Source organism: Dendrobates tinctorius, unplaced genomic scaffold (genome assembly GCF_039654945.1).
Source record: "Dendrobates tinctorius isolate UK_male_01 unplaced genomic scaffold, ASM3965494v1 ptg000038l, whole genome shotgun sequence".
Taxonomy (NCBI): domain Eukaryota; kingdom Metazoa; phylum Chordata; class Amphibia; order Anura; family Dendrobatidae; genus Dendrobates; species Dendrobates tinctorius.
In genome coordinates, this window is record NW_027361706.1 from 22,423,517 (window position 1) to 22,667,309 (window position 243,793).

At 44.6% G+C, this 243,793-nt stretch overlaps 1 protein-coding gene across 1 annotated transcript; it reads right to left on the reverse strand.

Annotated features, from left to right (window-relative positions):
- Positions 1–102,685: 102,685 nt before the first annotated feature.
- EFCC1 (EF-hand and coiled-coil domain containing 1) lies at positions 102,686–243,326 on the reverse strand. The gene is made up of 8 exons (XM_073574272.1): positions 242,512–243,326; positions 231,385–231,785; positions 150,222–150,346; positions 148,616–148,742; positions 147,024–147,189; positions 142,945–143,103; positions 116,168–116,237; positions 102,686–105,161 (listed from the first exon to the last, which is right to left on the reverse strand). The coding sequence occupies exons 1-8, from the start codon at positions 243,058–243,060 to the stop codon at positions 105,013–105,015; spliced, it is 1,746 nt and encodes a 581-aa protein (XP_073430373.1). The 5' UTR covers positions 243,061–243,326; the 3' UTR covers positions 102,686–105,012.
- Between the last annotated feature and the right edge of the window lie 467 nt (positions 243,327–243,793).

Genomic DNA, 243,793 nt, shown 5'->3' on the forward strand with positions numbered 1-243,793 from the left:
GGGTCGCTGGCGGGACCTGCGCAGCCGCGCCAGGTCCAGGCAGGAGCTTCTCTTTCTCCACTTCAGCTGCGTCACGCAGATCGCATATCATTGCTCTCAAAATTTTGCCATTTCAGGCCTCCATAGAATTTTTTTGTTGTGTCATAGCCTATGTATTGACACAATTTTGCTGGCCAAAAAAAAATAAAAATACAGGGCAGATATTTGAAAGTGGGCTATCTCCGTCAGATGCCTCATCTATCTGTGGGCTACAAAATGTGGCATTTCAGGCCTATATTCAGTTTTTTTGCTGCATTTTACCCTCGTTCTATAGACTATTTTGCGGTAAAAGCAAAAAAATACAGTCCATATAATTAACAGTGTGGTATCTCAGTCAGACGCCTCTTCTATCTGTGGACTAAAAATTGTGGCATTTGAGGGCGCTAATTCAACTGTTTTTGCTGTCTTACCCTATTTCTATACACTATTGTGCTGTAAAAAAAAACAACAATACAGGCCACGTATTGAACAGTGTGATATCTCCTTCAGATGCCTCTAGACTATTTTGCGGTAAAAGCAAAAAAAAATACAGGCCACATATTTAACAGTGTGGTAAAAATTGTGGCATTTGAGAGCTCCTTTCACCTTTTTTTGCTGTGTCTTACCCTAGTTCTATAGAAAAATACAGGCCACATATTTAACAGTGTGGTATCTCCGTCAGACGCCTCTTCTATTTGTGGGCTACAAATTGTGTCATTTCAGGCCTCCATTCCACTGTATTTGCCCTAGTTCTATACACTGTTTTGGGGTAAAAAATAAAAAAAATACAGTCCGCATATTGAACAGTGTGGTATCTCCGTCAGACGCCTCATCTATTCTGTGTGCTACAAATTGTGGCATTTCAGGCCTCCATTCCACTGTATTTGCTTTCTGCTACCCTAGTTCTATACAGTATTTTGGGGTACAAAAATAAAAAAATACAGTCCACATAATGAACAGAGTGGTATCTCCATCAGACGCCTCATCTATTTGTGGGCTACAAATTGTTGCATTCCAGGCCTCAAGTTCACTGTATTTGCTGTGTCTTCCCTTAGTTATTGACACCAATTTGATAACAAAAATTAAATTTTGACCTTTAGTCCAGATATTTTAAAGTGTGGTTTTCCCACACACAGATCATATAGAAGTTCGCTCCCAATTCAGCCATTTGTAGTGAACGTGGAAAATATTGTAGTCCATTTAAAAAGGGCAAGGCGTGTGGCAAGGGACGGAGAAGTAGACGTGATGGTGATGGGGCAGCACGGTGGCTCAGTGGTTAGTCCTGGGTTCGAATCCCACCAAGGACAACATCTGCAAGGAGTTTGTATGTTCTCCCCGTGTTTGCGTGGGTTTTCTCCGGGCACTCCGGATTCCTCCCACACTCCAAAGAGTGGATATCTTTAATGGATATCTAAATAAAATGTTTTGGATTTTATCCTTTTGAGCTGGACCGTCCTTTCCGTATTTTGTGATGTCCCCATGCATTGGAACTCAACACTGCACATGTTGGAAAGGATTTGTGAGCAGAAGAGGGCAGTTGTTGACTACCAGCATCAACAAGGCCGTCGGTATTCAGTTCAGACTCCACACATAAGACCTCAGGAGTGGACATGGATGTCAGACATATGTACCATCCTACAAAACTTTGAGGAGTTCACTAAGATGGTGAGCGGCGATGACGCCATAACTAGCATCACCATCCCGCTTCTCTGTATTCTGAAATACTCTCTGCTCACAATCAAAGAGGTGGCATTGCAGGCTGAGCACGATGAGATGGAGCAAGGAAGCCTACAGGGAGATTAAACACAGCCCAGCCTCATGTCATCCTAACATGGATTGGTTGACAATGAGGAAGAGGAGGAGGAACAGGAGCTATTTTCATGCGCTCTAGATGGTTCTACAAGCACAACTGTCATACCGTCTGTTCAGCATGGATGGCCTGAGGACAGGGAGGAGGAGGAGGAAGAGAGCATGGTCATTCGTCCTCTTGGTGAGGACACAGAATTCTTGCCTGTTAGCAGTCTGCCACATGACAAATGGGTATTTGTGATTCATGTGAGCTTCTGTACCTAGTTATTTAATACTCTTATTGGCCACCCAACCCCATTGATTCATACACCAACAAAATAAACACTCCAGAGGTATTTGGATAAATTGGCCACAGCAGCCTTTTATTAAATACATAACATAACATTTCAAACACAATGTCCCAGAAGGGGTGGTCCTCGAAGCCCCAAACCATAAAACTCAGATTTGATATTCCCAACTTGGTCCCCAGGTCGAGTCTTGCCTCTAGCTGCTAAGCACCAGCTCAGAGACACATATCAACCCACCTGGCCAGTTTCCATTACCATTAAGCACGGGTCCACTTTAATCCCTTCCGTTGGATAATTCAATTACCCGTCCACTTGAATCCACCCGGGGGGAGTCCAGGACCTCTTGAGATCCCCCCCCGAACCGCTATTTACCAGCACCACCAACTTTGGGGACCTCCCCCCACGCCACCAACATAAATGTTTTGATCCTTCAAACATTTATGTCCCTCCACACTTCCGAGCCTCTTTTTAATGTCCTCTGGTGCCACCAAACACCACGTATCCAAACCAACCCTGTTTAGGCGGATCTTGTTCCTCTTCCAAAATTCCCCGTTTACCAAATTCCAAATCCGTGTGGTGTACCACAACCTCCCCATTCCTTGCCATGAAAGACAGGACACTGCTTTATTCACCTTGATCCCAGATTTGTTCACTCACTGAACAGACCTCGCTCCATGCCACACCTTTCCAAAAACGATATCATACCCTACCACCAAAACCTAGGAGACAGCCATAGCTGCAACATATGAAACTTCATATCCTTAATCACATCCCTGCAGGGCCTTTTCCAAAATCCAACCTTTCCCAGATGTATTGACAGTACATCTGAAGCTTGGGCCCAAGCAAACAAATCTTTAAAATTTGAAGCGTAACTGTTTCCAAACCATCCCCCCCACCTTCTGATCCACCGTGAGACCGCTGGATTCCTTGGCACCCCAGCTGCCAACTATCTAGGCAGACTGCTGCCCTTAATGCTGCCCAGAAGACAAATGAACGTCCCATAATCCACCAGCGCAGTTATCCATACTTAAACAAAAACAACGCTGGACCAACGCACTATTAGAACCTCACAGATTCCCAACGGCCGATCATCTTCGTCACTTCCTAGCCTAAGCCTCTCCTGACTGTCTCTATGGCTGCTCCCATCTGAAGTTAATGCCCATTGCAATCCTCAGAAAGGATAACTTCCTAGTCCAAACACCTCTTTTTATTGCCTCAAATTGAAAATGTGACAGAAAATAACCATCCTTATGTATCAATAACAGGACACCCAATGCGCCCATTATCCACAGAAAGAACTCTTCATATAAATCCACTTAACATATAAGGAGAACTAACCACATCAAACAACCTTACCTTGCAACCTTTGCCTACGACATCGGTTTTTTGAAAATGTGACAGAAACAAACTGTTTTTTATGTACCAATAACAGAGCACCCAACATGCCTATTATACACAGAAAGAACTCTTCCTATAAATCCACTGGACATATAAGGAGAACCAACCACTTTAAACAACATTACTTTGCAACCTTTTGCCTTCGACATCCGTTTTGGAGGTACGGATAAATGTCGTCCCCCTGTTCTCAAACCCATTCTCATCCCATTTCCGCAGCACTCCTTCCCGAAATCTAGAAGGACTGACTAACTCCCTCAATTGAAAAGAAAAAACCCAAAATAAGGTTGCCGGGAAAGCACCCTGAAAAGGAGGTATCTCCCATGAAGAGGAACAGACATCCACTAGCTGATTGACAAAATCAGTAAATACATGATAAAACACTGGCCAACTTCCGTCCCATACCTTTAGACCAGAAGGATTTTTGCTAAATCCTAAATATCACTGATCTTAAAGTTCAAAAGCTATATCCGACATTAATTTATTCAATTTAGGAACAGACCAACTCTTCTCTCGACTATGCCCAACCAATAACACTGAATTGCTCTCCTCCTCCCAGCCCTTTGCCCAATGCCGACCTCCAATTCTCCCAATTACCACATGCCTAAACATATTATGTCCACATACATTAAAGACCTAGACAACAAATCCCTTACTGCCATTACTGCTTGATGGAAAGTTCCAGAACTCCACCGGACACATCCACCTTGTTAAACTCGCTCCTACTGTGGACCAGAAAAAGCTTCAAGAATAGAATAGAGTAACTCACGCCACGCCCAACCTCAGCTGATAACCACAAGTCAAATTAGGCCCAACCAAACCAAATGCTGTAACACCCTGTCTAACAGCCGCTCGGGAGGAGGTAAGGAATTTTAAGGGCCTATCCTCCCAAACCTTTGAAATCGAAACCAAACCGAATCTTCCACCCTGAAAAGAACACCATTAACCTACAATGATAGTTCCACAAGGATTGAGAATACCTGACAACAAACCCAATTATACGCCAGACCATTTTTACTCCCAACATTTGGCCCTGACTCTACCAACCACCATTACTAAACCAAACCTTTTGCCCTGACTCTACCAATCACCCAAACTGAAATGTACAAACCGATACCATGCTGACCCGTCAAGCCAACAAAAGGACCTAAATCCTCCAGAGCAATCCAGATGGACCTGCTATTATACAACTCTCTTTTGAGGCAAACAAATGCGTAGACACTGTCGCCATAGACAGCCGACGGCAGAACACTTTGTCCAACGGCATAATCTTGCAGGCAAAATTAGCTTGTCCAGTAGAGATCCTGCGCCAAACCAGTGACCAAAAATTCATCCAATTAATGAATAGAGGAATTGAAAACGAACATCTCTGTAAGCGACCATTCCAAAAACAAACCAAGCGTCACAAGAATATGAACATGAAAGGGGACACCCCATAAGTAGACAATGATCAACAAAGAGACCCAATCCCCAAAAACAACCCAACCAATGCATACTATCTGTTTTGGCCTAGTTCCCTTTCAACACAACCAGAACCCAATCCATAGCAGCAACAAAAGAAGTGTACAACACCAAACCCAACTGAGGGTCGATACTCTCAGTTACCGATGACCTTTACGTAAAAGAATTGTGATGAATTTCTTTAAATGTACTAGGCCCCTCCATTTACCACCACACAAATCGTTGAAACCCTGAAATTATTGAAGGAGAGCCTATTTAAACAGTCCGGCCCTTTTACCCAAAGCCACATCTTTATATAATTGTTTAGAAAGCAAAGCCCACTTCAGGTTTCGGTAGACAACCAAATTTTAACGTCAACAAGAGGAATCCTGAAAACCATCCCTAAAACCCTCTCTTACCCGTGGGCTGCCGTCTTATTAAGACACCTATTTAGGAAGCCTCTCTTCCTGACACAAAGACCTCGACCCTTTTTTCAATTCCATCATTACCTCCTTTGCTTTCTTCCCATGAAACACTTTATCACCCCATGACCTACTTAAATAATAAACACGACCCTTTCTCCATTGCCACCGAGTCTCCTGACCGCTACAAAGTCCCGGTGCATACAGGAAACGATTGTTTTCTATGCCCCAGCCTAAGCGGGGCACTTATCCTGCTTTTCACTGTCGAAACTGCTCAACATATTTAGCCTAAAAAACCACCAATCACATTCATGTAACCACAAATCCCAAGCAGTTCTCCGGGGACCTTTCGTAAATAACGATAGCTAGTATAGTGGATAACGGTACCCATTAGATAAGATTCTCCAAATTAAATGAACCCTCTTTTTATCCTCACCTCACCTTGTCTAAATTAAAACGTTCCACTTGAAGCAATAAAAATATCTCAACATATGGTCCTTTCCAAATCGTGCCCCCTACCCCATGTTTCAAGTGCACCCCCAAAATCCCCTCAAACACAAACCTCATCCTTAGCATACTCATCTAATAGCAATGAATCCACTCTTTCCTCCTCGCCTCCTGCCTTCACTAGTGGGCTGCACTTCATGCCAAACAGGATGTATGTATCTCACCCACTCATATCGCCTTAAAAAACATCAATCCTTAGCACTACCCAGCCTTGCTGCGGAAGGTGCTACCCTGCCTTGAAGAGTCCCAGATGCCCATAACCCGTAGTGATCCCAGATCCCCATAACCTGACTAAATACCGTATGGATCCCAGATCCCTATAACCGGACAAAATTCCGTAGCCCATGCAAAATAAACATTATGCCTCTGCTAGCCCCCCTTAATAAAACAAAATTTCTAACCCATACACTCATAAAAGGCTAGCAAAGGGTTAAGAGTAAGTAAAAAATGATCAGTCTCACCAGGCTGCCTGGGTGCTGTGTTCCCAGCAGCCGCAGATCCTGAATCCGGTTGAATTGATTCGTGCTGGTCCCCGAAATGTTGCAGTGTCCTAATGCTTCACGACATCCTGGTGATCGATCTGCTGCCTGCAAGTTCCATCAGGCTCCCCCTTGCTCTTTGCCCCCAGGCCAGCCTGTCACTGCCTGCCATCTTGTTGAAGCGCTGCTTCTGCCGCTGAATGGGCGGTGCTGGCCGGCTGCCACATGCGATGGTATCCTTGCTGAGGGTCCTGCGTACCAGGCCCCCATCCTCTCACCTTATCCTCCTGACCATGCCGAGTGGATGTGCCACCCGACAGGGCATCCGCCGCGCCCGGACCGTAAGCCTTCTGTGGCGATGCAGAGAGGGAGGCCGACTCATCCCCCCGTTGCAGGCCCCACTGCCTAATTGGATTCCTCCCGGTTCTCGTAACGTGAGCTGCCAGCTTACAGCTCACACCCCGAGCTGGAGGGTCCCAGTAGGGGCTCCTGATGTGGTGCCGAACCAGAAGGGGACCTCCGGACTAAGGTATGCTGGAGAGTTAGCTCTCTGCTGCTGACGTCCATCCTGCAGTGCCTGAGGTGACCCAGTCACAGCTCCCTGTAGCAAGCCTTGGAAGGCAACGTGCATCCAGCTAGCACCCAGCGACTCCTCAGCATACCTCAGTTGTTGGAGCATTGTTTCCACCTCCATAATTAAGGTTCTACAGAAGAGACCCCACAGCTTCTTGTCACTATGTGGGGGAACCAAAAATGGGTGCCCCACTAAGATGGCCACTGTCTTTATAATGATAACTCGTACTCCGGCTCTGACCCCGCCTCCCCCTCATCCCAGCACTAGCCCCCACCTTATCCAAATACATTAACCCTGTAGTACCATCCTAATCCCTAACTCCAGCTCACTATTTTCCCACTCAATCCTGTCATGTCGGCCTCCCTTTTAAGGCCTGCGGCCCAGTAGGGCCTCTCTCATGGCTGACTTTATGTTGTGCTGCCTTTCCCAAGACCCTCGTATTGTAAAAATTTTGGCTGACAGTCATTACTGGTTGGTGACACTTCTAGACCCATGCTACAAGGAGAGCTTTCAATCTGTTCTTCCAGAGGCAGAGAGGTGTACTAAAATGTTGCAGTATCAGAAGGCTCTTGTTGCAGAATTATTAAAAAATTCCCATCTGAAAACACTGGCGGCAGCGGTCACAGTTCGTTGGACAACCAAGGAGTACAGGCGAGAGACCAACTCCAATCCAGCAGAGGCAGGGAAACACTGGCAAAGTTTTGGGAGAGTTTTCTCAGACCCTCCCATTGCAGTGGCCCTGAGGCATGGGGTACTCGCACAAGAAGTGCAAAGTTTTAGAAGATGGTGAGGGAGCACCTTGCTGACCGTACCAACATCCTCCAAGATTCCTCTGTGCCTTTTAATTATTGGGTCTCAAAGCTGGATACATGGCATGAACTGGCTGTCTATGCCTTGGAGGTCCTGGACAGTCCTGCCGCTAGCATTTTGTCAGAGCGCGTCTTTAGTGGCGCTGGTGGAATTATAACTGATAAGCGCATCCCCCTGTCAGCTTAAAATGTTGACAGGCTAACTCTTATAAAGATGAACAAGGCTGGATTGGGCCAGACTTCTGTACACCACCGCATGATAACAGTGAAACCTAACCTCAAATCCAATGTCTTTTTTGGGAGGTATATTCCCATGCACCTCTTCACACCCACACATGGGTATACGCTTCCTGATTTTGGCTATTTGCTGTTATCCTCCTCCTCCTCAATGTGCACCAAATGAATAATGTAAAGTGGGTTTTCCTGTGGCCATCCAGTACGTGGGTTCAAAGGCTTATTAGTGTGCATGTAACTTTGGTACAGGGCAGGCCTTGCATTCAATGCATAGGCAAAGCGTATGCCAGGACCAAGTAAATAAGAATAGGAACTTTGGCTTAATGTGGTCATCCAGTACGTGGGTTCAAAGTTTTATTGGGGTGCATGTAACTTTGGGACAGGGCAGGCCTTGCATTCAATGCTTAAGCAAACAGTATGGGAGTACCAAATAAATACCAGAAACTTTGGTTGCATGTGGCCATCCAATACCTCGGTTCAAAGTATTATTGTTTTGCGCGTAACTTTGGCGCAGGGCAGGCCTTGCATTCAATGCATAAGCAAACAGTATGGAAGTACCAAATGAATAATGTGAACTTGGTTTTCTTGTGGCCATCCAGAACGTGTGTTTAGAGGCATACTGGGGTGCATGTAACTTTGGCGCAGGGCAGGCCTTGCATTCAATGCATAAGCAACAGTATGGGAGTACAAAAGTGTATAATGTGAACTTGATTTTCCTGTGGCCATCCAGTACATGGGTTCAAAGGCTTATTGGGGTGCATGTAATTTTGGTGCAGGGCATGCCTTGCATTCAATGCATAGGCAAACAGTATGCCAGGACAAAATAAATAAGAAATGGAACTTTGGCTTAATGTGGCCATCCAGTACGTTGCTTCACAGGCTTATTGGGGTGCATGTAACTTTGGTGCAGGGCAAGCCTTGTATTCAATGCATAAGCAAACAGTATTGGAGTACCAAATGAATACTTGGAACTTTGGTTGCATGTGGTCATCCATGACGTCTGTTCAATGGGTTGTTGGGGTGTGTCCAAATTTTGGGCAGCCCTGCCACTCACTGCATACGCAATAACAGTATAAAGGACCCAATGTTTAATAATGGGAACAACAAAGTATAGCCAGCTGATGGCTCTCTAAGAATAGTGAGAGCCGACTGCTGGCCCTATAAAAAAAGACTTTGTGACTTTCAGAGTCCCTCCTTCATAATTGAAACAGGATGTGACTGATAAGGTTGTAAACTGTTAAAATGACATTTCCAAGTGAATGTGTGGTACTAGCAGGTACGCAGGACGCAGTGACGAGGCGCGAGACGGTTTAGTGCTTTTAGTAATAACGTATAGAGGCCTAGAGGTAACTGTCCTCAGCCGTAGCCTGACCAACCAAAGGGGTAACAAGAGTTGCCCTAGCAGGGGCTCAATACAAGCAAACACAAACAGAGTAGAACATGACTACGTCCGGCGAAAGGCGTTCACTATAGGGCCACGGTATGGCCGACTACGGGTCCTCAACTATATAATCAACTTAGCCGTCCTGACGTCCCTCGGCGTTCTGGACGGTGGTTCTTCGGCGTAGCAGCCGCTGGGCCCAGCTGCTGAAGAGTTAACGTAGTCTTCGAGCATTTCGACGCTCCAGTGATACCGGGGCACCACAGGCCCTGGAGGAGTCCTTGGACAGATGGGCCGCAGCCCCCGGACTGGGGAAAGCGGCAGCGATGCAGGGTGGCGATTGGCAGGCCACCTGTGCAGCTAACAGATGTGACGGGGAATCCGCGGCGAGCAACGGCCCAGCCCTTGCCACGGACCGAAGCGGGACAGTGGTGGCCGCCGACGGCACTGGACTTGCCGCGGCCACAGGTGAGAGCAGGGCGGCTGCGGGTGGCGGGAGACAGGCCGCAGCCGCGGGCTGGAGCGAGGCGTCAACGGTCGCGAGCGACCGTGGTTAGGCCACAGCCGCGGGCTGGAGCGAGGCGGCAACGGACGCGAGCGACCGCGGACAGGCCGCAGCCACAGGCTGGGGTGAGGCGGCAGCAGCCACGGGTTGAAGCGGGGCAGCGGCTCTCGGACGATCGTCTGCGCGCCATCCCTCTGATGCCCTAGGTGAACGTCTCTCCTGGCTCTGGTAGGTCGCTTTGGCTCTCAGTCGCTCCCACGGTCTCCTGCTGCTTCTGTCCCGGTCTGCTGACTCACCGTGACTAGCGTTCCCCACCCCTTTTATACTGGCTCCTCCCCCAGCCTATCTGTCCATGTCAACAGTCCGTCCCTGAACTCTGTCCCCCGGGAATAGTTTCCCCCGGGACCTAGGTGACGGTCCCCTTGGTTCCGGCCCGGACACTCGGCGGGGGCCCTTCTTCCCACAAATGCATTTGTCTTGGTTGAAAGCAATGGTCAAGTTGAAAAACGCATCAAAAACGCTACGTGTGTACATAGCCCAAGTGGTAGAGGAACATTTTTGTATTGGATTATTTATTTTGTCTTATATAAAAGTCATTACCCTGGAAAGGATGTTCCTTAACATATTTCCCAGAAAAATCCATTTTGGATTCGTTTTTGTATGTTTTATTGTGCGCCTGTAAAAATGGCATAAGACTCTGACAACATTGTTCTCAGCTGTGACCTGGGAGTCAGAAATGCTTCGTGGGGTCTTCACCATGATGTTCTCATGTCATTTGAGCACTGTTTCCATCATTTTCATTTATTTTTAGACCCTAAAAAGACCCCTGGGGGGTTCACGGTAAAAAAACTCGGTTTTCCCATAGACTTACATTGGGCTCATTGCTTGGGTCGAGCACCCAAGCATTCCAATTTGCTCGACCCGAGCATTTTAGTGCACGCTCATCACTAGTGCTAAATTATCAATGTGTTGATAGACAGCTCAGCCATCCAATCGGATGATGGAGCATGCTGACCTGTTAGTGTCTGGAGTGATAATTTAGTCATCAAATCAGGACCAGGGTGTGTCAGGGCTTCATCCATGTGTGCCTATTATCCAGAGTAATTACCTGGCTATTTAACCAGCTCTCTGCCTTTTATTGCGTGTGTGTGTGTGTGTGTGTGTGTGTGTGTGTGTGTTTGCTCTGTGCTCGCTCTGTGCTCCCTGCTCCCTGTCTGGTATTCTGATCTTTGCTGCACAAATTAGGATTTGTCTTGACCATCCATTTGCCTAGCCCTTTGTCTTAATCCACTACCTTCTTAGAATATTGACATCGGACTGTATCCTGACAACGCCTTTGTCTCACCGCTCTGTCTATGACGTACTCTCTTGGCTTTTGACCTCGAACCTCTTAAACTACTCAGTCTCACGGATTGTTCGTGAGCAGTGACTAGTGTCTCAGAGGTTAGAAGTAAAATTCTTCATATAAAACACAAGTGCTGGAATATTAACTGTGTAGAAATCAGAACACACCACTTCCTAAGTATATGCTCACATCACTGTATTTCCATCTTACTGCTCTCCTCACATGGCCTCCACAGACCTTACATGGACAGCACTCGGATCAATGTTATTCTATACAGCTGCTCAGGTAACACCATTCTCTTCAGTATTTCAGATGAGACTCACCTACTCAAGCCTACGGATGTGCAAAATCAGTACATCATACGGATGTTTTGCATCCAATTTTTAAGGACACATTCATCTTGCAAATTTTATTTACTGCTGATTTATAATATGGAAGCCATACAAATGGAAAAACGTGCACACAGATAACCAGGGCTGCCATTAGGAATTTCAGGGCCCCATACTGTAAAAATGTTTGGGCCCCCTTGAGACTCCGTCCAGGCTCCACCTCAGCCGTGCCTCCACCCCTCAAATCTTCCAGAGTCCCACGACCCACTTTTGGAAAAACTCCACTTCTGCACCACGTCCTCACCAATCACACATTAACATTTCCCAGATCATACATATAGCCAGCAGCTTTTGTTCTGGCCAAAAGAATTTTAAGCCGCCACCACCACCACAAGGTAGACTCTTTTGGATGAGCTCTACTCTACTGTATCTTATTAATCATTTGTTAAAATACCCAATACTCTGTTTAGGTATATTTTTATTTTTCTTTAAGGAAATGAGTCACATACTTTTTTTTAAAAATAATTGAAACCAGATTGCGACTTTTTTATAATCTGTATTTCTGATTGTAGATTATTGTATTGTTTTCTGTACATGTATGAAGCTGTCGGTGGATATCGATCTGCGCTCGGACCACAGTGCATGGACGGGCCGCGGGTCTCCTGACTAGAATTCAGCAGCCTCACAGCATGTATGAGGATGCAGGCCAGGAGATCGGCACCCAGTCCATGCACCGCAGTGCGAGCGCAGAACAATTTCCCAAATAAAGATGTTTCCCAATCATATATACCCACTTTTTATTTTTCCATCAATATGGCCGTGTGAGGGCTTGTTTTTTGCAGGACGAGTTGTACTTTTGAATGACATGACTGGCTTTACCAAATAGCGTACTGGAAAATGGGAAAAAAATTCAAAGTGCGGTGAAATTGAAAAAAGTGGAATTCTAGAATTTTTTGGGTCGCTTCAACACCTCAGCAGCCTCCCATCTCCTCACGTCAGCAGCCTCCCATCTCCTCACGTCAGCAGCCTCCCATCTCCACACGTCAGCAGCCTCCCATCTCCACACCTCAGCAGCCTCCCATCTCCACACCTCAGCAGCCTCGCATCTCCACACCTCAGCAGCCTCCCATCTCCTCAGCAGCCTCCATCTCCTCACCTCAGCAGCCTCCCATCTCCACACCTCAGCAGCCTCCCATCTCCTCAGCAGCCTCCCATCTCCTCAGCAGCCTCCCATCTCCTCAGCAGCCTCCCATCTCACCTCAGCAGCCTCCCATCTCCTCTCCTCAGCAGCCTCCCATCTCCTCTCCTCAGCAACCTCCATCTCCACACCTCAGCAGCCTCCCATCTCCTCTCCTCAGCAGCCTCCCATCTCCTCTCCTCAGCAGCCTCCATCTCCACACCTCAGCAGCCTCCCATCTCCTCTCCTCAGCAGCCTCCCATCTCCTCTCCTCAGCAGCCTCCATCTCCACACCTCAGCAGCCTCCCATCTCCTCTCCTCAGCAGCCTCCCATCTCCTCTCCTCAGCAGCCTCCCATCTCCTCTCCTCAGCAGCCTCCATCTCCACACCTCAGCAGCCTCCCATCTCCTCAGCAGCCTCCCATCTCCTCAGCAGCCTCCCATCTCCACACCTCAGCAGATTGCCATCTCCTCACCTCACTCCCCTCTGCAACTTCCTGTAAGTCCTCACACACTGCCCGCCTCCTCTGTTGCTGCTCTGCTCGAGAATGAAGAAGAGCACGGAGTGTGTCACATGACCTGCGTCAGGACCATGATGCACTTGGTCCTGCTTCTGCTTTAAAGGTACAGCACTGATTTCTGGCCACTGCATTCACTAACAACACTGTAGATGTATCTTTAAATCACCACGGTGTTGTTATGTATCTGGCTTGCAGCGGCCATGAACTATTGCACCTGTAGCCCAAACAGCAGTATCAAGAGAGGAGGGCCCGGTCTGCCAGCATATCCGGGCCCCTCTTTTTGCTACTGTTCATGGGGCCCCATACAGTAGTAAGGGCAGTAATGCCCTGATGGCGGCCCTGCAGATAACATAAGGATAACATACAAGGATATGACAAAAAGGATCAAATTAATTATTTTAAATGGATGAAAATTGGATGATTTTTTTATACACTTGTGTGAATTTAGCCTATGCTAAGCTTAGCTTATCCAGTGATCCAGAACAACATTGAGAAGAAATTAGTTATTTTCCTGGGACTTTGGGTGTTATCAAAATAACTTTTACACAATCTTAAAATTCTCCTTTGTCACCCGCTGCCAGAATCCTATGACACTTAATAATGACTTGGTGCAGTGACATACCGTCATATCGTCATATATAAGGAACACGAACCATTTCCTGAGCACTTTCAAAGACTTTACATGGCAACCTGATTCCCTTTTGGCTTCCACTGATGTTAAAAGTCTCTACACCAGGATTCTCGATGACGGGGATATTCATGCGGTCCCAGATATCCTGTTTATCACAAATGCAAATGAACAATTAACGGAATTTATCAGTGAATCATTATATTTCGTACCTACGGATAAAGATTTTAAATTCAATGATAAAAGGCATCATCAGGAGATCGGCACCGCGATAGGTTCCCCGTCACATGTATTACACAAATCTTTAATGGCACTTTTTGAAAATAATTGTATTTCAATCAAATGTAATCCGTTCATCAAACGTATTATTTTGTTATGTTCTTTGTGTTCTGGTACTGACTAACATTCAACCAGTTTGTTAATGATTTAAATAACTTAAAACAATTAATATGAAATTTACTAGAAGTGCTAATGGTATCATCATAGAACTTTTAGACATTTCAGTCTCTATAATTAACAATGAAATGATCATTAAAAACTACAGAAAACTACTTTTTCTTTGCAGTAAGAAAGTGCCCATCCTCCACAAGTAAAAATCCAATCCATACAGTCAATTCTTGTGTATACGATGTACAAATAATATTATGGAGAACTTCACAGGAGATGGAATTAAAAGAAAAATTAACAAAAGGAGGGAACTAAATAAATGAGTCACAGAAGCTCTAAAGACACGAAACTCCATATTCTAAAGATAAAGAAAGAAGAATAGAAAATCGCTTTTACTTTTTTTTTTAAACACAGTCCTTTGTATGCAGGTATAAAATCAGCCATTTATAAAAAAAAAATTGGCATAAAGTTGAAAATTATCCAGATTTTAAAGTAGTGGCCCAAATCGCAATCGCAATTAAAAAAGGTATTTCAGTGAGGAGCCGCTTAAGTGATAGCAAAAACACCTGGTTAGAATATTCTCATAGATTGTAAGCTTGCGAGCAGGGCCCTCATTCCTCTTGGTATCTGCTATGATCTATGTGATTATTGTTATGCTGCAATGTCTATTGTCTGTACAAATCCCCTCTGAAATGTAAAGTGCTGCAGAATATGTCGGCGCTATAGAAATAACATTTATTATTATTATTATTATTATTATTATTATTAATATTCCACACCAAAAAGAAATTACAGATGGGGCAATTGCACAATTTGTACTGACGACATAATAGAGTCGGGCCAGATAAAGCGCCTGTCACAGTACGAAACGGCCGTTGCCTTTTAATGTTGCCTGCATGCACGTCCCATCTACCGCTGCACAGCAATACGTGCATTTTACTTTCCGGGTGACTGGCACTCCATTCTCTTTTCTCTGAGGATCCTGTATGTGGACTACACCTTATAGAGTGTGCAGCACCGCCCTTATGGCCGTATATCCTGGGAGATCCAGTATATACATGACAGAGCTGCTCTCCTAATGCAGCCAAGTAATTCCTAGCGCCGAACAGTTTCTTTTCACTTTTTTCCTCGCAGTAATAATATAGTAACATTATATCCATAGAGAGATAAAGTCATGCAACTACGTCATCCTATGGCTCCTTCAGGGTCTAATATCACTGTGGACAAAATGCCACTGAGTATAAATTCCACTGGAGAATGTGGAGATTTTATATACTGTTGTGTGTAGATGAAATGTCACTGTGGCCTCTACACAACACAGGGCTGTGGGATGGAGGCGGTGGGGGCACAATGTGAAATATAAGGATTTGTTCCTATTTTCATTCAGGTGCATCACTGCAGATTTGCACCCATCAGCCTTAACATAAAAATCACCTAATATTCTTGGAACTCTGGAGACCTGAGTCTCCGATAGTTATTTTAATGTTTTTCTACATATATTAATGAGATCATGTCCAGCAATTTTGTATATTGGATAAAGAAACATTTATTTCTTTGGTTATTGAGCTTTGTATTTGATGCTGCAGTTCTTGCTTTTTTTCTAGTGTTTACAGTTTTTTAAATAGATGCAAAATATTTAGGGTCCTTGACAAGGATCTTAAAAAATGCTAAGTATGTTACTATGAAAAACTAAACTTTTCTTGTACTAGGTTATCTGATTAAGTTAAACTTAGTCCTGCAGCAGCCAATGACATCATCGCTTACACTCTGGCTGATGATGTCACAATGGTGATGATGTCACAATGGCGATGATGTCACAATACTAGGTGATAGGTTAAGGATTCCGTTGTCACTGTTCTTACTTTACCTTCAACTGTTGGAGAGTGAAGACTACTTTTGCGCACTTAGCAAATTTGTTACTATTGATATTAACTTATCATGGAACAAAAAAGGAAGTGTAGTGAAAATAACAGGAGTGCTAAAAGGAGATGCATGGAAGAGAATTTTTCCCAGAGAGGAGAAACTTCTCAGGACATTGTACAGGATGTACCTGTTGAGAAGACAGATGATCCCTGTACAACATCTTCTGCACATCCTCCAGAGAAAAAGACCCTTAAAAAGGGGAAAAAAAGAGGGAACACATCTCCTGAGAAAGGAGATGAAACCCCAAATAAGAGAGGAAGAATGGTGGAATCTGAGAGAGAAAATGATGTTACCTCTGAAATAAGGTTTAGCAGATCAGCTAAAACCAGGAGCTCTCACTTACATCATGAGAGAGATGAAAATCAAAGTTGTAGAGAACAACTTAAGAGAAAGAGGGCATCTGACATTGAGACCACCACAAAGAGAAGACGTGAGAGTGACAAATCCATCAATCAAGCTCCAGAAGGTAAAGTCTATAGACATTTAGTCACAGGCCACATCCATGTTTTATATACAGTGTTCATTTATTTTATAAAATGTAACCTAATGACATAATCTTATCCCATACATCTTACCGCGTACATCAGAGATCTCCACCTTCTATACTTGAGGCTCTCCAGCCAGAACATGGTGGTAACCAGGTTCATCATTGTTCAAAGTTCATGATAGATTTAAAAAAAAATGCCAAATTATTGTATCATTATATATGAGCATGACTGTAAGATTAATTGTTAGTTTTTATATCTGCCCTTCAGAGCAAGTGACTGCCTGTCTTTCCCTGGAGAGTTTCATCTTTACCAGGAAGCTTGGAGAAGGCAGTTTTGGCAAGGTGATGCTGGTGACACATCAACCCAGCGGACTTCAGCTGGCAGTCAAGATGGTCAAGAAGAGGGAATTGTTGAACGAAAAATACACCCTCCGCTTAGAAAGAGATGTCCTGAAAATCACTGAAGACAGCAGATTCTTCACACATGCCTATGGCACCTTCCAGACAGCGGTAAGGGACTCCTCACATTCTATAAATTTTTTCCTTTTTCCACATCATATCCGTTTGCTTCCATCAGATTGCAAGTTCAATCTTTGCTTGTGCAAATGAAGGGACCTGCTGCATGCTCTGTGTGCCTGTATGTCCTGGGCGCCATTACTGATGGCTATCATTAGAGGATTTTGACTTAGTTTCACCCTGGACAACTCTCCAGTGTGTGCAGACAGAGACATGTCTTCTGTGCATACAGTATAGGTCCCAGAACCACAGTAAATGTTATCAGGATGGATAAAATCTGCATTATTTACCATCATCTTCCCTTCTCTCGCACAGGACTATGCTTTTTATGCCATGGAATATCTGAGTGGTGGCGATTTGACTGCATTTATCAATTCTAGAGGCCCCCTGGATGTCTGCACGACCAGGTAAGAGAGCAGCCGCTCTGTGACTTCTGTGGCCGCTGTCTCCCCTCATAGTTATTAGTGGTTCAGTAGAACAATTAATGCTGATAGGATTTTTTCTTCCTTATTAGGTTCCTTGCAGCAGAAATCTTGAGTGGAATAGAGTTTCTCCACAGTCGGGGGATTATTCACCGGTAATAATAAGTCATTTCTTGTTTTATAAGTAGGGAAAGATTTACTATGGGAAATAGTTAAATGTGCCAGAATGGTGGTGTTATTTGTGCCAAAAATCTGGTGAACATGACATGTACCACATTTATGAAGTGTTTTAGACACTTGTGGGGCTCACTTGAAGAGGGGACAAGGCTTTTATGGAAATGGTAATAGTTTGATGGGAATTCATGTGGCTTACAATGTCACAATGTCCAACTAAACTGTAACCCGATTTTTGTGAAAATTATTGTCTCTAAGCAATGAAAACAATAGTGGTGTAACATCAGACAAAAGTCTCTGAAGATGCTCCTAATTTGTCACACAGCCACTGTGATGAATTTGGCGCGTTTTCAGACACCCTGGTAAATGTCTACACAAGATAGGATTAGTGAATCTGCCCCCAGTGTATAGTGAGTGGTCCTGTGAAGCCCCTCAGCAACCCAAACACTACAGCTGATCTATGATCTGACTCACAGAACTATTTTTCATTCTTTATTTTTTAAGGGATTTAAAACCAGACAACATTCTTCTGGACGGTGATGGACACGCTAAGATTGCTGATTTCGGCCTTGCTGCAATGAATGTATTTTGCTCTCAGAAGATCCGTGAAGTTCAGGGCACTACTGGCTATATGGCTCCTGAGGTGACTATGTGACTACTAATATCTCTTATTATCTACCTGCAATTCTCCATTAATGTGGAGCTTGTGGAAGCACAGATCTATCACCACAGCATTCACATTTACTAACGCTATCTAATAGATGGACTGTGTAAGGGCCCCCATATGTTTTAGACTAAAGTCAGCCGAACCGACCAATATCAGAATTATCAGCCAACAGTCTAATGTGTACTGGAGCCTCTCAACTCTACATCTGGAAGGAGAAGGATCTAGCACATTGGATTTCCAAAGTTCAATCCTTTATTCTTTCGAGTCTGGCAGAGTTTCTCTAATAGAGAACATAGGAGTCTTGGCCGAACCATGAGTTCCTGTTCATGGGAGAGGTAGCTATCAACCAAATGATCTTTTGGCCGACATGTAATATGTATGAGGGCTTAGGTGTGGAAAAACACTACCAGTAAACATGGACCACGGTTGTTTTCTCTCTCCCAGGATGGACAATGTACTAACTTACTCTTCTAATCTTATATTGCCACAGATGATTCGTCGACAGCCCTTTAATTACACGGTCGACCTGTTCGCTTTTGGGATCATAGTCTTCCAAATGGCCACAGGATTTTACCCGTTTTATTCTGGTCAGTCTTCTGAAAGGATTGACCGTTCAGTGAAATGTGATAAACCGTGCTATCCGCACACCATGGATTCTCAGCTCAAGGACGTCATAGAGAGAGTGAGTAAATAGACCCTTCTACCTGGAGATATAGGAAGGACAGACCAGTCAGGAGATTTGATAATACACTGTGCATTTTATCACCACTGTGTTGGGTATTTCAGCTTTATCCAATAGAAGGAATGGGGACAATGCTGGAGCCCAAGGACAGCCTCTCCTATATGTACACTGTTCTTATCTACAGGCCAATTTATACAATAAAGAGGCTGCGGTGCTCACCAAAACCTCTTCACGCAGCTAATCATCAGGATTATTGGGTATCGGCCCCTAACTGATCGACTACTAATGGCCTATCCTGTACTATCCTATCCTGTACTATCCTATCCCAACCTGTATTATCCTATCCTATCCTGTACCATCCTATCCGATTTGTTTCTAGAAATTGTTGTTTTAATAAATTCATCTTTCTATAAGAAAATGAGAAAATAACTCTGTTACTGCAGTTTTTTCCTGAGATTATTTATATTATTACTTGTGATATAATAATGTTTCTTATATATTTGCAGCTCTTGCGTAAATCACCAAAGAAGAGGAAGGTTGCTTGCAGAAATCTAAAAGGACATCCATTCTTCTCGCCCATAAACTGGGAGGAATTAGAGGCGGGAAGGTCCCGTCCACCATTTACAATGACACCTGTAAGTGCACAGCGTTATTTTATTATAATGTCACCTCCTCGTCTGTGTAATGTGATAATATGTGTAAGAAATACTCAAATAATGAGTAACAATCCTACATAGTGTAGGCCAGAATGTGTTTATCCTCCCCTGCTGGTAAATGGGTGGAATTACAGAATGTGGCCAGATGGACAGGCTTTTACATATTTCTCAAAAGTGTAATTATTGTCACCAATTCTTCAGAAGGCCACTTAGTGACTAACTTGGATCCATTAGGCTGCATTCAGGCTGTGTTTTTTTTGTGAAAGAGCAACAATGCTCTCGCCATTTTTGGGGGAAAAACACAACAAAAGTATGCATTATTGTTGATACTGCGGCAAAATGAGCCAATGTGGTTGCAACCATGTGAACACAGCTTTATAGTGCAGTTGTAGCAGATGTGGATACCGCAGATTGCCAGGCAGCACCAGTAGTTGACTTGTTCTCGAGGTGCAGATAACGATGCATCGTGGCGATCAGCAGTAATCAGCACACGGTTACCACGGCTCATCCACAATCTGCACAGGTGCCCTCGGGAGGGGACGGATATAATTAAATACCTAATGAATTAACCAGACTGATTTGTCTTTCTTCTGTAGATCCCAGTTATGGAAACCAGCGAACAAACTGAATTGCACCAAGTGATGTCTGACACTGAAGCTCAGAAACCACCTATAACCCCGGATGACCAGCGGCTGTTCTGTGGCTTCTCCTACATGAGCAAACGGTGGAAGAGCATTAACAGCCGCAGCATTAATAGCAATGGGTGTGGTCTGAATAAAGAGGCGGGGTCTGTTGGAACTCCACCCCCAAGTTCTTCCATCTACTCTGGGAAGAGCATTAACAGCCGCAGCAATAACAGCAATGGGTGTGGTCTGAATAAAGAGGCGGGGTCTGTTGGAACTCCACCCCCAAGTTCTTCCATCTACTCTGGGAAGAGCATTAACAGCCGCAGCAATAACAGCAATGGGTGTGGTCTGAATAAAGAGGCGGGGTCTGTTGGAACCCCACCCCCGAGTTCTTCCATCTACTTTGTTACATATCAGAGACCATTATCTCCTGCATTCTCCAGCAATAGCTGCCCCATAACTCATCTGGCTGGCAGTCTGCTTGGAGATGAACAACCATCATACTACAGGACAGCACGGTGGCGCAGTGATTAGCACTGTTGGCGAGCAGCACGGTGGTCCTGAGTGTAAATCTGGGACTCCATCTGCACAGAGTTTGTATGTTCTCCCCGTGTCTGTGTGGGTTTTCTCCGGGTACTCCGGTTTCCTCCCACAACTCAAAACATACTGATAGGAGAAAAAAAATAAAATTATTAATTATTGAACATCATCATCCTGTATCTCGTGTATTTCTGTATGTGATATGTAGAAAGGTGGTAACACTGCACATTGTCATGAGTTTCATATACTATTACTTGTCCTCTACATTACATACCTGTAAGAATTAATTGATGTCCACAGTGCCAAAACACATACATCAATACAAAAATAATAAATAAATAAAAATTTGGCATCATCATAATCATACTAACCTACAGAGTTAATTATGCAACACAGTGAACAGTGTAAAATTCAAAACATAAAAATCAACTGCAGAATTGCTATTTGGTTTACATTCCTTCCCATAAAGAGTTAATAAAGTTTGTTAATAAGTTACAGTGGATATAAAAAGTCTGCACCTGCCTGATATTAATGACAGGGTGGTTTCCATTTTGTTTTAGGGGGCATGACTGGTCCCTGTAGGAATTTCATACTGCTGTGTCCTGCAGAGATAAGGTTCCCAGGCCAATTCTGTGTCAACAGGTTCTATATCTGGCATCTCCTACCACCACTCTTGTCCTGAATATTGGTTCCTAGCCTTTTTGTCCTGCTAGTGATCTGTTTGTGGTTGTGTGTTTTTGTTTCTTCAATTACCCAGTTTGCCTACCCATCCTGTCTGACCTCTCTGCCCCGGACCTCAGTTACGTATCCTGAACCTGTGCTGCCAGCCCCAACCTCGGACCATCTGACCATGCTTTTGTGGGTCGCCCTCCCAGGGTTGTGGGGTACTCGGTACCGGGCCGGTGTCAGGGGGATGTGTCACAGCAGCGGTGACCCGGTCCGTGGCCCTGGGCGCCCAAGCAATGGGGAGATGTAGTTAATGGTAGAATAGTTCGTGATGCCACCCGTGGTGTTTGGCAAATATGGTGTTAGGCCAATGCTGCATACAGATCCGCTGGGACTGATGGTATGTGCAGCTTAGATGGTAAAGCTCCCCACAGGTGGAGCTGTAGTCCCAGGGCAGTGTAGATGTAGCTGGCACGGGGATGTAGCAGTGCCGAAAGCGTAGGGAACAGACAAGACACAGCGGTTGTAGTTTCTGTACCTTTACTGAGTATATGCAGTCCAGAGTCCTGATTACAGATGGTATTGGAGCAGGTTAGCCTGGAAGCAGATCAGGATTCTCTCTCAGCAGAAGGGCTGTGCAGTCTCCTTCCTAGCGCTTTGTAGTGTGAAGCACTCCAGTACTTAGTTACTCTGAAATGCCTCTCTTCAGATGCTCCTAGAACTTTACTTGTATGACAGACAGCTGTAGCCTCTCTCGGGGACTCCTCTTCTGAGTCCTGGCTCTCTATTCAATTGCTGTTGTGTCCCAAGTCTTTGGTGAGAGCAGGGCATTTACAGCCTCCTACTCCTCTGGTATCTGTGGCAGGACCGTTAGTATCCGTACCACCGTGGAGACCAGGCTCCAGTCTTTGCGCTCTAGCGGTGAGGGAGCTCTCCTCCCAGAGCTCAATCTCCACCCTGCTCCACATGTCTGCCACGTGGACCTCCTCACACTATCTGCCTACTCCTTCCTCCTGACCCTCAGAGAGCACTCTGCTCCTCAATCCTGGTTCAGAGCTCCCCCTGCTGGCCCGGAGTGGAACTGTGTGGCATGCATTAAGTTAACTGCTGGAGAGACCCATCACTGCTTCCAAGCCTGGCATTACCCTCCCCTGGAGGAAGGCAAAGCCAGTGTGGCGACCATACTCCTGGGGGCGCCACATTCCCTCCTAGTGCAAGTCAGCACTCCTGGGCTGAACAAGAAACATGAAAAACAACATATAAACATTTAAACAACAATAATTGCACAAGATTTGAAAAAAAGAAAAATGTACAAAAACCAATTGCTGCAAAAATGGTCCTATGATGACAAGTCCAACATCAATGTCCATGGTCCATTCCTGGCAAATGGTGAACTATTTATAAATAAAGTTTTTGACCACACACAAGTCCTGTGGTTCAGTGTCCATAAAACAAACCAAAGATAACTCATACAGGTCACCTGTAGTTAAAAAACTTAGACAGCAGTTACATATTTACATTCAATTTCAGTATTCACATTTTACTTTATATGCGGAACCTAACTGGTAGTACACCCTGTGTGGTGTGCAATGTTCTAGATATGCTCCTACTAGTAGTAGTAGTAGTAGTAGTAGTAGTGTGTGTGTGTGTGTGTGTATGTGTGTGTTCTTGCTCTGTGCTCCCTGTCTGGTATTCTGATCTTTGCTGCACAAATTAGGATTTATCTTGACCATCCATTTGCCTAGCCCTTTGTCTTAATCCACTACCTTCTTAGAATATTGACCTCGGACTGTATCCTGACAACGCCTTTGTCTCACCGCTCTGTCTATGATGTACTCTCTTGGCTTTTGACCTTGAACCTCTTGACTACTCAGTCTCACGGATTGTTCGTGAGCAGTGACTAGTGTCTCAGAGGTTAGAAGTAAAATTCTTCATATAAAACACAAGTGCTGGAATATTAACTGTGTAGAAATCAGAACACACCACTTCCTAAGTATATGCTCACATCACTGTATTTCCATCTTACTGCTCTCCTCACATGGCCTCCACAGACCTTACATGGACAGCACTCGGATCAATGTTATTCTATACAGCTGCTCAGGTAACACCATTCTCTTCAGTATTTCAGATGAGACTCACCTACTCAAGCCTACGGGTGTGCAAAATCAGTACATCATACGGATGTTTTGCATCCAATTTTTAAGGACACATTTGTCTTGCAAATTTTATTTACTGCTGATTTATAATATGGAAGGCATACAAATGGAAAAACGTGCACACAGATAACCAGGGCTGCCATTAGGAATTTCAGCGCCCCATACTGTAAAAATGTTTGGGCCCCCTTGAGACTCCGTCCAGGCTCCACCTCAGCCGTGCCTCCACCCCTCAAATCTTCCAGAGTCCCACTACCCACTTTTGGAAAAACTCCACTTCTCCACCACGTCCTCACCAATCACACATTAACATTTCCCAGATCATACATATAGCCAGCAGCTTTTGTTCTGGCCAAAAGAATTTTAAGCCGCCACCACCACCACAAGGTAGACTCTTTTGGATGAGCTCTACTCTACTGTATCTTATTAATCATTTGTTAAAATACCCAATACTCTGTTTAGGTATATTTTTATTTTTCTTTAAGGAAATGAGTCACATACTTTTTTTAAAAAATAATTGAAACCAGATTGTGACTTTTTTATAATCTGTATTTCTGATTGCAGATTATTGTATTGTTTTCTGTACATGTATGAAGCTGTCGGTGGATATCGATCTGCGCTCGGACCACAGTGCATGGACGGGCCGCGGGTCTCCTGACTAGAATTCAGCAGCCTCACAGCATGTATGAGGATGCAGGCCAGGAGATTGGCGCCCAGTCCATGCACTGCAGTGCGAGCGCAGAACAATTTCCCAAATAAAGATGTTTCCCAATCATATATACCCACTTTTTATTTTTCCATCAATATGGCCGTGTGAGGGCTTGTTTTTTGCAGGACGAGTTGTACTTTTGAATGACATGACTGGCTTTACCAAATAGCGTACTGGAAAATGGGAAAAAAATTCAAAGTGCGGTGAAATTGAAAAAAGTGGAATTCTAGAATTTTTTTGGTCGTTTCAGCATCTCAGCAGCCTCCCATCTCCTCACGTCAGCAGCCTCCCATCTCCTCACGTCAGCAGCCTCCCATCTCCACACGTCAGCAGCCTCCCATCTCCACACGTCAGCAGCCTCCCATCTCCACACCTCAGCAGCCTCCCATCTCCACACCTCAGCAGCCTCCCATCTCCTCAGCAGCCTCCATCTCCTCACCTCAGCAGCCTCCCATCTCCACACCTCAGCAGCTTCCCATCTCCTCAGCAGACTCCCATCTCCTCAGCAGCCTCCCATCTCCTCAGCAGCCTCCCATCTCCTCACCTCAGCAGCCTCCCATCTCCACACCTCAGCAGCCTCCATCTCCACACCTCAGCAGCCTCCCATCTCCTCAGCAGCCTCCCATCTCCTCAGCAGCCTCCCATCTCCTCTCCTCAGCAGCCTTCTATCTCCTCTCCTCAGCAGCCTCCCATCTCCTCTCCTCAGCAGCCTCCCATCTCCTCTCCTCAGCAGCCTCCCATCTCCTCTCCTCAGCAGCCTCCATCTCCACACCTCAGCAGCCTCCCATCTCCTCTCCTCAGCAGCCTCCCATCTCCTCTCCTCAGCAGCCTTCATCTCCACACCTCAGCAGCCTCCCATCTCCTCAGCAGCCTCCCATCTCCTCAGCAGCCTCCCATCTCCACACCTCAGCAGATTGCCATCTCCTCACCTCACTCCCTTCTGCAACTTCCTGTAAGTCCTCACACACTGCCCGCCTCCTCTGTTGCTGCTCTGCTCGAGAATGAAGAAGAGCGCGCAGTGTGTCACATGACCTGCGTCAGGACCATGATGCACTTGGTCCTGCTTCTGCTTTAAAGGTACAGCACTGATTTCTGGCCACTGCATTCACTAACAACACTGTAGATGTATCTTTAAATCACCGCGGTGTTGTTATGTATCTGGCTTGCAGCGGCCATGAACTATTGCACCTGTAGCCCAAACAGCAGTATCAAGAGAGGAGGGCCCGGTCTGCCAGCATATCCGGGCCCCTCTTTTTGCTACTGTTCATGGGGCCGCATACAGTAGTAAGGGCAGTAATGCCCTGATGGCGGCCCTGCAGATAACATAAGGATAAAATACAAGGATATGACAAAAAGGATCAAATTAATTATTTTAAATGGATGAAAATTGGATGATTTTTTTATACACTTGTGTGAATTTAGCCTATGCTAAGCTTAGCTTATCCAGTGATCCAGAACAACATTGAGAAGAAATTAGTTATTTTCCTGGGACTTTGGGTGTTATCAAAATAACTTTTACACAATCTTAAAATTCTCCTTTGTCACCCGCTGCCAGAATCCTATGACACTTAATAATGACTTGGTGCAGTGACATACCGTCATATCGTCATATATAAAGAACACGAACCATTTCCTGAGCACTTTCAAAGACTTTACATGGCAACCTGATTCCCTTTTGGCTTCCACTGATGTTAAAAGTCTCTACACCTGGATTCTCGATGACGGGGATATTCATGCGGTCCCAGATATCCTGTTTATCACAAATGCAAATGAACAATTAACGGAATTTATCAGTGAATCATTATATTTCGTACCTACGGATAAAGCTTTTAAATTCAATGATAAAAGGCATCATCAGGAGATCGGCACCGTGATAGGTTCCCCGTCACATGTATTACACAAATCTTTAATGGCACTTTTTGAAAATAATTGTATTTCAATCAAATGTAATCCGTTCATCAAATGTATTATTTTGTTATGTTCTTTGTGTTCTGGTACTGACTAACATTCAACCAGTTTGTTAATGATTTAAATAACTTAAAACAATTAATATGAAATTTACTAGAAGTGCTAATGGTATCATCATAGAACTTTTAGACATTTCAGTCTCTATAATTAACAATGAAATGATCATTAAAAACTACAGAAAGCTACTCTTTCTTTGCAGTAAGAAAGTGCCCATCCTCCACAAGTAAAAATCCAATCCATACAGTCAATTCTTGTGTATACGATGTACAAATAATATTATGGAGAACTTCACAGGAGATGGAATTAAAAAAAAAATTAACAAAAGGAGGGAACTAAATAAATGAGTCACAGAAGCTCTGAAGACACGAAGCTCCATATTCTAAAGATAAAGAAAGAAGAATAGAAAATCGCTTTTACTTTTTTTTAAACACAGTCCTTTGTATGCAGTTATAAAATCAGCCATTTATAAAAAAAAAATTGGCATAAAGTTGAAAATTATCCAGATTTTAAAGTAGTGGCCCAAATCGCAATCGCAATTAAAAAAGGTATTTCAGTGAGGAGCCGCTTAAGTGATAGCAAAAACACCTGGTTAGAATATTCTCATAGATTGTAAGCTTGCGAGCAGGGCCCTCATTCCTCTTGGTATCTGCTATGATCTATGTGATTATTGTTATGCTGCAATGTCTATTGTCTGTACAAATCCCCTCTGAAATGTAAAGTGCTGCGGAATATGTCGGCGCTATAGAAATAAAATTTATTATTATTATTATTATTATTATTAATATTCCACACCAAAAAGAAATTACAGATGGGGCAATTGCACAATTTGTACTGACGACATAATAGAGTCGGGCCAGATGAAGCGCCTGTCACAGTACGAAACGGCCGTTGCCTTTTAATGTTGCCTGCATGCACGTCCCATCTACCGCTGCACAGCAATACGTGCATTTTACTTTCCGGGTGACTGACACTCCATTCTCTTTTCTCTGAGGATCCTGTATGTGGACTACACCTTATAGAGTGTGCAGCACCGCCCTTATGGCCGTATATCCTGGGAGATCCAGTATATACATGACAGAGCTGCTCTCCTAATGCAGCCAAGTGATTCCTAGCGCCGAACAGTTTCTTTTCACTTTTTTCCTCGCAGTAATAATACAGTAACATTATATCCATAGAGAGATAAAGTCATGCAACTACGTCATCCTATGGCTCCTTCAGGGTCTAATATCACTGTGGACAAAATGCCACTGAGTATAAATTCCACTGGAGAATGTGGAGATTTTATATACTGTTGTGTGTAGATGAAATGTCACTGTGGCCTCTACACAACACAGGGCTGTGGGATGGAGGCGGTGGGGGCACAATGTGAAATATAAGGATTTGTTCCTATTTTCATTCAGGTGCATCACTGCAGATTTGCACCCATCAGCCTTAACATAAAAATCACCTAATATTCTTGGAACTCTGGAGACCTGAGTCTCCGATAGTTATTTTAATATGTTTTTCTACATATATTAATGAGATCATGTCCACCAATTTTGTATATTGGATAAAGAAACATTTATTTCTTTGGTTATTGAGCTTTGTATTTGATGCTGCAGTTCTTGCTTTTTTTCTAGTGTTTACAGTTTTTTTAAATAGATGCAAAATATTTAGGGTCCTTGACAAGGATCTTAAAAAATGCTAAGTATGTTACTATGAAAAACTAAACTTTTCTTGTACTAGGTTATCTGATTAAGTTAAACTTAGTCCTGCAGCAGCCAATGACATCATCGCTTACACTCTGGCTGATGATGTCACAATGGTGATGATGTCACAATGGCGATGATGTCACAATACTAGGTGATAGGTTAAGGATTCCGTTGTCACTGTTCTTACTTTACCTTCAACTGTTGGAGAGTGAAGACTACATTTGCGCAATTAGCAAATTTGTTACTATTGATATTAACTTATCATGGAACAAAAAAGGAAGTGTAGTGAAAATAACAGGAGTGCTAAAAGGAGATGCATGGAAGAGAATTTTTCCCAGAGAGGAGAAACTTCTCAGGACATTGTACAGGATGTACCTGTTGAGAAGACAGATGACCCCTGTACAACATCTTCTGCACATCCTCCAGAGAAAAAGACCCTTAAAAAGGGGAAAAAAAGAGGGAACACATCTCCTGAGAAAGGAGATGAAACCCCAAATAAGAGAGGAAGAATGGTGGAATCTGAGAGAGAAAAAGATGTTACCTCTGAAATAAGGTTTAGCAGATCAGCTAAAACCAGGAGCTCTCACTTACATCATGAGAGAGATGAAAATCAAAGTTGTAGAGAACAACTTAAGAGAAAGAGGGCATCTGACATTGAGACCACCACAAAGAGAAGACGTGAGAGTGACAAATCCATCAATCAAGCTCCAGAAGGTAAAGTCTATAGACATTTAGTCACAGGCCACATCCATGTTTTATATACAGTGTTCATTTATTTTATAAAATGTAACCTAATGACATAATCTTATCCCGTACATCTTACCGCGTACATCAGAGATCTCCACCTTCTATACTTGAGGCTCTCCAGCCAGAACATGGTGGTAACCAGGTTCATCATTGTTCAAAGTTCATGATAGATTTAAAAAAAATGCCAAATTATTGTATCATTATATATGAGCATGACTGTAAGATTAATTGTTAGTTTTTATATCTGCCCTTCAGAGCAAGTGACTGCCTGTCTTTCCCTGGAGAGTTTCATCTTTACCAGGAAGCTTGGAGAAGGCAGTTTTGGCAAGGTGATGCTGGTGACACATCAACCCAGCGGACTTCAGCTGGCAGTCAAGATGGTCAAGAAGAGGGAATTGTTGAACGAAAAATACACCCTCCGCTTAGAAAGAGATGTCCTGAAAATCACTGAAGACAGCAGATTCTTCACACATGCCTATGGCACCTTCCAGACAGCGGTAAGGGACTCCTCACGTTCTATAAATTTTTTCCTTTTTCCACATCATATCCGTTTGCTTCCATCAGATTGCAAGTTCAATCTTTGCTTGTGCAAATGAAGGGACCTGCTGCATGCTCTGTGTGCCTGTATGTCCTGGGCGCCATTACTGATGGCTATCATTAGAGGATTTTGACTTAGTTTCACCCTGGACAACTCTCCAGTGTGTGCAGACAGAGACATGTCTTCTGTGCATACAGTATAGGTCCCAGAACCACAGTAAATGTTATCAGGATGGATAAAATCTGCATTATTTACCATCATCTTCCCTTCTCTCGCACAGAACTATGCTTTTTATGCCATGGAATATCTGAGTGGTGGCGATTTGACTGCATTTATCAATTCTAGAGGCCCCCTGGATGTCTGCACGACCAGGTAAGAGAGCAGCCGCTCTGTGACTTCTGTGGCCGCTGTCTCCCCTCATAGTTATTAGTGGTTCAGTAGAACAATTAATGCTGATAGGATTTTTTCTTCCTTATTAGGTTCCTTGCAGCAGAAATCTTGAGTGGAATAGAGTTTCTCCACAGTCGGGGGATTATTCACCGGTAATAATAAGTCATTTCTTGTTTTATAAGTAGGGAAAGATTTACTATGGGAAATAGTTAAATGTGCCAGAATGGGGGTGTTATTTGTGCCAAAAATCTGGTGAACATGACATGTACCACATTTATGAAGTGTTTTAGACACTTGTGGGGCTCACTTGAAGAGGGGACAAGGCTTTTATGGAAATGGTAATAGTTTGATGGGAATTCATGTGGCTTACAATGTCACAATGTCCAACTAAACTGTAACCCGATTTTTGTGAAAATTATTGGCTCTAAGCAATGAAAACAATAGTGGTGTAACATCAGACAAAAGTCTCTGAAGATGCTCCTAATTTGTCACACAGCCACTGTGATGAATTTGGCGCGTTTTCAGACACTCTGGTAAATGTCTACACAAGATAGGATTAGTGAATCTGCCCCCAGTGTATAGTGAGTGGTCCTGTGAAGCCCCTCAGCAACCCAAACACTACAGCTGATCTATGATCTGACTCACAGAACTGTTTTTCATTCTTTATTTTTTAAGGGATTTAAAACCAGACAACATTCTTCTGGACGGTGATGGACACGCTAAGATTGCTGATTTCGGCCTTGCTGCAATGAATGTATTTGGCTCTCAGAAGATCCGTGAAGTTCAGGGCACTACTGGCTATATGGCTCCTGAGGTGACTATGTGACTACTAATATCTCTTATTATCCACCTGCAATTCTCCATTAATGTGGAGCTTGTGGAAGCACAGATCTATCACCACAGCATTCACATTTACTAACGCTATCTAATAGATGGACTGTGTAAGGGCCCCCATATGTTTTAGACTAAAGTCAGCCGAACCGACCAATATCAGAATTATCAGCCAACAGTCTAATGTGTACTGGAGCCTCTCAACTCTACATCTGGAAGGAGAAGGATCTAGCACATTGGATTTCCAAAGTTCAATCCTTTATTCTTTTGAGTCTGGCAGAGTTTCTCTAATAGAGAACATAGGAGTCTTGGCCGAACCATGAGTTCCTGTTCATGGGAGAGGTAGCTATCAACCAAATGATCTTTTGGCCGACATGTAATATGTATGAGGGCTTAGGTGTGGAAAAACACTACCAGTAAACATGGACCACGGTTGTTTTCTCTCTCCCAGGATGGACAATGTACTAACTTACTCTTCTAATCTTATATTGCCACAGATGATTCGTCGACAGCCCTTTAATTACACGGTCGACCTGTTCGCTTTTGGGATCATAGTCTTCCAAATGGCCACAGGATTTTACCCGTTTTATTCTGGTCAGTCTTCTGAAAGGATTGACCGTTCAGTGAAATGTGATAAACCGTGCTATCCGCACACAATGGATTCTCAGCTCAAGGACGTCATAGAGAGAGTGAGTAAATAGACCCTTCTACCTGGAGATATAGGAAGGACAGACCAGTCAGGAGATTTGATAATACACTGTGCATTTTATCACCACTGTGTTGGGTATTTCAGCTTTATCCAATAGAAGGAATGGGGACAATGCTGGAGCCCCAGGACAGCCTCTCCTATATGTACACTGTTCTTATCTACAGGCCAATTTATACAATAAAGAGGCTGCGGTGCTCACCAAAACCTCTTCACGCAGCTAATCATCAGGATTATTGGGTATCGGCCCCTAACTGATCGACTACTAATGGCCTATCCTGTACTATCCTATCCTGTACTATCCTATCCCAACCTGTATTATCCTATCCTATCCTGTACCATCCTATCCGATTTGTTTCTAGAAATTGTTGTTTTAATAAATTCATCTTTCTATAAGAAAATGAGAAAATAACTCTGTTACTGCAGTTTTTTCCTGAGATTATTTATATTATTACTTGTGATATAATAATGTTTCTTATATATTTGCAGCTCTTGCGTAAATCACCAAAGAAGAGGAAGGTTGCTTGCAGAAATCTAAAAGGACATCCATTCTTCTCGCCCATAAACTGGGAGGAATTAGAGGCGGGAAGGTCCCGTCCACCATTTACAATGACACCTGTAAGTGCACAGCGTTATTTTATTATAATGTCACCTCCTCGTCTGTGTAATGTGATAATATGTGTAAGAAATACTCAAATAATGAGTAACAATCCTACATAGTGTAGGCCAGAATGTGTTTATCCTCCCCTGCTGGTAAATGGGTGGAATTACAGAATGTGGCCAGATGGACAGGCTTTTACATATTTCTCAAAAGTGTAATTATTGTCCCCAGTTCTTCAGAAGGCCACTTAGTGACTAACTTGGATCCATTAGGCTGCATTCAGGCTGTGTTTTTTTTGTGAAAGAGCAACAATGCTCTCGCCATTTTTGGGGGAAAAACACAACAAAAGTATGCATTATTGTTGATACTGCGGCAAAATGAGCCAATGTGGTTGCAACCATGTGAACACAGCTTTATGGTGCAGTTGTAGCAGATGTGGATACCGCAGATTGCCAGGCAGCACCAGTAGTTGACTTGTTCTCGAGGGGCAGATAACGATGCATCGTGGCGATCAGCAGTAATCAGCACACGGTTACCACGGCTCATCCACAATCTGCACAGGTGCCCTCGGGAGGGGACGGATATAATTAAATACCTAATGAATTAACCAGACTGATTTGTCTTTCTTCTGTAGATCCCAGTTATGGAAACCAGCGAACAAACTGAATTGCACCAAGTGATGTCTGACACTGAAGCTCAGAAACCACCTATAACCCCGGAGGACCAGCGGCTGTTCTGTGGCTTCTCCTACATGAGCAAACGGTGGAAGAGCATTAACAGCCGCAGCATTAACAGCAATGGGTGTGGTCTGAATAAAGAGGCGGGGTCTGTTGGAACTCCACCCCCAAGTTCTTCCATCTACTCTGGGAAGAGCATTAACAGCCGCAGCAATAACAGCAATGGGTGTGGTCTGAATAAAGAGGCGGGGTCTGTTGGAACTCCACCCCCAAGTTCTTCCATCTACTCTGGGAAGAGCATTAACAGCCGCAGCAATAACAGCAATGGGTGTGGTCTGAATAAAGAGGCGGGGTCTGTTGGAACCCCACCCCCGAGTTCTTCCATCTACTCTGTTACATATCAGAGACCATTATCTCCTGCATTCTCCAGCAATAGCTGCCCCATAACTCATCTGGCTGGCAGGCTGCTTGGAGATGAACAACCATCATACTACAGGACAGCACGGTGGCGCAGTGATTAGCACTGTTGGCGAGCAGCACGGTGGTCCTGAGTGTAAATCTGGGACTCCATCTGCACAGAGTTTGTATGTTCTCCCCGTGTCTGTGTGGGTTTTCTCCGGGTACTCCGGTTTCCTCCCACAACTCAAAACATACTGATAGGAGAAAAAAAATAAAATTATTAATTATTGAACATCATCATCCTGTATCTCGTGTATTTCTGTATGTGATATGTAGAAAGGTGGTAACACTGCACATTGTCATGAGTTTCATATACTATTACTTGTCCTCTACATTACATACCTGTAAGAATTAATTGATGTCCACAGTGCCAAAACACATACATCAATGCAAAAATAATAAATAAATAAAAATTTGGCATCATCATAATCATACTAACCTACAGAGTTAATTATGCATCACAGTGAACAGTGTAAAATTCAAAACATAAAAATCAACTGCAGAATTGCTATTTGGTTTACATTCCTTCCCATAAAGAGTTAATAAAGTTTGTTAATAAGTTACAGTGGATATAAAAAGTCTGCACCTGCCTGATATTAATGACAGGGTGGTTTCCATTTTGTTTTAGGGGGCATGACTGGTCCCTGTAGGAATTTCATACTGCTGTGTCCTGCAGAGATTAGGTTCCCAGGCCAATTCTGTGTCAACAGGTTCTATATCTGGCATCTCCTACCACCACTCTTGTCCTGAATATTGGTTCCTAGCCTTTTTGTCCTGCTAGTGATCTGTTTGTGGTTGTGTGTTTTTGTTTCTTCAATTACCCAGTTTGCCTACCCATCCTGTCTGACCTCTCTGCCCCGGACCTCAGTTACGTATCCTGAACCTGTGCTGCCAGCCCCAACCTCGGACCATCTGACCATGCTTTTGTGGGTCGTCCTCCCAGGGTTGTGGGGTACTCGGTACCGGGCCGGTGTCAGGGGGATGTGTCACAGCAGCGGTGACCCGGTCCGTGGCCCTGGGCGCCCAAGCAATGGGGAGATGTAGTTAATGGTAGAATAGTTCGTGATGCCACCCGTGGTGTTTGGCAAATATGGTGTTAGGCCAATGCTGCATACAGATCCGCTGGGACTGATGGTATGTGCAGCTTAGATGGTAAAGCTCCCCACAGGTGGAGCTGTAGTCCCAGGGCAGTGTAGATGTAGCTGGCACGGGGATGTAGCAGTGCCGAAAGCGTAGGGAACAGACAAGACACAGCGGTTGTAGTTTCTGTACCTTTACTGAGTATATGCTGTCCATAATCCTGATTACAGATGGTATTGGAGCAGGTTAGCCTGGAAGCAGATCAGGATTCTCTCTCAGCAGAAGGGCTGTGCAGTCTCCTTCCTAGCGCTTTGTAGTGTGAAGCACTCCAGTACTTAGTTACTCTGAAATGCCTCTCTTCAGATGCTCCTAGAACTTTACTTGTATGACAGACAGCTGTAGCCTCTCTCGGGGACTCCTCTTCTGAGTCCTGGCTCTCTATTCAATTGCTGTTGTGTCCCAAGTCTTTGGTGAGAGCAGGGCATTTACAGCCTCCTACTCCTCTGGTATCTGTGGCAGGACCGTTAGTATCCGCACCACCGTGGAGACCAGGCTCCAGTCTTTGCGCTCTAGCGGTGAGAGAGCTCTCCTCCCAGAGCTCAATCTCCACCCCGCTCCACATGTCTGCCACGTGGACCTCCTCACACTATCTGCCTACTCCTTCCTCCTGACCCTCAGAGAGCACTCTGCTCCTCAATCCTGGTTCAGAGCTCCCCCTGCTGGCCCGGAGTGGAACTGTGTGGCATGCATTAAGTTAACTGCTGGAGAGACCCATCACTGCTTCCAAGCCTGGCATTACCCTCCCCTGGAGGAAGGCAAAGCCAGTGTGGCGACCATACTCCTGGGGGCGCCACATTCCCTCCTAGTGCAAGTCAGCACTCCTGGGCTGAACAAGAAACATGAAAAACAACATATAAACATTTAAACAACAATAATTGCACAAGATTTGAAAAAGAGAAAAATGTACAAAAACCAATTGCTGCAAAAATGGTCCTATGATGACAAGTCCAACATCAATGTCCATGGTCCATTCCTGGCAAATGGTGAACTATTTATAAATAAAGTTTTTGACCACACACAAGTCCTGTGGTTCAGTGTCCATAAAACAAACCAAAGATAACTCATACAGGTCACCTGTAGTTAAAAAACTTAGAAAGCAGTTACATATTTACATTCAATTTCAGTATTCACATTTTACTTTATATGCGGAACCTAACTGGTAGTACACCCTGTGTGGTGTGTAATGTTCTAGATATGCTCCTACTAGTAGTAGTAGTAGTAGTAGTGTGTGTGTGTGTGTGTGTGTGTTCTTGCTCTGTGCTCCCTGTCTGGTATTCTGATCTTTGCTGCACAAATTAGGATTTATCTTGACCATCCATTTGCCTAGCCCTTTGTCTTAATCCACTACCTTCTTAGAATATTGACCTCGGACTGTATCCTGACAACGCCTTTGTCTCACCGCTCTGTCTATGACATACTCTCTTGGCTTTTGACCTTGAACCTCTTGACTACTCAGTCTCACGGATTGTTCGTGAGCAGTGACTAGTGTCTCAGAGGTTAGAAGTAAAATTCTTCATATAAAACACAAGTGCTGGAATATTAACTGTGTAGAAATCAGAACACACCACTTCCTAAGTATATGCTCACATCACTGTATTTCCATCTTACTGCTCTCCTCACATGGCCTCCACAGACCTTACATGGACAGCACTCGGATCAATGTTATTCTATACAGCTGCTCAGGTAACACCATTCTCTTCAGTATTTCAGATGAGACTCACCTACTCAAGCCTACGGGTGTGTAAAATCAGTACATCATACGGATGTTTTGCATCCAATTTTTAAGGACACATTTGTCTTGCAAATTTTATTTACTGCTGATTTATAATATGGAAGGCATACAAATGGAAAAACGTGCACACAGATAACCAGGGCTGCCATTAGGAATTTCAGGGCCCCATACTGTAAAAATGTTTGGGCCCCCATGAGACTCCGTCCAGGCTCCACCTCAGCCGTGCCTCCACCCCTCAAATCTTCCAGAGTCCCACTACCCACTTTTGGAAAAACTCCACTTCTGCACCACATCCTCACCAATCACACATTAACATTTCCCAGATCATACATATAGCCAGCAGCTTTTGTTCTGGCCAAAAGAATTTTAAGCCGCCACCACCACCACAAGGTAGACTCTTTTGGATGAGCTCTACTCTACTGTATCTTATTAATCATTTGTTAAAATACCCAATACTCTGTTTAGGTATATTTTTATTTTTCTTTAAGGAAATGAGTCACGTACTTTTTTTAAAAAATAATTGAAACCAGATTGTGACTTTTTTATAATCTGTATTTCTGATTGTAGATTATTGTATTGTTTTCTGTACATGTATGAAGCTGTCGGTGGATATCGATCTGCGCTCGGACCACAGTGCATGGACGGGCCGCGGGTCTCCTGACTAGAATTCAGCAGCCTCACAGCATGTATGAGGATGCAGGCCAGGAGATTGGCGCCCAGTCCATGCACTGCAGTGCGAGCGCAGAACAATTTCCCAAATAAAGATGTTTCCCAATCATATATACCCACTTTTTATTTTTCCATCAATATGGCCGTGTGAGGGCTTGTTTTTTGCAGGACGAGTTGTACTTTTGAATGACATGACTGGCTTTACCAAATAGCGTACTGGAAAATAGGAAAAAAATTCAAAGTGCGGTGAAATTGAAAAAAGTGGAATTCTAGAATTTTTTTGGTCGTTTCAGCACCTCAGCAGCCTCCCATCTCCTCACGTCAGCAGCCTCCCATCTCCTCACGTCAGCAGCCTCCCATCTCCACACGTCAGCAGCCTCCCATCTCCACACGTCAGCAGCCTCCCATCTCCACACCTCAGCAGCCTCCCATCTCCACACCTCAGCAGCCTCCCATCTCTTCAGCAGCCTCCATCTCCTCACCTCAGCAGCCTCCCATCTCCTCAGCAGACTCCCATCTCCTCAGCAGACTCCCATCTCCTCAGCAACCTCCCATCTCCTCAGCAGCCTCCCATCTCCTCACCTCAGCAGCCTCCCATCTCCACACCTCAGCAGCCTCCATCTCCACACCTCAGCAGCCTCCCATCTCCTCAGCAGCCTCCCATCTCCTCAGCAGCCTCCCATCTCCTCTCCTCAGCAGCCTCCCATCTCCTCTCCTCAGCAGCCTCCCATCTCCTCTCCTCAGCAGCCTCCCATCTCCTCTCCTCAGCAGCCTCCCATCTCCTCTCCTCAGCAGCCTCCATCTCCACACCTCAGCAGCCTCCCATCTCCTCTCCTCAGCAGCCTCCCATCTCCTCTCCTCAGCAGCCTCCATCTCCACACCTCAGCAGCCTCCCATCTCCTCAGCAGCCTCCCATCTCCTCCGCAGCCTCCCATCTCCACACCTCAGCAGATTGCCATCTCCTCACCTCACTCCCTTCTGCAACTTCCTGTAAGTCCTCACACACTGCCCGCCTCCTCTGTTGCTGCTCTGCTCGAGAATGAAGAAGAGCGCGCAGTGTGTCACATGACCTGCGTCAGGACCATGATGCACTTGGTCCTGCTTCTGCTTTAAAGGTACAGCACTGATTTCTGGCCACTGCATTCACTAACAACACTGTAGATGTATCTTTAAATCACCACGGTGTTGTTATGTATCTGGCTTGCAGCGGCCATGAACTATTGCACCTGTAGCCCAAACAGCAGTATCAAGAGAGGAGGGCCCGGTCTGCCAGCATATCCGGGCCCCTCTTTTTGCTACTGTTCATGGGGCCCCATACAGTAGTAAGGGCAGTAATGCCCTGATGGCGGCCCTGCAGATAACATAAGGATAACATACAAGGATATGACAAAAAGGATCAAATTAATTATTTTAAATGGATGAAAATTGGATGATTTTTTTATACACTTGTGTGAATTTAGCCTATGCTAAGCTTAGCTTATCCAGTGATCCAGAACAACATTGAGAAGAAATTAGTTATTTTCCTGGGACTTTGGGTGTTATCAAAATAACTTTTACACAATCTTAAAATTCTCCTTTGTCACCCGCTGCCAGAATCCTATGACACTTAATAATGACTTGGTGCAGTGACATACCGTCATATCGTCATATATAAAGAACACGAACCATTTCCTGAGCACTTTCAAAGACTTTACATGGCAACCTGATTCCCTTTTGGCTTCCACTGATGTTAAAAGTCTCTACACCAGGATTCTCGATGACGGGGATATTCATGCGGTCCCAGATATCCTGTTTATCACAAATGCAAATGAACAATTAACGGAATTTATCAGTGAATCATAATATTTCGTACCTACGGATAAAGCTTTTAAATTCAATGATAAAAGGCATCATCAGGAGATCGGCACCGCGATAGGTTCCCCGTCACATGTATTACACAAATCTTTAATGGCACTTTTTGAAAATAATTGTATTTCAATCAAATGTAATCCGTTCATCAAATGTATTATTTTGTTATGTTCTTTGTGTTCTGGTACTGACTAACATTCAACCAGTTTGTTAATGATTTAAATAACTTAAAACAATTAATATGAAATTTACTAGAAGTGCTAATGGTATCATCATAGAACTTTTAGACATTTCAGTCTCTATAATTAACAATGAAATGATCATTAAAAACTACAGAAAACTACTCTTTCTTTGCAGTAAGAAAGTGCCCATCCTCCACAAGTAAAAATCCAATCCATACAGTCAATTCTTGTGTATACGATGTACAAATAATATTATGGAGAACTTCACAGGAGATGGAATTAAAAGAAAAATTAACAAAAGGAGGGAACTAAATAAATGAGTCACAGAAGCTCTGAAGACACGAAGCTCCATATTCTAAAGATAAAGAAAGAAGAATAGAAAATCGCTTTTACTTTTTTTTAAACACAGTCCTTTGTATGCAGCTATAAAATCAGCCATTTATAAAAAAAAAATTGGCATAAAGTTGAAAATTATCCAGATTTTAAAGTAGTGGCCCAAATCGCAATCGCAATTAAAAAAGGTATTTCAGTGAGGAGCCGCTTAAGTGATAGCAAAAACACCTGGTTAGAATATTCTCATAGATTGTATGTATTGTAATAGAGTCGGGCCAGATGAAGCGCCTGTCACAGTACGAAACGGCCGTTGCCTTTTAATGTTGCCTGCATGCACGTCCCATCTACCGCTGCACAGCAATACGTGCATTTTACTTTCCGGGTGACTGGCACTCCATTCTCTTTTCTCTGAGGATCCTGTATGTTGGCTACACCTTATAGAGTGTGCAGCACCGCCCTTATGGCCGTATATCCTGGGAGATCCAGTATATACATGACAGAGCTGCTCTCCTAATGCAGCCAAGTGATTCCTAGCGCCGAACAGTTTCTTTTCACTTTTTTCCTCGCAGTAATAATACAGTAACATTATATCCATAGAGAGATAAAGTCATGCAACTACGTCATCCTATGGCTCCTTCAGGGTCTAATATCACTGTGGACAAAATGCCACTGAGTATAAATTCCACTGGAGAATGTGGAGATTTTATATACTGTTGTGTGTAGATGAAATGTCACTGTGGCCTCTACACAACACAGGGCTGTGGGATGGAGGCGGTGGGGGCACAATGTGAAATATAAGGATTTGTTCCTATTTTCATTCAGGTGCATCACTGCAGATTTGCACCCATCAGCCTTAACATAAAAATCACCTAATATTCTTGGAACTCTGGAGACCTGAGTCTCCGATAGTTATTTTAATATGTTTTTCTACATATATTAATGAGATCATGTCCAGCAATTTTGTATATTGGATAAAGAAACATTTATTTCTTTGGTTATTGAGCTTTGTATTTGATGCTGCAGTTCTTGCTTTTTTTCTAGTGTTTACAGTTTTTTAAATAGATGCAAAATATTTAGGGTCCTTGACAAGGATCTTAAAAAATGCTAAGTATGTTACTATGAAAAACTAAACTTTTCTTGTACTAGGTTATCTGATTAAGTTAAACTTAGTCCTGCAGCAGCCAATGACATCATCGCTTACACTCTGGTTGATGATGTCACAATGGTGATGATGTCACAATGGCGATGATGTCACAATACTAGGTGATAGGTTAAGGATTCCGTTGTCACTGTTCTTACTTTACCTTCAACTGTTGGAGAGTGAAGACTACTTTTGCGCACTTAGCAAATTTGTTACTATTGATATTAACTTATCATGGAACAAAAAAGGAAGTGTAGTGAAAATAACAGGAGTGCTAAAAGGAGATGCATGGAAGAGAATTTTTCCCAGAGAGGAGAAACTTCTCAGGACATTGTACAGGATGTACCTGTTGAGAAGACAGATGACCCCTGTACAACATCTTCTGCACATCCTCCAGAGAAAAAGACCCTTAAAAAGGGGAAAAAAAGAGGGAACACATCTCCTGAGAAAGGAGATGAAACCCCAAATAAGAGAGGAAGAATGGTGGAATCTGAGAGAGAAAAAGATGTTACCTCTGAAATAAGGTTTAGCAGATCAGCTAAAACCAGGAGCTCTCACTTACATCATGAGAGAGATGAAAATCAAAGTTGTAGAGAACAACTTAAGAGAAAGAGGGCATCTGACATTGAGACCACCACAAAGAGAAGACGTGAGAGTGACAAATCCATCAATCAAGCTCCAGAAGGTAAAGTCTATAGACATTTAGTCACAGGCCACATCCATATTTTATATACAGTGTTCATTTATTTTATAAAATGTAACCTAATGACATAATCTTATCCCGTACATCTTACCGCGTACATCAGAGATCTCCACCTTCTATACTTGAGGCTCTCCAGCCAGAACATGGTGGTAACCAGGTTCATCATTGTTCAAAGTTCATGATAGATTTAAAAAAAATGCCAAATTATTGTATCATTATATATGAGCATGACTGTAAGATTAATTGTTAGTTTTTATATCTGCCCTTCAGAGCAAGTGACTGCCTGTCTTTCCCTGGAGAGTTTCATCTTTACCAGGAAGCTTGGAGAAGGCAGTTTTGGCAAGGTGATGCTGGTGACACATCAACCCAGCGGACTTCAGCTGGCAGTCAAGATGGTCAAGAAGAGGGAATTGTTGAATGAAAAATACACCCTCCGCTTAGAAAGAGATGTCCTAAAAATCACTGAAGACAGCAGATTCTTCACACATGCCTATGGCACCTTCCAGACAGCGGTAAGGGACTCCTCACGTTCTATAAATTTTTTCCTTTTTCCACATCATATCCGTTTGCTTCCATCAGATTGCAAGTTCAATCTTTGCTTGTGCAAATGAAGGGACCTGCTGCATGCTCTGTGTGCCTGTATGTCCTGGGCGCCATTACTGATGGCTATCATTAGAGGATTTTGACTTAGTTTCACCCTGGACAACTCTCCAGTGTGTGCAGACAGAGACATGTCTTCTGTGCATACAGTATAGGTCCCAGAACCACAGTAAATGTTATCAGGATGGATAAAATCTGCATTATTTACCATCATCTTCCTTTCTCTCGCACAGGACTATGCTTTTTATGCCATGGAATATCTGAGTGGTGGCGATTTGACTGCATTTATCAATTCTAGAGGCCCCCTGGATGTCTGCACGACCAGGTAAGAGAGCAGCCGCTCTGTGACTTCTGTGGCCGCTGTCTCCCCTCATAGTTATTAGTGGTTCAGTAGAACAATTAATGCTGATAGGATTTTTTCTTCCTTATTAGGTTCCTTGCAGCAGAAATCTTGAGTGGAATAGAGTTTCTCCACAGTCGGGGGATTATTCACCGGTAATAATAAGTCATTTCTTGTTTTATAAGTAGGGAAAGATTTACTATGGGAAATAGTTAAATGTGCCAGAATGGGGGTGTTATTTGTGCCAAAAATCTGGTGAACATGACATGTACCACATTTATGAAGTGTTTTAGACACTTGTGGGGCTCACTTGAAGAGGGGACAAGGCTTTTATGGAAATGGTAATAGTTTGATGGGAATTCATGTGGCTTACAATGTCACAATGTCCAACTAAACTGTAACCCGATTTTTGTGAAAATTATTGGCTCTAAGCAATGAAAACAATAGTGGTGTAACATCAGACAAAAGTCTCTGAAGATGCTCCTAATTTGTCACACAGCCACTGTGATGAATTTGGCGCGTTTTCAGACACCCTGGTAAATGTCTACACAAGATAGGATTAGTGAATCTGCCCCCAGTGTATAGTGAGTGGTCCTGTGAAGCCCCTCAGCAACCCAAACACTACAGCTGATCTATGATCTGACTCACAGAACTGTTTTTCATTCTTTATTTTTTAAGGGATTTAAAACCAGACAACATTCTTCTGGACGGTGATGGACACGCTAAGATTGCTGATTTCGGCCTTGCTGCAATGAATGTATTTTGCTCTCAGAAGATCCGTGAAGTTCAGGGCACTACTGGCTATATGGCTCCTGAGGTGACTATGTGACTACTAATATCTCTTATTATCCACCTGCAATTCTCCATTAATGTGGAGCTTGTGGAAGCACAGATCTATCACCACAGCATTCACATTTACTAACGCTATCTAATAGATGGACTGTGTAAGGGCCCCCATATGTTTTAGACTAAAGTCAGCCGAACCGACCAATATCAGAATTATCAGCCAACAGTCTAATGTGTACTGGAGCCTCTCAACTCTACATCTGGAAGGAGAAGGATCTAGCACATTGGATTTCCAAAGTTCAATCCTTTATTCTTTCGAGTCTGGCAGAGTTTCTCTAATAGAGAACATAGGAGTCTTGGCCGAACCATGAGTTCCTGTTCATGGGAGAGGTAGCTATCAACCAAATGATCTTTTGGCCGACATGTAATATGTATGAGGGCTTAGGTGTGGAAAAACACTACCAGTAAACATGGACCACGGTTGTTTTCTCTCTCCCAGGATGGACAATGTACTAACTTACTCTTCTAATCTTATATTGCCACAGATGATTCGTCGACAGCCCTTTAATTACACGGTCGACCTGTTCGCTTTTGGGATCATAGTCTTCCAAATGGCCACAGGATTTTACCCGTTTTATTCTGGTCAGTCTTCTGAAAGGATTGACCGTTCAGTGAAATGTGATAAACCGTGCTATCCGCACACCATGGATTCTCAGCTCAAGGACGTCATAGAGAGAGTGAGTAAATAGACCCTTCTACCTGGAGATATAGGAAGGACAGACCAGTCAGGAGATTTGATAATACACTGTGCATTTTATCACCACTGTGTTGGGTATTTCAGCTTTATCCAATAGAAGGAATGGGGACAATGCTGGAGCCCCAGGACAGCCTCTCCTATATGTACACTGTTCTTATCTACAGGCCAATTTATACAATAAAGAGGCTGCGGTGCTCACCAAAACCTCTTCACGCAGCTAATCATCAGGATTATTGGGTATCGGCCCCTAACTGATCGACTACTAATGGCCTATCCTGTACTATCCTATCCTGTACTATCCTATCCCAACCTGTATTATCCTATCCTATCCTGTACCATCCTATCCTATTTGTTTCTAGAAATTGTTGTTTTAATAAATTCATCTTTCTATAAGAAAATTAGAAAATAACTCTGTTACTGCAGTTTTTTCCTGAGATTATTTATATTATTACTTGTGATATAATAATGTTTCTTATATATTTGCAGCTCTTGCGTAAATCACCAAAGAAGAGGAAGGTTGCTTGCAGAAATCTAAAAGGACATCCATTCTTCTCGCCCATAAACTGGGAGGAATTAGAGGCGGGAAGGTCCCGTCCACCATTTACAATGACACCTGTAAGTGCACAGCGTTATTTTATTATAATGTCACCTCCTCGTCTGTGTAATGTGATAATATGTGTAAGAAATACTCAAATAATGAGTAACAATCCTACATAGTGTAGGCCAGAATGTGTTTATCCTCCCCTGCTGGTAAATGGGTGGAATTACAGAATGTGGCCAGATGGACAGGCTTTTACATATTTCTCAAAAGTGTAATTATTGTCCCCAGTTCTTCAGAAGGCCACTTAGTGACTAACTTGGATCCATTAGGCTGCATTCAGGCTGTGTTTTTTTTGTGAAAGAGCAACAATGCTCTCGCCATTTTTGGGGGAAAAACACAACAAAAGTATGCATTATTGTTGATACTGCGGCAAAATGAGCCAATGTGGTTGCAACCATGTGAACACAGCTTTATGGTGCAGTTGTAGCAGATGTGGATACCGCAGATTGCCAGGCAGCACCAGTAGTTGACTTGTTCTCGAGGGGAGATAACGATGCATCGTGGCGATCAGCAGTAATCAGCACACGGTTACCACGGCTCATCCACAATCTGCACAGGTGCCCTCGGGAGGGGACGGATATAATTAAATACCTAATGAATTAACCAGACTGATTTGTCTTTCTTCTGTAGATCCCAGTTATGGAAACCAGCGAACAAACTGAATTGCACCAAGTGATGTCTGACACTGAAGCTCAGAAACCACCTATAACCCCGGAGGACCAGCGGCTGTTCTGTGGCTTCTCCTACATGAGCAAACGGTGGAAGAGCATTAACAGCCGCAGCATTAACAGCAATGGGTGTGGTCTGAATAAAGAGGCGGGGTCTGTTGGAACTCCACCCCCAAGTTCTTCCATCTACTCTGGGAAGAGCATTAACAGCCGCAGCAATAACAGCAATGGGTGTGGTCTGAATAAAGAGGCGGGGTCTGTTGGAACCCCACCCCCGAGTTCTTCCATCTACTCTGTTACATATCAGAGACCATTATCTCCTGCATTCTCCAGCAATAGCTGCCCCATAACTCATCTGGCTGGCAGGCTGCTTGGAGATGAACAACCATCATACTACAGGACAGCACGGTGGCGCAGTGATTAGCACTGTTGGCGAGCAGCACGGTGGTCCTGAGTGTAAATCTGGGACTCCATCTGCACAGAGTTTGTATGTTCTCCCCGTGTCTGTGTGGGTTTTCTCCGGGTACTCCGGTTTCCTCCCACAACTCAAAACATACTGATAGGAGAAAAAAATAAAATTATTAATTATTGAACATCATCATCCTGTATCTCGTGTATTTCTGTATGTGATATGTAGAAAGGTGGTAACACTGCACATTGTCATGAGTTTCATATACAGTGGGGAAAAAAAGTATTTAGTCAGTCAGCAATAGTGCAAGTTCCACCACTTAAAAAGATGAGAGGCGTCTGTAATTTACATCATAGGTAGACCTCAACTATGGGAGACAAACTGAGAAAAAAAAATCCAGAAAATCACATTGTCTGTTTTTTTTTCATTTTATTTGCATATTATGGTGGAAAATAAGTATTTGGTCAGAAACAAGCAATCAAGATTTCTGGCTCTCACAGACCTGTAACTTCTTCTTTAAGAGTCTCCTCTTTCCTCCACTCATTACCTGTAGTAATGGCACCTGTTTAAACTTGTTATCAGTATAAAAAGACACCTGTGCACACCCTCAAACAGTCTGACTCCAAACTCCACTATGGTGAAGACCAAAGTGCTGTCAAAGGACACCAGAAACAAAATTGTAGCCCTGCACCAGGTTGGGAAGACTGAATCTGCAATAGCCAACCAGCTTGGAGTGAAGAAATCAACTGTGGGAGCAATAATTAGAAAATGGAAGACATACAAGACCACTGATAATCTCCCTCGATCTGGTGCTCCACGCAAAATCCCACCCCGTGGGGTCAGAATGATCACAAGAACGGTGAGCAAAAATCCCAGAACCACGTGGGGGGACCTAGTGAATGAACTGCAGAGAGCTGGGACCAATGTAACAAGACCTACCATAAGTAACACACTACGCCACCATGGACTCAGATCCTGCAGTGCCAGACGTGTCCCACTGCTTAAGCCTGTACATGTCCGGGCCCGTCTGAAGTTTGCTAGAGAGCATTTGCATGATCCAGAGGAGTTTTGGGAGAACGTCCTATGGTCTGATGAAACCAAACTGGAACTGTTTGGTAGAAACACAACTTGTCGTGTTTGGAGGAAAAAGAATACTGAGTTGCATCCATCAAACACCATACCTACTGTAAAGCATGGTGGTGGAAACATCATGCTTTGGGGCTCTTTCTCTGCAAAGGGGCCAGGACGACTGATCCGGGTACATGAAAGAATGAATGGGGCCATGTATCGTGAGATTTTGAGTGCAAACCTCCTTCCATCAGCAAGGGCATTGAAGATGAAACGTGGCTGGGTCTTTCAACATGACAATGATCCAAAGCACACCGCCAGGGCAACGAAGGAGTGGCTTCGTAAGAAGCATTTCAAGGTCCTGGAGTGGCCTAGCCAGTCTCCAGATACCCTATAGAAAACCTTTGGAGGGAGTTGAAAGTCCGTGTTGCCAAGCGAAAAGCCAAAAACATCACTGCTCTAGAGGAGATCTGTATGGAGGAATGGGCCAACATACCAACAACAGTGTGTGGCAACCTTGTGAAGACTTACAGAAAACGTTTGACCTCTGTCATTGCCAACAAAGGATATATCACAAAGTATTGAGATGAAATTTTGTTTCTGACCAAATACTTATTTTCCACCATAATATGCAAATAAAATGAAAAAAAAAACAGACAATGTGATTTTCTGGATTTTTTTTTCTCAGTTTGTCTCCCATAGTTGAGGTCTACCTATGATGTAAATTACAGACGCCTTTCATCTTTTTAAGTGGTGGAACTTGCACTATTGCTGACTGACTAAATACTTTTTTTCCCCACTGTACTATTACTTGTCCTCTACATTACATACCTGTAAGAATTAATTGATGTCCACAGTGCCAAAACACATACATCAATACAAAAATAATAAATAAATAAAAATTTGGCATCATCATAATCATACTAACCTACAGAGTTAATTATGCATCACAGTGAACAGTGTAAAATTCAAAACATAAAAATCAACTGCAGAATTGCTATTTGGTTTACATTCCTTCCCATAAAGAGTTAATAAAGTTTGTTAATAAGTTACAGTGGATATAAAAAGTCTGCACCTGCCTGATATTAATGACAGGGTGGTTTCCATTTTGTTTTAGGGGGCATGACTGGTCCCTGTAGGAATTTCATACTGCTGTGTCCTGCAGAGATTAGGTTCCCAGGCCAATTCTGTGTCAACAGGTTCTATATCTGGCATCTCCTACCACCACTCTTGTCCTGAATATTGGTTCCTAGCCTTTTTGTCCTGCTAGTGATCTGTTTGTGGTTGTGTGTTTTTGTTTCTTCAATTACCCAGTTTGCCTACCCATCCTGTCTGACCTCTCTGCCCCGGACCTCAGTTACGTATCCTGAACCTGTGCTGCCAGCCCCAACCTCGGACCATCTGACCATGCTTTTGTGGGTCGCCCTCCCAGGGTTGTGGGGTACTCGGTACCGGGCCGGTGTCAGGGGGATGTGTCACAGCAGCGGTGACCCGGTCCGTGGCCCTGGGCGCCCAAGCAATGGGGAGATGTAGTTAATGGTAGAATAGTTCGTGATGCCACCCGTGGTGTTTGGCAAATATGGTGTTAGGCCAATGCTGCATACAGATCTGCTGGGACTGATGGTATGTGCAGCTTAGATGGTAAAGCTCCCCACAGGTGGAGCTGTAGTCCCAGGGCAGTGTAGATGTAGCTGGCACGGGGATGTAGCAGTGCCGAAAGCATAGGGAACAGACAAGACACAGCGGTTGTAGTTTCTGTACCTTTACTGAGTATATGCAGTCCAGAGTCCTGATTACAGATGGTATTGGAGCAGGTTAGCCTGGAAGCAGATCAGGATTCTCTCTCAGCAGAAGGGCTGTGCAGTCTCCTTCCTAGCGCTTTGTAGTGTGAAGCACTCCAGTACTTAGTTACTCTGAAATGCCTCTCTTCAGATGCTCCTAGAACTTTACTTGTATGACAGACAGCTGTAGCCTCTCTCGGGGACTCCTCTTCTGAGTCCTGGCTCTCTATTCAATTGCTGTTGTGTCCCAAGTCTTTGGTGAGAGCAGGGCATTTACAGCCTCCTACTCCTCTGGTATCTGTGGCAGGACCGTTAGTATCCGTACCACCGTGGAGACCAGGCTCCAGTCTTTGCGCTCTAGCGGTGAGGGAGCTCTCCTCCCAGAGCTCAATCTCCACCCCGCTCCACATGTCTGCCACATGGACCTCCTCACACTATCTGCCTACTCCTTCCTCCTGACCCTCAGAGAGCACTCTGCTCCTCAATCCTGGTTCAGAGCTCCCCCTGCTGGCCCGGAGTGGAACTGTGTGGCATGCATTAAGTTAACTGCTGGAGAGACCCATCACTGCTTCCAAGCCTGGCATTACCCTCCCCTAGAGGAAGGCAAAGCCAGTGTGGCGACCATACTCCTGGGGGCGCCACATTCCCTCCTAGTGCAAGTCAGCACTCCTGGGCTGAACAAGAAACATGAAAAACAACATATAAACATTTAAACAACAATAATTGCACAAGATTTGAAAAAGAGAAAAATGTACAAAAACCAATTGCTGCAAAAATGGTCCTATGATGACAAGTCCAACATCAATGTCCATGGTCCATTCCTGGCAAATGGTGAACTATTTATAAATAAAGTTTTTGACCACACACAAGTCCTGTGGTTCAGTGTCCATAAAACAAACCAAAGATAACTCATACAGGTCACCTGTAGTTAAAAAACTTAGAAAGCAGTTACATATTTACATTCAATTTCAGTATTCACATTTTACTTTATATGCGGAACCTAACTGGTAGTACACCCTGTGTGGTGTGTAATGTTCTAGATATGCTCCTACTAGTAGTAGTAGTAGTAGTAGTAGTAGTAGTGTGTGTGTGTGTGTGTGTGTGTTCTTGCTCTGTGCTCCCTGTCTGGTATTCTGATCTTTGCTGCACAAATTAGGATTTATCTTGACCATCCATTTGCCTAGCCCTTTGTCTTAATCCACTACCTTCTTAGAATATTGACCTCAGACTGTATCCTGACAACGCCTTTGTCTCACCGCTCTGTCTATGACGTACTCTCTTGGTTTTTGACCTTGAACCTCTTGACTACTCAGTCTCACGGATTGTTCGTGAGCAGTGACTAGTGTCTCAGAGGTTAGAAGTAAAATTCTTCATATAAAACACAAGTGCTGGAATATTAACTGTGTAGAAATCAGAACACACCACTTCCTAAGTATATGCTCACATCACTGTATTTCCATCTTACTGCTCTCCTCACATGGCCTCCACAGACCTTACATGGACAGCACTCGGATCAATGTTATTCTATACAGCTGCTCAGGTAACACCATTCTCTTCAGTATTTCAGATGAGACTCACCTACTCAAGCCTACGGGTGTGCAAAATCAGTACATCATACGGATGTTTTGCATCCAATTTTTAAGGACACATTCGTCTTGCAAATTTTATTTACTGCTGATTTATAATATGGAAGGCATACAAATGGAAAAACGTGCACACAGATAACCAGGGCTGCCATTAGGAATTTCAGGGCCCCATACTGTAAAAATGTTTGGGCCCCCTTGAGACTCCGTCCAGGCTCCACCTCAGCCGTGCCTCCACCCCTCAAATCTTCCAGAGTCCCACTACCCACTTTTGGAAAAACTCTTCTGCACCACGTCCTCACCAATCACACATTAACATTTCCCAGATCATACATATAGCCAGCAGCTTTTGTTCTGGCCAAAAGAATTTTAAGCCGCCACCACCACCACAAGGTAGACTCTTTTGGATGAGCTCTACTCTACTGTATCTTATTAATCATTTGTTAAAATACCCAATACTCTGTTTAGGTATATTTTTATTTTTCTTTAAGGAAATGAGTCACATACTTTTTTTAAAAAATAATTGAAAAAAGATTGTGACTTTTTTATAATCTGTATTTCTGATTGTAGATTATTGCATTGTTTTCTGTACATGTATGAAGCTGTCGGTGGATATCGATCTGCGCTCGGACCACAGTGCATGGACGGGCCGCGGGTCTCCTGACTAGAATTCAGCAGCCTCACAGCATGTATGAGGATGCAGGCCAGGAGATCGGCGCCCAGTCCATGCACTGCAGTGCGAGCGCAGAACAATTTCCCAAATAAAGATGTTTCCCAATCATATATACCCACTTTTTATTTTTCCATCAATATGGCCGTGTGAGGGCTTGTTTTTTGCAGGACGAGTTGTACTTTTGAATGACATGACTGGCTTTACCAAATAGCGTACTGGAAAATAGGAAAAAAATTCAAAGTGCGGTGAAATTGAAAAAAGTGGAATTCTAGAATTTTTTTGGTCGTTTCAGCACCTCAGCAGCCTCCCATCTCCTCACGTCAGCAGCCTCCCATCTCCTCACGTCAGCAGCCTCCCATCTCCACACGTCAGCAGCCTCCCATCTCCACACGTCAGCAGCCTCCCATCTCCACGCCTCAGCAGCCTCCCATCTCCACACCTCAGCAGCCTCCCATCTCCTCAGCAGCCTCCATCTCCTCACCTCAGCAGCCTCCCATCTCCACACCTCAGCAGCCTCCCATCTCCTCAGCAGACTCCCATCTCCTCAGCAGCCTCCCATCTCCTCAGCAGCCTCCCATCTCCTCACCTCAGCAGCCTCCCATCTCCACACCTCAGCAGCCTCCATCTCCACACCTCAGCAGCCTCCCATCTCCTCAGCAGCCTCCCATCTCCTCAGCAGCCTCCCATCTCCTCTCCTCAGCAGCCTCCCATCTCCTCTCCTCAGCAGCCTCCCATCTCCTCTCCTCAGCAGCCTCCCATCTCCTCTCCTCAGCAGCCTCCCATCTCCTCTCCTCAGCAGCCTCCATCTCCACACCTCAGCAGCCTCCCATCTCCTCTCCTCAGCAGCCTCCCATCTCCTCTCCTCAGCAGCCTCCATCTCCACACCTCAGCAGCCTCCCATCTCCTCAGCAGCCTCCCATCTCCTCAGCAGCCTCCCATCTCAACACCTCAGCAGATTGCCATCTCCTCACCTCACTCCCTTCTGCAACTTCCTGTAAGTCCTCACACACTGCCCGCCTCCTCTGTTGCTGCTCTGCTCGAGAATGAAGAAGAGCGCGCAGTGTGTCACATGACCTGCGTCAGGACCATGATGCACTTGGTCCTGCTTCTGCTTTAAAGGTACAGCACTGATTTCTGGCCACTGCATTCACTAACAACACTGTAGATGTATCTTTAAATCACCGCGGTGTTGTTATGTATCTGGCTTGCAGCGGCCATGAACTATTGCACCTGTAGCCCAAACAGCAGTATCAAGAGAGGAGGGCCCGGTCTGCCAGCAAATCCGGGCCCCTCTTTTTGCTACTGTTCATGGGGCCCCATACAGTAGTAAGGGCAGTAATGCCCTGATGGCGGCCCTGCAGATAACATAAGGATAACATACAAGGATATGACAAAAAGGATCAAATTAATTATTTTAAATGGATGAAAATTGGATGATTTTTTTATACACTTGTGTGAATTTAGCCTATGCTAAGCTTAGCTTATCCAGTGATCCAGAACAACATTGAGAAGAAATTAGTTATTTTCCTGGGACTTTGGGTGTTATCAAAATAACTTTTACACTATCTTAAAATTCTCCTTTGTCACCCGCTGCCAGAATCCTATGACACTTAATAATGACTTGGTGCAGTGACATACCGTCATATCGTCATACAGTCATGGCCAAAAGTATTGACACCCCTGCAATTCTGTCAGATAATATTCAGTTTCTTCCTGAAAATGATTGCAAACACAAATTCTTTGGTATTATTATCTTCATTTAATTTGTCTTAAATGAAAAAACACAAAAGAGAATGAAGCAAAAAGCAAAACATTGATCATTTCACACAAAACTCCAAAAATGGGCCGGACAAAAGTATTGGCACCCTCAGCCTAATACTTGATTGCACAACCTTTAGCCAAAATAACTGCGACCAACCGCTTCCGGTAACCATCAATGAGTTTCTTACAATGCTCTGCTGGAATTTTAGACCATTCTTCTTTGGCAAACTGCTCCAGGTCCCTGATATTTGAAGGGTGCCTTCTCCAAACTGCCATTTTTAGATCTCTCCACAGGTGTTCTATGGTATTCAGGTCTTGACTCATTGCTGGCCACCTTAGAAGTCTCCAGTGCTTTCTCTCAAACCATTTTCTAGTGCTTTTTGAAGTGTGTTTTGGGTTATTGTCCTGCTGGAAGACCCATGACCTCTGAGGTAGACCCAGCTTTCTCACACTGGGCTCTAAATTATGCTGCAAAATTTGTTGGTAGTCTTCTGACTTCATAATGCCATGCACACGGTCACGCAGTCCAGTGCCAGAGGCAGCAAAGCAACCCCAAAACATCAGGGAACCTCCGCCATATTTGACTGTAGGGACCGTGTACTTTTCTTTGAATGCCTCTTTTTTCTCCTGTAAACTCTATGTTGATGCTTTTGCCCTAAAAGCTCTACTTTTGTCTCATCTGACCAGAGAACATTCTTCCAAAATGTTTTAGGCTTTTTCAGGTAAGTTTTGGCAAACTCCAGCCTGGCTTTTTTATGTCTCGGGGTAAGAAGTGGAGTCTTCCTGGGTCTCCTACCATACAGTCCCTTTTCATTCAGATGCCGACGGATAGTACGGGTTGACACCGTTGTACCCTCGGACTGCAGGGCAGCTTGAACTTGTTTGGATGTTAGTGGAAGTTCTTTATCCAACATCCGCACAATCTTGCGTTGAAATCTCTTGTCAATTTTTCTTTTCCGGCCACATCTAGGGAGGTTAGCCACAGTGCCATGGGCTTTAAACTTCTTGATGACACTGCGCACGGTAGACACAGGAACATTCAGGTCTTTGGAGATGGACTTGTAGCCTTTAGATTGCTCATGCTTCCTCACAATTTGGTTTCTCAAGTCCTCAGACAGTTCTTTGGTCTTCTTTCTTTTCTCCATGCTCAATGTGGTACACACAAGGACACAGGACAGAGGTTGAGTCAACTTTAATCCATGTTAACTGGCTGCAAGTGTGATTTAGTTATTGCCAACACCTGTTAGGTGCCACAGGTAAGTTATAGGTTCTGTTAATTACACAAATTAGAGAAGCATCACATGATTTTTCGAACAGTGCCAATACTTTTGTCCACCCTCTTTGTTATGTTTGGTGTGGAATTATATCCAATTTGGCTTTAGGACAATTCTTTTTGTGTTTTTTCATTTAAGACAAATTAAATGAAGATAATAATACCAAAGAATTTGTGTTTGCAATCATTTTCAGGAAGAAACTGAGTATTATCTGACAGAATTGCAGGGGTGTCAATACTTTTGGCCATGACTGTATATAAGGAACACGAACCATTTCCTGAGCACTTTCAAAGACTTTACATGGCAACCTGATTACCTTTTGGCTTCCACTGATGTTAAAAGTCTCTACACCAGGATTCTCGATGACGGGGATATTCATGCGGTCCCAGATATCCTGTTTATCACAAATGCAAATGAACAATTAACGGAATTTATCAGTGAATCATTATATTTCGTACCTACGGATAAAGCTTTTAAATTCAATGATAAAAGGCATCATCAGGAGATCGGCACCGCGATAGGTTCCCCGTCACATGTATTACACAAATCTTTAATGGCACTTTTTGAAAATAATTGTATTTCAATCAAATGTAATCCGTTCATCAAATGTATTATTTTGTTATGTTCTTTGTGTTCTGGTACTGACTAACATTCAACCAGTTTGTTAATGATTTAAATAACTTAAAACAATTAATATGAAATTTACTAGAAGTGCTAATGGTATCATCATAGAACTTTTAGACATTTCAGTCTCTATAATTAACAATGAAATGATCATTAAAAACTACAGAAAACTACTCTTTCTTTGCAGTAAGAAAGTGCCCATCCTCCACAAGTAAAAATCCAATCCATACAGTCAATTCTTGTGTATACGATGTACAAATAATATTATGGAGAACTTCACAGGAGATGGAATTAAAAGAAAAATTAACAAAAGGAGGGAACTAAATAAATGAGTCACAGAAGCTCTGAAGACACGAAGCTCCATATTCTAAAGATAAAGAAAGAAGAATAGAAAATCGCTTTTACTTTTTTTTAAACACAGTCCTTTGTATGCAGCTATAAAATCAGCCATTTATAAAAAAAAAATTGGCATAAAGTTGAAAATTATCCAGATTTTAAAGTAGTGGCCCAAATCGCAATCGCAATTAAAAAAGGTATTTCAGTGAGGAGCCGCTTAAGTGATAGCAAAAACACCTGGTTAGAATATTCTCATAGATTGTAAGCTTGCGAGCAGGGCCCTCATTCCTCTTGGTATCTGCTATGATCTATGTGATTATTGTTATGCTGCAATGTCTATTGTCTGTACAAATCCCCTCTGAAATGTAAAGTGCTGCGGAATATGTCGGCGCTATAGAAATAAAATTTATTATTATTATTATTATTATTATTATTAATATTCCACACCAAAAAGAAATTACAGATGGGGCAATTGCACAATTTGTACTGACGACATAATAGAGTCGGGCCAGATGAAGCGCCTGTCACAGTACGAAACGGCCGTTGCCTTTTAATGTTGCCTGCATGCACGTCCCATCTACCGCTTCACAGCAATACATGCATTTTACTTTCCGGGTGACTGGCACTCCATTCTCTTTTCTCTGAGGATCCTGTATGTGGACTACACCTTATAGAGTGTGCAGCACCGCCCTTATGGCCGTATATCCTGGGAGATCCAGTATATACATGACAGAGCTGCTCTCCTAATGCAGCCAAGTGATTCCTAGCGCAGAACAGTTTCTTTTCACTTTTTTCCTCGCAGTAATAATACAGTAACATTATATCCATAGAGAGATAAAGTCATGCAACTACGTCATCCTATGGCTCCTTCAGGGTCTAATATCACTGTGGACAAAATGCCAATGAGTATAAATTCCACTGGAGAATGTGGAGATTTTATATACTGTTGTGTGTAGATGAAATGTCACTGTGGCCTCTACACAACACAGGGCTGTGGGATGGAGGCGGTGGGGGCACAATGTGAAGTATAAGGATTTGTTCCTATTTTCATTCAGGTGCATCACTGCAGATTTGCACCCATCAGCCTTAACATAAAAATCACCTAATATTCTTGGAACTCTGGAGACCTGAGTCTCCGATAGTTATTTTAATATGTTTTTCTACATATATTAATGAGATCATGTCCACCAATTTTGTATATTGGATAAAGAAACATTTATTTCTTTGGTTATTGAGCTTTGTATTTGATGCTGCAGTTCTTGCTTTTTTTCTAGTGTTTACAGTTTTTTAAATAGATGCAAAATATTTAGGGTCCTTGACAAGGATCTTAAAAAATGCTAAGTATGTTACTATGAAAAACTAAACTTTTCTTGTACTAGGTTATCTGATTAAGTTAAACTTAGTCCTGCAGCAGCCAATGACATCATCGCTTACACTCTGGTTGATGATGTCACAATGGTGATGATGTCACAATGGCGATGATGTCACAATACTAGGTGATAGGTTAAGGATTCCGTTGTCACTGTTCTTACTTTACCTTCAACTGTTGGAGAGTGAAGACTACTTTTGCGCACTTAGCAAATTTGTTACTATTGATATTAACTTATCATGGAACAAAAAAGGAAGTGTAGTGAAAATAACAGGAGTGCTAAAAGGAGATGCATGGAAGAGAATTTTTCCCAGAGAGGAGAAACTTCTCAGGACATTGTACAGGATGTACCTGTTGAGAAGACAGATGACCCCTGTACAACATCTTCTGCACATCCTCCAGAGAAAAAGACCCTTAAAAAGGGGAAAAAAAGAGGGAACACATCTCCTGAGAAAGGAGATGAAACCCCAAATAAGAGAGGAAGAATGGTGGAATCTGAGAGAGAAAAAGATGTTACCTCTGAAATAAGGTTTAGCAGATCAGCTAAAACCAGGAGCTCTCACTTACATCATGAGAGAGATGAAAATCAAAGTTGTAGAGAACAACTTAAGAGAAAGAGGGCATCTGACATTGAGACCACCACAAAGAGAAGACGTGAGAGTGACAAATCCATCAATCAAGCTCCAGAAGGTAAAGTCTATAGACATTTAGTCACAGGCCACATCCATGTTTTATATACAGTGTTCATTTATTTTATAAAATGTAACCTAATGACATAATCTTATCCCGTACATCTTACCGCGTACATCAGAGATCTCCACCTTCTATACTTGAGGCTCTCCAGCCAGAACATGGTGGTAACCAGGTTCATCATTGTTCAAAGTTCATGATAGATTTTAAAAAAATGCCAAATTATTGTATCATTATATATGAGCATGACTGTAAGATTAATTGTTAGTTTTTATATCTGCCCTTCAGAGCAAGTGACTGCCTGTCTTTCCCTGGAGAGTTTCATCTTTACCAGGAAGCTTGGAGAAGGCAGTTTTGGCAAGGTGATGCTGGTGACACATCAACCCAGCGGACTTCAGCTGGCAGTCAAGATGGTCAAGAAGAGGGAATTGTTGAACGAAAAATACACCCTCCGCTTAGAAAGAGATGTCCTGAAAATCACTGAAGACAGCAGATTCTTCACACATGCCTATGGCACCTTCCAGACAGCGGTAAGGGACTCCTCACGTTCTATAAATTTTTTCCTTTTTCCACATCATATCTGTTTGCTTCCATCAGATTGCAAGTTCAATCTTTGCTTGTGCAAATGAAGGGACCTGCTGCATGCTCTGTGTGCCTGTATGTCCTGGGCGCCATTACTGATGGCTATCATTAGAGGATTTTGAATTAGTTTCACCCTGGACAACTCTCCAGTGTGTGCAGACAGAGACATGTCTTCTGTGCATACAGTATAGGTCCCAGAACCACAGTAAATGTTATCAGGATGGATAAAATCTGCATTATTTACCATCATCTTCCCTTCTCTCGCACAGGACTATGCTTTTTATGCCATGGAATATCTGAGTGGTGGCGATTTGACTGCATTTATCAATTCTAGAGGCCCCCTGGATGTCTGCACGACCAGGTAAGAGAGCAGCCGCTCTGTGACTTCTGTGGCCGCTGTCTCCCCTCATAGTTATTAGTGGTTCAGTAGAACAATTAATGCTGATAGGATTTTTTCTTCCTTATTAGGTTCCTTGCAGCAGAAATCTTGAGTGGAATAGAGTTTCTCCACAGTCGGGGGATTATTCACCGGTAATAATAAGTCATTTCTTGTTTTATAAGTAGGGAAAGATTTACTATGGGAAATAGTTAAATGTGCCAGAATGGGGGTGTTATTTGTGCCAAAAATCTGGTGAACATGACATGTACCACATTTATGAAGTGTTTTAGACACTTGTGGGGCTCACTTGAAGAGGGGACAAGGCTTTTATGGAAATGGTAATAGTTTGATGGGAATTCATGTGGCTTACAATGTCACAATGTCCAACTAAACTGTAACCCGATTTTTGTGAAAATTATTGGCTCTAAGCAATGAAAACAATAGTGGTGTAACATCAGACAAAAGTCTCTGAAGATGCTCCTAATTTGTCACACAGCCACTGTGATGAATTTGGCGCGTTTTCAGACACCCTGGTAAATGTCTACACAAGATAGGATTAGTGAATCTGCCCCCAGTGTATAGTGAGTGGTCCTGTGAAGCCCCTCAGCAACCCAAACACTACAGCTGATCTATGATCTGACTCACAGAACTGTTTTTCATTCTTTATTTTTTAAGGGATTTAAAACCAGACAACATTCTTCTGGATGGTGATGGACACGCTAAGATTGCTGATTTCGGCCTTGCTGCAATGAATGTATTGTGCTCTCAGAAGATCCGTGAAGTTCAGGGCACTACTGGCTATATGGCTCCTGAGGTGACTATGTGACTACTAATATCTCTTATTATCCACCTGCAATTCTCCATTAATGTGGAGCTTGTGGAAGCACAGATCTATCACCACAGCATTCACATTTACTAGCGCTATCTAATAGATGGACTGTGTAAGGGCCCCCATATGTTTTAGACTAAAGTCAGCCGAACCGACCAATATCAGAATTATCAGCCAACAGTCTAATGTGTACTGGAGCCTCTCAACTCTACATCTGGAAGGAGAAGGATCTAGCACATTGGATTTCCAAAGTTCAATCCTTTATTCTTTCGAGTCTGGCAGAGTTTCTCTAATAGAGAACATAGGAGTCTTGGCCGAACCATGAGTTCCTGTTCATGGGAGAGGTAGCTATCAACCAAATGAACTTTTGGCCGACATGTAATATGTATGAGGGCTTAGGTGTGGAAAAACACTACCAGTAAACATGGACCACGGTTGTTTTCTCTCTCCCAGGATGGACAATGTACTAACTTACTCTTCTAATCTTATATTGCCACAGATGATTCGTCGACAGCCCTTTAATTACACAGTCGACCTGTTCGCTTTTGGGATCATAGTCTTCCAAATGGCCACAGGATTTTACCCGTTTTATTCTGGTCAGTCTTCTGAAAGGATTGACCGTTCAGTGAAATGTGATAAACCGTGCTATCCGCACACCATGGATTCTCAGCTCAAGGACGTCATAGAGAGAGTGAGTAAATAGACCCTTCTACCTGGAGATATAGGAAGGACAGACCAGTCAGGAGATTTGATAATACACTGTGCATTTTATCACCACTGTGTTGGGTATTTCAGCTTTATCCAATAGAAGGAATGGGGACAATGCTGGAGCCCCGGACAGCCTCTCCTATATGTACACTGTTCTTATCTACAGGCCAATTTATACAATAAAGAGGCTGCGGTGCTCACCAAAACCTCTTCACGCAGCTAATCATCAGGATTATTGGGTATCGGCCCCTAACTGATCGACTACTAATGGCCTATCCTGTACTATCCTATCCTGTACTATCCTATCCCAACCTGTATTATCCTATCCTATCCTGTACCATCCTATCCTATTTGTTTCTAGAAATTGTTGTTTTAATAAATTCATCTTTCTATAAGAAAATGAGAAAATAACTCTGTTACTGCAGTTTTTTCCTGAGATTATTTATATTATTACTTGTGATATAATAATGTTTCTTATATATTTGCAGCTCTTGCGTAAATCACCAAAGAAGAGGAAGGTTGCTTGCAGAAATCTAAAAGGACATCCATTCTTCTCGCCCATAAACTGGGAGGAATTAGAGGCGGGAAGGTCCCGTCCACCATTTACAATGACACCTGTAAGTGCACAGCGTTATTTTATCATAATGTCACCTCCTCGTCTGTGTAATGTGATAATATGTGTAAGAAATACTCAAATAATGAGTAACAATCCTACATAGTGTAGGCCAGAATGTGTTTATCCTCCCCTGCTGGTAAATGGGTGGAATTACAGAATGTGGCCAGATGGACAGGCTTTTACATATTTCTCAAAAGTGTAATTATTGTCCCCAGTTCTTCAGAAGGCCACTTAGTGACTAACTTGGATCCATTAGGCTGCATTCAGGCTGTGTTTTTTTTGTGAAAGAGCAACAATGCTATCGCCATTTTTTGGGGAAAAACACAACAAAAGTATGCATTATTGTTGATACTGCGGCAAAATGAGCCAATGTGGTTGCAACCATGTGAACACAGCTTTATGGTGCAGTTGTAGCAGATGTGGATACCGCAGATTGCCAGGCAGCACCAGTAGTTGACTTGTTCTCGAAGGGCAGATAACGATGCATTGTGGCGATCAGCAGTAATCAGCACACGGTTACCACGGCTCATCCACAATCTGCACAGGTGCCCTCGGGAGGGGACGGATAAAATTAAATACCTAATGAATTAACCAGACTGATTTGTCTTTCTTCTGTAGATCCCAGTTATGGAAACCAGCGAACAAACTGAATTGCACCAAGTGATATCTGACACTGAAGCTCAGAAACCACCTATAACCCCGGAGGACCAGCGGCTGTTCTGTGGCTTCTCCTACATGAGCAAACGGTGGAAGAGCATTAACAGCCGCAGCATTAACAGCAATGGGTGTGGTCTGAATAAAGAGGCGGGGTCTGTTGGAACTCCACCCCCAAGTTCTTCCATCTACTCTGGGAAGAGCATTAACAGCCGCAGCAATAACAGCAATGGGTGTGGTCTGAATAAAGAGGCGGGGTCTATTGGAACTCCACCCCCAAGTTCTTCCATCTACTCTGGGAAGAGCATTAACAGCCGCAGCAATAACAGCAATGGGTGTGGTCTGAATAAAGAGGCGGGGTCTGTTGGAACCCCACCCCCGAGTTCTTCCATCTACTCTGTTACATATCAGAGACCATTATCTCCTGCATTCTCCAGCAATAGCTGCCCCATAACTCATCTGGCTGGCAGGCTGCTTGGAGATGAACAACCATCATACTACAGGACAGCACGGTGGCGCAGTGATTAGCACCGTTGGCGAGCAGCACGGTGGTCCTGAGTGTAAATCTGGGACTCCATCTGCACCGAGTTTGTATGTTCTCCCCGTGTCTGTGTGGGTTTTCTCCGGGTACTCCGGTTTCCTCCCACAACTCAAAACATACTGATAGGAGAAAAAAAATAAAATTATTAATTATTGAACATCATCATCCTGTATCTCGTGTATTTCTGTATGTGATATGTAGAAAGGTGGTAGTTTCATATACTATTACTTGTCCTCTACATTACATACCTGTAAGAATTAATTGATGTCCACAGTGCCAAAACACATACATCAATACAAAAATAATAAATAAATAAAAATTTGGCATCATCATAATCATACTAACCTACAGAGTTAATTATGCATCACAGTGAACAGTGTAAAATTCAAAACATAAAAATCAACTGCAGAATTGCTATTTGGTTTACATTCCTTCCCATAAAGAGTTAATAAAGTTTGTTAATAAGTTACAGTGGATATAAAAAGTCTGCACCTGCCTGATATTAATGACAGGGTGGTTTCCATTTTGTTTTAGGGGGCATGACTGGTCCCTGTAGGAATTTCATACTGCTGTGTCCTGCAGAGATTAGGTTCCCAGGCCAATTCTGTGTCAACAGGTTCTATATCTGGCATCTCCTACCACCACTCTTGTCCTGAATATTGGTTCCTAGCCTTTTTGTCCTGCTAGTGATCTGTTTGTGGCTGTGTGTTTTTGTTTCTTCAATTACCCAGTTTGCCTACCCATCCTGTCTGACCTCTCTGCCCCGGACCTCAGTTACGTATCCTGAACCTGTGCTGCCAGCCCCAACCTCGGACCATCTGACCATGCGTTTGTGGGTCGCCCTCCCAGGGTTGTGGGGTACTCGGTACCGGGCCGGTGTCAGGGGGATGTGTCACAGCAGCGGTGACCCGGTCCGTGGCCCTGGGCGCCCAAGCAATGGGGAAATGTAGTTAATGGTAGAATAGTTCGTGATGCCACCCGTGGTGTTTGGCAAATATGGTGTTAGGCCAATGCTGCATACAGATCCGCTGGGACTGATGGTATGTGCAGCTTAGATGGTAAAGCTCCCCACAGGTGGAGCTGTAGTCCCAGGGCAGTGTAGATGTAGCTGGCACGGGGATGTAGCAGTGCCGAAAGCGTAGGGAACAGACAAGACACAGCGGTTGTAGTTTCTGTACCTTTACTGAGTATATGCAGTCCAGAGTCCTGATTACAGATGGTATTGGAGCAGGTTAGCCTGGAAGCAGATCAGGATTCTCTCTCAGCAGAAGGGCTGTGCAGTCTCCTTCCTAGCGCTTTGTAGTGTGAAGCACTCCAGTACTTAGTTACTCTGAAATGCCTCTCTTCAGATGCTCCTAGAACTTTACTTGTATGACAGACAGCTGTAGCCTCTCTCGGGGACTCCTCTTCTGAGTCCTGGCTCTCTATTCAATTGCTGTTGTGTCCCAAGTCTTTGGTGAGAGCAGGGCATTTACAGCCTCCTACTCCTCTGGTATCTGTGGCAGGACCGTTAGTATCCGTACCACCGTGGAGACCAGGCTCCAGTCTTTGCGCTCTAGCGGTGAGGGAGCTCTCCTCCCAGAGCTCAATCTCCACCCCGCTCCACATGTCTGCCACGTGGACCTCCTCACACTATCTGCCTACTCCTTCCTCCTGACCCTCAGAGAGCACTCTGCTCCTCAATCCTGGTTCAGAGCTCCCCCTGCTGGCCCGGAGTGGAACTGTGTGGCATGCATTAAGTTAACTGCTGGAGAGACCCATCACTGCTTCCAAGCCTGGCATTACCCTCCCCTGGAGGAAGGCAAAGCCAGTGTGGCGACCATACTCCTGGGGGCGCCACATTCCCTCCTAGTGCAAGTCAGCACTCCTGGGCTGAACAAGAAACATGAAAAACAACATATAAACATTTAAACAACAATAATTGCACAAGATTTGAAAAAGAGAAAAATGTACAAAAACCAATTGCTGCAAAAATGGTCCTATGATGACAAGTCCAACATCAATGTCCATGGTCCATTCCTGGCAAATGGTGAACTATTTATAAATAAAGTTTTTGACCACACACAAGTCCTGTGGTTCAGTGTCCATAAAACAAACCAAAGATAACTCATACAGGTCACCTGTAGTTAAAAAACTTAGAAAGCAGTTACATATTTACATTCAATTTCAGTATTCACATTTTACTTTATATGCGGAACCTAACTGGTAGTACACCCTGTGTGGTGTGTAATGTTCTAGATATGCTCCTACTAGTAGTAGTAGTAGTAGTAGTGTGTGTGTGTGTGTGTGTGTGTGTGTGTGTGTTCTTGCTCTGTGCTCCCTGTCTGGTATTCTGATCTTTGCTGCACAAATTAGGATTTATCTTGACCATCCATTTGCCTAGCCCTTTGTCTTAATCCACTACCTTCTTAGAATATTGACCTCGGACTGTATCCTGACAACGCCTTTGTCTCACCGCTCTGTCTATGACGTACTCTCTTGGCTTTTGACCTTGAACCTCTTGACTACTCAGTCTCACGGATTGTTCGTGAGCAGTGACTAGTGTCTCAGAGGTTAGAAGTAAAATTCTTCATATAAAACACAAGTGCTGGAATATTAACTGTGTAGAAATCAGAACACACCACTTCCTAAGTATATGCTCACATCACTGTATTTCCATCTTACTGCTCTCCTCACATGGCCTCCACAGACCTTACATGGACAGCACTCGGATCAATGTTATTCTATACAGCTGCTCAGGTAACACCATTCTCTTCAGTATTTCAGATGAGACTCACCTACTCAAGCCTACGGGTGTGCAAAATCAGTACATCATACGGATGTTTTGCATCCAATTTTTAAGGACACATTTGTCTTGCAAATTTTATTTACTGCTGATTTATAATATGGAAGGCATACAAATGGAAAAACGTGCACACAGATAACCAGGGCTGCCATTAGGAATTTCAGGGCCCCATACTGTAAAAATGTTTGGGCCCCCATGAGACTCCGTCCAGGCTCCACCACAGCCGTGCCGCCACCCCTCAAATCTTCCAGAGTCCCACTACCCACTTTTGGAAAAACTCCACTTCTGCACCACGTCCTCACCAATCACACATTAACATTTCCCAGATCATACATATAGCCAGCAGCTTTTGTTCTGGCCAAAAGAATTTTAAGCCGCCACCACCACCACAAGGTAGACTCTTTTGGATGAGCTCTACTCTACTGTATCTTATTAGTCATTTGTTAAAATACCCAATACTCTGTTTAGGTATATTTTTATTTTTCTTTAAGGAAATGAGTCACATACTTTTTTTAAAAAATAATTGAAACCAGATTGTGACTTTTTTATAATCTGTATTTCTGATTGTAGATTATTGTATTGTTTTCTGTACATGTATGAAGCTGTCGGTGGATATCGATCTGCGCTCGGACCACAGTGCATGGACGGGCCGCGGGTCTCCTGACTAGAATTCAGCAGCCTCACAGCATGTATGAGGATGCAGGCCAGGAGATCGGCGCCCAGTCCATGCACTGCAGTGCGAGCGCAGAACAATTTCCCAAATAAAGATGTTTCCCAATCATATATACCCACTTTTTATTTTTCCATCAATATGGCCGTGTGAGGGCTTGTTTTTTGCAGGACGAGTTGTACTTTTGAATGACATGACTGGCTTTACCAAATAGCGTACTGGAAAATGGGAAAAAAATTCAAAGTGCGGTGAAATTGAAAAAAGTGGAATTCTAGAATTTTTTTGGTCGTTTCAGCACCTCAGCAGCCTCCCATCTCCTCACGTCAGCAGCCTCCCATCTCCTCACTTCAGCAGCCTCCCATCTCCACACGTCAGCAGCCTCCCATCTCCACACGTCAGCAGCCTCCCATCTCCACACCTCAGCAGCCTCCCATCTCCACACCTCAGCAGCCTCCCATCTCCTCAGCAGCCTCCATCTCCTCACCTCAGCAGCCTCCCATCTCCACACCTCAGCAGCCTCCCATCTCCTCAGCAGACTCCCATCTCCTCAGCAGCCTCCCATCTCCTCAGCAGCCTCCCATCTCCTCACCTCAGCAGCCTCCCATCTCCACACCTCAGCAGCCTCCATCTCCACACCTCAGCAGCCTCCCATCTCCTCAGCAGCCTCCCATCTCCTCAGCAGCCTCCCATCTCCTCTCCTCAGCAGCCTCCCATCTCCTCTCCTCAGCAGCCTCCCATCTCCTCTCCTCAGCAGCCTCCCATCTCCTCTCCTCAGCAGCCTCCATCTCCACACCTCAGCAGCCTCCCATCTCCTCTCCTCAGCAGCCTCCCATCTCCTCTCCTCAGCAGCCTCCATCTCCACACCTCAGCAGCCTCCCATCTCCTCAGCAGCCTCCCATCTCCTCAGCAGCCTCCTATCTCCACACCTCAGCAGATTGCCATCTCCTCACCTCACTCCCTTCTGCAACTTCCTGTAAGTCCTCACACACTGCCCGCCTCCTCTGTTGCTGCTCTGCTCGAGAATGAAGAAGAGCGCGCAGTGTGTCACATGACCTGCGTCAGGACCATGATGCACTTGGTCCTGCTTCTGCTTTAAAGGTACAGCACTGATTTCTGGCCACTGCATTCACTAACAACACTGTAGATGTATCTTTAAATCACCGCGGTGTTGTTATGTATCTGGCTTGCAGCGGCCATGAACTATTGCACCTGTAGCCCAAACAGCAGTATCAAGAGAGGAGGGCCCGGTCTGCCAGCATATCCGGGCCCCTCTTTTTGCTACTGTTCATGGGGCCCCATACAGTAGTGAGGGCAGTAATGCCCTGATGGCGGCCCTGCAGATAACATAAGGATAACATACAAGGATATGACAAAAAGGATCAAATTAATTATTTTAAATGGATGAAAATTGGATGATTTTTTTATACACTTGTGTGAATTTAGCCTATGCTAAGCTTAGCTTATCCAGTGATCCAGAACAACATTGAGAAGAAATTAGTTATTTTCCTGGGACTTTGGGTGTTATCAAAATAACTTTTACACAATCTTAAAATTCTCCTTTGTCACCCGCTGCCAGAATCCTATGACACTTAATAATGACTTGGTGCAGTGACATACCGTCATATCGTCATATATAAAGAACACGAACCATTTCCTGAGCACTTTCAAAGACTTTACATGGCAACCTGATTCCCTTTTGGCTTCCACTGATGTTAAAAGTCTCTACACCAGGATTCTCGATGACGGGGATATTCATGCGGTCCCAGATATCCTGTTTATCACAAATGCAAATGAACAATTAACGGAATTTATCAGTGAATCATTATATTTCGTACCTACGGATAAAGCTTTTAAATTCAATGATAAAAGGCATCATCAGGAGATTGGCACCGCGATAGGTTCCCCGTCACATGTATTACACAAATCTTTAATGGCACTTTTTGAAAATAATTGTATTTCAATCAAATGTAATCCGTTCATCAAATGTATTATTTTGTTATGTTCTTTGTGTTCTGGTACTGACTAACATTCAACCAGTTTGTTAATGATTTAAATAACTTAAAACAATTAATATGAAATTTACTAGAAGTGCTAATGGTATCATCATAGGACTTTTAGACATTTCAGTCTCTATAATTAACAATGAAATGATCATTAAAAACTACAGAAAACTACTCTTTCTTTGCAGTAAGAAAGTGCCCATCCTCCACAAGTAAAAATCCAATCCATACAGTCAATTCTTGTGTATACGATGTACAAATAATATTATGGAGAACTTCACAGGAGATGGAATTAAAAGAAAAATTAACAAAAGGAGGGAACTAAATAAATGAGTCACAGAAGCTCTGAAGACACGAAGCTCCATATTCTAAAGATAAAGAAAGAAGAATAGAAAATCGCTTTTACTTTTTTTTAAACACAGTCCTTTGTATGCAGCTATAAAATCAGCCATTTATAAAAAAAAAATTGGCATAAAGTTGAAAATTATCCAGATTTTAAAGTAGTGGCCCAAATCGCAATCGCAATTAAAAAAGGTATTTCAGTGAGGAGCCGCTTAAGTGATAGCAAAAACACCTGGTTAGAATATTCTCATAGATTGTATGTATTGTAATAGAGTCGGGCCAGATGAAGCGCCTGTCACAGTACGAAAAGGCCGTTGCCTTTTAATGTTGCCTGCATGCACGTCCCATCTACCGCTGCACAGCAATACGTGCATTTTACTTTCCGGGTGACTGGCACTCCATTCTCTTTTCTCTGAGGATCCTGTATGTGGACTACACCTTACAGAGTGTGCAGCACCGCCCTTATGGCCGTATATCCTGGGAGATCCAGTATATACATGACAGAGCTGCTCTCCTAATGCAGCCAAGTGATTCCTAGCGCCGAACAGTTTCTTTTCACTTTTTTCCTCGCAGTAATAATACAGTAACATTATATCCATAGAGAGATAAAGTCATGCAACTACATCATCCTATGGCTCCTTCAGGGTCTAATATCACTGTGGACAAAATGCCACTGAGTATAAATTCCACTGGAGAATGTGGAGATTTTATATACTGTTGTGTGTAGATGAAATGTCACTGTGGCCTCTACACAACACAGGGCTGTGGGATGGAGGCGGTGGGGGCACAATGTGAAATATAAGGATTTGTTCCTATTTTCATTCAGGTGCATCACTGCAGATTTGCACCCATCAGCCTTAACATAAAAATCACCTAATATTCTTGGAACTCTGGAGATCTGAGTCTCCGATAGTTATTTTAATATGTTTTTCTACATATATTAATGAGATCATGTCCAGCAATTTTGTATATTGGATAAAGAAACATTTATTTCTTTGATTATTGAGCTTTGTATTTGATGCTGCAGTTCTTGCTTTTTTTCTAGTGTTTACAGTTTTTTAAATAGATGCAAAATATTTAGGGTCCTTGACAAGGATCTTAAAAAATGCTAAGTATGTTACTATGAAAAACTAAACTTTTCTTGTACTAGGTTATCTGATTAAGTTAAACTTAGTCCTGCAGCAGCCAATGACATCATCGCTTACACTCTGGCTGATGATGTCACAATGGTGATGATGTCACAATGGCGATGATGTCACAATACTAGGTGATAGGTTAAGGATTCCGTTGTCACTGTTCTTACTTTACCTTCAACTGTTGGAGAGTGAAGACTACTTTTGCGCACTTAGCAAATTTGTTACTATTGATAGTAACTTATCATGGAACAAAAAAGGAAGTGTAGTGAAAATAACAGGAGTGCTAAAAGGAGATGCATGGAAGAGAATTTTTCCCAGAGAGGAGAAACTTCTCAGGACATTGTACAGGATGTACCTGTTGAGAAGACAGATGATCCCTGTACAACATCTTCTGCACATCCTCCAGAGAAAAAGACCCTTAAAAAGGGGAAAAAAAGAGGGAACACATCTCCTGAGAAAGGAGATGAAACCCCAAATAAGAGAGGAAGAATGGTGGAATCTGAGAGAGAAAAAGATGTTACCTCTGAAATAAGGATTAGCAGATCAGCTAAAACCAGGAGCTCTCACTTACATCATGAGAGAGATGAAAATCAAAGTTGTAGAGAACAACTTAAGAGAAAGAGGGCATCTGACATTGAGACCACCACAAAGAGAAGACGTGAGAGTGACAAATCCATCAATCAAGCTCCAGAAGGTAAAGTCTATAGACATTTAGTCACAGGCCACATCCATGTTTTATATACAGTGTTCATTTATTTTATAAAATGTAACCTAATGACATAATCTTATCCCGTACATCTTACCGCGTACATCAGAGATCTCCACCTTCTATACTTGAGGCTCTCCAGCCAGAACATGGTGGTAACCAGGTTCATCATTGTTCAAAGTTCATGATAGATTTAAAAAAAAATGCCAAATTATTGTATCATTATATATGAGCATGACTGTAAGATTAATTGTTAGTTTTTATATCTGCCCTTCAGAGCAAGTGACTGCCTGTCTTTCCCTGGAGAGTTTCATCTTTACCAGGAAGCTTGGAGAAGGTAGTTTTGGCAAGGTGATGCTGGTGACACATCAACCCAGCGGACTTCAGCTGGCAGTCAAGATGGTCAAGAAGAGGGAATTGTTGAACGAAAAATACACCCTCCGCTTAGAAAGAGATGTCCTGAAAATCACTGAAGACAGCAGATTCTTCACACATGCCTATGGCACCTTCCAGACAGCGGTAAGGGACTCCTCACGTTCTATAAATTTTTTCCTTTTTCCACATCATATCCATTTGCTTCCATCAGATTGCAAGTTCAATCTTTGCTTGTGCAAATGAAGGGACCTGCTGCATGCTCTGTGTGCCTGTATGTCCTGGGCGCCATTACTGATGGCTATCATTAGAGGATTTTGACTTAGTTTCACCCTGGACAACTCTCCAGTGTGTGCAGACAGAGACATGTCTTCTGTGCATACAGTATAGGTCCCAGAACCACAGTAAATGTTATCAGGATGGATAAAATCTGCATTATTTACCATCATCTTCCCTTCTCTCGCACAGGACTATGCTTTTTATGCCATGGAATATCTGAGTGGTGGCGATTTGACTGCATTTATCAATTCTAGAGGCCCCCTGGATGTCTGCACGACCAGGTAAGAGAGCAGCCGCTCTGTGACTTCTGTGGCCGCTGTCTCCCCTCATAGTTATTAGTGGTTCAGTAGAACAATTAATGCTGATAGGATTTTTTCTTCCTTATTAGGTTCCTTGCAGCAGAAATCTTGAGTGGAATAGAGTTTCTCCACAGTCGGGGGATTATTCACCGGTAATAATAAGTCATTTCTTGTTTTATAAGTAGGGAAAGATTTACTATGGGAAATAGTTAAATGTGCCAGAATGGGGGTGTTATTTGTGCCAAAAATCTGGTGAACATGACATGTACCACATTTATGAAGTGTTTTAGACACTTGTGGGGCTCACTTGAAGAGGGGACAAGGCTTTTATGGAAATGGTAATAGTTTGATGGGAATTCATGTGGCTTACAATGTCACAATGTCCAACTAAACTGTAACCCGATTTTTGTGAAAATTATTGGCTCTAAGCAATGAAAACAATAGTGGTGTAACATCAGACAAAAGTCTCTGAAGATGCTCCTAATTTGTCACACAGCCACTGTGATGAATTTGGCGCGTTTTCAGACACCCTGGTAAATGTCTACACAAGATAGGATTAGTGAATCTGCCCCCAGTGTATAGTGAGTGGTCCTGTGAAGCCCCTCAGCAACCCAAACACTACAGCTGATCTATGATCTGACTCACAGAACTGTTTTTCATTCTTTATTTTTTAAGGGATTTAAAACCAGACAACATTCTTCTGGACGGTGATGGACACGCTAAGATTGCTGATTTCGGCCTTGCTGCAATGAATGTATTTGGCTCTCAGAAGATCCGTGAAGTTCAGGGCACTACTGGCTATATGGCTCCTGAGGTGACTATGTGACTACTAATATCTCTTATTATCCACCTGCAATTCTCCATTAATGTGGAGCTTGTGGAAGCACAGATCTATCACCACAGCATTCACATTTACTAACGCTATCTAATAGATGGACTGTGTAAGGGCCCCCATATGTTTTAGACTAAAGTCAGCCGAACCGACCAATATCAGAATTATCAGCCAACAGTCTAATGTGTACTGGAGCCTCTCAACTCTACATCTGGAAGGAGAAGGATCTAGCACATTGGATTTCCAAAGTTCAATCCTTTATTCTTTCGAGTCTGGCAGAGTTTCTCTAATAGAGAACATAGGAGTCTTGGCCGAACCATGAGTTCCTGTTCATGGGAGAGGTAGCTATCAACCAAATGAACTTTTGGCCGACATGTAATATGTATGAGGGCTTAGGTGTGGAAAAACACTACCAGTAAACATGGACCACGGTTGTTTTCTCTCTCCCAGGATGGACAATGTACTAACTTACTCTTCTAATCTTATATTGCCACAGATGATTCGTCGACAGCCCTTTAATTACACGGTCGACCTGTTCGCTTTTGGGATCATAGTCTTCCAAATGGCCACAGGATTTTACCCGTTTTATTCTGGTCAGTCTTCTGAAAGGATTGACCGTTCAGTGAAATGTGATAAACCGTGCTATCCGCACACCATGGATTCTCAGCTCAAGGACGTCATAGAGAGAGTGAGTAAATAGACCCTTCTACCTGGAGATATAGGAAGGACAGACCAGTCAGGAGATTTGATAATACACTGTGCATTTTATCACCACTGTGTTGGGTATTTCAGCTTTATTCAATAGAAGGAATGGGGACAATGCTGGAGCCCCGGACAGCCTCTCCTATATGTACACTGTTCTTATCTACAGGCCAATTTATACAATAAAGAGGCTGCGGTGCTCACCAAAACCTCTTCACGCAGCTAATCATCAGGATTATTGGGTATCGGCCCCTAACTGATCGACTACTAATGGCCTATCCTGTACTATCCTATCCTGTACTATCCTATCCCAACCTGTATTATCCTATCCTATCCTGTACCATCCTATCCTATTTGTTTCTAGAAATTGTTGTTTTAATAAATTCATCTTTCTATAAGAAAATGAGAAAATAACTCTGTTACTGCAGTTTTTTCCTGAGATTATTTATATTATTACTTGTGATATAATAATGTTTCTTATATATTTGCAGCTCTTGCGTAAATCACCAAAGAAGAGGAAGGTTGCTTGCAGAAATCTAAAAGGACATCCATTCTTCTCGCCCATAAACTGGGAGGAATTAGAGGCGGAAAGGTCCCGTCCACCATTTACAATGACACCTGTAAGTGCACAGCGTTATTTTATTATAATGTCACCTCCTCGTCTGTGTAATGTGATAATATGTGTAAGAAATACTCAAATAATGAGTAACAATCCTACATAGTGTAGGGCAGAATGTGTTTATCCTCCCCTGCTGGTAAATGGGTGGAATTACAGAATGTGGCCAGATGGACAGGCTTTTACATATTTCTCAAAAGTGTAATTATTGTCCCCAGTTCTTCAGAAGGCCACTTAGTGACTAACTTGGATCCATTAGGCTGCATTCAGGCTGTGTTTTTTTTGTGAAAGAGCAACAATGCTCTCGCCATTTTTGGGGGAAAAACACAACAAAAGTATGCATTATTGTTGATACTGCGGCAAAATAAGCCAATGTGGTTGCAACCATGTGAACACAGCTTTATGGTGCAGTTGTAGCAGATGTGGATACCGCAGATTGCCAGGCAGCACCAGTAGTTGACTTGTTCTCGAGGGGCAGATAACGATGCATCGTGGCGATCAGCAGTAATCAGCACACGGTTACCACGGCTCATCCACAATCTGCACAGGTCGCCTCGGGAGGGGACGGATATAATTAAATACCTAATGAACTAACCAGACTGATTTGTCTTTCTTCTGTAGATCCCAGTTATGGAAACCAGCGAACAAACTGAATTGCACCAAGTGATGTCTGACACTGAAGCTCAGAAACCACCTATAACCCCGGAGGACCAGCGGCTGTTCTGTGGCTTCTCCTACATGAGCAAACGGTGGAAGAGCATTAACAGCCGCAGCATTAACAGCAATGGGTGTGGTCTGAATAAAGAGGCGGGGTCTGTTGGAACTCCACCCCCAAGTTCTTCCATCTACTCTGGGAAGAGCATTAACAGCCGCAGCAATAACAGCAATGGGTGTGGTCTGAATAAAGAGGCGGGGTCTGTTGGAACTCCACCCCCAAGTTCTTCCATCTACTCTGGGAAGAGCATTAACAGCCGCAGCAATAACAGCAATGGGTGTGGTCTGAATAAAGAGGCAGGGTCTGTTGGAACTCCACCCCCAAGTTCTTCCATCTACTCTGGGAAGAGCATTAACAGCCGCAGCAATAACAGCAATGGGTGTGGTCTGAATAAAGAGGCGGGGTCTGTTGGAACCCCACCCCCGAGTTCTTCCATCTACTCTGTTACATATCAGAGACCATTATCTCCTGCATTCTCCAGCAATAGCTGCCCCATAACTCATCTGGCTGGCAGGCTGCTTGGAGATGAACAACCATCATACTACAGGACAGCACGGTGGCGCAGTGATTAGCACTGTTGGCGAGCAGCACGGTGGTCCTGAGTGTAAATCTGGGACTCCATCTGCACAGAGTTTGTATGTTCTCCCCGTGTCTGTGTGGGTTTTCTCCGGGTACTCCGGTTTCCTCCCACAACTCAAAACATACTGATAGGAGAAAAAAATAAAATTATTAATTATTGAACATCATCATCCTGTATCTCGTGTATTTCTGTATGTGATATGTAGAAAGGTGGTAACACTGCACATTGTCATGAGTTTCATATACAGTGGGGAAAAAAAGTATTTAGTCAGTCAGCAATAGTGCAAGTTCCACCACTTAAAAAGATGAGAGGCGTCTGTCATTTACATCATAGGTAGACCTCAACTATGGGAGACAAACTGAGAAAAAAAAATCCAGAAAATCACATTGTCTGTTTTTTTTTCATTTTATTTGCATATTATGGTGAAAAATAAGTATTTGGTCAGAAACAAGCAATCAAGATTTCTGGCTCTCACAGACCTGTAACTTCTTCTTTAAGAGTCTCCTCTTTCCTCCACTCATTACCTGTAGTAATGGCACCTGTTTAAACTTGTTATCAGTATAAAAAGACACCTGTGCACACCCTCAAACAGTCTGACTCCAAACTCCACTATGGTGAAGACCAAAGTGCTGTCAAAGGACACCAGAAACAAAATTGTAGCCCTGCACCAGGTTGGGAAGACTGAATCTGCAATAGCCAACCAGCTTGGAGTGAAGAAATCAACTGTGGGAGCAATAATTAGAAAATGGAAGACATACAAGACCACTGATAATCTCCCTCGATCTGGTGCTCCACGCAAAATCCCACCCCGTGGGGTCAGAATGATCACAAGAACGGTGAGCAAAAATCCCAGAACCACGTGGGGGGACCTAGTGAATGAACTGCAGAGAGCTGGGACCAATGTAACAAGGCCTACCATAAGTAACACACTACGCCACCATGGACTCAGATCCTGCAGTGCCAGACGTGTCCCACTGCTTAAGCCTGTACATGTCCGAGCCCGTCTGAAGTTTGCTAGAGAGCATTTGGATGATCCAGAGGAGTTTTGGGAGAATGTCCTATGGTCTGATAAAACCAAACTGGAACTGTTTGGTAGAAACACAACTTGTCGTGTTTGGAGGAAAAAGAATACTGAGTTGCATCTATCAAACACCATACCTACTGTAAAGCATGGTGGTGGAAACATCATGCTTTGGGGCTCTTTCTCTGCAAAGGGGCCAGGACGACTGATCCGGGTACATGAAAGAATGAATGGGGCCATGTATCGTGAGATTTTGAGTGCAAACCTCCTTCCATCAGCAAGGGCATTGAAGATGAAACGTGGCTGGGTCTTTCAACATGACAATGATCCAAAGCACACCGCCAGGGCAACGAAGGAGTGGCTTCGTAAGAAGCATTTCAAGGTCCTGGAGTGGCCTAGCCAGTCTCCAGATACCCTATAGAAAACCTTTGGAGGGAGTTGAAAGTCCGTGTTGCCAAGCGAAAAGCCAAAAACATCACTGCTCTAGAGGAGATCTGCATGGAGGAATGGGCCAACATACCAACAACAGTGTGTGGCAACCTTGTGAAGACTTACAGAAAACGTTTGACCTCTGTCATTGCCAACAAAGGATATATCACAAAGTATTGAGATGAAATTTTGTTTCTGACCAAATACTTATTTTCCACCATAATATGCAAATAAAATGAAAAAAAAAACAGACAATGTGATTTTCTGGATTTTTTTTTCTCAGTTTGTCTCCCATAGTTGAGGTCTACCTATGATGTAAATTACAGATGCCTTTCATCTTTTTAAGTGGTGGAACTTGCACTATTGCTGACTGACTAAATACTTTTTTTCCCCACTGTACTATTACTTGTCCTCTACATTACATACCTGTAAGAATTAATTGATGTCCACAGTGCCAAAACACATACATCAATACAAAAATAATAAATAAATAAAAATTTGGCATCATCATAATCATACTAACCTACAGAGTTAATTATGCATCACAGTGAACAGTGTAAAATTCAAAACATAAAAATCAACTGCAGAATTGCTATTTGGTTTACATTCCTTCCCATAAAGAGTTAATAAAGTTTGTTAATAAGTTACAGTGGATATAAAAAGTCTGCACCTGCCTGATATTAATGACAGGGTGGTTTCCATTTTGTTTTAGGGGGCATGACTGGTCCCTGTAGGAATTTCATACTGCTGTGTCCTGCAGAGATTAGGTTCCCAGGCCAATTCTGTGTCAACAGGTTCTATATCTGGCATCTCCTACCACCACTCTTGTCCTGAATATTGGTTCCTAGCCTTTTTGTCCTGCTAGTGATCTGTTTGTGGTTGTGTGTTTTTGTTTCTTCAATTACCCAGTTTGCCTACCCATCCTGTCTGACCTCTCTGCCCCGGACCTCAGTTACGTATCCTGAACCTGTGCTGCCAGCCCCAACCTCGGACCATCTGACCATGCTTTTGTGGGTCGCCCTCCCAGGGTTGTGGGGTACTCGGTACCGGGCCGGTGTCAGGGGGATGTGTCACAGCAGCGGTGACCCGGTCCGTGGCCCTGGGCGCCCAAGCAATGGGGAGATGTAGTTAATGGTAGAATAGTTTGTGATGCCACCCGTGGTGTTTGGCAAATATGGTGTTAGGCCAATGCTGCATACAGATCTGCTGGGACTGATGGTATGTGCAGCTTAGATGGTAAAGCTCCCCACAGGTGGAGCTGTAGTCCCAGGGCAGTGTAGATGTAGCTGGCACGGGGATGTAGCAGTGCCGAAAGCGTAGGGAACAGACAAGACACAGCGGTTGTAGTTTCTGTACCTTTACTGAGTATATGCAGTCCAGAGTCCTGATTACAGATGGTATTGGAGCAGGTTAGCCTGGAAGCAGATCAGGATTCTCTCTCAGCAGAAGGGCTGTGCAGTCTCCTTCCTAGCGCTTTGTAGTGTGAAGCACTCCAGTACTTAGTTACTCTGAAATGCCTCTCTTCAGATGCTCCTAGAACTTTACTTGTATGCCAGACAGCTGTAGCCTCTCTCGGGGACTCCTCTTCTGAGTCCTGGCTCTCTATTCAATTGCTGTTGTGTCCCAAGTCTTTGGTGAGAGCAGGGCATTTACAGCCTCCTACTCCTCTGGTATCTGTGGCAGGACCATTAGTATCCATACCACCGTGGAGACCAGGCTCCAGTCTTTGCGCTCTAGCGGTGAGGGAGCTCTCCTCCCAGAGCTCAATCTCCACCCCGCTCCACATGTCTGCCACATGGACCTCCTCACACTATCTGCCTACTCCTTCCTCCTGACCCTCAGAGAGCACTCTGCTCCTCAATCCTGGTTCAGAGCTCCCCCTGCTGGCCCGGAGTGGAACTGTGTGGCATGCATTAAGTTAACTGCTGGAGAGACCCATCACTGCTTCCAAGCCTGGCATTACCCTCCCCTGGAGGAAGGCAAAGCCAGTGTGGCGACCATACTCCTGGGGGCGCCACATTCCCTCCTAGTGCAAGTCAGCACTCCTGGGCTGAACAAGAAACATGAAAAACAACATATAAACATTTAAACAACAATAATTGCACAAGATTTGAAAAAGAGAAAAATGTACAAAAACCAATTGCTGCAAAAATGGTCCTATGATGACAAGTCCAACATCAATGTCCATGGTCCATTCCTGGCAAATGGTGAACTATTTATAAATAAAGTTTTTGACCACACACAAGTCCTGTGGTTCAGTGTCCATAAAACAAACCAAAGATAACTCATACAGGTCACCTGTAGTTAAAAAACTTAGAAAGCAGTTACATATTTACATTCAATTTCAGTATTCACATTTTACTTTATATGCGGAACCTAACTGGTAGTACACCCTGTGTGGTGTGTAATGTTCTAGATATGCTCCTACTAGTAGTAGTAGTAGTAGTAGTAGTGTGTGTGTGTGTGTGTGTGTGTGTGTGTGTGTTCTTGCTCTGTGCTCCCTGTCTGGTATTCTGATCTTTGCTGCACAAATTAGGATTTATCTTGACCATCCATTTGCCTAGCCCTTTGTCTTAATCCACTACCTTCTTAGAATATTGACCTCAGACTGTATCCTGACAACGCCTTTGTCTCACCGCTCTGTCTATGACGTACTCTCTTGGTTTTTGACCTTGAACCTCTTGACTACTCAGTCTCACGGATTGTTCGTGAGCAGTGACTAGTGTCTCAGAGGTTAGAAGTAAAATTCTTCATATAAAACACAAGTGCTGGAATATTAACTGTGTAGAAATCAGAACACACCACTTCCTAAGTATATGCTCACATCACTGTATTTCCATCTTACTGCTCTCCTCACATGGCCTCCACAGACCTTACATGGACAGCACTCGGATCAATGTTATTCTATACAGCTGCTCAGGTAACACCATTCTCTTCAGTATTTCAGATGAGACTCACCTACTCAAGCCTACGGGTGTGCAAAATCAGTACATCATACGGATGTTTTGCATCCAATTTTTAAGGACACATTCGTCTTGCAAATTTTATTTACTGCTGATTTATAATATGGAAGGCATACAAATGGAAAAACGTGCACACAGATAACCAGGGCTGCCATTAGGAATTTCAGGGCCCCATACTGTAAAAATGTTTGGGCCCCCTTGAGACTCCGTCCAGGCTCCACCTCAGCCGTGCCTCCACCCCTCAAATCTTCCAGAGTCCCACTACCCACTTTTGGAAAAACTCTTCTGCACCACGTCCTCACCAATCACACATTAACATTTCCCAGATCATACATATAGCCAGCAGCTTTTGTTCTGGCCAAAAGAATTTTAAGCCGCCACCACCACCACAAGGTAGACTCTTTTGGATGAGCTCTACTCTACTGTATCTTATTAATCATTTGTTAAAATACCCAATACTCTGTTTAGGTATATTTTTATTTTTCTTTAAGGAAATGAGTCACATACTTTTTTTAAAAAATAATTGAAAAAAGATTGTGACTTTTTTATAATCTGTATTTCTGATTGTAGATTATTGTATTGTTTTCTGTACATGAAGCTGTCGGTGGATATCGATCTGCGCTCGGACCACAGTGCATGGACGGGCCGCGGGTCTCCTGACTAGAATTCAGCAGCCTCACAGCATGTATGAGGATGCAGGCCAGGAGATCGGCGCCCAGTCCATGCACTGCAGTGCGAGCGCAGAACAATTTCCCAAATAAAGATGTTTCCCAATCATAAATACCCACTTTTTATTTTTCCATCAATATGGCCGTGTGAGGGCTTGTTTTTTGCAGGACGAGTTGTACTTTTGAATGACATGACTGGCTTTACCAAATAGCGTACTGGAAAATGTGAAAAAAATTCAAAGTGCGGTGAAATTGAAAAAAGTGGAATTCTAGAATTTTTTTGGTCGTTTCAGCACCTCAGCAGCCTCCCATCTCCTCACGTCAGCAGCCTCCCATCTCCTCACGTCAGCAGCCTCCCATCTCCTCACGTCAGCAGCCTCCCATCTCCACACGTCAGCAGCCTCCCATCTCCACACGTCAGCAGCCTCCCATCTCCACACGTCAGCAGCCTCCCATCTCCACGCCTCAGCAGCCTCCCATCTCCACACCTCAGCAGCCTCCCATCTCCTCAGCAGCCTCCATCTCCTCACCTCAGCAGCCTCCCATCTCCACACCTCAGCAGCCTCCCATCTCCTCAGCAGACTCCCATCTCCTCAGCAGCCTCCCATCTCCTCAGCAGCCTCCCATCTCCTCACCTCAGCAGCCTCCCATCTCCACACCTCAGCAGCCTCCATCTCCACACCTCAGCAGCCTCCCATCTCCTCAGCAGCCTCCCATCTCCTCAGCAGCCTCCCATCTCCTCTCCTCAGCAGCCTCCCATCTCCTCTCCTCAGCAGCCTCCCATCTCCTCTCCTCAGCAGCCTCCCATCTCCTCTCCTCAGCAGCCTCCCATCTCCTCTCCTCAGCAGCCTCCATCTCCACACCTCAGCAGCCTCCCATCTCCTCTCCTCAGCAGCCTCCCATCTCCTCTCCTCAGCAGCCTCCATCTCCACACCTCAGCAGCCTCCCATCTCCTCAGCAGCCTCCCATCTCAACACCTCAGCAGATTGCCATCTACTCACCTCACTCCCTTCTGCAACTTCCTGTAAGTCCTCACACACTGCCCGCCTCCTCTGTTGCTGCTCTGCTCGAGAATGAAGAAGAGCGCGCAGTGTGTCACATGACCTGCGTCAGGACCATGATGCACTTGGTCCTGCTTCTGCTTTAAAGGTACAGCACTGATTTCTGGCCACTGCATTCACTAACAACACTGTAGATGTATCTTTAAATCACCGCGGTGTTGTTATGTATCTGGCTTGCAGCGGCCATGAACTATTGCACCTGTAGCCCAAACAGCAGTATCAAGAGAGGAGGGCCCGGTCTGCCAGCAAATCCGGGCCCCTCTTTTTGCTACTGTTCATGGGGCCCCATACAGTAGTAAGGGCAGTAATGCCCTGATGGCGGCCCTGCAGATAACATAAGGATAACATACAAGGATATGACAAAAAGGATCAAATTAATTATTTTAAATGGATGAAAATTGGATGATTTTTTTATACACTTGTGTGAATTTAGCCTATGCTAAGCTTAGCTTATCCAGTGATCCAGAACAACATTGAGAAGAAATTAGTTATTTTCCTGGGACTTTGGGTGTTATCAAAATAACTTTTACACTATCTTAAAATTCTCCTTTGTCACCCGCTGCCAGAATCCTATGACACTTAATAATGACTTGGTGCAGTGACATACCGTCATATCGTCATACAGTCATGGTCAAAAGTATTGACACCCCTGCAATTCTGTCAGATAATATTCAGTTTCTTTCTGAAAATGATTGCAAACACAAATTCTTTGGTATTATTATCTTCATTTAATTTGTCTTAAATGAAAAAACACAAAAGAGAATGAAGCAAAAAGCAAAACATTGATCATTTCACACAAAACTCCAAAAATGGGCCGGACAAAAGTATTGGCACCCTCAGCCTAATACTTGATTGCACAACCTTTAGCCAAAATAACTGCGACCAACCGCTTCCGGTAACCATCAATGAGTTTCTTACAATGCTCTGCTGGAATTTTAGACCATTCTTCTTTGGCAAACTGCTCCAGGTCCCTGATATTTGAAGGGTGCCTTCTCCAAACTGCCATTTTTAGATCTCTCCACAGGTGTTCTATGGGATTCAGGTCTGGACTCATTGCTGGCCACCTTAGAAGTCTCCAGTGCTTTCTCTCAAACCATTTTCTAGTGCTTTTTGAAGTGTGTTTTGGGTTATTGTCCTGCTGGAAGACCCATGACCTCTGAGGTAGACCCAGCTTTCTCACACTGGGCTCTAAATTATGCTGCAAAATTTGTTGGTAGTCTTCTGACTTCATAATGCCATGCACACGGTCACGCAGTCCAGTGCCAGAGGCAGCAAAGCAACCCCAAAACATCAAGGAACCTCCGCCATATTTGACTGTAGGGACCGTGTACTTTTCTTTGAATGCCTCTTTTTTCTCCTGTAAACTCTATGTTGATGCTTTTGCCCTAAAAGCTCTACTTTTGTCTCATCTGACCAGAGAACATTCTTCCAAAATGTTTTAGGCTTTTTCAGGTAAGTTTTGGCAAACTCCAGCCTGGCTTTTTTATGTCTCGGGGTAAGAAGTGGAGTCTTCCTGGGTCTCCTACCATACAGTCCCTTTTCATTCAGATGCCGACGGATAGTACGGGTTGACACCGTTGTACCCTCGGACTGCAGGGCAGCTTGAACTTGTTTGGATGTTAGTGGAGGTTCTTTATCCAACATCCGCACAATCTTGCGTTGAAATCTCTTGTCAATTTTTCTTTTCCGGCCACATCTAGGGAGGTTAGCCACAGTGCCATGGGCTTTAAACTTCTTGATGACACTGCGCACAGTAGACACAGGAACATTCAGGTCTTTGGAGATGGACTTGTAGCCTTTAGATTGCTCATGCTTCCTCACAATTTGGTTTCTCAAGTCCTCAGACAGTTCTTTGGTCTTCTTTCTTTTCTCCATGCTCAATGTGGTACACACAAGGACACAGGACAGAGGTTGAGTCAACTTTAATCCATGTTAACTGGCTGCAAGTGTGATTTAGTTATTGCCAACACCTGTTAGGTGCCACAGGTAAGTTATAGGTTCTGTTAATTACACAAATTAGAGAAGCATCACATGATTTTTCGAACAGTGCCAATACTTTTGTCCACCCTCTTTGTTATGTTTGGTGTGGAATTATATCCAATTTGGCTTTAGGACAATTCTTTTTGTGTTTTTTCATTTAAGACAAATTAAATGAAGATAATAATACCAAAGAATTTGTGTTTGCAATCATTTTCAGGAAGAAACTAAGTATTATCTGACAGAATTGCAGAGGTGTCAATACTTTTGGCCATGACTGTATATAAGGAACACGAACCATTTCCTGAGCACTTTCAAAGACTTTACATGGCAACCTGATTACCTTTTGGCTTCCACTGATGTTAAAAGTCTCTACACCAGGATTCTCGATGACGGGGATATTCATGCGGTCCCAGATATCCTGTTTATCACAAATGCAAATGAACAATTAACGGAATTTATCAGTGAATCATTATATTTCGTACCTACGGATAAAGCTTTTAAATTCAATGATAAAAGGCATCATCAGGAGATCGGCACCGCGATAGGTTCCCCGTCACATGTATTACACAAATCTTTAATGGCACTTTTTGAAAATAATTGTATTTCAATCAAATGTAATCCGTTCATCAAATGTATTATTTTGTTATGTTCTTTGTGTTCTGGTACTGACTAACATTCAACCAGTTTGTTAATGATTTAAATAACTTAAAACAATTAATATGAAATTTACTAGAAGTGCTAATGGTATCATCATAGAACTTTTAGACATTTCAGTCTCTATAATTAACAAATGCAAATGTACAAAAACGAAAGGCCAGCAGTCAAAATGTCTTAAAATTATAATATTTTATTAGTAATTAAGTAATATAGTAAGACATAGGTACATGGAAAAGGGGGAGGGGGACAAAAACCCGCAAATGGCTGAAAAAAGGCCTAGCATGGCATCCCCATCTCCCAGGAATACAATCCCATGTGGTCGTACCACAAGACAACAATTATAGTAGTCATATAATTCAGTAATTGTAATATATATCTGCGTATCAAGCCGAGATTCAGAGAGCTTACTATAAATAGAGGTATCTAGAAACGATATTCATAATATCTAGACCTACAAGGGATCTGTAGTATTACCTGGACAGAGTGGGGTTAAACCATGCAGCGGCCGGACCCCGACGCGCGTTTTGGAGCGTGCTGCTCCTTCCTCAGTTAGGCGGCGCATCCAATAGTCTTTGTTCTGGCATGATATAAACGTCATACGCTGACGCTGCCGGTCACGCCCCCTGAGGAAGGAGCAGCACGCTCCGAAACGCGCGTCGGGGTCCGGCCGCTGCATGGTTTAACCCCACTCTGTCCAGGTAATACTACAGATCCCTTGTAGGTCTAGATATTATGAATATCGTTTCTAGATACCTCTATTTATAGTAAGCTCTCTGAATCTCGGCTTGATACGCAGATATATATTACAATTACTGAATTATATGACTACTATAATTGTTGTCTTGTGGTACGACCACATGGGATTGTATTCCTGGGAGATGGGGATGCCATGCTAGGCCTTTTTTCAGCCATTTGCGGGTTTTTGTCCCCCTCCCCCTTTTCCATGTACCTATGTCTTACTATATTACTTAATTACTAATAAAATATTATAATTTTAAGACATTTTGACTGCTGGCCTTTCGTTTTTGTACATTTGCATTTGTGATTGCAGTTGTCTTTATCAATTGTCCTTTATGTATATGTGTATTGGCGTATTCTATCCGCCATGTGATCCATTGTGGCTTTTTTTGGCCCTATACACATCATGTATACCACAATTTTCATTTTCTATAATTAACAATGAAATGATCATTAAAAACTACAGAAAACTACTCTTTCTTTGCAGTAAGAAAGTGCCCATCCTCCACAAGTAAAAATCCAATCCATACAGTCAATTCTTGTGTATACGATGTACAAATAATATTATGGAGAACTTCACAGGAGATGGAATTAAAAGAAAAATTAACAAAAGGAGGGAACTAAATAAATGAGTCACAGAAGCTCTGAAGACACGAAGCTCCATATTCTAAAGATAAAGAAAGAAGAATAGAAAATCGCTTTTACTTTTTTTTAAACACAGTCCTTTGTATGCAGCTATAAAATCAGCCATTTATAAAAAAAAAATTGGCATAAAGTTGAAAATTATCCAGATTTTAAAGTAGTGGCCCAAATCGCAATCGCAATTAAAAAAGGTATTTCAGTGAGGAGCCGCTTAAGTGATAGCAAAAACACCTGGTTAGAATATTCTCATAGATTGTAAGCTTGCGAGCAGGGCCCTCATTCCTCTTGGTATCTGCTATGATCTATGTGATTATTGTTATGCTGCAATGTCTATTGTCTGTACAAATCCCCTCTGAAATGTAAAGTGCTGCGGAATGTGTCGGCGCTATAGAAATAAAATTTATTATTATTATTATTATTATTATTATTATTATTATTAATATTCCACACCAAAAAGAAATTACAGATGGGGCAATTGCACAATTTGTACTGACGACATAATAGAGTCGGGCCAGATGAAGCGCCTGTCACAGTACGAAACGGCCGTTGCCTTTTAATGTTGCCTGCATGCACGTCCCATCTACCGCTGCACAGCAATACATGCATTTTACTTTCCGGGTGACTGGCACTCCATTCTCTTTTCTCTGAGGATCCTGTATGTGGACTACACCTTACAGAGTGTGCAGCACCGCCCTTATGGCCGTATATCCTGGGAGATCCAGTATATACATGACAGAGCTGCTCTCCTAATGCAGCCAAGTGATTCCTAGCGCCGAACAGTTTCTTTTCACTTTTTTCCTCGCAGTAATAATACAGTAACATTATATCCATAGAGAGATAAAGTCATGCAACTACGTCATCCTATGGCTCCTTCAGGGTCTAATATCACTGTGGACAAAATGCCACTGAGTATAAATTCCACTGGAGAATGTGGAGATTTTATATACTGTTGTGTGTAGATGAAATGTCACTGTGGCCTCTACACAACACAGGGCTGTGGGATGGAGGCGGTGGGGGCACAATGTGAAATATAAGGATTTGTTCCTGTTTTCATTCAGGTGCATCACTGCAGATTTGCACCCATCAGCCTTAACATAAAAATCACCTAATATTCTTGGAACTCTGGAGACCTGAGTCTCCGATAGTTATTTTAATATGTTTTTCTACATATATTAATGAGATCATGTCCAGCAATTTTGTATATTGGATAAAGAAACATTTATTTCTTTGGTTATTGAGCTTTGTATTTGATGCTGCAGTTCTTGCTTTTTTTCTAGTGTTTACAGTTTTTTAAATAGATGCAAAATATTTAGGGTCCTTGACAAGGATCTTAAAAAATGCTAAGTATGTTACTATGAAAAACTAAACTTTTCTTGTACTAGGTTATCTGATTAAGTTAAACTTAGTCCTGCAGCAGCCAATGACATCATCGCTTACACTCTGGCTGATGATGTCACAATGGTGATGATGTCACAATGGCGATGATGTCACAATACTAGGTGATAGGTTAAGGATTCCGTTGTCACTGTTCTTACTTTACCTTCAACTGTTGGAGAGTGAAGACTACTTTTGCGCACTTAGCAAATTTGTTACTATTGATATTAACTTATCATGGAACAAAAAAGGAAGTGTAGTGAAAATAACAGGAGTGCTAAAAGGAGATGCATGGAAGAGAATTTTTCCCAGAGAGGAGAAACTTCTCAGGACATTGTACAGGATGTACCTGTTGAGAAGACAGATGATCCCTGTACAACATCTTCTGCACATCCTCCAGAGAAAAAGACCCTTAAAAAGGGGAAAAAAAGAGGGAACACATCTCCTGAAAAAGGAGATGAAACCCCAAATAAGAGAGGAAGAATGGTGGAATCTGAGAGAGAAAAAGATGTTACCTCTGAAATAAGGTTTAGCAGATCAGCTAAAACCAGGAGCTCTCACTTACATCATGAGAGAGTTAAAAATCAAAGTTGTAGAGAACAACTTAAGAGAAAGAGGGCATCTGACATTGAGACCACCACAAAGAGAAGACGTGAGAGTGACAAATCCATCAATCAAGCTCCAGAAGGTAAAGTCTATAGACATTTAGTCACAGGCCACATCCATGTTTTATATACAGTGTTCATTTATTTTATAAAATGTAACCTAATGACATAATCTTATCCCGTACATTTTACCGCGTACATCAGAGATCTCCACCTTCTATACTTGAGGCTCTCCAGCCAGAACATGGTGGTAACCAGGTTCATCATTGTTCAAAGTTCATGATAGATTTAAAAAAAAATGCCAAATTATTGTATCATTATATATGAGCATGACTGTAAGATTAATTGTTAGTTTTTATATCTGCCCTTCAGAGCAAGTGACTGCCTGTCTTTCCCTGGAGAGTTTCATCTTTACCAGGAAGCTTGGAGAAGGCAGTTTTGGCAAGGTGATGCTGGTGACACATCAACCCAGCGGACTTCAGCTGGCAGTCAAGATGGTCAAGAAGAGGGAATTGTTGAACGAAAAATACACCCTCCGCTTAGAAAGAGATGTCCTGAAAATCACTGAAGACAGCAGATTCTTCACACATGCCTATGGCACCTTCCAGACAGCGGTAAGGGACTCCTCACGTTCTATAAATTTTTTCCTTTTTCCACATCATATCCGTTTGCTTCCATCAGATTGCAAGTTCAATCTTTGCTTGTGCAAATGAAGGGACCTGCTGCATGCTCTGTGTGCCTGTATGTCCTGGGCGCCATTACTGATGGCTATCATTAGAGGATTTTGAATTAGTTTCACCCTGGACAACTCTCCAGTGTGTGCAGACAGAGACATGTCTTCTGTGCATACAGTATAGGTCCCAGAACCACAGTAAATGTTATCAGGATGGATAAAATCTGCATTATTTACCATCATCTTCCCTTCTCTCGCACAGGACTATGCTTTTTATGCCATGGAATATCTGAGTGGTGGCGATTTGACTGCATTTATCAATTCTAGAGGCCCCCTGGATGTCTGCACGACCAGGTAAGAGAGCAGCCGCTCTGTGACTTCTGTGGCCGCTGTCTCCCCTCATAGTTATTAGTGGTTCAGTAGAACAATTAATGCTGATAGGATTTTTTCTTCCTTATTAGGTTCCTTGCAGCAGAAATCTTGAGTGGAATAGAGTTTCTCCACAGTCGGGGGATTATTCACCGGTAATAATAAGTCATTTCTTGTTTTATAAGTAGGGAAAGATTTACTATGGGAAATAGTTAAATGTGCCAGAATGGTGGTGTTATTTGTGCCAAAAATCTGGTGAACATGACATGTACCACATTTATGAAGTGTTTTAGACACTTGTGGGGCTCACTTGAAGAGGGGACAAGGCTTTTATGGAAATGGTAATAGTTTGATGGGAATTCATGTGGCTTACAATGTCACAATGTCCAACTAAACTGTAACCCGATTTTTGTGAAAATTATTGTCTCTAAGCAATGAAAACAATAGTGGTGTAACATCAGACAAAAGTCTCTGAAGATGCTCCTAATTTGTCACACAGCCACTGTGATGAATTTGGCGCGTTTTCAGACACCCTGGTAAATGTCTACACAAGATAGGATTAGTGAATCTGCCCCCAGTGTATAGTGAGTGGTCCTGTGAAGCCCCTCAGCAACCCAAACACTACAGCTGATCTATGATCTGACTCACAGAACTGTTTTTCATTCTTTATTTTTTAAGGGATTTAAAACCAGACAACATTCTTCTGGACGGTGATGGACACGCTAAGATTGCTGATTTCGGCCTTGCTGCAATGAATGTATTTTGCTCTCAGAAGATCCGTGAAGTTCAGGGCACTACTGGCTATATGGCTCCTGAGGTGACTATGTGACTACTAATATCTCTTATTATCCACCTGCAATTCTCCATTAATGTGGAGCTTGTGGAAGCACAGATCTATCACCACAGCATTCACATTTACTAGCGCTATCTAATAGATGGACTGTGTAAGGGCCCCCATATGTTTTAGACTAAAGTCAGCCGAACCGACCAATATCAGAATTATCAGCCAACAGTCTAATGTGTACTGGAGCCTCTCAAATCTACATCTGGAAGGAGAAGGATCTAGCACATTGGATTTCCAAAGTTCAATCCTTTATTCTTTCGAGTCTGGCAGAGTTTCTCTAATAGAGAACATAGGAGTCTTGGCCGAACCATGAGTTCCTGTTCATGGGAGAGGTAGCTATCAACCAAATGAACTTTTGGCCGACATGTAATATGTATGAGGGCTTAGGTGTGGAAAAACACTACCAGTAAACATGGACCACGGTTGTTTTCTCTCTCCCAGGATGGACAATGTACTAACTTACTCTTCTAATCTTATATTGCCACAGATGATTCGTCGACAGCCCTTTAATTACACGGTCGACCTGTTCGCTTTTGGGATCATAGTCTTCCAAATGGCCACAGGATTTTACCCGTTTTATTCTGGTCAGTCTTCTGAAAGGATTGACCGTTCAGTGAAATGTGATAAACCGTGCTATCCGCACACCATGGATTCTCAGCTCAAGGACGTCATAGAGAGAGTGAGTAAATAGACCCTTCTACCTGGAGATATAGGAAGGACAGACCAGTCAGGAGATTTGATAATACACTGTGCATTTTATCACCACTGTGTTGGGTATTTCAGCTTTATCCAATAGAAGGAATGGGGACAATGCTGGAGCCCCAGGACAGCCTCTCCTATATGTACACTGTTCTTATCTACAGGCCAATTTATACAATAAAGAGGCTGCGGTGCTCACCAAAACCTCTTCACGCAGCTAATCATCAGGATTATTGGGTATCGGCCCCTAACTGATCGACTACTAATGGCCTATCCTGTACTATCCTATCCTGTACTATCCTATCCCAACCTGTATTATCCTATCCTATCCTGTACCATCCTATCCTATTTGTTTCTAGAAATTGTTGTTTTAATAAATTCATCTTTCTATAAGAAAATGAGAAAATAACTCTGTTACTGCAGTTTTTTCTGAGATTATTTATATTATTACTTGTGATATAATAATGTTTCTTATATATTTGCAGCTCTTGCGTAAATCACCAAAGAAGAGGAAGGTTGCTTGCAGAAATCTAAAAGGACATCCATTCTTCTCGCCCATAAACTGGGAGGAATTAGAGGCGGGAAGGTCCCGTCCACCATTTACAATGACACCTGTAAGTGCACAGCGTTATTTTATTATAATGTCACCTCCTCGTCTGTGTAATGTGATAATATGTGTAAGAAATACTCAAATAATGAGTAACAATCCTACATAGTGTAGGCCAGAATGTGTTTATCCTCCCCTGCTGGTAAATGGGTGGAATTACAGAATGTGGCCAGATGGACAGGCTTTTACATATTTCTCAAAAGTGTAATTATTGTCCCCAGTTCTTCAGAAGGCCACTTAGTGACTAACTTGGATCCATTAGGCTGCATTCAGGCTGTGTTTTTTTTGTGAAAGAGCAACAATGCTCTCGCCATTTTTGGGGGAAAAACACAACAAAAGTATGCATTATTGTTGATACTGCGGCAAAATGAGCCAATGTGGTTGCAACCATGTGAACACAGCTTTATGGTGCAGTTGTAGCAGATGTGGATACCGCAGATTGCCAGGCAGCACCAGTAGTTGACTTGTTCTCGAGGGGCAGATAACGATGCATCGTGGCGATCAGCAGTAATCAGCACACGGTTACCACGGCTCATCCACAATCTGCACAGGTGCCCTCGGGAGGGGACGGATATAATTAAATACCTAATGAATTAACCAGACTGATTTGTCTTTCTTCTGTAGATCCCAGTTATGGAAACCAGCGAACAAACTGAATTGCACCAAGTGATATCTGACACTGAAGCTCAGAAACCACCTATAACCCCGGAGGACCAGCGGCTGTTCTGTGGCTTCTCCTACATGAGCAAACGGTGGAAGAGCATTAACAGCCGCAGCATTAGCAGCAATGGGTGTGGTCTGAATAAAGAGGCGGGGTCTGTTGGAACTCCACCCCCAAGTTCTTCCATCTACTCTGGGAAGAGCATTAACAGCCGCAGCAATAACAGCAATGGGTGTGGTCTGAATAAAGAGGCGGGGTCTGTTGGAACCCCACCCCCGAGTTCTTCCATCTACTCTGTTACATATCAGAGACCATTATCTCCTGCATTCTCCAGCAATAGCTGCCCCATAACTCATCTGCCTGGCAGGCTGCTTGGTTATGAACAACCATCATACTACAGGACAGCACGGTGGCGCAGTGATTAGCCCTGTTGGCGAGCAGCACGGTGGTCCTGAGTGTAAATCTGGGACTCCATCTGCACAGAGTTTGTATGTTCTCCCCGTGTCTGTGTGGGTTTTCTCCGGGTACTCCGGTTTCCTCCCACAACTCAAAACATACTGATAGGAGAAAAAAATAAAATTATTAATTATTGAACATCATCATCCTGTATCTCGTGTATTTCTGTATGTGATATGTAGAAAGGTGGTAACACTGCACATTGTCATGAGTTTCATATACTATTACTTGTCCTCTACATTACATACCTATAAGAATTAATTGATGTCCACAGTGCCAAAACACATACATCAATACAAAAATAATAAATAAATAAAAATTTGGCATCATCATAATCATACTAACCTACAGAGTTAATTATGCATCACAGTGAACAGTGTAAAATTCAAAACATAAAAATCAACTGCAGAATTGCTATTTGGTTTACATTCCTTCCCATAAAGAGTTAATAAAGTTTGTTAATAAGTTACAGTGGATATAAAAAGTCTGCACCTGCCTGATATTAATGACAGGGTGGTTTCCATTTTGTTTTAGGGGGCATGACTGGTCCCTGTAGGAATTTCATACTGCTGTGTCCTGCAGAGATTAGGTTCCCAGGCCAATTCTGTGTCAACAGGTTCTATATCTGGCATCTCCTACCACCACTCTTGTCCTGAATATTGGTTCCTAGCCTTTTTGTCCTGCTAGTGATCTGTTTGTGGTTGTGTGTTTTTGTTTCTTCAATTACCCAGTTTGCCTACCCATCCTGTCTGACCTCTCTGCCCCGGACCTCAGTTACGTATCCTGAACCTGTGCTGCCAGCCCCAACCTCGGACCATCTGACCATGCTTTTGTGGGTCGCCCTCCCAGGGTTGTGGGGTACTCGGTACCGGGCCGGTGTCAGGGGGACGTGTCACAGCAGCGGTGACCCGGTCCGTGGCCCTGGGCGCCCAAGCAATGGGGAGATGTAGTTAATGGTAGAATAGTTTGTGATGCCACCCGTGGTGTTTGGCAAATATGGTGTTAGGCCAATGCTGCATACAGATCCGCTGGGACTGATGGTATGTGCAGCTTAGATGGTAAAGCTCCCCACAGGTGGAGCTGTAGTCCCAGGGCAGTGTAGATGTAGCTGGCACGGGGATGTAGCAGTGCCGAAAGCATAGGGAACAGACAAGACACAGCGGTTGTAGTTTCTGTACCTTTACTGAGTATATGCAGTCCAGAGTCCTGATTACAGATGGTATTGGAGCAGGTTAGCCTGGAAGCAGATCAGGATTCTCTCTCAGCAGAAGGGCTGTGCAGTCTCCTTCCTAGCGCTTTGTAGTGTGAAGCACTCCAGTACTTAGTTACTCTGAAATGCCTCTCTTCAGATGCTCCTAGAACTTTACTTGTATGACAGACAGCTGTAGCCTCTCTCGGGGACTCCTCTTCTGAGTCCTGGCTCTCTATTCAATTGCTGTTGTGTCCCAAGTCTTTGGTGAGAGCAGGGCATTTACAGCCTCCTACTCCTCTGGTATCTGTGGCAGGACCGTTAGTATTCGTACCACCGTGGAGACCAGGCTCCAGTCTATGCGCTCTAGCGGTGAGGGAGCTCTCCTCCCAGAGCTCAATCTCCACCCCGCTCCACATGTCTGCCACGTGGACCTCCTCACACTATCTGCCTACTCCTTCCTCCTGACCCTCAGAGAGCACTCTGCTCCTCAATCCTGGTTCAGAGCTCCCCTGCTGGCCCGGAGTGGAACTGTGTGGCATGCATTAGGTTAACTGCTGGAGAGACCCATCACTGCTTCCAAGCCTGGCATTACCCTCCCCTGGAGGAAGGCAAAGCCAGTGTGGCGACCATACTCCTGGGGGCGCCACATTCCCTCCTAGTGCAAGTCAGCACTCCTGGGCTGAACAAGAAACATGAAAAACAACATATAAACATTTAAACAACAATAATTGCACAAGATTTGAAAAAGAGAAAAATGTACAAAAACCAATTGCTGCAAAAATGGTCCTATGATGACAAGTCCAACATCAATGTCCATGGTCCATTCCTGGCAAATGGTGAACTATTTATAAATAAAGTTTTTGACCACACACAAGTCCTGTGGTTCAGTGTCCATAAAACAAACCAAAGATAACTCATACAGGTCACCTGTAGTTAAAAAACTTAGAAAGCAGTTACATATTTACATTCAATTTCAGTATTCACATTTTACTTTATATGCGGAACCTAACTGGTAGTACACCCTGTGTGGTGTGTAATGTTCTAGATATGCTCCTAGTAGTTCTACATGACACGAGGACACTAACTGGTCTGTGAACTCTTGGACTCACCATGGGCACTACAGGTTCACCACTGGCAGGACGAGGGTTCTCTGACTCCACTGCTGGTGTGGCCTCTGTTGCCTGATTTTCTCGATCTTCAAGGTCTTCTTGAGTCCTATTCTCCTGTGCTTCTACTTGGGGAAATAACAACACCGGCACCACGATTGCATCATTAACTCTAGTCCAATCCGCAAGGAACTCTCCCAGCACGGTACTGACTGTCTGTTCTTCCTCTGTAGGTGGGATGTTATCTGATCATCCCGCTTTTTCTTTCAACTGGTCAGGGCATAACTTCAAGTGATCCCTGGATACCACTGCTGAGGTCTCTTCTCCATCTTTGCTAACAAGGCATACTTTGGCATTAACAAAGTTCGAGGGCAGAATTGTATAGGGCTCCTCTTCCCATTGATCATCCAGCTTATGCAGTCTTCTTTTTCTCTTGAGAACTTGTTCTCCCGGTGAAAAAGGAACAGCAGGTGCATTTTGGTTATAAAGTCTCTCCTGCTACTGCCTTGCCTGAGCCAGTCTCTTCTCCACACACTCCTGTATCCTTCTGTACTGCTGCTGCCTCTCCGTGTCCCAGTCAGCATCTGGTGATGTTACTTCAGGCGTCAGGACTTCCATGCCAAGTCAATAGGCAGCTTACCAGGCCTTGCTCTCATCAGGTACGCTGGAGTTCAGTTGGTAGAGTTCACTGGGATATGGTTGTAGAGGTCCACCAGATCAGGCAACTTTTCTGGCCACAGATTTCTCTCCTCCAAGGGCAATGTCTTCAGTAAATCAATCACAACCTGGTTCATCTTCTCGCACATGCCATTGGTCTGTGGGTGATAAGGTGTTGTCTGGATCTTCTTACACCCATATAAGTTGCAAAATTCATGGAACACTTCTGCCTCGAAAGCTGGACCTTGGTCTGTTAGCACCCTCTCAGGATAACCATGTGGTCCACAGAAGTGCTGTTGGAATGCTCTGGCCGCTATCCTGGCCGTTAGATCTTTGACGGGCACAACCACCAGGAATCTTGAATAGTGGCCCACAATGGTAAGGGCATAGAGGTAGCCTGACCGGCTTGGAACCAGCTTCACATGGTCCAGGGCTACCAACTCCAGGGGCTGTTTGGTGATGATTGGCTGTAAGGGAGCTCTCTGGCTGTCTCGATACTTTCTGCGCAGGTTACACTGTCCACACTCCCAGCGCCACCTCTCAATGGCCTTCCCCATGCCAGTCCAGTAGAACCTCTCTCGGAGCAATGTTTCCAACTTCTTCCATCCAAAGTGTCCAGCTCCATTGTGGTATGCTCCTAGGACCATTGATGCATCTCTCTTTGGGACCACCACCTGCCAAACCAGCTCATGTGTGCGGGCATTGATACTCCTCCGACACAGCTTCCCTTCATAAATGAACAGCCGACCTCTTTCCTTCCACAACTGATGAGTTTCTTCAGGAGCATTCAACTCTGGGCGTGAGTCACCTTGTGTCAGCAGCTCTTTAACCAGGCGGACTGCAGGGTCATTATCTTGCGCTTCTGCCCAATCATGATGGGGCAACGGATTCAGAGTGACTTCCTTCAAGCCAGGCCGCCTGTTTCTCACTCCTTGAGCACGTTGGGCCGCCAGTGGCCGGTGGAAGGGAGGCAATTCTACCTCTTCCAGAGCCTCAGGGTCTTCTCCTGCATCTGGCAGATTAGGCATCCTGGATAGCGCATCAGCATTGGCATTCTTGTGCCCTGCCCAGTACTTGATGGTAAACTCATAACTGGATAACCGAGCCATCCATCGCTGCTCCAGTGCTCCTAGCTTGGCAGTGTCCAAATGGGTCAACGGGTTGTTGTCCGTGAAGATTGTAAATTTGGCCGAAGCTAGGTAATGCTTGAACCTTTCGGTGACAGCCCAGACTATGGCAAGGAACTCCAGCTTGAAAGAACTGTAATTATCAGGGTTCCTCTCAGTGGGACGCAGCTTCCTGCTGGCGTAGGACATCACTCTCTCTTTTCCATTCTGTACCTGCGACAGTACTGCTCCTAATCCCACGTTGCTGGCATCCGTGTACAGCACAAAGGGTTTGTCATAATCTGGGTAGGCCAGAACTTCGTCACCTGTGAGAGTCATCTTCAAACTGGTGAAAGACCTCTCCAACTCTTCAGTCCATTCAAATGTGGAATTCTTCTGCTTGCCTTTCTTGGACTGCCCCACCAGAAGGTTTTGCATCGGGGTGGCTATTTCAGAAAAGCCTTTGATGAATCTCCGGTAGTAGCCTACCAGTCCAAGGAATTGGCGTACCTCATAGAGGTTGTTGGGCTTCGTCCAGTCCCGGATGACCGTGACCTTGTCAGGATCTGGTGCCACACCTTTTGCACTGACCACATGACCGAGGTACTGTACCTTAGGCTTCAGGAGGTGGCATTTTGAAGGCTTCACTTTCAGGCCAAAATTGGACAAAGCTTCAAACACTTCGGCCAGGTGTTCCAGATGCTCTTCATAGGTCTTGGAGAAAACGATGACATCATCCAAGTACAACAGGACTGTTTCAAAGTTCATGTGTCCCAGGTAACACTCCATCAGCCGCTGAAATGTTCCTGGAGCAGTGCAGAGTCCAAATGGCATATAATTGAACTCACAGAGACCCATTGGAGTGGTAAATGCGGTTTTCTCCTTGTCTGCCTCTGCCACGGGAACCTGCCAATACCCACTGGTGAGATCCAAGGTGGAAAAGTAGTTAGCAGTTTTAAGTGCAGCTAATGACTCTTCAATTCTAGGCAATGGGTAGGCATCTTTATGTGTGATACTGTTAATTTTCCTGTAATCAACACACATTCTCATAGTACCATCCTTTTTCTTTACAAACACTATTAGAGCTGCCCATGGGCTACCACTGTCCCTAATGACCCCAGCTTCCTTCATCTCTTTCAACATACTCTTAGCACATTGGTACTGTGTTGGGGGTATAGGTCTGTACCTCTCCTTTATGGGTGGATGGTCTCCAGGGGGATATGATGTTGCACCCCTTTTGCCTGCCCTAAATCTAGTGGGTGTTTGCTGAATACCCGCTCATACTCTTGTGTCACCCTGTAAACCCCATTTCTCTGGTATGAAGGTGTAGAGTCAGTTCCCACCTGCAGTTGCTGGCACCACTCTTCTAGCTGCTTCACAGGGCCATTGTCCTCCACCAGATCGGATGAGACCAAAGGCTCTGCTGCTTGCAATGAGTTGTTATTAACAGTGAGCAGTTTAGCAACTGTGGCATACCGAGGTATTGTGGCTTCCTCCTCCCCACAATTCAGAAGGCGTACAGGTACTCTCCCCTTTCGTACATCAACCACCCCTCTGGCTGTCAGGACAGTGGGCCTGCTATCTGAATATACTGGCTCTACCAATGCCTGGTAATCCTGCCCTCTGAGCCCTATGGCTGCCCGACACCAAACCAACATTTCACATCTGGGGGGTATTACAATGGGAAAAGCATCACTCACTCTGACGCTGCCAATCTCTCCACCAGAGAGTTCTACCTGTTGTCTTTGCATCAGGGCCTTGATCTCCTTCTGCAGGACTCGTTGTTCACTGGAACCAGCAGTCTCAGCCACCTGTTGTAACAAGACAATAACCTCGGACAGTTTTCAATTACATTTGTACCAAGAGTCATCATGGGATTACATTCATGTCGGTCAATATCAACAACTATCAGACCTTGTGATTTTAGCTCCACCCGCCCCACTTTAACAGAAATTTCCTTGCATCCAATCTGCGGCAAGGTATGACCATTACTAGCAACTACAGTTAGTTCATCAGTGGGGCCACGGGTGAGTTCAGAATCAGCCCAGTACCTCTTGTACAAAATATACAGCATAGTGGTCACCTGGGAGCCAGTGTCCAGCAAAGCGTTCATGGGGATGCCGTCAATCACCACAGGAAGGATCGTTCTCCCTCCCACATACCTGGCTCTCCAGTTCCTTGGGCCTGGTGATCCAACTACTGGGGTTTGGCCCTCTGCCCCAGGGGTTGCTCGTTTAAAGGACAGTACCTTGCAAGATGACCTGCCTTGTAACAGCGGCGACAGATGGGACATCCGTCCTGGTCGTAGCGATCGTTGCTCCTTCCTCGAAGTGGCGGGGTTCTCCTCCTCCGGAGCCACGGGACATCTTCTGGACTGGAAGCAAGCTGGACCTTTTCTTTGGAGGAATCCTGCAGGGACTGCACGGTTCTGGTGAGTGCAGCCATTCCTTTGATCAGCTCCTGGACCTGAAGACGCAGCTCCTCTGTTGGATCTTTATCCAGGGTCTGTGCACCAGCCTCCACAGGGATGGAAGGAAAGGATGTAGCTTCCTGATGGTAGGTGATCGCTGGGTGCCTAGGGGGCGCTGGACGGCTGTCAGAGGATTCCTGCAGTACCCGGATCGCCCTGTCCTTAAACTCAGCAAAGTTCAAATCAGGGTTTTGCAGGGTAATGATGCATAACTACCCTCTGTGGGTACTGGACAGGAGTCCTTCGATGAACTGCTCCTTTAACAATTTGTCTTCTTCTTTCACACTATCAGAGTCAACTTGCTTAACTGCTCGCAGCGCCTCCTGCAGATTGAGGGCATAGTCCCTGATACTGTCCTGCGCCCTCTGTTTACAGCCAAAGAACCGCATCTTAATTTCAGCTGCAGTGCTGGTGTCAAAAGTGCTTCTCAGCTTGGCCAGGATCTTTGCAACAGTGTCTTTATAAGGGTACGTGCACACGCTGTGGAATCCGCTGCGGATTAATCCGCACGGATTTTGCAAAAACCGCAGATAAACCGCAGGTCAAAAGACCTGCGGATTATCTGCGGTTTGGTCCTGCGGATTCACCATCTCCACAATGGTGGAGATAGGAACCCGCAGCGGTTTCCGCAGAAAGAATTGACATGTCAATTCTTTCTGCGGTTTCAAAACCGCAGCAAATCCGCGCGGATTTTTCCGCTACGTCTACACAGCGTTTTTTTTATACCATTCATTTGAATGGTACTGTACACCGCAGCTAAAACTGCTGCGGGTCCGCAGCGGCCGAAACCGCTGCGGAAACACAGCGGAATCCGCAGCGTGTGCACGTACCCTAAGTGTCCTGCCAGACTTTCACTTCTCTCTGTGCTGCACCCATTAGCTGTCCAATCAGGATATTCACTTTTTGGTCTTCAGACAGAGGGTAAACTTTAAACAAGCTGCACAGTCTTTCCTTAAATTCACTCAGGGTACGTGACTCACCCGAGTACTGCGGTAGCCAGGCCGCTCCTGGTATGTAGGGCATGGATAGCGGCATTATGGGGACCGCTGCAGCGGGTGCTCCGCCTTGCGGTGCTGCGGGGTTAGCAACGGCGTCCACCGCTGCATTGGCTTGCGGCGCGGACATTCTCTGACCCCCAGTTAACATTAGCCAGGGCCGGGGGTTGCGGGAGCTCACCGGCGGCTGCTTCGCAAGCCTGACGCTCCGGGCTGTAGGCCTCAGCTCCTCCCCCTCTCGCTCGCTGTCCTCTCTTCCCGCACGGCACTTCACTTCTTCGCGCTCTGCGGCAGGCTTCGCCCACGAAGGCCCGCCTTTCTTCCCACGCGCGCCTAGCGGCGCGGCAATGGCGGCAAATGGCGCCAAATTCACAGTTTACAAACACAGTCTATGGCACACAGGACCCGGGGATACCGGGCTCCGTAATCCTGTTCGTTACGCCAAAATTGGGTCGCCCTCCCAGGGCTGTGGGGTACTCGGTAGCGGGCCGGTGTCAGGGGGATGTGTCACAGCAGCGGCGACCCGGTCCATGGCCCTGGGCGCCCAAGCAATGGGGAGATGTAGTTAATGGTAGAATAGTTTGTGACGCCACTCGTGGTGTTTGGCATATATGGTGTTAGGCCAATGCTGCATACAGATCCGCTGGGACTGATGGTATGTGCAGCTTAGATGGTAAAGCTCCCCACAGGTGGAGCTGTAGTCCCAGGGCAGTGTAGATGTAGCTGGCACGTTAGTGTAGCAGTGCCGAAAGCGTAGGGAGCAGACAAGACACAGCGGTTGTAGTTTCTGTACCTTTACTGAGTATATGCAGTCCAGAGTCCTGATTACAGATGGTATTGGAGCAGGTTAGCCTGGAAGCAGATCAGGATTCTCTCTCAGCAGAAGTGCTGTGCAGTCTCCTTCCTAGCGCTTTGTAGTGTGAAGCACTCCAATACTTAGTTACTCTGAAATGCCTCTCTTCAGATGTTCCTAGAACTTTACTTGTATGACAGACAGCTGTAGCCTCTCTCGGGGACTCCTCTCCTGAGTCCTGGCTCTTTATTCAATTGCTGTTGTGTCCCAAGTCTTTGGTGAGAGCAGGGCATTTACAGCCTCCTACTCCTCTGGTATCTGTGGCAGGACCGTTATTATCTGTACCACTGTGGAGACCAGGCTCCAGTCTTTGCACTCTAGCGGTGAGGTAGCTCTCCTCACGGAGCACAACTTCCACCCCGCTCCACATGTGGACCTCCTCACACTATCTGCCTACTCCTTCCTCCTGACCCTCAGAGAGCACTCTGCTCCTCAATCCTGGTTCAGAGCTCCCCCTGCTGGCCCGGAGTGGAACTGTGTGGCATGCATTAGGTTAACTGCTGGAGAGACCCATCACTGCTTCCAAGCCTGGCATTACCCTCCCCTGGAGGAAGGCAAAGCCAGTGTGGCGACCATACTCCTGGCTCCTGGGGGCGCCACATTTGTCTTTGCCTTCCTGTACTGTGTGCCTGTGTCTCTGACCCTCCGATCAGATGCTGCAGTCCTGGGAACTGCCCTGGAGTGGTACCTGGTGATGACCTGCAGCCAATTTTATGTTATTCAGGTTGCATATTTTCTCATGGATCACAATTTTTTGTTTTTTTTATCACAAATATCTGCAAGATAGGGGGGTTTCGATGGGGCCAAATTTTCACCATCGCTAGACAATTTGGTCATAGCCTTTTGGGAGGTTTCTATATAACTCACATAATCTATTATTTGATTGTATTCATTGATATGGGAGATTTATAGATGACCTCCTACTTATTTGTTATGGAGAAACTTCTGTTATTCCAACATGTTTCCACTATATTAATACCAATTAATACAATGTCAGATTTATGTATTTTTCAGATCCCACAAATAACACCTATTTAGACTTACAATTTACGTGTGTTTCCAATCATACCATTTGATCGTTCATGTATAGAATACCATTTTGCACGCTACCTGTTGTCATCCGAAGCACACTAAAAAACCCATTCCGGTGGGTGAATTTACATGGGTTCTCCATAATTGTAACGACAATGCAAATTGCAAACGTGAAATGTATAACACTGAGGAAATATTGACTAACAGAGGTTATCTTAAATGGACCTTGAATTGTGCTAAAATATTATAGCAGCCAAAAATAGGAGTGAATTAATTTACTACAAAACAAAAAATCAATTTTTAATTAATAATTCTAGTATAATACCCAAAACTATTTTATCTATCCTATATAGTTTCCAGATTAACAGTGTCAAGGGGATAATTAATACATTTTCACCTGTGTTAAATGAGGACAAATTTCTGGCTGAAATATTAAAACCAGAATGTAACATAGTAGTCAAAAAGGAACATTCCATAGGAAATGTCCTCCCACAGGTCCCCTCACTTTATGCCACTAATGGGATTTATACTAGAACCATCTCCTCTGTTCATCATGGACAATTTTCTTCTTTCCGGGTTTTTGGTCTGTACGGTGGTGATATTAAAACATTACTACTGACACCGCGAGGTTTTTGGGATATACAGCCTGGCAACTAGGTTTCCCAATACTCTGAATTTACACCAAGATGTTATGAGTCACATTAAGTTGTTTCTTCATTGTCATTATGCTTTATTTATATTTTTGGTTTAAACCAGATTTTGTTCATTTTCCCATTTCTTATATATCCTAGGTATGTCAATGTTTTGCATCTATTTTGATCATGTGACTGTCATCCTATTGGAGTTGTTCATACATGTTTATAGGGATCATAGGAAATTTTCTCATCAGGCTTTTAGGAAGAACGCCACTTAGCGATCGAAACTCGTCGCCATGTGCAGTCCTGCTCCCTTATCCATTTCTATGGAATTTTAAAATATTTTGGATCAAAGAGGACTTTTAATGATTCAACCAGAAGCTGGACTTCCTTCTTTGTTTCTATTGCCTACACACTGGTCAGAGCATTGTCCCTGCATACTGGACTCCATTAATCGGTGAGCTGGCTTTTTTCAATTTTTCCTGGGGCCAAGCCTACCTTCACCACCAGAGGCTCTAGCGAAAACCAGGTAGTCGCTTAGTCACGCTCCTCCAGGGTAAGACTGGCCCGTGGCGCAGTGGGTCCACATCCACCACTGTTACAGTTATGCCACTGGGAGGCACAGATCTTGGCAGTTATACCACTGGGAGGAGCAGATCTTGGCAGTTATATCACTGGGAGGGAAAGATCTTGGCAGTTATACCACTGGGAGGAGCAGATCTTGGCAGTTATACCACTGGGAGGAGCAGATCTTGGCAGTTATACCACTGGGAGGGACAGATCATGGCAGTTATACCTCTGGGAGGGACAGATCATGGCAGTTATATCTCTGGGAGGGACAGATCTTGGCAGTTATACCACTGGGAGGAGCAGATCTTGGCAGTTATACCACTGGGAGGAGCAGATCATGGCAGTTATACCACTGGGAGGGACAGATCATGGCAGCTATACCACTGGGAGGGACAGATCTTGGCAGTTATACCACTGGGAGGCACGCATCTTGGCAGTTATACCACTGGGAGGCACACTCCGACAGTGATGTACAATTACGCCATGGTGCTCGAAGGGATAAAATGGGGCATAACATCCTACATTTCAATTTACAAAATGTCTGTTTTTGACCACCGTCCCCTCCTATTCTTACTTCTTTTTTTTTTTACACACTATAGAACATGCTTGCATAATATCGGAGTTATTCACACTACAAACATAATTTCTATAAAATGTTAAAGGAAGATGACTAATTATATATATATATATATATATATATATACATACAGTATAGTATAGATAGCAGAAAAAATGGAACAGCACCGTAAAGAAGAAGTTTTGGATACAAGGCCCCCCAAACAAATATCCATTTGTAGAAGTAATATAAAGTAAAAAGCAGACAGCACTCCAGCAATAGTGGAAAAAATTGGATTTTATTAGCCCATATGGTGTGGCAACTAGAGTTGAGCGACTTTGGTCGGATCGGGTTTCATGAAACAAAACATATTTCAGATGAAACTCATCCGACTAGGGCAAAAAAAGTCGGAGTTTCGTCTGAAACCCGACCCCAATGCAAGTCAATGGGAAATAAAAGTCGGCATTGAGCGGATGACATTCATGCACTCAATGCTGACTTTTAATCCCCATTGATTTGCATTGGGGTCGGGTTTCGGACGAAACTCCGACTTTTTTTGCCCTAGTCGGACGAGTTTCATCTGAAACAAATTTTGTTTCATGAAACCCGATCCGACCAAAGGCGCTCAACTCTAGTGGCAACATTTTGTCAGTGACCAGCCTTTCTCAAGCCTATTGCTGGAGTGTTGCCTGCTTTTTACTATATATATTTTTTTTTCTCCCACACTATACTCTTAATTGAATGAGGATTACATTTTATGTCATATTTGTGCATCCTGTTGAGACGTCTTGCGCAGGTGAAACAGATCCTCATATAATTACAGTCATTGAAGATCAAAGTAATTATGATTTAACGCCATATAGCAAATGTGAGCTGGAGGGGCGTCATATGCAGAGCAATGAGTGGCACGGATAGCTTAAGTGAAAAAGATGTGATGACCCATATAAATGTATATTCATTTGGAATTGGGATGCTTAGATAAGCCTTTTCAGGAGAGGAAAGGGCCACTGCCGTTGAGCAACAGGAAGAAAATCTACTGGGTGGCATTATCAGCTCAAAAGTAAAAAACACAACAAAAAATAAGGAAATGGTGAGTGGGAGAGGGGAATAGAGTACTTGAGAGAATCACATAAAATTTCGCCCCAGAAACAGATTTTTTAGGGCAAATTAGGTAAAGTAGGTGTACATGGGGTGTGGCTGCTATATTCTGCCCATGTAGTCTGGACCTGTTCAAACCTCTCCATCCCAGGAATGCTCTGAGTTTTTCATTAATCATATAGTTGTCTCTTCTTGTCTAGCCCTGGTTGTTTCCATGCTTTAGCTTTAGTTTGCTTAGAAATACAAATTAAATAGAAGTTTGAGCGCATTTAAGGATCCTACGGATTCTCTTGTTCAGTAGGGATTTCCAAGGATTTTTGACCCTTACAATAATTAAACAAATCCAGAGCCTACCCACCTTAGGGAATATCCACCAAATATGGGGCATAGCTCCCAGCGCTGAGCAACATCGAAAGAGTGAAAGGAGTAGTGAGGGAGGCCTTGGGTATTCTAGCTGGGATCAGATAATCCTCATCAAAGCTTTGTAGTTGGTTTCTAGCATTAGGGTGTTTAGGAGGCTTCTAAAAGTTGAGGACCATAACTGCAACCATTCTTTGTCTGATGAAGCAGCGCTTAGGTCGGCCTCCTAGTGGGTGGAGTAGGTAAGGTGTCTTCTAAGAAGGAAAGAAGAGATGGAAAAATGAAGCAGATAGAGACATTAACAGGTCACCTAACATACGAAATTCAATGTACTATCAGAGAAAGACCATTTATGAGCACATGTACGAATTATTAGGGTCAAAATTTGAGTCGGACTTGTGCCATTTTTGCTGTCATGTGAATATAGACAGATATTTCATGTTCAGTATATAGCTTCCCATAGGCAGGTATCTGAACAGTCAGACCTGGGTCCTGCTCTGCCCCATCCATGTTGAGGTCGGCTGACCCAAGGGCAGGTTCAATACTAGAGATAGGAACATTCCGATTGGTTATACCTTGTCGCAGTAGAATGGATGTTATGCTTTTTTTTTATCAAGATAGTGTTAACTAAGTACCCTATGATATGTACTATTACTACTTACTTACTACAGAGCAAATGCTCATTTTGCTTTTACCTTAGGTTTTCACTGTTTAATGGCCACAGTGTGAATGTGCACCTATACTCTGCACTTATACCAACATATGTTACAGCTCATTTCTTTGTTGTTGATAAAGTTGAGAACGTTTTATACCCCCCCACCCAACCCCCACCAAAAAGTGCTTTATCATCAAATGATATATGCCGTATATAATTATGACAAGTTGTCCAGAAAAAAAAAATGATTGAATGCAGCAGATATTATTAATTCTGCTGAATTATATGCATATTTTATTTACTGACACAGTTGGGAGGCTTTGTAAAAATAGACCTGCATAGAATGAAAATATGATTATATGCACCAAGCTTCAAGATGATCAAATACTTTTAAGACATATTTCATAAAAATAAAGCACATTTCTATTGAAATACCCTCAGGCGTAAAAAAAATATGAAAAAAAAAATTCTTTATTAACCTTTTTTATTAAAATATCAAGTTCTATGGAATGTAATCTACACATAAACTCTAATGTAATGATCTGTCAGATATAAATACATTTCTACATGTCACCAATTTGCACAGATTATCTGCTATACCCTGGGAATGTTGTTGGATTGTTTTGCTGAAGTTTTACCTAATGGAAAAACAGAGTAATGTCTACATAATGTTCATATCCATGATGCCTTATTGAGGAATTTTTGTTCCTTTCTTTAACTTAAATGCATTATTTGGCTTTAAAGGGAAACTATCAGTAGGTTTTGCTATATAATCTGAAAACAGCAGGTGATAGAGGCTGAAACACAGAATTCAGGGATGTGTCACTTGTCAAAATGCGTGCTGTTGTTTACTAACTGTGAAGGATTTATCACTAAGAGATTAACATTGACTACAGTAGTCAGGCAACGCCCCTCCTGTGATAAGCACCTCACTGTCTATGGACTTTGTGCATGGAGAGACTGGTGTGGGCGGGGTTAGCTGTGGTGTGGGTGGGATTAGCTTTCTAAGCTCTGCTTCATTCTAAATCTAAAAGCTCTACTTGCATCAGAACGACTGCACCCAGCAATCAAAGTGATACATCGTTGGATTCAGCTTCTCTTTGCCTATATTACAATGCTCTCAGATGAGGTAGCAAAAACCTGCTAACAGATTCCCATTCTGATGGAGAGTTTCTAACTCTGTTATCTTACTTCCTGAGGTCTTTTCAGCTGATTTATACCCACAGCAATCAAAACTATGTCCCTATAACATGTCAGAAGTTTTTTTAAAATTATAAGTATCTCTTACAGGTTATGGACACCTTTAGAAGAGAATTTTATTTTTACTTTAATGTTCGAACTTGAGCTATAATATTTTTAGGAAGTTAGTTTTATTTAAAATGTTGCACTGTTTGACATTTACAAGCTATTTATTTCCCTGCACATTGATGGCTGCAGATTGATTTATGTGAAAATCTATCAGTGAGCTCATTCTGATGGAGAGTTTCTAAGGGTATGTTTCCACGGTCAGTAAACACTGCGGGTTGGACACTGCGTACATCCGCAGCGGCCAGATGTTACAGCATAATGGAGGGGATTTCATGAAATCCCATCTCCACTAGGCGTGCAGGGATGCCTACGGCTTCCCTGCGTAACCGGACATGCGGCGTACCTTTCCAGACCGCAGCATGTCTATTTATCTTGCGGAGATGCTCCGTCTCCGCAACATAGAGTCACCCATACAATGTATAGGACGCGGTGATTCCGTATGGTCCAATGAACACATGTGGAATCACCGCGCGTGCAAAAGCCGGCAGCGCTTTGGACGGAGCGGTCATGTGCTGCGTCCAAAGCGCTGCCAATACTGACCATGGAAACATACCCTAATTCTTTTATCTTTTTTTCTGAGCTCTTCTCAGCTGATTTATGACCACATCAATGTTCAGCTCAACTTTGATGTGATCTGTGGTCATAAATCAGCACCAACGAGCTTCCAAAAATCAGAGTTTTAAATTCCCCCTCAGAATGAGCTTACTGATAGATTCTCAGATAAATCATCCTGCAGACATAATGTGGAAAATGGTCTCAATACAGATGAAACATTGTTTGTTTTTCTTGATGAAATACGGACAATTTTATATTTGCTTGTCTGATCCCGGCTTAACGCAGACAAGTACCCTTTTATACAGTATATACACAATAGAATATGAAAATGAGAAGTGATCACAGAGGATAAATAAATGAAGTTTGGTAGCTTATAGTGATATGTAATAGCATCACTTCATTGCTCCGTCAGCTTTGCCCCATACAGAGCCATTTGTGAGATTTATCGATCTTTTCATCATACATCATTGCTAGTCCCAGTCCTGGGATGTGTAAACTGTTGAACCATAAGTTTATTAGCTCTGCCGTCCATTACAGTGGGGCGCTCCTCGTCTGGGGATATCTGTCATTTTTATTGCTGTATTTTCATTTTAATTTTGGAATATAGTCCAATTTTCTGTCATTCTGTCACCGGCAGCGCTGAGTGATGAACTCTTCTCAGACACATAGAGCATCTGCAGGTATAGCAGAATAAATAATTTTTCATCTCTGTCAACCAATGAAAATGGTTCACGCGCTCATTTGCTTCCCCGAAATGCTTCGCCCGGACACTGTGTAATTCAGCTAGTGGAACTTGAAGGAGATGGATTAGTGTTGGTTTCTCCTTGTCAACCAATCCTATTGACCTGATGAAACTCACAGTTTTTCACGGTGTAGTTCCGCCTTCACCCAAGATGCACTGTCATGAACGACCCATAGATGGTGCTGTTGCTTAACAAGATATGACTATGGAGCCAGTCAGCGACTGCCCGCTCTCCTCTTCTTCTTCCACTTCTTCTTCACTGTGTTGGTGATGAAGTAATTCCCAGACAGATAATTCATGGTATAAAGTGTCCAAAACATCAAAGATGTGTTCTTTTCCTAAAAAAAAAATGAAAATAAAATAAAAGGCATTAAAGGGTTATAATAGTGACTGTATAATTGAGTCCATTCTGACAAAATCATTATGTGGTGAAAATAATTCAAGAAAATGCACCAATGCTGTTTTGGTTGTCCAAAATATACGAGTATATACAGTGAGTGCGGAAAGTATTCAGACCTCTTTACATTTTTGTATAAACAATTCAATATTTGCGCTTAGAGTTGTGTCTGTATAAAGGCTATACTCCACTCAGAGAAGATATTAAAAGTTCAAAACAAAACAAATGAACGTTAAGAGTCAGGAACCACCCCCTGGTTAAATATTTGCACTCAGAATTAGGTCAGTATAAAAACTATACTCCACTCAGAGGAGACATAAAAGGTCCAAGGCAAGGCTGGTGAACACCAAGAGTCCGGATCCGCCCCCTGATTAAATATTTGCACTCAAAATTAAATCTGTATAAAAACTATATTCCACTCAGAGAAAAAGGTTCAGGGCAATGCAGGTGAACATTAAGAGTCAGAAACCGCCCCCTTGACTCTTTCACAGAGAGATATAATGTAGAGGGGTGAATTCCAACCTGCATTGACATGCAGCATATAGAGGATTCACTCATGTGTTAGATAGAAGAATCTTGCCATGAGATAGTAAGGAATGGCATTACAAATCAGCAGCTTAACACTGGAGTGCTTACCAGCACAGGTCTTGTGGAGGAGAAATTCTTATGAGGAAGTAGCGATGTCCCTTGTATAGTCCAGGAATGTTGTCACTGATTAACAGAATAAAAAATAGATGCTTTGGGTAATGGACGCTGTCCCGGCCGGAGACAGACGGCCGGGATATTTTATTTTAGATTGTATACAATTTATTTTAACTCATAATTATTTTCGTTTTGGGGTGGACTACTAGTCCCAGCAGTGGGGGACTGCCATGGGCACCAAGTTCGCCCCTAGTTATGCAAACCTATATGTGGGTAGGTGGGAACTGGAGACCATATACCCGGGAGGTTCTCTACGGGCGAACCTGGTGCTATGGCAGAGGTTCATTGACGATATTGTCTTCCTTTGGTCTGGTGGACCTATTTTATTGGAAGAATTTTTAACTGAACTGAATAAAAATCTATATTTTTTTTTAAATTTACAGCCACCACCAGTCCTAGGGAGATCAATTTTCTAGATTTAAATTTTTTTATAGAAAATGATCATATAGAGACCCAGGTTTTTCATAAACCAACAGACTCTAATAATTTTATTTCCTTGGATAGCTGTCACCTTCCAAGTTGGCTTTTGAATGTCCCTAACAGCCAACTTATAAGGGTCCATAGGAATTGTTCCAAAATACAAGATTTTGACAAAGAGGCAGAGCTTTTGACTAATAAGTTTATTCGAAAAGGGTATGATGTTGACTCTTTGCGTGAAATTAAGGAGACTGTAAGAAGTATGCCAAGGGAGGATTTATTGGTACCAAAGAATAATATTGAGTGTCCCATGTTAGAAAATATTCCCATTATTATACAGTATAATGCCAATAATAAAATCCTTAGAAAGATTGTGAATAGACATTGGAACATTCTGAAGAATGATAAAGTGATTGGTGAATTGTTACCATCTTATCCTCGATTTATTTTTAAAAAGGCAAATAATCTTGGTAATGCAATAGCCCCCTCTATTCCTAAACCTATGTTGGTGAATCAGGCATATTTACAGACATTACCAAAGGGGTTTTTTCCATGTAGAAGATGTGGACCTTGTAAGAAATTAGGGTCCAAAAAACAATTTTTTATTGTAAATAAATCTCTGGAGGTTAAAATTAAGGACTTTATAACCTGTGAGACCAAGGGGGTTATCTATGGCATTACCTGCCCCTGTGGAAAATTATATATTGGTCGTACCATACGCCCATTACATATAAGAATAGCGGAACATCAGGAATAAATTTAGTGGTCACCCCCTCTCAAATCATTTTTTAATCCATCATGGTGGTTCTATGAAAGGCATAACAATCACTGGCATTAAAGTGGTTAAAAAGAGTTGGAGGAAAGGGAACTTTATTCATCAGATGTCAAAAGAGGAGAGTAAATGGATTTTTGCGATGGACACACTGATTCCCAATGGCTTGAACAGCAAAATTGAGCTTTTTGCTTTTAATGTTTAAATTGCAATTCTAGATGCCTGAGGGTATATAAAAAAATGGCCTATCTGCTATGGAATATCCCTGAGGAAGGAATCCGTGGATTCAGAAACGCGTCGGATGTTTTTTGGGCTTCTCTGCTCTCCATAGCCAGTCACGTGAGCAATCACATGACCGTGACGTCACGCAAGGTCCTGTGCACCTTGTCGGCTACAGTCTGTGTGCGCCGTCATTGCCCACCAGCTAGGGCGGGCACCTTGCAGACAGGACGTCTGTCTCCGGCCGGGACAGCGTCCATTGCCCAAAGCATCTATTTTTTATTCTGTTAATCAGTGACTACATTCCTGGACTATACAAGGGACATCGCTACTTCCTCATAAGAATTTCTCCTCCACAAGACCTGTGCTGGTAAGCACTCCAGTGTTAAGCTGCTGATTTGTAATGCCACTCCTTACTATCTCATGGCAAGATTCTTCTATCTAACACATGAGTGAATCCTCTATATGCTGCATGTGAATGCAGGTTGGAATTCACCCCTCTATATTATATCTCTCTGTGAAAGAGTCAAGGGGGCGGTTTCTGACTCTTAATGTTCACCTGCATTGCCCTGAACCTTTTTCTCTGAGTGGAATATAGTTTTTATACAGACTTAATTTTGAGTGCAAATATTTAATCAGGGGGCGGATCCGGACTCTTGGTGTTCACCAGCCTTGCCTTGGACCTTTTATGTCTCCTCTGAGTGGAGTATAGATTTTATACTGACCTAGTTGTGAGTGCAAATATTTAACCAGGGGGTGGTTCCTGACTCTTAACGTTCATTTGTTTTGTTTTGAACTTTTAATATCTTCTCTGAGTGGAGTATAGCCTTTATACAGACACAACTCTGAGCGCAAATATTGAATTGTTTATACATTATTTATTTATTTGAATTAATTTGGTGGTAATTGTCCTAATATTTTGCTGCTCAGTAGTCTGTGGAGCTAGCGCTGTCGGTCTGTTAATTTATTTTGTGTTTCTCTTTACATTTTTCACTGTTTGTTTCATTGTAGCCATTTATAAATTCAAAAACATTCATTTTTTTCTCATTAATGTGCACTCTGCACCTCATCTTGACTGGAAAAAAACAGAAATGTACGAATTTTTGCAAATTTAAGAAAAACTGAAATATCACATGGTCATAAGTATTCAGACCCTTTGCTCAGCATTGAGTAGACGCACCTTTTGAGCTAGTACAGTCATGAGTCTTCTTGGGAATGATGGCAAAAGTTCTTCACACCTGGATTTGGGGATCCTCTGCCATTCTTCCTTGCAGATCCTCTTCAGTTCCGTCAGGTTGGATGGTGAACGTTGGTGGACAGCCATTTTCAGGTCTCTCCAGAGATGCTCAATTGGGTTCAGGTCAGGGCTCTGGCTGGGCCAGTCAAGAATGGTCACAGAGTTGCTCTGAAGCCACTCCTTTGTTATTTTAGCTGTGTGCTTAAGGTCATTGTCTTGTTGGAAGGTGAACCGTTGGCCAAGTCTGAGGTCCAGAGCACTCTGGAAGAGGTTTTCATCCAGGATATCTCTGTACTTGACCGCATTAATGTTTCCTTCAATTGCAACCAGTCGTCCTGTCCCTGCAGCTGAAAAACACCCCATAGCATGATGCTGCTGCCACCACCATGTTTCACTGTTGGGATTGTATTGGGCAGGTGATGAGCAGTGCCTAGTTTTCTCCACACATACCACTTAAAATTATCACCAAAAAGTTCTATCTTCATCTCATCAGACCAAAGAATCTTATTTCTCATAGTCAGGGAGTCCTTCATGTGCTTTTTAGCAAACTCTATGCAGGCTTTCATATGTCTTGGATTGAGGGGAGGCTTCCGTCGGGCCACTCTGCCATAACGGTCTGACTGGTGGAAGGCTGCAGTGATAGGAGAAAGTTCCACAAAGTCAACTATCTCCCTACTGCCTCTGTGGAGCTCAGCCACAGTGATATTAAGGTTCTTCTTTACCTCTCTCACTAAGTCTCTTCTCCCATGATTGCTTAGTTTGGCTGGATGGCCAGGTCTAGGAAGACTTCTCGTGGCCCCAAACTTCTTCCATTTAAGGATTATGGAGGCCACTGTGCTCTTAGGAACCTAGAGTACTGCAGAAATTCTTTTGCTACCTTGGCCAGATCTGTCCCTTTCCACAATTCTGTCTCTGAGCTCCTTGGCCAGTTCCTTTGACCTCATGATTCTCATTTGGTCTGACATGCACTGTGAGCTGTGAGATCTTATATAGACAGGTGTGCGCCTTTACAAATCAAGTCCTTTCAGTTTAATTAAACACAGCTGGACTCCAATGAAGGAGTAGAACCATCTCAAGGAGGATCACAAGGAAATGGACAGCATGTGACTTAAATCTGAGTGTCTGAGCAAAGGGTCTGAATACTTATGACCATGTGATATTTCAGTTTTTCTTTTTTAATAAATTTGCAAAAATGTCTACATTTCTGTTTTTTTAATCAGTCAAGATGGGGTGCAGAGTGTACATTAATGAGAAAAAAGTGAACTTTTTTGAATTTACCAAATGGCTGCAGTGAAACAAAGAATGAAAAATTTAAAGGGGTCTGAATACTTTCCATACCCACTGTATATCAGAGAGGAAGAGGACTAAAACTCTAGCGTCACTTACTGGTAGCAGCGACTCTAAAAGTTGCTGCTTCCAGTTGGTGGCGCTAGAGATCCAGTCCTCTTTCTGTCTGAAGAGACAATTTACATACTTAATTTCCTAGAGGAGCATGTATGGCTTATAAATCTCCTCACTCTGACATGCCAAGTTTGGCTTGTCACTCCCCACAAGGTAAAACGTCAGAACATCCTAGCGAACTTGACAGATTTCCAGTCTCAGCCATCATCTGCTGTTAATAGCAACAAGCGAAAGAGGAGCTTGACCTGCGGCTGTTAACCTCTTAAATGCCACTGTCAATCTATGACAGCGAAATTTAAAGTGTGCAGTATGGCGGATGTGCTGTTCTAACTGCCCATCAGAACCCCTATGGTATTGCTGTGTATAGTACAAGTGATCTGATTATTACAGGTTCAAGTCCCTTAGAGGAGATTACAAAATACAGTAGAAAATAATTTAAAAAAAACTATAGAAAAGTTCAAATATAAAATTAAATAAAAAAATAACATAAAAAATACACATATACGGAATCACTACATCCAGGGTCGGATTGAGGCACCGGTAGGCTCTGCCCCCAACCCCTGCCTCCTTCAATTGTCCCTGCTGGCGAATAGTGTGGAAGGAGCGGTGCACTCTTTCTTCTATAGCCGGCAGCGGCGAGCAGGCTGCACAAGTGATGTGAAGTGCAGCGCACCGCAGCTCCTTCCCATCAACTGTTGCCGCCGCCGGCTTTGAGCTAAGAGCCGTGTGCAGCCTGCGTGTGTGTTTGTGCCTAGTGCCCTAGTGTCAGGAACAGCTGACTGTGTGAGGCGGAGTCTGAGGAGACACAACAAGCACACGATGCAGTCACCTGTTTCCTCCTTTGCTGCCTCTTCATCCTCAACCACCTTAGACAGAGGTGGCCTAATGCTGATTGGCTGGAATTCAGCATTAGTTTTCTTTGTGTGACCTCACAGCACAGCTCAGGCAAAGAGCTGTACTGTGATTGGTTGGCCGTCCTGACCAAGCAGCACACAGTATGTATGGAGAAACAGAGGAACATTTATGAATTCATTCTGCAGCAGTGTGACTTATGAGTCTGTATGTAAAATATATGATGCCTGCAGCATGACTAGTTTTCCAGCCATGAAGGCAGTTAGGAGAAGGGTGACAAGGAGTGTGGGCATCACACAGTAAATTTCTAATTTCTTGTGGGCCCCCTCCCCCACTGTATCACCTAACTTAATGGGGGCCCCCCTCCCCTACTGTGTCACATAACTTAATGGGTGCCCCCTCCCCTACTGTGTCACTTAACTTAATGGGTGCCCCCTCCCCTACTGTGTCACCTAATTTAATGGTGGCCCCCTCCCCCACTGTGTCACATAACTTCCTTTGGGCCCAACCCCCACTGTGTCACCTAACTTAATGGGGGCCCCCCTCCCCCACTGTGTCACATAGCTTAATGGGGGCCCACCCCCTCTGTGTCACCTAACTTCCTGTGGGTCCCCACCCCCCACTGTGTCACCTAACTTCCTGTGGGCCTCCACCCCCACTGTGTCACCTAACTTAATGGTGGCCCCCTCCCCCACTGTGTCACATAACTTCCTGTGGGCCCCCACTGTGTCACCTAACTTCCTGTGGGTCCCCACCCCCAGCCAGTCACCAAATTTCCTGTGGGCCCCCTCTCCCTCCATTTCACCTCTGAGTAAGGGGGCCTTCAGGAAATTTGGTGACACACTGGGGAAGGGGGCCCTCAGGTATTTGACCCCTTCACGACATCCGCTTTACATGTATGGTGCATGTTAAATGCCACTGTCAATCTCTGACAGCGGCATTTCACCTGCGATGCCGACATGCGTGCACATCATCCTCTTGCCCTTCGGCGCACCTGTTGTGTGATCGCGGGTCACCGATGGGTTGCCATGACAGCCAGGGGTCAGCTATTGACCCCTGTACCTGTCATTACGGAGCTCCTTTGAAACCCCACTGAAGACTGTGATTTCTGCAGTATACAGCAGTATACAGCGATTTGGCATTGTTGCATAAAGCACGAGCGATCAGACAATCACATCTTTAAGTCCCCTAAGGGCAATAACAATAATAGCGAAAAGATAAAAAAAGTTTTAAAAAATACCTTAAAGTTCAAATCATCCCCCTTGTATCCCATTGAAAATAAAGATATGTAAAAAATTTAAAAAGTCATCTCTTATCAAAATATAAAAACAATTAACCCGATCCGTAAACACCGTAAGGCTATGTATTATGCGTTGCGTTTTTGCACTACCCATTGCTTTCAATAGGTGAAAAATGCCGAAAAAATGCTGCAAGAAGTGACAAGCTGTATTTTTCAAAATCCAAGGTTTTGTACAAAATACTGAGGACAAAAAAAACAATGTGTGTGCATGACATTTCTGAAATCTCAGACTGTGCTGTTACTGTAAAACAGCTGAAAATTTGCTCTAACAAAAGCATTAAAAAATAACGCAGCAAAAACGCAACATGTGAACATAGCCTAAACAGAAAAAATTCAAGAATGCCAAATTTCCTTTTTTCTGGTTGCCACAATTCCACAAAAAAGCTGTAACAAGCGATCAAAATGTCACATCTATCCTAAAATTGTACTAATAAAAACGTCATCTATCCCTGCAAAAAATAATTTATCACACAGCTCCATCGACCGAAAAATAAAAATGTTACTTGTCTCAGGAGATGGTGACATGACCTCAAAAACAATTTTTTCCCAAATTTCTATTTTTTTCACTACTAAAATAATTTAAAAAAACTGTACGTTTGGTATCGCCGTAATTATAGTAATGAGCAGAATCCTATTGCACAGTCATTTTTACCACAAAATGCTCACCGTAAAAACAATTTAAAAAAAGTCAGAATTTAGTTTTTTTCCCAGTTTCACTGCATTTGGAATTTGTTTCACATTTTCAAGTACACTATGTGAGAGCCGTTAGTGCAGTAACTCTATAGGAAGCCTAATGTCATTATCAGGGTCGGTGTCAGCCATTCGGTGCAACCAGGCAAGTGTCGGGGCCCCCCTGCCTGCTAAGGGCCCCGGCACTTGCGATACTTACCTCTCCCCGCTCCACCGATGCTGCGTCTTCCAGCTTTCTGTACTCTGATGATCAGGTCAGAGGGCGCAATTAAGCCATTACTGTGCGCCCTCTGCCTGAACAGCCAAAGGACAGAGAGCCGGAAAACAGAAGACGCCGAGCAGTCCGGGGCAGAGCAGCGTCCAGCAAGAGAGGGGAGTATTTCATTTTTATTTTTTTTATGTTTTGAGCAATATATGGGGCCCATTATACACTGGAGCCCCATTATATATGGAGAATTATACACAACAGTCGCTGACTTCTGCCACTGTGTCATAGCCTTGGTCCTCTTCGTTGCTGGATGCAGTGGAATATGGCCAGAAGCATATAGAGGACCTCCTGTGCAAGGTAGTATATAGAGGTTGTGTCCTGTGCGGTGCAGTATTTAGAGGTTGTGTCCTGTGCGGTGCAGTATATAGAGGATGTATCCCGTGTTGTGTAGTATATAGAGGATGTGTCCCGTGCAGTGCAGTACATAGAGGATGTGTCCTGTGTGGTGTAGTATATAGAGGTTGTGTCCCGTGCGGTGAAGTATATAGAGGATGTGTCCTGTGCGGTGCAGTATATAGAGGATGTATCCCGTGTTGTGTAGTATATAGAGGATGTGTCCCGTGCAGTGCAGTACATAGAGGATGTGTCCTGTGTGGTGTAGTATATAGAGGTTGTGTCCCGTGCGGTGCAGTATATAGAGGTTGTGTCCTGTGCGGTGCAGTATATAGAGGATGTATCCCGTGTTGTGTAGTATATAGAGGATGTGTCCCGTGCAGTGCAGTACATAGAGGATGTGTCCTGTGTGGTGTAGTATATAGAGGTTGTGTCCCGTGTGGTGTAGTATATAGAGGATGTGTGGTGTAGTATACAGAGGATGTGTCCCATGTGATGTAGTATATAGAGGATGTGTGGTGTAGTATACAGAGGATGATAGAAGATAGAGGATGTGTCCCGTGCAGTGCAGTACACAGAGGATGTGTCCCGTGTGATGTAGTATATAGAGGATGTGTCCCGTGTTGTGTAGTATATAGAGGATGTGTCCCGTGTGGTGTAGTATATAGAGGATGTGTCCCGTGTGGTGTAGTATATAGAGGATGTGTGGTGTAGTATACAGAGGATGTGTCCCGTGTGATGTAGTACATAGAGGATGTATCCCATGTTGTGTAGTATATAGAGTTTGTGTCCCGTGTGGTGTAGTATATAGAGGATGTGTCCCGTGTGGTGTAGTATATAAAGGATGTGTCCTGTGTGGTGTAGTATATAGAGGATGTGTCCCGTGTGGTGTAGTATATAGAGAATGTATCCAGTGTGGTGTAGTATATAGAGGATGTATCCCGTGTTGTGTAGTATATAGAGGATGTGTCCCGTGTGGTGTAGTATATAGAGGATGTGTCCCCTGTGGTGTAGTATATAGAGGAAGTGTCTTGTGTGGTGCAGTATATAGAGGATGTGTCCCGTGTGGTGTAGTATATAGAGGTTGTGTCCCGTGTGGTGTAGTATATAGAGGTTGTGTCCTGTGTGGTGTAGTTTATAGAGGCTGTATCCCGTGTTGCGTAGTATATAGAGGATGTGTCCCGTGTGGTGTAGTATATAGAGGATGTGTCCCGTGTGGTGTAGTATATAGAGGATGTGTCCCGTTTGGTGTAGTATATAGAGGATGTGTCCTGTGTGGTGTAGTATATAGAGGATATGTTGTGTAGTATATAGAGGATGTGTCCCGTGTGGTGTAGTATATAGAGGATGTATCCCGTGTTGTGTAGTATATAGAGGATATGTCCCGTGTGGTGTAGTATATAGAGGTTGTGTCCTGTGTTGTGTAGTATATAGAGGTTGTGTCCCGTGTGGTGTAGTATATAGAGGATGTGTCCCGTGTGGTGTAGTATATAGAGGATGTGTCCCGTGTGGTGTAGTATAGAGAGGATGTGTCCCGTGTGGTGTAGTATAGAGAGGATGTGTCCCGTGTGGTGTAGTATATAGAGTTTGTGTCCCGTGTGGTGTAGTATATAGAGGATGTGTCCCGTGTGGTGTAGTATATAGATGATGTGTCCCATGTGGTGTAGTATATAGAGGATGTGTCCCGTGTGGTGTAGTATATAGAGGATGTGTCCCGTGTGGTGCAGTATATAGAGGGTGTGTCCTGTGTGGTGTAGTATATAGAGGATGTGTCCTGTGTGGTGTAGTATATAGAGGATGTGTCCCGTGTGGTGCAGTATATAGAGGGTGTGTCCCGTGTGGTGTAGTATATAGAGGATGTGTTCCGTGTGTTGCAGTGTATATTGTATTATTTCTATATAACTGCATGGTGGGCCCCAAGTATGACTTTTCTCTGGTGGGCCCAAGGTACTCCAGTCCGATGCTGACTACATCCATAAAAGTCTGATCAAAATACAAAATTAATTATACCAATCAGTAAATCAGTAAATGGCATAATGAGAAATATGATCATAAAAATCAAAAATTGCAGTTTTTCAACGTCTGTAATACAGTGAAAAAAATACAATAAGTGTCGATGAACACATCCTATCTAATCCCAAATGGTATCAATAAAAGCATCAGCTCAGGACACAAAAGACAAGCCCATACACAGCTCCAGCGACCAAAAATTGAAAATGTTACGATTTTCAGAAAGTAGTGAGACAAGCAAATTTTTTTTTTTTTTTTTTTTTTTTTTTTTTACAAATTCCCTAATTTTTTTTAATCATATTGCCAGGTCATTATTACCTTAGAAGGCAGGAAAAACAAAACCCAAAAACCAATTGCGGAATTGCACTTGTTTTTTTTTTTTTTAGCAATTTTGCTGCACTTAACATTTTTTTCTTGCTTTCAAGTACTTCACTTGATAAAACAGTTAGTTATTCAAAAGTACAAGTCGTTCCGTGAAATAAAAATAAAAAAACCCTCAAATATATTGATGGAAAAAAAAAAGGTATGGCTCTTGGAAGAATGAGAAGAAAAAAATAAAGAGTAAATACAGAAAATCGCCATGGAAGGGGAGAAGACCACCACAGTCATTGCGACAAGCTAAACAAAGACCATTATTGAGACGGCATTGCCCTGCTAATGACATGGCATTATCACGTAAAAGTCCGGCTGGTCAGTATTATCCTCAGTATGGACAGTGACCATCGTCTGATCATCGATTCACTTACCGTGCCTCGGCTCTCTGCATCTCTCCAAGGTATTCAATAACACTCTTCCCAATTCCTGATGAGGGATTTCCTAAAATAAAACCATAAAAATAAAATGAGTGACTTCTGATGATCCATCACTGAGAAGCTCAGAATACAAAGCCAGGGACAAAATGCAAATAACAGCGTGCTGATTTATGGCGGTATTACACAATGGCATCGGCACGATATAATGAGCGCTGCATACATTACTCTATACTGTTGGTGCTGCTCCTATTGGAAACGCAATTTCATCTGGAACTAAATGAGATGTCGCTGCTTCAAGCGTAATAGAATATTACAGAAGGTTTTTTTGATGATTTCTTAATATTTTGATTGATGGCAGCAAAGAAATCATGTACGAATTCAATACAATGTGGGACAACTAGAAAGAAGGCTCTGGTCACACTCTGTTCTGTCTTCCATCTGGTATCCATTGCTGTCTGGCACAGGCTGGTTCTACGAAAAACTTAATAAGTAACATTTCCCACATGTTTACTTTACATCAGCACAATTTGGGAACCAAAATTTTTTTTTGTTAGGAAGTTATAAGGGTTAAAAGTTGACCAGCGATTTCTCATTTTTACAACACCATTCTATTTTTAAAGACCACATCACATTTGAAGCCACTTTGAGGGGTCTATATGATAGAAAATACCCAAAACTGACACCATTCTAAAAACTACACCCCTCAAGGGGCTCAAAACCAGATTCAAGAAGTTTATTAACCCTTCAGGAGCTTCACAGGAATTTTTAGAATGTTTAAAAAAAAAATGAACATTTAACTTTTTTTTACAAAAAAAATTACTTCAGGTTCAATTGTTTTATTTTACCAAGGGTAACAGGAGAAAAAATTGGACTGGAAAAGTTATTGTGCAATTTGTCCTGAGTATGCCGATACCTGATATGTGGTGGGGAACCACTGTTTGTGCGCATGGCAGAGCTCGGAAGGGAAGGAGCGCTGTTTGACTTTTTCACTGCAAAATTGGCTGGAATTCAGATCGGATGCCATGTCAAGTTTGGAGAGCTCCTGATGTGCCTAAACAGTGGAAACGCCCCCACAAGTGACACCATTTTGGAAACTAGACCCCCCAAGGAGCTTATCTAGATATGTGGTGAGCACTTTGAACCCCCAAGGGCTTCACAGAAGTTTATAACGTACAGCCGTACAATTAAAAAATCATATTTTTTCCAAAAAATGATCTTTTCACCCCCAATTGTTATTTTCCCAAGAGTAACAGGACCCCAAAAGTTATTGGGCAATTTGTCCTGAGTACGCTGATACCCCATATGTGGGGGTAAACCACTATTTGGGTGCATGGCAGAGCTCGGAAGGGATGCAGCGCCATTTGACTTTTTCGGCTGGAATTGAGATCGGACGCCATGTCAATTTTTTGCAAAGCCCCTGATGTGCCAAAACAGTGGAAACCCCCCAATTCTAACTCCAACCCTATCCCCAACACACCCCTAACCCTAGCCCTAATGGGAAAATGGAAATAAATACATTTTTTTTAATTTATTATTTTCCCCTAACTAAGGGGGTGATAAAGGGGGGTATGATTTACTGTTTATAGCGGGTTTTTAATTTTGGCAGCTGTCGCACGCTAAAAAACGCTTTTCACTGTAACAATAGTTTTTGCATCACCACATTTTGAGAGCTATAATTTTTCCATATTTTGACCCACCGAGTCATGTGAGGTCTTATTTTTTGCAGGACGAGTTGACGTTCCTATTGGTACCATTTTCGGGCACGTGACATTTTTTGATCGCTTTTTATTCCGATTTTTGGGACACAGAATTTACAAAGACCAGCGTTTCATGAATTTCTTTTGGGGGAGTGCGTTTACACCGTTCCGGGTGCGGTAAAATTGATAAAGCGGTTTTATTCTTCGGGTCAGTATGATTACAGCGATACCTCATTTATGTATTTTTTTATGTTTTGGCGCTTCTATGCAATGAAAACAATTTTATATAAAAAATAATTATTTTTGCATCGCATTATTCTGCGACCTATAACTTTTTTATTTTTTTGCTGATGACGCAGTGTTGCGGCTCATTTTTTGCGGGACAAGATGACGTTTTCAGCGGTACCATGGTTATTTATATCCATCTTTTTGATCACGCGTTATTGCACTTTTTGTTCGGCGGTATGATAAAGCTTTATTTTTTGCTTCGTTTTTTATTTTTTAAGGGGTTCAATAAAGAGGTTAACTAGTGGGACAGTTTTATAGGGCGGGTCGTTATGGACACGGCGATACCAAATGTGTACTTTTAGTGGGGTGTTTTTTTTTCCAAAAATGAATTTATTAGGGAATATTTTTTTTTAAATTTAGCTATTTTTTTTATAAATTATTTTTAAACTTTTCATTTTTTCTTTTTTAACTTCATTACAATGTCCCACGGGGGAAATCACTATCATGTGACAGATCGCTGATCTGTCAAATCACAGATCGCCGTGACAGATCAGCGATCTGTCACAGGCAGTGCTGCAGGCTTCCTCATGCCGGCGCTTTGCAGGCATGAGGAAGCCGCCTCCCTGCAGGCCCCCGAAGGTCCCCGCCGCCATTTTGGATTCGGGGACCTGCAGGGAAGGAGACCCCCGCAGCAGCGCTGCACATTGCGCTGCTGCGGGGGTCTCAGGGAAGCACGGAGGGAGCCCCCTCCCTCCCGATGCTTCCCTAAACCCCCAGAACACTGCGATCATGTTTGATCGCAGTGTGCCAGGGGTTAACGTGTCGGGGGCGGTCCGTGACCGCCCCTGACACATAGTGCCGGGTGTCAGCTGTGATAATCAGCTGACACCCGGCCGCGATCAGCTGCGCTCCTGTGGGAGGAACGGCCCCGTCGAGTGTCCGGGCCGGAACCAAGGGAGCCCTCATCTGGGTTCCGGGGGAAACTGTTCCCGGGGGACAGAATTCAAGGACGGACCATTCTGACAGACAGATGGGCTGGGGGAGGGACCAGTATAAAGAGGGAGGGGAATTCCCCAGACGATGAGTCAGCAGACCGGGATGCAGACTGCAGGAGAGCGTGGGAGTGACGGGCAGCCATAGCGACTAACCTGTGTGAGAGAGGATGCTTACTGAGGACTCCAGAGAGACGGTACCAAGGGGATCGTCCAAGTCTAGTTGCCATGCTCCACAGTGGCCCCAGTCCAATCCGCGGCCGCTGCCGCCTCCTCTCAGCCTGCGGCTGTGGCCTACCCGCGGTCACCTGCGGCTGCTGCCGCCTCTCCTCCACCTGTGGCTGCGTTCTGTTCCCCGCCACCTGCAGCCGCCCCGTGCTCGCCCGTGGCCGTCACAAGGACCGTGCCGTCGGCAGCCATTAGCAGATTCCCCGTCGCAGCCATTAGCTGTGCAGGTGGCCTGTCATCCGCCAACACACATCGCTGCCGCTTGCCCCAGTCGGGGGACTGCGGCCCTCCCGTCCAAGGACTCCGCCGAGGCCTGCGGGGCTCCAGTGTCGCCAGCGCGCCAAAGTGCGCAAAAACTCCGCCAACGCTTCAGCAACTGGGCCCAGCAACTATTACACCGAAAGACCACCGACCCGAACGGCGAAGGACATCTGGACAGCTAAGTAGACTCTATAATTAAGGACCCGTAGTCGGCCATACCGCGGCCCTATAGTGACCGGCCGTTGCCGGAAGTAGTCGTGTGCTTTACATCTGTGTTTGCCTGTTTAGAGCCCCTGCGCGGGCCACCTGTGTTACCCCCTTTTTGTTGGTGATCAGGCCGTGACTGAGGAAAGTACCCTCGAGTCCCATAAACGTTATTATATCAAACACTGAATCGTCTCGCGACTCCTCACTGCATCCTGCGTACCTGCAAGCACCACATTTGGCGTAGTCGGCAGGATGCAGTCTCCGAGCGCAGATGGCGGTGCGCCTGATCAGAGTAGGGCTGCGGGCACCGCGGATGATGGGGGCCCCCGCTCCAGCATCTCCCTGGGAGCTATGCTAAGTAGCTTGCCCCGGTTTTCTGGCTCCGATACCCTATTGTGGAGCTGGACCGAACGTATGCGGGGCCTCTTCCGTATGCACCCCATGACCCCTGATCTAGAGGCTGAGGTGGCCCTTATGGCGCTGGATGGGGAGGCCCGGAAGCCGGTTATGTTGAGACCCCCGGGGCATCGCAACACCTTCGCCAGGGTCTTACAGATCATGAAAGAGACCCAAGGGGATCCGACAGACGTGGGGGAGTTGAGAACCCGGTTGTTCAGTCGGATGCAGGGGGAGGGGGAGACCATCACCCAGTATATGAACGCCCTCCAGGAGCTACACACCACCATAGAAAGGAAGGACGGAATGGGGGTAGGGCCCATCGACATTACATTGCGTGACCTGCTAGTGACTGGACTCCGGGACCCACTAATCAAGCAGGCAATGCGGGAACAGGTCCGAGTGAACCCACGTTTAGCCTTCTCCGAAGTGGGAAGTTAGGCCCGGGTGCGAGAGCAAGAGCAGGGGATGACGGCTCCTGTGGGGAAGGCCCAGAGCATGGAGTCCTCTGTAAGCGTGGTTGAAGAACCTCAATGGATTGAGGAAATGAGACAGGAACTGAAGAGTATCTGGGGTGAGCTGGCCGAAGTGAAGAAGAGAACAGAGCCCGCGCCCGGCCGACCTGGCTACAATTCCGGGCCTTGGGGGCCTCACAATAGCCGGGGTGGCCGAGCCTCACCGCCCCGGTGTTATGAGTGTGGAGAACAGGGCCACTATGCACGGGAGTGTCCGTGGCGTGGGAGATACCCACCCCGCCGGACATTAAACTAGAGGGCTCCGGGCATGGGGGACGTCGCTCGGAGCTGGAAGCCACAACGAGGGGTGGTGGATGTCCCGAAGAACTGGTCGCAAAGTGCCCATTAGTATGGGCCGAAGTTGAGGGTCGTGCTGTGTGGTGCCTAATGGATACGGGGTCGCAGGTGACGACCATGCCAGCAACGTACTTCCGGCGGCATTTCCGGGAAGCGGCAAGGCCCCAGTGGGGGCCTATGATACGACTAGTGGCCGCAAACCAACTGCCGGTACCTGTCACCGGGGTGGTGTGGCTTCAGATGACATTGTGTGGAAAATCCCTCGGTCGCCGGGGAGTGGTCCTAACCCAAGGAGAGACTAACGACCATCATCCGATCATCTTAGGCATGAACATACTGCGGGAGTTCGGCAATCTACTCCTCAACGATACCACGCAGGAGACCCTAAGTCAGTGGGGTTCTCGCACGGCCCAGGGGCAGGTCTTCCAGCGGTTGGTGCGGGAAGCGTGAGTGCTCCAGGAGTGTCAGAAGGGAGAGACGCTGGACAAGGTCATCGCACCGGCGCCCCCCCCGCTTGTGCTTCCTCTGGGGCAGACGGTGGTGGCTCTGCCGATCCGCGCCCTGATACCACTGGAGGGCATGGAGGTGCAGGTGGAACCATGTTACTCGGAGCGCCTGCACCCTGGCATCCTGGTGGCCCGCTCCCTGGCCACAGTGCGGGAAGGGACTGTCTTGGTACACTGTGTCAACCTGGAAGATCAGGATATTGCCCTGAAGCCCCGGGCCGAGATGGCCAAACTAGTAAGGCCATTGAAGGAGATGCTGCCGGACCCCGCGGTCCAGTTGAGGGTGCAACCCGAAGATCCCTGGGCAGTGACGGTACAAACCCAACAGGCTGCCGCATCCTCGACCAAAGAAAAGGGTTGAGTCATCCTGGAGAGAATGCGGGCCGAATTGTCCGGCCTAGCGCCAGCCCAGCTTATCCAAGTAGAGACACTTCTTGGACAATTTTACAGTGTCTTCGCCAGTCATGAGGACGACTTCGGATGTACCATACCACGGCCATCACGCATGGGATCCCCATGGCAGGAGCGGCCCCCATCCGGGAGCGATATCGGCAAATACCACCGCAGCTATACCAGAAAGTGAAAACTCTGTTAGCCCAAATGCTTCGGAAGGGGGTCATACGAGAAAGCCAGAGCCCTTGGGCGGCCCCTATTGTCCTGGTTCGGAAAAAAGATGGTACTTTGCATCGGAAGTTGAACGCCTGCACCATCAAGGATTCGTATCCACTGCCCCGCATAGAAGAGTCTCTGTCCGCTCTCGGGAACGCAACGTACTTTTCAACCCTTGACCTGGCCAGTGGGTACTGGCAGGTGCCGATGTCGGAGGAAGACAGGGCCAAGACGGCATTCATCCTTCCCATGGGACTGTTCGAGTTCAATCGGATGCCGTTTGGACTGGCCAACGCCCCAGGAACTTTCCAGCGGTTGATGGAGCGGTGTTTAGGAGACCTCAACTTTGAAGCCACGTTGATATACCTGGACGATATTATCATCTACTCCGCCACGTTCGAGGACCACCTGAAACGGTTGGGGCTGGTGCTCGGCCGGCTGCAGAAGTACGGGTTAAAGGTAAAGCCCCAGAAATGCCACCTGTTCCGGTCCCAAATCGAGTACCTGGGGCATACCGTCTCGGCAGAGGGCGTCCGACCATCCCTGGAAAATGTCACTGCCGTCCGGGGGTGGCCTACCCCCGAGACGGTAAAGGACGTGCGGGCCTTCTTGGGGCTGGCCGGCTATTACCGTCGGTTCGTGAAAAATTTTGCACGCCGAGTTCGAGCCCTGCAGGACCTGCTGAAGGGGGCTCCCGCCGGGGCGAATGGTCGGAAAGTCCAATGGCAGCAACCGCAAGAGGATGCGTTTCAAGATCTCAAGGCCGCGCCCTCGGACGCCCCGGTATTGGCATATGCTGATTTCTCGCAGCCGTTCATCCTACATACCGACGGGAGCCTTCAGGGACTAGGAGCTGTGTTGTCACAGGTGCAGGGCGGCCGGGAGAGAGTGATCGCCTATGGTAGCCGATCGCTGCACGACTCAGAACGCAACCCGGACAACTACAGCTCCTTTAAGCTCGAGCTCCTCGCGGTGGTGTGGGCAATGACGGAGCGGTTCGCAGAGTACCTGGCGAGCTCCAAGGTGGTAGTGCGGACCAATAACAACCCGTTAGCCCATTTGGAGAACGCCAAACTGGGGGCCCTCGAGCAGCGGAGGGTGGCTCGGATGGCCAAATTCAATTAGAAGATCATCTACAAACGGGGAGCTGAAAACGTGCACTCCGATGCGCTCTCCAGAATCCGACACACAACCCAGGGGAGAAGTCAAGACGACGAATTAGAGGCAGACGAGACGCCGTTCGCCCTCACCACCGCCGCGCCTACAATCAACGCGCAGGAAGCGCCTCATCCGGGACTCCTAGGAGGGATGCTGGAACAGCCCCGCGATAACTGGATCCAGCAGCAACAAGAAGACACAGAAATTGGACTCCTGCACCGATGGGTGGCCACCGGTAAATTACCCACGGGCTCAGAAAGACAGACTCTGACCAAAGATATGTTGCTGATGTTGCGCCAGTGGGAAAGACTAGCCGTCAAAAAAGGACTTTTATATCGAAAAGCCACGTCACGAACCAGTCAGCTACGATATGGCAGGTGATCGTGCCCGGAGCCCATCTCAACCAACAAGCCCGGGAAGCCCATGAAAAGGGGGCTCATTTTGGTGCTGAAAAAACTTTACAATGGCTACAGCAGAGAGTGTACCACCCACGCTTGCACTCTGCAGTAGAAGTTTGTCGAACCTGCCGTTCGTGTGAGCTCGCTAAACCCCCTGCGCAACGAGCCCCGGTGCAAACTATTGTAGCATCAGCCCCTCTGGAGCTTCTTACGGTGGACTATCTAACCATAGCTCCTGCCCATCAGGGGTATGCACATTGCCTCGCTATGGTGGACCATTTCACCAAGTTTGCCGTGGTCACCCCCACCCGAGACCAAACAGCGGGGTCGGCCGCCTATGCGATTTGTAAGAACTTTATTCAAGTGTACGGCTGTCCACAACTAATACATTCGGACCAAGGGGCGTGCTTCCTAGGGAAAGTCATGGAAGAGCTACACCATCTTTACGGTATTGATAAATCGCGGACTACGCCATATCACCCACAGGGAAATGGAGCGTGTGAACAATTCAATCGTACGCTAATCCAAATGCTGCGCACCCTGGAGAGCGACCCCGAGCAAGTGTGGGTGTATAACAATCGGGTGCATCGAGTGACTGGTTACACACCCTACTCATTGTTGTTCGGACGAGAAAGCAAAGGCATTACGGAGGTGGAATTGAACCCGGAGGAGCCACAACCCTGGACCGGGGTATCCTCGTGGGTACGAAATCACCGGCAACGGCTGCAAACCCTCCACCGTATCGTCCATACGAAGCTCCAGGACCTAGAACACCAAGGGGGAGCACTACCCCCACCCATTGACTTTCAAGCTGGGGATCGGGTACTTGTACTTGATCAACGCCCCCAAAACAAGTTAGAACCCCGGTGGGAGGTGAACCCGTACCGAGCGTTGCGCCGAATAAGCCCCGACGGGCCTGTGTACGAAATACAATCGGAAGGGAACAACACGCCTCTCACTCGGGTTGTGCACCATAATATGTTACGACCGTGTACGTCTACCGATCCCCTGCGACCCGAACTGACCCCCTAGGTCCCTGACCCCCTGCCTATCGTCTGGGACCTGGACGACGAAGAGGACTTCCCCGTAACATCTGCGGGGCGCCCCAGCAATGGCACTATCATAGACCCGGAAATCCCACCCGAACCAGCGAGTCGACGACCCTCCACAACCCCAGAAGACTCCACTGCACCCGAGTTTCGATGCTCCGAGCGATCAACAGCTGGCAAACCCCCTGAACATTACGAACAGGACCAGTTCGTATGGAGACAAGGACTGTCGTCTTAAAAGACCAGCCCAAGGCTACAAAAACCCTCGCCCGAGGACTGGCGAGCATACAGGGCGGGGAGTGTGGGAGGAACGGCCCCCGTCGAGTGTCCAGACCGGAACCAAGGGAGCTGTCATCCAGGTTCCGGGGGAAACTGTTCCCGGGGGAAAGAATTCAAGGACGGACCGTTCTGACAGACAGATGGGCTGGGGGAGGGTGGGGAATTCCCCAGACGATGAGTCAGCAGATCGGGACGCAGACTGCAGGAGAGCGTGGGAGCGACGGGCAGCCAGAGCGACTAACCTGTGCGAGAGAGGACGCTTACTGAGGACTCCAGAGAGACGGTGCCAAGGGGATCATCCAAGTCTAGTTGCCCTGCTCCAGCCCGCGGCCACAGCAGCCCCAGTCTAACCCGCGGCCGCTGCCGCCTTCTCTCAGCCTGCGGCTGTGGCCTACCCGCGGTCACCTGCGGCTGCTGCCGTCTCTCCTCTGCCTGTGGCTGCTGCCTGTTCCCTGCCACCTGCAGCCGCCCCGTTCTCGCCCGTGGCCGCCGCAAGTACCGTGCCGTTGGTGGTCACCGCCGTCCCGCTCAGGGCCGCAGCAGGGACCGGGCCTCTGCTGACCACGTATTCCCCGTCACAGCCATTAGCTGCGCAGGTGGCCTGTCATCCACCACCACACATCGCTGCCGCTTGCCCCAGTCCGGGGACTGCGGCCCTCCCATCCAAGGACTCCGGTGGGGCCTGCGGGGCTCCAGTGTCGCCAGCGCGCCGAAGGGCGCGAAGACTCCGCCAACGCTTCAGCAACTGGGCCCAGCAACTATTACGCCGAAAGACCACCGACCCGAACGGCGAGGGACATCTGGACGGCTAAGTAGACTCTATAATTAAGGACCCGTAGCCATACCGCGGCCCTATAGTGACCGGCCATTGCCGGAAGTAGTTGTGTGCTTTACATCCGTGTTTGCCTGTTTACATCCCCTGCATGGGCCACCTGTGTTACCCCCTTTTTGTTGATGATCAGGCCGTGACTGAGGAAAGTACCCTCGAGTCCCATAAACATTATTATATCACACACCGAATCGTCTCGCGACTCGTCACTACATGCTGCGTACCTGCAAACACCACACTCCCCCCGTGAGCGCAGCTGATCGCGCTAGACGTACTATTCCATCCTTGGGACCTAGGTCCCAGGTCACATGGACGGAATAGTACGTCTAATGTAGGAAAGGGGTTAAAGGGAACCTGTCAGCAGTTTTGGCCGATATAAGATGCGGCCATCACCTTTCAGGGCTTATATACACCATTCGCCGCCCTCCTGCTTTCTTCTTTTAGATGATGTGACCCTGCATCATTCACACAGGCTCCCCGGCATTGAGCTCCTGCGCAGGTGTACTTCTCTGTTCTATTGAGGGCAGAGCAAAGTACTGCAATGCGTAGCTACCAGAAAAGGTCAAAGAGCCCAGGCACTTGCGCACTGCAGGACTTTGCTCTGCCCTCAACAGGGCAGATAAGTACGCCTGCGCAGAAGCGTGATGCCGGGGAGCCAGTGTGGATGATGCAGGGTCGTGTCATCCACAAGAAGCAAGCAGGAGGATGGTGATCATAAGAAGATGGAAGGCGCCGGACCAAGACCAGCGACACCGATCGAACCGGGGCGTCCCCACAGGAGAGTATAATAAAACTTATTTTTCAGTTCTTCCCGGTCGGGTTGGGGGCTCATATACAGCTTTATAGAATGCTGTATATAAGTCCTGAAAGGAGATGGCCACATTTTAGATTGGCCAAAACTACTGACAGGTTCCCTTTAAGGGAAATATGGAGAGATATGGAGTAAATTATGGTGGCAGTACAATGCTGGGAGTGTACGACAGTACCGCTGATAGCATGGGGCACTCCGTCTGCTAATATCAGTCTCATGGGATTATAGCCGGAAATGTCAAACAGTATGCTGGGATTATAGCTGGTATCAAACAGTATGACGGGATTATAGCTGGGATTAAAAAGTATAATGGGATTATAGCTGGTAATATCAAACAGTATGCTGGGATTATAGCTGGTATTAAACAGTATGATGGGATTATAGCCGGGATTAAACAGTATGGCTGATTATAGCTGGTAATGTTAAACAGTATGATGAGATTATAGATGGTATTAAACAGTATGACAGGATTATAGCTGGTAATATCAAACAGTATGATGGGATTATGACTGATATTATTAACAATATGACAGGATTATGGCTGGTATTATTAAATAGTATGACAGGATTATGGATTATAATATTAAACAGTATGATACGATTATAGCTGGTATTATTAAATAATAAGATGGGATTATAACTGGTAATGTTAAACAGTATGATGGGATTATAATTGAGAAAATTAAATGGTATGACAGGATTATGGATGAGATTATTCTGTATGTTTATTATTACGTGAGCCCAATAGTTGGTATCAAGGGCTCCAGTAGTATGGGACACAAACTACATTATAATGTTAGAGCTAGGAGGGACATTATCATAATCTATACATTCCTCGGACCCTGATGTCTAAGTGATCCCTAAGGCACCTCTGCAACAAAAGCGAGGTCAGCAGTACCATGCAAGACATTTAAAGGTGCTGTTTCAACATCATAAATCATTAAAATCTCAGTGCTCATAGAAACAAGCAACTTTGCAATTTATCTATAATAATAAATGCCCTAAGCAGCTTCCGGTTGTAACAACTTCCGTCCAGTTGTAACCGGTGACGTCACCGCACACCTCTTTCCATGTTAACCTTCAACACACCACTCCTCCTCAACACACACACTCCTCTCACCTTTCACCATCTCCACTCACTCTTTCACTCCACATACGACCCTTTCTCTCACTCCGTCTCTCATACTCACGCCGTCATCGCCGCTGATCCACGATCCCCGACATCTTCTTCCGCCGGCGCCATCCTGGATCCAGACGTCCTCCACACCGGCGACATGTTCTTGCGGCGACGCCATTTTGGATCAGCGAAATCCCGCGGTAGTCAAGATGGCGTTGCCGCAAGAACATGTCGCCGGTGTGGAGGACGTCGGGATCCAAAATGGCGTCGGCGAAATCTCGCGAGATTTCGCCGACGCCATTTTGGATCCCTGACGGCATCCACGCCGGCGACATGTTCCTGCGGCGACGCTATTTTGGATCAGCGAAATCCCGCGATAGTCAAGATGGCGTCGCCGCAAGAACATGTCGCCGGTGTGGAGGACGTCGGGATCCAAAATGGCGTCGGCAAAATCTCGCGAGATTTCGCCGACGCCATTTTGGATCCCTGACGGCATCCACGCCGGCGACATGTTCCTGCGGCGACGCTATTTTGGATCGGCGAAATCCCGCGATACTCAAGATGGCGTCGCCGCAAGAACATGTCGCCGGCGAGGAGGACGACGGGATCCAAAATGGCGTCGGCGAAAACTCACGAGATTTCGCAGATGCCATTTTGGATCCCGACGTCGTCCACGCCGGCGACATGTTCTTCCGGCGACGCCATCTTGAGTATCGCGGGATTTCACGATACTCAAGATGGCGTCGCCGCAAGAACATGTCGCCGGCGTGGACAACGTCTGGATCCAGGATGGCGCCGGCGGAAGAAGATGTCGGGGATCGTGGAGCAGCGGCGATGACAGCGTTAGTATGAGAGACGGAGTGAGAGAAGGGGTCGTATGTGGAGTGAAAGAGTGAGTGGAGATGGTGAAAGGTGAGAGGAGTGTGTGTGTTGAGGGTTAACATGGTAAGAGGTGTGATGCTATCGCATCCTCCCGATGCGATAGCATCGGGCCATAATCTAGTCTCTTATAAAAGTCCTTTCCATTTTAAAGAATGGAGAGATTTAAAATTTTACAGTTTTCTGCTTATTGTCTACGTTCATACCAAAAAGAAAAAATGGAACCAAGAGCAAATGAATAAAATATCTAATTTTATTGTTATCCAGAAATTGATAAAAATACAAGTTTATAATAAATCAATCACATAATAAAAAATATAAGGGAATCAGCAACACCCAGTTACTTTACTATGCACTATTGCACTTTATATGAATATTGAGAACAAATTATGTATTTTTAATTAAAAATATATATATTTAATTTTCTTTGTATCCTTTAATATCCTTCTGTGCACTCCACAAGGTTATAATCGTTATATGCAATTGTTTTTACATTGCCACCTCTACCTCCTATCTGTATGTGGTAACTGGGTGTTGCTGATTCCCTTATATTTTTTATTATGTGATTGATTTATTATAAATTTGTATTTTTATCAATTTTTGGGTAACAATAAAATTAGATATTTTATTCATTTGCTCTTGGTTCCATTATTTCTTTTTGGTATGCATATATTGGTTTAATGGATGAGCTTTCACATTAGTAGCCTTTTTTGGTATTATTATTGTCTACGTCATTGGACACCTCTGTGGCGCCCCTGAGGCTCAGTCAGCACAGAGGTACTGCACCTTCTCCTAAGGTGTAGTGCCCCACCATCCAGGTAAGGTGGGAACTCCTTTACACACTCCAGCACTCGCACCCCACACAACAGCGTAGTTCTGCACAACCACACTGCGGCTCATTGCTCAGAGGGTAGCAGAGCACCTTTGGTGGTTCCCTGCTTGGAACACTGGACGTGCTGGGAGGTGGGTGGAGTTAAGATACATAAAAGAGTGGGAAAGTGTAGGATGAGAGGTTCAGTCTGACAGAAGGTCAGTCGGGTAGGAAGTCACTCAGACAGGAGTGAGGATCCCAGGAAGAAGGGATGGAGGAAGGAGTGCTGCAGCTGCCTCAGTGATCTGAGCCAGCTGGCACAGGAAAGGAAAAGAAGGAGAAAGACGTAGAACTGAAACCTAAGCTTCCATAAGAAAAAAAGACAAGTACGGAACGAAGGAGTAGAGAGAACAGAGAGGACGTGGGTTAGAAGAGGAACCCTGCCTATAGGTTCTCAGCGCAAGGCCGGGGCCCGGTCCCCGTGGTTGTATGGACACTTATGGTTCTGCAGCAGACACCGGTGGAGTAGTTGGCTGTAAATGCATTACTCCCATCTAAGACTTGGGGCACAACAGCAACTGGATAGAGATCCGGGACTCAGGAGAAGGGAGTCCCCGAAGCAGGCTACAGCTGTCTGCCATACAAGTAGAGTTCTTGGGAACATCTGTCAGGAGGAACTCCAGTGTACCACGGTACTGGAGATCTTCACATTTAAAGGTGCTATAGAGGAGACGTTCAGGAAAGGCACATAAGTTGGCGGAGTGTTGGAGGGGAGCTTTCCGTCTTGCCTGGAGGTTGACTGAGTCCCTGACCCGGAGGACACGGCACAGAAGCAGGCACTACTGACTGTGAGTAAAGCTTTGGAACTACATGCCCTGGTGTCCTCCATTCCTTCCTGCGTCCGTCTACCTGACACTGCTACGTCCCCTGCGCCGGACACTACACCACCTAAGTGTCCCCACATCTACACTGCACTGGGACAACAGCCCTGCCTGTGGAGGGCTATACCATCATTGCTGCACCACACCATCTGTCCCAGAGGATCTGTTTGCAGCGTCGGCTTAACACCTCCCTTGCCGAACACCACAGGTGGCGTCACAAAATATTCCATTCATTTAATAACATTTACATCTTCCTATTACTTGGGTGCCCAGGGCCACGGTCCGGGTCACTGCCACTGTGACACATCCCACTGATACCGTCCAGGTACCGAGTACTCCACAGCCCTGGGAGGGCAACCCAACTTGGCGTCACGAACAGGATGACGAGACCCGATGCCATCGGGTTCTGTGCGCCTAGGATTTGTTGGACTTAAAACTTTGGAGAATGTGCAGAAGACCCAATTTAATAGACTGTGAAAAGAACATTAAAAATGGCCATTGGCGTGGAGAAGAAGGGCGTGAAGAGATGGGAGGTCCTAGGAAAAGACCGCAAAGAGTCTTGGGCCTCCCCTGCCTGAATTACTATGTAACAGCAACATGGCCCACCCCCCGAGGGGTTCGTATACTGGCTTGGTATGGAGGCGCTGGAAGAAGACGCCGCCCCCGGAAGGAGGGGCAGAAGCCAGTGGCGGGAAAGGGGCCGAGAGAGGAGGGAGAAGAACGCCAGAATGCCATCTTGGAGAGAGAGGGAAGGAGGCCTGCGGAGCGTGGGCAAGTGGATCTCCCCGGCGCCATGGCAGAAGGCTCCAACCCCGTAGCGGAGATGAACCGTCAGCAGCTGGAGGACGAAATTGCCCAGCTGATGCGCCGCCTGCAACTGAGGCAGGAAACGCTATGGACCTTGAATCTGCAGCGCGCCCAGGAGGGGCCTACAACTGCGGTACCCGCGACACCGGTACCCGCCGCTGCTGCACCGGACCTTGTCCAGGCAGACCCTGTGAAGCCTAGAACTGCTGCCATGCCATCGGCAGCGTACTTTGTTCCCTCCCTGCCGCTACTACCGGAGTAGTTGTACACCGCACTGGGAGCTGACGCAGCGGAAGAGAAGCCCCCCGTCTGGACCTGACGCGGCTGCGCAGGTCCCTACAGAGACCCCTGCGGACCCGGAGCCGCCGGTAGCTCCACCGCCGTCCCCGGTGTTCCACCAAGCAGCGTCCACTGCCACTATGCCTGCACCGGAGCAGGGACTGCACCGCCAGGAGGCATCAAGAATATACCCCGGCTCTCCTAATGGGTTGCCCTCCGACTTCACGCTGTCAGAGGCAGGCTTGCGGGAACTCGAAATGGGGCAGTTGGAAGAGTCCGCTGGGGCACTGGACTGTCGGAGATGGGGAGATGGAGGAGGTCCCTACTGAGAAGCGTAAGGCTGGAACAGGCGCGCACGATTCGGCATCTTCGGGGATTGGATGAGTCTCAGTCACTTTAGGATAGTGACCTTGGTATCCCTTGGCTGCCGAATCCACGTATAGTCACCTATCAGCGCCAACAAGCTGCGGCATCCCTCGGTGCTAGGCCATGCACCAGAGCACCAGGATTAGCCAGCAACCAGCAGCAAGATGAAGACACCCAAAGTGTTACATCTGGTAGCAGTTCCCAAGCTTCCAGAACCCCAGGAGGGGATCGGCATTAGTTACCTGTACTAATAACTCTCGTTACCAGGAGGGTTTATTTGCACCGTTGTGCCTTTTGTTCTATTTTTGACCATCATGGTTCAGTTTTGTTTTCCCAATGTTGCCCTGTTTTGGTTGGCAGCCTTCCTATTCAACTAAGCGTTCATGAACTTGGAGTGATCCAAAAACTTTTGTTTGTAAATAGTTGCACCTCTTTAGGTGCCCTCTCTTGGTTTTACATATAGACACTTTGCGAAGATTAAGTCTACCTCATTTAGAGCATGACTCCAATAAAAGGACACTGCAAGAGATCTCGGCTGGGAGCGGTGTCCAGCACTTACAAGAATTATTGAAAAGTTTTAATGTGAAGTATTTGATGATGATGTGTTTTATAAGAGTGTTGGTAACAAAGAAATGGCTTTTATATAGAATTAGGAATGTTTTGATACAGAGATGAGAGATTTGAATAAAGAGCTGAAAATGTAAATGGTGAACCAGGTATCACGGATGTCACTTGAAGGAAAGTAGAAAATGTGCACTAGAAAGAGAAGAAGAAATGTGTACTAGAGAAAGAAAGATGAAGAATATTGAAGTGATAGTGAGTCACAGATAATAGCACTTAGAATTACGTAAAGTATGAAAAATTGCATTTTTTGACTTAGAATTGTAGGTAGTTAATTGATAACTGTTTGCAACGTTCAAGAATGAGTGCCTCTCATATTGGGAAGTTTTGTATAAGAAATGTTTATGCAGCATTACAAAAATTTGTATGTTCCTGTGTTTGTCAACTTTGTTCACCTTGCAGTCCGCGGACGTGCTTTGTTTAATGGGGGGTATGTGGCGCCCCTGAGGCTCAGTCGCCACAGAGGTACTGCACCTTCTCCTAAGGTGTAGTGCCCCACCATCCAGGTAAGGTGGGAACTCCTTTACACACTCCAGCACTCGCACCCCACACAACAGGGTAGTTCTGCACAACCACATTGCGGCTCATTGCTCAGAGGGTAGCAGAGCACCTTTGGTGGTTCCCTGCTTGGAACACTGAACGTGCTGGGAGGTGGGTGGAGTTAAGATACATAAAAGAGTGGGAAAGTGTAGGATGAGAGGTTCAGTCTGACAGAAGGTCAGTCGGGTAGGAAGTCACTCAGACAGGAGTGAGGATCCCTGGAAGAAGGGATGGAGGAAGGAGTGCTGCAGCTGCCTCAGTGATCTGAGCCAGCTGGCACAGGAAAGGAAAAGAAGGAGAAAGACGTAGAACTGAAACCTAAGCTTCCATAAGAAAGAAAGACAAGTACGGAACGAAGGAGTAGAGCGAGCAGAGAGGGCGTGGGTTAGAAGAGGAACCCTGCCTTTAGGTTCTCAGCGCAAGGCCGGGGCCCGGTCCCCGAGGTTGTATGGACACTTATGGTTCTGCAGCAGACACCGGTGGAGTAGTTGGCTGTAAATGCACTACTCCCATCTAAGACTTGGGGCACAACAGCAATTGGATAGAGATCCGGGACTCAGGAGAAGGGAGTCCCCGAAGCAGACTACAGCTGTCTGCCGTACAAGTAGAGTTCTTGGGAACATCTGTCAGGAGGAACTCCAGTGTACCACGGCACTGGAGATCTTCACACTTAAAGGCGCTATACAGGAGACGTTCAGGAAAGGCACATAAGTTGGCGGAGTGTTGGAGGGGAGCATTCCGTCTTGCCTGGAGGTTGACTGAGTCCCTTACCCGGAGGACACGGCACAGAAGCAGGCACTACTGACTGTGAGTAAAGCTTTGGAACTACATGCCCTGGTGTCCTCCATTCCTTCCTGCGTCCGTCTACCTGACACTGCTACATCCCCTGCGCTGGACACTACACCACCTAAGTGTCCCCACATCTACACAGCCCTGGGACAACAGCCCTGCCTGTGGAGGGCTATACCATCATTGCTGCACCACACCATCTGTCCCGGAGGATCTGTTTGCAGCGTCGCCTTAACACCTCCCTTGCCGAACACCACAGGTGGCGTCACGAACTATTCCATTCCATTAACTACATTCCCCCATTACTTGGGTACCCAGGGCCACGGACCGGGTCACCACTGCTGTGACACATTCCCCTGACACCGTCACGGTACTGAGTACAACACAGCCCTGGGAGGGCGACCCACCTCTGCAGTCTTATCAGAGGTGGCCTGAAGCTGTTGCATTGCTGTACCCGTGCGCTCTGCTTGCAGAATGGTAAAGTGCACAGTTCTGTCTAATGGCTCAACCATGCTTGCCGATGTGAACTGTCAATCATCGCTCTACATTGCGACCACCCTCTTAATCGTTGAAGTCCCCATCATGAATTTTTCAGCAGGGACCGGTGGTTTTCTTTTTCTCCCGGTGTTAATATACTATATATTCAAATTGACTTACACTTTTATAAGCACTATTATTTGTGCACTATGGCTGTAAAGTTACACTATGGGTGACTGGCTATATCATAAACTTTATGCACTGGAGCTGTTATGAACATTATAAGTATAATACTTTGGTTTTGCATACAAGCTGCTGAGGGAGTCATTGAGGAACTTGGGCTGCCAGATACAGGTGCATCTCACAAAATTAGAATATCATCAAAAAGTTAATTTATTTCAGTTCTTCAATACAAAAAGTGAAACTCATATATTATATAGAGTCATTACAAACAGAGTGATCTACTTCTGTTAATGTTGATGATTATGGCTTACAGCCAATGAAAACCCAAAAGTTATTATCTCAGTATATTAGAATACTTTATAACACTAACTTGAAAAATTATTTTCAAATCCTAGATGTTGGCCTACTGAAATGTATGATCAGTAAATGCACTCAATACTTAGTCGGGCTCCTTTGTCATCAATTACTGCATCAATGTGGCGTGGCATGGAGGCGATCAGCCTGTGGCACTGCTGAGCTGTTATGGAAGCCCAGGTTGCTTTGATACTATCCTTCAGCTCACATGCATTGTTGGGTCTGGTGTCTCTCATCTTCCTCTTGACAATACCCCATAGATTCTCTATGGGGTTAAGGTCAGGCAAGTCTGCTGGCCAATCAAGCACAGTGATACTGTTGTTTGTAAACCAGGCATTGGTACTTTTGGCAGTGTGGACAGGTGCCAAGTCCTGCTGGAGAATGACATTTCCATCTCCAATAAGCTTGTCGTCAGAGGGAAGCATGAAGTGCTCTAAAATTTCCTGGTAAATGGCTGCACTGACTTTGATAAAAAAACAGTGGACCTACACCAGCAGATGACATGGCTCCCCAAACCATCACTGATTGTGGAAACTTCACACAGTAATCTCAGTATATATTATGAGTGGGCAACAAAAGCATCACTCCTTGAGAAAGCTCAGGCGAAACGTACCCCTCAATCCTGCAGAAAGCTCAGATGAAACATACATAGGAGCGGGAGCTCCTGATTGGTTAGATTCAGCTATGTTTATGATAATTTTCATTTAACATTACTATTTACCTCCTCCGCCCACCACTGCTCCCTCCAACTTCCCTAATCTCTGCCGAGGACTTCGCCATGCACTTCAAAAACAAGATAGACAAAACACGGCAAGTCTTTATTATTCAACCACCACAACCCCTTTGTATACCAGACCAATGCCCAAACCCCATAACCTCCTTATCCAACATCACTGAAGGGGAGCTTGCTCATCTTCTCTCCAAATCACACCTCACCACTTGTGCACTAGACCCCATCCCATCCCACCTCCTCCCCAACCTCGCCACCACTCTTATCCCATCTCTAAACCACCTCTTCAACCTAACTTCCGGTACCTTCCCTTCTGCTTTCAAACATGCTACAATCATGCCTATCCTCAAAAAGCCAACCCTCGACCCAACCGCTATGTCCAGCTATTGCCTAATATCGCTGCTCCCATTCGCTTCCAAACTCCTGGAACAGCACGTCCACGCAGAACTTTCCTCCCATGTCTCATCTAACCTGCTCTTTAACAATCTACAATCTGGTTTCCGCCCCCATCACGCCACTGAAACAGCCCTGACCAAAATTAATAACGACCTACTTACAGCCAAAGTAAACGGACAATACAATATACTCCTCCTTTTAGACCTGTCCTTTGCCTTCGACACAGTTGACCACTGTCTCCTACTACAGATCCTCTCTTCCTTTGGCATCAAAGACCTTGCCCTATCCTGGATCTTCTCATACCTCTCCAACCGCACATTCAGCGTCTCCCACTCCCACACTACCTCCTCATCCCACCCTCTCTCTGTTGGAGTCCCCCAAGGCTCTGTTCTAGGACCCCTACTCTTCTCAATCTATACACTTGGCCTGGGGCAACTCATAAAGTCCCACGGATTCCAGTACCACCTTTATGCCGATGATACTCAGATCTACCTCTCTGGCCCAGACATCACCTCTCTGCTGTCCAAAATCCCGGAGTGTCTATCAGCCATATCATCCGCTTCCTCAAACTGAATGTGGACAAATCTGAACTGATCATCTTTCCCCCATTTCACAGATCTTCCTTACCTGACCTATCTATAACAATTGACGACATCACGCTTTCCCCCGTACCGGAGGTCCGCTGCCTCGGAGTAACCCTTGACTCTGCCCTGTCCTTCAAACCACACATCCAAGCTCTCTTCACTTCCTGCCGCCTCCAGCTCAAAAATATTTCCAGAATCCGTCCCTTCATCAACCCTCACTCTACTAAAATGCTTGTGCATGCCCTCATCATCTCCCGTCTCGACTACTGCAACATCCTTTTCTGTGGCCTCCCTGCTAACACCCTCACACCTCTCCAGTCCATCCTTAACTCTGCTGCCTGACTAATTCATCTCTCTCCTCGCTACTCCTCCAATTCTCCCCTCTGCAAATCTCTTCACTGGCTCCCACTCCCTTATCGTATCCAATTCAAATTACTAATACTGACCTACAAGGCCATCTACAACTTGTCTCCTCCATATATCTCTGAATTAATCTCCCGATATCTTCCCTCACGTAATCTCCGATCCTCCCAAGACCTCCTTCTCTCCTCCACATTATTCGCTCCTCACCCAACCGACTCCAAGACTTCTCCCGAATAGCCCCCATCCTCTGGAATTCTTTGCCCCAACACGTCCGGCTATCAACCACACTCGGATCCTTCAGACGGAACCAGAAAACCCATCTCTTCAGGAAAGCCTACAGCCTGCAATGATCCCCGCTGCCCCCTCACCACTACTGGAGCCACCGCCTCACCATCACTGGAGCTGCTGCAACCCCCCAACCTACTGTCTCCTTCCCCACCATCCTGTAGAATGTAAGCCCAAAAGGGCAGGGTCCTCTCTCCCCTCTATATCAGTCTGTGATTGTTAGTTTGTTTAGTGTAAGTGATATCTGTAATTTGTATGTAACCCCTTCTCATGCACAGCACCATGGAATCAATGACGCTATATAAATAAATATTAATAATAATAATAATAATAATAATAATATTTCCTATAGATGTATTTACTATTGGTCCTCCATTTGTTATGTCTGAGATGTATTGTTATACACTGCTTATACAAAATATACATGGTACCTTGGTCATACTTGTCACAATTTCACCATGCTCTGAGTGACAGCTCAGCCGCCCTACAGAATCAAGGGGGTGCTGAGCTGTCAGTATTGTGAGTGACAACCCAATCACCCAATCTGAGCTGTCGGTATTGTGATTGACAGCCCAGCTGCCCAATCTGGCTGGTCCTGCAGGGTTCTCCAGGTGTCACCCATTCTGGATGATTACCTGGCTACTGTATATAGCTGTCTGGCTACTATCAGACATTGCCAGTTGTAGCTTTAAGCTAAGTGTTGTGTTTGTGCTGTACTCTGTATTCTGATCTTTGTTGCCGGACCTTGGATTTACCTTTTCTACTACCAGTCTGAATTACTCCTTTTTGATTTGACGCACTCTGAACTTGGTTTCCTGACCCCAGACTTTGCCTTTGACAATCCATTTGTCTTTTCCCTTTGACGCACCCTAATTGACCTCAGACTCCTTGACTTCTCAATGAGAAGTGATTCAGCACCCCAATGTTCCTTTCTTATACATATAGTAATTTGTATGTTACGTCTATCACAATATCAAATGCTTTTTACATACTTCTAGATGTGGCCCCATATCTAATGTAACGTTCATATTTTCTTGTGTAACTCCCCATTGGTTTTATTACTTTTTCTATGTTTCATAATATATACTGTATTTTCACTCAACAAAAATGTATTTATACCCATTAGTAGTGGTTATACGTTATTAGTTTTCTAGGTTTTGTTATCTAATTCTAGTTAAAGGAACAAAGACTATTAGAGACAAGTGAGCCCATTTGTAACAATTTTAATTCATTATTAATTTTCCCAAAAATTTATTTTCGTCAGACTAAATTTGGCCAAAACAAATTTCGGCAGATGCACTCCTCTCTAATGGCTACTTGTCACATAAAACCCTCAAGACTCGTAGTGAACTTTTCCTCCTGTTTTCTGCAAACAGCTACAAATCTGAAATGCTCTACATTTATTACCTTAATGTGTTTCTCGGTGAAGAGAATGGATCACTGAATGGTTGTGAATGTTAACAAGTCTGTTGCATATAAATAGAGGTATTAAAATACTGTAATTTGCGGCGCCCATTAAGTAAAGTCTCATTTCCATGAAACGTCCTGAAGAAAGGATACGCCATAGAAAACACTATATTTACAGCGTGTCCCAGAGGTAAATGGTCCGTCATTGTCTTAGGATCCTCCAGCTTCTCTCCATGCCGTTAGTTATATTTAAAAGAACAATATTTATTTCCAACTCAGCGGTTCCAGAGAATCACACACATACATATTCATAGAGAACGACTGAGAAAGTCACAGCGGAGGGATGCAGAGGGATCGACAGAATATTTGAAATATTCTTGATGACGGACTATAAAAATCTATAAAATGCTAATGAATGACAGACTAGGGTCAACAGAATCTGGAAGCTGAAAATTGAATTAAGTCCAAATTCTGATAGGTAAGTGCTACATATTCTGATATTTCTTGCTCTTCTGAATGTCCACAGCATCCATTTTTTATTATGGTATGCATTAATATTATAAGTCTACAAGTCTGAGACAGTTTCTGACTGTCCTGGAGAAGAGCAGTTCTCTGCTGGTTGTGGCTGTAAATATCATCTTGTTTGTGGGATATACATGAGAATCCAAAATTGAGACCAACTTCATGCTAGGGTTTTGAGTAGAGAAGAAAAATACTTCCAGAAAACAGTGTAAGGCTGGGGTCACACTTGCGAGAAACGCACACGAGTCTTGTGTCTCAATGTCCAGAACTGCCACCAGCACTCGGGACCGGAGTGTGCGGCTGTATGTATTTCTATGCAGCTGAGTGCTCCTGTCCGAGTGCCGGCGGCAGTGCCGGGTACTGAGATGCAAGACTCGTGCAAGTTTCTTGCAAGTGTGACCCCGGCCTAATGAAGAGAAAAACAAAATGAGGAGAATCAAGGAAGGGTATAGCCAAAGCTATCGTAGGTGCTGGAAAAAAATAAGTCCAAGATTATCGCCTTAAAGATTGTCATGCAGTTTCAAATAAAAATGTATGAAAACTGGGAAAAAAACCTCATTCATCTGAGGAGTCATACTACATTGACCTAAAGGGAATATGTCAGTAGGATAAACCCTCCAAAGTTGTCTATATGGGTATGTAGGTGATATGAAGCTGAATAACATGATACCCTGATATATAGAGAAATTATGTTTGTTTGTTTTCAATTACTCTGTTTGTGATCCTTTTTGAAAATGGAATAACGGAAAATAAATCTGAGAGTTTGTAAACTAAGTGTATATAATTTGATTGCATAATTATAGATGTTAAAATCAATAAAACGTATTGTTAAAAAAAGATACCCTGATATCTGCAATCTAATATCTTATTCCATGTCATGTCCGCCATGTCTGTCATGTCTGCCATGTCTGTTTTGTCTCAAGAACTCCTGGAGCGATGTGCATGCGCATATCTTGTCTGCTATCCTGCTTGTTCCCTAGAGCAGTGTGCACACTCACCTCATGTCTGCTGAGCTGCAAGATGCCTGCGTTTCTGCTTTGCCTTCTGTGATCTTCTCGTCATGTCTGAAACCTTGATCATGTGACGTTTCCTAAGATCCTGCACTGTCTGGTTCGGCAATCATCTCGTCATGTCTGAAACTCTGATCATGTGACCTTTCCTAGGATCCTGCACTGTCTGGTTCTGCAATCATCTCGTCATGTCTGAAACTCTGATCATGTGTCCTTCCTAGGATCCTGCACTGTCTGGTTCGGTGATCATCTCGTCATGTCTGAAACCCTGATCATGTGACTGCGCTTTGTGATCCAGGAGCATCTGAACTAGGAAGTTCTACCCTGGTCCTGACTCAGAAGAGGAGGTGCTGTGCCCTATATCAGACCGCCCCTTCCTATGCTCAGGGCCTGAGTATTGTGTTGTGTCCCTGCATGGCTGCTTGGTCTGTGGGGCGCTCCCTCTATTCTGTGCCCTTGCACCTAGCTCTTTAGTGCGTCTCTGCACACGCTCTGTGCTTGTATTCCGTCTCTTGTCTAGTGTTTGTCCTTCGTGCCATGTTTTGTTTTTGCCTTGCTTTACCTTGTAGTCCTTGTTTGCTCTGATACTGTTCCATGTTTCTTTCCATGTTTCCTGTCTCGCTTTGCTTTGTGGCTTCAGGTATTCCTCTCTGTACCCTGTCTAGTCCCAAGGTGCTCCCTTGGCCCGACTCTGGGCTTCGGCCTACGCTCCGCTGCTAGACTCTGTCCCTGTTGCTGACGTGCCTCTCTACACGTGCAGGTCTCCGCTCTGTACCCTATCTAGTCCCAAGGCCCTGCCTTGGCCCGGCTCTGGGCTTCGGCCTACGCTCCACTGCTAGACTGTCCCTGTGCCTGGCATACTCTCTGCATGCGCAGGTCTCTGCCTCGTTCTTTGTCTTTTCCCTGATGTTTCGTGCATCTTGCACTTTTCATACTAGGCTTTGCCATGTGGTATCGCACGCGTCTCTGTCCTGTACCTTTGCCTAGCCCTGCCTTGTGGCTCCGTGCCTCCGTGCACGTGCCTGGTCGCCTGTGCCTGCCTGGTGTGCCTCAGCCGTGCCATCTCTAGCCGTACTCGCCTGTGTGCCTCAGCCGTTCCCCCATCCAGTGCTAAAGTGGTTCCCGGCTGTGTGGCCCTGCAGCGGTGTCGCCTCTAGTCGTGCCTGCCTGCAACTGCCATCGTCGGTACCACCTGCCAGTGCCCCCGCCGTGGTCTCTGTGCTCTCTTGCATGCACGCTGGTTCTCGCACTGTGCCTTTTCGTGCTACTCTTGCACAAAGCTTTTTGCCTCTTTTGCTCTGCTCTTAACCCTAGTTTGCCTGCCGGATTCCATAACCTGCCGACCGCTGCCAGAGGTCCGGTCCTAGATGACTGCGGCCTGATGTCCGGAGCTGATGTCCGTAGCCAGATACCTGGACCCTGTCGGTCGATGCCAGTACCTCGGTTTCCGATGCCATTGTACCTCTCCCTGGCGTGCCCTCGCACGCGCAGACCACCGTCCTTGTGTCTCTCCCTGGTGTGCCATCGCACGCGCAGGCCACCGTCCTTGTGTCTCTCCCTGGCATGCCCCTTAGCATGCGCAGGTCTCGTCCTGTGAACCCGAACCTGGCGTGTCCGTTGACACGCATCATGTCGTTAACCCTGTCTTGTTTCCTTGCATGGAACCCTGGCTGACTTTCGGATGTCCGGATCCTGATGATTGCCTACAGTGCTTCAGAACCTGATGTCCCGGTTGATCTTCGCTTGCTGTCCGGAGTCTGATGTCATCGTGCCTCTGTCTACCATCTGCACGTACCATGCTTGGACCTTGGCATGCTCTTGCATGCATCTTGCTATGTTGCCCCTGTTCTGGTTATGTTTGTACCTGATGTTATCCCTGAAGCCTTCCTTAAATGAAGTTTCTTTGAACTAACATCTCGTCTCGCCTTGTCTTGTTTCCCTGAGCCGGCCGTCTGGTCCAGCTGCCGTGGTGGATCACCCCCTTGGTTTTGCCCCTGACACTCCCTGTATAGGGGGTGGTTCTCACTAGGTTAGCTCGCCCTAGCTCGATGGGTGCCACGGCCCAGAGGGTGCACTCATTCAAAGAAGAAACGACTCAGCGTAAGCTGACGCTCGTCACATTCCAGATCTATCAGAATAAATCCACGTTTTTCTTATATGTAAAAGAGTTGTTAAGATCTATGGGCCTGACATAGATCTCCCTGAGAATCTGCCCCAGAGCTTATTGTACAGGAAAGGAGGAGTTACCAGTGTGAAACATGTAGATCAGGAAAGCAGACTGACAATCATTACATGTCTCACACTGGCAATGCTCCTTTCATTAATAATTATCTTTGGAGGCAGATTCTCAGGAACATCCATGTTTGGCACGCAAATCTTAAAAGCTCATTTACATATGAAAAAAAAACGTAAAATTCTCAAGAATAGGACATCAGATTGCAGATATCAAGGTATCATTTTATTTAACTTTCTATGTACTTGTCCATATAGACAACTTAAGAAGGTTGGTTGATCCTACTGACCGATTCCTTGTAAAGGGTTCCTGCCACCTCCTTTGATCTTACTACTGTAGAAGAGCAGAGTCAAGCACATTCCAAGGCAATTTCTATTTTTTTTCATTTGACATTTTATATTTTACAAATATGTAATTAGCCAAATACAAATATACTCTTGACGTCATCATTTATTTATATAGAGCTCTTGTATAGCTACATCAGCCTGTCAATAATGATATTGTATAGTCAATAAAGTACAATCTATGGCCAGCTGTGGCTTTCTCCGCTTAAACAGCTGATCATTGGGTGTTTTTGTGACCGAACTGACAGAAATCCAGAAATCAATCACTGTACCGGCTTTCACCGAAGGGGTTGTTGTGTTACCGTTGTTTAGCTAGGATGACAAATTTTTTACCAGATTCCGTAGCTGTTGAAGAAGCTGTAAAACATCAAGAAGTTTTTCTTCAACTAACGAAAGACGGACTCTCTCTGTCTCCAGCATCTGAAGGTCTGTCCTTAGTAGTTCAATATCCTCGACCTTCCTTTCCAACTCGTCAATGAATGGCTCCTTGATCTAGCAAAATGGAAAGGATAATATCAATATCTATGCGAAAGGTTATTGTATAGGCGTGTCCACCCTTATCCTTTACAGCATTTCATCAAGGACTTTAACTTCTCAAGATACAAATTCAATACAATATCACACCTGAAAAGCTGCAACCAACATCACAACCACAGGATGGACACATACAGACACAGACAACATAAACTCCCGACAGAATATCACAAATTTTTTTTTTTTTAAGCTTGTTAGCCCACATTACTCTTCTTGCGATGTTTCAATCCAAAAGGAAAGGTAAGGAAAGACACATCTGAGGTTAGCAAAAAGCACACTCAAATTGTGTGAAGAATAAAGGAATATTAATACAAATATATGTATTTGATAGCCATCCGCATCACATAAATATGGCTGGATTGGACAGGAATTGATGCAGCTGCCAGACAACTTTAACTTTAGCAGTTTCTATCCTCCAAAGAAACTCAGGATCAGGCATAATGATAACCAACTGTCATGTCGGACGCTATTCACACCACAGCGTCCGGCAGGCAGAGGTAGTTCCACCTCCGTCCACTATAGCCTCAGTGGCGCCGGCTTGAGTTTCTCAGGTTATCGGGGGTTAATCTAGCTGGAGATCAGGTTGGATGTTTGGTCACGCCCACGGTCTTTAAATAGTCGTGCTGGCCTATGGGCATCGCCGATTATAGCTTGTGTGTCATACCAAGTGGTTCAGGTCTGGAGTGGAGGTGTTGGAGAGCGAGAGATTCATATCTGGTGTCGTATGATCCATTGTTACCTTCTCGCCTTCCCATATTTGTGTTTTGTTGTGCCCTGTTCACATTACTGTATAGTCCTGTGTGTATGCAGCGCGGTGCAGTTTAAGTTCTCCCTGTCTGTCTTTATTGTGTGGGGCTTTGGTGGTTTGTCTCCTCACTGGGTGGAGGGTGGAGGGTTAAGCTTAGGGCTGAGCAGGAGATAAGGAAAGGGTGGAGGCTCAGGCATTTGCACCATCAGCAAAAACCCTGAGTTGAGGGTCAGACAGGGCTTTCCCTAGTGAAAGGGACACCACAGGGGCCCCGGGTATTTCTGCCTTAGTTGACCTAAGCCCCGCGTGACACCAACATCTGGTCCATACTTGTTCCCTCAAAATCCACATTGGCTAGACAGGCGCCTTCTCATCAGATCACCCGTAATTTGTCAGAGTCCAGTAACATACAAATGACAGAAAAAACTGACGGCACATCAAGAACTAGTCTGAATAGGTGCATACCAAAAAACAGCTTACATATCGAAATGAGGAAATGGTTGCACTCAATTGCATTAAGTCATGTGAATATGAAATATACGAAGTGTGAATAGCATAATGGCTTTTGAAATTTAGAAAAAACATATGAGATACTTAGCACAAAATTTGGCCAAAAAATGTGAGCCAACTCACCAACGTCAAGGTAATCTCATAATCGAATGGGTCCCTATTCTAACTGCCTAGTGTGAACACTTACCTCTGGCTAATAACATGGTAAAGCCTGTATTTATAGGAAGATAGGAACCAAATGTGATTGGATGGGCTCACATTTTTTGGCCAAATTTTTGCTAAGTATCTCATATGTTTTTTCTAAATTTCAAAAGCCATTATGCTATTCACACTTCATATATTTCATATTCACATGCCTTAATGCAATTGAGTGCAACCATTTCCTTATTTTGATATGTAAGCTGTTTTTTGGTATGCACCTATTAAGACTAGTTCTAGATGTGCCGTCAGTTTTTTCTGTCATTTGTATGTTAGCTTTCTGACTGAGCACTCCGCCCTTCATCAAGGTGTGATTTTAATTACATCCAATCACATTTTGGTTCCTATCTTCCTACAAATACAGGCTTTACCATGTTATTAGCCAGAGGTAAGTGTTCACACTAGGCAGTTAGAATAGGGACCCATTTGATTATGAGATTACCTTGACGTTGGTGAATGGGCTCACATTTTTTGGCCAAATTTTGTGCTAAGTATCTCATATGTTTTTTCTAAATTTCAAAAGCCATTATGCTATTCACACTTCATATATTTCATATTGACATGCCTTAATGCAATTGAGTGCAACCAATTCCTCATATAGAGTCCAGTAACATTCATTTAATGTCTATAGACATAAATAAGCAGGATTAGTAGACCAATAGATCTATATCTACTGAAGGCATATTTACTAAAGATATAGGCCGCTGTAGCCATTAGTAAAGATGGCCAAACTCACTTAAGGCTACTTTCACATTTCAGTTTTTTAGCATCAGGCACAATTTGGCGAAATTTGTAAAAACCGGATCCGGCGCCGCTTGCCACCGGATCTGGCTTTTCTCCCATAGACTTTCATTATCGCCGCATTGCGCCGGATGGCCATGCGTCGCGTCCGACTTCTGCTGGATACGGCAAAAAGTGTCTGTCTGGCGCCTGGAAAAAAATGTTTCATGTAACGTTTTTTCCTTGTGCCGGACCGCTTTTTTACACAGCGCATGCCCGGAATATGTTCGCTGGCATGAAATTTAACCCTGTCAGTGCTGAAAAATCTGTCTCTCGTCCCCGCTATTGCTTATCATGCGATGTTCCTTTAAATTACGCTGCTGCAGCGTATCCGGCCAAAAGAAGGATCCGGTGTCAGCGTTTTCTGCCGGATCCGGTATTGCGACATTTCACCGCACACCGCTGGATTACAAAACCGGAAATGTGAAAGTAGCCTAACCTTGGCAGAACCATTTAAATTGAATGGGTTCTTCACAATGCTCTCCTAACAGATGATGTCAAAAAAGACAAGAATCGGACATTTGGAATTTAAAGGCCTGATTAAGATGAGAGTGCGTATTTATGGGTGAATAGGGAGAAATAACTTTCTCTCCCAACTATCTGATGGGTAAGGCCACCTAAGACCTTCATAATCAACTGATACAGCAAGGTGATCCAGATAGTAACCAAAACCTTATGTAGCCACCACAAAAATGGGTATCCACTGTTTGAATTAAAACTAGCACAACACATTAGATGTTGCCCGAACCATACGCGAAAGCACTCTGCTGGGGAGTGAATTTCTTTGTTCTCGTAGAGAGAGGTACTGCGAGAATCATCTGGGAGTGGCAAATCTCCAACAAAAGGATCTGGCAATTGAATTTCAAATGCCCGATCCTCATATCTACAGACATAAATTGTTAGGGAACAGTTAGGAGTCCCCTATACACATTAGATGGTGGGCCGATTCTGCCCAAATAGACCTGTTTGATCAACTTTTATCTAATGTGTAAAGATGACATAGCACAAGTAGAGTTCTGGCATGAAGAAGAGTTCGTGACTTGGCTCTACGATGAGAAAGTTTAGCTCTTGCTATCAATAAGTATTACCTGAACATGCTAACTTCTGTACTAAAAGGTTAATATGTCCATATTAATGCTTCAAGTAGGTAATAATTCTAGAAAAAAAAGAAATGTTGTATGATGCAGACATATGTGAATCCCGCTAACTGGACCTGCATAAAACAGAAAGAACAGCACCCTCATGCGTGAGACTGCCGGTGGAGAGTTGGTTGGAATTTCCATTTGTTTGTAGGAGAAATTGGTCCACCTCTCCACTAACAAAATCTTGCAACAGGGTTCCGTTGAGGTGTGCACATTTATGGCTTATTCCGTTGCTGGAAATGCCCCTAATATAATTGCATGTATAGAGGACTGAAATGGCGCATATGAAAGCTATAGAACGGTTGGGTATTTGTTTCTCCCTAGAAAAGAATGATTTTCTTTCTTTATAGAAACAAACAGCTCATTTCTAATGACTGTCCATATATCTTTTTAACACATCGTAAGCATTGTCCCAGCTGGCTCTAGTTAGAGGTAGCCCGCGGTGACGCCCGCTGTCATCACCTATGGATGATCACCAGTTACCGCTGCCTTTTAATTACCTCCTCCATCAGCATTTCTAGATCCCTCAGTTCCTGCTCTTTAACTGTCAGCTCTTCAGTCAGTTTGGAGATTCTTTCCACCAATAACGCAGGCACATCCCGGGGATCAATAACATCGCTTCCAATAATATCAGTCAAGAGCTTCCATATCCTCCTGTCCTCGCACCTGAGATGATAAAATCCCGCATGAATATAAGAAGCGTCACATTATTTTTTATTACTGCATTTAAAGTGATATCGGATAGAGGTATATAACCTCCGCATAATACAGGCATTGTGGTAGGACATTAAGAGAAGCTCTGGGGAATATACGGTACATCATCGGGTTACAGAGAAAAGAAGTGATTTATATACAGCAGCAGCTTCTGGTAATTAATGGAAATGTAAACTTACAGATAAAATGTTTGCAAATGATCTAGCATTGATATACTCAATTTTTATGTAAAATAAAAAAGTCCTCAAACTTTTATATATTTTGTTGAAAAAAGCTCAAAGAAACATTTCTTAGCAGTGGAAGCCGATTGTGAACGAGTTTCGTTTGGATAATTTTATCACTACGGATTTTCATAAACAAGGTTCACACCATGTTTTATGGCCACCATTTAAAGAATTTGGCAGTAGAAGCCCCCGACCTACATGTTGAATGGAGGCTGGATTGGACGCCACACAGTGCCACCCATACATTTATATAGGATCTGTGTTTTCATGACTTATCCTTCAAAGGGGTTTTCTCAAGACGGAAGTTTTTCCCTGAAGTCAAAAAAACAAGACATGTCCATAGCCCTATGGTCACTAGGAGAGAATCCTCGGGCGGTGGCTATCTCACCTAGCACAAAAGGATCGGCCTTCTGAAATTGGACATGTCGGATCCTTATCTCCACCCAACATCATCTCTCATGTAGAGATTGGGGAGGCCTCCGTATACTTCAGACCGTCATTAGTCTAATATGTGTGTGCTTTTAGTGTAAAATGTGTGTACATTAATAAATATGTATATATTTGCATATATTTTTTTAAAGGGAATCTTTCTCCAGGTTTTTTGATGTGTAATTTGAGAGCAGCATAATGTAGAGTCTGAGATCCTGATTCCATTGATGTGTCACTTGTCATGCTGTAACTTTTAATCCAATCATTGTTTTTTCTTCTGCAAAACTTGCAGTTCTCTGAATGCTGAGCTGTATGTAACCTCGCCTACACCATTGATTGGCAGGTGGTTTTTATGTACATTGTCAGCCAGCTGCCAATCATGCGTGGGGGCGGGGTTAGACAGAGCAGTTGACTAGGAGGCACGAGACTCCTAGTCCTGTAGTGAAAATCTCCTGCTGATAAAACATTGATTTTATTGAAACAGCAGAATACAGTCTAGTAAGTGCTACATCACTGGAATCAGGATCTCATCCCCAACATCATATTGCACTTGGATTACATAACAAAAGCTTGATAACAAATTCCCTTCAATTAACTCTTATTACGTTATTATATCTTTCTAACTATTTCTTTTATAACTAAAACTAACAATACCTTTATCCGTATTATACAAGTATAACCATATGTGTCATCTTACTGTATATCTAGTGTTGTAGATGACATACCCACTTGCACAGCATGAAATGCTGGATAAAATCCCTTGCATTGCATCTGCTGGATACCCTGCCCACTTGTCCTCCTCTTCATCAGATGCTGCTTGTCCTTCCACAGAGCGAAATATCTGATCTTCTGCTACAATAACACAGTTTATAATTCAGGTCAATGATTCATTATTAAGGAAAATAAATTCTTTTCACTTTCCCAAATCTTCCTTATGATAACCTCAAATATAAAAATTAAATATATGAGAGATAGAAGTTCTTCATTGCATTTATTAGTCAACAGTACCCAAAGGTGACAATGTAGGTAACGGCAAGAAAGCCATGTAAACCCTGAGCTATCTCTCTACGTGAATTTAATAGGGGCTTGAGAAAGTTTTGACATTAGGTGTAGGTTTAAATTTATAGCTAAGTCGACAAGGTATTTTATGGTTGAAGCTCGATTTAAATTTTTTTAACTGATGGTTTCATAAACCATCTTTGTAGAAAAAAAGAATCCGTAGCCAATCTTAGGCTGTGTGCCCACGTTGCGGTTTTTAAGCGGTTTTGCCACGATTTTCGGCGCGAAAACGCTTAAAAAACTCATACTGAACGCACCCCATGCATTCCTATGGCATTCTGCACATGCTGTGCTAATGATGCGTTTTTTCCGCGGCGGAATCGCATCACGGAAAAAAACGCAGCATGCTCATTCTTTTTGCGATTCCGCACACATAGGAATCCATGAGATCCGCTTACTTCCCGCATGTGGCTATGCCCACCATGCGCAAAGTGAGCGGCTCATGTGCGGATGGTACCCACAGCCTGGAGGAGAGGAAACTGTCCTCCAGGCTCTGGGTACCATATCCCTGTAAAAAAAAGAATTAAAAATAAAAAATCGGGTTATATTCACCTTCCGGCGTCCCACGCAGCCTTCCCGGGCCTCAGCGATGCTCGCGTTCCCAGTAATGCCTTGCGAGTCCTTTAATGATGTCACGGTCCCGCGATACTGTAGCGGTCCCTATTCCTCGCGAGACCGCTACAGTAACGCGAGACATCATCTCATCAATGGTCTCGCAAGGCATTACTGGGAACGGGAGCATCGCTGAGGCCCGGGAACGCTGCACGGGACGTCGGAAGGTGAGAATATCACGATTTTTTATTTTTTCATTTTTTTCAGTATTTTTAACATTCTATCTTTTACCAGTGATGCTGCATAGGCGGCCTCAATAGTAAAAAGTTGGTCACACTTGTCAAACACTATGTTTGACGAGTGTGACCAACCTGTCAATCACATTCCAAGCTATGCTTCAAATCACTTGGAAAGTGATTGAATTCCGCCCGCGAAAATCGCGGGAAAACCGCTATAATAACCGCGAAAAATCGCGCAGAAAACGCGTAGGAAAAAACGCGCGTTTTCTGGGAAGGAGTCCGGTTTCAGGTGTCAGGTTTTAAATGCTACGTGGGCCTTAATCTGCCAAGTTAGCCTGCGTTAGCCTGATTTTTTAGAATAATTATTTAGGTTGACTATGATTTGCAATCCCATGCGACATCAATAGGACATCACATTTCATATATTTATCTCCCAATCAAGAATAAATAGTAATGTGCCGGAATGGAAAGTGTCACATACCATTGTGATCAGCATGTATATCCTCAGTTGGTGACCTGTGTTCTGCCTTGAAAAGTGATTGATATGGCTTCATGGTCATCACCTTTTTCTCTGGGCTTGTCAGCTTTACCTTGCTATCTTCTAACCTGGAATAATGTGAATATGTAAGGAACCATTATAAAAAGATGTCTACATCAGATACCTGTATAAATCTGGTTTCATTAAACATTGGGCTCAGTCCATGGGTATACAGTTGTGCTCAATAAGTGGAGAAAAATTTTTGGAGTTATCATTCATAGTCTCTGAAAAAAGGTCAAGAAAGCAAAACTTCTGCCGGGGTATGTAAACTTTTCAGCACAGCTGTACATAGTATTGAGGCACTCTAAGTGGCTGCTATAAGGCTTTAGGAAAGAGGGGGCCTAACCATGGATGTTCCCATCACTTTTTTTTGCATAGCACACAGATTTTTAGGAACTCTATTCAGCAAACGACAAGCAAGAAATTTTCCTAAGGGTATGGAGAAGGTAAGAAGTCAATAGGGGTAAGTTTGATCTTAACTAGATGGTGCCATTGGCACAGCCTTGAAGGGACTACTTGTGATTTTGTCTTTGGGCTCAATCTACTGTGTTATTCCTTATTTGTTTCTGCTTCAGTAATATATTTCAGACTCTAGTACACAAGGGAGGGATGCTCTAAGTACAGGAGAATGATTCACTATGGACAGATCTGTCCTCTTCTGAAGACCATGGCCTACTAGTCATAATGGTCTAGTAGCAATGCCAACTTCTACAGCTTCCCAAAATTCCAGTACTTACGAGCCATCCAAAGGTCATGTTTTCAGGATTTTCAGGTGAGAGAACCTGTGACTATTTCTGATTACTTGATGATATTTCCATCATCTGGGCAACACTAAGGAAATCCTGAAAACAAGCTCTGTTGATGACTCTTGAGGACTGGAGTTGAGTTAGCGAATGCTGTTCTACGACTTCTACAATACCTTAATTGGAAATAGCCAAAAACAATTTGGAATTGAAGTAAAAATCGATAGATCAAAATAATGAACTTGGTAAAGATTAGAAAAGAGGATTATTGGATTATTTTTCTCATCAGCGGTATGTATTAACATTGGTTCCTCTGAAAAAAATGCCATAAGGAAACAAAGCAACACAACCCTTTCCAGACACTTGTGCCATTTCCATTTTGTGATCCCTGAGGACACAATGATTTCACCATTTAAAAAATATGGGTTGCTTACTATATTTACAGCAACCACAAAAATGAGAACTATTCATTATTTATTTAAAAAAAATACCACCATGGCTGAAGCCAGCAGACACAACTGCAACAACAAAAATTCACAATTCACTATTTGGCCAATTTACAGTGCTATTGACAGGACAATAATGATTTATACAAAGCTCTAACACTCAGATAAAATGGAGAAAAATAGTTTTAATCTAACAGCTGCTACCAGTTTGCAAAAGATCAGCCAAAATCTAACATAAATCTCTGCATCTGGTGAGACCTCGAGGGATCGAGGAGAGAAATTTCTCTTTACTTTGGCAGAGAGAATATGAAAGTTGTACGGAGAGCAAAATGATTCCTTTTGCTTATTACATTCATTAAATTGACACCTGTTCAACAATTTTATTGGAAGTAACCAGGTGTGAGAGCTGCCAAGTGTCATCATCACAACACAACACATCTTCTCTGAAAAGTGACAGGACCATCTGTAATTACAGGAGACCTATCACCTATACACAGTGGGGGCCGTCATGTACCCTTAAGCAATATACAGGAGAATGATGACTATGAGCGACATGAATAAACAATGTCAATCTCACAGGAAGCTAAGTGCGGGCTAGACAGAATTCATTCCATGCCTCTTCACGGTGAGCCATCATCTATGCCTTAAAGGGAACCTATCGAAAACCAAAGCTATGATGCCCTAGTGCTTGGTGCCACCTTTCTTAACATGCCTTTGCGATGGATAATGTGCAAATTGCCTCTTCAGAGAGGAAGAGGACTTGAACTCTATAGCGCCACCTGTTGGTAGTAGTGATCCTACAAGTAACAATCAACCCTTTAACGAGTCTTGTAATATGACTTAGGATAAAAGCCAAATCAGAATCTCAATTTGCAGACACGGTGTTTCGGGCTATTGGCCCTCGTCAGTGCAAAGTATGAGAACTGATTTGGCTACGTGAGAGGCTCTGGACTGAGGTCTAAGGGGTAAGGTTTCTCCTTGTGGAGAGTGACATACCAGGCTTGTCAAGGTATGAGAAGTTATAAAAAGAGTGTACTTTATGTAAACCACTCACTGCGAGTCATCCGAGCGGTGCTAGAAGGAAAGGTTATGATGTCTTGTGTGGTGGCACATCCATTCTGCCTTTGATTGATAATATAACCCTGGGCATTTTATCAGCACTAGCTCTGCTAAGCTAGATGCAAATAAAAGCAGAATGGGCATGCTAACAGCCAGGACACCATGACTCTCTATCCCACCAGCACCGCCTAGATGACTCTTGGTAAACGATTTGCATCTGTTTTCTAACTTTTTTTCTAGCACTATGAGACGGCTGATTTTACATGTTTAGTACAGTATTACTTTAATCTCCTAAAATCTATTGACAGGTTGCCTTTAAATTAAAGTTATCATCAGGGACTGATTTATTGTTTAAATTTATTTGTTTGACCATTTTTGGTAATGTTTTTTTTTCCATATCACGACCGGTATTAAAAATATAAAATAGAGATTTTGCAATTTTTACACTGAGCATAGTAGCTTTTTTAGACTCTAACTTCCAGTTCTTTCAGGAAATTCACATGTGTATTACTAAGATCCTATTTTATGAAATGAAGCATCAAACGAGCATGTGCAATAGTCATTGTAAAGGGAACAGGGTAATCTGTGACGTCACTAATTGTCAATGGTGGAGCCTGTGTTATCAGCTGGGAATAGAGATGTTACCTGTCATTGTAATCCTGCCTTTGATGATAATGAGCCTACTGAAAACTCTTCCTTAAAGCAGAGGAAGTATAAAGGCCCCGTCTCACTAAGCAATCTCGGTAGCGAGATCGCTGCTGAGTCACAACTTTTGTGACGTAACAGCGATCTCACCAGCGAGATCGCTGTGTGTGACAGCGATCAGCGAGCGGCCCCCCTGCCGGTATCGCTGATCGCTGCAAGAAATCTCTGGACATTTCTTTGGTCGCTGGTCTCCCGCTGGCCAGCACGCATCGCTGTGTGTGACAGGTGAGAGACCAGCGATCAGGTGTAAAAAATAATAAAAAAAATAAAAAATATAGTTATTCTCACCTTCCGACGTCGCGTTCAGCCATCCTGCCTCTCTCCACGCTCCGGTCCCAGTGATCCTTTGCACGAATGACCGCGAGACGTCGCTGCCGCGAGACCATGACATTCTCGCGGTCATTCTCGCAAAGGATCACTGGGACCGGAGCGTGGAGAGAGGCCGGAAGACTGCGCGGGACATCGGAAGGTGAGAATAACAATATTTTTTATTTTAATTCTATTTTTTACAGGGGTGGCATCGCTGTGCTGATCGCTGGTGAAGCTGTCTGTGTGACAGCTCACCAGCGATCACATAGCGACTTACTAGCGATCCTGACACCTTGAGATCGGTGTCGGGATCGCTAGTAAGTCGCTTAGTGTGACGGGGCCTTAAGTCTAAAAAAAGACCAAGGGGTCAGTGTGAAAATGACAACTTTTTTTCATCACAACTGTGATGTACGTTAAAAAAAAATGCCAATTTTAAAAAAATATACATGTAGCAAAAACCTGAATTAAAGAACAGGTCATTTACTGATGATAGCTTCTCTTTAAAGGGAATCTGTCACCCCATTTTAGTGCTATAAGCTGCGGCCACCGCCATCAGGGGCTTCTACAGCATTCTGTAATGATGTAGATAAGCCTGAAAGATAAGAAAAACATGTTAGATTATACTCACCGGGGGGGTGGGAGCGGGTGCGGTGGGTGTCGTGGTCCGGTCCGGCGCCTCCCATCTTCATACGATGACATCCTCCTCCTTGCTTCTCCCTCGGCTCCTGTACACACGTACTTTATCTGCCCTATTGAGGCGCCGGGAAAGGTCAGAGAGGTCCGGCAGTACTCTGCTCTGCCCTCAACAGGGCAGATATAGTACGCATGCGCAGGAGCCGAGGGAGACGCAAGGAGGAGGACGTCATCGTATGAAGATGGGAGGCGCCGGACGGGACGGCGACACCCATCGGACCGGACCGAACGCCGGGGTGAGTATAATCTAACTCTTTTTTCTTATCTTTCAGGTTATATCAGGGGTTTATCTACAGCATTACAGAATGCTGTAGATAAGCCTCTGATGGCGGTGCCGGCAGCTGATAGGGCTAAAAATGGGGTGACAGATTCCCTTTAAGGCAAAGATCATGGCTCACAATGAAGGATCTTCCTAAGAACCAAAGAATGCATGTTATCTGGCAGAGATGGGGGATTTTTGAATAGGGATACGTTTCTATGGCAGTTTTAAAACAGGACTCATTCATCCGGCTTCCTTTGTGCTTGGAAAATGATGGTTGAATTTGTAGTAGAAATCAATGTGTGCGAAAATTCAGAGAGATAATAGAGCTGTAATTGGATTTTATGCAGAAATAATAATAGCTTTAGTTATTCCAGTTTAGAAAACACAATAATAGAATTCTCTCATAAGCCTTTATTCCGTATTTTCCTCTAAAAGGAGAAGAAATCTAAAGTTAATTTGATAAATTGTTACGTGTTTGGTATAATGAATGTAACTGTGTGTATTGCCCAACATTAGGCTCCTTTACCACTGCACCAACATTTTATGGTCTACGTTTTGGGTATTAATGGAGACCCTTAACACATGTCAAATGAGTGTGCATAGCCATGAGTTAGCCATTACATACAAGGGGCAGCTCACCCTTGGTGCCAAAGGACATAAATTACAGACATAGTTGACGTATATATGATGTATTTATGGATTCATTTTTGATCTCCTGGATGGGCTGCAGCTCAGCTGCACATTTTCATGGATGCCTATGTAGGCAGTATGTGTGTGGGCTCATTGTAACAAAGCCATGCGAAAGCCTATAGAATGCATCATGACGTTGACAAGTCTGACCTCACAATCCTATTTGTATTATCCCTGAAAAGGATTTTACGCAACACTTCAATAGATAAAGTTTTCCATCCTCCATGTTCTCCTCCTGAATAGATTTGAAAGAACTTTTTTTTTTCAACCCTGCACTGATGTTAGTATACAGCACTGTGTGAACAGGCAGCTTCTTTAGCAATGACCTTTTGTGGCTTCCCCTCCTTGTGGAGTGTGTCAGTGACTGCCTTCTGGACATCTGTCAAGTCAGCAGTCTTCCCCATGATTGTGGAGCCTATTGAAACAGACTAAGGGACCTTTTTAAACGCTTAGGAAGCTTTTGCAGGTGGTTTTTTTTTTTTTGTTAATTATTCTAATTTATTGAGATAATGATTTTTGGGTTTTCATTGGCTGTAAGCCATAATCATCAACATTAACAGAAATAAACACTTGAAGTACATCACTCTGTTTGCAATGACTCTATGTAATATTTGAGTTTAACTTTTTGCATTGAAGAACTAACTAAATTAACTTTTTGATGATATACTAATTTAGTGAGAAGCACCTGTATATGGGTGCCATTCTGTATAGAGCATTACATGGGGCCCATTCTGAATGGAACACTATATGGGGCCCATTCTGTACTGTGAGCTGCGAGGATTCCCTGGTTTCTGAGCTATTGTAGAATTTACAATAGATATCACTCATGTTATGGTATGTAAGAAGTGAAATCTTTGGCTTTGTACTATACCTATTTGTTGTGAGTTCATTTTCCCCTTCATTACTGAGGCCCGAGGAACTCCCTCTTCTGGTAAAGAAAGGTAGTGAGCCTGATTGTCAAACACCTGAGGCTGATGATTGTGACTGGCTGAGTGGAGTTACGGACTGGATATAATGCTGCCAACGCCCTTCTGCCCTGCGGGTGATTTCTCTGTGGGATCCTTGGAGACCAGTCTGAATTCCTGCTCCTCCAAAGCTAAGTTTGCTGCTCGGCCTTTTGCTTTTGTGCTTTGACTTTGTTTTTGCTTTGTTCTTCCGGATTTCTGCCATTCCCTGCTGGGGTGTGCTGAATTCATTTAGCTCTGTCTTCTGAAAATACCTGAGTGCTGATTCAGTTTTTAAAGCCTAGCTGCTTCAGGGCCTTTTTCATATCAGCTGGTTGGCTTATGTCTTTGATAGGGTTTTGGCAGATTGCAGACAGCAGCCTTCCTGTCCTTTCCTATCTAGGTAGTTTTGGGGCCCCGTCTTTGCTCAGTCTATCTTTCTGTCTGTGTTAGTATTTTCATCTTGCTTCACGTCATTATATGTTGGGGGCTGCCTATTGCTTTGGGGTCTGCTCTGGGGCAGTTTAGATTTCCCCTTTCTTTCTTTAGGCCTATGTATTTCTCCGGCTGTGATCGAGGGGTCTAGGGCATCGTAGGAACCCCCCACGGCTACTGCTAGTTGTGTTGATAGGTTCAGAGGTCTGCAATCTGATAGTTGACAACTTCTCTGGTTTTCTGGACTTAGCTTGTAGTTCTGCTTTTGCCTCCTACGGTGACTCATTCATAACAGAATCACCCGCAGGGCAGAAGGGCGTCGGCAGCATTATATCCAGTCCGTAACTCCACTCAGCCAGTCACAATCATCAGCCTCAGGTGTTTGACAATCAGGCTCACTACCTTTCTTTACCAGAAGAGGGAGTTCCTCGGGCCTCAGTAATGAAGGGGAAAATGAACTCACAACACCTATATTTCTCTGCCGTATCTGTGCATCATGAATGGTGGTATCTGTTAAAGGGACCCACTGACACTCGTTTGCCCGAGGCCCCCTGGAGCCACTCCTTTCACCTTACTACACTGTATGCCCATTGCGATTTTCATGCCTGTGGTCACATGCCGTTTAGTCTCATCCGGCTTCTCTCAATTCTCTTTTATTGAGAAAATTCGGATAAGACAAGTCAGAACTTGACCACAAGTAAGCAAATTGCATAATTGAGATCACATGATGACTGCTGGAACCAGTAAGCAGAGGTGAGTCCTCATGGTGTGTACATTACCCATTGTAAGGATTTGGTAAGCCGATGAGCCTGCTGAAGATTCCACTGAGGGTGAACATCCCTTGTAAAAAGGATGTCCAAGGCTGATATATTGATAACTTAATCTCATCATTATGAGATCAGTAGGAATCCAACTCCCTCACTCCTATGTAAGCCATTTTTAGTAGTTATTGCTGAGTACTGTAGTTTTATCTCCAATGCATGTCAATGGGAAATAAACTGCAGTACACGACAGTGGGGCTCTGCTCCATACATTGCTTACAACCTGAGCAAATAAAAACTGATTGGTGGGGGTGCAAAGTGTTGGACCCCAACAATCTCATATGTTAGTCCCAGACAATCCCCAGCGATGTCAATTTGTTAGTCCTAGAAAAGGGGAGTTTCATCCATCCAGCCAAACTTTGCTCTATACTAAATAGGCATAGTACCCTGGAACATCTGTCACTCTGTAGATGAGTTTTTGACATGGCCCACATTCTTGGTCATTTTGCAAGACTTGTTAAAGTGTTGAACATTGACACATTGACCAGCTACCTCCATCAAAGTTAAGATAGTTTTCTTTTGTTCTAAGGGCAGGTGCCCGATGAGTGTATTTTTGGTCTGAGTGCGATTTAATAATAATCTTTATTTTTATATAGCGCTAACATATGCTGCAGCGCTTTACAGTTTGCACACATTATCATCACTGTCCCCGAAGGGGCTCACAATCTAAATCCCCTGTCAGTATAGGGGGTTTTACACTAAGCAATATCGCTAGCAATATCGCTAAAACGTCACCGGTTTTGTGACGTTATAGCGATATTGCTAGCGATATCGCTATGTGTGATACTTACCTCCGACCGGCTCCCCATCGCTGATCGCGCGAGAATGTCCGGCTCCATTTCTCGTCGGGCGCTTCCTGCTGAGACTTCCTGCTGTGACGTCCAGCGACGCGTGGAGGCGGGCCGGAGGACGCAGGATTGCTGTGTGTGAATGGTAAGTATCGTGCGCTGCGTCGCTGCTGCATCGCTGTGAGATCTTTCTGTATGAAAGCTCGCTAGCGATCCACCAGCGATCCTGACCGGGTCGGATCGCTGGTTGGATCGCTGGTGCATCGCTAAATGTAAAAGGGCCTTTAGTCTCTGGAGTGTGGGAGGAAACCCACACAAACACGGGGAGAGCATACAAACTCCTTGCAGATGTTGTCCTTGGTGGGATTAGAACCCAGGACCCCAGCGCTGTAAGGCTGCAGTGCTAACCACTGAGCCACCGTGCTGCAATTTGACCAAACATCAGATCACACCTAGCCCAATGTTATGCTATGACACAGTGTACATGTCCAATTTTTTCCTTGGACAGAGTCTATCTGAGAAAAAAATTGCAGCATGCCCAAGATTGATTCGATATTGGGATCACACTAAGCCATGCAAATCAAAGAGGATATGGAAAACATTGGACTGCACTCGGATGACACCTGAGTGCAGACTGATTTCCGTGCACCCACATCTTCTCATCCAAGAGAATCAGAGCAAGCTATGCTGGCACTCTGATCAGAGTGTAATTTCCATAAGTGGCCCGATTCTCTTGGATGAGAGAATCTATGGCTGTCTACACTAAGAGAGAGTTCACAAAGATCCCCAACAAGGAAAAGAAATAGTGTTGGAGCACTGGTGGTTAAGAAAGATAAAAATGTATCACATCACTTAGAAATTGGAGGCATGTGGGAGAACTGAGCAACAATGCAGGTTAACAAATGCAGACATGAAAAGATAAAGAGAAGAAAGTTGGCACTGGCAGGAGGTGCAGTGGGTAAAACTGTATTGGTTAGATCATTCTTTTGGCATCTTACCTGAGAAGTCAGCAGGACACTGAAAACCATATCAGGATGTTAAAACCAAGTGAGACCACAGTATGTGAAAATTATGCTTTCTTTATTCCATAATCACATTTTCAATATCAAATAAAACCTCTGACTGCTCAGAATAATGATATGTCTCCTGAAGCCATTGTTACGCTTTGTGAATGGAAGGCAAGTCATTTCACTGACCACATTAGCAAGTCCATTACTGCCAGCAGTAGGTTGCTGTGATAACTCCAGATGAAATTATATTTGACTTTGATGGTGTATAAGATCTGAAATGACTAAGAGATCTACTGCAGAGAACAAGAAAAGATCTCATTCTGGATATCCTGCTACTGTATGTACACAGTCGTGCTGATGTCATTGATGCAAAGTGTTCTTTTGTACGCGCTTGTATTACCGCTCACAGCATGCTACTTAATAACTTACCATCCACAAATCAACCTGAATTACACATTTCAATGCAAGGCAGACAAAAATCATTATAAGTCAGGTGCCATTCTCTAGTTTCCTTTATGGAAATAACATGCATGAAAAGCTAATGTTTACCAGTCCCTACACAAAACCTGTAAAAAAAAGCAAAGTGCTTTTCTCCAACAACAAATTAAAACTATTAGGCCTTAATCACATGATGTGTATTTTGATGCTAGTTCTTTCCATTGAAATTTCCTGAAAATTGCAGCAATTTTACAGTATTTTTGGAAAATTACAACAAAAGCATTTGGAACGCATAGTGTGAACACGGACTAATATGTCCAGGAACTATCCTGATTCTCATATTCTACTGTATAGCTTGGATTCCACTCCTGGTTCCTCTTCATCTGTATACTGGTACAGCACCTACAACTGGAATGTAAGCACCAGAAATAGATTATAGAACAATGGAGGAAGGTGGTCTAATCTGATGAATGTGGATGGCTGGGTGTGTGTGCCCTACCTGAACAAGACATGGAACCAGGAAGGAAAGAAAGCAATCAGAGGCAGTGTAATGGGCAATGTTCTGTTGAGAAACCTTAGGTCCTGGCTAAAGATGAGAAAACAAATTTGCAGAACTCTGGTCTAGCTGACAGGTCAGTATTCCATTGTTCTGAATAGGAGACCTGCGAACTGCCTCCTACCTGCTGGCATCTGCAGCCTCTCTTTTGAGTAGCTTGCATGGTGCGGCATCATGTGTGCATGACGACGTCGAGCCAGGCCAACTAATGAAAAGAAGAACCTGAGGCTATGTGCACACGTAGTTGGAAGTGCTGCGGATTTTTCCGTGCGGATTTAGAAAAATCCGCAGGTAAATCCGCAGGTCAAAATACCTGCGGTTTGCCTGCGGTTTAGCCGTGCGGTTTCACACCTCACAATGGTGAAGGTGTGAAACCGCAACAGAATCCGCACAAAGAATTGACATGCTGCGGATTGTAACCCGCAGAAAATCAGCAGCATGTGCACAGCGTTTTTGGTATTACCATTGAAAACAATGGTACTGTAAAACGCAGCAGAAACTGCTGCGAACCCGCAGGGCCAGAAACGCTGCGGATCCGCAGCAGAACCCGCAACGTGTGCACATAGCCTCAGATGCTGGCAGGTAAGAGGTGGTTTGCTATGCTTCGGTCCAGCAGCAACAGACTACTGAAGTAGCAAATGGACCACGGTCTTGCAAATTGGTTCGATCATTTCTAGTATTCACACTTTATGTGAAGGTTGCTTTGACTCGTACCTGCCTAAGGGTACTGTCACACTTAGCGATGCACCAGCGATCCCGACAACGATATGGATCGCTGGTGCATCGCTAAGTGGTCGCTAGTGAGCTGCAACACAGGCAGATCTCACCAGCGACATAGCAGCGGTCGGGGGTCGCTACTTACCTGTCAGACGTGGCGGTCCTGATGTCCGCCCGCCCGCGTCCACGCGTCGCTCGTCGGCGCCACAGGAAGCCCAGCAGGCAGCAGACGACGAGAAATGGTCCAGGACGTTCTCGCGCGACCAGCGATGAGCAGCGGGGGAGCCGGTCGGAGGTAAGTATCAGACATAGCGCTGCTACGTCACAAAATCGGTGACGTTACAGCGATATTGCTAGCGATATCGCTATGTGTAACAGGGGCTTAACATTACCAAATAAACCCCTTCATGGTGTCAAGATAATGTACCATGCCATACTTAAAAAAAAGAAAAAAGGAATGGTATAAATAAAGAACAAAAGAGATTAAGATCATGACTTGGTCTCCATATTCCCAAGATTTCAATCTGATTGATCATCTGGTGGTGTGTGCTGGAAAAATAAGTCTGATCCATGAATGTCCCAACTCACAACTTACAGTGCTTAAAGGCTTTGCCTTCAGAAGTCTTGTAGATGCCACCATGGGTCAGAGCACATCAGGTGGCACAAGAGAGACTAATACAATATTAAAAGGCAAGAGAGCAAAAAAGCAGAACCAATAAACCTTCGCTGCTAACGTACCTAAAGGTATCATTGGATAGAGCAACGAACCTCAGTAATAATGTGCATAAGTACATATGTATAGATAGCACGGTACTTGATTAAATTTTTTCGAATAAAAAGTCATGTAAATGCCACATGGACAGCTTAAACATTCCAGTTTTATACAGATGTTGCCCTAGTCTGATTCAGACCCAGGACTCCAGCACATTATTCATATTGCAAACCTTTGCTTTTTATCCATCACACTGGAAATAAGGCAGACACCTTCATAATATTATTCACACATATAATAAGGATTCCGCACAATTAAACCTCAGCGATTGTCTGGTGTACTGAAGCATTAACCATGGAAATATGACTTAATAACACTGGGTTCTAAGAATCCAGGCATGAAACTCCAGCCGTGAGTCTGCATCTGGACAACTCATTTTTACAAATGACCACAATAAATACAAGCAAAATGTGCATACTGCTGAAAATACGGAAAAAATGTAAAACTGTGCTTAAGCAAGGTGAAATGTATTATAAACTAGGGTTTCAAAAAGGTCATTAAATAATGCGGAGACATCATAACAGTGGTTATGGATATGAAATGTTAATGGAGTGGTAGGACTTATTCCCCACCCATAAGTTCCATATTATTAAAGGGGTTGTCCGGGCTTTTCACATAATCTCAGTACATATCTGGGCTGCAGAATTATGTCAATAAGTAATTCACTTTCTGTCACTAGTTTGCACGGTTTTCTAGAAATTCTGAACAGAACGTCCAAGGTGGGGGCGGTGTTTGTCAGGATCCTAGGACTTTCCGGTCTGTTTTGAATGAACCTTGCCCTTGGTTAAGATGGAGTTTTCGGTCCTGTCGCATCACTTCCTCTTAGCTGCCCTTAGTTAAGATGGAGTTTTCGTTTACATCACTTCCTCCCCAGCTGCATAAAAACCCGCCCCTAAGCACAAGCAAATCGCTTGAGTATATTGATTCCTGGTGTGCTCCTGCCCTGCCACTCTCCCAGATCTTGTGACTCTGGAACAACCCTGCTTCCTGCTTGAAACTTCAGCTCTCTGGACCTCCGGATACCGCTGGACTTCTGGCTAACGTACCCGGTTAGTGCTTGTGCCCTCTGAAGGTCCCCTTACTGGATCTCCACCGGACTCATCATACCAGAGGCTCGCTACAACTGGACTTCTGTTTGCTATACTGGTTAGTAGCTGTTACCCGGTGCCCGCTGAACATTATCCTGCTGGACATTTGTTATACTCTGGACTTTGCCTGCAATACCCAGTTATATTCCGTACTCAGTGACTCTTAATAACTCACCATCCTTGCTGAACCTTTTGCTATGTACTGCTGTATGTCTGTGCTCTGAACCCGTTACGTATTTCCACGTTTGTTGTGCACAAATGTATATAAATCACTTGCTTCACTAAGCGTGTCTCTGCCGTCATTGCCCTACGCCATTGAAGTCCTTATACCATATATAAGTATTACATTATACTCAAGCCACATTTTTAGAGGACTTCGCTGGGGCAATGTCAGAGGCACGATTAGATCAGCTATACTCCATGATCCACTCCTTACAGCAGGACATGGATGCTGTGCACGCCAGGCTTGGAGATATCGAGGGACGGCTGAATCATAACCACCAGTTCCTGGGTACAGCTATGCAGGAGCTACAGGGCAAGGTGGAGGCTCAGGTGGCCGACCGTACCTCGCCCGGATTTGCTCCCAGTATGCCTAAATTACCTCCCTTTCGCTTTAATGGTGAGCGCAGTCAGTTCCGTGGCTTCATTAATCAGTGCATGCTATTCTTTGATGTGAATACTGACTATTACCGATCGGATCGATCTAAAGTATTATGCATAATCATGATGCTGACTTCACGTGCCCTGGCCTGGGCTAACCCAATGATTGAGACCAGGGACGTGCGGTTGAACTGCTTAGAGGATTTTCTAACAGCTATGGCACTGATGTTCGACGATCCGAACCGCCGTAATACTGCTGAAACGGCTCTCCTTTCTTTACGGCAAGGCAAGCGGCCTGTGATTGAATATGTCACCGACTTCAAAAGACTGGTGGTGGACACTGACTGGGGTAACAATGCATTGTTGTCGGTATTTAAAAAGGGACTGTCCGGTGCCATCAAGGACGAGTTAGCCCGTGCCGAATCACCCGATGATCTTGACCTGTTCCTTCACCACTGTGTGCGCGTTGATACCCGTTTAACAGAGCGCAGACAGGAAAAATGGGCAGCACTTAACCGGGTACCTGACTTTCCGTCACCTACCAGGGAACCTGTTCCTAAGACACCACGAGAGCCTGCGGAGGTTCCCATGCAAGTGGACTCTGTACAAAACCGAGAGAACCAGGAACGCCGCGAACATCGGCTCCGTGAACGGCTATGTTTTTATTGCGGCAAATCAGACCATTTCCTTATTGACTGTCCAAGGCGTCCTAATCGTTCCAATAAGATCTTGGCGGCTGTAGCCGAATATGATGATACCGACATAGAATCCGAAGCCTCCGAAGCTAGTTCCCACCTGGATGCGGTATTTCCCTCCACAGTACTATCCACTGCAGCTAAGGACTCTGAAGGGAGATCCACCCATTGCTCGCTCCCTATACAAATAAAATGGAAGAAACAGCTAATTCCTACGGCTGCAATGATTGACTCTGGGGCTGGGGGGAATTTCATGGATCTCTCTTTTGCTAGGAAACACGGTATCCCGTCTCAACAGAGAGCATCACCAGTTACCATGGAAACCGTGGATGGGTCCCCATTGACTTCCGGACCTGTGGATAAAGAGACTGTACCCCTCGAATGTATGATCAAACCAGGTCAGCAGCAGACCCTTGTCTTTATGTTAATTTCATCTCCACATTTTCCAGTCATTTTAGGAATCCCCTGGCTTCGGGCTACCAATCCAGTCATCAACTGGGAGACAAAAGAGATTTCCTTCCCATCCCAGACTGCTCCTGCCGTAAAACCAACTGAACCGGCTCCCACAACGCATGCTATGGAGGACAATGTACAGGTACCCGTTCTGCCCCCGGTCTATCATGACTTTCTTGACATCTGCAATAAACAGAATGCTGATCAGCTCCCCACACATAGACCTTACGATTGTCCTATAGACTTATTACCCGGAGTGGAGATACCGTTTGGACATGTGTACCCGTTGGCGGCCCCTGAACTACATGCCCTAAAAGAATATATTGATGAGAATCTTGCCAAGGGTTTCATTTGTCCCTCTACCTCACCCGCAGGGGCACCCATCTTCTTTGTAAAGAAGAAGGAAGGAACTCTGCGCCCTTGCATAGATTACCGGGAGCTCAACAAGATCACCATCCGGAACCGGTACCCATTGCCCCTGATCCCCGAATTATTAGAAAGGGTCCAACAGGCTACAATTTTCACCAAGTTAGATCTCCGAGAGGCGTATAACCTGCTCCGTATCCGTCCAGGGGACGAATGGAAGACAGCATTCAGGTGTAGATACGGACATTTTGAGTATTTAGTCAAGCCCTTCGGCCTTTGCAACGCCCCCGCAACATTCCAACACTTGGTGAACGATATATTCAGGGACATTATGGACCAGTTCATGGTCATCTACCTGGACGATATTTTGATTTATTCTAATTCTTTACAGGAACATCAAGAGCATGTCAAGACGGTCCTTGCTCGCCTACGTGATAACCGCCTGTACATCAAGCTTGAGAAATGTGAATTTCATTGTACTAATATTCAATTTCTAGGGTATGTCATTTCTCCACAGGGCCTAAATATGGAAACCAGCAAGATAAAAGCAATACTGGAATGGCCGGTACCGGGTACCATCAAAGAGGTGCAACGATTCGTCGGATTTGCCAACTTCTACAGGCGTTTCATCCGTAATTTCTCAGAAATTGTCCGCCCTATTACCGCATTAACCAAGAAGGGTCAGAGGTTTGTGTGGTCCGTCCAGGCTCAGGAGGCTTTTGACCATCTCAAGGTTTGTTTTACATCAGCACCAATTCTGATTCACCCAGACCCCTCACTTCCTTTCCTTGTAGAAGTCGATGCCTCTGATTATGCTCTGGGAGCAGTTCTGTCCCAGAGAACTGGGGACAAAGCTTTACTGCACCCATGTGCTTTCTTTTCTCGACGGTTGTCCCCTGCAGAGAGGAATTATGATGTTGCAGACAAGGAGTTGCTGGCGATCGTGTCTGCTTTCAAAGAATGGCGGCACCACTTACAGGGAGCGGCACAACAAGTGGTGGTACTCACAGATCACCGCAACCTGGAATTTCTGAAATCTGCCAGATGTCTGTCTCTACGGCAAGCCAGGTGGAGCCTTTTTCTTAATCAATTTAATTTTGTTGTCACATATCGACCAGGTTCCCGTAACGGAAAGGCTGATGCCTTATCCCGTCTCCACACCTCGGACCCTGTGCCTTCATCATCATCTCAAACCGTGTTGTCTGATTCCAACTTCATCAGAGTGATCCAGGACCAGGACTTATGGGAGGACATCAAGCAGGCAGCTAGTCGAAACTCAGAAGTAGAACTAATGCACCTTACAGACGTTGAAAATGTAATTTGGTCTGTCCTTGTTACAGTTTCATTACAAACATCTCTGCAACTGCAGCTCTGCCCCTCCACCAGCACAAATACTGTTGTGAAAGGAGATCTGGAAGTTTTTATAATCACACTCAGCTTTGCTGTATCCCTCCCCCCACACTGACTTCCCTGCAGGGAAGTGTTTGTAATCAAATTCACCTCTGCTATATTCTACCCCCACACTGACTGCTGTGAGAGATCTAGAAGTGTTTGCAATCACACTGCTCTGCTCTACATTACACATTAGCTGAAGAGATCAGAGCTGAGAGAAAGGTGTGTTCTTTTTCCCCTGCCTCTTGCTTATGATATTTTAACATCATGAAGGGGAAAAAGTACATGCCCCACAACAGAAAAATCTCTGGGTCTATCATAAAATATAGATAGAGTGTAAAAATTGAAACTACTTTTAATTCAGCTCAGCAGTCACTATCCAATGATGTGGCCAGATAAACATGCTAAAACTGGTGAAAGAACCTCTTTAAAGCCAAACCTGTTATGTCCCCAATTGCTATTAACCTGCAGATATAGGGTTAATCTGCAGGTAAATATGGGTTAATCAGCAGGATAACAGCGTTACAAAGGTAGCAAGCCTCCTTAGTGAAAACGCGCTACCTGGAGAAAGTTAGCTTTATTCCTCCCGGCAGCCGCTGGCTTTCAGTCATAGAGGCATGCCCGGAAAGGCTACAGTCACCATTTACAACATTGTGAGCGGCAGCTGTAAGCACGTCCCGGCACATTGATTGACAGATCACTATGCGCAGATGCGCTCCAGACAGCTTTGTAGCCCTATTAACCTTCAGATTAACCCTATATCTGCAGGTTAATAGCATTTAGGGACTTGACAGGTTCCCTTTAAAGTGGATATGAATGGCAAGGCATAATAGGCAATAGGCAGCGCAATAACCCAACCTATTAAAGCAATTAATATCCGATAATTTGGGCGAAAAGCAATTTTAGTAGTTTAAAAGGATATCTAATATATAACGCTCAATGTGGGTGTGTGTATATATGTGTGTGTGTGTGTGTGTGTCCGGGATTGGCATCCGCACCGTCGCAGCTACAGCCACAAAATTTGGCACAGTCACACGTCTGGACCCTGAGAGCGTCATAGGCTATGTTGTGATGCGAAATTTTAACCCCGCGCGTTCCAATTCACCAAACAATTTTGCCCCTATCTACATAATGGGGAAAAAGTGAAAGGAAAAGTGTTGGAGGTAAATTGACAGCTGCCAGATGTGAACAAGGGGGTGTGATAAAACACTCCGGGATCGCCTTTGCTGGGGACAAAGGTCATGTGCGTTCAGCATGAAACTCAGGCGCACAGTCAGGATCCGGGTATAACTGACACTGGGTCAGGTTTATTAACGGTGAAAGCAATGCATAAAGGAAAAAACATAAAACAAATCCTTGCCTGTCCGGCACTAACTAAACAAGGTACAACCTAACTACCAACTGGCGGGCTTCTCCCGTCCAGCCAAACCACAGTTGCAGTGGGCACTGCTTTCACTCACGTGTGTCTCTCACACAGACAGGCTCTCTGTGTCCCCAGGCTGAGACACTCACACAACCACCTGGCATCCTTTTATATCCGCCTCCCATTATTCATTAATCACCAGGTGAGATACTGACCAGACTAGGCCACATAGGAAAGGTATCTGGGCGAGATATACCTGCCCTCATCCACTATTTCCCACATGATTCTCACATATCCCCCCCCTGCTCAGACCACTCGGGTCGAGCAATGACACCCGCCAAACAGTGCACTCGGGACAGGGCATCTGCATTCTCCATCTGTACCCCTGGGCGGTGCTCCACCGTAAAAGTGTAGGCCTGCAGGGCAAGGAACCACCGGGTCACCCAGCTATTCCGTTCCTTGTGCAAGTGCATCCACTTGAGAGGGGCATGGTCAGTGATCAGCCTGAACTTTCGGCCCACCAGGTAATATTTGAGGGCCTCTAGAGCCCACTTAATGGCTAGGCACTCTTTTTCTACTACCGCATAATTTTGCTCATGTTTATTCAGCTTCCTGCTGAGATAGAGGACTGGGTGTTCCACTCCGTCCCTCACTTATGACAGTACGGCCCCGATACCGGTATCAGAGGCATCCGTTTGTACCACAAACTCGCTGCGGAAGTCCGGAGTCACCAGTACGGGTTGAGAGCAAAGTGCCCGTTTTAGGCTCTGGAAGGCTTCTTCAGCCGCTAAATTCCATTTAATCATGACGGAGCCTTTCCCTTTGGTAAGATCCGTCAGGGGGGTAGCGATGGCTGCAAAATTGGGTATGAACCGGCGATAATAGCCGGCAATTCCCAGAAAGGCTTGCACCTGCTTCTTGTTGACAGGTTGCGGCCAATCCTGAACCGCTTGAATCTTATCAACCTGGGGTTTAACAACACCCCTCCCAATTACATACCCCAAATACCGGGCTTCTTCTAGCCCGATGTGACATTTCTTGGGGTTCACGGTTAGATCTGCCTCCCACAGGTCGTCAATCACAGCTTGTACTTTCTGGAGATGAGTCTCCCAGTCCAAGCTGTAAATGACAATGTCATCCAAATAGGCCGAAGCGTACTGCCTATGTGGCCTCAGGACTCGATCCATCAGTCTCTGGAAGGTCGCCGGTGCTCCGTGCAGTCCAAACGGCATATACACATACTGAAATAGACCTTCCGGTGTAGCAAATGCCGTTTTTTCTCTGGCAGCCTCCACCAGAGGGATCTGCCAATACCCCTTTGTTAGGTCTAGGGTCGTAATATACCGGGCTTTTCCTAACCGATCTATTAACTCGTCGACCCGGGGCATAGGGTAGGCATCAAATTTTGAGACCGCATTCAGTTTCCTGAAGTCATTGCAGAACCGGATTGTGCCGTCCGGTTTAGGAATTAACACAATCGGGCTGGACCAAGCACTGTGCGATTCCTCAATGACACCTAACTCTAACATTGCCTTCACTTCTCGGGAAACGGCTTCATGGCGCGCTTCCGGAATTCTGTAGGGTTTCACGTGAACTGTGATACCAGGTTCCGTTATGATGTCATGTTTCATTAGCGTAGTCTGCCCGGGTTTTTCTGAGAAAAACTTTTGGTTGTGAAGTAGAAACTGCCTGACCTCAGTCTTTTGCCGCTCCGAGAGAGTCTCTGCAACCTGTACCTCCGGTACGGTATGCGAGCAGATGGGACGGGCCAGCTCCGCTGACAAGGCAGACCGATCTTTCCAGGGTTTTTATCAGATTTGCATGATAAACCTGTTCAGGTTTCCGTTTACCTGCCTGGTATACTTTGTAGTTTACTTCATCAATTCTTTCCTTAATCTCAAAGGGGCCCTGCCACTTTGCTAGGAACTTACTGTCCACCGTGGGAACCAGGATCAACACCCTATCTCCGGGTGCAAACGTACGAATCTTGGCGCCGCTCTCATAGATTCTTTTTTGGGCTCCCTGAGCCTGCATCATGTGTTCCTTGACGATAGGCATAACAGTCGCAATATAGTCCTGCATTTGGGATACGTGATCTATCACCATTTTAAACAGAGTGACCTGACCTTCCCAGGATTCTTTGGCGACGTCTAACAGTCCGCGAGGACGTCGGGTGTACAATAACTCGAAAGGCGAGAACCCCGTGGAAGACTGGGGCACTTCCCTGATGGCAAAAAGCAAATATGGAAGTAAATAGTCCCAGTTCTTCCCATCCTTACCTATCGCCTTTCTCAGCATCTGCTTCAGAGTTTTATTGAACCGTTCGACCAACCCGTCTGTTTGAGGGTGATACACGGATGTGCGTAACGGTTCGATTTATAACAACCGGCAGAGCTCCTTCATTACCCTGGACATAAAGGGAGTCCCCTGGTCGGTGAGTATCTGTTTTGGTGTGACGAGTTTCAGCTTACGCTGAGTCGTTCTTCTTAGAAAGAGTGGACACTCTGGGCCGTGGCACCCACCCACCTAGGGCGAGCTGACCTAATGAGAACCACCCCTATACAGGGAGTGTCAGGGGCAAGACCAAGGGGGTGAGCCACCACGGCAGCTGGACCAGATGGCCAGGTCAGGGAAACAAGACAAGGCAAGACGAGTCATTAATTCAAAGAAACTTCATTAAGGAAGACTTCAGGTACAACAGGTGCAAAACGTGGACACACAGAACATAAGGCAAGGTGCGTGCAAGAGCACGCCGAGGTCCAAGACTTGTGGAACTCTTCAGGGTGCAACAGGAGCAAACGTGAACACACAGAGTTCGTGAAACAGGGTGCGTGCAATGGCACGCCGAGGTCCAGGCATGGAACGTGCAGATGGTACACGGACATCGGACTCCGGACAACAGTCCACGATCAACCAGGGCATCAGGGTCTGTAGCTCAGAGGGTGATTGGCAGGATCCGGACATCCAGAAGTTAGCCAGGGTTCCATGCAAGGAAACAAGAGAGTTAGTGACATGGTGCGTGTCAATGGACACGCCAGGATCAAGTTCACAGGACAGAGACCTGCGCATGCCGAGGGGCATGCCAGGGACGGGTCAGGTTCACAGGACGGTGGCCTGCGCATGCCAAGGGGCATGCCAGGGACGGGTCAGGTTCACAGGACGGCGGCCTGCGCACGCCAAGGGGCATGCCAGGGAGAGGCACAAGGTACGGTGGCATCAGAATCCAAATGCTGGCATCGACCAACAGGGTCCAGGTATCTGGCTACGGACATCAGCTCTGGACATCAGGCCGCAGTCATCTAGGTCTGGACCTCTGGCAGCGGTTGGCAGGTTATGGAATCCGGCAGGCAAACTAGAGTACAGAAAGGAGCCAAAGGCTTTGTGCAAGAGTAGCACGAAAAGGCACAGTGCGAGAACCAGCGTGAGTGCAAGTGAGCACAGAGACCATGGCTGGGAGCAACGGCAGGTGGTACCGATGATGGCAGTTGCAAGCGGGCACGACTAGAGGCGGCACCGCTGCGGGGCCACGCAGCCAGACCACTATAGCACTGGACGGGGCACGGCTGGGGCACACAGGCGAGCACGGCTAGAGGCGGCACGGCTGAGGCACACCAGGTAGGTACAGACGACCAGGCACGTGCACGGAGGCACGGAGCCACAAGGCAGGGCTAGGCAAAGGATACAGGACAGAGCCACATGCGAGACAGCATGGCAAAGCCTAGTACGAAATGTGCAAGAGCGCACGAAACATCAGGGTCAATAAAAAGAACGAGGCAGAGACCTGCGCATGCAAAGAGCATGCCAGGGACAGGGACAGTCTAGCAGCGGAGCGTAGGCCGAAGCCCAGAGCCGGGCCAAGGAAGGACCTTGGGACTAGACAGGGTACAGAGAGCGAGGCCTGCACGTGTAGAGACACGCCAGGGAGAGGTTCAGAGCAGAGGCGTGCACGAGTAGAGACACGCCAGGGACAGGTTCAGAGCGGAGGCCTGCACGTGTAGAGACACGCCAGGGACAGGTTCAGAGCGGAGGACTGCACGTGTAGAGACACGCCAGGGACAGGTTCAGAGCGGAGGCCTGCACGTGTAGAGACACGCCAGGGACAGGTTCAGAGCGGAGGCCTGCATGTGTAGAGACACGCCACGGACAGGTTCAGAGCGGAGGCCTGCACGTGTAGAGACACGCCAGAGACAGGTTCAGAGCGGAGGCCTGCACGTGTAGAGACACGCCAGGGACAGGTTCAGAGCGGAGGCCTGCACGTGTAGAGACACGCCAGGGACAGGTTCAGAGCGGAGGCCTGCACGTGTAGAGACACGCCACGGACAGGTTCAGAGCGGAGGCCTGCACGTGTAGAGACACACCAGGGACAGGTTCAGAGCGGAGGCCTGCACGTGTAGAGACACGCCAGGGACAGGTTCAGAGCGGAGGCCTGCACGTGTAGAGACACGCCAGGGACAGGTTCAGAGCGGAGGCCTGCACGTGTAGAGACACGCCAGGGACAGGTTCAGAGCGAAGGCCTGCACGTGTAGAGACACGCCAGGGACAGGTTCAGAGCGGAGGCCTGCACGTGTAGAGACACGCCAGGGACAGGTTCAGAGCGGAGGCCTGCACGTGTAGAGACACGCCAGGGACAGGTTCAGAGCGGAGGCCTGCACGTGTAGAGACACGCCAGGGACAGGTTCAGAGCGAAGGCCTGCACGTGTAGAGACACGCCAGGGACAGGTTCAGAGCGGAGGCCTGCACGTGTAGAGACACGCCAGGGACAGGTTCAGAGCGGAGGCAGGGTACCTGAAGCCACAAAGCAGAGCGAGACATGACACGAGGACAGAAACACGGAACAGAAGCAGAGCAAACAAGGACCACAAGGCAAAGCAGAGCAGGACAGAACATGGCACGAAGGACAAACACTAGACAAGACACGAGACCAGAGACGGAATACGAGCACGGAGTGTGTGCAGAGACGCACTACAGAGCAAGGTGCAAGGGCACAGAATAGAGGGAGCGCCCCACAGACCAAGCAGCCATGCAGGGACACCACACAATACTCAGGCCCTGAGCATAGGAAAGGGCGGCCTGATATAGGGCATAACACCTCCTCTTCCAGGTCAGGACCAGGGGAGCACTTCCGGGTTCAGATCCACAGGATAACAGAGCGTAGTCACATGATCAAAGTTCCAGGCATGACGAGGCGACTGCAGATCCAGTGCTGAAACCTAGACAGGTCACATGATCAGAGTACTAGACATGACGAGATGATAGCCGAACCAGACAGTGCAGGATCTTTAGGAAACGTCACATGATCAGCGTTTCAGACATGACGAGATGATTGCAGAACCAGACAGTGCAGGATCCTAGGAAAGGTCACATGATCAGCATTTCAGACATGACGAGATTGCAGAACCAGACAGTGCAGGGACACATGACCAGGGATTCTAGACATGACGAGAAGATCACAGAAGGCAGAGCAGAAACGCAGGCATCCTGCAGCTCAGACATGAGGTGAGTGTGCACACTGCTCTAAGGGCAAAACAGGATAGCAGACAAGATATGCGCATGTACATCGCTCCAGGAGTTCTTGAGACAAAACAGACATGGCGGACATGACATTTGGTATACCGACCCGACTAAACACATGCACCAGTTCCTTGGCAATCGTCTTGGTGGCCGTGTTATGCAAAGGGATGGCCTCCGGGTAACGAGTGGCATAATCCAAGATGACCAGGATATGTTGGTGTCCACGTGCAGACCGTGGAAGGGGCCCAACTAAATCCATCCCAATCCTCTCAAACGGGACCTCAATAATAGGTAGGGGTACCAAGGGGCTACAGAACCGGGGCTTAGGCGCAGAGGCTTGGCAGTCAGGACAAGACTCACAATATACACGAATATCGTGATGCATGCCTGGCCAAACAAAATAGTGTAATATCCTTTCGGTGGTTTTCTGGACACCCAGGTGACCTCCCATCACATGTCCGTGGGCAAGGTCCAGCACCTGCCGCCGGTAGGGTTTTGGCACAGCTAATAGTTGCCCCGTGTCTTCCCCCTTTTTCTCTATCTGATATAGTAAATCATTCTCCAGGACCATGTAAGGATATGCCAGCCTAGAGCCAGGTTCTACGGGTACCCCATTTATCACTTTTACATTTGTCCTAGCCTGATAAAGGGTAGGATCCTTTATTTGCTCGCTTTGGAAGTCATCTTTCTGAACTTCCAATCCGGCAAATGGGGAGGTGGACGGCTGTCGGCCTCCTCCTCTTCCCTGGTCTCCTCCGTATCACCCGCCATGACTGAAAACGGGAACTGCAGGTCATTTCCAGCAGACTATTCCCCCGAGTCTTCCGGGGAGACCTCTTCCAGGGGTTCAGGACCCACACGCGCCCTGGGAGAAGAATCATGTACACTATTACCCGAGGGCATCAACTGATTCTCCCACAATTGCCAGAAGTGGGGAAAATCCCGGCCCAAGATAACATCATGCAATAACGCAGGGACGAGTCCCACTTTATGTTGCACAGACCCATAGGAAGTAGTAATGCATATGACCGTGGTGAGGTGCGAACAGGTGTCTCCATGCACACATGTTACAGAAAATGTGACGACTCCGGGAGTGGTCCCTCTGGGTCGTGACACCAACCCTCCCAGGGCGAGCTGACCTAGTGAAGACCACCCCCTATACAGGGAGTGTCAGGGGTAAGCCCCAGGGGGTGAGGCACCACGACTGCTGGCACCAGGCGGCCGGCTAACAGGAGACACGAGTGGGTGAGTGTGTCTGCAGGAACGTGTAAAGCGTGGACACTGGAACACGTGGTATACAGAGACTTCGTTCGTCCGGGTGTGAGTGAAGCAGGATGCGTGCAAGGAGCACGTCAGAGCACTGAGTCAGGCAGCAGGTGGGCCAGCAGGTGTAACAGAGTACAGGAGCAGGGTGTGTGCCAGAGGGCACAACTGAGCATAAGACAAAGCGCAGGATTGGTACGTGTGCCAGGAGGCACAACAGAGTAAGAGACTGAGTACAGGATCAGAGCATGTGCCAGGAGGCACAACTGAGTATAAGACAGAGCACGAATCAGAGTGTGTGCCAGGAGGCACAACTGAGTATGAGACAGAGTACAGGGTAAAAGCGTGTGCCAGGAGGCACAACTGAGTATGAGACAGAGTACAGGGTCAGAGCATGTGCCAGGAGGCACAACCGAGTACGAGACAGAGCACAGGGTCAGAGCGTGTGCCAGGGGGCACAACCAAGTACAAAGCAGAGTGCAGATTCAGAGCGTGTGCCAAGAGGCACAACAGAGTGCAAGGCAGGGGATCTGAATACAGCGCACAGCCAGGCAGGGACACGGCAGACCAAGCCAGGAAGCACAACAATAATCAGGCACCTCCCCTAGGGGGAGGTCGTCTGATATAGCACATGACTACTACTGGTTCCGGGTCAGGACCTAGCCAGAGAGCACATGACCAATACAGGTTCCGGGTCAGGTCCTCCATTACCATAGAGAGGACCGAGCATATACAGCACTGACAGGAGCGCGCAAGCGCAAACATGACATGTAGGAGGAGACCCGGGGACGAGAGCTGCGCGTGCGCACCCGACGGGACCCCCGGAGTGACCGCGGCTCCGGAAGAGATGACGTCGGGACCGAGGTCCCCCCCCCCCAGGTGAGCACGGCATGACAGAAAATTTGTCTGATGGTCCAGTCGGGGCTGACACCAGACTGGCTTTCACCAGAGTCACCACACTTCCCGAGTCTAACAATGCCACCACATTTTTGCCATCAACAGTTAAATCACACAAGTGTTTTTCCACATCTTCTTGACCGGCATTCACACTCACTACCCGTGCAACCATAGACATGCGGTTTTTAGAGTCTGTGACGTCGCACTGCATGGGTTCAGTAGTGACCGGACAGTTCGCAGCAATGTGGCCCATCTCTTGGCAGCGGAAACACCTAACGGGCCCCTTGCTTAGACCATAGTTCGTTACTCTCGGCCTCGCATTGCGGGCAGTCCCGGTTTCCTCCCCCACTGTCTTAGGGATTTTTCCTTCTCCCCTACTCCCTGGAACAGTCTTACTGGTTCCACGTGGAGATGATGAAGAACGAGGAGGGGTAGCGTCGTCTCGGAGTCCTTCCGCCACGGAGTAACGTTCAACCAGATCCACCAGTTGATCTGCCGTCGTAGGATTTCCATGGCTTACCCACTTCCTCAGGGCTGGCGGTAGAGCTCTCAGGTACTTGTCCATGACGACTCTCTGGATTATCTCTGGCGCTGTCAACACCTCGGGTTGTAGCCACTTCTTCGTCACGTGGATCAGGTCGAACATCTGTGACCGCGGTGGTTTATCCGGCTAATAAGTCCATTGATGCACTCTCTGTGCACGGACAGCGGTCGTCACTCCCAGCCGGGCCAAGATCTCGGCTTTCAGTTTGTCAAAGTCCTGCGCGGCTTCAGGTTCTAAGTCATAATAAGCCTTTTGGGCCTCACCGGAAAGAAACGAGGCAATCAAGCCGGCCCATCGTGCCTTCGGCCATTTTTCTCGCACCGCCGTCCGTTCAAACGTGGTCAGGTATGCCTCGACGTCATCTTCGGTCGTCATCTTCTGCCAGTACCGACTCACGTGAATCACTCTCGACTCGGCTTCGAGGTTAACCTCAGGTAAGCCTGCCAGGCGCTGCGCCACCTGCTGGAGAAGCGAACGATCGGTAGCTGTCATGTCCACCAACTCCTTCTGCTAGGCCATCATCACCCGATTAGCTTTTTGCTGGCCGTTGTGGACTGTACCAGCGCTTTCACCACATCCTCCATGCTCATGCTTCCAACGTGATGCCCGCGTTCTCCACCACAATGTGATAAAACACTCCGGGATCGCCTTTGCTGGGGTCAAAGGTCACGTGCGTTCAGCATGAAACTCAGGCGCACAGCCGGGATCCGGGTATAACTGACACTGGGTCAGGTTTATTAACGGTGAAAGCAATGCATAAAGGAAAAAAATATAAAACAAATCCTTGCCTGTCCGGCACTAACTAAACAAGGTACAACCTAACTACCAACTGGCAGGCTTCTCCCGTCCAGCCAAACCACAGTTGCAGTGGGCACTGCTTTCACTCACGTGTGTCTCTCACACAGACAGGCTCTCTGTGTCCCCAGGCTGAGACACTCACACAACCACCTGGCATCCTTTTATATCCGCCTCCCATTATTCATTAATCACCAGGTGAGATACTGAACAGACTAGGCCACATAGGAAAGGTATCTGGGCGAGATATACCTACCCTCATCCACTATTCCCACATGATTCTCACAGGGGACTTAAAGAATGAGAGCGATGGCGCCAAACAGTATATACCGTACAGTTGCTAAGGTGGGGTCCTGACATGGGATACTCACCACACACGGGGATATGAACACACACACAAAATGCGCCACACACTACCACGTGGTTCCACACATATACCACCCTCAGCACACATTTCACCACACATACACCAACCTCGCCACATAAAAGTCGAAACACAAAAGTCGCCACTAAAAACTCGCCACGCTGTCCCAGAGCTGTTTAAAAGATGAAAAATGAGCTGTGATTGGTTGCTATCAGCAACAGTTTTCTTTGTAGACAGTTGTGGTAACTGAGGCCTATTATTCTTATCAATTCTATGGTGTTATCGTCCTTCTGTAAAGCTGTAAATAACACAATTTATTACCGTGCCCACACAGACCACCCTCTGACACAGACTGCATGGGGAGCCCAGTATCACACAGGATAGGATTAGATACACGGATCAGCAGTCAGTATCACACAGGATAGGATTAGATACACAGCTCAGCAGTCAGTATCACACAGGAGAGGATTAGATACACGGCTCAGCAGACGGTATCACACAGGATAGGATTAGATACATAGCTCAGCAGTCAGTATCACACAGGAGAGGATTAGATACATGGCTCAGCAGTCAGTATCACACAGGATAGGATTAGATACAAGGCTCAGCAGACGGTATCACACAGGATAGGATTAGATACACGGCTCAGCAGACAGTATGTCACAGAATAGGATTATATACACGGCTTAGCAGACAGTATCACACAGAATAGGATTAGATACACGGCTCAGCAGACAGTATCACACAGGATAGGATTAGATACATGGCTCAGCAGTCAGTATCACACAGGATAGGATTAGATACAAGGCTCAGCAGTCAGTATCACACAGGATAGGATTAGATACACGGCTGCGCAGTGAGTAACACACATGATATGATTAGATACACGGCTCAGCAGTCAGTATCACACAGGATAGGGTTAGATACATGGCTCAGCAGACGATATCACACAGGATATGATTAGATACACAGCTCAGCAGTCAGTATCACACAGGATAGGATTATATACACAGCTCAGCAGAATGTATCACACAGGAGAGGATATTTGGGTAATCATTTAGTTAATTTGTGTTGCAAATCTGTAGTGTTGAATATATGATGTGAAATGTCTTTATGTGCAATATAATCATTATAATTTGTTATAACTAACCACAGTTGGTTACTATGCCCAGGCAACGCCGGGCTCTTCAGCTAGTATTAAATAAATCACATAATCCAATAAAAATTGTAATATATTATAAACATTTTTATTATACTCTTACAATGATATATTTACATAATAAAAATATTTTTTAGCCTACAAGGGGAAAAAGATGAATAAAGATGTAAAAATATTCCATATCATACTATAAATACCCTTGAAGAAGGTGCTAGCAACGCCTTGCCATGTTATCTGTGGCTGGACAACCCCTTTAATCAAACTTTTTTCTATATTATTTATACGTAGATTACCGTAATTACTCTAGGTTCACCTAATCATATGCAATCTTAGACTGTATTTTTTGCCTCGGTAGGCGTTTTTAGTTCTTAGTTTGTAAAATCACAAACTTTATTATCCGGATGAATGTGACATTTAACCTTTTTCTTAAATTTATGCACTTAGTAATTATGTTCTTCATTGCGTTTTTCAGATTCTGCTGGTAATATGACCCAATGATAAATTCATTTGCCTGTAGTTTTTAATGTCAACCAATTAACCAATTAAGGATACAGAAAGCAGTGATTAATGGAACGCATTAATCATTGTAAGCTAAAAGGCAATTATTTTACTGAAGCTGGGAATACGGATTCTATATTCCTGCAGAGTGAACTTTAAAGTGATTTTTTTTCTAATTTATGGAGACTCTTAAAGTCAAGCAGAACTTACCTTGCGGCTTAAGCCAAACATGGAGTCCATTGGGGCCTGTGGCAACTCTAATAGACAACACTGATCCCTGGGTCCCAGATTTAGACCTCTCAGTACCTCCATGTTCCAAAGAGTAGGGACCCTACCTATCCAGTATTTATGGCATAGCTTGTACTTGTTTCATTGTACTTAGTAGGCGCATTTGTGACAGGCTGACAGTAACGATGACCATGCTTTCAAAACATTGTGAGAAGAAGAGTGCGCCTAAAGGGGCCTTTACACATAGCGATATCGCTAGCGATATCGCTAAAGAGTCACCGATTTTGTGACGCAACAGCGATATCGCTATGTGTGATACTTACCTCCGACCGGCTCCCCCGCTGTCTGTCGCTGATCGCGCGAGATCGTCCAGTTCCAGTTCTCGTCGGGCGCTTCCTGCTGGCGCTGACGATCAACGCGTGGACGTGGGCGGGAGGACGTCAGGATCGCCGTGTCTGAAAGGTAAGTAACGACCGCTGCTGCGTCGCTATATCGCTGTGAGATCTGCCTGTGTGACAGCTCACTAGCGACCACTTAGCGATGCACCAGCGATCCTGACCGGGTCGTATCTTTGTCGGGATCGCTGGTGCATCGCTAAATGTAAAGGGGCCTTAATAGTAATAGTGCCCGCACAGCACTCCAAAATAATTGAACCAGGCAGAGTGCCCTTAAGAGTGATAATGCTCCCCTAATGTGCCATCAATCGTTCCAACCAGTGTGACTTCAACAGTGAGTGCTCTTCAATAATACACCCAATAGCAAGTCTACCAAGGTGCCCCCAATTGAAATAAAGCCCCCCCAAACTGGTATCAATGGTATATCTTCCTCAGAGTACCCCCATCTGAAATAGTAGTGCCCTCAATAGTAATAATTATCTCCCTGAGTGCCATGATTAGTAATACAGTTGTGCTCAAAAGTTTACAAAATATTTGGAGTCGGAGAGGACTTGGGGTGGGACGGGACGTGGCCATGTCTGCCTGTCCAACTTTTCAGGAGTGTCGGCATTTTTTTACACCAGAAATGCGATTTCACTTCTTGATTTTAATAACATTTTAAGAGATGAACACAGAGACGAACGCCACTGAGAAGATGCAACCAATTTATTAAGTGGCGTGTTATTGCTGCACACACCTCACTAAGGGCCCCGTCACACATAGCGATCTCGCTAGTGAGATCGCTGCGGAGTCACAAGTTTTGTGACACAAAAGCGATCTCACCAGCGAGATCGCTGTGTGTGACAGCGATCAGCGACCGGCCCCCTGCCGGTATCGCTGATTGCTCTGGGAAAGCCCTGGACATTTCTTTGATCGCTGGTTTCCCGCTGGCCAGCACGCATCGCTGCATGTGACAACAGGCGGGAGACCAGCGATCAGTTGGTAACTAACGTACACATCAGGTATCTAAGGGTCGTGCGTCACTTAGAAACCCGATGTGTACGTTAGTTACCAGCGCGCTGATACAGGGAGCTGGTAACTAAGGTACACATCGGGTTTCTAAATGACGCACGTCCCTTAGATACCCGATGTGTACCTTAGTTACCAGCTCCCTGCATCAGCGCGCTGGTAACTAAAGTACACAGCGACGGCGGGCGCTCGGCGTCGCTGGTGCTGATCGCTGGTGAAGCACTCTGTTTGACAGCTCACCAGCGATCATATAGCGACACACCAGCGATCCTGACACGTTGATATCGTTGTCGGGATCGCTGGTGAGTCGCTATGTGTGACGGGGCCTTAAGGGTACCGTTACACCTAGCGATGGACCAGCGATCCCGACCAGCGATATGACGCAGTCCGGATCGCTGGTGCATCGCTAGGTGGTCGCCAGTGAGCTGCCACACAGGCAGATCTCACTAGCGACATCGCTGGGGACAGGGGTCGCTACTTACCTGTCAGATGCGGCGATCCTGCGTCCTCCCGCCCGGCTCCACGCGTCGCTCGTCGTCACAGCAGGAAGCGCCGCAGGAAGTGACCGACGAGGAATGGTCCAGCAGCTTCTCGCGCGATCAGCGATAACCAGCGGGGGAGCCGGTCGGAGGTATCACATGCAGCGATATCGCTAGCAATATCGCTGCAACGTCTCAAAATCGGTGACTTTACAGTGATATTGCTAGTGATATCGCAGTGTGTAACGGGGGTTTAAGACTAGCGTACAGAAAGCCAGACTTAATTAATCAAGGCCATTGTTTCCACGCTTTAATCATTTGAATATCATTAACTTGTCTATCGATCCAGCTATTTTCAGAATTCCATGACTTGGTGCTGCAAATTCAATGTTAACGAGTGTATTTTAAAGCTCATATTTCTGCCCAAATTGCTGATTTATGTAAAATCCATCTGTAACATAATACAATGATATATAATAGATGCCAATCACACAGATGCATTGCTGAGCATACAGCCATTCAGTGCAGTTAGCATTTTCATCACCTTTGCAAATTGTATTATTTCCAATCAAATAAAAATAAGGGACGAGTCAATAATATCACTTACAGCTTTAAGTCCGATTTACATTCTTAGACTTTCAAAGCTATAATTGGGAAAATGCCTATTTTCATAATAGGATTAGCAGGCGCTATTGTGGATGTCAGAGCTTCGCGGGCAAATATGTTTTCTCACTTAGAGCTGTAATGATGGTTTATTCTCTGGCTGTAATATTCGTGTTTTTTTGTGTTTATGCTGAAGACTCTCAGGCATGAAATTAGCTGTGTGCTTGCTTGCTCTCCTTTATTCTGCCTACAAATCTGCTTTCTCCTAATTATAATATTTAAGATCTATTTAGACTTTCTCTTTTGCAGGATAATGGAATGAGCTAAGTCACTGAGATAGCACTTTGCAAATGCAACATTTAGTTAATTAAATGTACATCCTGTTGGACCACAAAAGTTATCTCTGTAGAAAGAAAAGAAATAAACACAGACTTGTAATATATTCTCTTCAATCAAAAAACGGCCCAGGACGATGGAGCGCGATCAGCGATACCCGGCAGGAGGACCGGTCACTGATCCTCGTCACACACAGCGATGTCGCTGGCGAGATCGCTGTGGTGTCACAAAATCAGCGATCTCGCTGACGATATCGCTGTGTGTGACGGGGCCTTTAAGAACAGAGCTACACCCAGGGCAGATGATATTCCTGTTGTGTAGTAACGTTTCATGGTCCTGGATTACCCTACTGAGTCTTCTGAGAGTAGGAAACATATTTACAGAAAAGCAATTCTCCAGCTGTTCTTCATATCATTTATATTGGGACAGGCTGTGACCCCTAAAAAATCTAGGCAGATGACATTTCTCTCTGATATATTCTAGGTTCTGTTCTAAATCTATGTCTATTTCTTAGAATATTGGAAGTTCTTCCATAAGAGCCAGATGGGGAGTTTACGTGACCCACCAGAATATCCAAGGGCTCAGTGGTAAGATCAAAGTGGCTATATGGAAAAAGTTTCATAGCTTGATATCCTGCAGGCACTACTGTATGAGCGGCTGCTATCATATAAAACAAATGGTACTATATTGCATAGATACTACTGTGAGTAGCAATACTGCAAAGAATTATATCTTTGGGAATTAAAGAGAACTTGTCGCTTGGTTCATGCTGCCCAATAAACAGGCCTGGCGGCATGACTGCTGCCAGGTATGCTTTCTTTGAAATGTTCTGGCAGCATTTCAGAGAAAACATAGCTTGAAGAAGCAGAAGGGGACTGTAGGAATAGATGAGACTTGTCTGGCACTGCCCCCAGTCGACTTCTCCCCGCCCCAGTGCAGGTGATTAACAGGTTTCTTCCTATTTACATACATGGGAGAGACCTGTCAATCAACTAGAAAAGAGCAGGAAGAAGATAAGCTGAAGATAAGATAGATACCACAGTGTTCCCATAACAGAGGCAGAAATAAAGTATGTCTTCTGTTCTTTATGGTAGGGCAAAATGCAATCACACAGGAGTACTCAGGTCAAATCTTTATCCTGAAAATAGAGAACAGCTAAACCATATGAATCTGACTTCCCCTGGGTTCAGTGGGCTGCACTTCACGCAATGACAGCCTAAACACAGCCATACACATTAGATGACTAGCGGTAGAACGATGCTTCGGCCAATGGTTCGGCCAGCAGCCATCTCAGTCGATTCTCCCATACACAGGAGATCTTGCTTGGCCGAGCATGACTGTCTACTCCTGTGTACCCTATAAGAAAGCCACCGAATGACATGTTGGCTAGTGGCTCATCGCCAGGAGAAATATGTGATCGGCAATCTGAAATCAGACATGCATGATCTACATCCTTCCCGAACATCAGTCTTCCGGTGTCTCCATACACATTAAACTTTCGGCGGATCCCCTTGATATCTGTGGGTTTAACCAATATTAGTGTAATGTTGTCATTTGGGCTGAACTGGGTAACTTGTCTAGAGTCTAGGGGGCTCAATTTCTTTATGAGAGTGAGTAGTTTGGTTATGGAAGCACTGTAAGATGCCAAAAGCCACTTTATGCAGAGGGTCCAAAAGATAAAATCTGGCTTTGGAAACAACGTAAGATCAGAATGTAATTTAAAGATCAGAAACTTTCCTTTTGTGCCATCATATTATACATTAACAAATATCACTCTGACTAATTCCAAAATCTTCACTACCACCAAAGATGTCATCATTTTCATGTATCCATCGAGCAAGTTAGATATTTTTAATCTTTACATAAATAACTTCATAAGAATCATAACCAACTTTGTTAAAAAGGTTTGGATCATACCCTATGGTTAACAGAAAACTTGGTAAGTTTCCATTATACGAACGTCAACAAAATTTGGGAAATCATCCCTACTCCAGATGTTAAATAAAGGCTCCTTTACAAGCCAGTGATTTTTCTCATACTCAAAAAAAGGGGTTCGTGTTTCATCAGCACTTTTAATCAGTGTCATCAGAGTTTGGTCAGTGGCAGTTTTTACCCTCAGAACTTGGTCTGAGGTCAATCAGTTTTTCCTGGGATGAAAAAAGGTTTCTCAAGTATCTCCTATCAGTAGATGACAAGAATCCGAGTGCTGTCTCATTTTTTCACAGATCCATAAAATTGCACTGGTGAATTTTATCAGACACTCAGATCAATATCACACAAGTCTCCGTGTGGACTTTTCTGCATACCATTCGATACAAGGATAAAACCGGACATGTGAACTACACCATAGACTACCATAAGTACAAGCGCTATAAGTAAAAAACACGGATAGCATTCGTTAAAGAAAAACTGACGTCTTAAGGAGCCCTTAGAGAAAAGCCGCTGCCACTCATCGATAATATGCTCTGGTCACTATTTTCCCCATAACTGTGATCCATGGCAGCCTCCTCCTTCAACCAAAATTCCCAGCCCCTAGACCGGTAGACTTTTGGACGAGGAGATGCTGACTGGTTTTGCTATTTCTCCCTAGTGCCAGCCAAATAATGATACTGAGTAGTAGTGACATTGTGACTGACGAAGATACAAGTTGTGATTCTCAGTGAGGAAGAAATCAAGTGTGTTGTGACAGAGGAGTGCCGAAAAGTGTCAAGTTCTATATATATAAACTTGGCACACACTGGTAGGTTCTGATGCAGAAAGGTGGTTTTAATAAAGTACAGTACATACATTCAGACGTTTCGGTCTATGACCTTCATCAATGTACAATATGTTGTACTGTGAGCTCTTAGTGACTGGGCTTAAAGAAAAACCAATGGGTGAGGAGGCACCAGGGGCCATCTCTCGTTGCTAAGTGAGCGTTCAGAATGGCTGATGGATGCAGTATCCGCCGCAAATCAATGGCGCCATTGAGGAAAGTACCTCTCTTCAGCATGACAGCACATATCTGACAGCGCTTTATTTCCTGATCGCGGCGTTCTTCACAGCTCCACATGAGCAGCCTAATTATACTAGTCTACACCACTGTGACGCACTGGGTCAGCCTTGAGCTTTAACAGGATTGTTTCATTGTCTGAAGAAGGTCCATTATAGTGACCGAAACGTTACGCATATATTGAATGTACATCGTGTGGATTACTAAGCTGTGAATAATAAAAAGAATCTTCTATTCTGCATTTTGGAGTGCCAAATGGTAGCACAATGCCACCGTTCAGAAAAAAGGCATCCAGATGTAGCAGAGCTGGACTTATCGTGGGACAGTATGTATATCGTCTCGGCGGACAGGTAAGGAATATTGCTGCTTTTTTATTTTAATTCTCTTCCAGGAGACAAGGGCATCAGTGATATAGGCAATGCAGTAAGTATGGTTTAATTAAAATCTATTAAAGGAGTATCTGTTATTATTTCAATTAAAATACTTTATTCTGGGTGTCTGTGTGTTTATTTACCATATAACCATAGGATTAGTAATGGATAGGTGTCTTATAGACGCCTCTCCATTAGTAATCCGTGGGTTTGATGTCACCTGACAAGACTAAGGTGACATCAACCCCACAAATATGAACCCTACTTGCCACCGCTACAGGGCAAGTGGGAAGACCTGGGTAAAGTGCCGCAATTAGTGCATCTTTGGATGTGCCAATTGTAGGGCGACTGCAGGCTGCTATTTTTAGGCTGGTGAGGGCCAAATTCCATGGGCCTAGCCAGCCTGACAATACCAGGCCACAGCTGTCTGCTTTTTCCTTGGCTGGTTAACAAAAATAGGGGGACCCCACACTATTTTTTTGGAGGGGATCCAACTATTTTTGCTAACCATCCAAGGTTAGCAGACTGGTGCAGCCTTGTATTATCAGGCTGGTAAGGTTCATGGATATTGGATCCTTACCAGCCTGAAATACCAGTCCCAGTAGTCTACTTTACTCTGGCTGGTTAACAAATATAGGGGAACCCCACGCTATTTTTTTTTTAATTATTTATTAAAAAATGGATGGGGGAGGACATTACATTAAACTGACCTCTGTGAATTCCTCCACTTCCTGTGCCATGTACTTCTGGCTGTGTCACAAGATTTACCATTACATAAATTAGTACACATGCATAGAAAGCTGTGTTCACACACTTAATACGCATGTGAATAGGAAGATAATGTGGTTTTACTGCATCTAATGAAATTGTATGGGTAAGTTACGCAGCTGAGACACTCACTACATAAATAGACATGTTGCGGTCTGGAAAGACACGCCGCTTGTCCGGTCCGTCTCCACGGGGAAGCCTTAGACGTCGCCCCACACACATTTAAACAGCGCTTGCCGCTGTTAAGATACTCTGACAAGCGGTGGACACCGCATTGGAGTCGCACGGCTTCTAACACTGGTAAGAAGTACACATGTACTGTATACTATACACAGAACAATGTGCTTGTGCTACATTTTATATTATATAATAAGGAAAAATCGGGCACCACATACCTAACATCATCCCTGAGGAAAACACTTTGCAAATGTCGATACGCGTGGGGCATCTGTTCCCCAGGCTGCACTGGGCGCTTTACCTCCAAATGGCCATCTGACTACATTTGAATCCTCTTTATCTGTACCGGCTGGATTCTTGTTTAGTAGCTTCTCTAACCTCTAAAATAGGGCATGCTCTTTATCCCTTTTTTTGATTCATATAGGGACGGTACCTCTCTAGGGTTTGCATTACACCATTCCATTTTTTGCTTAGGAGGTTTATGATATGTTTCTTGATAAAGATTTGCACATGTATTTTCTGCACTATGCCATTCATTAGTGTATCTACATTGTAGAGTATTATTGGCTATTGCACAAATGCTTAACCTGATTGTGCCTTGTGTTTTTGTGCCTTGGGAATTACTTTTCTTGGTCAGTGCTCTTTTGGTAGCCCTTTGGCTTTTTTAAAAAAATGTTTATATTTTAGTGTGTACTCATTCTTTGTCTTCAACCAAATAAAATGTATTTTGTAAGGTGATCCCTACTGGTATGCATACTCTTTGCTCTTTGATGTCTCTTTCACATTTTATATTATTTATCATAGGCCAATTGCAAAAAGCCTTCTCCGGGGGATTTTGGAGCTTTACTGGGCACAACTGGTAGGATATGATACCCGCGTTACTTTCTGTTACCTATAATATCATGCCACCAATTATATTGCTCCTCTATAGGCCTCTTGTATATTACAGTTACCAGTGGATTCCAGAACTATTCTGTGCAATATTACTATATATTACCCGAGACTTAGGTATGCTCCTTTAATATTTTTTATACTCAATTTGTATAAAACTTATACTAATAAACAATCATACTCATTTCGGGGCCTTTCAATAACCCCATAAGCTGAACATATGTTCCTCATTCAGCCATCCCACTGTTCATACAGGTATGATTAGCTACACAATCACACCAGGTAGTCTATAGTACATATATCTCTGATTACACTCCTATTGCGTTACAGGTGTCACCCCATACAGTGAGACCCTCACACTTCTATTCTTTTGAGAATAAGCAGTCGGGTAGGTGTCCTTGTTCCTTCCCTTACCTTCTGCCATCCCTTGGTCTTCACCACCTTACTGTTTTTTTGCCGTATTATTGTGAATTCTTATGTACAGAGGGTATTTTTCTCTTCTTCTGTTAATTTGTTTCTGTATTTACATGATTGATGCATGTTTGGTATATATGCATTTTTTCTTGTATTTTAGTAAACTGATGAAGGTCTATGTATGACCGAAACGTCTTATATATTGGACAGCACTAAAGTTTTCTTCGGAATCACCCAAGTTGAGAGCCAAGTTCTAGTTCTAGGTGCACACTTAGTGGGCATGGGATTTACACAGAGTCCAACCCACAGCGTTTGCTGACAATGTGCACATACCCCAATATATCTGCAAACAGGAAATCCATGTTTTTTCCATCCCAGGAGCCAACTTTCAATTAGTTTTATTTCAAGTGACAAAAAAACGCATGCAATGAAAAAATGCATCAAAACGCATGTAAAAACACATCAACATCGCAGGTGACCTGCCAGTGACCTCAGATACAGATTTGGTGCAGATTTCATCCTGAACAAACATTAAGCGATTCCCAATTGTGTGCACATACCCCAAGGCCAGGGTCACACTTGCGAGTACGATGCGAGAAACTCGTGCTAGTCTCTCGCATCAATAGCCGACACGGTCACTGGCACTTGGGACCGGAGGACTCAGCTGCATAGAAATACATGTAGCCGCACACTCTGGTCCCGAGTGCCGGCGGTAGTGCCAGTCATTGATCTCATATCGTACTTGCAAGTGTGACCCCGCCCTTATAGTATGGCCGTCACTAATAAGCTGTAAGCTAGGCACTGTGCATTAGCTGTGTGTGAACAGCTACAAGCCGCTTTTGTGCAGTTTTAATTTTGCTGGATTAGTTTTGAGACTTGGGCAGGTAAATACTGCTAAATATCTCAGCCACAGCGCTAGCGCTATAGTCTACTCAGCTGCAAAATATTAGGATAATACCACAAAATTACTCCAAATAAATAAATAATTAAAAGTTTTAATATTTGCGCTCAGAGATAGACTTTTATATATACTAAACTCACTCCTCAAGTAGAAGTGGAGAACTAAGTAGCCAACCTAGATTGCAACCTTCAGTTAGCGATGAGGGTCAGGCACCGCCTACTTGACTCTTTACAAAAAACTTCAAAAATTAGAAAATAAAAGAGAATTTATTTATTTTTTTTTTTTTTTTTTATATATCAAATTATGCCACGTATGCAAAGTTCACCATAGGGCTAAGGAAAATAAAAATTGTCCATATAACGAAGAAAAAGAATCAGAAATACCTTGAGATTAGCTTCTTTGATCTGATGGTGCTTAGCAGTCCAGGTCCTGTGCATAGGAGGTTCCAATAAAACGACAACGATAATATTAATGAAGTCCAGAATAATGTCACCATGTGAGGAGAAGGGTTTGATGCTATAGGTTGCGGACGCTTGTCCCGGCCGGAGACAGGCGTCCTCTCTGCAGTGCGCCCTCCTGGGCTCAAGGCGGTAACGGCGCACGCCGAGAAAAGCTAACAAGGTCCGCAGGACCTTGTGTGACGTCACCGTCACGTGATCACTCACGTGACTAGCTATGGAGAGCGGTGAAGCTCAAAAAACATCCGACGCGTTTCTGAATCAACGGATTCCTTCATCAGGGATACTCCATAGCGAATAGATAGCATTTATATACCCTTCACCTTCAGAGGTTCTAATTTAGACATTGAAAGCAAAAAGTTCGATTTCACTATTAAGCCCATTAGGCATCAGAGTGTCCATCATAAAAATCCATCTACTTTCTTCTTTTGACATCTGATGGATGAAGTTGCCTCTCCTCCAACTTCTATTAACCACTTTGATGCCTGTCACTATTGTGCCTCTTATAAGACCCCCATGATTAATTAAAAAATGATTGGAGAGGGGATGACCGCTAAATTTATTCTTAATATTCCTCAGATGTTCCGCTATCCTTATATACAATGGACGTATGGTCCGGCCAATATATAATTTGCCACAAGGGCAGGTTATTCCATATATGACCCCCTTAGTTTCACAAGTTATGAAGTCCTTAATTTTGACCTCCCGAAATTTATTTGTAGAAAATTAGGTCTTAGAAAGCAATTGTCTATTTCAAATAAATTTCGGGAGGTCAAAATTAAGGACTTCATTAAGGACAATTTTTATTTTCCTTAGCCCTATGGTGAACTTTGCATACGTGGCATAATTTGATATATAAAAAAAAAAAAAAAATTCTCTTTTATTTTCTAATTTTTGAAGTTTTTTGTAAAGAGTCAAGTAGGCGGTGCCTGACCCTCATCGCTAACTGAAGGTTGCAATCTAGGTTGGCTACTTAGTTCTCCACTTCTACTTGAGGAGTGAGTTTAGTATATATAAAAGTCTATCTCTGAGCGCAAATATTAAAACTTTTAATTAGGTAAATACTGCTGCCCCTTATTTTTTTCTCTGCTAATTCTTGAATTTTGGATGATTTTTTTATTCCTCTTTTTGTGGCCTTTGCCTTTATTTGTAATTTTTGGTTAAAATGAATGACTGTGACACCCATCATTTAAAAAAAAACAAAAGAAAAAAAAGAACAGACATATGTGCTACACGTCTCACTTTTTAAGACTTGCATTAAACTTTATTTTGTTCCCAAAGATTTCCATAACCTTGAGGAACCTGTAGTGTCCTGGCCTTCTGGCTAACAGATCTGCCTTCCTGATCAACTCCAAAGCTCATCAGAGAGTCTGTCCACGCACCAGCCCTCCCAGCTGGATGGAAAACAGAAGCCAAAAGGTCAGCGCTTGTCAGCCAGTGACTCTATACGTGTCACTCTGTCACCCGTGTGTTTTATTATTATTCTACTCCATCTTTGTTCTTGGGGGTGCTTACATTGTGCAGGGATTTCTCTCTGCTCTCTAAAAATAATCTTTTTGGTGTAAAGGCCCCGTCACACTAAGCGACTTACCAGCGATCTCAAGGTGTCAGGATCGCTAGTAAGTCGCTATGTGATCGCTGGTGAGCTGTCACACAGACAGCTTCACCAGCGATCAGCACAGCGATGCCGAGCGCCCGGCATCGCTGGCCAACCTGTAAAAAATAGAATCAAAATAAAAAATATAGTTATTCTCACCTTCCGACGTCCCGTTTAGCCATCCCGCCTCTCTCCACGCTCCGGTCCCAGTGATCCTTTGCACGAATGACCGCGAGATGTCACAGTCTCGCGGGATAACAAAGTCTCGAGGTCATTCGTGCAAAGGATCACTGGGACCGGAGCGTGGAGAGAGGCAGGATGGCTGAACGGGACATCGGAAGGTGAGAATAACTATATTTTTTATTTTTTTTATTATTTTTTACACCTGATCGCTGGTCTCCCGCCTGTCACACGCAGCGATGCGTGCTGGCCAGCGGGAGACCAGCGACCAAAGAAATGTCCAGAGATTTCTTGCAGCGATCAGCGATACCGGCAGGGGGGCCGATCGCTGATCGCTGTCACACATGGCGATCTCGCTGGTGAGATCGCTGTTACGTCACAAAAGTTGTGACTCAGCAGCGATCTCGCTACCGAGATTGCTTAGTGAGACGGGGCCTTAACTCTTGCAGGAAGGTGAAGGCGTTTATTTCTTGTGGGCCAGATTTTAGATAATTACAGGTAATTACTACTAGACTTAATTACAATGCGGCTGATAATTCTGCTCTGGTGCATTTGTGCCGGTCTTGTTTTTAATTAGAGTTCCTCATTTTAATCTACAGGCTGTCGAATGTGCAAAAAAAATAATTATTTTTATACTTAATAATTCCAATAATGATCTACTGCTTCATAACTTTATACAAACTTGACATACATATTTTACAGATTAGGTAAAGCAAATCCAGATCAGCTCTCAGCAAGATTTCCATCCAAAACCTAAAATGGTCAAATACATTAGATAAAAGTGCTTTGAGTTTGCGGATTTATTTGTGATCGGCCAATTACGATAACTAATGTATAAGGAGGTCTCCTTACTCTTCCCTAGCAGCAGATAAGAGGAGAAAATAGAATTGGGTGTGTTACTGATTCTGTGTTAAATGAGGATGATTGACCTCATGGAGATCAACATCCAACACTGCGGAGACACCATCACGTGTTTCTCAACGCAGTCTCCTACTCCACACTGATGAGGGGCAAATACCCCGAAACAGCTGTCTGTGGATGGATACCATGTTTTGGCATAGGTGGTTTCCTTCATTGGAGACTGCCCTTCCCGTGGTTGTTCCTTCCCGGGGAAAGACCTGGCTAGTCATTGCTTGCGTTGAGAAACATGTGATGGTGTCTCCGCGGCTTCTGTTTTGCACTGATTCTGTGTTAGGCCCCATTCACACAGTTAGTTTTGCATATGTGTGATATTCGTTATCATACATTATAGCCTATAGGTGTAGCAACTCAAACTTTTTTTTTTTGCGTAACAAATATCCACAAAACAAAAAATGAAGGCATGTCAGACTTTTGTCCAATATGTGGAGTTTTTAATGAATGTGTCCATAATATGAACAGATACTACATGGATTCCACCTTTCAATCATCTGAAGTGGGGTGCAAAGATGTCGGCCGCAGACATCATTAGAATAGTCAGGTCTCTTCCAAATTTCTTATGAAATGCCAGAGCGTTAAGTAAGACCTCATCAGTGAGTGACGTACGTGTTCTACTAATATTCTTCACAGATCGAACCCATTATTATCTATGGGGCTGTTCACATGTTCGTGTTTTTTTGTTGTTATTTTTTGCGGACTGTGTGTCAGCGATAAAAATCAGAGACGAGTTCGTTTTTGGTCCGCGTCAAGGATTAAAATGACCCATTCAAGTATATGGGTCCGTGAAAATAATGGACAGCACATGGATGTCATCAGTGTGCAGTCAGTAATCAACATTGCAATGAATAGGGGAAGCTTTGCAATTTAGGCTAGTTTCACACTAGTGCTTTTGAGCGCAGCGACGGCCTGCGCACGGCCGCCACTAAGCCCCGCCCCCTGCCGTGCCTCCGCCGGTAGCTCCGCCTACCGGCGCATGATGTTGCATGCATCCTGCGTCCCCTATCTTTGTCACTGGGGGCGCAGGCCGTGCGCAGTATGCGTTTGGCGGCACATGCGCCTTTTTGACGGTGCGCCGAGTGCAACCATACTGCAGCAGGTTGCACGGCCTGCGCCCCCAGTGATAAAGATAGGGGACGCAGGCCACATGCAGCGTCTTGCACCGGTAGGCGGAGCTACCGGCGGAGGCGCGGCAGGGGGCAGGGCTTAGCGGCGGCCGTGCGCAGGCCGTCGCTGCGCTCAAAAGCGCTAGTGTGAAACTAGCCTTACTTAAGTTTTTCATCAGTGAAAATCACAGATGAAACACTGAAGGTAAAAACTGATGCACGAACCAAACATTGCTGACAATCAGATGAGTGACAATGATGAATAACAGTCCGCAGCGGAGTAACTACAATTCTATGGGCCATGATGCAAAATGTGGGCCTGGGCTCCCAACTGCAAGTTGGACAGATGTATTTGCCCCTATAGTGTTCTAGATCCTATAAATACATAAAAAGAAGGAGCAAATGGGTTATTCAGCGCTGCCGTGAAGGAATGGAGGATGCCAATCCAGTAGTATGTGGTTTATTAGTCAATGCGTTTCAAAGTATACAACTTCTTCATCAGGACACCCACAATAAAGATACAAACAGCGTGAGCAGATATAAATAGACTGGACATTTGTATAAAAATAAAAAAAATTTAAAAAAAGGTGCGTGAAAGAAAAAAAAAGGGGGGTCAGGAAGATCATATGATATAGTGACATTTTACCCAAGGTCAGCAGTTAGAAATCACATTTTACGAGATGAACATTGTAAAAAAATCATTATACATCAAAAGTAGTAAAAAATGTTTTAACAACCTATTGTCTGAGCTGATTGTATTGAAGTGGAAATGAGCAATAAAAATTAATATACATAAATACAAATTGAATGGTGAGCAGCACAGTGGCTCAGTGGTTAGCACAGCAGCCTTGCAGCGCTGGGGTCCTGGGTTTAAATCCCACCAAGGACAACACCTGCAAGGAATTTGTATGTTCTCCCCGTGTTTGTGTGGGTTTCCTCTAGGTTCTCTGGTTTCCTCCCACATTCCAAAGACATACTGATAGGGAGTTTAGATTGTGAGCCCCATCGGGGACAGTGATGATAATGTTGGTAAAGCGCTGTGGAATTAATGGCGCTATATGAATGAGTAAAATAAATAAATAAAAATAAATGCATGAAATAGAAACTGGTGATGCATGTTTTTATTGTTAAAATGATTGGTATTGGTAAAATCTCTGCATGTGTTGTAACTGTCAAACAGCCGTGGGGACTGTCATTGACTCGAAGATATTATTTGAGCACCCCCAAAATACTCTGATGACACTGGAGCATGCTCAGATAACACCTTATCCAAGCTCGCTCATCACTAATCCTCATCATTTTCATTTTTGCTCGCTTCAAGTGTATGTAATGTTTCAGTGTCTATACTTTGACCCCAAAACCCCATCTGTGATCATCTACAAATGACAGAGACTTCTTGTCACAAGAAAGATTTGGTTAGTCCTCTACTCATGTCAACTAAACAGATATATTTTTTTTTTGTTTTACACAAGTCTGAAAAAAATGTGGCCCAATCATAAGGCAAATGGCAAGTGCAAATTGTGGCATTGCCTAGCAAAATAGAGTACCGTAATAAAAAAAAAGATCCAACAGTTCATTAATAGAAACTAGTTATAAAAATGAATACAAGAGGTACAACGTTTTAATTCAGTGGATCTAGACACATATAGCTGCACATCATGCAGTGATTTATGTTACAATCTATAAGAAATATTACCTGTAGTACATGAATTACAGATGAGTGTTCGTTATTACTTTTGAGTAAATCTATCAAGCCAGTTTAGCAAATAGTACAAGTAAAGGTTTTGCTATTGAGCAGTGTGCGGCAGAGTGATGTACAGCCTGGGATGGTGTCAGCAAAGTTTTATTGGCGCTGTGAGTGGCACAGATGCTGGAAGTGCTATGTATACACAAATAATGCACCACTTATTTCTTCCCGCATCACTTTCGGTGACATAGTTAAACAGCCTGGACTGTCACAGAGCAATAATTAAATGCCCTTGCAATCCCTAAATGAAGCCCATAACTCACCTACTTTTGCTCTTGCTGCATCGCATTACAAAGCATTGCCAAGTAGGCGACATTTCTGTATACCACGTAGGAGAAATATACACATCTATTCTTTACACGTTACTTTATGCAAATTTTCACTCCTCCAAAAGGAAGAAAGCTGTTTTTCAATTGTGACCTATTAGAGGTGGCTACTGTGTAAGGCTGTATGAACACTAAAAAATAATCATGAATGAGCGTTCTCATTTCACGGTAATATTTCAGTGTAAACGAGCAAAATGCTGCGTCATCAGGTGAATTGATCTTTTCACTGACATGTCTGACATGCCAGTGTAAGGAGACTTATAGGTCATGCAATGCTCCTCTTGGAAATTTAATTATGTGTTTTAGGAGTTTTCTGCACATTGCTCAACAATGGGGCATGATATTGTCGAAAAGAGGCGTGCCTTGCTAGCATGGCCCAACGTGTCACACTATGCGCCAAAATTGTTGTACACGTTTATGCCACAAATTAAAGGGGTAGTCCAGGCTTGGGGTTCAAGCCTGCAGTCACTTGATGTGACTGCAGACTAATAAATACTCACAGCGTGCACAGTGCACGCTGCCATGTTCTCCGATGCAGGCATTCATGTCGCCGCAAGCATACGATTTGCATACTTACTGTCACATTCTGAATAGACATGTCCAGCCTCACTCGACTCACTTGTATTGAATGAGGCCACGTACGTCTAGTTGGCACGTGACTGCTTGTGAGCAAATAGCATACTTGCGGTCATGTTCCCGCCCACTTCCTTAACTGGAGAATCCTGAAAACGCGCAGTGTGCGCACTGCGAGGATTTACAAGTCTACAGTCACATAGAGTGACTGTGGACTTGAACCTCGGGAAGGGGTGGACATTTCATTGGTGTAACCACCTCCAATACAAGTTGTATTGTCACAGCGCCAGTCCCTGCTCCTGCTTACCTTGCTGCGCGCTCGGTCCGGTGCGCTCCTGCTCCTCAGCGCGCCCCCGTGCCTGGCCTCGGCGACGGGCACCAGCACACAGCGCGCAGCCTCCTGGAACATGTGACGCGCTAGCTCCGCCCCCAATATGGCGGCGCCCACCGCTACATATGCCCGGCGCAGGCTCAGGTAAGACGCCTGATTATCTTATGCGGTGACGCTGTCTGCTGCGGTGCTCACTGTCCTCAGGCCCCCTCTCGTTCTCTGTCCGTGCTTGTTAGTGCCTTAGCTCTTCCTTGTTCGCTGCCTGCCTTTTCCCGGTCTGCCTTTCCAGTGCTCTGCCCTCCCAGTCTCCCTGAGGCTTTCTTCCCTCTGTCCGGCTCCATGCTTTCTCCCCTCCGTTTCGGTTACCTGCCGTCTTACTCCTTATTCATCACTGTGCTTCTTTACCTTTCAGCCTCCAGTCCTGTACTCCCCTGGCTCTCCAGTCCTGTACCCCACTGGGTCCCTGCCTTGCCCGGTGCCTCGCTTATTGTCCACGTCAGTGCCTTCTTTCTATTTGCCTCAGTCGTCCCTTTGGTTCCGGCTGTTGCGGCTCTATCCCCTGGTGGCCTGTCCCTAACACTCCCTGTATAGGGGGTGGTCCTCACCTGGGCACTCGCCCCCGGGGGCTCTAGAGCCGTGACCCAGAGGGTCCACTTTCAGGTACATCTTTATTTTTCCTCAAACCATAACAGCATAATCAGGCCATGGACCCCGCTGGAGCCACGGCCGCTCAGAAGGAGTTAGTCTTCCTTCGGGAGAATCAGACGCGCATGATGTCCTTCATGAAAACTATGGACTCACGTCTTTCCGCCCTCCAGTCCTCTGACCCTGGCAACGCCGCCCAGTTGGCTGGCTTGCAACAGGAATTGGCGCAGCAGCGAGACACCCAGTCGCATATCTTCAGCTACATGGCTTCGGTGGACGGTCGGTTGCTCGCTTTGCACTCGGCCGCATCTGCTCCTCCAGCCGCGGGTTCCCATCCTCCTCCGCGGTTGGCCAAACCACCCCGATATAGCGGAGACGCCAAGTTATGCCGGGGGTTTTTAAATCAGTGCCGCCTCCATTTTGAATTACTGCCCCAGCAGTATCCCACTGACCGAGCCAAAGTGGCCTTCATCATTTCTCATCTTGAGGGGGACGCTTTGGCTTGGGTCAATCCGCTCTGGGAACGAGATGATCCAGTAGTTACACAGCTTTCCGTTTTTCTGGATACGTTTCGTCGAGTTTTTGACGAACCGGGCCGTTTAGCCTCCACCACTGAGGCTTTATTTAACCTATGTCAAGGTTCTTTAACTGTAGGCCAGTATGCTATCCAGTTTAGGACTCTTTCTTCAGACTTAGGTTGGAATAATGAGGCCTTGGTGGGTGCTTTCTGGCCAGGCCTCTCTAGTCGTATAAAGGACAAGCTCGCAGGTCGTCACACCCCAACAGCTCTCGAGGATTTGATCTCCTTAGCTACGCGAATTGACCTCCGCTTTCAAGAACGCGCTAGGGAGAGAAGGGTCTCTCGTCCTTTTTCTTCTGCCCGCAGGCCACCCAGTCCTCGACCCAGGAGTCTCCCTTCACCTCCGACACCCGAACCGATGCAGGTGGATCGCCTGAAGCTCTCATACCAGCGTCGTAGGGAGAGGAGCCTCCACGGTCAGTGTTTCTACTGTGGTAGCGGTTCCCATCTCATCCGAACTTGTCCAGAACGTCCGGAAAACTTCTCCGCCTAGGCCAGGTAAGAGAGGCCTCCCTAGGTGTAGATGATACCTCTCTCCCCCTCACTTTGTCTGTCCTCTTGCATGTTGGTGGGAAGTGGGCTTCTCTGGTGGCCTATGTGGACTCGGGTGCCGCCAGGAATTTTATTAGGCTAGAGGAGGTTAATAAGCTTTCTGTTCCCGTGAGGGCCTTGGAAATACCGCAAGTTCTCGCCTCCGTAGACGGTCGGCCCCTGCTGGAGACGGTTACTCTAGTTACTCATGAAGTAGAGTTGCAGGTAGGGGCGCTGCACAAGGAGAGGATTACGTTTTTCGTCCTAGCAGGTATTTCTCACCCTATTCTGCTTGGTCTTCCTTGGCTGCGGCTCCACGAGCCCACCTTAGATTGGCATTATGGCAACGTTCTGCGCTGGGGGGAGTCTTGTCGGGCTCGGTGTCTGCTGTCGGTGCGTCCCATTGGTGATCCTCGTCCTTCCCTTGTTCCCCATGGATTGCCGTCGGTGTACCATGATTTTTTGGATGTTTTTGACAAGAAAGAGGCTGAGACTCTTCCTCCACACCGTCCCTACGACTGCCCCATCGAGCTCGTTCCTGGTACCATTCCACCTCGTGGTAGAATTTATCCCCTCTCTCCGGCAGAGACCCAAGCCATGTCTGAATACATCCAGGACAACTTGGCCAGAGGCTTCATTCGGAAGTCTTCATCCCCTGCAGGAGCAGGCTTCTTTTTTGTAAAGAAGAAAGATGGGTCCCTGCGCCCGTGCATCGATTATCGTGGCTTGAATCGGATCACGGTGAAGAATAAGTATCCATTGCCACTCATCTCTGAACTTTTTGATCGCTTGAAGGGGGCGCGAGTATTCACCAAGCTTGATCTTCGAGGGGCCTATAACTTGGTTCGCATACGCTCCGGGGACGAGTAGAAGACTGCGTTTAACACGCGTGATGGACATTATGAGTATTTGGTTATGCCCTTTGGGCTTTGCAACGCATCGGCCGTATTCCAAGAACTCGTCAATGATGTCTTTCGGCATCTCCTCAACTCCTGTGTCGTAGTCTACCTAGACGACCTCTTGGTCTTCTCTCCTGATCTGGCCACACATCGCCGAGATGTTCGCCAAGTCCTTCTACGGCTCAGAGAGAACCATCTCTTTGCCAAATTGGAGAAATGCCTCTATGAGCAAACGTCATTACCTTTTCTTGGTTTCATCGTTTCGAACTCGGGACTAGAGATGGATCCTGAGAAAGTCTCGGCAGTCCTCAATTGGCCACGTCCCTCCGGAGTCAAGGAAATCCAGCGGTTTTTGGGCTTTGCCAATTATTATAGGCAATTTATCCCTCATTTCTCGTCTTTGTCGAAACCCATCTCAGCTCTTGTCCGCAAAGGGGCCGACCCCAATCGTTGGCCCTCTGAAGCAGAGGCTGCTTTCGCGGCCCTGAAATAAGAATTTGCTAAGTCCCCAGTACTTCATCGCCCGGATGCCAGCAGGCCATTTATCCTCGAGGTGGACGCATCCTCGGTGGGAGCTGGAGCAGTTCTCCTGCAGAAGTCCTCCTCAGGCCGCACTCTTACCTGCGGATTCTTTTCTAAGGCGTTCTCCGCTCCCGAACATAACCATGCCGTGGGAGATAGGGAACTCTTGGCCATAAAGATGGCTCTTGACAAATGGCGCCATCTTCTCGAGGGTGCTCTCCATCTGTTCATCATTTTTACGGATCACAAGAATTTGGCCTATCTTCAGTCCGCTCAGAGGCTCAACCCTCGACAGGCCAGATGGTCACTGTTTTTTGAAAGATTTGACTTTGAACTCCACTTCCGACCCGGGGAGAAGAACATCAAGGCGGATGCTCTTTCACGGTCCTTCATGTCTGTTGACAAGGAGGAGGGTCCAAACCATCTCATTGACCCTGCCAAGATCCTTACCGTGGCTCCAGTAGGCCTGGTCTCCCCACCATCTGGTAAGACCTTTGTTCGGAGTGAAGATAGATTAAAAGTTCTACGCTGGAGTCACTCTTCAAGATTCTCTGGACATGCCGGAATTAACAAGACTCTCTCGCTTGTCTCCCGCCATTACTGGTGGCCTTCGCTTCGCAAGGATGTTCAAGACTTCATTGCTTCCTGTCCTTCTTGCGCCCGGAACAAAGTTCCCCGGCATGCTCCTGTGGGCCTCTTGCATCCGTTACCAGTACCTGCAAACCCATGGACTCATATTGCCATGGATTTCGTCACTGACTTGCCTCCTTCGTCTAGATGTACGGTGATACTGGTGGTCGTGGATCGTTTTTTCAAAATGGCCCACTTCATCGCTCTGCCTGGTCTACCTACCGCTCCCGAGTTGGCAAAGATCTTTTTGCTTCACATTTTTCGCCTTCATGGTTTTCCTCAACATAGTGTCTCGGATCGAGGAGTCCAGTTTACCCCCCGTTTTTGGCGAGCTCTCTGCGGATTACTGAAGATAACGTTGGATTTCTCCTCAGCCTATCACCCTCAGTCGAATGGTCAAGTCGAGCGAGTCAATCAAGCCTTAACATCTTACCTTCGACATTTTTCCAATGCTTATCAAGATGACTGGGTCTCTCTCCTTCCTTGGGCGGAATTCGCCTACAACAATCATCCTAGTGAAGCCTCCTCCAAATCTCCCTTTTTTGTGGTTTTTGGTCAACACCCCGGCATTCCTCTTCCTGTGTCCCCCACCTCGGGTGTGCCGGCAGCGGATTCCTTGTCCTTAGACTTCTCTCAGATTTGGAGGGAGACCAAAGTGGCTCTTGAGAGTGCCAGCCTCAGAATGAAACGGTATGCCGACAAGAGACGGCTAGACGTTTCCCCGTATCGCCCTGGGGATAAGGTTTGGTTAGCTTCTCGATATATCAGGTTGAAGATCCCTTCCTACAAGTTAGGTCCACGTTACATTGGTCCCTTTGAGGTCTTAAGTCGGGTCAACAACGTAGCTTACAAGTTGAGGTTACCCGCCTCGTTAAGGATTCCCAACACCTTCCATGTGTCTCTCTTTAAACCAGCCGTATTTAACCACTTTCATTCTGCACCTTCTCAAACTTCCTAACCATGTAGTTCGGATAACACCTTTGAGGTGCGAGATATTCTGGCTAGGAAGCCTGTGAGAGGAAAGACTCTGTTTTTGGTTGATTGGAAGGGCTTCGGTCCCGAGGAGAGATCATGGGAACCTCAAGAGAATATTGATGCTCCCCGCATCATGAAACAGTTCCTCTCCAACATTAGGAGGAGGGGGCGTAAAGAGGGGGGTACTGTCACGACGCCAGTCCCTGCTCCTGCTTACCTTGCTGCGCGCTCGGTCCGTCGCGCTCCTGCTCCTCAGCGCGCCCCCGCGCCTGGCCTCCGGCTCCCTCGGCGACGGGTACCAGCACACAGCGCGCGGCCTCCTGGATCATGTGACGCGCTAGCTCCGCCCCCCAATATGGCGGCGCCCATCGCTACATATGCCCGGCGCCGACTCAGGTAAGACGCCTGATTATCTTATGCGGTGACGCTGTCTGCTGCGGTGCTCACTATCCTCAGGCCCCCTCTCGTTCTCTGTCCATGCTTGTTAGTGCCTTAGCTCTTCCTTGTTCGCTGCCTGCCTTTTCCCGGTCTGCCTTTCCAGTGCTCTGCCCTCCCAGTCTCCCTGAGGCTTTCTTCCCTCTGTCTGGCTCCCTGCTTTCACCCCTCCATTTCGGTTACCTGCCGTCCTACTCCTTATTCAACACTGTGCTCCTTTACCTTTCAGCCTCCAGTCCTGTGCTCTCCTGGCTCTCCAGTCCTGTACCCCACTGGGTACCTGCCTTGCCCGGTGCCTCGCTTATTGTCCACGTCAGTGCCTTCTTTCTATTTGCCTCAGTCGTCCCTTTGGTTCCTTCCGGCTGTTGCGGCTCTATCCCCTGGTGGCCTGTCCCTAACACTCCCTGTTTAGGGGGTGGTCCTCACCTGGGCACTCGCCCCCAGGGGCTCTAGAGCCGTGACCCAGATGGTCCACTTTCAGGTACATCTTTATTTTTCCTCAAACCGTAACATGTATTGTGTATAATTACTGTTACTGCACAAGGGCCCTCTTCTGTCTGTGTCCGCCACTGCTTCAATCCCAACCCTGGACAACCCCTTTAAGCCAACTAAAAGGTGGTGTAAACTTAGACTAGACTATCTAACCATACAGCAAATTTAATAAACAGAATGAACCACTATGAAAAATTTGCTGCATTTTAGGACTGTCTAGTAAAAATTAGTATTGATAAATCTCCCCCAGTCTCTTTAATATACTGACATGTATGAAAAAGTAGGATGAAAATGAACTGATGGAAACACTACACAGAGATTACTCTATGTTGATCACCCTTGTCTACTTGCTCGGATCTATTTTCAGTATCACATAAATGACCATCAACTTTTTTGTTTTCTACTCTGATGACTTTTGATAAGTTGATGTTCTTGTGTGTACATTTCAAGCTTTGATGTTTGCTTTTAGGACAACCTGGCCTATGTCAGATCTAAGTCCAGGAGTGTGATGGGACAGACTCCAGATGTTAGCAGTTACGGGCTACACAGACAGACCACTTCCTGTGTTTACTATAGATCGGGCTTTTACCATACTATAGGAAAGGCTGCAAAGTTTAATAGCCCACAACATAAATCCAGATATAAAAAGGTTTTCCCTCGCTTGGAGTCAGTCAGGCCTCTCAGCACAGCTTGTATATTACTTCTGAAAGCGGTATATGCTGACAATGAGGCAATTTAGGGCTGTATTTAAAATAACCAACCCCAGAGGGATATATTATTTTTAATATCTAAAATTAACGGAACAGTCTGGGTTTGCTAATTGCTCTTTGATAGAACACTACGAACATTTTCAATAAAGAACTTTCCGTGTTATAATTAATCTATTACTAGAAAACATCTGCAATAAACACACTTTCCAATTCCCAGACATACTGTATATTCGGGACATCCTAAATTAAATAGAAACTGAATATTTCCTAAGCAAAACTATATTCTTTCATAAATGACTTTAATGAAGATTAATGTTCAGCAATTTCTTTGAGCCAGATAAAATGTAAGATCCCCGAACCCACGGTTTCAAATGTATTTTTAATTACAGGCGCACAAAGGCTAGAAAGAAAGAAAAGAGGAGAACAAGAGATAAACTTTCCTCCATTGTTTATGAATAGAAGATGTAGGTAAGGTTCCTTTTTTGGTAAGATATTCAGACAATGCGTTTTAATACCAAATTGATGTCTTCATCAGGACATAAAATTCCTTGACTTCATCTCCTCTTCTTTTGGATGGTCATTATCAGCCGCAACAGTATCCTGCATTTTCTTCTAGATTGTTCTGTATTAGGGGGATTCACATTGCGCTCAGTGGTCCCGTCGTGGTTTATGTCCGAACCCCTTGCAAAATAGGATACGGACGTATGTGCCCACAGAGCCATAGACTGTAATGGTGCCAGCATAGCAACGTGCACTCTGATGTGCTTCATTTTCGGGAATGTATGTCTACATATATGGCAATATCCTACTCACCCTATCGGACAAGGTAGCACATACCGTATCTACTGCAGTCTGTAACTGATGAAGGCCAAATTAGGCCGAAATGTTTTATTTAATTTCTGACTGCATTAAAACTCCACAAAATTCATCCAAAGTGCCAAGTTCTCTTTCTTATTTATGTACGGTGTGGGAATCTACTTGAGCACTTCCTTTTGTAGTGCATATGGTGTTTTTCTTTACTGGAGATGATGAACACCCAGACGCTGTCTACTATGTCTGACTGTCCGCCTCCAGTAGGCATACACTCCTGAAAATGATGCATGTCTAATGCATACACATTAGAGTGTCAGAAGAACTCGATATCAGCAGTTTCGGCCGACATAAGTCTAATATGTATTTGGGGCTTTAAATGAAACTGATTAGCAGAAATATAAAAAGGAACCTGTCACCACCAAAAATGCTATTTATCATTAGTGGTAAACAGCATTTAAATAATGTTTGTCTGGTTTACTGGAAGTGTGGCAAAAAGGGAGAATATGAAGTTACTCTTCCTGCAATTGCTTACTTCCAGTCATCGGGGTGGTGCAGAATGTTGTTACCATTACCTCTCACTATACAGAGTGCTGTTATTACTCCTCAGCACCTTGACTGACAGTTTGCCACGCAGCACATGTGTATGTGTCCAGAGCAGAATGTCAATGTGCAGGGGGACTGACTACAGGACATTTACTACAATATATGGTGAGCAGTGACAATAATGGCTCCCTGCACCACCCAGATGACTGGAACTGAGCGGCTGCAGGGAGAATATAATGTAATTTTCTCCCTGTAGCCGTGCTTCCAGTAAGTCAGCCGAACATGATTTAAATACTATTTATCTGATTTCTGCTAAATCGGCAGGCAGGGCCGGACTGGCCATCTGGCAATTCTGGCAAATGCCAGAAGGGCCTGTCTGGTCATGGGCTGCTTTTGCTGCTACATTGTTAACAGAATTGGTGTTTTTAAGACACCCATACTGTTAAAAGTTGTGATGGAGCACAAAGTCACCAAAAATCCATCATTCCATCTATCCATCGTCCCATCTATCCATCTATCCCAGCAGGTCACGGGAATCATTAATAATATTGGTAATGTAGTAAATCTTGCTTTCCTCCATCCAAGGTAATATTAGTAATATATTTCATCTGGTGCTTGGGGACGGGAATAACATGGGCCTGGGTGATTTCAAATGCCAGGGCTGAATTTCAGTCCCAGTCCGTACCTGTCTGTAGGTACATGGCATTTTAGGAGATGACAGGTTATTTTTAAACAGACCTAAGCCAAGGAGAAAACAAGACAATAGGTGGAAACTTCCCCCCTTTGTTTATCACTATGAAGGATTTTCTTCATGCTTCTGAAACATGGAAGCATGTTTTGTAGAAATTCTGACGAGAACTCTGGGGTTAATTCATTACTGATCAGTTGTTTTTATACACATGGCTAATAAATAAGGTGGAGGCACTAAGCCAACTATTTTTGGTGTCCTTCATGAGGCAGAGGGGTAGGCTCCATCTGCAGCTAGTTGTCTTCCAGTACAGTATCATCTGGAGGGAAGGGGGGGATATCGCTGACCTCCTCATTCACATAAAGATTTATTTACCGTATATATTTTTTAGTTTTAATTGCAAGATTAAAATGGAATATGAACAAGGGAAGGAGACAAATTGCCGGAATTGTCTTCCTTTACCTTTGGTACTATGTTCTTGACAGTAAAGTGGACATAAAACAGTTGTTGGCTTAATGACTGTTCAGCTGACAGCTATCTTTCCTGAATTATTTCAATTGAGCAAATGAGATAAGCGGCTTCCATAGATGTTTGACACTGCTCATTTTATTGAAAACAATAAGATCACACAGGGTTTGAAAACATTAATTTGCAAAAGCATCCAAAAAAAAGCTACCTTTGGAAAATAAATGCAAAATGGGGAACCAGTAAAGGCCCTTTTACATTTAGCGATGCACCAGCGATCCAACCAGCGAGCCGACCCGGTCAGGATCGCTGGTGCATCGCTAAATGATCGCTAGTGAGCTTTCATACAGAAAGATCTCACAGCGATGCAGCAGCGACGCAGCGCACGATACTTACCATTCACACACAGCGATCCTGCGTCCTCTCGCCCGCCTCCACGCGTCGCTCGTCGTCACAGCAGGAAGTCTCAGCAGGAAGCGCCCGACGAGAAATGGAGCCGGACATTCTCGCGCGATCAGCGATGGACAGCGGGGGAGCCGGTTGCTGGTAAGTATCACACATAGCGATATCGCTAGCAATATCGCTATAACGTCACAAAACCGGTGACGTTTTAGCGATATTGCTAGTGATATTGCTTAGTGTAAAACCCCCTTAACTATTAAAATCATGATAAAGTACATAACATAATTTGTACATAAAACAATATCATTTTGACCGTAACATCAATGTAAAATTCAAGTAAAAACCAACAAGAGGATGGTGCTTGTGAAAATATTATACTGAAGTCAGTTCATTGGTGAAAATAAACCACATATATACAGAGAGGAATAGCCACCTGGCAAAGGTTCAATATAAATAAATGGATATTTCTAATTTTACAAATCTATCAAATACATCATAGTCTACCACAATCTGTCATGTATTCGCTGTCAAATTTCCTCTGCATCCTGCCGAATTCAAGCTTCCCAATGAGACATTGTGGGACATTTGGACTGTCCCTAAAGACATTAGACTTTCAACTTGAATGAATCTACTGAAAAGCTCACGCTTGTGGCCAGCTAGATAGTCACTAACCTATTACTACCACTCCTACTTTATTGTAGTTTGTTGATTCCAGCTGGGAAAGGACATGATATCATAGTGGGATCTGTATTGAACATATGAAATTCGGTTGAGAGTAGAGATGAGCGACTTTGCTTTTTTGCGGGTCGAGTCGGGTTTCATGAAACCCGACTTTCTCAAAAGTCGGGATGAACGAAATCGGCCGACTATCGTGAAAAGTCGAAGGCCGACTGAAACACGAAACCCAATGCAAGTCAATGGGGAAGAAAAGTCGGCAGTGAGTGGAGGACAGGAAACACACCTAGAGAGCCCATTTTAATGCCAAAAACATAAATTCTTATTATTAGGCTTGTCAACCTTAATTTACTTTATAATAATAGTTAGGCATTGAAAACTGGGGGTTATTTGGCTAAAGTTGTGGGGGGGTACGGCTGGCTTCAGATTTTCGTGGGCCCTGGGCCAAAGAGTGTCACTGGGCTCTTTTAACACATGCCACAATTCATGATCCTCTGATATGGCAGAGATATAGCGGTATAGTACAAAGAAAAATACTTCACTTCTTACATCTCATGACTGATATCCATTTTAAATTCTCCAATAGCTCCAAAAACGGACAGTATATTACTCCATACAGTATTATGGCCACCGCATAGTGCGCTATACAGAGTAATAAGGCCCATATATTTCTCCATACAGAATCATTGGTCCCATATAATGTTCCATACAGTATATGATGAGCTCCACATAATGCTACAGTATATGTTGGCCCCCATGGATGAAGCTCCACTGTCTTATGGGCCCAAATAATGCTCCATATATAATGGGCCCCATTTTTAATGCTCCAGTGCATAATGGGCCCTGTAATTGCTGCTCCAGTGTCTGATGTCCACCTTTAGTAACATAGTAACATAGTTTTGAAGGCTGAAGGAAGACCTTATGTCCATCTAGTTCAGCCTATTTTTAGTGCAGCTGTTCTGCATTGTTGATCCTGGGGAAGGCAAAAAACCTACAGAGTAGAAGCCAGTTTTCTCCATAGGGAAAAAAATTCCTTCCCCTAAGCTGGGTCAACCATCTACCTATAATATTCTGTTATTCGTAACCTTCTATACTGTTACTCACAAGAAAAGCATCCATACCTTTCTTAAATTCATTCAGTGAGTTGGCCATCACCACTTCCTCAGGAAGAGAATTCCAGAGCCTCACTGCTCTTACCGTGAAGAACCCTCTTCTATGCTGGTGCAGAAATTGTCTTTTCTCCAAACGAAGAGAATGCCCCCTTGTTCTTGACACAGTCCTTGGTACAAACAGTTCATTGGAGAGACCTCTGTATTGTCCTCTGATATACTTGTACATATATATTAAGTCTCCCCTAAGTCTTCTCTTTTCTAGAGTAAATAGACCTAATTTTGATAACCTTTCTGGGTATTGTAGTGAACCAACTCCATTTATCATTTTAGTAGCCCGCCTTTGAACCCTTTCAAGTTCAGTAATGTCTTTCTTGAGCACCGGCGTCCAAAATTGCACACAATACTCCAAGTGTGGTCTCACGAGTGATTTGTACAGAGGGAGAATTATGTTTTCATCTCGTGTCCCCAGACCTCTTCTAATGCATCCCATGATCCTATTTGCTTTGGTGGCAGCTGCCTGACACTGGGCACTCCAATTTAGCTTCTTATTGACTAAGATGCCTAAGTCTTTTTCCATGTCTGATTTCCCCAGCAGTTTCCCATTTAGTAAGTAATTATAGCATCTGTTTCTCCTTCCCATGTGCATAACCTTACACTTATCTGTGTTAAACCTCATTTGCCATTTTTCAGCCCAATTCTCCAATTTACTCAAACCTGTCTGTAGCTGCAAACTGTCCTCCTTTGTGTTAACTACCTTACATAGTTTTGTATCATCTGCAAATACTGATATTTTACTGTGTAAGCCATCCACTAGATCATTAATAAATATATTAAATAGTAGGGGGCCCAATACAGACCCCTGTGGTACCCCACTAGTAACCCTGGCCCAATCTGAGTATGCACCATTAATAACCACTCTTTGTTTTCTATCACTAAGCCAGCTACATCTACACACATTTTCCCCTAGCCCAAGCTTTCTCATCTTACTTACCAATCTTTTATGCGGGACAGTGTCAAATGCTTTAGAGAAGTCGAGATAAATGACATCCAATGATTCTCCTTGGTCCATTTGAGAGCTTACATCCTCATAGAAGCTGATCAGGTTAGTTTGACAGGAGCGATCCTTCATAAATCCATGTTGATATGGAGTTAAACATTTATTAACATTGAGATATTCCATAATAGTATCCCTTAGAAACCCTTCAAAAATTTTACCCACAACAGATGTTAAGCTTACCGGCCTATAGTTTCCAGGTTCCCTTTTACACCCCTTTTTGAATATTGGTACCACATTTGCTTGCCGCCAATCAAAAGGAACAGACCCTGTTTCTATAGAGTCTTTAAATATAAGGAATAGAGGCCTGTCTATCACATTACTTAACTCCCTTAATACCCGAGGGTGAATGCCATCAGGGCCTGGTGATTTGTCAATTTTAATCTTACTAAGGCGGTTCTGCACTTCTTCCTGGGTTAGGCAGGTAATACTTAATGGGGAGTTCACATTATCACTCTGCATTTCCCCTGGCAAATCCTTTTCCTGTGTGAACACTGTTGAGAAAAAAGTATTTAAAACATTTGCTTTTCCCACATCGCTCTCTATGATTTCACCCTCATTGTTCTTTAAAGGGCCGACACCATCAATTTTAATCTTTTTACTGTTTATACACTGGAATGCTCCAGTGTATGGTGGGCCTCATATATCATTCTCCAGAGTATAGTGCTCCCCAAAAATAGCTGTCCCAACATTGAAAACAATTAAATATGTCTCTTCGCTAGGGAATCCCTGTACTAGTCTGGACTCCTCGTCGTCCTCATCTTCCATCTCACTGCACTTGGACTGTTTAGGCAGAGGGCGTACAGACGTGATGTCATTGCGCTCTCTGACCAGAATGTCACTGTCAGGAAACGCGGAAGACGTCACGGCGGTGGAGCAGGGAGAGGTAAGTATTTCAACTTTGCAAGTGCTGTGATCCTGAGCAAGCAGGGGGGGCCCACTCGTTGGCGACGGCACTGGCACAGGGACCCTCATAGTACGCTGGTGTGTCTGACGGCGGGTGTGCACTCCCACCGTCAGAGACACTTGATTGTACTATGAGGGACCTTGTGCCAGTGCTGTTGCCAAACAGTGTGCCCACCCACCTGTCCAGGGCAACGGCACTCGCAAGGGTGCGTGCGCCAGGTGGTGACCTAGGCCCTGTGGGGGGAGGCAGCCCAGTTAGGGAGGTGGAAAAATTGGCATATGATGATGTTGGACATTCAGCAGCTGCAAATGGAGTAATTGTGTCATGATCCCAGTGCAGGTTTTTGAGCTGCACGTCAGGGGTTAATGTCTGGAGCTCAGTGCAGGTTTTGACCTGCACACCTGGGATTAATGATTGTGGCCTCTTTTTGGTTCTGGGAGAGCCTCTTAAACCCCTCGGAAGCTCCAATCCCTGCCAGGTATACTTGACCTCTGTGTGCCTGTTCGTTGTTATAGCTTGTTTATATGGTTCTGACCCGGTTCTGTTCCCCGTTGTGAGTTTGCCTGTTGATTCTGTACTGCGCTACCCTCTCTGTGTATGACTCATTGCCTGTGATCTGACTACGCTCTGCTCGCCCCTCTTGTACCTTGCAGCTATCTCTGTGTATGACTCATTGGCTACATCCTGACTATCCTCCCTGTCTATGCCCCTTGGTAACTTTGTCTCGCAGTTACCCTGCTAGGAGTTCTCTTGCAGCTCCTAGCTCTCTGGAGTTTAGGCCACGCCCCCAGCAGTCACGTGCTTCAGGTCCTGCTGTTCTGAAGTACGCATCTACTCGGCTGCTGCCCGCTCCACAGGTATCTTTGAGCACAGTTCGCTTTACTCAGGACACGCGCACTGGCTCAGTGAGCAAGTTCAGTGCGGTGTTCCTGACAAATTGGAGAAGTCCGCGGAAGAGGAGGACAAAAGCAAGCCATTTTTCTGGCAACCTACGTGTCAGCATGGGAGGGTGGGACAAAATCCTTTGAAACCCATGCATGGTTCATTTTAATGAAGGTTAGATCATCAACACTTTGGGTCGACAGACGGGTCCTTTTTTCTGTCAGGATTGATCCAGCAGCACTGAAGACTCATTCAGATAACACACTAGCAGCAGGGCAAGCGAGCTCCTGTACGGCATATTGTGCCAATTCAGGCCAGGTGTCAAGTTTACTGGCCCAATAGTCAAAGGGGAATGACCGGTGAGGGAGAACATCGATATGGGAGGAGAAGTAGTTTGTTACCATAGTGGACAACTGCTGTCTCCTGTCACTTTCAATCGATGCAGTATTACCAGTCGTGTGAACGGTACTTGAAAAATCAGTCCACAACATGGTCATGAAACCCCTGTGTCCAACGCCACTTCGGCTGTGTGCACCACGAACACCTCTTTCATGTTGCCCCCTATGGCTTGTTGGAAAAACATCACCGCCGCTGTGTGCTGGGAATGCCTCAAACAAACGGTTTACCAGAGTTGCTTGTTTGTTAGCCAATATTAGCTCTAGGTTCTCCTGTGGCATGATGTTTTGGAATTTGTCTTTATAGTGTGGATCCAGGATGCTGACCAACCAGTAGTCGTCATCGTTCATCATTTTGGCAATGCAGGGGTCCCGTTTTAGGATCTGCAAGGCATAATCAGACATGTGGGCCAATGTTCCAGGTGTCAATGATGCACTGCGAGTGCTGGGTGGAAGAGCACTTTCTGGCAAATGCACATTCCTCCAGTCACGCACAAACCCTGTACCTGACCTTGCCACACCAACATTTTTTCTTGCCCCCTGAGAAGCATCCTCCTCCCCAAAATAATCATCCCCATCATCCTCCTCCTCCTTTTCCTCTTCTTCCTCCACCTCGTCCACGAGACTTCCCTGAGCAGACAAGGGCTGACTGTCATCAAGGCTTCCCTCCCCCTCTTCCTCCTCGGCTGCAGACGCCTGCTCCTTAATGTGCGTTAATGTTTCCATGAGCAGAAGCATAAGTGGGATGCTCATGCTTATGATGGCGTCGTCTGCACTTACCAGCCGTGTGCATTCCTCAAAACACTGAAGGACTTTACAGAGGTCTTTCAGCTTCGACCACTGCACACCAGACAACTCCATGTCTGCCTGCAAACTGCCTGCCCGTGTATCCTCCCACAAATGAATTACAGCCTGCTTCTGTTCGCACAGCATCTGAACCATGTGCAGAGTGGAGTTCCACCTTGTTGCAACGTCGATAATTAGGCGGTGCTTGGGAAGGTGAAGCAATCGCTGCAGCTTCTGCATACGACTGGAGTGTACGGGCGACTGGCGGAGGTGCGAGAACAGTCTTCGCACCTTATGGAGCAGGGGTGTTAACTCCGGATAATTATTGAGGAAGCACTGCACCACCAGGTTCAAGGTGTGAGCCAGGCAAGGTATGTGTCTGAGTTTTGAAAGGGCTATGGCTCCCACAAAATTCCGGCCTTTATCACTAACTACCTCGCCTGCATCAAGATGTAGACTGCCCAGCCATGACTCAGTTTGTCGCTGCAAGTAGTCGGCCAGTACCTCCGCGGTGTGTCTGTTGTCTCCCAAACACATCATCTTCAACACAGCCTGCTGATGCTTACCACTAGCTGTTCGATAGTGGGACACCTCGTGTGCAACACTAGCAGCTGCGGATGGAGTGCTCGTGCGACTGAGCTCTGTGGATGAGCTTTCGCTTCTGGAGGAGGAGGAGGAGGAGGGTCGAACACCTACAGCCAACTGTTTCCTATACCATGGGCTAGGCAGCACTGTCCCACCACCGCTGTCCCCTGTGGACCCTGCATCCACCACATTAACCCAGTGCGCAGTGATGGACATGTAACGGCCCTGGCCATGCCTACTGGACCATGCATCTGTTGTGAGGTGCACCTTTCCACTCACTGATTGCTTGAGTGCATGGAAAATGCGGTCTTTCACATGCACGTGGAGGGCTGGGGTGGCTTTTCGCGAAAAGAAGTACCGACTGGGTAGGTCATAGCGTGGTACTGCATAGGCCATGAGCTTGCAGAGAGCTTTGCTTTCAATCAACCGGTAGGGCATGATCTCTAACGAGATTAGTTTGGCAATGTGGGCGTTCATAGCCTGTGTACGCGGATGAGAGGATGAGTACTTTCTTGTCCTACTCAGAGTCTCTGGTAGGGTGAGCTGGACTTGAGAGCTGCATATGGTGGAACTAGCGGTGGACATGGCGGACTGAGAGAGGGTTGGTGATGGTGATGGTGTTGGTGGTGTTGCTGATGACCTAGATTCAGTCTTTCGTAGCAATAACATTGTGATTCCATGACTGCTTTGCCCTTGCGACGACACCTCGACATTTGCTGCTGGTGGTGTGCTAACCGGTGGGCTAACAGTGGGGGAAGCGATGTAGCGTTGCTGACTACCTTCAATCAGAGCAGGTGCACATGTGGTACGTGAGGTTTGGTAGTCCGTCCACGCTTGCAAGTGCATGGTGGTTAAATGTCTAAGCATGCAACTGGTATTCAAATTTCTCATATTTTTCCCTCGGCTAAAGGTCTTTGCGCACTTCTTACAGATAACCTTTGCCTGATCATTAGGATTTTGTTCAAAAAAGTGCCACACTGCACTCTTCCTACTTTGGAAGACATTTTGAGACCTTGCACGCTGTGCTAATTTGACCGTCTGGCCAAGCTGTCCTGCAACTCTTTTGGTTTTTGTAACACGTTTTTGGACTGCTACGGTCCTGCCAGATAACAGCTGTTGCGATGTCGTTGCCTGCTGCGGATCCTCCTCCTCCTCTTCTGAGCTATTGGCAGCGGCACCCTCTTCCCCCAATGGATGCCAATCTGGGTCAACAACTGGGTCATCCATCACCTCCTCTTCAATTTCATGTGCACCTTCCTCTGTGTTACCGTGTAAGGTGGTATAGTATGCGGGAAGGGGCACCTGAGTTTCATCAGGGTCTGATTCTGCCTCAGTACACTGCGAGGACAATGTAGTGCTCTGAGTGAATGTACCAGCAGAAAAATCTAGCAGTGGCTGTGCATCAGTGCACTCCATGTCAGATTCATCTTGGACTGGGGAATTAACAATTTGACTTGCTAACCCAGGCATGGTATGTGACAAGAGCTCCATGGAGAAATCGGTAGTGTGGCCTGCCACATCCTTCACTTTTGGTAGGGGTGAAGGACACAAGGAAAGGTGTTGTTCCTTACCAGGAGCCTCCAATGACGACTCAGTGCTTTTATTTTTTGAAACTTCAGAAGAGGAGGCGAGAGAGCTGGAGGCTGTGTCAGCAATGTTATCCAAAACTTGTTCCTGAAGCTCCGGCTTTAAAAGTGGTTTACCTACTCCCAGAAAAGAGAGCCTTCGAGGCCTTCTGGAGCCAGACGATGACGCAGGCTCAACACCTCCTGCCTTAGGTGCTATTGTGCTTTTGCCACTACCAACAGATGCAACACCACCACCACCACCATCGGGACCAGCTGGCAACCTCCACCCACTTGCATGGCGTCTTCCACCATACTTGCGCATTTTTGTGAAAATGTACCCAAAATACCATCAGTTATATGGTACTGTAAAACAAGGTAGAAGGTGTATCTACTATTGGTGAGAATTTGAATCTCACTATAGATTTGAGGACGCAGAACTATTGTCTCTGGCCCAGTAGAGATTACACCTCAATGTAACAGGCTGAAATTGGATGGTGTATGACAAGGTGTAGGGTGTCTATAGGATTGGTGAGAATTTGAATCTCACTATAGTGAGGACGCTGAACTATTGTCTCAGGCCCAGTAGAGATTACACCTCAATGTAATAGGCTGAAATTGGATGGTGAAGACAAGGTGGAGGTTGTCTATAGGATTGGTGAGAATATGAATCTCACTATAGATTTGAAGACGCAGAACTATTGTCTCTGGCCCAGTAGAGATTACACCTCAATGTAACAGGCTGAAATTGGATGGTGTATGACAAGGTGTAGGGTGTCTATAGGATTGGTGAGATTTTGAATCTCACTATAGATTTGAGGACGCAGAACTATTGTCTCTGGCCCAGTAGAGATTACACCTCAATGTAACAGGTTGAAATTGGATGGTGTATGACAAGGTGTAGGGTGTCTATAGGATTGGTGAGATTTTGAATCTCACTATAGATTTGAGAACGCAGAACTATTGTCTCTGGCCCAGTAGAGATTACACCTCAATGTAACAGGCTGAAATTGGATGGTGAAGACAAGGTGGAGGGTGTCTATAGGATTTGCGAGATTTTGGATCTCACTAGAGATTTGAGGACGCTGACAATGATGCTCTCAGTCCAAGTATGGACGCAGGCAGCCTAATAAGCAGGACTGCTGCACAGTGCACACACAAAAGAGTGGAAAAATGAACCCTTGGTAACTGTGCAGAAAAGAGGAAGACAATATTTTTGCTTTTAAAAAAAGCAGTTTGCACAGCAGTGTGCAAACAGCAATGCAGCTACCAGGGAGCCTTATATGGCAGCCTAATAACCAACAGAGCTGATGCACAAAAATAGAGCCTTCCCTGTCACTGCACACAAAGTGTTGTGTTGTAAGTGGAAATCGCTAACAGCAGAAGCAGTTTTTTGGTTCTTCTTCCCTGCCTAACGCTCTCCCTACAGAATCAGCAGCAGCTCTCCCTATGCCAAGATCGGCATAAGCAAGATGGCGGTCGGCGTTCACGCCCTTTTATAGCCCCTGTGACGCCACACAAAGCCAGCCAATCACTTGCATGCCCTTCTCAAAGATGGTGGTGACCGATGCCTATGTCATTGCGTTGTCCACAGTGTGCGTCCTCCATCATTGGCTGAAAAAGGGCGCTGGAAGCATCTTTTGAAAAGTGACTTTGACGCTGTGGTCGCCGACCTCGTGGCCGACCTCACGCTATGGTCGGGTTTCGTTTCATGAAACCCGACATCAGCGAAAGTCGGCGACTTTTGAATATGACCGACCCATTTCACTCAACTCTAGTTGAGAGTGTTCAGGTTTGTTCATACACACCAGATCTGCTGCAATGTATCTAGAGATACATGTATCTGATCTAAAAGGGGTTATTCAGGACTAAATTATTTTTTTACTATGCAGCAAAAAACTATCCAGCGGTCTCGGTGTGGTCACTGACTGTTGGCGATTTAGCTGCTCCACGTTGTTAGGGCTGGCGGAATGCACCAAATAATATGAAGATGGTAATGGCCTGAACAGCTATGCAGTCACATCCACAGCTGAGGTTGTACGTTCGAGAGCTGACAACCTGCCCTCCAGCTGCTGGATATACCGCTGTAGTCGCTGTTCGTCCACCATTACTAGCCAGACCCTGGCGCTAGTATAATGTTAGGGCTCGCGGAAAGTACCCAATAATATGAAGATGGTAATAAGGTACATTCGCAGCCCGGGATCCACCATGCAGAGATGTTAACTGCTGCTCAGTAATGGCGGACACAAAGTGGAGGTATCGCACTGGACACACGTGGGTTAAACGCCACCCAGTGTGTAGTAGCAATGGGCTCTGTTGCTTCACAGAGCTGCAGAACACAGATGCCGTAACCTGTTGACTGTCACAGGGCACAGCTGAGTCACCGCTAGTGTACGGTCACAAGACTCTGCCCCAAGGACACGGAGTAAGAGCCTCTCTAGATCCACTAAGCACACGGCATCGCACCTGCGAACGCCACTAATAGACGCTGGCAACTATGGAGTGCAGATCAAGTGGCATACAGGCAAGGCCACTACTTGCGGCCGTGTGATCCTTTATAACCGCGGCCTTCCAGGACCTTGCTGATGGTCCAATCCGAGCTGCTTGAGGACCTGAGCATGTGACCTCCGACCACCAATGAGTGGTCATCTCATGGGTATGCTCAGATGGAGAAAAGCAGGACTTAGTCCCAGGAGCGTCTGCTCGCCGCTGACTAATGCTGGATGCTGTAGCTGTGCCTGGGGCAGCAGCAGCAGCAACCAGACGCATAGCATTAGCCTGAGCAAGACGCTGGGACTGACATCTCTGCTGAGCAGGAACCTCTGTGGCTGCAGAAGAATGGGAGACCACAGAGGACATGGCTTGAGATTTCCCCTGTGCAGTGGTGGGAACTCGATGCCTAACACACGTCGAAAGAGCAACTTCCCTTCTGGGCTGCTTTGTAGATGGGACTGACTGCCAAAATCATGCTGATTGACAGCTGGCTTCCTGAAGTGGGGATCTGACTGTCGATCAGCATAACATTGTCAGTCACGCCCTGTCAATTGAGCAGATTGGAAGAGAAGTTGCTGTTCCATTGACATCATGTCAGTGGAAGCCACAGAATCTGCAGCAGGATCATTCAGTGACTGCTCTGTGTCGGCAAAGATCTGCACTGGCCTGGGTTACTTCTTAGCCCCACAGTAAAAAATTAATATAGTCCTGGATAACGCCTTTAACAAATCATTTTAAACTCCAATTTTTACATTTCTCTCCTTAGTTTGTTTATTACTGCTTTCTATGCCCTGTTGTTATCTTGCGGGTGTCACCCTCTTGATGCTGCGCCAAAGTTTTACCTTCTAGGCTCCCTCCCCTAGGCAGCCATAAAAAATCCATTGTGCAGATACATTCCAACCCACTATATTCCCATTAGGATCTCCTCACTTGTAAAAGAAGGAAAATGTGGCTGCATATTGTCCACTTCTGCACTGACAAGTAGAGAAAAAGCATGGGCCGCATTACCAAGGTGGATTACTTTCAAGTCGGTGTTGGGAGAAGAACAGCAGTGACACATATGTGTCCACCACTGCCTGATGTTGGACACAAGACGACAAATTAGTGGCGTTATCACTGCCACCGATGTAACTTATTTCTGCACAGGAAAAAAAAACCAATACAGTATATTTATATTGCTAAGTTCTTTTTGCAGGTTCCTTTACTATATCTTTTTTTTTTCTTTTTGCAAGTTCCTTTACTATATCTTTTTTTCCTTAGGTCAGCATTACACTAGGGTTATCCAATTGTAAGAAAATGTTAAAAGTCATTTAAGTGTTCATTAAAATGTCCTACTGGTGGTTAGCCAAAATTTGGGGCTATGCTATGTAAATATTCTGATAACAAAATGCCTTTTCTTTCTTTTTTTTCTAGGCCTCTTCCAATGCCCCATGAGACAAAATAACACATGCAATATGTCCTGAAATATCAGTGTTGGAATAAAGCAATATACTTGATTTTCTAAGAAGCAATACATTAAATAAAAGGCTATTATCGTTCTCTACTATTTTATTGTATTTACAAAGAGGAAACCAATTAAATGTAACTCCTGGAGCTGTCAGTGCTGATTATTCCACCCCATTGTCTGGCAGCGTGGAGGGGTGAGACAAACAGCTCCCCTGTTCCCTGGCCCTTGTCCCACTCTAGAGAATTAGGCCAGAGCTTGAGGGTCTCTGCCATTTTCCAGACTTTATTGTTGCACAGAAAAGCCTCTTCTCCTTGGCAGAACCTTTGTGAAACATTTGCACTGTGTGATAATAAAAAGCAGGAACACACAGCTGAGCATTTTCATCTGTCTCCAGCTGGTGATTGCCCTCTAACAATGCTCCATGCCCCTTTTATTCTACAGATTCTGTGTTTTTTCCACTTTTTCTTTTTTTTACTGGCGGCGGGCTTTAAACCCTTCCTCTCGCAGGTCAGGATAAGGCCATGATTCAGATCCATGAATGATGTTTATCTAAAGCTAAAAACATGTTTCCTTTCATTGGATAAAACGCTCCACTTTGCTATATACTGGATTTTTCATTTGATTTATTTTATTGCCCAAGTCACATCAGTCATTAAAAGAAGGAAACTCTAGAGGTAGAGGTAGATTACCTTTTTTCCACACTTAAGGTCCCTTTACATATAGCGATGCACCAGCGATCCCGACCACGATACGACCCGGTCAGGATCGCTGGTGCATCACTAAATGGTCGCTAGTGAGCTGCCACACAGGCAGATCTCACCAGCGATGTAGCGACGCAGCAGCGGTCGTTACTTACCTTTCAGACGCGGCGATGATGACGTCCTCCACCCGCGTCCACGCGTCGCTCGTTGGTGCCAGCAGGAAGCTGACGACGAGAAATGGACCTGGACGATCTCACGCGATCAGCGATAGCCAGAGGGGGAGCCAGTCGGAGGTAAGTATCACATGTAGCGATATCGCTAGCAATATCGCTGCTGCGTCACAAAATCGGTGACGCTTTAGCGATATTGATAGCGATATCGCTATGTGTAAAGCCCCCTTTAGAATTTCAATTTCTCATTCTTAATACATTATAGTATTAAAATATTAAAAATCACATGGACAACTCCATGCATATGACGTTGACAGGGCTCCTCAGCCTGACACCTACTATAGTCCACGGACTGCTACAAAATGAATAATGGTATGTGCCCATGATGCCTGGTTGCTGCGATTTTGACTCTGCGTACTTATGCAGCGTCAAAACCCGCAGCGGCCAGATGTTACAGCATAGTGGATGAGATTTCAAGAAATCCCATGTCCAGTATGCGTCCATAGACCCCTGCAGATCACACGCGGATTCTGACATGCGGCGCATCTTTCCAGACCGCAGCGTGTCAATTTCCCTTGCAGAGACATTATGGAATGTATTGAACACGGTAAATCCGCACATTTTAGGGAACACATGCGGATTTACCTGTGTTCAATAGACGGCAGCACTTTGGACGCAGCGCTGCTCATTTCGAGCCGTGGGCACCTGGCCTAAGGCATGGTCATGTATTACATATTTGCCAATAAACTTGTTACAGGAGAATGCATGGCTGCCTGCCTGCCTCTTCCTATTCACATATTATAAATAATTCAGCCACTGGGCAAGAGGTGATTAGAGCTGCAGCCAAAATGATCTGGCAATATGATTTTTGGAAGTTTAAGTAAGTCTATGTGCTTTGCTGAGTTTTCAGAGCAGAAACAGAGAGGAAACTGAAAAGATTTTCCAGAGTTTTGAGGAGTAGGATTTGGAGAGTTTCTGATAAGTTTCTGCTCCAAAAATTCCTTCAAAAACTTCAGTCTCGATTTATCAATGTGATTACACCAGAATTCTGGCATAAATTGCTTTGAAAAGTCACAAAATTTTACGACTTTGAGCATTTTCATGACAGTTTCCTCCAGCTCCAACCAAAATGATCGGAGCTGTGGTAATTTAAGGATGTGACACCACAGCTTGTCTAATTCATGAGAAACTGTGGTGTTCCTTTGCCAGAAAACATACTCCAGTCCCTGGCTGGAGTAACATTTGTGGCGTGGTGCAAGAGGCGCATGCCACTCGTCAGACGCTGCTGATTCATTAAAAGGTGTGTCTGACTCCAACAAGACCCTTTACCAAGACCAGCGTGAGCAATGCCAGTCTCTATGAATCAGGACCTCCATGTCCACGTAGCCCAATGAGTAAGAAGGAATAGGTTAACTGTCGTTTTGGATACCACTTTTTTTTTCCATTCACACTGATAGAAATACTTTATTAACAAGAGAAATACTTTATTAATAAGAGACTGTATTCATTCACAGCAAACATTCACCAGCATTCTAAAAAGTCAGTTAATTCTGGCACGTCACATTTGCATTACACAGAGCTGGCGTCATTAACCAGGGCACCTGGGCAAGTGCCGATGCCCTAAGCAAGTGGGGGGCCAACTTGCGGTCGAGAATTGGGGGGCAAAGTGCCAGTGCCAGACCCCCACCCATTATGTTTTAAACTGTTCGAAATACGTTCCTCTCCCTGTTCCTCCGCATCTCTGGTCTCTTACGCATCTTCTGACTCTGACGTCTCTCTCAGGGCACAGGTCGTGATGATGTCACTTCAGCTCTCCCTCTGTGCTGAGCAGTGCAGAGGGTCAGAAGATGAGAAGACCGGCAAGGAACGAGGAAAAGTGAGTATTTGATTATTTTTAATGTATGAAGCATTATATGGGGCCCAATCTGTATGGAGCATTACATGGGGCCTATTCTAAATGGAGCATTATATGGACCCCATTATACTGTATGGGGCAATATATGGGGCACATTATTCTGTATGTGGCAAATGGCAATATAAGGGGCACATTATTCTATATGGAGCATTATATGGGGCACATTATACTGTATGAAGCACTATATGGTGCTCATTATACTGTGTCCCATTCTGTATGGAGCATTATATGGGGCATTGGGGCCCACTCTGTATACAGCATTATATGGGGCATTGGGCCCATTCTGTATAGAGCATTATATGTGGCACATTCTGTATGGAGCATTATATGGGGCCCATTCTGTATGGAGAATTATATGGGACCAATTCTGTATGGTGCATTATATGGGGCATTGGGCCCACTCTGTATACAGTATTATATGGGGCATTGGGGCCCTTTCTGTAGGGAGCATTACATGGGACCCATTCTGTATGGAACATTACACGGGGTCCATAATTCTGTATGGAGCATTACATGGGGTCCATTATTCTGTATGGAGCAATATATGGGGTCTATTATTCTATATGAAGCATTAGATTGGGTCCATTATTCTGTATTCTGTTGATTAGGAAATCTATATTGAAATATTGGTAATTTAGATGTGGTGATGTGGCTTCATTCATGGTATCGTCTATATTGGTGAAGACATGTGGATTATGCAAGATAAGCATGTAATTTATGCAGGTGTCCAAGTATGTTGTTCCTTACTACTAACAATCTGTGCGGCGTCTGGTGAGCTGTCAATGAAATACAAATAGTTGAAATTGGTATATTGCAATGAATATATTTTATTGCATTTTTTACATGTTCTTCTGCCATGATGGAACTTTATGATGTGACTTTGAAATGAGTAAAAAAAACTTTCATTTAATGATCGTTGTCGGAGAACGGGATTTGAGAGCTCCCGATGGTCTTAAAGATATCACTCTTTTGCCAGTAATGAGTTTGGAACAATTTTACTTATGAACTGTTGCTGTTTTCTCATATTTTGCTCCTAAAAGAGCCAACTACAGTAAGATTGCCCCTACAGATGGGATGTTTTGTGCAACATATTGTATACCAACTCTGAGCTTTACTGTTTTTACTAGGGAGGTATATGATATGGGAGGCATTGCAATGTGGCCGAGTAGCAATTCCTGCTTGATAAATCGCCGTAGTCTCTCTATGAAGCACCACAGTAGCAAAATCTTTTTAGTTATTCATCCTTTATTACAAATTTCGGAGGGCAGCTGGTCTTATAGAAATCTTATTTTGATAATTGAATGCACTGATACTCTAATCTCTTCCAGGACTCTTCATACTGGATTAATACAATTCTGTCCTGTGAATCTCCAGGAAACAAACCACCTCTATGGATGTTTGAGGTGAGTATTCAAGTCCTATCCATACTATATATGAATTATTGTTACGATCAGGGATAGACAGTAATAATATTAATATATCTTGTCATCCAGGACTTCTGGTCAGATGATACTATTTCCTACATAAGAATAATTTTCCAATTCTCTCCTTTTACACATATCAAGATGGAAGGCACAAGTCACTTTCAAAATGGGGTTCCTGAGCCCCTGGCAAGTTAAATGGGTTTATACTTTCAGGAAAAAGAACCCCAAATGCTTTAAAATGCCCACAATAAATGAGCACGTACTCGCCCTCCTTTTTGGCTCCCTGTCGCTGCTCAAGTCTTGGTATTTTGGCTCTAGCGGTGATGTCACATCGACAGCACATATCACGGTTGTAGTCAATCATTGATCTCAGTGGTCTGTACTTTCTGACTTGGCAAAGCCGCGGAGTTCAGGGTGCTGTCAATGAGAAGTCACTGCTGCAATGAAAACCTCGAGACCTGGACAGAAGAGAATAGCCCATGCTGGACCTGGGGAGGGTAAGTACCTGTTGTGTTTGTTATTTCACGTATTTTAACATGTCTGTGGTCTACTTTAATGAAAACGAAAACCCCTTTTAAACCAGGGGAATCTCCTGATGTACAAAGCAGTCCATAGCAAACACACCGCTGACATGTCCTGATCCTAGAGGTTCTCAGTTTGATGTAACAGATTTTCATTCAGATATTTATGTCAGACCGAGAGGGTGAACCATATATTTTACTTAGTCATAGACATCCACAAGCGTTTCATAATAGCATAAGTTCAGCTCATAGATTTGTTGTGTCCCCCTGTTACAAACCTACCACAGTGTTCTTAAACATTTATGAATTTTAGATCCATGTACTTATTCTCACCATCAAAATTCACTATACCGGTGGGGATGCCAACAATATTTTAGAAGGCATATAGATAAATAACAGCAGAATTCATTGGGGGTAAGCTATAAATTCTAGCACAAGTGAAATCTGTAACTGATCTATTGGGTTTCAACTTATTCATTCCTTATTTCCATTTTTTCTTTTTTTTTTCCATGAATGTGTGAAGTGTTTGGTTCATCCATGATGTGGTATGTGCTGGATTAATTTCACCAGTCATTATACTACAGATTTGGGGTACATGGCTTATACTAAACCAGAGAGGAGGTACAGTTATCCATCAACATTCAGAGCTTTCCTCTGCCAAGAACCTGCACATCAGTAAGGAAAGGGCAGAAGGAAACATTGTGCAAAGCCCTGTTTGATCACTTGATCCTGAATTTCCACTATCAAGGGAAAGATCTCTATGAAAGATCAATAATGAGGAGCGAAGGTAAATCGAGGCATTGGAGGTGATCACTGATATGAAACAGCTTTCGATGTTGTTGGGAATCAAGTCATCTGATGAGGAATTGATGGTGAAGATGTCAGGCCATCGCTCACTAATTCAGAAGGTGTATTACTGCTGTCATGAGAGAGTCATCATACATCTCAAGTATGGTGAACCACTGACAACTCCGACATTCGAAGCCAAGAAGAAGATTGATAAAGTCAACTAGTGTCCAGGTGATCATCCAGCACCTTCCAAAGTACGTTCTACCCAGGAAGTGGACAAGAACGAAATAACTACCACTTCTGGGAAATCCATGCTCTATGCCAAGCATAGCCAGGAAATGTTACCAAAAGAAGTGAGGTTTGCTGTATCCTTACTTCAGTTCTGAGTTTCAAACTGCACCCCATATTCAAGGTGGGGTCTTATAAGGTCTTTAGAATTGTTAATACACATACTAAAATTGCAGATGTTTTGCAGCTGCTGCTTGACACCGAGAGCTGCTAATTAGACTACCAGTAACTAATATATATACATATCAAGAGGGAGAGAGAGAGACTTTATCTTATAAAAAAAGTCTGGAACATTAAAGGCTCTATTCAGCATAAAATGTGAAAACAGTTCAGCTTTTCTTCTGTCTTGAAAAAAAAACATAGTGGAGTTCACATCTGCTGACACTTGGTGTCCTCCCAATTTACATCATCGTTTTTTATGGAAAGAATGCTGAAATATATTTACTAACCATGGTTCAAGATACAAGGCCAGGCACCATGAGTTATTATTGGAATCAGAAATTAATAACAGTGAGTGGAAGGAAAAAAAATAATAGAGTGATAACAAGAGAGCTAAAACGGCATTGTTGAGCCCATATCAAACTACTGTGTTTCTCCGAAAATAAGACCTTCCATGAAAATAAGCTCTAGGATGATTTTACTGGATTTTGGAGTATGCTTGAAACATAAATCCTACTCCAAAAATAAACCATAATTACAGTCAGGACCTGCGTTTGGGGTTGGGTGAGCAAACTGGTAAATTGCCCAGGGCTCCAATTCTCTTAAGGGCCCCAGAATTTAATTTTCGAGGCTAAAACTACTTAAGGACCTTTGGTGACATCACTGTCCTGTGATCATGATGTCACCAAAATACTTTAACTGCAGGAGTCTAAAGGAACTAAAGAGGAGACAGGCTGGTATGCAGGGCTGGCGTCAAGGGGAATGGGAAACACACTCGGCAATATGGAGGGGCACCCACTCTCTTAAGGGCCCCCAGCATTTCTATTCTGAAGTTAAGACTACTTAAGGACATTTGCCGACATCAAGGTCAAATGTCCTTTAACTGCAGTAGTCTAGAGAAACTAAATAGGAGGCAGGCCGTATGTGCAGTGTTTGTATATACATGAGTATATGCAGTGTATGTGTGTGTGTATATGCATAAGTATGTGCAGTGTGTTTGTGTGTGTGTATATGCATAAGTATATGCAGTGTGTTTGTGTATACATGTGTATATGCAGTGTGTGTATATACGTGTGTGTGTGTGATGACATGATTAGATTTGATGTTCGTCCTTCGTAGTTGAAGATGACCATGGCTTCAGGGTTAGAAGAGAATTAATAGTTATGGGTCTGGAGGTGGCTAATGAGGCCAATGAAGGTTCGCCCACATATTTGACATAAGGCTGGGTTCAAATTGCGTTAGGGGGCAATGCGCTGATGGATCCATTACATAGCGGCACTAACGCTATGTAACAGACCCGTTAACGCCGCCATTGCCCACAATGAATGTAGCGCATCCTAACACATGCCGAAATCGGCATGCGTTAGCAAGTATGCGTTAATTCATGACGCACCCTCGAACGCTGCATGCAGTGTTTTTGGGTGCGTTGGCAGTAACGCACAGCGAACGGATCCGTTCGCTGTGCATAGAACTGTATGGGCTAACGCATGGTAGCGCATGGTACCTTAGCGCTACCATGTGTTAATGCATACCGTTAGCGCTAGGTCACTAAAGATGTCAAAAATGACATCAGCGCTAGCACATCCGTTTAACGGATCCGTTAAACGGATGCCCTAACGCAATGTGAACCTAGCCTAAGGAAGTAGATGTAGTCAGTACACTAGACTCTGCTTGTGCCTTGCGGACAGCACACTTTCTTTTTGCGTCCAAGATTTTCCTGTCTTCAGCTGCTTGTGCTCCTGAGGTGATCCTGCCTCGCCAACCTGGACGATCCAGGGCAAGCTCTTTCCATTCATTGATGTTAACTTCCAGGTTTTTGAGGGACGCCTTAAGGCAGTCTTTATAGCGTCTCTTCTGCCCCCCAACTGCTCGCTTTCCTTGGCACAGTTCTCCATAAAGCAGTTGTTTCGGTAGTTGGCTGTCAGACATTCTGACCACATGTCCAGCCCACCTGGCTTGGGCTTCAGCAGGAGAAGTCTGCGGAGGTAACTCATGTGAAAATGATTAAGCTGTTTAGCATGCCGGCTGTAGACTGTCCAGGTCTCGCTAGCATAGAGAAGTGTGGTGAGGACCACGGCGCAGTAGACCTTCAGCTTGGTGGTACAGCTGAGTCCCCTTAGTTCCCAGACGTTCTTACGCAGTCTCCCGAAGGCGGCACTGGCTTTGGCAATTCTGTTATTAACCTCAGCGTCTATGGTTACTTCACGGGAGAGTGTGCTGCCTAAGTAGGTGAAGTTATCGACTGCTTTGAGGTTTTGCTCCTTCACCATGATACGTGGCTCATTGATTAGATTTAAATAAATGTTGAATAAAATTGTTCATGAATAAATGTGGATTGTTGGTCATGGGAAAAAATAAGACATCCCCTGAAAATAAGCCCTAACCCAACATTTGAAGCAAAACATAATATAAGATCCTGTCTTATTTTTGGAGAACATGATAATAACTACAGTCAAATAGATATGAAAAAAGCCAAAAAATTATACAATAGCCATTTTGTATGCTGAACCTTTGGTGCCAAAGCAAATAGATGTGCAACACATGCAGGAAAAGTACTCCCTGTTTTTTTGGCTGCTTTGTAATGAATTATAATCTTTTCACTTCCCCCCAGGTTAACACTTTGTAACAATTTCCAGTTGTCTGACGTGTTCTTTTTACTTTTTTTTATTTTTTTTGCAATAAAACTGATATCCCATACGTGTTTGTGTCACATGTGTGATCCATTTTGGACAGCACAGTGGCTCAGTGGCTATAAGCGTTGCTTTTCAGCTTTTGGGTGCTAAGTTTAAATCCAACCGAGGACATCTGTATGGAGTTTGTATGTTCTCTCCATGTTTCTGTGGATTTCCTGCCATATTCTAAAGACATAGTGATAGTGAATTCAGAATGTTCCATTGGTTACAGTACAATAATGACAAAGTCAGCAAAGTGCTGTGGAATACGTTGGTGACATATAAGCAATAGATATAAATAAACGATCTGCCTCAGTAATGTCTTCTGAAACCAAATGGATGTTTAGTAATGATTTAGGGTGATTTTGTTGTGGTGATAAGCTGCAATTTTTAGAAACCACAATAGCTCTGTGTTTTTAATACTGTGTTTCAATTAAACAAAAAAAAAACACAGCAAAAACCTAATTTGTGGACTTGTCATAGAAGCTGGGGTGACTAGACACACATTTAACCATTTGTGTCTCATAACTGTAATGGATGCAATTACTCTGTACAGCTCTTTATGCATTATAATGATAAAGAGTTGACTAGTTTAGGAAACTATATCAAAGAGAGACGAGCAAATTGATTTATTTGATGAAAATAGTTGAATTTTTGGGAATTCATTGGACACGGTGTACTTGACCAATTTGCGATCTGCTTTGTGAGAATTGCAAAAAATGGCTGCAGCAATTGTAGACAGTGCAGAAGATTACACAAGCCAGACTAGGCACACATGACCTCGGGTATAATTGGAGAGGGCTCCCCATAATGACATCATATGATATAGCACATCTAATCAAAGGGATTATGATATAATAGCCTGAATAAAAGCTGAGGCAGCGAAGGCAGTAGCCATTTTATGGTGAATTTGAATTTTTAGATAATGTCACAGCTCACAACTTAGAAAGTTGTGGATAGAAAGCCAAAAAACAGCAAAGAAATTGTAAAGCTACATTCACAGTAAGGTTTTTTTTTATCACAAATGAAAAGCTTTGCCATGATTTTCCAAATGCAGTCAAAACATTGCGGTTTCAAAATGGTTACAACCAAAACACACCTGCAACATGTGAATGCAACATGAAGATCAGCTGAAAGCTTTTTAGTACTTTCGATTCACCACAAACCTAATTTCCTGGGAAAATTTGGCAAATCTGGCAAATTTAAATTTTATCTGAGAATATAGATTGCCCCTGATATTGCAACTAATTTCTGAGACTCTCAGATGTGGAACACTTTGTTATATTATAAAATGGGATTGTCCAAAGTAGACACCTCCTTTAGGGTTACTACAAGAGTGAAACTTGCCTATCTTACTGTTTGTTTTTTTGTTTTTAAACACCACAATTTATAGTACATTTTGCAGAAAGTCACAAAAAAGTAAAATCTATATTACTAACACTCAGTCTTTAGGATATTGTCCCAGGAAGATTTTCATTTTGCGCCTGCCAACATGAGCAGAGTATTATTACGCCGATGATGGATGTGGCTGTGATCTATAGAACAAAGCTGTCACCATTCATTCTCACTGAGCCACGACAAACTGTGAGAAATGTGATGTTAATTACACAAATGAGCAGATGTGGTCAGGCCATAACCAAAAGCGTGGAGTCAAACTTGTATTAATCTTCAGATAAGCAACATATGGTCTGTGAGCAGCGTTGGATCTGGTCTGGCTATCGCATTTTTTACAAGCTAATATGAATAGAAAAAGTTGGCTATTGTTGAATTTTATGTGTCTGGGACTGGAGGATTTATGTAAGGATACTCCAGGTGGCGCCTGCTGGGCTTCGTGCACAAGGTATTGGCTTCGTACGTAAGTTGTCATTGGATATGAATTAATTAATCACATGATTGCTCTTCCTGTTACTACTGTCACCTACCATCACCACAAGTGCCCATTTTTGCCTTTACCTGGCACTCTTATGGAAGGTATCCCACAGTCCCAACTGTATTGAAAATCAGATATAATTACGCCTTGTGGTATAGCTTATTTTTTTGTTAAAGGAAACCTATCAATAGATTAATGCTGCACAAACCAAAGGCAGCATGAATTAAGGCCAAGATGCACAATTGCTACCAGGTATGTTTTACTCTGAAATAACGTGTGTCTAAGGAGAGCTGTGACTATTCCGGAAGTGTCCCTAGCTGGCATCTCCTCGCCTTGCCCCAGTTGATTGACAGACCTCTCCCATGTGTGCATATAGAGACCTAACAATCAAGTGAAGAGGGGCTGGCGGCCTGTGGATCAGCCTGGACTAGCCATGTCCCTGGATGACTTTTCAAACTGTGTTTTCTTATACACGCAGCGTTTCCATGTACAACATACTGAGTGGCAATCGGGCAACCAGATTCTGATTCATTCTGCTAGAGGCTAGGGCATCAAGAATCTAATGACATGCTCCTTTTGATAGCAGACTTATGCAATAGTAGGGTTTATGATGTCTGACCATACACTTAGTGGGTCAACTGCAAGAGGTCCCACCAAATGGAAACCAAACCACAATGTGATTTTTGCCTAACAGTGCACACACAGAAATCATGGCTTAAATGAGTTGTCCACTTCTCGTTGGCTTTAACGCAAAGCAGAACATCCTGTGTCGGCACACATAAAGGGATGGGCTGAATGACTCATTTTAATAGCTAAGCCATCCTACTTCTCTGTTTCTTTATCAGCAGTGATAGAGGAGGGGGCTGGCTGAAGTAATAAAACAGGTCCCGGAATGAATCAGCCAGGACCTGGGGCTAACACTGATATCTAGAAAATGGATATTTTAAACACATGTACAGATATGTTTTCAATTGTAGAACCCCTTTAGTAACTTCTAATAAACGCATCATGAAATTTAAAGAGGACCTGTCAACAGTGGGTAAAGACCATAAAAAATAGCTCTAAATATAAAGGCCCATAAAAAAATAAAAATGACATAGCCAAGGGAGCAGCAGGAATAAAATAAGAGCAAGATCGAGCCAGTTTTGATCTGATGGCAGGTTCTCTTTAAATTTATACATTTCAAAAACGTAAGTTATGCAATTAATCAACAAAAATGTAAAGTATTTTTCAATATGACAGTCAATATATTGTATGATTGAAAGTCTGCTCAGTAAGAGAATAGAGCCCCCATATACATTAGGCTAAAGTCATCCAAACTAGCTTATATCAGTGGATCTAATGTGTATGGGGGTGTCCCAAAAGATGACGTCAGGGGGAGATTAGGGCCAGACAGTTTGAATATTAATTCCTGACCCTTTATAATCAGGAAATATGTTACTTCTCCCCTTTCTGCAAATGAACGTTCAGCCGAGCCGAACATTTACAGTATGTATGTGGGGCAGTCGGAAGAGACAGATGCCTAATGTGTATGGGGTGGCTTTAGGTCTCTTGGCATCAAGTGGTAAGATCATAAATATGTTGTTTTTAATTTTTGCATTAAAGATCTTCCACACATTTTAAAGTGGAGGCCAGGATACACCATGACTTTTTGATTTTTGGATCCCTACTAATATGAACACTGAGACAGTAGCTCCTTTGTGGACACCAACTGACCCTGTGGCAAAAGGTTACACCATTTACAAAAGGGAGAAAATAGATATAGAAGGGTTAATGTTTTTCCGCTCTGTTCTAGATTTTGTTTTTATATTCCCCAGCCTTGTAGTTTCATAGTCAAGGATTTTATATTTCTTATCTCATATGCCATGTTTTTAAGGTTCTGCATGTTATGGGTACATGGTAAATAAAATCATCACGGCATGAGTAATAGGATAACGGAGGGGGCGGGCGACATGAGTCACATTGCCGTAAAAGATATAAGAGACGGCATTCTTGTGTGAAATAACAGAAATTGTCTTGCTCACAACAAGTGGGCATCTTTTTCTCCGAGCGCTCGTTATTTGAGGACCTAATCTCTTAAGTCGGCCTTACTGGTGATCCGGCATATCTGACTTTGTGTCAGAACAAAAATAGCTATAACAGGCTGGTAATGAGCTGCATTTCCATTACTATTTTTCCCCGGTCGTTGAAAAGAGTAAACTTCAGTTTCCAGCACAAGTGGGTGGTCAGGAGCATCGCTGTGCTGGAGCAAAAATTAGAAGGGGGCTCAGCGCTAAACAAGGCGGTGTACCCTTTATTTTCTGAAAATGAAAGTTTCAGATTTTAGACCCTCACCAAACATAAATCAATATACCATCCGCTTTATGAAATGGGAAAACCCCTTTAAGCATGCCTTGGATTTAATCCCATTTAAACAGAACAATTTTAGGTGTAATGCCTCTCCTTGTGTAGAGCTATAATTTACAGATTAGTTTTATAGTTGTGGCGCCCATGGCAGGAGTCTGCTGCAGATAAAACAGTTATTGATTTCTTTCTTTTGCTTGAGAACATCTTAACACCCAGAGGCATCAAGAGCCAGAAATCATTAATAATGGTTCTTAAATGAGGTACTGTAAAGCCTCCTGGTTATTGCCAGTGGCAGTTTTGTATTTTCTTTGATGCTTATAAAATCACCAGCTAAAGTCAGTAATATCAGGAAACACACAATTTGTGATACTGCTGTGATGTGGGAAGTTTGTGTCTGATGCCGGCGGGATTTGTAATTAAAGAGCATTTTCTACTAAAATCAAGTAATTGCCAGTAAATTAAATATATATTATAAGGGGCACTTTCCACTGGGGCTATTATACATGTGCTTGTGCCTATAGGTAAATATTACCATAGTATGAAGATTTACTCTTCAGGAGTCTCATAATTTTTTTTTTCATGGTAACACATGTGGGAGCTATAATGATGGCCAAAGAGTGTTTCACTAAAAACCATCTAAGATCATTTTTTAACAAATCGATAAAAGGATTTATATTCATTGCTGAGGATTTTTGTTATTTTAAAATGTTCACACTATTTAAAGGGAATCTGTCAGCAGTTTTTTCTCTACCTCATCTGAGATCAGCATGATGCAGGAAAAGAGAATCTTAATCCATCGATGTATCACCTAGATTACTGAGTGCAGTTGCTCTCACACAATCAGAGCTTTTAAATTTAAAATGAAGCAAAGCTGAGGAAGCTAACCCCGCCCGCACCACAGCTAACCCCACAAAGTCCATAGACAGTGAATGGCGTATCAAGGGAAGGGGCGTTACCAGACTAGTGGAGTCTGTTAATCTCTTAGTGATAAATCCTTCACAGATAGTAAACAGCACACACTTTGTCAAGAGACACATTACTGAATTCTGTGTTTCAGCCTCTATCTCCTGCTCAAAAATCTGCTGTGAGATGCACTTTAAAAGTGGTTTTGTCACAATCATAGATGGGAAAAATTGCAAACTGCTTGAAAAAAAATAAGCAATTTTGCAACATTCCTCTCATTACAAATCCTCTCTGGTCTCAAGAATAGAGTGACTCTTAATTGTAAGGTTTACTATTCGTTGCTCAGGTCACCAGCCACCTCTGTAGTCTATCAGAGGCAAAAGGATTCTCAGTCAACGAATGCAGCACTTACAAGCTCTTTGCTCTAGTGCTTGCAAGCACTGCTTTGAAGCTAACTGGCTGGATTGCTGGGTGCCGCCAGTTTTAGTGCTCCTGTGATTCTCCAGAGGCTAAACTGCTTTTGCTAGTAGCATTGGATAGTGTGCAGTTTGGGTGAGAGGCTCAACCATGGAAGCAGATCACGAGGAAGCCAGGAGTCAGGGGAGAAATGAAGAATGATGAAAATAACCCTTAAGTTAGGACATGTTGGTAAGATACGTATAATATTAATGTTTGATGGAGGTTTAATTTCCAGGAACCTCACCAGTTCCTAGAACGAACCGATACAGTAGTAATAAAATGTAACCTTATGGCAGGTGAATTAACTAAATGGGACATGACCAGGTTGGGGGTGGTGAATGGGGGAGATAAAACAAAATGATCAGTTTCTACATCCTAGAGGTCTGTCTGGGCAGTTGAACCACTAAGTATCAGTAAGTTGTAGCATATCGCAACAATATTCTACAATTTTCCATTTGCCATAATTCCAGATAAGTTATCACATACCTATAATACTGTAGTTTAGTTTCCAGCTGGTCTATATGCATCTGGAGAATGGGAACTTTACTTGATTTTTCTTCCAGATCTTTCACTTTACTATAACATGCCAGGACTGCTTGACGGGCATCTTCCACCTTCCGTCTCATCTCCGTCTGTTCCTTCAAGAGTTGCTGGTTAGATTCCTCCAAGTAAACCAAAACTTTCTCAGTTTTACTCAATTTCTCTTCCAAGTCCTTTTTCATTTTACTTGCGTCCTCTGTTTGCCCATCTTTGGAGCCCTGTATGACATTGATCTCCCTCTGGACACATCTGGTTGTAACAGTGTAGCTCTGGGATAAAACCCTTCTGTTAGCACTGGTAGCTGTCACCTCCATGGGCTGTGATGTACGACTTCTATACAGGCCAACCTACAATATCAGAAAGCAAAAACAGCTTTGACATATATGTTAGTTAATTGGAGGTGTCTGGAGATTTGGATATTTATTTAGGCTAAGTTCACACTAGGCGTTTTTGCTGTGTTTTTTAATGTCAATTTTCAGCTGCGTTTTACAGTACCAGCAATGCCTATGAAATTTAAGAAATCTCATGCACACACATTGTATTTTTTGGTCATCAATATTTTGTGCTCTGCATGGTTTTTTGGACATAGAGCATGTCACTTCTTTCAGCGTTCTTCACCCATTAACCCGAATGAGTAGTGAAAAAACACTGAAAAACGCACTAAAAAACGCAGGTATCATATTTTGTTAAATAAAATAAAATTGCAGGGGCGCTAGCGTGATGGAGAGGATACCAGCTGCAAATAATGGCACAACACCACCCAGTTGTCCAGATAAGAAATTAATATAATAAAGTGCATATATTTGCACTAGAAATTATCCCCAATATTGGTTAATGGAGTAACATATAGGTCATGAGTGCATCTAAAATGCTGTGAGAAATCAAAATCATACATACTGAATGACACATATATAGAGGTTATCGGTGCAATGGTTACCTCTGAATGGCAGACGGCCGAACTGTCCGGTGTCCAATTTCTATAGATAGGTGAGGGAAGCAAAGGTATACGTTCCCCACAGTCTTAACAATGACTGCAGGACCTTGCTTGACGTTGGCGGTCATGTGCCAGCCGCGTGACGATGTACGGAGCACGATGTGGACCAAATTCCTCACACACACCGCAGGCCCTTACCTCAAGTTACCCATACATCGCACCGATAACTACAGGAGCGTCTGTCACCGTCCAGGACAGCGATCCGGAAGATCATATTTTTCAGTTGCAATCATCATGTTTTGTTACTTTTTTTGGGCCAAAACCTGATTTTATGGAATACGCCTTTTTCAGCACTAAATTTTATCAGCATGCACTAGAGACAAATCTAACATGCAAATACGCCGCAATAAAAAATGCGCAAAAAACGCCATGAAAAACAAGAAAAAACATGCTTTTTTCTGCAGCTTCTTTCCTGCCGAGAGATCAGGTTTGGCTGCAGATAAAAAAAAAGCTGAAAAAGTTTGTTGGGAAAACCAGATGATAGATTCCCTTTAAATGCAGATATAATATCGATGATTACTAACTCTTTGCATTAAGTTGGAACAAGATCACATATATTATTATTATTTGTGATTTAGCACTACAGCATTGCAACCATTAAGGTTTTGGTCAAAGTCAACATGTTTCCCTAGCCTTACCATTTTCTGCAAATCAGCCAATCATTTTTCAGCTGCTGGAGTACACAATCACACAAAGCATGAGCGTGTGTTAGCAGGTATATCTGGAAGAACAATTTGCTAACGTTTATAAAGAAAGTATTGTACTTTTATGTAGCAAAGAGAGAAAGGGGCATATGAAAAGTCTACCACCAAATCTCTCCAGAATTTCAAAATGCTACGTACTGGATAAAGTGGTTTTCAAGGTTACGGTAAATGCTGCAAAGACGCAGGAGTGGTGGCATAACAAAGAAATAATAGTCTTTGTTCCAGCATTGAATTTCTGCTGTTCTCCACCGATGTACTGTTTACAATGGCTGCAGTGGTCACAGCTCGTATAGCACATGTGACGTCAGCAGCCCATCATTGGACTTGGAGACATACACACTGATATACTGTATATGGGCTGTGACATCTGCAGCCACTGTAAACACTATACCGGTGGGGAGCATCAGAGATGCAATACTGGAATGGAGGGTGCGTATTATTGCTTTTTTTTTAGCAATAATTCTGCCTCTTTGCTGCATGTACCATAAGTTTGAAAACTCCTTTAAACGGGGGCAACAACATTCAGGAAAAAAAAGCTGTGAAGGAGTCGAATCCTATAGATTAGTTTAAGTCATGGCACTCTAATTCTTAAGAATGAATAATAGGAAACACCTTCATCTACGCTGTAACATCTGCACCCTAGTGTAAATTTCTGTGACCCTACAAAAGCAGCAGAACTGCTAAGTGTGACATTTCCAAAAGGGGTCATTGCCTTAAAAAATGATTCATACATGGAAAAGGCTATGTAAACCAACATTCTGGATGTACTATAAACTATAACCCCTTGCATCTACTCTCAGGGACCAAATTCAGAAGTGCCATTGCGGTAATGTCTCATCGTACATATATTCTTTGCCAATCGTATATATAAAGGTAGACACGTCGCATTGGCCGCACATCACATTGTGTTCTGTATTCCACATGTGTGGTTTGATTTTGCATATGTTTAGTTTTGTCTTGGATTTTCTGGTTTTCCCTCAATATGGTAAACACTTATAAGCCATTACAAAGGCAGGATTGTGACTGTGAGTAATAGTCTTCTGCTGTAAGGGGCCAGTATTCCGGTATATAATCTGTACCATATGGAATACAATTTCCCCACATTTTATGCAGCTGACCCTAAAACTGGCAAATACTACTTTATAAAGAAAAAAAAAATCAATTGGAGACATATGTCTATTCAATCCAGATGTCAAAGGAGGGGAGTCTGTCTACATGAAGCACCAACACGGTACAAGGTCGATCTGGAGTGGTATCTGCCAACACAATCTTAAATTAGGTAACTTTACCATTTAATCCTAGAAGCTAAACTATATATTCTATCTAATTTACAATTATCTAGTGCAGTGCGCAGACACTGAAGGTTATACTGGGACTATGTAATACTCCACTCCCTTCCTGTGGTATTTAAATGTATATACAGTGGTCTTATGTTGCTGTATGTATATTTATATGATATATAAATAGGGAAAGCGTCATTCCCATTTTTGGTCACTAGAAGGGGGAATTATAGTGTACATAGTTACAGCATAGGAGTTCCACATAGTTATGAGCTAGTTAACTGTAGGAGAGGTCACTGTGGATAAGGCAGAGCATTCCCTGAATCTATTCAAAAGGGCCAGGGTGCCAAGACAGTCCGGACGGGCTTAATGCCCAGGACAGCATAGTGACCTCGCAATGTTTGTAAGAGAGAAGCCCAGCCATCCAGGGCAACAGGCCAGTACAGCAACATGCCAGTACAGCAGCAGGCCAGAACAGCAGCAGGCTACAGCAGTATTGGAACAGAGGCTAAAGACAAGGCCAGGACAGTACTGGGATGCTGGTCGCTCCATAATGAGGCAACTTATCGCATGGACTGATGCCCTCAGATCTGCAGTGAAACGGCTGAGGAAACCCCCATGCGCAGTGAGTTTGGATCGGGAGGACGCTGCATCACCGCAAGAGGTAGTACAGAAGGGCAGGTTGCTCACCATGTGGCAACTGACTTCGTGGGCTGTTGTCCTCATGTCTGGGGTGAAACAGATGAGGGAACATCTATCCGTAGCAGAAGCTCGACAGGGAGGACGTTAAGGAACTGTATGATATGGTCCAACACGGGTATATGCTGTATGACAGAGAGAGGAGTACAGGGAAAGAGGAAGAAATGTGCATTGTGGAACCCGTTGTTAATGCTGTAATGAATATGGATGTGCTGCGGAAACTAGTACAGTTGTTAATTTGAAAGTTGAAATGGACTGTGTCTCAATTGCAAAACCGTATAGAGGGAGCCTTCAGCAAGTGAAGCCACAGGTATGCTGGGTAATGGACACTATTTTCATGTGATGGGAGGCCAGGGCACAGATACATCAATGTCCTCGGCCATGACTATGGTCCTGGCCCTCCCTCACACTTGGAGTAGTCGGCAGGATCCCACAGCCTTGCAGAGTGGGGATGTCGTGAAGAATGGAGAGACTTATGCTTTAGATGTGACTAGAATATCGGATATGACTGACAATGTTGTGACTAAGATGGAGTCCATAAAGATGGCGGAGGATGGCGCCAAAAGGAATAACAAGGACTTGGACCTCATCCTTCGTGGGCATGCTGAGGCAGAGTTGGCTCTTCAATATGGAATCAAATTTATGTAGACTAGTGCAAAGGCTAATGTGGAGAATGCATTTTTTACTTTGGCGCGGGACATCAAAGCAAAAATGGACAAGAAAATGGAAGGAAATAGTGCTCAAGGCAGCAACCAAGGAGTCAAAATTACCCAAGAACAGCAAAAGAAGAGCAGCTTCTTCCGATGTGTCCTTCTGTGAGGGACATTGCCTTAGAGGAGTACTTTGCTCCCACCAACTGGACTGTGCCTGTATCTGAAGTTCCACCATCACAGACCCTGATCCTTAAACCACCAGCTCTGCCAAACTGTGGCTACCTTAAAGAGCGTGACGAGCTCAGTCTACGTTAGTAACTGTTTCACTTAGCAGTTCTGGAACATATTCTAAGTTTGTACATTTCTTCCTCATTATACCAATTGTCATGTTATTACTATATGTGTTGCAGTTAAAACCGGACAATCTTCATTATTTTACTCCTAGCCCAGTGTTTATATTTTCAGACATTCCTACAAAGCCATATCTCCTTCTATGTCTCTTGGACCATCCTCATGTTACGTTTTTTTCTAAATTCAGGCCTAAATGTAAAATAAAACACACACATAAATGTGCACCTTCCACTTGCATTCCAATACAAATATTCCATGTTGGGTCTCACAATGAAACCAAAATCATTTTGCTTTAAGTTCAAGCGACTTAGATTTGTGTAATTTATGTACATGTTTATACTCTCTGAGGTCTAGTTTCATTTTACTATCTACTGCTAATTTCTTATGGTTTAAACTTTATCTTGAAGACACATTCTATGTTATTTAATGAGACTTTCACCAAAAACTTAAAAGATATCTCTATAGAAAATAAGTGTTAGTGATGGCAGAGCTTGATGTGGAGTGGAGCAGCACGGAATACGTGCCGCCGTTAAGTGGATGCCATTTAAAATATATATATATTCCTCCTTTGCCAAGGTTGTGCTTGTTGCACCGGATGAATGGAAAACAGGGACTATTCCACGTCCTTGTGGGCAAAGGAGCCTTGAAGAACCACAGTCAGGTTCAGTGTGGCTGTTAAGGGCCATGGATGAGCGTTATTTTTCCCCCATTGAATTGTTGATTTCCCCTCCTGCTGGATAGCAGAACTTTGCCTCTGCAGAGTAACGGGCCCACGGATTGTGGAGCGAACCATGTGTGGCTGCAGAAACAGACTGTACTTGAGGAACAGATGGCTGTTATGAATGAGTCACCGTAGGAGGCAAAAACAGAAATACTAGCTAAGTCCAGAAAACCAGAGAAGTTGGCAGCTATCGGATTGCAGACCCCTGAACCTATCAACAACAACTAGCAGTAGCCGTGGGGGTTCCTACGGTGCCCTAGACCCCTCGATCACAGCCGGAGAACTAAATAGCCTAAAGACAGAAAGGGAAATCTAAACTGTCCCAGAGCAGACCCCAAAGCAATAGGCAGCCCCCAACATATAATGACGGTGAAGCAAGATGAAAAAACACTCACACAGATAGAAAGATAGGCTGAGCAAATGATGGGGCCCAAGCTAACTAAATAGGACAGGATAGAAAAGCTGCTGTCTGCAATCCGCCAAAACCCTATCAAAACAAGAGCCAACAGACTGATAGGGAAAAAAGCCCTGAAGACGCTAGGCTTCAAAAAGACTATATCAGTACTCAGGTATTTTCTGAAGACAGAGCAAAAAGGAATTCAGCTCACCCCAGCAGGGAATGGCAGAAATCCAGAAAAACAAGGCAAAACAAAACCAAAACACAAATGCAAAAGCAGCGCAGAAAACTTAGCTTTAGAGGAGCAGGAATCAGACTGGTCTCCTAGAATCCCTCAGGGAAATCACCAGCAAGGCAGAAGGGCGTTGGCTGCCTTATATCCAGTCAGCAATTCCAGTCACCCAGTCATCATCATCTTGCTCAGGTGCTTGGTAATCAGCCTCACTACCTTCCTTCACCAGAAGAGGGAGTTCATCAGACCTCAATGGTGAAGGGGAAAATGAACTCACAACAGGTGGCATACAAACAGTTAAAGGGCAGTGCTCTGTATGAAGGAAATGGGGTACATGTCTGTGGACTTAAAAAAAGACTGTGTGTAGCTGGTGAGTGTACAGCACACATGTGTTTTTTAAGGGCTGTACCCCACACAAAGGAGGGGGGACAACTCCCCAAGAACTGAGGACCTAAAAAGCGGACCAGACTGATTAATTCTGGGGATGCCTTCCCCTTTAAGGACTGTTGACCTAATAAATGGGTCGCATGATTTGTGTATATGGTTGGTCCTAAGAAACAGGAACGGAATCTGCGGTGCTAGAGGCAGCCCTCTTAGGAGGCAATAGACTCTGATGCATGGAAAGGAACTTTGCTCGCGTCGAGCAGTTTTATCTCTCCCTGTGTGGAGTAATCTGCTGTAAATTAATAAAGGTTATTGTGCATGGTCAGGGACTATCATGGTTAAAGGGAAGGAGAGTGTAAGGTGTGTACCTGGACCATGTAATACTCCACTCTCTCCCTGTCATATTTAAATGTATATACTGTTGTCTTATGTTGCTGTATGCATATTTATGATATATAAATAGTGAAAGTGCAGTGCCCATTTTTGGCCACTAGATTGGGGCATTATAGTGTACATAGTTACAGCATAGGATTTCCACTTAGTTATGAACTAGTTAACTATAGGAGGGGTCACTGTGTATAAGGCAGAGCATTTCCTGAATCTAGTCACAAGAGCCAGGGTGCCCAGACAGTCCAGACGGGCTTAATGCCCAGGACAGAATTGTGACCTTGCAACATTTGTAAGAGAGAAGCCTAGCCATCCAAGGCAACAGGCCAGAACAGCGACAGGCCAGAACAGCAGCAGGACAGAACAGCAGCGGGCTACAGCAGTATTGGAACAGAGGCTAAAGACAAGGCCAGGACAGTATGGGGATGCAGGTGGCTCCATAATGAGGCAACTTATTGCATGAGCTGATGCCCTCAGATCTGGGGTGAAACAGCTGAAGAAACCCCCAAGTGCAGTGAGTTTGGATCGAGAGGATGCTGCATCACCGCAAGAGGCAGTACAGAAGGGCAGGTCGCTCACCATGTCTGCGTCACCGCAAGAGGCAGTACAGAAGGGCAGGTCGCTCACCATGTGGCAGCTGACTTCGTGGGCTGATGACCTCATGTCTGTGGCGAAACAGATGAGGAAACACCTAACCGTAGCAAAGCTGGACAGGGTGGACGCTGACGAACTGTATGATACGGTCCGACCCGGGTATGTGCTGTGTGACAGAGAGTGAAGTACAAGAGGGAAAGAGGAAGAAATGTGCATTGTGGAACCTGTTGTTAATGCTGTAACAAATATGGATGTGCTGCATAAGGGAAGAAAGCCTTGAGAAAGCCGTGGAAAAACACATGTCGGGAATCAGCAGGGCACTCCATTTCAGACAGACATGGGTAAGTGGCAGTGACTCATTAGGGGTCATGTAGAATTATTTATGCAAATACATGCAAGACTCACAAGGACATGCATCTGTCTCTCTGGCACTAATTGTGTATCCAGCATTTGTGCGGAGTTAATTATTGGACACTTTATGATTTTATACTTGGTGCCTCTTTACTCTTTCGAAAGCTTACAGGTTGCCCTGTTGTATGTCTTGGAATGTTCCTCCTTGTCACCTGCTTGATCTCTTTGCAATATAAATGTATGCTGTGTAACTGATTTTGTATAAATAAAATTTGACTATTGATCTTTTTAAACACATTTTTCTTGTGGCTTATGGCTACTCTTTTTTCTTTTCTATGTTTTTGGGAGTACTCCACACTCATAGTAATTATTTTGGCTTAATTTATGGGGGGGGAACTATACTCCATGTGAGTCAGTTCCTTGCCTTGCCTTGCCTTGCTCTATTCTACCATTATGAGGTTTTTGAATACTTGTTTCATATGGATTCTAAGGAGTAAAGTTTTTTCTTTTAGAGAGCAATAACTTGTGGTGTAGGGAGACTTATAGGCTATACACTGCTACCCTGGGAATTTAAATATGCAAATTTCCTCTTTAGAGAAGAAGATGACATGAACTTTAGCGCCACCTAGTGGAAGTGGCAATTCTAAAAGTTAATATCGATAGTTTAAAACGCCTTGCACCATGACCTAGAATAAGAGGCTAAACCAAAACCTTCATTTGCAGAAACATGTTTTGTGGCATTTAAGAGTCTCTCTATTCCAATTTGGCACTCTTAACACGGAGAAACATTACCCCTCTGACACCCTGTGAGATGCCTCTGACTCAGCCAAGCCAGTTCTCCTGCTTTGCACTGATCTTAGCCAAACACCCTTAAACATGTCTGTAAATGAAGTTTCTGGTTTCGCTTTATATTTTAAGTCATGTAGCAAGGCCCTTTACAGGGCTGATATTGACTTTTAGGATTGCTACTTCCAATAGGTGGCACCTTAAGACGTAACAGAAGTTGCAAAAAATGACATTCATGTGCAGCAACATACTACATCTTCACCTTTAGGGGAGTGAATTTTTCCCACATGGGGCAGCTTGACATTTAATTATTCATAAGAAGTAACATAAATTTAGAGTAATGTCTATATTATCGTATCATCTCTCCTTTTATTAACATGCCTGGTCCTGGTATTATGATTTTCCTTGCAGGCGGCAGTATTATGGCTCTGTATACTTGATTGGATCTCGTCCAGTTACATCAAGAAGGCCTTTCCTACAACTAGATTCGGCAAAAACGTTCTTGATCACATAGAAAAGAAGTCTATTGCTACCTTATCAAGTTTTGTTCAATTACATAAAACTGCTGTGTGGCACAGTTTAACACATTTACCCATGAAATGATCCATGGGAAAACTATAACAGCTTGGGGGAATATAAGTTACACAATCATGGCTAAAAGTTTTGAGACTGACACAAATTTTGTTTTTGTTTTCACAAACTGTGCTGTTCATTGTTTTTAGATCTTGTGGTCAAAAGCTGCTATGGTTACTGAAGTACAATTATCAGCATTTCATTACATTTTAAACTTTTATTGATGAATACATCAAGTTTAAAGGGAATCTGTCACACCCTAGGACAATTTTGAGCTATTACTATGGGCATACAGGTAATAGAATGGTTTAACTCTTAGGGATACAGGTAAGGATAGTTAATCCATTCTATTACCTGTATGTCCTAAGTAATAGCTCAAAGTCGTCCATGGGGTGACAGATTCTCTTTAGGGCTCATACTCACTTGCGAGAGACTCACATGATTCTCGTGCGAGTCTCTTGCATGAAAACCTGGCACTGCCACCGCACTGGGACTGGAGCGTGCGGCTGCATAGAAATACATGTAGCCGCACGCTCCGGTCCGTGTACTGGTGGCAGTGCCAGGTTTTCATGCAAGAGACTCGCATGAGCATCATGCGATTCTCTCGCAAGTGAGTATGAGCCCTTAAGTAAAGACTCAACACTGTGTGTTCAGTTGTTTTTCTATCAATGGAGTGGGCTAACACAAAATTTTGCCTAAAATCACTGCCATGAATAAGGAATGGGATTACATCCTCGAAGAGCAACTTCTCGAAACGATCCAGGAGAAATTTGGTGATGAACAATGCTTTTTCCAGCATAATGGAGATCATGTCACGATGAAAAAGTGATAACTAAGTCGGGCTCAGTGACAAAACATTGAGATTTTGGGTCCATGGCCAAGAAACTCCCCAGATCTCAATCTCAGTGAGAACCTATGCACAATCATCAAAAAGCGGGAGGACAAACAAAAAATACAGAAAATGCAATAAACTTCAAGCACTGATTAGGTAAGTTGTCATCAGTAAGGATTTGGCCCTAAGCCGACATCCAACTTGTCAGGGCAAAGGGCAGACGTCTTGAAAAATGAGGGAAAACACTGTAAATATAGAGATTTTGCATAAATTTGATGTACTTGTAATAAAATTTTAAAAACATATGAAAGGATGATAATTCAGTAATCAGAGAAACATCCGACTAAAAGATCTTAGAACATCGAAGCAGCAAACTTTGTTAAAAACAAAGTCTCAAAACTTTTAGCCAGGACTGTATATTAGTACCACTTTGTTCTAATTTGCCCCAAAGATCTCTCCCGCTCTGGATTGGACGGCCACACCTAAAGAGCTTCTATAACCATATACACAGCTCAGTAGGTCAAACAGATGACAACCCACTGGAAGATCAGTTTTTAGGGGGTCAGTTTACAAATAGCCTTGTAATTCCCAATGATTACATGGTACATGTGCAGTGACTGAAGCAGAGCTCATGATGCTGCCTGCTCTGTATTCCTGGGGCCAGGCACTCCTGCAATGGTAGAAAGTTTTCAGTAACCCAGCAAAATAAAGCCAGTGGCACAACTTGATGCTTGTTGATCATAAAGACCATATGTCTCCTCATATGCATTAAAGTGTCCCTTTCGGGTCCCCTAAGCTGCAGGGCTTAGGGCCAACTGCAGTCTCTGCCCTCACCATCATAGAGTATTGCAATGCTGTTTTCTGGATTAGTATCTCCCCAGTCCTGGGCAAATCCTGCATGCACTTAGAAAGCTAAAGGGGGGATATGTAACTAGGTACAGGTAATGTCCAAAGGCTGGTGCAAAAAAAGACATAATTTATCACATAAGCAGCATCTCTAACCTGGAAACGCTAATGGTGGAGTTAGTTAGGAAACAAATCAAATTGGTCGAAACAGTTGGCATCCAGTAGTCTGCTATAGTCTCCCTTCTGCTAAATATCACTACTTGAAGCTCCCCAGTTTCTTGGCACTTACTTGCAATGCCAGGCAGCGGGCATCACTGCTCTGCAGCGCCCCCTTCAGCTCCTCTAGCAATTGTCGCAGATGTTGGTTCTCCCCCTCCAGCCTCCGGAGCTGATCTCCACTGGCAGATCGTGCCCGACTTCTCGGACTTCCCCTTCTTGCCATCCGCGGGCTTCTCAGCCGGATCTGGTCCTGGATCTGTTCGGGCAGCCTGGCAGTGCCAGCTCTGGAGCTGAAGTACCCGCACAGCCTGGCATGGAACTGTCTAAAACTGACCCTCTCCGGGAGATCGTCCAGCAGCTCCTCACACTCCTCTGTGCAGGGCTCCAGCCCCAGTACCCTGCAGAGGGTCCGGAACGCCTCCCTGGAGATGGTGCCCTGTGCCTGCCAGTCCAGGTGATGGAAGACCTCCTGCAGGTACTGATCCAAGCCGGTGGCCAGAACGATGATCTCATTATCCAGCCCGTGGTCCAGCCCGTAGTGATGGGCGAGAGCACTTACCAGCCACTGGGTCCTGCGAGCTGGCCGCAGGGGGCTACACTGGTCACCCAGGGGCTCCATGCTTAGCTTAGGGTCTCCTGGGCATCTTCTGTGGGTATCTGCTGGATCGATGGTTCCCTGATGAAATGTGATTTCTTCTGAGCAACTTTTCAAAAACTTTTGAAAACTTTCTCAGTGTAGAAGAACTTTCCTGCAAGTTGATGTATGAGAGGCAGTTGTCACAAGTGGACTAGGAAAGTCAGTGTGTGAGGTCCTGAGTGTCTTGTAGTGTGGTGTGATCGTGTATGGAGTGTCAGTGCTCCCAGCCTCCTGCAGAACAAGCTGCCTTCCTGCTATCCTAGTGTTGTTATCCCTAGTACCTCCCTTGGAGGAGGAGGAGGAGGGATCACACAAAACATATCTGGTCAGTGTTCTGCTCCTATTGTCTGTCACATCCATGTCCAGAATCAATAAAGTCCCTTCTTGATGAGTTTGCCTTCATTCCACCAACTTTTAGATTGTTTTCACTAGGGCATCAAAACACTGAAACAAAGCTGCATGCGTGGCTTTTGCCATAAGGTTGTCCCTCAATTATGTTATTCTGTATAACAAAGTGGGTATGTGATAATACATGGAAATTTCTTGGTGTTCTCTACATGCAGTTTTCCCTATCGTATTATTACCGGTAATTTTCATGGGAAATCTGCTGAAAAAAAGTATAGTACACGTTGTGTTAAAACGCTGCAGCCTCACAAAAAGTCAACAAAATGGTAGGTATTCATACATCGTCATTCATAGGTCATTTTATTGAAAT

What these genes read in the sequence shown, in the direction of transcription:
- EFCC1 (XM_073574272.1), bottom strand. Translation starts at nt 243,060, where the DNA reads ATGGAGCCCCTGGGTGACCAGTGTAGCCCCCTGCGGCCAGCTCGCAGG. An exon ending in TTCAACAGCTACGGAATCTG is followed by an intron (nt 116,238 to 142,944) that starts GTAAAAAATTTG and finishes GTTTTATTTTAG; the next exon opens with GAAATCCCTCATCAGGAATT. An exon ending in ATGCAGAGAGCCGAGGCACG is followed by an intron (nt 105,162 to 116,167) that starts GTAAGTGAATCG and finishes TTTTTTTTTTAG; the next exon opens with GAAAAGAACACATCTTTGAT.